Source organism: Giraffa tippelskirchi, chromosome 2, assembly GCF_054371585.1.
Source record: "Giraffa tippelskirchi isolate mGirTip1 chromosome 2, T2T-mGirTip1v1.2.pri, whole genome shotgun sequence".
Taxonomy (NCBI): Eukaryota; Metazoa; Chordata; class Mammalia; order Artiodactyla; family Giraffidae; genus Giraffa; species Giraffa tippelskirchi.
The window spans coordinates 66,892,772-67,104,759 of NC_137276.1; the positions used below are offsets into that span (position 1 = coordinate 66,892,772).

At 46.1% G+C, this 211,988-nt stretch overlaps 3 protein-coding genes and 1 long non-coding RNA gene across 50 annotated transcripts; 2 read left to right on the forward strand and 2 right to left on the reverse strand.

Moving 5' to 3' along the window:
- The first annotated feature begins 16,503 nt into the window (after nucleotides 1-16,503).
- Nucleotides 16,504-26,614, forward strand: TACR2 (tachykinin receptor 2). The gene is made up of 5 exons (XM_081568344.1): nucleotides 16,504-16,895; nucleotides 18,467-18,661; nucleotides 22,037-22,190; nucleotides 22,790-22,986; nucleotides 26,320-26,614. The coding sequence occupies exons 1-5, from the start codon at nucleotides 16,504-16,506 to the stop codon at nucleotides 26,534-26,536; spliced, it is 1,155 nt and encodes a 384-aa protein (XP_081424470.1). The 3' UTR covers nucleotides 26,537-26,614.
- A 2,140-nt stretch (nucleotides 26,615-28,754) lies between these two features.
- HK1 (hexokinase 1) lies at nucleotides 28,755-150,740 on the reverse strand. Of its 41 annotated transcripts, XM_081568154.1 has the most exons (23): nucleotides 150,670-150,740; nucleotides 135,533-135,890; nucleotides 133,394-133,591; nucleotides 121,528-121,677; nucleotides 118,058-118,154; nucleotides 114,209-114,256; nucleotides 80,569-80,731; nucleotides 68,305-68,453; nucleotides 62,474-62,593; nucleotides 60,417-60,512; nucleotides 59,702-59,801; nucleotides 59,405-59,588; nucleotides 52,616-52,771; nucleotides 49,725-49,958; nucleotides 46,699-47,003; nucleotides 45,629-45,777; nucleotides 45,208-45,327; nucleotides 43,735-43,830; nucleotides 41,837-41,936; nucleotides 36,882-37,065; nucleotides 34,665-34,820; nucleotides 31,265-31,498; nucleotides 28,755-29,640 (listed from the first exon to the last, which is right to left on the reverse strand). In XM_081568154.1, exons 5-23 carry the CDS (start codon nucleotides 118,082-118,084, stop codon nucleotides 29,496-29,498), a joined length of 2,766 nt encoding a protein of 921 aa, XP_081424280.1. In that variant the 5' UTR covers nucleotides 118,085-118,154; nucleotides 121,528-121,677; nucleotides 133,394-133,591; nucleotides 135,533-135,890; nucleotides 150,670-150,740; the 3' UTR covers nucleotides 28,755-29,495. The 41 variants fall into 41 exon arrangements, 27 of the variants coding, with proteins under 27 accessions (XP_081424280.1, XP_081424279.1, XP_081424277.1 ...); XR_014076378.1 differs by lacking the exons at nucleotides 121,528-121,677; nucleotides 135,533-135,890 and adding an exon at nucleotides 32,622-32,878 and having other exon boundaries at nucleotides 31,265-31,682; nucleotides 133,398-133,591; XR_014076379.1 differs by lacking the exons at nucleotides 121,528-121,677; nucleotides 135,533-135,890 and adding an exon at nucleotides 32,622-32,878 and having other exon boundaries at nucleotides 31,265-31,682.
- On the forward strand, nucleotides 123,534-152,196 carry LOC145537638 (uncharacterized). The gene is made up of 6 exons (XR_014076406.1): nucleotides 123,534-123,570; nucleotides 123,656-123,774; nucleotides 125,336-126,806; nucleotides 127,348-127,921; nucleotides 128,054-128,266; nucleotides 152,127-152,196. It is a non-coding gene; the product is annotated as an uncharacterized LOC145537638 (long non-coding RNA).
- A 540-nt stretch (nucleotides 152,197-152,736) lies between these two features.
- LOC145537485 (hexokinase HKDC1) lies at nucleotides 152,737-206,863 on the reverse strand. Of its 7 annotated transcripts, XM_081568166.1 has the most exons (20): nucleotides 206,754-206,863; nucleotides 197,458-197,622; nucleotides 196,654-196,737; nucleotides 190,033-190,195; nucleotides 185,437-185,585; nucleotides 185,225-185,344; nucleotides 181,194-181,289; nucleotides 177,564-177,663; nucleotides 175,185-175,368; nucleotides 171,781-171,936; nucleotides 170,439-170,672; nucleotides 169,090-169,394; nucleotides 167,368-167,513; nucleotides 167,151-167,270; nucleotides 162,081-162,176; nucleotides 161,805-161,904; nucleotides 160,230-160,413; nucleotides 157,611-157,766; nucleotides 156,732-156,965; nucleotides 152,737-153,114 (listed from the first exon to the last, which is right to left on the reverse strand). In XM_081568166.1, exons 3-20 carry the CDS (start codon nucleotides 196,714-196,716, stop codon nucleotides 152,967-152,969), a joined length of 2,754 nt encoding a protein of 917 aa, XP_081424292.1. In that variant the 5' UTR covers nucleotides 196,717-196,737; nucleotides 197,458-197,622; nucleotides 206,754-206,863; the 3' UTR covers nucleotides 152,737-152,966. The 7 variants fall into 7 exon arrangements, with proteins under 7 accessions (XP_081424292.1, XP_081424304.1, XP_081424296.1 ...); XM_081568178.1 differs by lacking the exons at nucleotides 185,225-185,344; nucleotides 197,458-197,622; nucleotides 206,754-206,863 and having other exon boundaries at nucleotides 196,654-196,716; XM_081568170.1 differs by lacking the exons at nucleotides 181,194-181,289; nucleotides 197,458-197,622; nucleotides 206,754-206,863 and having other exon boundaries at nucleotides 196,654-196,716.
- Nucleotides 206,864-211,988: the final 5,125 nt, after the last annotated feature.

A 211,988-nucleotide genomic window follows, 5' to 3' on the forward strand; every position in this document is an offset into this window, starting at 1 on the left:
CTCCCATTTACAAACGTGAGGGATGTTATGAAGAATGCCGCTGAGGGGGAAGTGAGTCAAAAATCAATTACTTTGGCCATTTAGTTTTTTGAGATACTTTTTCAAAACCCAGGTAGAGTTGTCCAGGGAACTCAGAAGTGAGGTTTAAGTTAGATGATATAAGTTTGAGAGTCATCAGATCAATTTAAATCATTCCTCCAGTTCTTCCCCTAAAGTACTGCACATTTGAGTATATTTATTTCTTCTGGAGGAGGGACTTCTGTTGTCCTTCAAGTTTTCCTTGACTCTTTTGGGGGCCATCTCATGGCTCAGAATTTAGGCCACTTCTCCTTCCCATCCCATCTTAACTCTCAAGGATCTCTATTTATTCCCGACCAGTTACTTATTAAGCATCAGGCCCTGAGCTGTGGGCTTTCACATAATTACCTCTTAATTTCTCACCACCCATGGAATTTGATTTGATGAATCCCACTTAACAGATGAAGGATGAAGGAAACTGAGGTTCAGAAAAGTAAACTGACTTTTCTCCAGTGGGAAGTCCAAATGCTCTGTGAGCCAGCAAATGATGTGCTTTCTACCAAATACAGATGTGGCCCAGCTGCACTAGAGTGAAATGAGTTAACTATGTGGCTTAAAAGCAACTAGAAATAATACACCATAGCTCAGATATTGAGTTCAATACTGGTTAGAGTTGAAACTTTATGTAGCATTATTGTGCATTACTGCAAGACAGTAGTTCTGTGAGATAAGTGTTTTGTTAAAAAAGATCTATCAAATAAGTCTGGAAAATGTTGCAGGACTGTTTCAAAGCCTTTGCTATGAGAACAGATATTGTTTCTCTTCAGGAAGAAAGAGGGGGATGCAGCTTTTCTCAACTATATTTGACTGTACAACTCTATCTTCCCCTAGACACCAGCTGTTAACATTTCAAACACTAGTATCTGTCAGTGGTTTGTGGGACTTTTAAAACTGGGACAGTCCCAAGAAACCATAACAGTCCACCTGGGGCTGGAGGGGTTTGGGTGCTAAAACTAGGAAGGACCACTGCAAAAGCAGGACAAATGGTCATCCTATTTCTTTCCATCCTTTCCTTCATCTCACAGATGTTCAGAGGGGTGTAGCCAGTGCAAGAGAGCTTCAGACTGTGCCCCTCAAAGTCAGAGAAGGAGGAAGGGAACACTCAGGGGACAGGACCAGTGTCTTCAGGTTCTGGAGGCTATCATGAGAGGAAAGGGAAAAGTTCATTCTAAGGGATCCCTTGGGATAAGGACCAAGGAGACATGGCTGAGGGTGAGTCAAGCTCCCTGAAGCAGCACAGCTTTGAGAAAAACAACTGTGATTCAGGATTAGGGGGTTAGGGATGGGGGCAGGGTTACATGCCAGCCCTACCACATGCCAATCAACTCTCAATGAGGCACTGGGAGCCCGAGTTACCCTCTTGGGACACCAATGCCATCTGTGAAATGGGGACCTTCAAGGTAAACAAATGAAATTATCAAGCACTGTACTTAGAACAAAGCTGGTCCTAAGGAACTGAGTCAGATCTGCCTACAGCTGGCCCAGTCCACTGGGGACCGATAGACATGGTGGGACCGACCTCACAGACCAGAACCCCTTCCCTTCCCTCACAGCCTGGGTGCTGACCCTGTGCCTGGCATTCACCCTCCCAGGGCATTTATCCTCAGGCTGGTTTTCTCTTTCAAGTTTTTTGGAGCCACCTGCCAGCACTGGGAGGCAGGCTGACTCCGTGTTTGTGTGCCTGATTACAAATGAGAAAAGAGGGCAGTTAGGACATCAACCCCATCCCCACCCACCACAGAGGAAATTAGCAGTAAATCAAGTCTGACAGTCATGATTCAAGGAGTGGCCAAGCTGGGAGGATCTTCAGATATCATTTGGCCCACCCCCCTCATGATTGAACAGAGGAACTCAAGCTAAAAGAAGCTAGCATCCTGCTCACAGTTGTCTGTTTACATCTTAAGCCCTTTTCTATGTGTGCTATATTGCAATATTGAAAAGAAAACAGTTTTTTAATTTGTATATCCCCTATGGTTAGTGAAGTCAAGTGTATTTTTACATGTTGATCAGTCATTTGTAGTTTTACAAATGTTCTGATTTTATCCTCTGTACATTTTTTCTTTGGCTGCGCTGTGAGGCATATGGGACCTCAGTTCCCATACCAGGGATCCAACCCACGCCTCCTGCAATGGGAGCACAGAGTCTTGATCACTGGACCACCAGGGAAGTCCCCTTTTCCTCTTTGTACATTTTAAAATTAAGTAATAGATTCCTTTAAGTAGGCAATGCCAAGGGCTGACAGACTGGGGAAATGCCATTCCCACCTCTTCTTCCCATAGGGGAGGGGCCCTTCTGGAGAAAACTCCAGGCTGGCCTCTCAGACAGAGGAAGGGTCTCGGAGCCGGCCACCTGCAGAGGTTGGCCTCACTGGGGCCTGGCTGGGAATTCTGGGAAAGCAGCCCGGGTACACTGGTGCTGGGCCAGGTCTATGTGACTCATTGGGAGTGGTGGGCACCCGGGCATCAGGGCTGCAGCAGTGGTTCCACCTGTCATGCGGAAGAGCAAGGCAGCTGCTTCTGGAAGGTTGGGTGTGGCTGGGGGAAGGGAGCCTCACAGGAGGTGGCTGGGCCCCTGGTGCAGTCAGAAGGTACCAAGATTGGGCCTTGGGGAACACAGAACTGGGGTCTGGACCTGATTCTGTAGCTACTGAGGAAGGGATGTAAGGCTTTTACACTCAGAAAACATTCATGGACCTGCTGATCTATGTCAGGAAGGTTTACAAGCCACAGCATCCTGCCCTGTGCTGGTTGCTAGGGGACCCCCAGGAAGGGTAGACCACCCAGTTTACAGCTGACAAAGTGCTTTCACCCACATATTAGAGCCCTCACACCCCTAGATTTACTTGGCTATCACCCTCCTTCCCCATGGTTGTTGGCACCATGAAGCAAGGACCAACTGGTATCTGAGGGCCTGGTGGGGTGTTGGGCACATATAGCTGCTCATTAAACATGGAAGCCACAGATTGGCTGTCCCTGGCCATGGGAGCTGGCTCTGCCTGCAGCTTCATTCAGACTTCAGGTTCCGTCCTCCCTTGGGGCTTCCACCAGAAACCTAGTCCCACAGACATTTGATGCAAAACTTGTCTGGGGAGGAGCCAGTTCCCTTCTCCCAGACTTGCTGACTCCTAAGGCCTACATTTCCCTGTAGGCCATTTCAACTTCCTCTTTCCTGTTTGCTGAGCAATTTGCATCAGCCACAGTTCCTACTCTCTGTCTTACATTTCCAAGTCCCTCTCTGTCCCGCTCAGAGAAAATAAAAGGCTTTCCATTAGCAAAATGCCATTTTCTGTTACAAACATGTGTTGACTGAAGGTTTTTTTTCCTTTTCATGGGTCATCAGAATAGCCTTGTGTGCAAAACTAGACGAGGATTATTCTTGCTTTATTCACAAGGAGTGTGCTCCCAAAGGCACACAGCCCTACAGGGTCCACGCAGGCTAGGGCTGGTTTCCGCCTCCTGCTCAGCCTCCTCAATCGTCCCCCCAAACACTGGAGCAAAGCAGCCTCCCTCTCTGCCCTCAGCAAATGACCCCAAACCTTCACAAGAGCTGCAGAGAAAGCAGGCTAGTCTGACTTCTGGAGGGTCAAGTGGGGGCTGGGGAAAAAACACGGAGAATTTAGGCTGCTAAATACTAGTTAGTTCAGTATGTTGTAGGAACCTGTGTTTAAAATCAGCAGGGGTGGAGGGAGTCATGGAATTCTTCTAGTAAAGGATCTAATCCTCTTCTATTTTTATTTTCATGTGAAGCCAAAACAACCGCCCCTAGAACATCCTCCAATTCAACACTGCTTATAATTTTTTTTTGGCCACACCCAGTGGCTTGTGGGATCTTAGTTCCCCAAGCAGGGATTGAACTCCAGCTGTGGCAGTGAAAGCACCGAGTCCTAACCACTGGACTGCCAGGGAATTCCCTTGCTTAAACAACTTTTTTTAACATGATGCAGAACTGTATTTTACATTACAGTCCAGTGTGCAAAACACACAACTCAGCCAAAGCTGCATGAAACAAACTCACCTTTGCCACAGGATGCATTCCTATATTTTCTATGGTCTCCCTTTTAACACTAGTCATTACCCACCATTTGAAATCACTAATTCAAACTGCTGACAAAATGCCTCCAGAGAAGCCCTACCAGGCTTGTTTCAGCAAACAGGTAAGTTACACCTGGATTTATTATAACATTTGTTTACACAGAGACTACCCAGGTATTAAGCAAAAACAAAGCCCTTACAAACTTGGCTCAAGTGAATGCTGAGATTGCCTCGATTGAGCATGGAGTGCATATCCCTTACTTCCTCCCCCTGCCTGCCACTCACTCTCTGGGTGACAAACCAGGAAGCCAGGAAAGAGCACCTGAGGCCACAGGGAGGCCCTGCATCTCCAAGGGCAAGAGAAGGTCTGGGGCCCCACCCTCCGGAGCCACAGCTCAAGGACAGTGGTGGGAAAATAGGCACAGCTCCTTTTGGCACCAGATAGAAAGGAACTCCTGGTTTCCAGAGGTGAACCCCCCCAGTGGAACCCTAACTCTTCTCAGGGAGGGGGCTGCTTCTGCCCTCCAGCTGTGTGTGGTCCTGGGGGCCCTGCTCCACCCAGATGACCACAATGGACCAGAGGGGAACTGCACTGGAGGACTGATGGATCCCAGGTGGCCAGTGAACATCTGAGGATGCCTCGGGTGGAGAACAGTGAAGGAATGACTGTTTGCCAGACCCTTCCTTTGCCAAAGACCCAGGAGAGCAGAAAGAACTGTGTCTTCCACCACTTACTGGCTTGGCCCCGCTCTGGACTTGTCAATAGCCTGACCCCTATAGGGACCAAGGGGAAAAAAATATGAGCAAGTAAAGAAAAATCACACTTGTTTAAAAGGACTCAGTAACAAAGGGAAAAAGCCCTAGGTGAATGTGTAAATTAGAACTAGCAAGACAGACAGAAGAGGACTTCAAAGAAAGAAAAAAAGGGTCATGGAAAGATGTAGTTGGAGCACACACAAAAAAATTCCTGCAAACTAAAAAGTGTGACTTTCAAATATAACAATCCAATAGAGATAGTCTTTGCTGCAAATTGAGTCAGTGGTCTGAAAGACAAAGAGAGGGAAATATCTCAGGATTCAGAGGAAAAACACAAAGAGGTGGATTAGAAGAAAAAGATAAGAGATTGTGAAGGCCAGGTCCAGGACGAAATGTGGTAGACGCTGCTGCTGACTGACTCAACCCTGTTCCCAGCCTCCTCCTTCCTACTCTGACTTCACTGTGGAGGCTGGACACGTGAAATATACTTATTACCAGCTTCCCTTGCTTGAGACTGTTCTGGTTCATGGGCCATAGACATCCAGAAAGATTCTTTGTCTTTTCCGATATAATTAGTGTTGCATTTTTTCCCTCATTTCTTCCTACGTTGAATGCAAACACAATGTCTGGAGCTGCAGCAGCCATCCTGTAACCACAGGAAAGAGGCCAAGAGAATTGAGGAGATACCAGTCGAAACCCTGATGCTGTTGAACAACAGAACCCAAGTCAGCAGCTGCCTACCCAGAGCCCTGTGAAGTCAGGAAAATAAGCACCTATTTATTCAAGTCATGCTTTACTCAATTGTTTTGCTACGTTCTTACATAATATGAGAATAAATAAAGAAATTATAGAAGAAAATTTTCCTGTGAAGAAAAACTTGTTTTCATGCTGAAAGGGCTTATTGAGTATCATATTTAAAATCAATACCCTCAAACACCTGATATAAATTTGTCAATTTATAACTGAATTCCATAGAAAAAAAGAGAAGAAGCTACAGTCTTACAGCAGAGAAAGCAGCTTCCTTAAAAGAGGAACAAACGGGACTTCCCTGGTGGCCCAGAGGTTAGGAGTCCATCTGCCAGTGCAGGAGTGTGGGAACATAGGTTCGATCCCTGGTCCGGGAAGATCCCATGTGCTGCAGGGCAACGAAGTCCTTGTGCCGTACCTACTGGGGCCGTGTTCTAGAGCCCTGGAGCCACAACACCGAGGACTGTGTGCCCTGGAGTCCCTGCTCCACAACAAGAGAAGCAACCGCAATGAGAAGCATGTGCACTGCAGCTTGAAAGCAGCCCCCACATGCTGCAACTTCAGAAAGCCCGGGTGCAGCAGCAAGGTCCCCGTGCAGCCAAAAAGAAAATAAATGGTTAAAAAAAAAAAAAAAAAAGAGGAAAAAACATCAAACAAACATTAGAATTTTCATTTTTAGCTCTTGAATCTGGACACCAAGAGAAGCAATGTCAATAGATAATTGACAGGAAATAACAAATCAGTTTTAAATACAGGGTATTTTCCCTGGTCTCAAGTTCCCTGGGTAATTATTAGCCACTACTTGGGACTTTCAAACAGAAAACAGATAAAAACTGGCTTGAAGAGTTCAAAGAACAGACATCTTTATATCTATGTGCTCATTCGCTCAGTTGTGTCCCACTCTTTGCGATCCCATGGACCGTAGCCCACCAGGCTCTTCTGTCCATGGGTTTTTTCAGGCAAGAATAATAGAGTGAGTTGCCATTTCCTACTCCAGGATATCTTCCTGACCCAGGGATCAAACCTGTATCTCTTACATCTCCTGCATCAGCAGGTGGATTCTTTACCACTGCACCACCTAGGAAGCCCCCTTTATATTTATATCCACACTTAAAGAGAAAATGCTTTTCTTCATGCTTCAAACACTGTAAACAAATAAACACCAAAAATAAAAATCTGGGGCAACATTCAAAATCATAAGGTTAATAAAACTTGCCTCTTGTTGTGAGGATTAGTTGCATGCATGTTTCCACTCAGTGGGGAAGGAGGCGGTGGTAAGGGCAGGAAGAAAGCGGGGAAGACAGACATTTGAAAAAGCAATAACAACACAGTGTGGTAAGTGCCAACATCGGGAAGGAGCAGTTGCTTAGATCTGTGTGTTCAGGAAGGCTTCCAGGAGGCGGCGATGTTAAAGAGAAGCCTGCCAGATTAAGGGGACATTGCCCCAGTGAAAGGATGTGTAAGAGAGTCTCAGAACAAGGGGAGAGTGGTTCCCAAGCTTGACTGCAAACTGGAACCACCTAGGGATCTCTAAAAAGTGCTGATGCCTGGCTCCCACCCCCATGCCCTCTGTGCTGTACTAAGTCTCTCAGTTGTGTCTGACTCTTTATGATTCCGTGGACTGTAGCCCACCAGGCTCCTCTGTCTATGGGGCTTCTCCAGGCAAGAATACTGGAGTATACTGTGTTGCCATGCCCTCCTCCAGGGGATCTTCCCAATCCAGGAATCGAACCCAGGTCTCCCGCATTGTCGGCAGATTCTTTACTGCCTGAACCACCAGGGAAACCCAAGAATACTGGAGTGGGTAGCCCAGCCCTTCTCCAGGGGATCTTCCCGACCCAGGAATTGAACTGGGGTCTCCTGCATTGTAGGCAGATTCTTTCCCAGCTGAGCTAGCAGGGAGGCACCCATGCCCTCTACCTCCTGCCTTAACTCATCTGAGTATGATGTGGCAGCAAGCATTTTCAAAGCACCCCAGGTGATTCTAATGAGCAGCAAAGTTTAGGAAATGGGCCTATACCAACCTTGAGGCCAGAGCCTGTGGCTCTCTGTATATGGAACAAGGAATTGGAAGCAGAGGACAAACAGTGGGAATGGAGAGAAGTGGATGGGTTAAGATTTAGGATGTAGAATGGACAGGAGTAAGTGATACTGGGGAGGGAGCAAGTGTAGAAGCTGCTGACTGTGACGCCCAGGTTTCAGGCTTGGGTAACTGGGTGCATGTGGTCCATTTTCTGAGATGCAGAACACAGCAGGAGAAAGGGGGTGCGCGCAGGAAGACCTTCTGATTAGAGGTGATGCATGCTTATTACAAAGAGATTTGGCTTAAAAAATCTTAACCCTGGCGGTGGTTATCATCATCACCATCTTCCTCATCATCTGAGTCTGAGAGGCTGCTTGAAGCCCTTGTGCTCACAAGGATTAAAGTAATGATGTTGCCCTCTGGTGTCACTATCTGTGTATTACAGGTACTCAGGCGTCAGTTGACACACAGGCAGGAGATGGTGGACCCAGGACCTGGGCCCAGGTAGGCACAGCGGCTGGAGGTGAGCGATCAGAGATGATCTCTTTTAGTGCTCCGGCTACAATCTCCCAGGGAGCCCCATGCTTGGCCCAACTTGAATAAGGTCTCCTTTGGATAAGCCGCTGTCCCTGCAAAGTGCTCACCTCATGGAAGGAGTCCTGAGCAGAGGAAAGACCGCTGAATGGGGAGTTTGCTGGTGGGAGCTGCAGGCACAGCTCTGCAAGTACTGGCTGTCTGACCTTAAGTGAGCACCTTACCTGGGCATCAGTGTCTTTATCATGACAAGGTGCTCCTGGAGGACTAACAGTGTATCTGTGTTGGTGATCACAACAGTGGACAAGAATGACCTTCTCTGCCTCCAAGGAAGAGACAAGGGGCAGTTCTCACTTTCTCCAGAAAGGCTGCCACATGCCAGTGAGGAGTAGAGAGCAAGTCTCCAGGCAGGCTTCTGGAAGGAGGAAGCATTCCATCCAGGCCTAAAGTGTCTGTGGCCAGACACCCCACCCTTGGGACATTCAAGAGAAACTTGTCATCTCAGAGAAGGCCTGTGGTCAGAGAAGAAAGGGTATGGGCTCTGGAGTCAGGCAGATCAGGCTTGACTGATGGTTCCCCCAGCTGCATGACCTTGGGCAAGTTCTTTAACCTTTCTGATCATACAATCTCATGTATGAAATTGGGATATAATAAAATGACAACAGCAAACTCTTATTTAGCCCTGTGCGCCAGGTACTGTTCTAAGCACTTTGCATGTATTAACTAATTTAATCCTCACAACAATCCTACGAGATAACTAGCCCCATTTGACAAACAAGGAGGAAGAGGCACAAAGAGGTTATTTCGCTGGTTCAGTCCCCAGGCACATGGGCACATGGTTGGTGGACAGTTACTGCTGTGACCACAGAGATGATAGTCAATGGAATTTACTGGAATAGGTAAGCTTGTTGGCAGAGCTCAGTCTCCTGGTCAGGTCAGTGTCTAGGAAAGAATTTCAAGAGACAGAAAGTGACATTCTCCGGCAAGCATTAAGCACAATGCATGATCCTTTTATTTGTGACCACATCATGATAGCCTGTAGTCCCTGGGATTTCCCTAACGGGGACCATTTGGGTAAGGAAAGGCATTGGCTCTTAGAACTTGCTTCTTCCTACCAGCCTCTGTGAGCCCCACAGTACCAAAACCCAGCTGGGTCTTAAAAAAGGAAAACATTTCCTCTCCCAACTGCCCATGTAGCTAAGTGTGGTCATGTGAACTTGTTCTGGTCACAAGATATAAGGGACATCTGCTGCGAGGGTCCTGAAAAAAGATATCCCTCCCCAACAAAGGAGAAATACCTGGGAGGGGAATTCTTTTCCTTTCTGCTCCCTTCCTGGAATGGAAATGCTGTCATGTAAGAAAGTGCTACTTGGAGCTGTTGCAGCCATCTAACAGCCAAGAAGCAAAGGTCAAGAAAAAAAAAAATTCCTAAAGAACTTTGAAACCATTGCGCTGTTTAGCATGGAATCACTGACCTCCAGACTTCTGGTTATGTGAGAAAATAAGCCCCCATTTGTTTAAGTCACTATTGCTTATAGCAAAAAGTTTTCTACTATTATGCCCAAGCTGTTTCAATATATTCATTTGTTTGCCCAATCATTCATTTATTTAACCAACAAATACCATCTAGAGTACACAGTGTGTCAATCATAATGGAGGGAAAGGAAGATATGACCATAATCAAAACAGATAGGATTCCTGGCCTCATGAATTTCTTAGCATGGGTCAGAGTACAATCTTGTTAACAAGAAAGAAAGCACAGAAATGCTGCTGGAGTATAGAACAAAGATAGTTAACCTGTGTAATCATCAAGGAAATTCTTAAAGGATAGTGTATCATGAAGGGTTAAGTGCTGTAATAGAGCCTAACATGTAATGCCTTAAATAAGAGAGAAGTTTGTTTTGCTTCTTTTTCATGCAACAACCCTGGGTTTTGCCAGCCATAACACAGGGCTGCCCTCTCTGGATTCAAGATGTCAGCTCCTGTTGTTACCATTTCCCACCCAGTAGGAAGAGGAGAGTGGAAGTGGAAAGCAACCAACTCCTTCTCTAAAGATGAGACCTTCAGAATGGCCATCATCAAAAAGTTTACAAATAACAAATACTGGAGAGAGTATGGAGAAAAGGGAACCCTTCTAAACTGCTGGTGGGAATGTAAATTGGTGCAGTCACTATGGAAAATAGTATAGAGATTCTATTTAGAAAACTAAAAATTGAACTATCATATTATCCAGCAATCCTACTTCTGGGCATATATCCAGACAAAGCTATAATTCAAAAAGATACATGCACTCTTATGTTCATAGCAGCACTATTCACAATAGCCAAAACATAAAAACAGTCTAAATGTCCATCAACAAATGAATGGACAAAGATGTTGTATAATATACAATGCAATACTACTCAGTCATAAAAAAGAATGAAATAATGCCATTTGCAGCAATACGGGTGGACCTAGAGATGATCATACTAAGTGGAAGTAAGGAAGAAAGACAAATACAAAATGACATCACTTATAAGTAGAACCTAAAATATGACACAAATGAACCTATATATGAAACAGAAATAGGATCAGGGACATAGAGAATAGACCTGTGGTTGCCAAGGCAGAGATGGGTGGGAGAGCGCTAGATTGGGAGTTTGGGATTAGCAGATGCAAACTAGTATATATAGAATGGATAAATGACAAAAGTCTTATTGTATAGCACAAGGAATTAAATTTCAACATCCTGTGATAAACCGTAATACAAAAATATGAAAAAGAATATTCATATATGTATAATGAGTCACTTGCACTACAGCAGTAATTAGCACAACATTGTAATTCAACTATATCTCAATTAAAAAATAAATTAAAAAAAAAAAGATGAGGACTTACCTAGTGGTGCTATGGATAGGAATCTGCCTGCTAGTGCAGGGGACACAGGTTCAATCACTGGTTCAGGAAGATTCCACATGGTATGGAGTAACTAAGCCCATGAGCCATGACCACTGAGCCTGTGTGCCGCAACTGTTGAAGCCCACCTGCCTAGAGCCTGTGCTCTGCAACAAGACAAGCCACAGCAGTGAGAAGCCCACACACCACAACTAGAGTAGCCTCCACTCGCCATAACTAGAGGAAGCCTGTACACAGCAATGAAGGCCCAGGACAACCAAAGATTAATTAATTAATTAATTAAATTTTTTAAAAAGCGAGCTGTTTGTTTAAAAAAAAACAGGTGAGACTTTGAAGTTATCTGTATACACATATAAATCACTTCTGCCACATCCTATTGGCCAGATCTTAATCATGTGACCACATATGGCTTGGAAGGGAGGCTTGAAAATACAGTCATTAGCTGGGAAGCCAGGTGACAATAGGTAACAACGGGGGAGGTTCTATTGCTAAAAGAAGCAAGGGGAAAGTGGTCCTGAGAAAGTTTGCAGTAAAGGAATGAGGCTATTTTCCTCAACCCAGAGAGCAATGAGGATTCATTGAGGGTTTCAAGCAGGAAGTGCATGGTCAGATTTGTGTTTTTAAGAGATCACTGTGGCAGAGGATGGAGTGGAGGGGGACAGATAATACAGGGGGTGGTGAGTTCACTCTGCTCTTCCAGGATCTGGCTCTCCATCTTGGCTGAAAGCTTCGTGAAGGTAGAGACATGACGCTTTCTCCTAACTCCGGGATGATTGCAGGGAGTCTCTCAACTCCCAGGCCAACTGAGAGACTCCCTGCAGGACCCAGGACTCAGGCCTTTCAGCAGAAGCCCTGACCCTCTGTCACCCCCCTTTCCTCATTCATTCCCCCCTTCCTCACCACAGCACAATTGCCAGCACCAGGGCAGACACCAAGTCGCCTCTGTCTACAACAGGCTGCCTCTGGGATGACCCCAGTCATCTAACTAGCAACCGGGTGTTGGGGGGGCCCCCTCCTAGGCAAGCCTCGCCCACTTCCTCCTCGGCCTGCCATAGATGGGCAGATTTTGCAGAAGCCTGATGTTGGGAAATGAACCCGTTCGGTGTTAAGAGCTTCTGAGCTCTGTGTACACCAGCGCCACGGCAGATGTAAACACTCATGGCCTCTCTTCTCTGGCTAGATAAACTTCAGGCTTTTAGAGGGAGGCACCGCCCCATCACACTCACAGTGTTTAAAAAAGGTGTCAGCTGCAGTGCGTGCTCTTGGCAGACTGCACCTCTCCCTCTCCCAGCTGAAGTCCCAGATTCTGGGCCACTGATGCTCAGGCCAGGGGGTGGGGGACCCACAGTTCATCTCCTAAAGGGGCTGGCCTGGGACCCTCTGGTTGTGGACAAGGCGGGGCAAGCTGTGAGGAATAAGTCCTGAGATGCTGTGGAAATCCTCAGCATCCTCCAAAAGCTCTGCCAGACCTACACAGACATGTTTTTTTTAGTTCGACTTTAGATTCTGTGAAAATAAGAATGCTACTCCTATCATCCCTGACCGGGTGATGTTCTAAACTTTATTCATTATTTGTTCTCATGTATTCATCTGAGACTTATAGAGCACCTACTGTGTGTCAGTGTGCCAGGTTTTACACTGCCATGCCCACTCAAAGTTCCCTAAAATTCCCATCACTGCCAATTCCATTAGTTTAATGTTTTCACATCTATCTACCGATCTCTCTGTCAAGTATCTACCTCTCTATTAGATATGTATCTACCTATTATAGATAGATGCTTCCACGGTGGCTCAGATGGTAAAGAATCTGCCTGCAATGTCGGAGACTCGGGTTTGATCCCTGAGTTGGGAAAATCCCCTGGAGAAGGAATGGGAACTCACTCCGGTATTCTTGCCTGGAAAATTCCATGGACAGAGGAGCCTGGCAGGCTACAGTCCACGGGGTCACAAAGAGTCAGACACAACTGAGCCACTAAGCTGCAGCATTATAGATAGATAAACAGATGATATACGCAGTATATACAATTTACCATCCCTCACCCCCAAGTCATTTTAAATTTGATTCATCATTTTCATTCAGTCCACATTTAGAGGGTACCTGTGATATGCTTGCTACTCTCCTGGACAAAAGACATAAACAAGACACAGTCCAGGCCCTGAGGAGCTCCCCACCTGTGTGACAAGGAGGTGACCAAGAAGTGGCTTCATGAGAGCAGAGGCAGACAGGCCAGTGCAGACTGTGCAGGACGAGGGAAGCCATCAGGAAGCGGCCCGCTTCACAAGCCGGAGGACCTGGGGCCAGCCGACTCCTCTCAGGGGCTCCCCCTCCTCTTCTCCAAATGAGGAACTAGATCAGGGCTCCTGTGTCTTTGAATTTCATGGACCAATAAAACATCAAAACACCTAATTGAGGGAACCATACAGCTCATCAGCATGGTATTCCACTGAGTAAGAGACGTTAAAGGAAAAGAAAAACCAGGGAGGCAACTACCATCTGCCATCACCATTGTTTCATGAAAGAAAGGATATTTTAACCCCCAAAGCAAGAAGGGTATAGTTTTAGAATGAAGGCTGATTTTTCGAATGGGATTCATTCACCCAAATAAACAGCTCACTGTGCTGTCCTCGTCCTCGTTTTGCCCAGCCCAGGTGAACTTCGTTGTGACCAGATGACCTCCAGCCACATGTGACCCACTGAAGCCGTGACCAAGCCCAGCCAGAGACATGGTCAGGCGGCTGCCAAAGGCATCTCTGGGACACTGTTGAGGGGCACCTGGGCCACAGAGCTTCCTGGAACCCTTTTTTTCTCCCATCCCTTACCCCTGCAGCAGCTCCCACCTTCTCCTCCAAACTCCCTGAAATAAAATTCCTCTCCCATTCTAGTCTTTAGGACTCTAGCTTCAAAACCACAATAGCACAAACCACGAGGGTAAGTCTAATGGGTCATTCTAGCTCAGAGTGATCTGACCCGGGGCTGTCCAAGGCCACTGTCTCACCATCGCTGCTCAGCCACCCCCTTTGCCCACACCTGCTTCTCTCCCCTCCCTTCCCCAGGCGCTGATCCCATGTGCTCCTTAATAAACACCCTGCACTCTAAAGTTGGAACCAGAGTAGCCTCCCAGGGGTACCCAACCTGTACCGCCGCTCAGCCCATCCAAACAGAACCGATGGGCAGCATTCTCCTCCACTTCCTTGTGGAGGGAACTTCCCATACAAATCCTCGAAGACCAAACTGGAGTCTGGACGTGTGAAGAGGAGCTAAAGGAATTCAGAATGTTTTTCTGTTTTGAGAAAAACCAGCCTTCATGGCCATTGTTTTGTGATGGACTCCACAGGCCAGCTCTGCCCGCCCCTCTGTCCAGGTGGCTCCACCCTCTCCTTCTACGAGGCCACCAGTCCATAGTTGGAAAGCTACAAGAGCATACAATTTAAAGGGGAAATAAAACTCTTAGATTTAACAGCTCCAAAACATAATCCTCACGTAAACACTGGAGGTGGTGGGATGCTGGTGGGGAGGAAAAACGGGTACCATTTGGGGCTTCTCTGATGGGTGACACACACTTCAGTGTCCTATCCTTGCACTCTGCCTATATCTAAAACTCAACAAATTCTGACAGCCTGGAGGAGGAGGCAGAACCGCCAACAGAGTAGGTTGCCCCAGCTTACGTCCTTATTTCTACACATTCTGCCTCCAAAACCCTGGTCAGTGGAGCAGGAGACAAACAAGCCCCGAACTGGAGTGTCTGCTGCTCTCCCGCCAAAAGACATCAGAGGCAGAGGCCGTTCAGCAAAAGGCAGTTGTCCAAACAGAGGCTGGTGTCCCAGTCCAGACAGGGAACAGGCCTCCCTCTGCCCCATGGCCTGGCCGGGGTGGGAGCCACTGTGTCCTAAGCTGACTCCGGGAGGGCAGGAGGCCCAGGGTCCTACAGTATACACACCCACAGGAAGAGGAGGGGTCCCCGGAAGCTGGCTGGAGTCCAAGGAGACTGAGCACACACTTAGCTCAGCAGGGCTGCCAATGCTGGTGACTGAGAACCCTCCAAGCTGCAATGAGGGACATGCCCTGCCCTTCTGAGGCTGCCAAGTCCTGATGGTCTACACCCCATGGGTGTGCACAGGTACACAAATGTGCAAGCGCTTACACATGCCTGTCACATACACATATAGTCACTCAGACACAGCAGCTTCAGGCAGTGCCCAACACATCACACAGTCTATGCGCAAGAGTGGAGTCTGTCGGCCACCCCTCGGGGTTTTCTGGGGCTCACGGGATAGGCAGTGAGCCCCGTCCTTGTCCTAAGACAGTGGTTCTCAAAGTGAGGTCCCTGGGTCAGCAGCATTAGCATCACCTGAGAACGTGTTGAACATGCTTTGCATTCTGTCTTGGCCACAGAGCCCTGAGCAGGCCCGGGGCCTCCCATGGGGCTGCGACTCCTTGTCACGCCTTTTATGTGTCAGCTCCTGTGCTAAGCAGACTTAGTATACACTATCTCATTTGAAACTCACCAATACACTGTGAGATGCACAATGTATCATTCCTATTTTTTTTCAGGTGGGGAAATTGAAGTTCAGAAAGGTTTAGGAGTCCTTGCCTGGAGTCCCCGAGGCTCCCAAGCCCATGCATGCCCCTAGTCACATTCTAGATGTAGCTCCGGCCCCGCTGAATGTAAACACCCTACTGAGGACTGTACCCTCTATGCCAGGCCCACCCCTGCCACCCCCCCCAACTTTCCCTGGGTCTCTCCGTGCCTCAGCAACCAGTCCTAAATCTTTCCTCAAGAGACTAAGACAGGCTATCCACGCAGGAGGTGGGACGAAGGGCGGAGGCAAAGCCCCACCTCGTGAGAAGACAGCACCTCTGCCAAGGCCCTCGCCGCCCTGCACCGCATGGCCCCGCCCGGAGAGCAGCGGGAAGGCTGCCCCGCTGGCACCCCAGCGCCTGAAGAGACAGCCTGCTGCACAACTGACCTGCGGGATCCAAACAGCTGCTTTGCGCACATCTGATCTTTAATGTTCCCTGAACCACATTAGGAGGGACCTGGGTTCGAGTTTATCACCAACTTACTACGTGACCTGGGCTGATCCCCACTTGGAATCTGTTTTTCCGTTTCTGCAGTGAAGACACAGGCTGATGATTTATAAGGATGCTTCTTATTCTGAGACCACGTCTTGGATTCTAGATATCCACGTGACGTTGGAGAAGGCTGGCCAGGACATGGGAATCTGAAGTGCCTAGGGCTCTGGACCCGGCTCTCTGCTCAGCCTAACTCATCTCTGTTTGAGACTTGGGAGTGACCCCTCGGCTCCCTGGACGCTCCTGGCTCGGCACCCACTCCTCCTGCTACCCGCATTCAGAGAGGATTTGTGTGCTCCCACAGGGCACCAGGGCCTGGAGGGAGCCGAGGAGACTTACCCCTTGCCCTAGACTCAGAGGCGGCCATGGGGGCCTGTGTCGTGATGACCGATATCAACATCTCATCTGCCCTTGACAGCAATGCCACAGGCATCACAGCCTTCTCCATGCCTGGCTGGCAGCTAGCACTGTGGACCGCAGCCTACCTTGCCCTGGTGCTGGTGGCTGTGATGGGTAATGCCACAGTCATCTGGATCATTCTGGCCCATCAGAGGATGCGCACGGTCACCAACTACTTCATCGTCAACCTGGCCCTGGCCGACCTCTGCATGGCTGCCTTCAACGCTGCCTTCAACTTCGTCTATGCCAGCCACAACATCTGGTACTTTGGCCGTGCCTTCTGCTACTTCCAGAACCTCTTCCCCATCACAGCCATGTTCGTCAGTATCTACTCCATGACTGCCATTGCTGCTGACAGGCAAGAAAGGGCAGTGGGGTAGTGGGGCAGTTGGGAGGAGCTGGTTCACTGTGTTGGCTTCAGACAGGGCTGATAACACGCCCATAGTCACACAGCAAGTTAAGGGTAGAACCCAGGAATTAATTGCCTCCTAACCTGTTCATGATCCTAAACTATGCATCTGGAATAGTCTCAAAGAGAACTGTGGAACTGAGATGAGAAAGGATAAGGTTAGACACGAGAAAGAACTTTGCCCTAGATGGTTGTTCAAGGCTATAGGGGAAGAACAACAGTGTTTTAGGGACCTTCTGGAGTGTTCTTCTCTGGAGTTGATTTTTGTTTTGGTTTCTTTCTTTTACAAGGAAATTGCTTATATAGTTTCCTATTCCTAGATAGATTATATGAGGGGGAAAATTAAACTCTGCATGCAGTTACCATATAATTACGATGGGACCAATTACCTCCTGGGTCCTGATCTTTGGGGCTGCAGACTGAGCCTCTGCAGGGGATGGGGGGCAGGAGGGTGGAGGAGTGATAAGTCAGCAGATGTGAAAGTCACCTAAGACTTTTTCATTCACTCAATAAGTATTTGAGGCACTGTTTCAGGCACTGGGGACTATACACCAGTGGGAAAAGCATGGTCTCATGGAACTTCCTCCTTAAAGGTCAGGTCGGGGGTGGGTAGTATGGACTGTAGAGGGCAGGGTGGAAGCCAGGAGTCCAGACAGGCGGGAGGCTGTTGACTAGTAACTCAGGGGAGGGAGAATGGTGGCTTAGGTCCGGATGGTTATAATGGAGACTCGTCCACTCATTTCTTCATTCATTCTTATGTTCAGCGCCCACTATGTACAGATACTGTTCTGCACATTCAGGTCAAAACAGATAAAGATGCCTGCCCTGGTGAAAATTTAAATAGAAACACAAGACTAAATAAATTATACATTGTATTTTGAGGTCATGAGGGCTATGGGAAAATATTAGGAAGGGGATAGGGGATTCGAGGCACTAGGGTTTGTGTTTTGGGGTGGGGCAGGTAGTATATCAGATATCATGTCAGGATCAGCTAAAGGGTGGGATTTGAGCTTTGTCTTATTGTCCCAGCCATGTCTCAAGATTCAGATTATTCCCAGGGAGGAAGGCTTGAGGAGTCATCTAGGACCAAGCTCATTTCTGCATATGTAGAGCACTTCCTCCACTGCAGAGAGCTGATGGGCAGCTGCTTTGGGCTTTGTGCAGAAGACCTTTGGGCTCTGTTAAAGTTTCTGAACAGAAGAGAGGCTGTGCTGCTGAGGAACTCAGCAGGGCGGAGCTGCAGGACAATGCCCCAGATGGACTTCTGGTGTGGTCACACTGCCCTCTTGTGGCCTTCTGAGAGCATGTCCACGCTCAGAAGGAGGTGATGTGGTGGACAGAGGTTTAGGGCACTAGTGTGCCATGTGTCTACAAGATATTCACCAGCCTGGCAGCTCTCTGCAGGTCACCAGCAGGGTGCGGGGAATAGGGCTGAAGAGTGTGGGCCTGGAATGGGAAGAGGAGATGCAGGCTGGTCTGATGGGAGTGTACCCACCACTCACACCGCCCTCTTCTCACAGGTACATGGCCATTGTCCACCCCTTCCAGCCCCGGCTCTCAGCTCCTGGCACCAGAGCGGTCATTGCCGGCATCTGGCTGGTGGCCCTGGCCCTGGCCTTCCCCCAGTGCTTCTACTCCACCATCACCATGGATGAGGGTGCCACCAAGTGTGTGGTGGCCTGGCCTGAAGACAGCGGTGGCAAGATGCTCCTTTTGTAAGGCCTGGGGTGGGGGACCATGGTGTGTATGCATGTGCCTGTGTGTGCGTGCATGCACATTCATGGTGTACACATGTGCAATGTGTAAGTGTGAGTGCACAGGTATCTGTGAGTGAACTGGGGATAATGTGAGCACAGTATTAACTAAAAGTGACACTTAGCACTCAGTAAATGTCAGGTCTGGTCTAAGCACTTTACATACATGAACCCATTTAATTCTCATAACAGTATGGGTATATATTATTATTATTCCCATTTCTCAGATGAGGAAACCAAAGCATTAAAAAAACTAAGGGCCTAGGACCACACAGCTATTAAGTGGTAAATCAAAGATTTAAATCCAGGCAGTCCTGCTTCAGAGCCCAATCTCCTCAACACTCGTGCTTAAATAAGGGGCGTATCAGGGTACTGAGGCAGAAAGAAAGGTCAGATGATGGAGTCTGGGATGTTTTCAGGAGGAGCCTGGAGATAGCCTTGAGTTGAGGCAGGCACCATGGGCTAGGGGATGGGGGCAGAAAGCAGAATTCAGACACAGTGCAGCTGCTGTGTGACCCTGGGTAAGTCCTTTCCTTTTCTGGGCCTCAGTTTGCCTAGTTCTCACGTGGCTCTGTCATCCCCAAGCACCTCGGAAGTTCAAAACAGAGGATAAAGAATTGGTTGAGGTTCTGGGGGCAGTATTTGGGTTGCAATCCTGCTCTGTCCCCTGCTGGCTCAAGGATCCTTTGAGTCACTTAACCTCTTTGAGCCTTTGGCTCTTTCTCTCTCAAAGGAGATTCACAAGAGAAGCTAGTTCAGAGGTTGTTGTGAGGCACTTAGTACCGAGCCTGCAGCAGAACCCGCGCCCAGTATGTGGTCGTTTAAACGGGAACAAACGAAAACAAACCTGTCAGACTTAGTCCAAGAAAAGCCTGGCTGCTGCCAGCTGAAGGCTGTGCACGCTCTGAGCCCAGAGCCGCCAGATCAGGGCCACAATTCAGGCCCCTCCCCGCCCCCTGTGACAGTCCTCTCCCACCGCCGGCCCCTACCTCTCCTCCAGTCCGGAGCACTGGCCAGAAGGCGCCATTCCTCTGAGAAGCCTGTTCCTGGGGACTGTTGAGTTTCGAGCGCAGGCCCTGCCATGGGTCTCTGCCCTCACCCTGTACCCCACGTTCTCAGGATTCAATGCTCCATGGGCGGTGTCCATGTAGGGACGCGCCCCTCTTCCTGGCTCAGGGAAGGGATGGGAGAAGAACATTTCGAGACTGGCCACTGAGGGGCGATGTTTCTCCACCTTTACATGGAGTTTTTCTCCTGGAGGCACAGAGTGGTGAGAACTTAGGGTACCAACCACCAGTTTTCTGGGGTTGGTGATTTGTGACCCTGATTCAGACGATAGGGGAAAGCAAGAGGGCAGAGGTGGGCTAGGAGGGTATACTTTGGTGATACTTCGATTTCTGAGTGGATTTGAAAGCTTGGTTTCCTGTGTGTGAGAATTTAGTATTCATTCTTGGGTTAGGGAGCTTCTGAGATTTAGATTGGGGGCTCCATCCTTACAGGCTCACATTCTGTGTGTATGAATCTGATAAAATGACAGATGCCCTCTCCAGGAAAATGCACATACACTTGCAAAATCAAAATGCAAAAAAAGGCAGTCTCAGTTGTGAGAGAAGCCATTCCTGATAACGGCAGGCCCTAGAAGAGGGTCCTCAAAGCTCCTTGGCTCTCCCTTCTGGTGGGAACTTAGCCCAGAGTGAATCCCTATCCTGCACCAACCCCAAAAAAGAATGAGACAACAAAGGGGCATCACTCATACTTGGGAAGCATGGTGGAGATTATCTCCATGTTTTACAAATGGGGAAACTGAGACTGAAGGAGAGATCTGATTGCCCAAGCTCGTGCTTTAAATTAGAGGCTGGACAAGAACCCAGGTCTTCTGACTCCACAGGACTGATTCTTAGTGAAAGGGAAATCGTTTAGGTGTTAAGTCTGTAGAGCTGTTTCACATGACACAGACTTCCTGTGCCTCTCTGAGCCTCGGTTCCTCCATCTGGACACAGGCAGATGGCTCAGCTGATCCTCAAGTTCTATCTGTGACCTCACAATCAAAGGTGACAGGGGCCTGGCACTCACTGCTCCTCCTCTCCTTACCTGCTCCACAGTAGGATGGATGGGGATCAGCATGTCTAGGAGGCCCTAGACATTTTGTAATTAGAAAGTCGAATTCTAAACTCAGATTTTAGGGAAGATATTTAGGGAAGAACTCACCTGCTCTCCTCCCTCCGGGTGGCAGCACCTCTTGCAAGGGGCCCAGAAAGGCTGGCACATGCGGAAGAGAGAAGTGGCTTGGAAACACCTCAGTTTTCCTAGAAGGTCACATGACAGGGCCAGGGGTCTTGGGTCCATTCACCAAATGCTCCTGCCTGCGTCTTGCTGGAGCATGACTGCAGCATCACTCAGAAACCAGAAGAGGCAGCATGCATGTCCTTTACCCCAAAGAAAATAAAAGGGCCTCAATACAGCCCCGGGTGCCCTCCACGGGGACTGGATGAGCACCATCAGTGGTGTTCCAGGCCATTTGCTCACAGCAGAAAGTGTGTCTGCTGATGTGAGCCTTGTTCCCAACCAATGCTCACGGTCAGGAAGAGGTGATCCGATAGCTTGAACAGTGTGGCCCGTCTTCCCTGCCCCATTCCCTGGTAGGGATGCTGGTGCAGGTTAGAAACATATCAACTCCAGGAAATCTATCTAGACAGACAGATGCAGATATAGATGATATACATAATGTATCTAATACATGTGTATATACAGACATATGCATGATTCTGGAAGAAAATATTCCAAATTGTTAATAGTGGTGGGGGTGGGATATGTAATTTTACTTCCTCCTTTGTGCTTAATGGGGCTTCCCTGATAGCTCAGCTGGTAAAGAATCTGCCTGCAATGCAGAAGACCCTGGTTCAATTCCTGGGTTGGGAAGATCCCCTGCAGGAGGGAAAGGCTACCTACTCCAGTATTCTGGCCTAGAGAATTCCATGGACTGTATAGTCCATGGGGTCGCAAAGAGTCGGACACGACTGAGCCACTTTCACTTGTGCTTAATGTCATTATGAATTTTAAACAAATGTATTGGTTAACGTTTTCATTCCTATTTATTTCCTCATTTGATAACTTGTCTGCCATTTGGAAGGACTCAGAGCTTACGCTGGTGTCCCTTTTGCGGCAGCGGAAGCCCTCACTGGGCACATATGCTAGTCGGTTTGCCTTTAAAAAAAAAAAATTTAACCAAGGTCTTGGGAGGTGGCCCTGGGTGGCCTGCCAGGAAAGCTCAGGGGCACCGCAAGGTCCTGGGGACTGAGCTCTGGCAGGTGCCCAGGCCCTTGACTCTCCCTCCAGGTACCACCTCGTAGTGATCGCCCTCATTTACTTCCTGCCTCTCGTGGTGATGTTCGTCGCCTACAGTGTCATCGGACTCACGCTCTGGAGACGCTCTGTCCCGGGGCACCAGGCTCACGGTGCCAACTTGCGCCACCTGCAGGCCAAGAAGAAGGTGAACTCCGGGGACGAAGGGGGCGGGGTCAGGGCGGGGCCGGAGGTTTGGCTCCGCCTCGGCATCTGCCATTTCGGGCCCACCCCCGAAAGGTCGCCGCGGAGGATAGACTCCGCATGTACCTTGCGTTTGTCCTGAGTCTCTGGCCGGCCGACTTGCCTTAGGTCTTTGGGTTGTGACAGACACAGATTGGAGCCAGTGGGGGTCTTGCGGGCCCATAGCTGGCAGGGTGTCTCCTCAGGATGGGGTTAGGAGCGAGAGCTCATCCACTCTCCAGGAAGGGAAGCCGCTTTGCTGAAAGAAGGATCCAGGACGCCTTTTAGAGAAGGTGGCATTGAACTGAGTTTTGAGGAGTGAGGACTAAGAAGGAAAGACAGCAGTGTGATCCCAGAGACCAGCCTGAGCAAAAGCCCTCAGGTAGAGAGCCCAGGAGTGGCTGGGTAGCAGGTGTTCTGGGGGACTGAGGCTGTGGACGCAGAGGGGACCTGATTATTGAGAGCTTCTCAGGCTGGCATGAAGGGTGCCCCACCCTCACCCTCAGGAAGACTGGGACTTGGGGCGTCCGGGCTGAGGAGTGACCCGAGTGTCTCCTGGACCAGTTCGTGAAGACCATGGTGCTGGTGGTGGTGACGTTTGCCATCTGCTGGCTGCCCTACCACCTCTACTTCATCCTGGGCACCTTCCAGGAGGACATCTACTGCCACAAGTTCATCCAGCAGGTCTACCTGGCGCTCTTCTGGCTGGCCATGAGCTCCACCATGTACAATCCCATCATCTACTGCTGCCTCAACCACAGGTGAGCCCTCACCCCAGCCCCTCTCCTCAGCCTGGCTCCATCTGGACCCCCCTGCACAGCTTCACCCACCCCCATGGGATTGCCATCCTCACAGGGATCCCCCAGCATAATCCTCCCTTTCGTCTGGGCCTCACTTGAGCCCCCCCCCCCAAAGCTTTGCCCAGTGCCCAGGCCACAGCTTTCACGTCCGCCTGCTCCTGCTCTTTCTTCTGGGGGCTGCACCTGGGACAAGGAGAAGAGAGAAGGGAGGGACAGAGAGATGGAGGGAGGGGCAGAGAGGCAGAAGGACAGCCAGAGAGGGAGGAAGGAAGGAGCCAGGTAAAGGAGGGAGGGACTTGGCTACTTCCTTGGTGGTCCGATGGTTAAGACTTTGCCTACCAACGCAGGGGGTGAGGGTTTGATCCCTGGTTGGGGAGCTAAGATCACACGTGCCTATCAGCCAAAAAAACCAAAACATAAAGAAGCAATATTGTGAGAAATTCAATAAAGACAAAAAAACAAAAGGAGGGAGGTACTGATGTTTTTAAGAGCTTTCTACATTGAGGAGGCACTGAGGACTGTCTGTGGGCGAGAACAGCGCCAGCCGCAGCAGAATGAAGCACTCAACCTGAGGCCTGGGGCCGAGGCTGGAGGGGAAATGGGTTGCTCCCTGGAATATCACAGGAGGGCCTTTCAGCGGCGCTAGGAAATGACCTTGGCAGAGACTGCCAAGGAGGAAGGAGCCCAATTCTCACTCCCCGCTGCTCTCGTACCTCTAGAGAAGTGGAGTCTCACTGAGGGACTGAGCACATGTACGGGTGGGAGATGCTGGGCCAGGCAGCAGACCCAGTGCCCCGGAGTCCTTCTTGTAGAGCTGGCCACTCAGCCTCAGAACGGTGGGGCCAGGGAGGAGTCGGTGAGAGGTGGCGGTAATGTGGGTGACATTGACCCTGGGCCTCTTTTATCACCTCTCTGCACAGATATCCAGGCCATTCATAAAGCCAGTAGAGCCTTTGTTGCTCAGACATCCTACCCACCTGGGGCAGGTCAGAAGGAAGTGAGAGACTGACTTTTATCTTTTGAATGTTTAATAGGTGTCAGAACCCTCCATTGTCTCCTGAAAGGCAAGTATACCCCCATGGGCTGTAGGCCACCAGGCTCCTCTGTTTCCATGGAATTCTCCAGGCAAGAATACTGGAGTGGGTTGCCATTCCCTTCTCCAGGGAGAAACCTGCCTCTCCTGCATTGCAGGCAGATTCTTTACCATCTGAGCCACCAGGGCTACCCGTGTAATGGGATGGAGGTGTTATCCCCATTTTACAGATAAAGAAACTGAGTCTCAGAAAGGAAGACTCTCCTAAACTCATACGACAAGAATCTCATGTGTTTCCAAGGTCTGTAATCTCATCCCCACATCACACATTTTTCTCTCATGCAGTTGTATAAGTGAGAACTTAGAGACAGGGACTGTCTCATCAGGGAGGGCCCCCAGCCTTCTGTGTCTATGCACTGGTACCCAATGACACAGTCCGTGGGAGTCTGAACATCCCATGGCTCTATGAGTTCCTGAAACAACCTCTGATCGTTCAGTATTTGAAGACACCAGCTCTGCAGTAGGACTGTTCCTCCTGGTGCAATCTTCTTTTCTCCAGAAAATAATCTCAAGTGGCTCTGTGTGCCGGCACTGTTCCAGGCCCTTTGGGATACCCTGGTGAACAAAAACAGTGATCCCTTTCCTCAGGGAGCTGACCTTCTAGGGGGAGCAGGTGGAGATAGGCAATAAGCAAATCTAATGAGTCAATGAGTCACAGTGTGTATTAGGTGATAAATCCTATAGAAAAAAGAAAAACTAGAACTGGGTAAGGGAGGATAGGAAGTAATGGGCATAAAGGTTGCAATTTTACAGGATGGTCAGGGTAGGCCTTACTGAGGGGCCTTTTGAGCAGACTTGAGGACTGAGTGGGTCCTGGTAGCTGTCTGGATAACAGTTCCAGACAGAGGGAACACCCAAAGCAAGGGGGAGAAGCAGGGAGAGGATTAGGCAGTTGCAGTAATCCAGGCAAGAGACGGTGGGTTTAGATGCATGAGAAGTGGTCAGAGTCTGGAGATTGCTAAGGTAGAGTCAACAGAATTTGATGGAAAGGAAGTCAAGGATGACTCCAGGTTCTTGGGTGGTCAGTTATCAGGAGCTGAGATGAGGACGACTGTCAGGGACATGGGGGGAAGAGGATAGGGAGCTCAGGTTGGGACATGCTGAGTGTAGGTATAAGGGACAGTGGCCGTGAAGCTTCCATAATAAAGGCATTTATTGGGCTGCACCGTGGAATCTCTAGAGCTACAGGGGGAGGAACCAAAGTCAGGTCCTCAGGTCCACGCTTCTGAAACACAGAACTTTGCATCTCCTGGGACCAGACCACCCAGTTGTTTGCCTCTCTCTGCACCACACAGGGCCTCATCTATTTCTGCTCCTGACAGGACAGTGTCTACCTTCTGCCAGCTCTGTCTCACTTCTTCCACTCACTCTCTCCTTCCTCTGAGCTCTCATTTACATGGGGACCCTTTGTGCTGCCATGGGGAAAGCTCACCTATTTTTTAAGCAAATGTCCCCAAACTTAGTAGTTCCATGTGTGTATTTCCTTTCAAAGCAGTCCCCTTGGAGAGCATCCTCATTCCAGCCAACATTGCCAAAGCCCCAATTTCTTAAGATTCCTCTTTGCATACTCCTTTAGAAGCCAGTTAACAAATCAAACAAGAAAATCTGTTGTGTTATAATTGTACTTGATTTGTTTTTGTTTGTTTGTAATAACAAATGGTCTTGTCCAGCTTAATCACCCACTTCAAACTTGGATTTGGCTCCAGATTACTCCTGGCTGTTTCCAAAACCCCAGTCCACTAAAGAACGTGTCTCTCCAGAGACCCTGAGCTCTCTCTTTTTTTAAAATTCTTTATTTTTGGCTGCCCTGGGTCTTTTTTGCTGCGCGCCGTCTTTTCTGTGGGTGTGGTGAACAGGGACTACTATATAGTTGCGGTGCGCAGGCATCTCATTTCAGTGGCTTCTCTTTGAAGCACAGGCTCTAGGGCGCTTGGGATTCAGTAGTTGTGGTCAATGGGCTTAGCTGCACGGACATGTGAGGTCTTAGTTCCTGGACCAGGGATCGAATCCTCGTCCCCTGCAGATTCTCAACCACTGGACCACCCGGGAAGTCCTCCAGAGACCCTTAGCTCTTAGGAGTGAGTTTCTGAAGCAACTTTCCTCTGGAGGGGAGATCGGCTCCTGGAAGTGGGGCAGCCACAGGGCAGTTCCCATAACTGTTGCCCTCACTCCATTTCTCAACATGACCCTCCACCCCTCAGGTTTCGCTCTGGATTCCGGCTTGCTTTCCGTTGCTGTCCGTGGGTCACACCAACCGAGGAGGACAAGATGGAGCTGACCCACACTCCATCCCTCTCCACGAGGGTCAACAGGTGTCACACAAAAGAGATTTTTTTCATGTCTGGGGATGTGGCCCCCTCTGAGGCTCTCAACAGGCAGGCTGAAAGCCCCCAGGCTGGAGTGTCTACTGAACCCTAAAGCCTAGTGCCTGGCTGCAGGGGGAGGTTCTGCACCCTTGAAAAGTAAGTAGCCAGTCGAAAGGACCACATCTGAAAGTTTGGCCCATGCCTCACCCTTCAGTACATCAATGGAAAGACAAGATGGGGCCAGGAACTCTGCAGTGGGTACTACCTCTCCCAGCTAGCCCTTCAGACAGTGCTTTAGGGGATCCAGTAATTCAAAGAAGACAGTGTGAGCTAACACTTATTTAATCCAGGAGTTGCAAGGTCGAATGCCTTCCTGGGGCATACAACATAATGAGTAAATTGAACCCAGTATAAAATAAAAATTGTAGATATATTGATAAAAGATAACTGGCTTCCAGTGTTGGGGCAATAGGGAATGGTGGGGACTGTGGCAAACTGGAGGGCACAGGAATCCAAAGGGGACAGTAGCTGATCAGCTCTGGGCAAATGCTGCCATGTGACTGATCCTCTACATCTTTCAAGAGAAGCCAGAAATCCAAATTTGTGAAACTTCCAGAATTGTTAAATTTGGCTCACATTTTTATAAATGTTGTGCGAATCAAACAAAACACACCTGTGGGCAGTACTCAACCATGACACTGATTTATTATCAGGATAAAGACACAAGGAAAGAAGCTTCTTAATTTTGCAAAGCCCCTAACCTGTGACCCAATCCAGGGCTTCTCTGCTTTAGCATCTAAGAACCCAGATCCACCCCAGAGGGAGATGGTGGTTAAGGGTCAAAAGGAGCCTCAGCTGGGTGGTCTCAAGACAATGACCTTCACATTGCCTTCCTCTTTCAGTTGCAAAACTACTTCGCAGGGAGGCTGTGAGGATGGTGGGAGGGATGCCTATTAATCAGCAAGTCCAATACAGGTTAAGTGCTTCATAAACAGCATCTGTGCTCAGTTACTGTCATGTCCAACTCTTTGCGACCCCATGGACTGTAGCCCATCAGGCTTCTGTCCATGGGATTCTCCAGACAAGAGAACTGGAGTGGGTTGCCATGTCTTCCTCCAGGGGATCTTCCTGACCCAGGGATCAAACCTGTGTCTCCTACATTGACAGGCAGATTCTTTACCACTGAGTCACCTGGGAAGCCCTCATAAACAGCAGCCGTGACTTTCATTACTACCATGGCAGCCATCTGACATGAATGCCTCTGCAAGTCAGCAACACAGCCGTCACCCTTACTTCCGCTTAAGAGGCTGGCAGGCAGAGAACACCAACCGTCCCAACCCCTAGAAAGCTCCTGGCCCAGCCGGGTCCACACCTCACCTTGCTTGCTGACTCACCTTTCCCGCCTCGGGCCCTTCCAGAAGAACCACATAACGCTGTAAATGCACACCTAGAATTTAATGTTACCTGTGTTCTCCACAAAATCACTGTGCCGTAGGCGCTGGCAGTGCCAATAAAGGGACCGTGGTCTCACCAAACCAAGTGAACATGCAGCCAGTCCTGGGGAAAACCATGCAGAGGTGTGACCATGGCCAGGGAGACTCACATGGCACTGCAATCACAGGGTACCAGAATGTGGACTGATGTGGGGTCCACTGACCAGCTTGGGGGGAGGAGTCCAAAATGGCAGCCACAGAGTGGAACAGCACCCTTGAGGCTGAGGTGGGGCAGGGATGGAAGGGTTGGACAAGGGCCAGTTTCCCATAGAAGGGGTTAGTTTTCAATGGGGGTGTGTTGGGGGGGGGAGCAGGTGGGGAGAGGACCACAACCCTGCTACCCAGGGCTGCTGCAAGGCTTCGTCTACTCAGGGCAGGGGGTCTCTTCATCTGTTGGCCTGGAGTTGGCAGACAGGATGATGAGGGCAGGACCTGCTCGGGAACAGTGGGGGGGGGACCAGTGTTGCCCCGTCCTCTTGGGAAACCCAAACAGCCCCTGCAAACCAAGCTTCTATTTTGTTCCAACTACGGGTGAGGAAGGCAGGCTATTTGAAGACAGAGGCCTTTACCTTCTAAAAGGGGTCAAGGTGGGGGTGCAGGAATCCCTCCCCAAGGCAGGCCCCTGGGGCTGCAGCAGGGAGCCTGGAGGGCAGGTGCTAGAAGACACGGGGAGAGCACAGAAGTCGTTGAGCCAAAAGAAGGCTGCAGGCTAAAGAACACAGCCTTCATTTCAAACTCTGCCCCCGACCCAGAAGGCCACAAAACCCCCAGGGTTTGGTTTTTGCCACATCCCGCAATATCCTCCCTGCTCCCCAGTCATTAAGCATCACTTGGGTCTTTGAATTGGTACAAAGTTTACTAGGTCATACAACATGGCTCACAAAAGCGATGGGTAATTCCAATGAGCGTACTGTTTCTTGATTGGTTCCTTTTACCCGAATGGAGACAAGACACTTTCCCACAGGACTGCCCACCTCCCCTCCCCAAGACAGACAGAAAGCAAGACTGTCACAATGTGGCTATGACCAGTTCCACAGACACACAATTCAGTGGCATTGCCATGCCCAGATGGGACACCAGACAGCAGTGGGTGTGGGGCCAGGAGGAAGTGGCGGCCACTGCACCCATGGGAGGAGAAGTCCCGGCAGTGTCTGCTGGTGATAATACATTGCACATGGGGGATGGGTCCCCAGGGACGGGCAGCAGAGGCCCTTAAGGCCTGTCAGATGGTGTGACTTTTCATCTTGGGCCAATAAATAACTGCTGGACGAATGCATAAATTAGAAACGGACGCCACTAAACTTCACACGTGGGGAACGTACGACCGGGTTGAAATCAAATCATGCAGAGTGGTAGGGCAGGTGAGGAGGGACCTGGAGGGCAGGGAGATTATCAACAGCACACACTCTATTTTGTACCCTATGTTACGCGCCATTAGTGGGCTTCTGGTTTCTTCCCTGTGGTGGTGCAGGCGGGCTCTGGCGCCGGCGTCTCCCAGCACAGCTCGCTGGGCAAAATAAGGGATCGCTGCTTGAAGAGAGAAGTGCTGGAAGGGCAGCAGGCTGGGGGTCAGGACTCTTAGCTGCTCATTTCTTGCCGGAGCCGAACGCCCACCGCTGTGATGAGGGCGGCTCCCTTGCCGCTGCCATCTTCAGATAAGAGGAAGGACACATTACACTTTGGTGACAGTTCCTTCACGGTTTGGTGCATGATTCTGGAGAAGCTGAAAAGGACAAAAAATAGAGTTGGGTTGGTAGAGGAATAGGAGAGATGCCGGACCCACCTGAAGATGCTGAAGCAGCCAAAGAGAAGGAGGGAAGCGAGGAGGGAAGTGAGAGGGGTGGGGTTGCTCTGAAGCAGCAGAGACTTATTGAGAATGACTGGGAGGAAAGTGGGTTTACGGCCAATCTGGTTACAATTTGCAGCAGGGAGGCATGACAGAGAATCCAAAATGAGCTCCTCTGGACAGTTTCTGAGGGCAATGGCATGAGTAACACACCCAGACAGCTCCCATCCTCAGAGCCTGAGGATCCTAAAGGACCAAAATCCAAGAAGGGGGTGTTGAGACCTGGGTGTGGACCACGAGGTGGGCCAGGCTGGGTCAGCTGTTCAGCTCATCAGGCTTCATGGAAACAAACATCACCCATCCCTAGCTTGCAGCCCTCTGAGACCCCAACCCATCAGCACCTGAAGCTGGGAGGGAGCCTTCCTTTCCACCCCCAAGTGAAGCATAATCTCTAAATGAGAGGCGACTCTGGGTTCTTGCATTTTGTGCTGCAAATGAGATAGGGCCAGGCTGAGAATGCTCAGGGCAGCGGGGCTCCTAGAGGTAATACTGCTTGCACTCTGCTGAGTATCTCCTAGGTGTCCCACACTTTATATACGTAACGTCCAGTCTGCCAATGGTTATTATCCCGCAAAGAAGAGGAGACTTGACAGAGATGAAGCAATTGAGCACAGTTTCTAAAGGGTGCTGTCAGGATTAAATCCAAGCCTGTCCATGCTGGGCTCCAAAGACTAGCTCTAAACACAGTGACAACGAGGACAGCGATGAAGGTGAAGAAACAGAGGTGGGGATGGAGCCAGACAGCCTGTTCCATCCCACACCTTAGCCGTGAGGTAAGCAGGCAATGTCCACACTGAGTTGTGTAGGCCTGCTTTTAAGTAGGGTGACATTATGGCTGGTTTACTTGGGAACGGTCCCAGTGTATTATTAGTAGCCCTCTCTCGACTGATAAAAGTACCTCTGTCTCGACAACAATAATAAGGTCATTCCATTTTTAAGAGCCCAGCTTTGAGACATGTGGGGGGGGTCAAAGAGCAGATGGGCCCACCCATTCTCCTCCAGCATGGGATGTGGGGCACCAGACCAAAAGGAGGTTGATTCCACCCGCTTCCGTGCTCCAAAGCCCAGAGCCACCATTGCTCCTGCCTTCCAAGGCTCTTGACAGACTCTGAAGTAGCAGGTGAACAAGACAGTGGGTCCTCTCCCTTTCCTTCACTCCCTCTCCTCGCTTCTAAAAAAATAGCTTCTCCACCAGGCTGATGGGTAAGCCGGCGCCCATCCTTACCTGCTTTCCTGCTCCCCGCCCAGGATACAAGGGGCCCGGGAGGAGCAGCAAGCAGGAAATGTCAGGACCACATTGTGAGCTGGCCAAGTTAAGCCACTTCTCCGCTCTGCGTCCCCTTCCTCGCGCCAAACAAGCCCCGCCCTGACCGCACAGCCTGCAAGCCGGTTGTGCTCCTGGTGAGGAATTTTACTGGGGGGCTGGGAAATCACATCGTGGTGTCCCAGAACCAAAAGGGGCCTCGCCCACGCGCCCACCCCCAATGGAAGCCCCACTTACTGCGGATGAAGCTTGTAGAGCGTCCCATCCACGCCCACAGTCACGTTGAGGCGGTCCAGCCCCCTGTTTTCGCGGATCTTATCCACCACGGCGGCCATGCCTGCGCCACACAGCTGCGCTGCCCTCTTGGACACTACCCCGCACACGGTCTTCACAAGGATACTGTCGTCGCACGTGCTGTTCAGGCCCAGCTGCTGGAGGATGGCCCGGACCTGCAGCAGCGCTAATCGGTCGCTGTGGGGGACGAAAGTCAGGAGGCTGGATAAAAGCGAACCCGCTGGAGAGCAGCAGAGGCCAGCCCCAAATCACTGAGCTTATCCACGAAAGGGATCATGGGGTTTTCTCTTCCCTTCAAAATAATATTTTTTTAAATGACCCTCGAAGTATTTCAAGTTAAGTTGTAGAAAAACTGGCAACTCTAGAAAAATTAAAATTGGAAAATTAAAACTCTACAACCCCAACACTGGGGAAAACACTATTAAGGTTTAAATGTATTTCCTTCCGATCTATTTTTCTTGAATATCATTAAACTGCGTTTGTTCTGATATGTAAATAGGCTTGTCATTTAGTTATGTTTAAATTTTTATTTTATACTGGAGTATAGTTGATTAATGGGCTTCCCTTTTGGCTCAGCTGGTAAAGAATCCACCCGCAATGCAGGAAACCTGGGTCCAATCCCTGGATTGGGAAGATCCCCTGGAGAAGGGAAAGGCTACCCACTCCAGCATTCTGGCCTGGAGAATTCCATGGACTGGCTAGTCCATGGGGTCACAAAGGGTCAGACATGACTGAGCGACTTTCACTTTCACATAGTTGATTAATGTTGTGGGCTTGCCCTTTATATATGGTTTTCTTTCTTGCTTTTTTCTTACTTCATATATCTGAGGGAGTTCCTGCCTCCTTATCCAAGATCAGGATTGAAAAAGGCTGCCATAGTATTCCATTCTGGGAATGACCATAATTTATTTAGAGAAATTTAACTTGAAATTTTTTGCTACTAATAAGTAACACTATGATGACATTCCTGTTTATAAGTCTTTGTGTGCAACTCAGATTTTTCCTTTAGGATACATTTCTGGGTCAAAGGGCTTTTGACCTAGAAGGCAAGTGCCTTTCTGAAAGTTGACTCTTGGTCTCTTGGGATATTTGTCACCTCATGAAATTGAGAGTTGACAATGAAACAATGACGATGACAACAACAGTGACAAGAGCAGTGAGCCTTTTTTGAGGACTATGTGACAGGTGTTTACAAACATCACCTCATTCCTCTTCCTAACAGCCAACTGATCCATCCACATTTGATTGTTCCTATTTTAAAGATGTGGCAATTGAGGCTGGAAGAGATTGAGGAACTCACCCAGAGCTCACAGCCAGTGACGTAGAGCAGGTCTCAAGACCAGAACTACCAAAGCTTTCAGCCACCATGCCATGCTCTGTATCTTGTCATATAGAATGCAAATGTTTTCTTTGGTTTGCTGTTTTGTCTTTTAAGCTTGATGATTGATATTGTTTTTATCTTACAGAAACCATGCAGCTAAAATTTGCAATTTTCTCTTTATTATTTCTCCCTTTGATATGACACTTGAAAAGACCTTCCCCAGCACTTCAGGATGGCTATAATTAGAAGAAAAATAAAAACAGAAAATAGTGTTGGCAAGGATATAAAGTTGGAGCCTTTGTATATACTGTTGGTGGGATGTAAAATGGTACAGCCACTGTGGAAGAGTATAGCAGTTCCTCCAAATAAATAAATAAAATAATTATGTGATCCAACAATTCCACTTCTCAGTATACACCCAAAAGAATCAAAAGCAGGGACGTGATCGTATATTTGCACACACATGTTCATAGCAGCATTATGCACAACAGCCAAAAAGTGGAAGCAACCCAAGTGTCCATGGATGGATGAATGGATAAGCAAAATGTGGTGTATACAATACAAGGAATTATTCATATTCAGCCTTAAAAAAGGAAATTCTGACACATGCTACAACATGGATGAACCTTAAAGATACTATGCTAAGTGCAGTAAGCCAAATGTGAAAGGACAGATGCTGTATGATTCCACTTACATGATGTCACTAGAGAAGTCAAAGTCATAGACACAGAAGGTAGAACAGTGGTTGCCAGGGGCTGGGGGGAGGGGGATATGGAGAGTTAGTATTTAATGGATACGGAACTTCAGTTTGGGAAGACGAAAAAGTTCTGGAGATGGATGGTGCTGATGGTCGAACAACAAAGTGAATGTATTTAATGCCACTGAACTGTCCACTTCCAAAATGGTCACAATGATAACATTATGTGTATCTACCACAATAAAAACGGCTTCTCTTATGGCTCAGCTGGTAAAGAATCTGCCTGCAATGCGGGAGACCTGGGTTCCATCCCTGGGTTGGGAAGATCCCTTGGAGAAGGGAACGGCTACCCACTCCAATATTATGGCCTGGAGAATGCCATGGATGGATGGAAGTCGTAAAGAAGTCCATGGGGTCACAAAGAGTCAGACTCGACTGAGCGACTTTCACTTCACCATGATAAAAAAGTATTAACAAGAAATATTCACTGATATTTTCTTCTCCTTTTCTGGCTGCTATTTTCCACACTTGGCTCATGGGTGAACTGAGAATGAAGAGAGAAGGAAGTGGGAAACTTGGTTCCCTATCACGGCCCCTCCCTCCCCTGAGGCTGTGAAATGCCACCACTCTGGGTGCTAAGACTTCCAAGGTCGGGGCCTCGGGGTTGCTGTCTACAGCAGCGAGCACTTTACTGCTTGGGTTCTGGTGGGCAGTGAGTTTCACCTGCAGGTTACAGACCCAGGCTTGGGGGAAAGTGAGGAGCAGGCCCTGGCCCAGTGCCGCTATCGTAACCATCCTAAAATGTAGGAGGCTTCTGCACAAGCGCTTTTGCTGAGCACTTTTCCACTTTCTCCCACAGTTCACTGTGCACGATGGTGATGGTAGAGATGAAATGTTCCATGTGAGAAAGACAGGAGGAAGACAGAAGCAGCTCGCTGGGACACTGTGGGTGGTGAGCCCTGCATCCCCAGCTGCCTTTCAGAGGAGAAGAGGGTGAGGTCAGACCAGTGGCGCCTGGCTCTTTTGGACTCGATGCTCCTTCAATTCAAATATCTGTGATGCACCTTTCCTATCCTGAAATGTACCTAACTTACACACAGGATGATTTCAAACAAATCAATATAACTCCCTAACATACAGAATGAATAAAAGGGAATGATTTACAGTAAAATTATGGAACTTCAACATGCAACTGCTCAGGGTATACTACTCCAGAGAAGAAGAAAACCCTCACAAACGGCCAAAATGTCCCCTAGATTGCCTACCACCCCCATCACAGCCCCCTGGCCAGGTCCACCTGTGACTTGAAGGCCCTGCCCGCTCACCTCTCAATCTGAGAGAGATACTTGGTCTGAAAGAGGCCCCGGGTCTTCAGCGGCTCAGAGATCTGCCCCCGGAAGAGGAAGCCCCTCTTGGCGAAGTCGATCAAGATGTTGCGGACAATCTCACCCAGGTACATACCGCTGATCATCTTCTCATACCTGAAACGAGAGAAGAGGGGCTGGGCGTCTCTTGGAGGCCTCTGGTCTCGCAGTAACCATGGGCACCTTCCTATGCCTCATGGCCAACACCACCCCGCATACCCAGCCCTGTGCTCCCTGGCAGAGGCAGAGAGCAAGACTGGGAAGGACTGAGGAATCCCCAACCCCCCTAGGATCAGACGCGATACCTACCAACAGTGCTGCTTCATCGCTGGATCATCCTCTTCCTCACTTGACTCCCTGCCTCTCCCTGGTGAAATCCCACTCCAGCTCTTAGCTCTCAGCTCAACCATCACTGCTCCAAGGGGTCTGTCCTCCCCACGGTTCACCTGCCTGTCTGAGCTCCCAGGTACCCTCCCTTCTTCCCAACATACATGGGTCCTCTGCCTCTCGGCATCCCTGCAGTGAAAGCCTTGAGGGGACAGAGCGTGAGTACCTTGCTCAGTTTTGTATCCCAGGGCCTAGCACAACACAGTGCCGCTCTCAGTCAAGCGTTCAGTACCTAACTGTAGAATTAGCAAACAGCTTAAAGGGAGAAGACAACACGGGGGATGTTTCCACTAGACTTTTGGAAGGTTTTGCCACAACCTAGGGTGCTGGTCAAGCACCCACAGAGTGACAAAGCCACACAGGCTGGAGGACCCAGGCAGCCACCACACCCCTGGGGGCCACTTGTTCTTGGGGCTTTTAATTCTTGCCCTCTCCATGCTCAAGGGCCTAAAGAAATGACAAGGGATTTAACTGCTTCCATGCACACACCCCATCTCAGGGTCTCTAAGCTGGGAAGACTCCCCTGGAATCTGTATACTCCAGAAGATCTGGGGTGCTCCACAGAAAAAAAAACAAAAACAAGAAATAGCACAACTATCATCAGTTCTCACCTAGTCTTTCTCATTCCATCAAGGAGATATCTCCTTGGTGTGGAACAGTTTGGTGCTGATATGGCTCTAACCCCTTCCAACCCCTACAGATCTGCCTTTCAACTAAGAGAGTCTTCCTATAGAGCATTTTGTGGGCACAGTAGGTAGGACTGAAATAACGCTCTTCTTCACTATATCCATTTTATGGTAATACTGGTTTTTCCTCCCTCATTAAACTCAAGAATACAAGCTGATTTAAAGAAAAACATGAAGCATAGGTGGTATTTGGAAAAGACATCTTGAGGTTAGCTGGAGAATCACTTATGTTTGAGAGGTACTACTCCAGCTCTTCGTTCTGCTCCTGGGGACGGGACTTAGACCACCCCATCTTGGCTGTGGCAGAGGATGGCCTGATCCCTGGGAGCCTGAGACAAGAGATAATTTGTCTCTTTGCTGGGAAGGGGGAACACTGCCATCTTGGGGAGTGTCCCTGAAACCCAAGCTGCAAAGCTCCAAATAGCCACTAGGTGTTGCAAGAGGTCTGCTGGGGGAAAGCTAAATGGAGGCAGGCCTCAGCCTCACCCCTGACCTGGAGCCCCCCACTCCCATCCCCACCCCCACTGGCAACATCCTAACTTCCCTTGCTCATTAACTGCAAGTCAAGTGTGTTCTGCTTCCACTAAACAAGGCAACAGCCTGCTGACCAAGAGGTTTCTGTTAGTCTATGGGGAGGAAACATAGAGCAATAGCAAGACCAGAATGTTCCAGAATAAACATGGTCACTGAGGAGTGGTATGACCACTGCCACCCTGTACCCAGAGGAGGCACCTGGACAGAACATCAACCTGGGCCATCTTGTACCACGTGCTGCTGCCACCCCTAAGTTCTCTGTTTCCTTGGGCCAAAAGAAAAGGTCAGGAGTTAACCTGAGGGACCACAGTCTCCAGGCTCTGTGCAAAGTCCCCTCCCACTAGAAACTTCTTCCACTGTGACAGGCAGGGGACTTCCCTGGCAGTCCAGTGGTTAGGACTCCACGCTTCCACTGCAGGGGGCCCAGGCTCAATCCCTAGTCAGAGAGCTAAGATCCCACGCGCTACATGACTCGGCCAAAAAATAAACACAGGCAGAAACACAGCCCCGTGCCCTGCCCCCCACCCCTACCCCCTGCCACCGCCCTGTCGCCTCTACCAGGTGGAATTACCTTTGCTTCCCAGAGTTTAGAGAAAACTCATCCACCAGTTTGTCATAGATTGTTCTGATATCATCCAGACACCCGTTATCCCCAAAGGCACCCCACTCCATGTTGATACACATTCGTCCCTGGTTTCCTTCTAGCGTCTCGACGTTTTTCATTTCCTCCATGTAGCAGGCATTGCTGCCAGTCCCTGAAATACATAAAGTGGGAAATGAATGGCTATGTCACCATGCTTAGTGGGGAGGGGGATTGCAACTAGGCCTGGGGCTCCACCGGGGCACGCTTCTGAGATGAACATTCACTTTCCCAATGTCTTCCAGGAAAATCTCAAAATATAATGGGAAAGTTAGAGTGAAAACTGCCCAGAGCATTTGATTAACTCACTTTATACCAAGGCACCAATACTAAGAGCCTCATATGTTCACCTGTCCAAGCAGGGCTATGCTTACTTTAATACAAGATAGTGTTAGAGCAAAGGGATGTATCTTCAGTGGTGGAAGTTTATGCAGCATTCAGATTGAAAGGGTATTTCTCCATTTCTCTTCCCCCCCATCCCAACACCCTGGCCACAGATACAAACACACACACACAATATATATAAAATTGGGCTTCCCAGGGTGAAAAGAGCCTGCCTGCCAAAGCAAGAGATCAGTCAGGAAGATCCCTTGGAGGAGGGCATGGCAATCCACTCCAGTATTCTTGCCCGGAGAATCCCTTGGGCAGAGAAGCCTGGCAGGCTACAGTCAATGGGGTCACAAAGAGTAGGACACAACTGAAGCGACTTAGCACGCATGCATATATAAAATACTATTCATACACGGGAGGGTTGTCTACTCTGCAGCCACATATATCCATATATTTTTTCTTATCAAACTTGGTCATGGACTCTGCCTGAATAAACTCTCCTGTGTGTTCTACAATGAGGCCTGTGGTTAGTTTACCGAAGGACAGCGTCCTGAGCATGTCCAGGGTGCATTTCTAAAGCAGTGGTTCCTCACCATTTTGGTATCACAGATCTCTTTGAAATTCTGATGATTCTCCTGAGAAAGGAACTTCCCTGGTCCAGGGGCTAAGATTCTGTGCTCCCAATGCAGGGGGCCGGGGTTTGATCCCTGGCCTGGGAACTGGTAGCACTAGTGGTAAAGAACCCTCCTGTCAATGCAGGAGACGTAAAAGATACGGATTTGATCTCTGGGTCAGGAAGATCTCCTGGAAAAGGAAATGGCAACCCATTCCAGTATTCTTGCTGGAGAATCCCATGGACAGAGGAGCCTGGCAAAGAGTCGGACACAACTGAATCAACTTAGCACAGACACACTCCTGAGAAAAGGGCCATTTCCCCAGGTGCACCCACACACTGTATACACAGAATCTGACAAATGGCTTCCAGGGGGTCAGGAGCCTCTGATTTTCATCCCTGATCTCCCAGGCAGGGCTACTCAGACTGTGGCCCCTTAAGGACTAGGGTTGGAACCCAAACTGTTTGCTGTTCTCATCCAGGAGGATTTAGGTACAGATGCTGGGAGGAAGTGTTCTATAACTTTCATGACGGTTTTAATTGCCAGATATCAAATTTGTGGTTGTTGGCTTTGTCTCAGTGAATGGATGGGAAATTTAAAAACCAACCAACCAACAACCAAGGAGTCCCTCACATAGATATTTTTCTATATACCTGAATCCCCTGAGGAGTTGTTAGGATGGATTTCCTGATTCAGGAGGCGAAGGGTGAGTCCCAAGACCCTGCATTTCTAATACACTCTCAGATGATGCTGATGTTGCTGGTCCATGGACTACATGTAAGAGTAACAAGGCCCTAGAGCACCATGGACCCACCCTGGGTGGGATGCAGAGGTAGGTGGATTTTCAACATCATTAAGGGACACAAAGACATCCCTACCAACTAGACAAGTGGGCTCAGGTTGTTTTATGCCCTTTAAAGAAACTTAAGTATAATTTGCAGATGCTTCTGACTGTACAACTATAAGCAGATAGGGTAGGGGGTCCCCAGAGAAAGACAAATAGGCATGACTTTCTTGACATTAGTGAAGCCATTTTGGCCTAATGCATTTTGTGACCTAAGTTTGGCCACAATTCTTGCTCTTCAACAGATCTCAGTAATAATGATCTTAAGGGACAAAAGGACAAACTATTATCAGGCAAGAGAAGTAACAATAGCAAAATTAATAAATCAGTTGTAAAGATTCCTAGTTCTGTTTCATGTTAAAGATTAGCCTGAAGCACTTTCCTGAGCTGTTTTGCAGACTTTAAACCCCCCTCAGGCACTCAACTGCCAGATCATCATGTGTGGATATGAGAGTTGGATCATAAAGAAAGCTTAGTGCTGAAGAATTGATGCTTTTGAACTGTGGTGTTGGAGAAGACTTTTGAGAGTCCCTGAGACTGCAAGGAGATCAAACCAGTCAATCCTAAAGGAAATCAGTCCTGAGTATTCATTGTAGGGACTGATGCTGAAGCTGAAGCTCCAGTACTTTGGCCACCTGATGCAAAGAATTGACTCATTAGAAAAGATCCTGATGCTGGGAAAGATTGGAGGCAAGAGGAGAAGGGGACAACAGAGAATGAGATGGTTAGATGGCATCCCCGACTCGATAGACCTGAGTTTGAGCAATCTTCAAGAGAGATAGTGAAGGACAGGGAAGCCCGGTGTGCTGCAGTCCAAGGGGTCGCAAAGAGTCGGACACGACTGAGCAACTGAACTGACTGAAGGGATGATGATGTTGACCTTTCTGACCCTCGTGACTTAAATCAAATGAAGCCTGGACTCTGTCAACCTTTGCCCCAACTCTATACTGAATTCTTCTCCGCCCAAGCCCAAGGTATTTCATGAATATGCAAGTACCCTTAGCTTAAAACTTCCCCAATTTTTCTGTTGTAGGAGACACTGCTTTGGGGAAGATCCCCAATGTTCTTCTGATCTTTGGTTTGGTTGTGTCTTTTGGCTCGATTGCCCACCAAGAAACCAACCCAGTTTTCGATTAACATCACTGGATTACTTTTGCTTTCTCAGTTCCCTTTCACCCAGAGTGTAAAATTGAGAGAAAAGGCCCTGAAATGGAAGGGGCGCAAAAAAAGCCAAAATATGCAAACCATACTTCTTGTTGGGGGAGTTCTGCGCAGAGATCAATTGATGACAAGAGTGACTTTGAAGGCAGCAGGAGAACCCCTCCTACACCTCCCCCACACCCCTGCCCCTAGATCTGTGGGCCTGACTCAAGCCAGAAGCAGAGAAAGTGCTGAGTCACTCTAGCTTTACATTTCACACCTAAGGCCATTCATAAGCAGAAAGGGGAAGGGACCAGGAGCAGAAAGCAAGCTTTGCAAAAGAAAGAAAGAAACAAAGTGGTCCAAAGTCAGGCCTCAACCAACCTTCTCCTGGAGAAGGCTCCTCAGTCTTTTAAATCTCCACTGAAGCCAAAAGTGGATTAATAAAAGAAAAGGTCTTCCTGGCACCAGGAAGGCAGCCTGCTGCGGCCTTCTCTCAATCGCCCAGGTCTACGCAGCAGAGTGCCAACCCTCTCTGCCCAGGGAGAGTCTGCAGGTGTTGACTATGAAACCAGGCCTTTTCTCAGCATTCCTGAGACTAGGAGCAGTATCAGTCAGACAAATGGTTTTCTTACAACCTAAATCAAGATGCTTCTGGAATCTGTGCTCTCAAGGCCCAGACCCCTACTTGGATTACAAAGGAACAACCTAAAAAGCCAAAAGATAATCCTTCTGCCTATAACCAAGCAGGACTCTATGGGGCATTCCTTGGACAGACCCTTCTCCCACACTGTCTGCTTTAGCTCCTCTCTGAAGTGCCTAGATAATATGTCTGAAGGACATTTCCTGAGTTGTTTTACAGATGCTAAAACCCCCACCAAATGGAAGATACTAGCTACTTGCTGACCTTGGGCACACAGCCCGCAGGCCTGCTGGAGCCGAAGGATTGATAATGTTAACCCCTGTGACACCACCCTGCTGACTCACCATCAACCAGTCAGAGAATCGTGCACGAGCTGATCACATATTCTGGGACTCCCTCCCTTATCTGGCCTTCTTTGGGACCCCATGAACTGTAGCCCACCAGGCTCCTCTGTCCATGGGATTCTCCAGGCAAGAATCCTGGAGTGGGTCGCCATGCCCTCCTCCAGAGGATCTTCCCAACACAGGGATCAAACCCCAGTCTCCTGAAATGCAGGCGGGTTCTTTACCATGTGAGCCACCAGGGAAGCCCTTTAAAACGGCTTTGCTGAAACGAACTGGGGAGTTCAGACTTTTTGAGCACTGGACTGTCCTGGATTCCTTGTATGGCGCCTTACAATAAACACTGTACTTTTATCCTATACTAATAAACTACCTCTTTTTCTATCAAAAAAAAAGTGGTTTTTCCTTCACCATTTCCCAGTGTCAGTAGATTGGCTTTACTGGGAGAGCCGATCCAGGTTTTGGCTCAGTAACGTGCCTCCCTCTTCAGCAGCTGGCGGGCCACTGCTGCTAAAGGCCAAATGGCATCCAGGCTGCCCTCTGGCCCTTCTCTACAGTCAGGAAAAGAGCAGGCTCTGCTTCCTTCCCAGCCACAGACCTGGCCCTGCAACACCTGCCCAAGTCCCTCCATATAAGCCAGAGCTCTGAGTTGCCCTGCTGACCAGGTCAGCTCCAGGCACTCCCACCCTATCCACTGGGGCCATGAGAGCCACCAGGAGCCTCACTCCCGGAGAGTTCAGTTTCTGACAATCTGCTCATGGTCCGCGCACAGCCTCATGGGGTGGGTGTTAGGAGGGGAAACCTCCAGAGAGCCCTGCAGCCTCGTTCCACAATGCAACTCTGGAGGTGTAACGGGACAGTGCTGACAGATGTACGTGGTCTCCCACCAAGCGCCAAGGTGTTGACTCAGGGCCCCACAAAACAGGAAAACCCAGCCTTCCCTGCCGCGGAAAAAGACCTTCCAGGACACCCACCTACGATGAGTCCAACCTCGCAGGTGGGCTCCTCATAAGCACAGGTCATCATGGTGCCCACTGTGTCGTTGACCACAGCCACCACATCCAGGTCAAATTCCTTTGGAAAGAAAAAGACAAGTTTAGCTTTAGGGGAAGGACACGCACTGCCCGGCTTGAGATCTGCAGGTTCATTCTGCTGCCTGCCAGTCAGAAAGCCACTGGTGCTCATCTGAAACTGTTTCCTTGCCAGCCTGTGAAAGGTAACGAGATGCTCCTTCACTAAACATCTGCTATTAAAGGTGCATCTGAAGCTTGAACTCTGAAGAAAGGATGCATTTTACCCATTTCATAGATGGCACTGAGTACTAGAGAAGCAGCTCAGAGGGCATTGTGGAATGGAGAAAAGCCAAGGGATAATGGCCACACAGGTCTTTGTCTTGGCAGGTAAAAATGATAGCTTTCAGAGGGCGTGATGGAAATACCAAATCCATGTCTCAGAATCTGTCCAGACAAGCATGTACACAAAGGCACATGCAAGCGTATTTTCTGCGTGACTCACATGAGCCAGGAGAAACAAACAACTGGAATCTAGATCAAAGGGGGCTATGGAAGGCCCTATTCAGGCAAACCCTGGAATCCTGTGCATTCAAGGAAGTGAATGAGGTTGGCCTCTATGCAGTAACATGAAAGACTCCTGGTTTCATATTAAATGGAAAAAAAAAAAACAGCAGTAATATAGTATATATGGTATGACTCCCATTTTTAAAATGTGTGTATTTTGTATTCACATGGAAGGTACATTGGAATAACACTAAGATTTTGTGAAATGGGCAAAATAAGTCATCAGATTTCTTTTCAATGAAACATTAGCTGTTGTCTAGCATATTCTTCTAGGAACAACCAACTCCTCTTCATGTCCATTCATTTCAGCCTTCCTAACAGCCTGTGTATTTATCTGCTCTTCTGAACCGGAGAGACTTGGATTTTTTTTAACTTCTTACTGATTCCCTCATTAACTAATGAGCTAATTTTTCATTTTATATTTTGTCAATGTCCTCCAGCCAAAGACCACACCCACAGAAATGCACTCACAGTGGATAAAGTTGGGCTTCCTAGCTGGTTGGCTGCAACAAGGGCAAACACATCCCAGGGGGCAACTTAGAATGTGTTAGAAAGCACGAGTATAGGGTCTGAGCCTGTGCTAGTGGTTTTAGGGAGGGTGCCAAGAAGTGGGGTTTGGCTCTGGACTGGGTGCTGTCAGAAGGCAGGGCCATCTCCAAGTGTGTGCCAAGTTCTGCTGTGATGACAGAGTGCTTCTTTCTCACCTGATTCCATCATTGTCGCAAGCGGGCTGTGATGGTGGCTGTGCACTCTGACAGTGCCAGGCTGTGCCCTGCAGTCAGGAGCTGCTTTTCCCTTTTTCAAGCTAGAGGAGAGCCATGATTTTACATTCCTTAAACTATCCCTTAATAACACAAAACTGCTCTGATCTTTCATTGCCATCAGTTGGGGGGAACGTTAGTACCCTTGTCACATACTTCTGTATTGACTGAATTCTACACAACAAACAAGTACAACCTTTTTTTTTTTGGTCGTACATAGTGGCTGGTGGGATCTTAGTTCCGCAACCAGGTATCAAACCTGTGCCCCCTGTAGTGGAACTGTGGAGTCCTAACCACTGGGTCACCAGAGAATTCCCAAGCAAGTACAATTTTTATAATCTGAAGAAACGAGCAGTTCAGTGGTTAAGACGGGCAGTTCAGTGGTTAAGACTCCGAGCTTCCAGTGCAAGGGCCGAGGGTTTGATCTCTGCTTGGGGAAATAAGATCCGTCATGCTATGTGGTGCAGCCAAAAAATCAAAACACAACCTGAAAAAAGTAGTAAAGATTTTTTAAAACATCCTTTTAATAGTTACCTCTCTCCTTTTTATCGCCTCCCTCAGTAAGGTTGCTACATCGTGCCCCACGCAGTCGGTGGCCTTAAAACCTTTGGTCCAGGTGATTAAGATACCCTGCAACAAGAAGGGCACCGCAGAGTCTTGTGTCATTAATCCTTCCAGGCAGAACACAAAATGCCACTCCCTCCTTCCAGAGTAAACACCTGCTAAGACAGTACAGTGAGATGGTGCTAGAACATCTGAGGCACAAACGAATAGAATATGAAGGGTCCTCCCAGGCCTGCCCCCCTCACAGTTCTCACAGCGGTCTGGTTTATAAGCCCCACTTCTCAAATGGAGAAACTGAGGCAGAGAAAGTTAATGGTGCTGCCTGTGGTATAACCAATTAGTTCCCCTGAAGAACAGTTTGCCAAAAACAGAAGTGGAGAAATGCAAACTTTTAGTAACTCTGTTACTACCTAAAGTCAACTTTAGGCTTGACTGGACTGTAGTTTATATACTTGCTAGCTGTGTACTCACTATGATGACGGTACAAGTGAACTGCTTTTAAAAACCACGAGGCCTTTAAAAAAATCACCCTTAAAAACTGCCAAAAACAAGTTTACATGGATCCACCTGTTGAGATCTCAAAGCCTTTAAGAGGTAAAAAGCCCCGAGTCAGCACTGTGACTGGATTAACTGGCTTCCAGAGGCAGGTGGCCCTATCCAGTTTCTCAGCTGCCAATCATACACTGCAAACCCTGGCCTAAGACCTATGTGATGTGATGCCAGCACCAGGGCTTCCTATCTGGCCATACCCCTACCTGGGAAAACACAGGCACCCGCAAAAACAGGACGGGTCCTGCCTGCACGACTCTGCACAGTCAGCTCCTTTCACATGGACTATCCCCCTGCCCCACAGGACCCCGAAGCGTGGCGCTGGAGCTGCTGGTCTAAGGGCTGGGATGCTCCACTAGACTGGGGCCTCCCTGAGGGCAGGAAGTGCCTGCCCAGTTCTCAGTCCTCAGCAGGTGCTCAAGCCCTGCCCTTGAACTCTGTGTCATTCCATTTACTGAATAAACATTTATTAAGCATCTTTTCTGCCAGCACACTGGACTAGGACCTGTGGGGAACACAGATCCTTGGCTCGAGGATCAAATGACACTGAAGAAAAAGACACAGAAGAGCACTAAACACTGGGTAAAAAGTGCTACAACCAGGCAACATCAGAAGAAACAGGGAACACTGAGGAGGGTGAGATTCTTTTTGCCTGGAGGCCCAGAAGGCTTCCCAGAAGAGGTGAATGCTTTAAATGATAAAAGAAGAGTAGAGAACATTCTGAAGATGTTTTGGAGGGTGTGGCGTGAGCTGGGTCAACCCTCTGTGACAGCTAAATTGTCCAGAATCGAGGGGTGACACACCGTCTGGAGGAGGCTTCAAGAGCTGACCCACACTGGCCAAGAGTCGGTCAGCACTGCCCGATGTCTGAGGCCTGGAAAAAAAGAGACTCACCGCATCTAAGCTCGTCTGCTTGCAGGGAAACGAAAATGTGAAGCCCAGAGGCATTTTAGGGCCCTTGATGCCCATGTAGTCCAGGAAGTCAGAGATGCAGGAAACGATGTGGTCAAACAGCTTTAGAAGAAAAGAAGGGATTACTCATGCACCTCTGGTTTCACACCCTCAGTGCACACACACACACACACACACACACACACACAATGACATAGGCAGAGCAAGTTGCCCTCCCTCGGATCTTCAGAGGGGCCTGAGCATCCTCAGCCCAGCGTGGCTGAATGTACCTGACACTTTGGGAATGCACGGACCCATCTGCACTGTAGCATGTATCACATGGAGGCTCTGGGGCCCAGCAATGCCCCTGGCCAGGTGTGTGATGCACACACGCCTTGGTGAGGGAAAAGCAACACTGTCTTACCTCCTCCCCAGTGCCCTGCATGATTTCAATGGGAATGGCATAGATCTTATTGTGCATTTCCACCGATCTCTTTTTCCCACTACGGATTTTCACCAGCAGGACGCGGAAATTCGTTCCTCCAAGATCCAGGGCCAAGAAGTCACCGTTCTCTGTTGTAGTCAAGAACATCAAGAAGGTCAAGAAGAGTGAATTTCACCTCCTGGCAGCCAGTAACTCCACGATTTCAAACTTTCAAGGGAGGAAACCCCATATTAAACACAGGGGAGAAACTATTAAGTCTTTTCTCAGCATACAGCCCAGGCTCAGAAAGGTGGGCACGAATTCATGACCACCACAGTCTCCAAGTCACACTAGAAGACAAAAGGCCCCATGGATGAACCAACAGGACCAGCAAGGTCACAGTACAGGTTGGATGCTGAGCTCCAATGTGCCTGGATGTAAAACTCCCCAGGCCTCTGCGGGCCTTTCACACTCTCCACCTAGGAAGGAGGCACTGAGTGTTTACCCTTCTCCTGCCTTACTGTGTTTAGCAAAGGACCTACTGGCAATCTCAGTGCTTCAGAATCCGCCTAGCTCTGTTTTTTAAACCATACTTTCTAATTTGGAGTCAGGGCTGTGGTTTCAAAGACAGCACCTGCCTGGGAGTCTGGACCAGGGGAGGTCAGCTGCCTCGAGTCTCACATGCAGCAAGTCGGTGGTAAAAATGGAAGAGAGGGACTTCACTGGTGGTCCAGTGGTTAAGATTTCACTTTCTAATGCAGGGGATGTGAGTTTGATCCCTGCTTGGGGAGCTAAGATTCCACATCCCTCATGGTCAAAAACACAAAACATAAAACAGAAGCAACATTGTAACAAATTAAATAAAGACTTTAAAAATGGTCCACATCAAAAAAAAAAATAAAAATCTTTGAGAGGTTTGCGTGAGTTTCTAACCCTTGCTAAAATCATGCCACCCATCCCAGTATCAATGTGTCCCCCTGGAGAAGCCAACCTCCCGGCAGCCCCACAGTGACTCGGCTGCTGGTATGAGAAGCAGGAAGCACGTATGAGCCCCCAGCTCAGGTCCTCACCAGTCCCATCAGGAGTGCTCCGGACGAAGGAGGGCAACATCTTGACCACAGCCTTGTCATGCGTCTGCTTGCCCAGCCCCAGTTCCATCTCAGCCCGCATCCTCTTTTTCACCTCCAGCAGCATTTCCTTGGTGAGACTGAAGTGGGCCAGGGTCTCCTCTATCTGCCGGTGCTGCTCAGCCAGGCGGTAGGCCACGGCAGTCACCATGGCGGCCCCCTTGCCACTGCCGCTCTCGGAGAGGAGGAAACGCACATCGCAGTCGGGTACCAAGCGCCGCAAAGTCTTGTGGAAACGCCGAGAATACCTGGGGGGGCGGGGCGCGCAATAGACAGACTGAGCCAGACTGTAGGGACCTCTAGGATCCCCTTCTTTTTCCACACTTTAATTCCATCTTCTACACTCACTTTCCTCGTTACTCAAGTCATACCACACATCCACTGTAGACAAGTTAGCACACACAGACAGGTAAAAAAGGAAAACTGAAATCACTCATAGTCACACACAAAAAGAGAGGGCTCTCATTATTATATGAATATCAAGGGCCTTCTCTGGTGGTCTAATGGTTAGGACTCCAGTGCAGGGGGCACAGGTTTGATCCCTGATCAGGGAACTAGGATCCCACATACCATGCAGCAAAAAAAAAAAAAGAGTACAGAAAATTCAGGGTCCAAAAATCTGTGGTCCACCATGACAAGGAGATAATACAGTACAATGGTTAAGAAAGAGCCCAGTGTTTAAAAAGTCAGACCAGGAGGGACTTCCTTGGAGGTCCAGTGGTTAAGACTTTGCCTTCCAATGCAAGGGGTACAGGTTAGATCCCTTGTCAGGGAGCTAAGTTCCACGTGCCTCAGGGCTAAAACACCAAAACATAAAACAGAAGCAGTGTTGGAACAACTTCAATAAAGACTTTAAAAATGGTTCACATAAAAAATCTTTAAAAAAAAGCCCCACTTCCACACCAGGGGACCTGGGCCTGTTCCTTAATCCTGGAGTCAATGCATATGACAGCATCTGGCTGACAATGATGAGGAAGGAACTCAACTGAGTTCATCAAATGCTTCAATGAATAACTGGCGCTGAGCAGGGGCTCAGTAAAGAATTGCTCCTGTTTTTCATTTTCACTTGGCCCTTTCCCTCAGTCCCCAAGAGCTGAGATATTTTTTAGTGGTTAGAAGAGGACTTTAGGACAGGACTCAGTAAGACACAGAATTTTCTCCAGGTTTGTGGTCTGTTGTAAGTATGGAAGGCTGCTTGCCAAAGGAAACTGGGAATCTAGAACCTCAAAATGATAAGAGTGGTCAATTCAAGGGGATGGGATCAAAAATGACCCCTCTGGCATTTTTTGAACTATTTGAAGTTTCTATACCAAAAATATGTTACTTTGTATTTTAATCTGTATTTAATCAGTTATTTTTTTTTAAATGATGTTGTAGATAAAGCGGTCAAGAGATGGCTGGTGGTGATGGCTGTATAACAGTATGAATGAACTTAAATTTACTGACCTGTACACTCAAAAAATGATTGAGATGGTAAATTTTATATTATGTATATTTTACCACAACTAGAAAATTATTTTAATGTGATGTAAATGCCTAAGCTTTCTTGTCCAAAAATTAGCGAAGAAATTTTTTTAAAAAATAGCTAATTGTATTATCAAGAATTTTACAAATACTCTAAGAATACAAGGAAATAAAATTGTGAAACTGACAGATAACAACAGCTAATTAGCTCAAACCCTATCCCCTCAGTAACACCGAATTATCTCAGTTTAAGTCAATCTTCATTTAACTGTCTCGAGACCTGGTATGAAGGCACAGTATCTGCAAGGCCACTTCACAGGCACATTTAATATACAATGGGAGAAATATCTGAGGTCATGTATTAAAAAAAAAAAATACCATCTTACAGGCAGCCATTTTTAAAACTCAATACAGGGACTTCCCTGGCAGTCCAGGGGTTAAGATTTCAGCTTCCAATGCAGGGGTGTGGGTTCAATCCCTGAATGGGGGGCTAAGATCCTACATGCTTTGTGGCCAAAAAAATAGAAGCAACATTGTAATAAATTCAGTGAAGACTTTTAAAATGACCCACATCAAAAAAAACTTTAAAAAATTAATTAAAATAAATAAATAAAACTCAGTACATAAAGACTTAGAATTCACCTTTAGCCTTTAAAAAAAAACACAAACCATGTTCTTAGTGGCCACAGAAGGCTTCTGACACCAAGGAGTCCAACAGACAAGAAGGCAGCATCTAAGTGAGGACTTCTGCTGCTGCTGCTAAGTCGCTTCAGTCGTGTCCAACTCTTTGCGACCCCATAGACGGCAGCCCACCAGGCTCCCCCGTCCCTGGGATTCTCTAGGCAAGAACACTGGAGTGGGTTGCCAGTTCCTTCTCCAATGCACGAAAGCAAAAAGTGAAAGTGAAGTCGCTCAGTTGTGTCCGACTCTTCGTGACCTCATGGACTGCAGCTTACCAGGCTCCTCCATCCATGGGATTTTCCAGGCAAGAGTACTGGAGTGGGTCGCCAGTGCCTTCTCCAAGTGAGGACTACTGACAACCTAATCTCTCACTGGCTTGCAGACGCAAAGCGTCGACAAGCTGCTCATTTTTAAAAAGTACTATCTGAGTGTTTGGGGAGCTTCAGAAACTCACAGGAGCTTCTAACACAGGGATGTGGGCAGCACATGTATGACCCAAACTACAGTGAGGATGATGGTCCCTGATTAAATGCAGACAAGTAAGAGAATTGAAGATACAGACACATTCCACCCAGTGTTCCTGGCAGCTAGAGAAGTCTCTAACAATGAAATGAGGAGAGATGACAGAGCAGTGCAGAAGCAACATCAGTGGGAACCAGCTGAGAGCCAGATATTTCTCCAAGTGGGCAACTCTGACCCTTCTGTCCAACACTAGATATTGTCTTGTCTGCCAAAAACTTTCACTGCGTGCAAAAGTCTGACCTGTGGAGACAGTCCTTAGCCAGGGCAGGTACTGAGTGCCAATTAGAGCGAAGGGGACTCACTGTGGGTGCGTCTTGTAAAGGGACCCGTCGACACCAACCGTGGTCCGCAGCCTGGGCGTGCCCTTGTTATCGCGAAGGCGGCTCAAGATGGCGCCCAGGGCCGCCGCCACCAGGTTGGCAGAGCGAAATGAGACGATGGTGCACACGTGCTGAACCGAAACACAGTCGTCATCAGATGGCTCCACTCCCAGGCGGGTCAGGATTTCTTTGGCATTGTGGAGGCCTTCCTTATTCCTGTGAAGTCAGAGGCCAATACTCATTAGTCAAGGACTACAGCAGGCAGTACACTGCTGTGAGCACTGCGGCTTGAAGGTCCTGGGGAGGTGAACCGATCAGTCATCATGTGTGTATGGCAAGGGAAAAATGCCTGAGAAGGGGTCTCCTCCATAAGAAGTCAGAAAGCAGCAGGAGGAAAAACTGTTATGGCTAAGTTATGTCAGGCACATGGAGAAGAGAGGCCAGACCACATGAGCTATGTCTGAACAGGTGGGAAAATAGCTGCTTCCATCCCAGGGCTCAGTGCTTAAGAGACGTGAGAGAATCTCCTGGTCTTTGGGTCTGTAGTATGCCCCTGGATTCTTACACATTCTTCCATGATTTTTTCAGTCAGAGTTTAATTTCCTGCATTTTTGTTATTGAGTCACTAAGTCATGTCCAACTCTTTTTGGTACCCCATGGACTGTGGCCTGCCGGGCTTCTCTGCCCATGGGATTTCCCAGGCAAGAATACTGGAGTGGGTTGCCATTTCCTTCTCCAGGGGATCTTCCTCACCCAGGGATTGAACCCACATCTCCTGCTTGGCAGGTGGATTCTTTACCACTGAGCCACCTGGGAAGTCCATAATTTGCTGCATATATGCTTTGTATAGCTTTTGTTGGATTTAAAATATATCCTGGAGGATATAGCTTTATTACTACTGTAGATGTTGTCTTAAAAAAAAATACATATACACACGTATTTTAAATGTACCATATTAAAATGTTAACAATGGGAAACACTGGGTAAGAGATATATACTATCTTTGTAGTTTTTCTGTAATTCTAATTCTAAGGTACATATTTTAATTATTGTCAATATATAGAAATATAATTAACTTTTGTATCTTATCTCCAGACATCATTCCTAAACTCTTCTGTTATTCTAATCACTTGTCTAGATATTTTGGTATTCCATACAAATACATCTGCAATTAATGACAGTTTTACTTCCTCTTTTTTTGATTCTTATGCCTTTAAGTTCTTTTCCTTTTTTCTTTCCTAAAAAAATATTGGCTAAGGCTCTAGGACAATGCTGAATAGGAACAGGTGATACTAACACAGGGCACTTAACTCAGTGCTCTATGACAACCCAGAGGGGTGGGATGGGGTGGGAGAGAGGTTCAAGAGGGAGGGGACATACGTATATTTATGGCTGATTCATGTTGTTGTATAGCAGAAACCAATACAACATTGTAAAGCAACTATCCTCCAATTAAAAAAAAAAAGAAACAGGTGATACTATCTGGGTCCTGATTTTAAAGAGAATGCTTCCAATATATCTTCACTGGTAAGATGTTCTTAATAGATTTTTTTTTTTTTTTTTGAGATAGGCTTTATTACAACATAGATGCCTTTTTGAGCTAGTTCAAGTGGGTTTTGTTTCTTGGTAACCGAACAGCCAACACCATAAACAGCCCCAGAGGAAGGCAGGCGTTTCCTGACTTTGTCAATGATTCTGAGATAAGCCACATGTCTCTTGCTCCCTCCCCTCCCAACAGCTGAAAGCTCAGTACTGTGGCTCCCTATGGACTGTAGCGCTGCAGATCCTGAAGGAGTGGTTCTAGGACAAAGGCCAGGACTCAAAAAGAGTAGGTTCAGATAAACCCCTTTCCATTTACATCAACATCTTCTCCCCACAGCCAGAGCTATGATGCCACTGGCTCTGAATTTCCAGGACCACAGCACAGGCAGTGGGATGAGCGCCTCATGCAGAGATGAAAGGGCATTTCTAGCATCAAGCTAACCCTATCTTTAAGCAGGTGGCCTCACGTGGCTACGTGGAGTCTCCTGAACCAGCCACAGGACAGGTGCCCTTCAGACGTTGAGCCGCCTGGCTACATCAAGCTGCCTGGCATCAAGTCCACCCAAGGCCTGCAAATAACAGGGTTTCTTACGTTGAGCTCAAAAGATAGAAGCCAGGTTGCTGGCTAGACTCTGTCCTTCTATGTCTATCTGTCCTATCTCATTTATTAACCAATGCTTCTCAAACTTGTGCCAGGGAACATGTGTGGCTGTGAACAAGTGAAAAAATGAGGAGGTGAGGGGTGGGAGACAGAGAGGGCAGTGGGGTAGGCAGAGTGGGGAGGGTGCTTCAAGCACAAAAGGATTTTGGGAAATGACCAGTTAACCAAAGTGAACTAGGCTTTCTTTTATGTGCTAATGAATACTCATCCTTCTCTAAATATGTCCCAGCCCTAGTGGCCACAAAACCCTTTCTTCAAGGAACACCTATTGATCTTGAGGTCAGTAGGGTTCCCTGGAACACTGTCTGGAGAAGACCCTGATATCCCAAGGCTGAATTAACCCAGGCCTGAGCTCAATCAGTTCCTGTTCACCTCCAGGATCAGGTGTATGTGGGGTTGGGGGAGAGTGAAGGAGAAGGGGATGCTTTGGTAATCACACCATTCAAGAAGCATTTGCCCCTGACTAGATGACTTTTTAATGTGCTGCCACCAGGTGCCCGCAGGGAGAACAGCCCAGGGTGGGTCAGCTAAGTGAGAGGGGAGACCAGCCCAGAAAGCCCTGACACTCCTCAGGAGAAGCCCAGCAAACCAGGACTTAAGCAGGTAACGAGAGACCCGTCGTTCTTCTCTGCCCCATGCCCCCCGGAAAGCCTTGAGGGGAGGCACCTACTTTTCGATGGCCGACACATCACTGGTGTTAAACTTCCCTCTGGTGAGCAGCTCTGGGGTGATCTGCCCTTCAAATAAGAGGCCCTCCTTGGCCATCTTGACCAGGATCAGTCGGACCAGCTCGCCCATGTACATGCCACTCACCATCTTCTCAAACCTGCAAGGAGAAAAGCACCAGGCACTTATCCGTCCCTCCTACGTACTCACCACTGTGGCAACTCATGAGTGGAGGGAGAGACGTGAAAGGAGAGGAAGGCACAGCCTCAATTCTCACAAGCGCACAGTCTCACTGGCAGGCAAGACCACGCATTTGTGTGAGTAAACAATGAACAGACAACGGGGGAACAGGGGTTATCCAGACCCCATCCCCATCCCCAGGGTAGGAAACAGGAGGAGAGCACCAAGGGGCAGGGGCAGTCAGGGAAGGCTGCCTGGAGGTGGAGGGAACATCAGGATTTAGGTGGAGGGTAATGAGGAGGGACTCAGACAGGAATGAGTAGGATATGATCATCTTGTGCAAAACTTTATGCCTTACTTCTTATTTTTATTATTTTTGGGCCATGCCACATGGCTTACAGGATCTTAGCTTGCATGGATCTTAGCTCTTCAATCAGGGATTGAACCTATGCCCTAGCAGTGTAAGCACTGAGTCCTAACCACTGGACTGCCAAGGAATTCCAATTGCTGTACTTTTTAAAGGGCTTTCATCTTCATCCCTCTATCAGGAAGCTCTCCAATTCCTGTGGCAAGGTTGTCAGGAAGTATTCTCTCCATTTCCCAGCTCAGAAAGTGTAGACGTCTTTTCTGAGGGAAGATGACAGGGCTGAAATGCAGCCGTTCCCCATGGGACCTCTGTCGCTGGTCACCTTTCTGGCACCCATGTTCTCCTTCTCCAGCCAAGAGAGACCAAGAAAAACGGTCTCCAAGAAAGTGCTTTGTGCAACTCACTCCTTTCCCACTGACCTGCCCTTACACTCCAGGAGAGGGCTCCCCGAATAGCTTAAAACCAACCAGCTCCTCCTACCACTCTGGCCACATGCAGCCACAGGCCAATCACAGTGGATGGCTCTCCTGCCTCCCCTGGGAGGTGTGGTGGGCGGTGTGAGTGCTGTGACTGCAGCAGCCATTTTGAGCCCAACACTGCAGGGGAGAGGCAGCCAGGAACTAGGGCTCAAAGCCATATCTGAGCCAGAGCCAGGTCCTGAGTCCTGGCTGACGAGGGGCCAGGAGGAAGCCCAGAGCAAGACAGATCAGAGGCAGGTCCACATCCAGGCAGCTGGCCTCTCCTCTGAGGGAGCCCAGCTGGCACACCCAGGGCTGGCTGTGACACAGCAAAACAATCTGTTCCATTCAGAGCCGGGCGCGAGAGCCAGGGATGCTGCTGGGACCTGAGCACATGGCCCTCCCTTACCCCCAAATCAAGGAGTGGAGAAACACTAGCTCTCATTGTTCAGACAGGACCAGACAGGACTGCCCTGGCCACGGTTGTGTTGAGGATCCCTGGCAGGAGAGCACCCTGCTGAGTCCTAGCTGCCCCACCCAGCTCCTGCCCCAAGCACCTTTGGGAAAAGCTTTAGTGCCACCCAAACTGGAATCTCAGAGCAGACAGGAGCCAGACTGCCTGAATTGAATTCCAGCCCTGCCACTTTATTATGCTACTTACCTCTTTGGGCCTCAGTTTCTTTACCTGCATAATGGGGATCACACAGGGCCCACCTATAAGTTTGTTGTACGAAAGATAGAGGTGGATATAGGTAAAATGCTCCAGTGCCTGACTAATACTGAGCCATGGCCCTTGCTATGTCTCCTACCTAATTAAGCACTTTATGTGTATTAACTTACTTCATCCTTATTATAAACCCTATGAGATAGACATTATCATTATCCCAATTTCACAGATGAGAAAACTGAGGCATAGAGAGGTTATATAACTTGCCCGCAGTCATAGGGCTGATGAGTGGCAATCCATTATTTTCAATACAGTTAAATCCAGCCTTGGATTCCATGCTCTAAGCACTGTGCTGTTCTGTCTCTCCCGTGTCATTAAAAGTCACCTGTATTACTGTCAGGCTGGCAGCCACCAGCCCCAGCCCAACCCAGCCTCTGCTCGTCTACCTCCAGCTCACTCCTCTAGGCAGCCCGCCCCCACTATTGGGCAAGTATGACAAGAAGGTTCTTCCCCCTTGAGGTGGACTACAGCCAGCCTTGTGCACCTCCCTACCATTGCTGCTGCTGCTGCTTTTTTAATTTATTTTTGGCTGCACCAGGTCTTCATTTCTGTGCCCAGGCTTTCTTTAGTTGCGGGGAACAGGGGCTACTCTCTAGTTGCAGAGCATGGGCTCTAGTGCTATCGGGGTTCAGCAGTTGTGGGGCACAGGCTTCATTGCCCCACAGAATGTGGGATCTTTCCAGACCAGGGATCAAACCACACCCCCTGCATTGGCAGGTGGATTCCTAAACCACTGGACACCAGGGAAGTCCTACCCATTGCTTCTTGCTCTGCCTTCTGGAGACACTCAGAATGATCTGCTCCCCTTTCTACACGATGGTCTCTTAGACACATAGACACTGCCATCCCCTTTTTCAGATAAAGGAAGCCTGAGGCCAAGAATCTGTCCTTTCCTAGGACAGTCCCTACCTCTGTCCTTTCCAGAGTCCCCGCTGGAGCAGCAGAACAAGGAAACAGCACTTCTCACAAGCCTCCAGCGAAAGCCAGCAAGTCGTGGTCTGCTGCTCAGCAGTCAGATACCTACGACCACAGGCCAGTGGGTGGCACCATGGTGTCGCACCCTTGCTGCATGCTGGTGGGCACAGGCAGGGCTGTGGCCCACAGGGCCTGGGGGAGGCCGGGAAAGGTGGGCAGGGGATTGGATGCTGACAAGGAGTGCCCTTGGCAGCCAGGGTCTGCTCCGACAGGCAGCCCAGGGACAGAGGAGGAGGGTGAGGTCAGTGGGCACCTAAAGAGGATTAGAACTGCTGAGAGAGTCTATGGAGAAGGCAGAGCAACAGTAAGGAAGGTGTTTGGGGATGACTTGAAAAGAGGTGCAATTACTCCGCCACCGTCCAGGCCAAAGACTTCTCCAGGCCAGACCTCCCTGCTGTCACAATCACTGCTGCTGCTGCTGCTGCTTTGTGGGGCGGTATCTCCTTCACTTTGAAAGATGTGAGAGGAAATCACAGGGGAACGGGATTCAAAATTCCTAACAAAGCAGAAAATAAAAGAAAAGAGAAGAGCAAAAGGCCTAAGAAGACCAGAAGAGGAGAAGGAAAATTAAAAATGAAAGAAGGTGGGGCTACATCTACTGTAGGAGACAGGTGTGGAACCAGGAGAGAGGGCAACAGGGAGGAAGGAAGGCCATGTCCAATCCCTTTTAGGGGGAGAAACCTTCTAACCTGGGCGCTAGGAGAGGGGTCCTGAAGCAGCTGTCAGCAACAAAGGCAGGAGCCACAGAGCCGCTGCGCTGATACCCTTCCTGTCAGCTGTATATGTTCAGTACTCAGTAAATATAAACTTCAATCAAAACAAGTGAGTGGATGCACAGTGGTCTACAGCCCACTCGGGCACAGAGCCTTTAGGTAGAGCTAACACACCTCTGTTTTCAGCCCTGGTTAAGAACTGGATTCACTTGCAGGCTCTTAAAGACAGGCCTCAGCCCCGGCCAAGTAGAATTGGGAGGGAAGGTGGGTAGGGTGGGAAAATACCTAGGCAATAATATGTTTTTTAAAGGTCTCTAAATAATTCTTCTTTATTTTTTCCGGTCATGCCACGCAGCTTGTGGGATCTTAGTTCCCTGACAAGGGATTGAGCCTAGACCCTTGGCAGTGAAAGCGCAGAGTCTTAACCACTGGACCACCAGGGAATTCCCCTTTAAAAAAAAAATGTTTTAATGTAATTCTAATGAAAAACATTCCTCTAGGGGACTTCCTGGGGAATTCTTCTGGGGAATTAAGATCCCACATGCTGTGCAGCGCAGCCAAAAAAAAGAAAAACATTCCTCTAGACCATGATAATTTTTGCTCATAAATGATGAAATGCCTCTTAAGACGTTCTGGAAGTTCACTATGAAAAACATGTACTTTCCAGTGGGACAGAAAACCACAAACTTAAGCCAAATTAAACCTCAAATTAAGCCAGCTTTGCCCTGCCCCAGTGTCCTAGCACCTTAATTTCCCTATCAGTCAAATGGAGCAAACACCTTTCCCTGGTACAAGGAAAACAAAACGGCTTTGAAGAACTTGACATTGCACAGAAGACACAGGGAAGACCCCAAAAATCAGGCAGATGCCTAGGAGACCAGCTACATTAACTTTGGCAAAAAACCCTCTGACCAATAGCCTATTTCTAGCAATATAAGATACAACTCAAGATCTGTCATCTTTTCAGAACTGTTCTTACTAAGACCTGACCTATGGTTCAGTCAGCAGGGAAGATGGAGATGGACCTTACCCCACCTGTCTCACTCTTTTATCCACGCACTTATTTCCCACCCATTTCCCAGCCATACTTCTTATCCACTACTCATCCTCCAACCCCCATCCATCCATCCATCCATCCACTTATCCTTGCGTGTCCATCTTCTATCCATCCACTATTCCAAATATGTTTATTGAAAGTCAACTGCGAGGCCAGTTCACATTTCAGCCCAAGGATACAGTTCAACTCTTTAGAAAAATTCAGAACTACATCAAAATGGATGACAGAAAATCCAGGTTTCCACCCAAGCCACGCAGAATCCCTACATTGAGGCTAAGGAAATAGCCAAGGCTCTGGGCCTTATCTGCTCAGTTATCACAGGTAACTGCCCAACCTGCTCTGCTGAGAGGGGTAACTTCAGATTCAGTGATTGACAGTAACTATAGGTACATCATTTCTTATCTGAAACCCCTGGGGTCACATATGCTTGGGAATGTGGACATTTGAGGATTTTAGAGATGTAATATGGTACACATGCCACAGAGTACAGAATAGCCCCAGAGGTGCCTGAGGCAGGACTATAATCAAGCACAGATCTCCAGTGACATGTATAAACACTCAAGTAAATAGCTTCAAGGCAGCTGGGGTCAGGGTTTAGAATTGGGGGTTAGGTCAATGGATTGAGGGGAAAAAACCTTTGGTTATCAGAGCTAGGGCTCTTTATTACCCAGCTGGTGTTTCGGCATGCAGAGCAGATGTTCAATGCTGGATCTAAGAACTCAGTATTCTCCCAGCGAGAGACTTCATTTATTCACCACCACTACTCCCAGTAGGAGGGAGGTTGGCCATTTATGCAGTTCCATTAACTCAGGTGGAAAGGCCAATCAGCCAGCCTGGGGGATTGAGATCTTTTGGGTGACAGATTTCAAAATGACAAACTCCCTGACAGTGTCTCCCTGGCAAAGGATAAGGGCAATTGAGCCCACAGGGTCAATGAACATCTCCTAGCAGGCTGACAGCACCCAACTCCAGAATAAGGCTGCTGGGAGGTCAGTCAAAGAGGGTAGCATGCTAGCATCACAGAGAAATATGAATATGCACTTCAGGAAACAAGGAGCTCACAGGAAGCAATGCCCACGTCAGCCTAAATAACATCACTCATACTTCTGTGGCCAGAGCTCTCCAAGGCCAAGACCAACTTGCCAGAGAAGTCTGATGCGATGTTCTTTATCAGCTGTGACCCATCTGGCTTATACATGACATGGAAGAAGGTCTCCCTACAGTCTGCATGACTCACATGACTACCAACCACTCCCCCGCATGACAGGTATTTGCGTATGTGACTTCCCTCCCCAACTGAACCTTAAGTTCTGGAAGGGAAGGTGCTACTCTGTATGCCTGGAGCCTAGCACTGAGTTGGCACATCTCAGGTGCTCAAGCAGTGTGTGCAGAGTGAATGGACACTGGCTCACTCTCCCTCCTCGCCAGACACCCCACATGCTGAGTGGCCTCTCCCACCCTCAGCAGCAAACCCTACTGAGGACAGCATATGGAAATATTTTTAAACCTTAGCTTTGGGCTAATGATTCTGTGCTTTTAATTTTTAAAACGTTTACAAGGACACAATCGCAGTGTAATTAAACAGAAATTTGGGAGTGAACTGGGGGGGGTATATTGGGAGATTGTTATTGATGCATACACATTATTACTATACATAAAACAGATTACTAATAAGAACCTACTGTATATAGCACAGGGAACTCTACTCAATACACTGAATGACCTATATGGGAATAGAATCTGAAAAAGAGTGGATAAATGTATCAATATAAGCGATTTGCTTTGTTTTATAGCAGAAACTAACACAACATTGTAAATCAACTATACTTCAATAAAAATTAATAAAGAGAAAATAATTTAAAATATGCTCTCAGAATAGCATTGAAACATGTATATTATCATATGTGAAACAGAATGCCAGTCCAGGTTCGATGCATGGGACAAATGCTCAGGGCTGGTGCAATGGGATGACCCAGAGGGATGGGATGAGGAGGGAGGTGGGAGGGGGGTTCAGAATGGGGAACACATGTAAACCCATGGCTGATTCATGTCAATGTATGGCAAAAACCACTACAATATTGTAAAGTAATTAGCCTCCAACTAAAATAAATAAATTAATAATAATAATAAAAATATGCTCTCAATGCTGCAGATGCCACAGCTGCGTGTGTCTCCAAAAAAGCGAAATAACATACACTTGATGGGTGATCCTTTTGTGATCACCTGGCTTCCTGTGCCTCTTATCTTCCACCCCAAATCTCCCCTTAAGTGTCCCATAGGTCCTCTATATGACTAGTTAGAAAGGGTGGGACTCACAGCTGTTTCCCGGGGTTGAGCGACCCCCGGTCTATCTCCCGGTCAAACTCAGTGCGGATGTCCTCCAGGGCCCCGTCGTCCCCAAAGGCGCCCCACTCGGTGTTGATGCACATCCTCCCCTCGTCGCCCTCCACCAGGTCGATGTGCCTCAGTTCCTCCATGTAGCAGGCGTTGGTGCCAGTACCTTGGAGAGAGAGATGAGATCAGAAGCTATGACCATGCCACACCACAGGAGAGACGGCAGCAGCTGCTGGAAAAACTGGCTTCAGGAAGGAACAAGGACGGGGTGGGTGTTACCAATGATGAGGCCAACTTCACACTGCTGGTCGTCGTAGCCACAGGTCATCATGGTCCCCACTGTGTCGTTCACCACAGCCACAATGTTGGCGTCATAGTCCTGGAGGGAGAGAAGAGGGGGTCACTGCCCACTCACACGTGCAGCAGACATCACCAGCCTTTAAGATAGCCTCGCTGGAGGGCTCCCATTTCATAGCCTCCACTGCTGCTTTCATCACTGCGGGCACTCAAATTCACCGGATTCAAACCCAGTCATCACGTTATGGAGACGAAAAGGTGCCCTTCGTTATTTGGCTTACGATTCTTTTCAGTGTGGAGTTCACTCACAGAGCCACAGCCCTGTGTAAACCATCCCAATGCATCCGTGTGCCTTCTGCATTTGCTGCAACCCCGGCAAGCTGCACTCGATCACACCAGCTCCCTGCACAGCTGCCCTCCTGTCAAAAGGAGGCCAACCCCTGCCCAAGAGCTTGGCTCTTTGGTAGCACCTCGGACGGCTCTGCTTTGAACCAGCCCCAACCTTCCAGACTGTGAGCCCTCACTGCTCACCTGCCTGGGTCTTCAAGGACCCGCACCCACCACACCACCACCACCACCACTGTATGACGCCTCAGGCCATGCACTACTGTCCCCCGAAAGAGCCTTAGTCACACACCCTTCTCCCCACACTCCCCCACCTCTGGGTGGTCAAGGCAAGCGGCTAGTGAGAAGTTACCCCACGCTTTTTGATGGCTTTGTCAAGCAGCTTCACCACATCAGTTCCCTCCACGCCGCTGGCTTTAAATCTCTTTGTCCAGGTGATCAGGATGGCCTGCACAGGAGAACATATGGGGTTACAAGAGGGCTGGGAGGCCTCCACAACCTCCAGGTCCCTGGGGAGTCTGCTCAAGGACAGTGACTAAGCTGAGGCCCAGGGTGGGACACATCACATCGGGTAACAGACCCAGACTCTTATCTCCTGTTTATCCATCTACACAGTGGATTTCTCTGGGGGCTGCCACAGGAAAAAAACCCTGCAGCTCACACTCAAACACAGTCAGTGGCTGGCCAGTGCGGTGGTGTTACACATTATGCAGGTCTAACTGGTGTCAACTGCACAGCCAGACTTCATTTAGCAAGAGAAATGCTGTTATTACCTGATCACCTTTCTGTATTTTCAAACCAGACGTTGGTTTCCATGGCCCCAAGTAACTTTCGTCAGAGCCAAATTTCAAAGAGAAACAAAATGCTAAGATAATTCTTGGCTACTGTGCTTCTAAGAGCCAAGTCCTGAGCTTAAAGGATAACACTAACTGTGATTCATGCCTCTTCTGCAAGTTTGGAATATAACTCTCATTTGTAAGTGATGACTCTATGTATACAGTATAATCCATTTCCGTGTGTATATTACTAGAGAAACACTAAGGACAGATATCCAGTGGTTATTCACTTGAGACTATAGAAGCATAGGAATTGTACGTTTTGCTTTACACCTTTATATTATTTCAATAGTTTTATATATTGCTTCTGTATCTTTTTCTTTAAATCAAGGGTCCAAGAAAAGAATGTTGTTCTATGTGACTATTCTCCAAGTGCAGGAAGTCATTATAAATGCGGCTTGGTTGGGAAGAGCTGCTATTCAGCCCCGTCATCTCCAGGGTGACACAGGGATGGGGAAATGTCCACATTGGGCTGCCCTGCACTCTGAAAGCCGGGTAGCCTCCATGCAGGATGTATCAGGAAGGGCGGGCAGCAGCCTGCAGCTGATCAGGCATTCCAAAAGCCCGCAGACACTGTTATCACCCCTTCAACACTCAGGCCCCCCAAAGCCTTGGAAAACATGGTGCTGTGGAAAGAACATGGGTTGGAAATCAGGACATCAATCCTATCCCCACCACTTCTGTCCATTTCCTCGTGGGCAGTCTTCCCAACTTCTCTGAGGGTGACTCTGCTCATCTGTCAAAAAAGGCAGCTGGTCTAGACACTCTTGAAGGTCCCAGGCAGCCTTGAGGAGTGGGCACAGGCCTCCAGATGGGTAATTAGATCCTAGGATCCACTGGCTTCCTAGCAGGCAGCATGCCTGGCTGAGCAAGCCCTCCCCAGAGAAGGGTCAAGGCTGGCAGGTAGGGGCCACACTTTTGGCTCTTTCTCTGCCAGGCACCATCTGCTCTGCTCTGCTCTGCCCTGTGGGGCTCTTGTGCCCCCAAGAACGTTCCCTATCCACTTCTGCAATGCCTTCTTCCTTGGAAGGCGGCACCTCTGCCAGGCAGGCCGTATCTGTGTGCAGCTTTCTCCCAGGGCCTAGCCCAACCCAGAAGGATGGCACTCAGTCCACGGCCACTGATGAACAAGCCAACAGCCAGCAGTCGCTTCATTCCCAGCCCATCTCCTACCTCTTCTGGCAGGAGCGGGGATGTCTCACCCTGTCTTCTGCCCAGGGAGTGTGGCTGTCAAGCCTCAGCTCTCAAAAGCCAAGGGAAACTAGTACTGACAACAGTCCTCATGAAAAGTCACTAACCCTACTTTGTTTTCTTTCACTTGCTTGAGTTTAAGAAATGGTTTTCTCTACCTAATGGCCACAAATACCATGATTTGTCATGAAAAATATACATATAACTAAAGCAACTAAAAAATAAACATGGTTATCATGACCTTACATTCATTTCTACAAATCCTTCTTAAAAAAAAAAAAATACAAGACAAGCAGACCATCCAGTAAGAGAAAGGAAAAGGGTTCCTTAGCATTTCCCCTCTGGGGCGTTCGGGAAGCCTGATAATCCCAGAATGTCTTACCTCGTCTATTCTGGATTGCCGACAAGGGAAAGAAAACGTGAATCCCACCGGTAATTTCTTGTCCTTGATTTTTTTTTTCTCCATGAAGTCTCCCAGGCACTCAGCGACATGATCAAAGAGCTGGAGGAAGCACAAGAGCAGTTGGGAGGGAGAAAGAGGACTTAGCATTTCAGGAAAAATGTGAGGGATTCTCTGCCCAACATGGAAAGGAGCCTGGCTGCCCTAGCTGCCCATCCCCAAGGTACCTGGCAGCCAGGTGGGGCTTTACCTGGAGTTTCAGTGGTTAAGACTCCCCGTGCTTCCACTGCAGGGGGTGTGGGTTCGATCCCTGGTTAAGGAACTAAGATCACATATGATGTGCAGCACAGTCAAAAAAAAAAAAGGAAAAAAGAAGCCAAGAAGTGCGTGACTGGCAAAGAAGAGTCCCTTGAAAATAGCCTGCCTAGTGGGCCAGCACGGCTTAGGAAGCCTTTTTAAGCCTTCACGTGGCCTCTCGTGTATCACCTGGGTACTAAGATGTATCATCTGGGTACTTAGGAAATGTGAAAATAAGAGAAAAACAGTTCATCCTCCACAACACACAAGCCGTGGACTGCCAGCAGCCACTCAGGCAGAGTGGCCATCTGGCCCCTTCTCTCTAACTCCATCTCTCTCTCCCTCACTCTGTCAGTTCCAGAATCTCTGTGAGGCAATTCCCCAGCCTCCAGGCCACTTGAGTGATTTCACGGTCTTCGAGTTATCCAATTTTTACTTCTGACTCAAGTTCCATATGTATGCAGAAAAAGTGCATGCATCCTAAGTGTAGGGTTCATTGGATTCTCACAACGTGCACCCACCTGTGTCAGCACCCAGACACCCTACCGTGCAGTCACTGCTACTGCCACCCAAACTCACAAGGCCAATCGCAAGCCACTCTGACTTCCAACACCCTTTGTATGGTTGTCTACTATGTATAAAAGGAACAACAGTGTGCACTCCGGGGTGTCTGCCTTCTTTTCCTCTACATTATGTGTGTAGGTCATCCACGTAGTTGTGTGTCTCTACGGCAGTGAGAACCAGTGCTGGTTCTCATTGCTGCACAGTATTCTTTGGTGTGGATATACTACGATTTATTCAGTTCTACAACGTGTAGAACTTGCTGGCTCTACAACATGTTGCTAGGATATGCATATGTATCTTAGAATCCACTAGAAAGAAGTCAGAACACTGTTTCCCTAGCCTCTGTGTGAATACTGTCAATGACGGCAAGCTCGTTACCTCTAAGGCAACTTTTTGGATTTTTCCAATACCTCTGTCTTTCTCTAAAGTATATCCAGAACTGAATATAATATTTCACATGTGTTCTGATCAAAAAAAAAAAAAAAGCTTAGTTGAACTAAGAACCTCCCTTTCTCTTAGCTCTGTACCTCCATTAATATAACCAAACCATATATATGCTCTTTTGGCAACCATGCCACAGTCTAGGTAACCTCTCTTTTTTTTTTCACAGGGCTGTCATCTAACACTAGGCCTCCCATGTATATGGGATTGACACAGCTAATGGAGCTTCTTGAGGCCCAGAGAAGGCAGCATTTGCAGGGCCGAACCACACAGTCACAGAAAGCAAGCTCAGCCAAGGCAAGGCCAAGTGCCTGAAAGCTTTCTCTGCAGGGTCCTCGCCCCGCCAATATTAAACTTATAGTTCTAGTCAGGTTTGGTTTTAACAAATGTGTCGAGGAGAGAGCCCGCGGGAAAGGTGGAGTCCATGGGGGTAGATCCCTCCCAAACGCCTGAGGAGGGGGCAGGTCCCCTCCCCTCTCCTTCTCTTCCCTCCTCATCTAAAGGGATTTGGGGAGAGACCTATACAGGGGAGGGGGCTGGTCCCCAGGCTGCGGGGGTGGTGCCTGGGATAAAGGGCTATGGAGGAACAAGAAACCAGACCAGGGAGGAATGGGGGAACGGCCCAAGGACCATTTGCCATAATCCACAGCTTTCTGATTCCAGATTGAATTTCAGACAAAACACAACTAGACCACAAGCAGCACCCACTTCCTCTCCCCACTAGGGCTGTAGTTCGAGGGGAGAAGAGACAGTTTCATCAAAACCACGGTCTACTCACTCCGGGCCACTCTGTCGGAGCTCCCTGACAGATTGAGGTGATAGAGGAAACCAACATAAAATGTCAGATAAATTGTGTAGGAGGAACCCAGGAAGGGCCCAGCCAGAGCTGGGCCAGGCATCACGATGGCTGCCCCCGCAGCCACTCTGTAGAGTCTCCTTGAGAGGAGGCTGGAAGTCAATATTCCCATCCCCATCTTCCCCCAGATGTCCCTGACCCAGCTCTACAATCTGATCTTCCTGCCAAAGGAAAGGAAAACTTGTCAGTTCTGACTTGGGAGCCTCTGTCCCTGAGCCACTATTACTCAGGCCATGGTGACAGCAGCAACTCTGACCAAGGAGACACATGACCACCTTCCCTGGGAGAACCCAGCTAAGCTTCCAGCGACCTACATTCCTGAGCGACGTAAACCCATTACTAAGCCCGACAGCTTGCCCCACGTCATCTGCCGAAAGAAGCTCCAGGCTCCTCGTGGCCCTTGGGGGAGCCGGCTGGGCGGAAGGCAGGCAGGCTGCGGGCAGGAAGAGGCAGGGAAGTGAGTTACACAGAGCTGGGGCGCTGGAAGCAGCCCCTGGATTGAAGTCAAACACACCCACCCCTTCGCACTCTGCTAAAAAGGAAATGCCATTTGTGGAATGCCCCAACCTAGGGGTGACAAGCCTGCTCAGAACCGACAGGAAGCTTCCCCCAGGCTAACCCATGTCTGCGACCAACCAGAAAGGGAAGTTACCCAGCCTCTCTGCACTCAAAATTTTAGTAACTAAAAAACATCTCTTTTCTTTTCTGACAACGTGCACATTTACTTAATTTAAATAAATTTAAGTTGTTTATTTAGTATTCCAAACCCCCCAAACTAAATAGGTGATGTTTTAAGAAGGTCCCATTTATGTTTCTGAAATTATTAAAGCTTAAAACTGCGCTGAAACTTTCAAGATACTTTGTGTTTCTGTGTGTGTGTTGTGTGTGTGTGTAGAGCAAGAGAGAAAAAAGGGTAAAGCAAATAGTTAATTGGAAAATCTGGATACAGGATATAAACAGCTCTTGGTGCTTATCTTAAAGTTTTTCTGAAAGTTGAAAATTATTTAGAGTAAAAGGTTTTAAAATCTATCAAAAATTCCTGCCTATGTTTGAAAATGAGATCACAGCCTCAAGAATTCAGCACAATTCACAGGCTGTGAGTTTGACCTGCTTCATGGGCAAAATGGGGCCCTTTGTGGAATAGAGTATTCTATACATCAATAAGAGATTATCAGAAAAATGGGCCACCAATATTTATTGCTAACCTCACACCAAACTTCTAGATGAGAGGTTGCCACTTTATCCCTCTTTTTCAACTGCCAGCCCTCTCCTCCCTCAATCACTTGAACCTTCCTCCTTGCCCACAGCCCTCACATATCTACACTATCAAAAATTTTTAGTAAAAATACAAATTAATTTATTAATTAATTAAAAACAAAGACCCAGCCTAAGAGTGCCCCAGGTTGCTAAAACTGTCACATGTGGAGCCACACTTCCCAGGTTCAAATCCCAGCTTTATCATTCATGTGCTGTGTGACCCAAGGGGCTGATCACTTAACACCTGAACCTCAATTTTCTCATCTGTGAAAAAGGAATAATAATATCTACCCACAGAGTTGTAATGATGATTAAATAAGTTAATCTGTATAAAGGGCTTATATCAGTGACATACATAACAAGTTCTATGCAAGTATTTGCTCTAATAATATAACATTATCATTATCCTCATCAACGTCAACATCTTTTCTTTGCAGACTGCTTGAAAGGGGCAGCTGCAGAAATAGCTGGAAACAAAGCAATCTTGGATCTGGGAAGATGGGGATAGAGGCTGGGACAGACAAGGACCTGGGGGCAGCAATTAGAAGAGTCATTAGCTTTGGAACTTTGAAACAATAAATATTCATGATGTGTGAGAAAGCATGATACACAACTGTATGATCTTAATTGCATAAAAATGGATGCTTAGTTGTGTAAATACACAAACGAGACCTAGAAGGACATATCAAATGGTAAACTGCTCATGATTTTGGATGACTGTGTCTTCTGCTTCTTGTGTTTTTTGGTTTCCTAGTATGCACATGTTAACTTTTAAGAAATAAATGTTTTCTAAAAATCTTAAAAAAAAAAAAGTCACCATAGAAGTGATGCAGCAAGCAGGCGCCTGAAGGAAGGCATCCCCTTAATTTACAAACCCTGCTCCTAAAAAGTCAAGCCAAGGCTCACAGGAATGTCCACAGCATGGGGGGCAAGTCCCAAAGGTGAAGGCAGGAGGCAGAGGTGGCTCCTCCCAAGGGCCATGGGGAAAAGAGTGACTAATCAGTATTTGTTGGCAAATAGAAGGAGCAAGATGCCAACCAGAGGCTGCTGGCCACCTGCAGAAAGGAGCAATGTGGCAAGCACTGGGCAGGGTGAGGAGAACCACTAGCTGGCAGCCTTCATGTACACACCTTCAGGCACACACTGAATGAATGAGCCAATCTCTGCAGCCCTGTTATGGAGGGATAGCAGAGAGACCTTTGGGCAGGGGCATCCGATGAGCAATGAGAGATGCACCCATTTCAGTGGCTGATAAAAAGTGGCCTAAGAACAGTGTCCCCATCAATGCTCACAGTCTAAAAAGCTCTGAACACAACCCCTGCCCCTCCTCGGCAGCAGGTGAAAGACCAGGATTACCCCTTTTCTCTGGTAGAAGGAAAAGGCAGAGTTTGCGTTCGGTCCCAGCCACAGGAATTTAGGAACAAAGTGGAGTCAAGAGAAGGCACTGGGCTTCATCTCAAAGTCCAGCCCAGAGCCAGTAAGTTTTCTGCAGAACTTAGTCATGAACCTTGCTGTGAACACACCCTCCCTAAAACAAATATTTGGCAAGCTCTGAATAATACATATCCTGACAGCAGCCATGACTTAGGAGGCGAGCTCTAAACGGGAGGGGAGGGGTCAGAACATCTGCAGGAGACGGGGAGGAGCAGAACAGGACCAGAAATGACTGTAAGCCTGCCAAGGGCTGCCCACAGCCTGATCACAGGGTTTTCAGTGAGCCTGCCACCCACCACCCACCACAACCAGATGGGGAAGCAGGAGAGGGGACAGGCCCTTCTGAGCACACGCATGGCCTCGGCCAGCAAAGGAAGGCAGCCCTTCCGTTGGCACGGGTTACAAGTGTGAGAGGAAGGGATGGTGACTTTCCAGGCAAGGCCCTGCCCTTGCTGCTTTCCATGCCAAGGTCTCGTAGGAGATTATTCAGTTGGGAAGCCAAGAGCCCTTTAGAATAGTCCTGGGGCTCTGAACCCAGATTCCTGCTGTCCCACAAGGTGACAGGCACAACCAACTAAGCATAGGCCTTGGGGGAACTAGGTGAGGAGGACAATGACTTGGAAGAAGGGTTTTCACACAAGGGCTCTGCTCTCCCTCTGCTGGGGAACCACCCCAGGATCCTTAGGGAATGAATGCATTTACCCGCTGAGCCTCCTCTTTACACCCTTCACCTGAAAGGCCCAGCAGCTGAAAAGCCCAGTAGCCCCCTCCCATCCACCAGCTCATTCACGGGGATCTCTTCGGGCACTCATGCCCTTCCACCCAGGAGTCCTTCTCTATGTGTGCCTATGATGGACTCGTCCAGTGGCTTGGCCCACCACTGCTCCGGGGCTGGTTCCTGGGGGTAACCTGGAGCCTGATGCTTAGGCCACAGGGGCTAGTCGGAAGGGAATTAGAGACCCACCTGGCTTCCACTGCCATGCATGATGTTCTCTGGGGTGTCATAAACCTCAGACTCCATATGAACAGCCTGGTTCTGCTCATGATTCACCTGCACCCGCAGAATTCGAAAGGAAGATCCACCAAGATCCAAGGCGATGAAATCTCCCTTTTCTGTTAGGGAGACAATAACATCACATCAGATTCAAGTGCCCTGGGAAGGCCGCATGCTTCATCCACTTCTCGACAGGGTCTGGCCCCACTGCACCGTGCTTTCGGCCACAAAACAGGAGCCATGTAGACCCCATCACACTACAGCCCCACCTGGAAGAGTGGGCAAGAGAAGCCCTCTCCTAGCTGGGCGTCCCTGGGCAGACAGCTTCACACAGTCCCACTCAGTCCCAACTGCAGGAGAACGAAAGTATGGACTTTAAAGTAAAAATAAAAACAACATTTCAACTCAGAGAAAACCCTATATCCGAGGTCTGTTCCATACCTTGAGTTCCTTCCCCATCAGCTGAGACACCAATTCCAGCTAGTCCATAGCTCCACTGATTCCCCAGGGGATTTTTTTTAATTGTAGTAAAATAGACATAACATAAAATTTTCCACCGCAACCATTTCTCAGTGTACAACTCATTGACATTAAATATGTTCACAATGTTACACAACTACCACCACCATTCTCAAAAATTTTCATCATCCCAAACAGAACCCCTATAACCATTAAGCAGTAATTCCCCATTTCCCCTGTCCCCAGCCCCAGGCAAACACTGTTCTACTTTTTATTTCTATGAATTTGCCTATCCTAGATATTTCTCATAAACAAAATCATACAGTATTTGTCCTTTAGTGTCTGGTTTATTTCACATTGTATCAAGTCTCAAGGGTTTATCCATGTTAAAGCCTGTATCAGTAGTTCACTCCTTTTTCAGGCTGGATGATATTTCATTGTATGTGTATCTATTCATCAGACACTGGACACTCATGTTGTTTCTGCCCATGGGATGTTTTTAACAGAAGTCCCTCCTGGTCACACAAGAGCAAACTGGCTTGAACTGGTTTTATTCCTCACAACCAATGTGAGCAGTGATTGGGGTGGACCTCAGTGGGCTAGAGAAAAACAACAGGCCTGTATGTGAAGACTACCATAGTCCCAACGGAGGTGGCCATGATGAGAAACCAAACCACTAAGCCACCACCTAACATTCTTCATCCTAGGTACCCTCCAAAATCAATGAAAATCTGTTAATTTTACTTCTGATGTTACATTATCACCTTAGTTTCTTGATGATGACTTTTGAAGCATAAGAGTTTATAATTTTGATGAAGTGCGACTTATCTTTTTTCTTCTGTGGTTAATGCTTTTGGTGTCATTATCTAAAAATCCATTGCCAAATTCAAGGTCACAAAGATTCGTACCTCTGTTTCCTTCTAAGAGTTTTATAGTTTGAGTTCTTACATTGAGGTATTTGATCCATTTTGAGTTAATTTGTGTATATAGTCTGAAGTAGAGGTTCAGCTCCCTTCTTTGGCACATGGATTGTTGTTGTTTAGTTGCTGAGTTGTGTTTTTTGTGATTCAGTGGACTATAACCCACCAGGTTCCTCTGTCCATGGATCTCCCAGGCAAGAATACTTGAGTGGGTTGCCATTTCCTTCTCCAGAGGATCTTCCTGACCCAGGGATCAAACCCATGTCTCCTGCACTGGCAGGTAGGTTCTTTACCACTGAGCTACCAGGTAGTCACTGTCAAATAGCAACACCATTTGCTAAACAGACTATTCTTTCCCTCACTGAAAAGTCTTGACACCCTTATCAAAAATCAAGTGACCATAAATGTATAGGTTTATTTCTGAACTCCCAATTCTTTTTTCCCCCCAGTTTTGAGATGTAATTGACATAGTGAACACTCAATTCTGATTCATTGATCTGTATATCTGTCCTAACAGCAGTACCACACTGACCTGACTGCTTCCGAAATTTTGAAACTAGGAAGTGAAAGTCCTCCAACCCTGTTCTTCTTTTGCAACATTGTTTTCACTATTTTGAGCCCCTTGAAGTTTTTACTTTATTTAAGTAATGGACTGTTGGGTTTTTTTAAACTTCTTTTTTATAAACTGACACCCTCTTTGTATTTGATTCCAACAAACTTTAGGCTCTGACACACTGCTCTATTTCTGGAACTTAGAATGGTTGTTTGGCATATAGTATGAGCACAACCAATATTAATACTTGAATTAATGAGAGTGGCAAAGGAATCGAGGAATAAACCAAAGACATCTACAACTGAATTTCTGTTCTTATACTCTCAAGTTCTTTGAGGGAAAATCACAACTTAGGATTCGTTACATCTGCCCTTGGTACCCAGAGTAGTTCAATAAGTGCTTGGTAGCTGCTTGATCACAACGGTTGGTGGCCCATTCATTCATTCAAGGAAGTTTGGCTTGTTGTTCATTAAACAGGAAGCAGTTATACCACAGAGTGGTTGTTTGTTTCCTTACTAACAGCTTCACTGAAAAATAATTAAAATATCACATTTGATTTTCTTTTTATTATTTGGCCATGCCACATGGCTCAAGGGGGCATGGGCATCAAACCCATGCCCCCTGCAATAAAAGAGTCAAGTCCTAACTGCACCACTGGACTACCAAGGAAGTCTCCATCTATCACATTTTAAAGTGTACAGTTTGGTGAGTTTTAGTATATTTACATCACCACTATCTAATTATAGAAATTTTTCATCATCCACAAAAGAAACTCTATACCCATTAGCAGTCACTCCCCATTTCCTCCCAAACTGCTCATCCACTAACAACTACTAATCTACTATCTGTCTCAAGAGATTTCCCTATTCTGGACATTTCATTACAATGGACACATACAATATGTGGTCCCCTGTGGCTGACTTCTTTCATGTACCATAATGTTTTCAAGGTTCACCTGCATTGAAGCATATACCAGTACCTCATTCCTTTTTGTGACTGAGTTATATTCCACAGTATGGATATACCACATGATGTTGCTGTTTTAAAATTGCTTCTATGGTCACAACAAACTGTGGAAAATTCTTAAAGAGGTTAGAATATCAGACCACCTTACTTGCCTCCTGGGAAACCTGTATGCAAGTCAAGAGGCAACAGTTAGAACCAGGCATGGAACGATGGACTGGTTCAAAATTGAGAAAGGAGTATGTCAAGGTTCCTTGTCACCCTGCTTATTTAACTTGAACGCAGAGTACATCAAACAAAATGCCAGGTTGGATGAATCACAAGCTGGAAACAAGACTGCCAGGAGAAATGTCAATAACCTCAGATATGCAGATGATACCACCCTAACGGTACAAAGCAAAGAAGAACTAAAAAGCCTCTTGATGAAAGTGAAAGAGGAGAGTGAAAAAGTTGGTTTAAAACTCAACGTTCAAAAAACTAAGATCACAGCATCCAGCCCCATCACTTCATGCAAATAGATACAGAAAAAATGGAAACCATGACAGACTTTATTTTCTTGGGCTTCAAAATCACTGCAGACGGTGACTGCACCCATGAAATTAAGATGCTAGCTCCTTAGAAGAAAAGCTGTGACAAACCTAGACAGTATATTAAAAAGCAGAGACATCACTTTGCCAACAAAGGTCTGTATAGTCCAAGCTATGGTTTTTACAGTAGTCACGTACAGATGTGAGAGCTGGACCATAAAGAAGGCTGAGCACTGAAGAATTGTTGCTTTCGAACTGTGGTGCTGGAGAAGACTCTTTGATCCCTTGGACATTAAGGAGATCAAGCCAATCAGTCCTAAAGGAATCAACCTTGAATGTTCAGGAAGGACTGATACTGAAGCTAAAGCACCAACACTTTGGCCACTTGATGTGAAGAGCCAACTCATTGGAAAAGGCCCTGATGCCGGGAACAACTGAGGGCAGGAGGAGAAGGGGCGAGAGAGGACGAGATGGTTGGGTGGCATCATCGACTCAATGACGTGAGTTTGAGCAATCTCTGCGAGATAGTGAAGGGCAGGGAAGTCTGGCATGCTGCAGTCTATCGGGTCACAGAGTTGGACACAACTTAGCAACTGAACAACAATGGTCCAAAGGAAAGAGACCAAGCAAGAATGCTAGGAAGCAGGTGTCTCAGCTTTGTGAGAAATTCTGCCCCTGATGCTATAGGTCATTCAAATTAGTTTAGAGTTTTCCCCGAGTTCCCATCAGAATCCTAATTCCTATACTGCTTACACTACTACTGGGTAAAAAAATAAATTTGGTATGAGAGGGTTCCTTCTCAGGAGAATGAATTACTAGAACATTAGAAACACTTAACTTTACTATCATTCATTGAGCCTTTCTGTTCTCCAATTGCTAAGTACTTCTTATGCCTCATTTTACTTTTAACCCCTCTCCACTCTATGAAGTAGGTACTATTATAATCCCCATTCTACAGACGAGCAAGTAAAGGCTGAGAGGGGTTAGGGAATTTGCCCAAGCACACAGCCAGTAAGTGACAGAGCCAGAATTTGAATCCAAAGCTCAAATTCATAACTATTCGATACAACTGCCTCTTGGACAGACCTCAGGAACAAGAATCCTCAGGGACAGCATTAGAGTGAGATGTCAGCATGTCAGGAACGGCCACATCTCTCTATAAACCACTTGTATACAGGGAAACAACACACAAAAGCGAACACTGTGCTAGGATGAAAATATGGGTGCTTTTCCTTCCTAACATTTTTATTTATTTACTGTTTTAATTTAAAAAATAAAACAAGTTATTTATTTCACGTTTTGCACTGGCTTTCATCATAACTTAAAAAAATAGCTTGAGAAATCTTGAGGAATCAGTCAGGTCAAAAGCCTCATCTTCAGTTGAATCAAGGGACTAGGTAAAAGCAGGTTCTTGTGCTCAAGCTCCAGGTGATGGTGGGGGAATCTCTTGCTTATTGGTGTCACTGTCAATACACAACAGGTAAGAGTTTTTAGCCCTTTGTGCAGGAAGGAATCCGGTTTCAGGCAGCACCTCTGAAGCCCCAGGTCTCAGGTTTTCAAGCAGGATAAGTTTAAATGATCTCATCTGCCTCTAAGTCAGGGAAGAACCTGGCCTTAGGGTGCATGGGGCCGGCCCACACTTCTGCAGCCCAGTAAGACCCCTGCCCCATCCCAGCCTCCCACCACAGTCTGTCCACCCCACTTCTCCTTTTTTTTTTTTTTTTTAACAAACACAGGTCAATAGGGTTCCAGGGAGTTAGGGGCAGAGAAAGAGACCAGAAAAGTTAGCCTTGAGATGAGTGTGAAGGGGCTTTTCCCTGAAGGCATTTTACAAGAGGTCACTGTTAAGCCCAATGCAGCCTCTGATCCTTTCCTGAGCAGTGACCCTGATTCCAGGGTGTGTTTGTGCTTGCTAAAAGAAATGGCAGTTGGCATCTCTTCTGTAAATCACATTTGCAGCTCAGGAAATATGGGACAAATATTAACTCACCTTCTCAATCTATGGACAAGGTAGCTCCAACCAAACCTGCTGAATGACTTGCTCATGGTCACACCTGCGGCAAGGCCAGGGCCCTTCCCTTTCCTTAGTCACTCATATATTTGCAAATACTGGGATGCTTGTTAATTTATATATATATATATATACACACACATGAAAGTTTTATCTTCCTCATCCGGGTGATGAGCAATTTGAAGGCAAGGGCAATTTAGCATGCTTACTTCCCTCTTCCCAGTACTGAGTCCCACATACAGTAGGCAAATCAGAAAGTGTTTGCAGCTAGTGCAGTAGCACCTGCGTTAAATGCATGGTCTGTTCTGCCCTTTCCTCTGCCAGGCAAAGGACACCAAGGAATGACTTCTGGCAAGGGCAGCAAGGTTTCCGGAAAGCTTTGTTTGCTGTCTGGCGTCTATTTAGATAACCATCCTTCCCATTTTTCATCTGAATTAGGGGTGGGGTTGACCGCCTGCTCCAGCTCCAGGGGAATCAAAGTGTGACCCAAGAGCATCCAGAGTCCCCAACTTTGGCCAAAGTGATTGGTTCAGGGTGGGCACATGACCCACATCAGCCAATCATCACCTTCTCCAAGACCACCCTGGGACCTCTAGTTTGGAGATGAGGTGTCAGCTACGGCTGCCGGGGCTGTCTCTGCCCCCATAAGGGAGAGGCAGCCTACAAATAAAGCCTTGGTTAAGAGATAGATAAGGCCTTGGGTACAGGAGCCAACTTACAACTACATTTTCCATTATGTGAACCCAGAATTCCCTTTCTTGCTTATACAACTTTGAGTTAAATTTCTTTCAGCTACAACCAAAGGCTGCTGTGTTCAATATTCTTTACTAGGCAATGGGCGTTCCAAATACCAACTTGCCCTCCATAAAGGATGTATCCTCCCCTTTATCTCAGTTGGTCCCCCCATTCAGAGCTGTGGTGTTCAATCACCCAGCTGCAGAGGAACCAGAGCTGTAGTCTGTGGGCTCATCCACATTATGAGGGGTATCGGGGTGGGGGTGAGACAGCCTGCCTTCGCTTCCCCCCTTTTTTTGTCTCCCTGCTCCCGAACATCACACGGATGCTGGTGAATTCTGAAAAGCTCTGACATTTTCTTCCAGGGCTAGACCTCTACATTTAGGTCTGATGGGTAGGAGTTCTTTGGCCACATCAGATGGGAAGGGCCTTCCAAAGTTGGGAAATTCTTCCAAAGAATTCTTCATTGTCGTTTAGTTGCTAAGCTATGCCTTATTCTTTTGTGATCCCATGGACTATAGCCTGCCTGGCTCCTCTGTCCATGGGATTTCCCAGGCAAGAATACTGGAATGGGCTGCCATTTCCTTCTCCAGGGGATCTTCCTGACCCAAGTCTCCTGCATTGGCAGGCAGATTCTTTACCACTGAGCCACCAGGGAAGCTCATAAAGAATTGTTAGAAAGTCAGAAGTCAGTTATTAAGTTATAATGATGACCAGCAGAACAATGACTCTCTGTAACTCTCATGGTGGTTTGCAGTTTCCAAAGCACTTTGATTCTTTTGACAGCCTTGTGAGGCAGGCACAGCAGAACCGCCACACCCATTTTACAGATGAGGAAATGGAAGCTTATAGCAGGTAAGTGACTTCTCCAAGATCACACAGATAATAAGCAGCAGAGCCAGAGATTAATCCAGTGGTCTGAAACTCAATTTTTTCCTTCAGTTTCAAGTTCAGTCTCCTTACAGCAGTTGGCTTCCCTCTAACTTCCTCTTCAAATCTTTGGCTTCAACCTTCCTGCCTGCCCCTGCCGAGACTTCATCCTACATTTCCCATTTCCACTGAAGCCAAGAAGAACTGCTCTTCTAGAGAAGGCTCATTAAACAAAGCATCTGAAGGGGCCCTGGCAACTCTCCACTTTCTAATGACAGCCATTATTACCAGCAAATAATGGAAAACAAACACTGAAACAGATGTCTCTCTTGAGTCCAGACCTGTGCTGGAATACAGGGCAAACAAAAACTCAGCATTCATGAAATGCCTCCCTTTGCCTGCTCCATGAATTAATCCTGTACGCAAGACACAAATCCTCCTGTCTGCAATCCTGCTAGCCAATGAGAGTTTACACCTTCATCAGAAACCCAACTGGAACGCTAGGCATTTAGGAGATTTCACCAAATGAGAGAATTTCTGAGATAATCCAACCATCTTCCCAGATAAGGACAGAGAAAGGTAAGTAAACAGCCCAAATGCAGTAAGAAAAGGAAATGTTTTCCTTCCTTTGGCTGGAAAGTAGTATATCTTAAGCTCCATCAATTTAACTGTGAGTGTGCTAAGTCACTCCAGTCACGTCTGACTCTTTGCGACCCTATGGACTGTAGCCTACCAGACTCCTCTGTCCATGAGGATTCTCCAGGCAAGAATACTGGAGTAGGTTGCCATGCCCTCCCTTCAGGGGGTCTTCCTGACTCAGGGATCTTCCTGACCCAGCAATCTTACATCTCCTGCATTGGCAGGCGTGTTCTTTACCACTAGCGCCACCTGGGAAGTCCAGGAAGAAGCATGTCAGTCATCCAGTCCTGTCTGACACTGCGACCCCATGGACTGTAGCCTGCCAGCCTCCTCTGTCCATGGGATTTCCCAGGCAAGAATACTGGAGTGGGTTACCATTCCCTTCTCCAGGGGTTCTTCCTGACCTATGGATCAAACCTGGGTCTCCCGTATTGCATGCAGGGGAAGCCCAGGACCACACCGCAAATCAAACATTATAAACTTATCCTTTGGGTGAAGAGCACATCAAGGAACCACAAAGAAGAAACAAGGAAATCTTCAACTCAATTCACCCTCAAGAAGCTTACAATCTAATTGATATTTACAATATTCTGAGTGATAAATGACAAGATGAGAAAAAAAGGGGAGGTTTCCCAAGTGAGAAACAAAGTCGGGCAGGCCTTCTGACAGAAGCTGGATACAGGTGGGCTGCTGCTGCTGCTGCTAAGTCGCTTCAGTCGCAGCTATCCCCAGAAACTGGGCACCTTTGAACAAGGGTTTCTGTTTAGCCAAGTCACCAGCATAAAAAGGCTTCAGTATCTTCCTCCTTTATGTATTTATTATTCATATCTTTCCCATTGCAAAAAGGATATGCAGCAGCTAAAAGCCACTTTAGGCTTTTGTGTCTTTTTTTAACCTAATGTATAGATTACTTGAGAACAATTAAAGAAAAAGCACTGCCCATTAAAATCATCAAAAAGGGGAAAAATTAACAAAAATGGGCTGATAACATTTTCAAAAAAATCTATAGAGTTTCAAAAATCAACAGTTTTCCGTAATCCAGTCATCAGGGTCAATCAAGGTCAGCAGGAAAGGAAAGGTTTGTTTCTCCCTCTGACTTGGAAGTCACATCACTGCCTGACAGGCAGGGCCACCTCTCCACTGCAGTGACTCCAATTTATCCTTTGGTGGTTTGGGATTACCACTAATTCTGTCACTGACTAATTATACAGGTGAAGCAGTAATTAACATCTCGAAAAGAGACTAGCACCATGGTTTACTATGAAGGACACCCACATTCTGGCTCCTCCAAGGGACCTCGTGGTTGGAGGCACTTCTGTCAAAAAGTGCCAGGGACTGGACTGGTGTCAGGGAGCCAAGGCCTTGGCATCAATGTCAGTGTCTATGTGGGGCTGGAGGGACCATTCCAGGAGGAGTGTGGGCCCTTGGACACCTGGCTTGAGCCCACCCATGAATATTAGGAACAGTCATAGAGAGAAGAGCTATACAGTATGTTATGGTTGCACAGTATCCCCCGCAAAAGGTATTTCTGTAGAAGTCCTAACCCTGGGTACCTGTAAATGTGGCCTTATTTGGAAAAGGGTCTTTTTAGATGATGTAATTGGGTGAAGAGGAGGTCATGTGTGTGGGTCCTAATCTGACTGGTATCCTTATTAGAGGAAAATGCCACATGACGAGAGAGGCTGAGAGCGGAGAGACGCAGCTACACACCAAGGAACGCCAGGGACTGACAGCCCCCACCAGAAGCCAGGAAAGACTTAATCCAGTGTCTCGGAAGGAGCACGCCCCCACTGACACCTTGATTTTGGACTTCTAGCTTCCAGAACTCTGAGACAATCACTCTCATTTAAAGCCACCCAGTTCATGGTATTTCATTACAGCAGCCTTGGAAACTAACACAGAGGAGAAGAAACAGTCCCCAGGGAGGGCAGAGGGAGGCGGAGTTGGGGAAGGGCTAGAAGTGCAGGCCCGGGGACCCAGGGCCTCAGCGGGGGGTGGGGGTCCTTGGGGCTCAGGGCTTTGGCGTCTCCCCTTCCTCCTCCTCCTGCTCTCAGCACTGCTCTGTGCTCCCGAGAGGCCCTGAACATTTGGTCCCATTCACTTCACTTCATACTGGACACAAGAGAGGCTCAGGAGGAGGCATGGGGCCCAGGCTGCTGGCTCCAGTTCCACAAACTCGAGGACAGTATTTCCCAACATGGATGTAATCACCACCTACATCATCACATTTAAGACACCACTGATTGCGGACACATCGTTATTCTATGTAATGCGAAGAGAGAAAAAAATGCTGCTCACAGTCATTTAAAGAGGCAACTACTGCACAATGCACTGCTGATTCCAGAGGACTCAACAACAAAGACAAAAATAGGTCTCAAAAATAGATGAAATATAGCAGTAAATATTGGGGGAAAGAGCAAACAGGTTTGGGGAAAAGGCAGGTAGCCAGGTTTAACAGGTTTCTCTCCTGCAGGACTGCTCAGGGCCTTTAGCACCCTGGTATCTGCTTCCAATCTCTTCTTTTGTTTTTGTTTTGATTTGGCCATGTCACGTAACATATAGGATCTTAGTTCTGACCAAGGGTCAAATCCACGCCCCCTGCACTGGAAGCACAGGGTCCTAACCTCGGGACTACCAAGTCCTTGCTTTGAATCTCTAAGAGGGATCTTTGGAAATGTTGTTTTTCCCAAATAAGAATGCATTTGGAGCCCTGTTTTCAAATGGCTAGATTACTAGTGTATCTGGATCACACTTTGAGTCCCTCAGCCGGAAAAATGGTATGTGAAGGTATGAGGTAGGGCACCCCCTGCTGACACACAGTCCATGGAAGGGAAGCTGGCTTGCAGGCAGCATTTAGGAGGAGAGGGAAGGAACTTCTCATGGGACATGCCAGCCCAGGGCCAGTCACACAGGATCAGGGGTCCCCCAAGCATCAGGCATCCTTCTGAGTTATCTAAGCAAAGCCAGAGTAGGGGCCCTGGGGGGCCGCTCCCCTATCTTACATCCCTTTCCCCCCTCTCTCAGCTGACAGCATGCACAGCCACATCTCTCCTACAGAATTCAACTAACCCGGTGAAGACAAAAATGCTTCTGGACATGGGTGCTATTCGGGGTTGGGAAAAGTAGGAGCAAACTACAAAGCTGGAGACATCAGAAAAAAACCAGGGGACACTGTGATCTGGTCACTTTGAGGGCCAGAATCTCTTCGGTAGTCACAAAACAGCCTACACTGCTGGTGAGCAAGACCTCAAGGAAAACAAAAGGATAAAAGTGGAGTAGATTTTAAAAAGTCAAGAAACATCAGAGATATAAGTACCAGTGTGTGTGTGTGAAGTAAACCCCACCTGTGGCCATAGGGCACACAAGAGCACCCGCCCTTCCATGGTGTCCCAATCTCGTTCAGGACTTTAAAAGGCCGGCTGCTGGCACAAGAGGACCTTCCCACTGCAGCCAGTAGCTCTAACACGCAGTGCACCTGCTCATCTTTCATAAACATCAGCTGAAACAGCTGCAGTTTTCCCGATGTCCATTTTGAAGGCTGCATATCAGATGCCTCAAATCACAGCTTTAAATCAGTCTCCAGAGCAGGGAAGAAATAGCAGGAGAGTGTAAGGGCCATACTCTCGGAGTGTGTACTCACAACCCCAAGAGAAATTTGACTTTCATAATCTCCCTCCCTCCTTTGCACATAGCAGGTAAACCCCAGCCTAGAACCCAGAACCCCAGCCTAGAACCCCAGAACCCAGCTCAAGGCGGGATTTCTGGGCATGTGCTAAGCTGGGGTAGGCAAGACACCCACCGCTGGGTCAGCCAGACAGAACAACCTCCACTGAGCAGGCCAAGGCCAGGCTATGCCCTCTCAGCCTCCACTCTGCCAAGTGGAGGGAATGAGGCCACTCCCCTAGGGCGGGGGCACTGACAATCCTCAGGGAGCCTCCAAATCCCCACTGTGGGACATGAGCCACAAGATGCAGACCAAGAGGATAATTTCCTTTTTCCAATCCTATTCCCCTCACCATTTCTCTGCTTGAGGGGCTACCCTGACTTAGCATCTGTGAAATTTGTTCAAATGGGGACCTGACTTTCCCCTCTGGGTCTGAAACCCACCTGGCCACTAGGATTGCTGCTTATCTGGGATACTACAGGGAGGCCCTGGTGCCCTGATGGAGAGATTCTCCTAATGTGAGCTCTTGGCTTGTTCTGGAGCCTTTCATGTCCTGGAGATGTAAGTGTAATTCACACAGCATCTGAAAGATCCATGAACACTATGCTTTCTTTCCACAAGTCACTAGACAGTCAGGACGATCAGGGGAGGTCAGCCTGGTCCAAACATGGTGTCCCCTCTATCACATGACAGAATCTCAATAGACATAAATTGGATGGATGGATGAATAGGTGAATGGATGGATGGGAGAACAGATGGATGGAATGGTGAATGGATGAATAACTGGATGAGAGAGTAAGTAAATGAATAAATGAACAAATGAATGAAAGTTGGAAGGATGGTTTTACAGAGCATTCAGCCCTAAGAGCCAAATCTCTGGGTGAGAGACTCACCTGAGCCATCAGGAATAGACCTTACAAACGTTGGCAACATCTTGACTGTGGCTGTAGGATTAAAATCCCGGGAGAGGCCATTCTTCATCTCCTTTTTGAAACGATTCATGATATCTAACAGAGTTTCATCAGAGAGCCGCATGGCATAGAGATACTTGTCAATCTGGAGGAAGGATAAGAAGAAAAGAAAGTGAGGCCAAGGCTGAGGAAGGTCGTTTCAGCTCCAGTCTGGATGGAGAAGGACAGGGTGGGCAGGGTGAGGTACCCATCTATCTAAGACAATATAGCTCCATGGGCACTAGAGCACCCATGCTGATCCATCATTGAGCTGCATCAACCATGTTGCTCAGAGCAGGTCTGCAAATGCTCTGAGCTCTGGTTCCTCTCCTGTAAAATGAACCAGACACCTCCAAGATCCCTACCAACCCTCAAATATTACATGGAAACTGTCCTTTGATCCCCAAGTACATGCCAGAGGCACCTTAAGCCTCCACATGACTCCTTCCCTCTGGCTCATCCTCACATGGATGGCAGTGACCCAGAACAAGGGCTCCCAAGCCATCACCTGGGGCTCAAATCCCAGCTCCATCACTTAACAGCTGTGTGAATTTCTGTTTCCTCAACTGAAAAACTGAGATGATAAATAGAACCTACTACGCGGAATGTTACAAGATCAAAGGAGACAGAGAAGCACTTAGAACACAGACAGTGCTCAAAAAACATCAGCTATTACTAGGATCGTGAGGCAGTGGTGCTGCTGGGTTTCCTTGGGTATGACTTCTAGGTGAATGGAAACGGTGAGCGAAGGGCTGGAGCCCTTCAGAACATGGCCCTTCAGGCCCAGGGCACACAGACCTTAACCTCACTACCCCCCAAAAGGTCTGGAACAGCCCAAGTTCCCATGCCTGTGTGCCAGGGCCCATGTGCCCACTCTTCCAGACCAGACCACCCCTGACTCAACCAGGACTGAACCAACCTGCCCTTCTTCCTGGGCTACCCACTCTCCTCAAGGATCCCAAGCTCCCAGCCTCAGGCCTCCTTGTCATCATTTGTTTTTCTTTCTTCATAGTACCTTCCCAATGACTCTCCCAAAAAGTATTAACTGGGCGCCTACCACATGTCTGGCTCTGAGTTAGACACTTGTCCTCACAGAGTTCGCCGGAAGTTTCTCTGTCTCCTGGTTCATTCTTTCTGCCACGTCCTGCTTTAGGAAGCCCTGATAACCATGTGCCTGGATTCCTGACTCCTGACCCATTCACTGCAATGGTTTTCAGTCTTCAATTTCTCTCCCTTTTTAACCTATCTTCTACACCATGACCATGTTTTGCCTTTTTTTTGGGGGGGTGGGGCGGGAGGCAGGAGGCAGGAGGCTCATCCAGGATATTTCGCTTTCTTAAACTGGGACCCTGATCACTTCACTCCCCTGCTCAAAACCTTGCAATGCCTCCCATGTCCAAGGCCCCTACGCTCTGCAGGTACAGCTCTGGGCTCTCTGAACTCCAGCTAAACCACTCCTACCATTCCTGGGAGGTGCCTGGGCTCTCCTGTCAAACCACCCTTCCTTCTCTTCCCAGTTACTCAAATCTCACCTCCCCTTCAAGGTTCAAATCAAATGTCACCTCCTCCAGCAGACGTCTGAGACCCTCAAGGTGCAGATAATGGCCCCCTCAGCACTTATCTCTCCACATGGTCCAGCCTGGCTCACTGCCTGCTACACCTGTCATGGGGACAGTGTCTGCTCCATTCACCTTGACCTCCCAGTGCCTCATGAGGAGCCTCACACACAGCAAGCTCCCGGTCAATGAAGAGACTGATTTATGACTCAATGAGGCTGCTGAAAAGGCCTCTGATGCTGATTGGCTTCTGAGAATGGGATCTCATGCTTACATTTCAGGGTGGCTGGAAACATTCAACTCAAGGACACAGAGTAATTTCTGCATATCTTGCTCTCAGGCAGCCTTCTTGCTCTGCTCCCAGCCCTGCCTGTCTCCTGTCTCACAGACAAGGCAGAAGTCCTCCAGCGTCCTCTGCGGCCTGTGCCCTGCCCCCACCCCCATCTCTTCTACCACAACCACATTTTCCTTTCCCCTTCATAATAAAGAGAAGGGCAATCAGAAACTGCCGAGAGCTGGAATAGAAATGGCCAGGACACAGCCCCAGGAGACGTGCTCTGTTCTACCCCCAAGGCGGGCAGCGCCCATCGGCAGCTCTTGCTGCAAGTCATGGCGACCACGTACGTGCTGATCAGAAGAAGCAGTCGCGCGTGCATGAGCCACAGAAGCACACGGGGTGGGGGTGGGGGTGGGGTTACTGAGTGCAAGAGCACATCACGGCACAAGCAAGAGCAAAGGCCAAAGACCAGGGAGGGAGGGTGGTCTGTGTGATGATGGCGCACACAGAGCAAGAATGAAGCAACTGGAAAGACTGTCAGGAGCTAAGCCGTGTGAGGCCTGATAACACAGGTGGACAAATTTAGACTCTAAATGTGACTCTACCAAGTATTCAACAGTGAGATATGTCTCGGAAAGATCAAGCTGTGTGCTGGGGAGGGGATGGGTGAGCAGAAGCAGAGAAGAGACAGTCACGGCGCTGCTCTGGCATCTGGATGTATTTTCCCTATCACACTCCTCACCCTCCTTACGATCATCTGTCTACTGACATGCCTGTCTCCTCTGATAACTCCTGAGTTTCCCAGGGAAGGGAAACATGTCGAGTAGACCTTTGGAACTACCCGGTTGCCTGGAACAAAGGAGGAATTCAACGAATGCTGGGCAAGAATACTTTATATCAGGGTTTACAGTATATCAAGTGCTTTTGTATCCAATACATCATTTTACTTTCAAAAAGACCCTGTCAGGGGGACATTCTTAATCCCCAGTTTTCGGTTGTAGAAACTGAGGCTTCAAGAAGCTAAGTGGAGCCTACCACCGTTCCCACCCCTTGGGGAAGGTCAGTCCCCTCTACTGTGTGGGGATCAGGCCCAAGCAAAGCTGCTGAGACTTTCTAGCTGGACAGGGAGAAACTTGTAGAAAGAGCAGGGCTCCACAGCCAGCCTGCCTCCTAACTCAAGGTGCAGCTCAGCACAGGGACAGTGATCCCAGAGGCCCAATGTTTTAGGACAGCCCATCAAACCCAAATAGAGCCAAGAAGCTCATACAGTAAAGCAGGCTGGGGAAACAGATGACAACATGGCCCCCAAGTGTTGAAGGAAGAAGGGCTTTCCCCCTCTGGTTCAGGTTCATGAATCATCACGTGGTACAACTCCTCTCAGCAGAGATGTGGAAATCAGGCCCAGAAAAAGGGTACAGCACAGGGCAGAGCTGGAACTGACTCTGAAGCCTCTAGGATCTCAGGTGGTACCTTCCTGGTCCTCAGAAGCTCAAGAGGGGCCTTTGAACCAGCACAGATCCCGAGGCTTGGCTGCAGTACCCCCGACACTGCCTGGCCAGGCAGGCACCTGGTGCAGGGCTCAGCAGGCTCACATCATACAGACTGTGGCCCTTTAAACAGCCCAGGAAGCAGTGGAGCCACATCAAGAGACACTTGCAGGATACTCCGTGGGAACCAGAGTGTCCAGAACCTCACCAAACAAGGGGCCTCTTTCCTCTTGTTCATCAGATGAGCCCTGCCTGGCAGCTGGCTGGGCTGCCCTCTGTCCACCTGGGAAAGAAGCTGGGAATGGGCGGTGGGTGGAGGGAGGTAGAAAGGAAGGGGGTTCTCCTGTCTGTTTGCTCCAGAGCTCTGCAAGAACCCCAGTGTAAGAGCTGTTTTTCATATAGAAGGTGGGCAAAGAAGACCAGGAGGGGAAAATGAGGGAGGGAAGCAGGGCCGGAGAAGGGCAACTTCTGGCTTTGGGAGATTTGGCCAAAGTCGTGGTCCTCTCAGCTTTTCTATTTCTGTCCCCTCTCCAAACAGCTCCAGATCTTTTCCTCCCCACTCTCCTTCCCTCTCTCTCACATTTCCACAGTCCTTCCTCTTCCCTTAGAATACTGCCTCCAGACTCTGCTGCTCTGGCCAAACACTGGGGTCCAATGCATCCCACATTGGCCTTCAACCCCCAGCCCTACATTTTGGTGACAGGAGGGCACAGCACCTCGTCTGGTGGCTTCAAGCTGCAAGCCACCTATCATAGGATGTCTATCACAGACACAGACAGAGGCTCCCAGGAGTCTGTGATAGGAACTCCCTGGGCTCTAGAGAGCTCGTGTTCACAGCTGGTGTCTGACACGAGCATGCAGGACTCGGTCAGACTGGGAAGGAGATGGGGGCAGGGGTGCCAGGGTCCCAGACACCACACTCTGGGCTGGATCCTGCAGACTCAGCTCAGAGGCAGGGGGAGATGTCGGAAGAGAACACAGCTTCACCAAGCCCTGTAGAGCCATCTAGCCAGCGGAAGTACCCAGTGGCCCCACACTGGTCTAAACTCAAAAGTATCTGTGCCCAACGCCACCCCCTGCTCCCAACAGACATGCATAAAAAAACAATTCAAGACTGGACATGCCCAAGTGAACAGGCCAGTTGTGGCAGGAGCACCGTAACTACTGGTGATTCGGGCACTCTGACCCCTCATAGGAAGGGGCACAGCCATGGAAACGTTTTCACTCCCTCTCCCAGCAGAGCAACAGATGTGCCTGAAGTGGCTCAGCACAGGCCTGTGAAGTGAACGTCCCAAGTGAGATGTTTTACTCGCAGAGGGAACTGGGGAACAGGCAGTGAAGGGTTAAGAAGGACTCTTGCTTAAGGGCAGAGCAGAGATTTCAACATCAGATGCACTTCTGTTTCTTAAGGGGACTGACTCAGGAAAGAATGGGTCCAGGGTGATGAATATTATTTTAATGAGCGCTCATGGTTGCAGAGGACTCTGCCATTTATACACATGACTTTCACATATTATCCCATCCAGATGTCACAGAAAGGGAAGAAATGAGCCCGTGGATGTCAGGTGCCGGGCATGAAGTGGGTGCTCAGTGTGTTAGTTCCCTTTCTCCCAGCATAAGTCAGTGAAGCAGGCAGGAAAGATATCACTATCTTCACTTTATACTTGAGGAAACGGAGACCCATGACTCACACACAGTCACGTAGTTTATAAGTGGCAGCTGGATCTAGACTCCAGGTCTGCCAACCCCTCTTTTGGGGCTCCTCCTTACGGATTTCTATTCTTTCTCACATGTGGGAAGCACACAGGGCTATGGATGAAGAGAACTGAGTTCAATAACTGCCATTTGTTAGTTGTGTGACTTTGGACAAGTTACTTAACCTCTCTGATTCTTGATCTCCTCTTTCAAAAGGGGATAATAATATTTTCACTTACCAGGTGGCGCAGTGGTAAAGAATCCACCTGCCAAGACATAAGAGACACAGGTTCGACTCCTGGGTTTGGAAGATCCCCTGGATTAGGAAATGGCAAGCCACTCTGGTATTCTTGCCTGGAAAATTCCATGGACAGAGGAACCTGGAGGGCTACAGTCCATGGGGTCACAAAGAATCGGACACGACTGAGCAATGAACATTTTCGAGTGATCATTGGTCAGCGAGAAAACTGGAGTGGACACCAAGTTCCTGGTTCTGCGCTCCTTCCTCGGTACCCTTCTTGCTCAGCCCAGGGCGAACCCAGCCCCAGGGTCTGAGAGCAGGGAAATGTGGGAAAACGGTAGCATTAATGCCACCACTCCATCCACTACAGAAGCAGTGTACATGCTCCCTTGCCTCACCAAAAGCACACCCTCCAGCCTGATTATTATGGAGGCCTCATTCACCACCCAGCAGCCACCAGCAACCTGAACTGCTCATTTCATTTTCCCTTTCACACCATCCTGGGAAGGATGCTCAAAGGCAAACCCAAAGGTCCTGGCCTAACGGCACCCTCCACCATGGCGGGTACCATCCCAAGCCCCCTTCTGGCAGGTCCAACCCCCTTCCTGCCTGCCCAGCCCCACCTCACCATTGAGGGTGGTGGCCCAGGAAACCTACCTTTCTATCCTACTTTTGGCGGCTAGTCCCTGAGCAGGCAGGGCACTGGCCACAAAGAGAGACATTTTGGACGCCCTGGGTTCCCTACCAGAATCATCTGTCCCAGGCACCCTCCTGCTTTCTGCCCCACTGATGGCCCTTCCTAACAGATTTGCTTCCACTTGACTGCCTTGGCCTGTCAATGCCGCTCAACACCCCGCTCATTTCTCCAAGCGCACCTCCTCCGAAGGGCGAGGTGATCCGCCTGCCCAGCACCAGCTGCCGCTCTTCTCAGCATCCCCTTGGCCCTTGTGCTCAGCGTGGAGGAAGCAGCCTGCCTGGGGACAGCGGCAGTGAGTCCTCCCCGGGCACCGCAGCGACATGTGCGTGGTGTGTGCCTCCCACCAGACCGTGTCAGGGGTGCAGGGGCCCCACTTCCAGGCCACTGGTGTCCCAACCTCCTCAGGTGGCTTCTCAGCTGGGCTGAATGGCTGCTCTCCTGGGGAACGGAGGCCTCCAGTTACGCCTAACCCAGGAGGTCTTCTCGGAAGGGTTTGCTAGCTCAGATAAGATAGGAGAGCCCTCTTCCCTGAACGACACAGCCCTTCTCCAGCACCAGGCCCTGACTTCAGCCTCACGGTGACTTGTGTGGAGCCAACAGCCCTTCTGTGAGGGAGGGACTGCTGCAGGCGCTCTCCAATCCCCCCACCCCTCACGACATCTGCACCCTGGGGTCCAGGGGGACACAAAAGCTCTACAGATAATCAGGAGTCTCCAATATTCGAGGTGGCCAGAGGCTTTCCACAGATGAGAGAGGAAACGTGTTTGGGAAAATAAGTTCCATTTTAGAGGCTTCTGAGTGAAAGCTGTGTGTGCAAACATCCCCAAGGCATCAGGGTCCCTTCAGCAGGTTCAAACACTGTCCGCGGAGGCTCCCTTTCCCAGGCCCTTTCCAAGGTTCAGATACAGCTCTCGGCCCTTTGTGCTTCTGAATGGTTAGTTCCATTTCAGTGGGCATGGACTGAGCACTGTTCATACAACACTTCTGTTTAATCACAACAAATCAGGAGGAAAATGGGATCCTCATTCTTGATGAGGAAACTGAGGTTCTGGGAACTGAGATAATAGTAAACGACACTGGAGCCCCTGCTGGACACTTCCACCTGCCCTGATCTAAGCAGCATACTTGCAGGGTGGGCATCATCAGCCCCGTTTTACATGGGAGGAACCTGGGGTCAAGCAGCCAAGGGAAAGGCCCGAACATCCAGCATCTAGGATCTAGGGCGGCTCTGGCTTCAGACCCCAACCCGGTGCTCCCCAGCCTCCTCTTGCTAAGAGGACCGCAGGAGGCCAGAGGTCATGCCCAACATCCTCCTGGTGACCTTGGCTCCTGCTATGAGGCACTTTCTGCTGGCAAGAGACCAAGCCCTTGCCCAGGATGAGAACACAGCTGTCATACTGAACTAGCTAAAAATAAAGGAGGTACCCAGTCCCTGAAGGTGAACAGAACAGCCCTGGAATGTGGCAGGGCAAGAACAACAGGCTTCATCCTGGGCCTCGTGGTCAATGGCTTGGGCTGGAGCCAGGCTCTAGACTCACAGTTTCCAATGTCTCAGGTGCCTCCAGGCAAGGGAAGAGAAGATCTGAAGTATAGACAGCTTTGCTTTCACCATGAGACATCCAGACCCCAGAGTCATGGTTCCAAAGTACTGCAGTGGTGGGGGCAGAACAGTCTGGAAAGCGAAGGACCTCAGGCCTCCTCCAGCTGCACGGATTCCTCCTTTAACCTTGGGCACATCACTTCCATCTGTGTTTTTCCTATCAGTAAAAGAGCATCATTGAAAACTACCCCCTCGTCATCACATACGGTGGGCACCGGAGCTCCATGACACCGTGGATTCCTCAGAATACAGGCTTTTCAGAATCCTATGGTGGCCAAGCAGAATGGTACCAGGATTCCTGCCCAGCTCAAGGATCTGGCAGCCAACCCTCTGTTATCCAGGAAGCTGCACTCCTTCTGCAGGTGCCTACAGGTGTGCTCTGGATGAGCAATGATAACATCTGGCATTTATGTAATTCAGTATACTTTCCAAGTGTTTCCATACCCATTCTCTGATTTAATAAATGGACAGTGAGACACAAATCACCTCATCTGATGGATAAGGGAACTGAGACCCAAAGAGCTTAATGCCCACCTAACAATACTGCTTCAGCTACAGGGATCCTTGAAAGATAAAGGATTCCAGCCTCCTGGTTTTACAGATGAGGAAATCGAGGCCCAAGGACCCCAGGAACCTACTGCTTTAAATGCAGAGTGCCTCTGTCCAAACCTCTGAGCCGTAAAATTCACTTCTAGCAGAGTGCTTCCAGTAGGAATATAATGCAAGGCATATATGTAATTTAAAATTTTCTAGTACCTTCATTTTTTGAAAAGGTGACATTAATTCTAATAACATTTTATTTAACCCAATATATCCAAACGATTATTCCCACATGTAATTAATATCTTTTAAATTATCGATGAGCTATTTTATATATCTTCTTTGTCATACAAAGTCTTCAAAACCCTGTATTTTATATTCAACAGCACATCTCAAACCAGACTTGCCACATTTTAAGCGCTCAATAGCCACACATGGCTAGTGGCTCTTGTTCTGGACAGCAGAGCTCTAGCACTCCAGTCACATCCCCATCATGGGAGCCTTGAGTGACAATTTCTGCTGGGAGGCCATTGCCATGCACTGCTGTGGAAGCCTAAAGCCCTGGACCAAAGTCCCGGATCTGCATGCGCAGTGAGAGCCACCCACTAGTGTCAGGCAGACCTGTCCGCCATCCCAGCTCTTCTGTTCTCTGGCCAACAAAGATCATGTCAATTCCACTTCCTGAGGCTTCCCTGCCCCATATGTAAGAGGTAGGAAGAAATACCTACTTTCAAGCTTGCCAGAAGGACTCCACTAAATCAAGCATGTAAAAGTATTTTGAAAATGAACAGAACTTTGCAAATGTGAGGCAGTGTCTCTGTTACAATGATGGCCTGGAGTCTCCTACTTGATTCATTGCACCCACCTAGGCTGGGTCCTGGAAGGCACTGGGGGACATCAGAGAAATGAGGTCAGATTGAATAACAAGGCTGCAGGCGAACCCCACGCATCAATCAATCAAGGAAAGCAGCTGCTTACAGAAGGGCCAGGCAGACATTGGGAAAGAAAGTTAGACCGATAATGCCTTACAGGGAGCATAGGGAGGTCTTGCAAGGTGAGTACTGGCCTCCCCAAATGTCCTCTTTTAAATGCAGACAGGACGGAGGGAGGGGGACAAATGGCCAAAGGGTACAGAGAGAAAATTGAAAACCAGAGAAAATCCCTAATATTCACTGTAAAAGACTTTATTGGATCAATTTCCTTCCCGGGGGAAGGAGTTGGTCAACACTGAGCAGCATGGGAGTGGAGGGGTGGGGGGTGGAGGGGTGGGGATGGGCAGGCACAAACCAGGGTGCTGGGGCTGGCAAGGGTGGGGAGGAAGGGGGAGACGGGAGTCAGGGGGATTCTGAGGATTCTGTGCCCCGCTCTGCCTTGTCCCCAGTTCTTTCCTCCTTTGAATCTGTTTCCCTCAATAGCAAAATGAGAGTTGGATGTGTTATGGTAGAAAGAACATGGGTTTCTGAGTTAGGGGACCTGACGGTGTTTCTGTCTCTATCACTCACAAGCCATGTGGTCAGCAAGTCCCTCCACCACTTGGGGCCTCAGTTTCCTCACTTCCTTCCTCAGGGGGACAGAAGCAGGGTCTCTTCCAGCAATTCCACTTCTACACACATACCCAAGAGAAATGAAAGTATGTCCACACAGGGAAAACTGCTCACAGCAGCACTATCATAACAGCCTCAAAGTGGAAACAACACAAACATCCTGAACTAACAAATGTGTAAACAAAATGTGGTATATAAGCACAAGTGAATATTATTCAGCAATAGAAAAATTGAAGTGTACATACGTATGAATGAACTGTGAAAACATGCTAAACGAAAGAAACCACACGCAAAGTTCACATTATTATATAATTCTGTTCATATGAAATGTTCAGAAGAAGTAAATTCATTTAAAAAAAAGAAATAGATTAGTAGATACCAAGGTGTAGGGAGCAGCGGGGAGTGACTGCTTAATGGGAACGGAGTTTCTCCTGGGGTTGATGAAAATGTTCTGGAATGAGATGGTGGTGACAGATGCACAAGCTCGTGAATCTATTAGACACCACAGACTTGCACTCTTTACAATGTTAAGTTTTGTGGTACGTGAATTATATCTCAATGCGAAAACAAGCAGAGGCTCTGCCAGCAGACTTGATGGGTCTGCATGCTGACTCTTCTGTATATACCTGAGCCTCAGGGTTCTCATCCAAAAGCAGTGATCATAAAAGATCCCCACTAACAGGGGAGCTGGGGGGATGTAATGCCTTCGGTGCAGCAAACAGGACAGGCATCACACGTTGCCTTCAGTTAGTATTGTTACTACTGATGGTTAAATAAGAACCATTTTAGGAAAGATAGGCCCCTAGTAGGCATTCAATGCAATCTTCCCTCCAAGGTCCTCTCAACGCCTCAGAGCCTGCAAGCCGGTAACTAAGCGTGGAATTGGATGAACATGATCCGACATTTTCTGCCTCTCACAGGGCTCACAAGATCTGCTTCTATTCGCAAAGGGCTGGGCTGCAGACTTCACATTTCAGTTTCCCTGCCGCAGGGGACACAGCCACCCTCTCCTTTTAGGGAAGATAGTGTGAGAGAGTCTGCCGGCTTTGAGCATTCTCTAACAGAGAAACATTTAGGGGGCTGATAAGCCAGCCCTGCCCACCCAGATCCACCCAGGAAGAGTGGACGCGCAGGCAAAAGCACACTTGTGTGTTTTAGTTCTCAGGAAAGTTTACAGGATTCACGCTAAAGCACAAGGGGACACAGAAAGCCCTCACAAGCTTGTCTCTGCAACCCCAAACCCCTCTGCACGCATTGTGGAAACAGCCAAGGAGGCGGGCACTGCTCACGATGAGTTTTCAGCCTCAGTCAGTAATACTCTGGCAGCAAGGGCTACCTTCATAAGGCAAACTAGGAAATGGCTATTTTTAAACCAAGCTCAAATGCTGTCATGTGCATGGAAACGTCTGGGAAGAAACAGTCTGTTTAAAAATTGTCTATTAAAAATTTTTAAAGTTTTACTGCACCAAGGGTTGACGGTGGAATCACAGGAACCTGTACAAAACTTTTTTTGTTTTGTTTTTTCTATTTTTTTTAACTTTTTATTTTGTATAGGGGTATAGCCAATTAACAATGTTGTGATAGTTTCAGGTGCTCAGCTATACATATATATGTTCTCCCACAAACTCCCCTCCCATCCAGGCTGCCACATAACATTGAGCAGAGAGCTCCTTGTGCTATATAGTAGATCCTTGTTGGTTAGCCATTTTAAATACAGCAGTGTGTACATGTCCAACCCAAAGTCCCTAGCTATCCCTTCCCCATTTCCTCCCCCTGGCAACCGTAAATTGAGAACCTGTACAAAGCTCCTAACTGGAAGCCTGATCACGAAGGCAATCTAGCAAAACATTAAAAATGGGAAGATATACACACTCTTCGGCCAAGCAATTTCAGCCCTAGAAACACAACCTAGAGCAACTTCTTTATGGACAGAGGATCCCTATGGCACTGCAATTTAAAAAATCAGAAATTCAAAAGCACACCAAAAGTACTGGTAGATTAGCTTAGCGTGTTCACACAATGTAAGAGCATACTGCAATTTAAATTGATGAAACAGAGGTACATGGATCAACGTGGAAGAGTCTCAAATATACAATGTTGAGCTTTTAAAGAAAGCCAGTTGCAGAAGGATACAAACAGAATAACACCATTTACAAAAGGTTCAAGCCATATAAAGTAATAGTACACACTGCTTAATAGATACATGATATGTAATAAAAAATATTAAACATGCAGGAAATGATAAACACCAAATTTAGGACAGAGGTCACCTCTGGGAGGAGAAATGAATGGGACTGAAGACGGGCATAGAAGCAGTTTCAGTTGTGTCTGTAATAAAATTGCAATTGTGTCTGTTACTTTTCAAGCTGTGCAGTAGACACACAAGTGTTTATTACATTAGCTTCAATATTTTTTATGCACCTTGAATATTTCACAATAAAAAATTAACTCTTATGTACTGATTGGTGGGGGGAGAGAATTAAAATATAGATTCCAAGTTAAGTCATTAAAAACAACAGCCCTCTGGATCCCATTCCAGGTTTTCTAAGACCTTGAGAAAGTTACTTATCTCCTCTGGGCCTCCAGCCAGTCCCTGTTTCTAAATGGGTAATAAAATCTCTGCCTTCTGTCCACAGCACACAAGGCAGCAGGATGTCCAGGGAAGGAGCAGTGAGGGGGACAGAGCTGCCCTGGGACCCCCAGGGATAGCACTTCCTGCCATGACAGCCTCACTGAGATTTCTGAAAGATCAGATGAAAGCACACACATACACACGTGGGTGTCAGTATGTCTGTGTGTATTGTTAGATATAGATAGACATATATATACCTACACACAAAATTGATATCTGATAGGGCTTCCCAGGTGGTGCTAGTGGTAAAGAACCCACCAGTCAATGCAGGAGACGTTACAAGACAGGTTTGATCCCTGAGTTGGGAAGGTCTCCTGGAGGAGGGCACGGCAACACACTCTAGTATTCTTGACTGGAGAATCCCATGGACAGAGGAGCCTGGTGGGCTATGGCTCACAAGGTCACAAAGAGTCGGACACAACTGGAGCAACTTAGCACAGATGCACATGGTACCCAGAAGGTGTTTTGGGATGTTCAGCCATTGAAAAAGAGAACCATTTAAAAAAAGAGAAGGCAAAATTACATTTTGGTAACTTTCCATTTGACTCCCCCTTATGAAGTTTCTAATTCCTGGGTCAGGAAGATCCTCTGGAGAAGGGAATGGCAGTGCACTCCAGTATTCTTGCCTGGAAAATCCCATGGACAGAGGAGACTGGCGGGCTCCAGTCCGTGGGGTCGCAAAGAGTCGGACACGACTGAGCAACTAACACTACAAAGTTTCTAAGTGTAATATTCCCATTTGTACATTTAGAGTCTAGCTTTTTTTTTTTTTCCCCACAGCGTAAGTGTAATCTTAGTTCCCTGACCAGGGATCAAACCAGGGCCCTTGGCAGTGAAATATGGAGTACTAATCACAGGACTGCCAGGGAATTCCCTAGAGCCTGACTTTAAGTAACTCCTAGGCTAGTGATTTCCCACCCAAAGATCTGACCATGGCCCCCAGAGCTCTCATAGCATTCTATGCTTTGCACTTATCATAAGACAGCAGATAATTATACTCCATGAGAAAACAGGAATTATTTCTACCAGGTTTATAGTCATCACTCCAGCCTAGTATAGTACTCTGCACATAATAAAGGACTCAAACATTTTCTGAGGAAATGACGGCACTCCCATGATTGGATTTGATTCTAAAGGTCCTCAAATCAATTAAGCAGGTGCCGGCGGTCTAGCCAGGACCACTTCCTGGGCGCAGAGGTGTATGTTGGCCTCTCCAGCATCTCCCCCAGGGCCTCCTCAGGCATGTTCAGAGCTGACTCCAGTGGCTAATTCTACCAGGCAGGAAACCCTGACTGCAGGCACATAGTCCTTCTAGGAGAAAGCTGCCCAAGCTTTCTCCAGAAAACAGGAGGAGTGTGGGAGGACAGCATGGCATGGCCAGATGTGAAAGTCCCTCATACCCACCCTCACTCCCAGTTTATTCCCTCACGACAATCCCAAACTGTCAAACCAAAGGAAGTGTTGGGGATTTTCTGGGCGGAGAACTCCAAGGAACTTCCAAGGGTAGCGGGGACAGGAGCTGTGTAATGAAGATTTCCCAGGGAGTGAGGCTCTTACTGGGTATTTGCATAACACCAGATCAAAAGGCACATGTGATGGTTTTCTCTCATTTCTCTCTCACTCCCCCACCCCACCCCCAATCAATAAGGAAACAGGCATTTTTTAAACGCTTGCTTTTGCCACTGGGACACACGGGCCCCAAGGAACTACAACTCGGTAGCCCTGTAACTGCTAAGCATACTCTCCTCTGTCTTCGTGAACCAAGTACTCGAGGATCTTGGACAAATCACACTTGTTGCTCACCTGCTTATGGGGATTCCGTCAGATCATGGGGATCCCTCCCAGGGAAGATCCACTGGCATTTGTTCACCATTCTGACAACCCTGGAGGAAAGGAAGTCTAGCCTTTCTTTAGAGGCCAAGTTCTAACCTTGCAGGGCCCATCTTCCTTTCCTGAAGGAATAGAGCACTATGTAATCCTTCACCTTTCTTCAGGCTCTTAATGGCTAACCCAAGTGGAGGAAGCAGGCGAGAGGAGAGGCACGTTAAAAGCTGCTTGGAGGTCAAAAGACACAGCCTGTAGCTGCAGAATCAACAGGTGGCTAGAATTCTGATGAATGGAATGCACACAAGCATCCTTTTCCTCCCAAAAGCAATAGAAGAGTAAAAGGGATATCTATGTTTTGTACTTTTGTACTTCAGTCTAATGCCAGGGCACCCTTTCACTGCACCCCATCATCTAGCACTATGCATACGCAGTCTGGAAAAACGGCGATCCATGCTGGGAAGCCAGATGCTTGGCACATTTCAACACAGGATGTATTTATGAGGTTGAATTACTGATGTCCCATAGCAAGGGGGAGAGAAAAGATACCCTTTCGTGATCACTTTTGTATCCCAAGCAATCCCATAAACCTTCGCTGGCACCATCCCTGTCTTCCCCTTTCCCACCCCCAGGATAGAGGTCAAGGAGATGGATGAGGAGTAATGGGGGATGCCAGAGCTGTCTCCAGTGCTCCAGAGGCCACCTAGGGCTGGAGGGCTGAATCATCATGGCTTGTCTTCACTGGGTCCTCATCGGGTTGCAAGTAGGGCCCAGTTCTGCAGGAAGAACAGGGCTTGGAGTCCTGCAAGTGGAGGACGTACCTTGGATCCCTAGGGTAAGTGGTCTTTAATAATCCTGAGTCCCAGGAGAACAGATGCAGTCTCTCAGGGTCTGCACAAGTAGGGGCTGGGAAAACTGACTAGGCTATCAGGACAAGTGCCCACTATGTGTTCAGGAGGCCCAGGAAGCTTCCTGAGGACCACACACACAATGGAAGAGCCACACAGCCCATCATGAAGGCCAAGGTGACCCTCTGGCAGGAATCCATATCCTCTCCCCATAGAAAGCAGCCTGAGAACTCCTCTATGAGATGCAAGAATGCCAGCTTGTTTTTAAGACCCTCCTTGACCAATAATATTATTTTGTAGAAGCTTTGGCCTCAAGACCCTCCTCCAGCAAGGTTCTGAGGCCAGAGGAAGGCAGAGAAGGAATTTCAGAATGCCAGTCTCAGAGGAGGAGGGATGTGAGGATCAAGTGATTCAGAAATCACAGAGTCAGATGCGTACAGGAGCCTGGTGGATAGACTGTGAGTCAGGACACCATGAGAAGTGGAGGGCTCTGGGGCCACACTAGAAACTGCCCACATGATAAAATGGGTCCCACCAAGGGCAGTCCAAGCCTCAACCCAACTTGGCCCCTGGCAGCCACAGATGATGGTGGGTGTGGATGCTGGAGGCTTACAAGGTTATCTGGGTCCCCACCTCAGTGATCTGCTGTCTTGAGCTACAAAGGGCACCACGTGCAGGGAGAGGACAGTGAACCCATCTATGTCTACAACACCCCACTGTAAGATGGGAAGAGCATCAGTGATACGCAACACCACTGAAGGCAACTGGTGAAATGGACATGTTGGCATGCACAGCTCCCAGAGCTCAGTGGCGAGGAGGAGGCTCCAGGGTGCTCCTGGGGAGTAGAGTCCCATGGTTTGACAACTCCACAGTCACTGCCACTTGTACCCATGCGGGACCCTGGCCAGTTCCCAGGCCTGTCTCCTAACTACCCAACTCTGGTCCCCCCTGGGTGCAGGATCCAAGATCCAAGCAGCATCCTCCACCGTTTCTGTCTCAGCACCTCCCCCTCAGCTGACTTCAAGGAGGAAGCCTCGTCAAGTTCCCAGTGGAGGGAGGCAGAAACGTGGGTCACACCCTGGCTTTCCCCCTAACTCCTCTGGTGACCTTGATGAGGTGACCTCACTACCCTCAGCAGGCCTGTTTGCCAGGGCTGTCCTGGGTGATTAGGAAGGGCACTGAACTTCCGGTGGCTGCAGGTCTGTGGCTCCTGCCTCTCACCTGTAGGTAGCGCTCCCTTGTTGGAACTCCAACGTCAGGTTGACTTTGCTGTCCAGCCCACCTTATCCTAGCAATAATGTCACTCACTTTGGGTGTGGGTCAGGAGCATCTGCCAGCCTTGGCAATGATAAAATGGGCGTCTTTCCCTAACAGCTTAGGCTGTTTCTTAAAAACTTGGTGCCAAAGCTGGTAGAAGGGAGAGATACACCTTTCACACCTGCCAGCTGACAGTTTTTTATGTTACAAGTCAGGGGAGGGAGATGTGTCCTTGTGCAAGAACACACGCCACAAGCATACAAGTCAAGACCTCCATCCGACTCAAAGGAGCAGTCTCTTATTTGAGCTCCTTTGGGCTGGCTGGAAATTACAGCTTAAGAGAGCGGTCACGTAGAAGGATAAAAAAAAAAATTCCATTCAGACGTACCGCTCCAGACCTGAGGCCTATGAGCAAAGTTTCCGGTGGCCTCTGCGCCCCTCCCTGTTTCAGGAAGCCATGCGGATCGCTCGGTTCTCAGATTAAGGGAGCAGTCGCAATAGCTGGGAGAGCTGGGGTGACAGTTTTCCCGGACCCCCGACGCCCTCCACCGGGAACCCCAAATATGGGATGCCTGGCCTCCAGCCAGAACTACCCGCCTGCCGCGCACTCACCTCCCCAGCATCTCTGTGATCACTCCGCCCACGGCGCTAGGACCGTACCAAACAGGCCCTGCGGACCAGCCCACCAGTCCCCACATGGCCACCTCCCCGCATGGCCCAGGGGCCCATTTGACTTCCACAGCCCGTTTCAAGGACACTGCAGCAGGCAGCCCAGTCTCGAGGGTCTTTCCCCAAGACACACACAGACGGCCCCAGGAAGAATCGAAGGGTTAAGACTTCCCCACCGCCCGACGATCCAACCAATGCTGGCCTGAGGGAGGCTGGGCGCGGGAGGATGGAGGCGGCTGCGGCGGCGAGCGGATGCCGGAATGCAAGGCTGCAAGCAGAGCGCCGGGCGGCGGCGGCGGCGGCCCCGGCTCACCTTTTTGACTTGGTCATCCTTCAGTTCGGTGAAGTAATAAGCTAGGAGCTGCGCGGCGATCATGCTGGCGGTCGGGCGCTCGGGGCGACAGGCGAGCGGCCGGCGTCTGTCTTCCGCAGCCCGGGCGTACAGTGGTCCTCTGGCGGCTGCTCCGCGGCTCCTCCTCCTCCTCCGGCGGCTCCTCCCCCACGACCCGGAGCGCGGCGCCGGCTCCGGCGCTCCGCGTCCGCGCGCTCCCGTCCGCGAGAGGGTGACAGTCGCCAGCCGACCCACCTCCTTAGCGCCCATTGGCTGCCGCGCGCCTCGGCTGCGCCGGGCGGCGGCGGGAGGGCCGGGACCTGGGGGGCGCGGCGGCCGCTCCTCCCAGCGTCTGAAAGAGGGCGGGCGACGCTGCGAAATCCCCCAAGGCCAGGCATCTCCCGGCACGTCCCCCACGTAGGGAGCCGGCGCAGGGGCAGGAGGTTTTGTCGCGCGCGCACCACCACGCGTGGCGGCGCCCTGCTTGGGCGGGGCGCAGGCGGGGAGGCGGCACAGCCCGGCCCGGCTGGCTGGGGAACTGGTCAGCCTTGCGCGGGGTGGGGAACGCAGTCCCCTTCCTTGGAAATTAGGGTTCGCCCCAGTTAGTTCCATGGAAGGGGAGACGCCCTAAGGGGACTCGAAGAAGTGGGCGTGAAAAGCAAGCGGGGCCTGTGCGGGTGAATGCGAGAGGCTTGGGAGGCTTGGCGGTCCTCGCACTGGGGCCACACGCCTGCCAGCTCTCGCGGGCCCAAGGGGCCGATCGCGGAGCCCCACCTGGGTCCTCACTGACGGGGCCTCACCCCACTCCACCCTGGCCCGCCCGTGCTGCAGCGCCTCCAGGCCTGATCCTCCGGCAGGCGGATTTGTATTGCTAAACCAAGAGCGACGCCCCACAGCGTCCGCCCCTGAGTCACCGGTTCTTTCAGCCGTCTTCCCCAAGGGCGCACGCCGCACGCCGCTGGGCGGGACTTGAGCTGCAGGCAGTGGCCTCAACCCCCGGACTCCTGAGCACCCAGGCTCGGTGGAGTGTGGGGGACAGTTTAGGCGCCCCTCTTAGATGCCGCCTTTTTCACTTCCTGAAGGAAGTTAGCTGGGTTGGGAGGAATCCCCGGAAAACCATTTGGCTCTAAAGTAGGGAAGGGAGGTGCGGAATTAGAGGTGTTTATGCTGCTCCTAGGACTGATGGCAGCCATAGGATTCTTAGATTAATTGCTTCTGTGTGCCAGACACCACCAGGCTCTTTACTGCCTTCCGAGAGGACGTGAACTGAACTCAAAATACAATGAAGTGGTTACTGATTCAGCGGGTAAGCAAGTGGGGGCTCACTGAGGCCATGTGTCTTGCTATACAACCAGAAAGCTGTAGATCTAGGATTAGACTTTGTGTGTTTTCAAACCAGTGCTCACCCCTGGGTTTTGCGTCCTCCCAGTGGTAGGTAGCCTGTCTGCCTAAACAGGCCATGGTGCTGGAACCAAGGCAGAAGAGATGGCCAGTGTCCAGCCCCATAACCTCTACCTGAGCCCTGGATCCTGGGAGCCCCTGGCCAGGCCTAAGAAAGGTACAGTGGAGTCAGGAGGGGATGGTTTAGGACCAGAACACTTCTCAGGAACCTCAGGGGCGTGATTTTTGCCATCATCAGTTGAAGAGGATCTCAGTTGTAGCCCTGGAACCCAGAGCTGTCAGTCCAGAGCATAGCCCTCACCCCCTTGTTTTATGGCTGTGGCATCCAAAGTCACCTCTCTGAGCCTGCTTCCTCGTCTATAACATGGAGATACTAATGGCACTTACCTCCCTTGGTTGCTGGGAAATACTACAAATAAAACACTTGCTTATAATATGCAATTAATAAATGGTGGGTATTATAAGACTGACTTGGAAGCTGATGAGGTTTACACTTTGAGGCTTCTTGCTCACATTTCCCTGAGTCTAGGCCCGGAGAGGGCCCATCAATTTTATTTTGTAATTTTGAATTATTTTCCAAAGAGGCTCCCCCAAATTGTTTAAGCCACAAGCCTCACAAAACCTGGCTCTGCCTGTGCTCAGTTGCTTCGTCCTTTTTGACTCGTGGCAACTCTTTGGACTGTAATCCTCTGTCCATGGGATTCTCCAGGCAAGAATAGTGGAGTGGATTGCCATTTCCTCCTCCAGGGGATCTTCCAGACCCAGGGATCAAACCCACATCTCTTGTGTCTCCTGCATTGCAGGCAGATTCTCTACCCGCTGAGCCATCAGGAAAGCCTCACCCCTTGGATAGTATCCTTATAAGCCAGGAACAGAGAGGTCTCCTGGCAGCCATCAAACATTTACACCACCTGCAATTCCATAAAGCAAAATTGGGAGGATGAGAACAATTTGGTTGTTCTCAAGTGCCATTCAAGTCTTGCAAATGTGATTCTGCTAGACTCACAAGGACCAAGAATTGTGCTTTGTTAATTGCTCTGTCTCACACTCAGCCCAGGGCCTGGCACTCAAAGATGGAATGAGTCCAGGGCAGTGATCAGCAGTACACATACCCTTCTACCCAGGCCTGGCCAGCATCATTACTGAGCCCCCATTACAACTGAGATGTTTATCTGAGCCGGAGCCAGGGAAAAACTAACCCTTCCACTGGCCAGGCTACCCTGAGATGTTCTGTTTGCAGGCAGGGAGGCTGCCAGTACTTTCTCTTCTCTGCTTTTGAGAGAGAATCTGCTTCTTAAGGGGACTCACTCCTCCCCATCCCCAGAACGCAGCCAAGTCCCAAGGCCTATCAAGGTTTCCTGAGAAATATCTCTAGGCTTACCCCACTGCTTCTTCCCAACCCTCAGTCCTCATCAGCCCATGCCAGAAATATTATAAGTCTTCTAGCTGCCCTTCCTGGCTCCTGGCTTCCCGCCATCCAAGTCATTCTGAGGTCTGAGCCACATTATTCCTGCTAAAAAGCAGCCTAATCACATCATAATAATCGTGCCCTAAATCCCTTGATGGCCCCCTCCTTCCTGATGGAGCCAGTTCAAACATCTCTGCCTGGTGTCTGAGGCCTTACGTAATCTGACTCCACTCTTCCCCACTTATCTTTTCTCCACCCCAAGGAGGCCACTTCCCCCTGTCCTTGGCCCATACCAGGTCCATCCTGTTTGAGTCCCTGCACTATTTCCTTGCTTGCTCAGCCTTCTCCACTCACCTCCACCTGAACCAGTGTCCCTCTCGCCGGAAACCCAGCTCTCCCACCCTCCCCATAAAGCCTTCCCTGACCATGGCTACTCACTGCAGTTTCCCAGGCCTCAGCACTTCCACAGGGCAAACTCGGACTGTGCTTAGAGTCCATCTAGATCTAGACCAAGGCTCTTCTTTACAGAGTAAGAAGGTGAGGAGCAGTAGGCAGGCCATCTTGTCCAGCGTCACGTTGTGGTAGAGTTTGGAGCTGGGACTCAAACCCAGTCCTGATGCCCAGCCGGTGTCCTGTTCATCCTTTCCCACCACCTCACTGTAAGCCTGGCCCACAGATAAGTAACACTGAGTCATGACAGTCTGCCTGATATTGTTGGCTGTCTTCTGAGGGTGGGTGGCCTTATCTGCCCCAATCAGACAGCTTCCTGGGGCCGGGGCCCATGCTGCACTGCTGTGTCCCATACGCGGCTCAGAATTTCTCCTTTATGTCATGCCATTTATCACCCCTTGTACTTCTTTATTATTCTGCCTCTTTTATGTTGCTGTCATAGACCTCTTGGACCCCAGTGAAGTCCCTTTGCTAATTACTGTACGGACCCTGAGGAAGAGCAGCAAAGATCTGGACCATAGGAAACCTAGTTCCACAGATCTCCCCTCTAGATCCACCCCCCTTCCTGGAAGTCTGCTGGATTTCTCTGTTCAAGTTGGGGTGGGGGTAGAGGATCAGACTGCTGGACTACCAAGCCATGAAACACCCCTGCTGGTAAGAAAGTGAGGGCTGCATCTAAGTCAGAATGAAACCATTCGTATCAGCCCCATGGGCACTAGGAACTTTACTCCAGAAATTCTCTGCAGAGGATCAAAGCTGTACCCCAGCATGTGGCAGCATACTTGTAACAGCAATGCTTGCATAATGTTGACAGTTTACAGAGTAGTTTCTCATTTATTGCCTCATTTCTCCTGATAACAGGCTGGTGAGGTTAGAAGGGCAAATATCATTATTCCCACTTAATCAATGAGGGTTATGGGGTTTATAGAACTTGTTTAAGGTCTCAAAGAGAAACAGAAAGTGAAGGAAGAAAACCCACACACTAGGGCAGCATCTTGGAATACTGACCGTGGGGGCCTGTCATGCATGCACAACACATTCTGAAAAGCACCACGAGGAGGGGAGACTGACCCAGTGTTTCTGTTAGTTAGATCTGTGGTGTTCAACCTGGGTGCATAAAAGAATCACCTGGAGGGAATTCCCTGGTGGTGAAAGTGGTTAGGACTCAACACTTTCACTACTGTGGGCCCTGGTTTGATCCCTGGTTGGGGAACTTAAGATCCCTCAAGCCAGGCAGTGCAGCAAAACAATAATAATAATAATAATAATAATCACCTGGAGAGCTTTTATAAATGCTAATGTCCAGGCCCTAATCCCAGAGATGATGGCTGAATTGATCTGGGGTGCAGTCCAAACAGCCTTTTAAAGGTTCCCTAGGTGAATGCCAGGGACTGTCAAGAATGAGAATGACTGATTTAGACTCTAAGGGGAGATCTGGAGGAAATGTCTGAAATGAACTGACTGGTAATACTTTTAGCAGGCTCCCTCAGACACTGCTTGGCCATGGTTCCTCCAGGGTCCTAGTGATCCTGTCGATCTGGAGAACACTGGGATGAAAGTTAATTGTGACTTTCTCATCAACTTTGCACAGTTCTGCTTCCTGCGTGAGAAGGGTAAGGAGTGGCTGGGGTTGTAAAATCACCTCAGCCTGCCTCCCTTCCTCCTTCATTTGCCTAAAGTGCTACCTTCCAACAACCTCAAAACAGAAGTTACAAATTGGCAACTGCCAGGCTGAAACATCGTATTGGACCCACTTGTTTTATGTGCTTCCCTGGTGGCTCAGTGGTAAAGAATCCACCTGCCAATGCAGGAGACACAGGTTCGATCCCTGGGTCAACAAGATTCCCTGGGGAAGGAAATGGCAACCCATTCTGGTATTCTTGCATGGGAAATCCTGTGGACAGAGGAGCCTGGTGGGCTACAGTCCAAGGGGTGCAAAGAGTCGGACATGATTGAGCACACATGCACAATATTTTATATTATGGGTCAACCCTTGAAAATTTGGAGATGTCACCTTATTTTTAAAAAAAATTTTAGGCTGTACTACCTGGCTTGTGGGATCTTAATTCTCCTACCGGGGATTAAACCCACATGCCCTACATTGAAAGCATGGTCTGCCCACTGGACCACCAGTGAAGTCCCAGATGTCACTTTAAAATCCAGGTTTCTGCCATCTAAAGTCTAGCCTCACAGAGCCCATGTTATTACTGGCAACCATCAGCTGACACTGAGCACCACTGCCCCCTTCAGACAAGGCGAGGTACTGCAGCTTGCCCCAGACCCCACCCAGTCCACCTGCTTTACTGGTACACACGGTTGACTGGCCCCAGTGGGCATTTCAACTTTCAACTGATAACTGAAATTTACAGACCCAAGGCCTCAGGTATCAGAGCCGGGACTGAGATGAGGTAAGAGAGGCCTTGCACCCTGTGTGTGTGCGTGCATGCTCAGTCACTCTGTCATCTCCAACTCTTTACTCTTAGCACCTCTTTTGCTTCACCCAAGTCCCAGCCCTCTCAGGTATCATCAAGGTCCCTGCATGCCTGCTGCTTGTTCACCTCTGACTTGTTTGCCTGGTTCAGAAAGGCCCTGAAACCAACCCCACCCCCACCCCCCACCTCCGAGACACCTTGTTCTGCTTCTGTCCCCAAAAGGCTTCTGTTCTCCTTTAAGGATGACTCCCCTCAGGGATGCCAAGGGAAGCCCAATCCAGTCTTGTCAATCCCTGGACATCCCATCCTCCTCCCGTTGCCCCTGAACCCGAGGAGCCTCCTGTGCTTAAAGAATAAAGGCCTGGAGGAAGAAGGGTTAACCAGACTGCTGAGGCCTGCCTGGCCTCAAGCCTGCTCCTTATCTGAGGCCAGCTGCTTCCCCAAAGGACACCCATATCGTGTTGGAACAGAGCAATCTTAAATTGCCCTGCTGGCTACCCCGAGTTTCCTGGGCTATTTCTCCTCAGTGCCCCCACACAAACCAACCTCATGGGTCCAAAAAAAGTTTCTCAATCCTGTCTCTTGGTATTAGCTCCAAAATATAGAGGGAAATGCTCACATAGGAGAGTCCATGTCAACACCTAGGCAGGGTCCCCAGCCTGTGGGATTGCACAGGCCAGCAAATTAAACACAAACAAAACCTAGGCACTGGCTTTTTGTTTTGCTGCAAGATTTTTTTTTTTCATTGTAATTTCCATCTCCTCTCACCATAGTATCCTAAAAGAAAATATATTTTAGCCCAGAGAAGAAAAATAAGGGCTGCTTTTTAAATCAAATACTTTGGTTTTATAACAGTGTTTACTGCTGTTCAGTCACGACATTGAGGCTTCCGCAGTGGCTCAGATGGTAAAGAATCTGCCTGCAATGTGGGAGACCTGGGTTCAATCCTTGGGTCAGGAAGATCTCTGGAGAAGGGAATGGCAACCCACCCCAGTATTCTTGCCTGGAAAATCCCATGGGCAGAGGAACCTGGTGGGCTACAGTCCATGGGGTTGCAAAGAGTCGGACACAACTGTGCGACTAACACACACACACAGTTGCTAAGTCATGTCTGACTCTTTACAACCTGTGGACTGTAGCCCAGCAGGCTCCTCTGTGCATAGGATTCTCCCAGGTAAGAATACTGAAATGGGTTGCCATTTCCTTCTCCAGGGGATCTTCCCAACCCAGGAATCAAACCTGTATCTCCTGCTTGGCAGGCAGATTCTTTACCACTAAACCACCTGGGAAGCCCCCTTTATAATAACAGTGTTTAGGCAGGACTTATTACATACCAGGTATTGTTCTAAAATCTTTACATATGTTAATGTGCTTGATCCCCACAACAATCCAATGAGGTAAAAACCAATTTTATCCCCATTTTATAGGTGCAAACACCAAGTCACAGGAAGATTAAGTGACTTCTCCAAGGTTACAGGGCTACTGATGGAAGAGCTGGGATCCAAGTCCAGGCAGTCTGACTCAAGACCACCCTGCTGCTCTAAGAAGGTGAAATATTCATTTCACCATATTGTCCTTATTTCTCTTATTTCACCCAAGCCCAGTGATGGCTCAGTCACAGCTGGGTCCAAGCACTTGAGTTGGGGAGCCTGTCTCCCCTAGTGTACTGAGCCATTCTTGGTTAGATGTATATAACATAGCACGTGGAGCCCAGCTCTGCAGAGCCATCTTATAAAGGGCATTTTCAGACCAAGTGCTGAGGCCGATCCAGTGACAGAGGGGCCTGTAAGGGGGGTAGGGAAGCAGCGGCCCCTCCCAGTGCAGTGGGGGTGGGGCATCTAGTTTGGTCAAAGGAGCTGAGTGTTCCCTGCTCTCTGAGTCTCCTGTGGGTGCATCCCAGCCTGCCCTACCCAAAGAATCACTCTTGTTTGTCAAGAGCTACAGCCTTCCCCTCTCCTGAGCTCCAGATTCATATTTCCAACTGCCTGTAAATATCCAGTCCTAGCTCCCACAGGTACCTGAAACTCAATTTGTCTCCCATCACAGTCATTTCTTCTTAAATTTATTTTCTTCTTGGTTCCTCTCCTTGTCATTTATTCACGCAACAAATACTTGTGAAGCACTTAAGGTGCCCTGCACTTCCTAGTTCACTAGAAATGTGTAGGTGAGCAAGACAGAGTCTCTGTCTACATTCTGTGGGGAGAGACAGTAAACAAATCACAAATTAAAGATACCTTATGTCAGGTGGTAGGAGGAAAAATAAAGCAAAGTGTTGGCCACACAACTACCTCCTACAATTTCTATTTCTTCTTGTCCCTCTTGTCCCCGAGTCCCCCAAAACTGAGTTCCCCTGCCAAGTTTATGATTAACCTCTCTATGCAAAACTTTATTCCCTTTCTTCTCCCATCCTTGTTCCCCTCAGGCTTGAGGAATATCCAAGGGGGTCTGAAACTGAGCGGGACCCTGTAGGGTCTTCCCAGGCAGAAATCCCTCCATGCTCCCCACTCCCCACCCGCCTTCTTGTTTGGCCTTTCCTGAGCCCCAAAAAGTATTTCAGTTCAGTTCAGTTCTGTTCAGTTGCTCAGTTGTGTCCGACTCTGCGACCCTATGGACTGCAGCACACCAGGCCTCCCTGTCAATCTCCAACTCCTGACTTAATGATTAGAACAATGGTCCCAGGCCTCCTGAAGGGACCCAGATAACAACTGAAGCGTGTGTATATCTTTGAGTAGTTCTGCAGAAAGTAAGACCCCCACTCAGAGGAGGGTGGTAACTTGCTGACCCCAAGCATGTAGACCCCAGACTGATTGGAACTAAAAGGCTGATGAATAAGACTCCTGAAAACATCTGTTAATTCATCACCAACCAATCAGAAGAATGTCTGCTAACCTATCACACACCCTGCGACCCTTACCCCTAATGCTCCCTTTAAAAAAGCCCTTGCCTGGGGAAAAAAAAAAAAAAAACCCTCACCTGAAAGTCTGTTGAGCACGAGCTGCCCCTTGGTGCCCCACAGTAAACATTGTACAGATGGTACTTCGGCAGTTTGTTCTCTACCACGCACCCGGTGTCTGTAGATTGGTTTTGCTACACATCAAGCGGAAGGACCCAAGTTCCATCAGTAACAAAAGGAAAGTGAGAGCATCTCATGGAAGCTTCCCAGAGCCATTCCTGACTGCGCAGCTTCCCCTCTGCCATCCCGTCTCCTTCCCTCCTGCTGGCTGAACTACAGACACACTGGCTGGAGATCCAGGAACTGTCTTGGATTAAGAGATAACCTTGAGGATGGCAGCCATACAAAACAAAGCAACAAAATTAAATAGAAAGAGCTTGTTTCCCTCTCACCCAGGGACCTCATATTGGCCCCACACTGACGACCTCCAGATTTCCAGAACTTGAGAGAGAAAAACTAAATTACAATAGAAAACCATAGAGAATCTGAGTATCATTTTAGATAGAATGTATAAGAGAAGCCTCTCTGAGTATGTGACATTTGAGCAGAGACCAGAATAAAAGGAGGGAGTATGCCATGCCTGCGCTTTCTCTTCTCTCTTCGGAAAAGAATGTTCCAGACAGAACCAACTCCCTGCCACCCAAGCTGGACACCTGAACACCATCCTTGAGCCCTTTCCCCTCCCAAATGCCCCACATCTAATCTGTCACCAAACCTCATCAAGTCCACTTATACTTGGGTCTTGAGAACAAACACAACACAAATCAAACCTACGGACTCTCTTGAATCCATCTTCTCCTTCTGATTCATTCTGCTGGAGCAGGACTGGAGTGGGTTGAATGGCACCCCCCTCCCCCCAAGGCATGGCCTGATCCCCACAACCTGTGAATGTGACCTTATTTGGAAGAAACGTCTTTGCATGTGTAATTAAATTAAAGATCTCAAGATTATCCTGGATTACTGATGGGCCTAAATCCCATGACTGTCCTCATTAAGAGGCAGAAGACAAGACATAAGGAGGAGAAAGGAAAGTGTCATGTGAGGGCAGAAGCAGATGCCACGTGAAAACCAACCAAAGGATGCCTAGAGCCCCCCGCGGTGGAAGAAGTTCCCTAGAGCCCGTGGTAGGAACCTGGCCCTGCTGACACCTTGATTTTTGTCTTCTGGCCTCCCAGAAGGGTGAGACAATATATTCCTGTTTGTTTAAGCCATCAAGTTTGTGGCAATTTGTTCTTGTGGCCCTAGGAAATGAACACATTTCCTTTAGCACAATATCTACTCTCTCTTAGCTCCAGGCTACAGAGCTTATCTGTTTAGAAATCTCTGTAGTAAAAACGTTTTGATCGTGTATCTCAGTGTAGTAAAAACATTTTACAACTGTTAGTGCATACTATTATACTAATAAGTATGTTGTAAAACACACCTAAATGTCTATGCTAGACATGAAAATGGATGAGACAGATGGGAATGTAAAACAACACAGCTACTTTAGAACTGTTTGCTTGTTTCTAGTAAAGTCTCATAGACACTGACCCTATGACCCAGCAATACCTTTCCTGGGTATTTACCCAAGAGAAATTAAGGTATATGTCCCTACGAAGATTTGTATACAAATATTCATAACATTTTATCAGTAATAGACAAAACTAGAAGCCACCCAAATGTTCATGAACAAGAGAGGGGATAAACAAATTGTAGTATATCCATACATACTTTATACTTCTCAAGTATAAAAAATAAATGCTTTTTTAGGGGTAACAATATTATTGAGATATAATTGGCTACCGTATACACACATTTAAAGTGTGAAATTCAATAATTTTTAATACAGTTGCAGAGTTGTGAGATCCTCACCACAATTAATTTTAGAACATTTTCTTCATCCCCTAAAGAAATCCCATATCCATTAGCTGTCCCTTCCCATCCAAATTCCACACTCCCCAGCCCTGAGCAACCTCTAATCTGCTTTCTGTCTCTACAGATTTGCCTATTCTGGACATTTCATATAAATAGAATCATACAATCTTTGGTGACTGGCTTCTTTTTTTACCATAATTTTCTCGTTGTCGTTTTTTAATTTTTTGGAGTATAGTTGTTTTACAATGTTGTGTCAGTTTCTGCTATACCGCAAAGTGAATCAGCTATGTCTATACATATATCCCCTCTTGTTTGGATTTCCTTCCCATTTAGGTCACCACAGAGCGGTGAGTAGAGTTCCCTGTGCTGTACGGTGGGTTCTCATGAGTTATCTATTTTATACACAGCAGTGTGTATATATGTCAGTCCCATTCTCCCACCTCATTCCAACCCCCTTCTCACCCTGGTATCCATGTGTCCATTCTCTATGTCTGTGTCTCTTTCTGTTTTGAAAATAGATTCTTCTGTACTAGCATATGTTTTTAAGGTTCATTCATGTTGTAGTACATATCTGAACCTCAGTCTTTTAAATTTCTGAATAATAGTCTGTTGTGCAGCTATATCATAGTTTGTTTATCCACTCATCGTTAATAGACAGCTGGTTGTTTCCACTTCAGGGATTCTTTTGCTATTGTATTAGTTAGCTAGGGTTGCCATAACAAAATATCACTGACTGGATGTTAAGCTTAAACAACAGAAATTTACCCTCTAGCAATTTTAGAAGCTTTCCAAATTTTAGAATTTTCCAACACCATGGTGTTAGTAGGTTTGGTTTCTTCCGGGACCTCTCTCCTTGGCTTGCAGATGGCTGCTTCCTGATATGGTCTTCTCTCTCGTGCACAGACCCCTGATGTCTCTTTGTGTATCCAGACTTCATCTTTGTAGAAATACCAGTCAGGGTGGATCAGAGTCCACCCTGAAGAGCTCATTTTAGCTTACTGAAGACCCTATCTCCAAATATGATTATATCCTGAGGTACTGGGGCTAAGACTTCAACATATAAATTTTGTGGAGGCATAATTTGGTTCATAACAGGTATCACATTAAGAAAACACTGCCAATCCAAGGTCACCAAGATTCATACCTATGTTTTCTTCTAACAGTTTTATAATTTTAGCTACTGCATTTAGGTCTTTTGAATTAAGTTTTGCATATGGCTTGCTGGACATGAATTTGAACAAGCTCCGGGAGTTGGTAATGGACAGGGAAGCCTGGTGTGCTGCAGTCCATGGGATTGCAAAGAGTCAGACATGACTGAGCGACTAAACTGAACTGAACTGAACTGCTTATGGAATGAGGTAAGGATTCAACCTCATGCTTTCACTTGTGAATATGCAATAGTCCCAGCACCATTTGTTGAAGAGACTATTCTTAACCCCCATTGAATTGTTTTGCTATCCCTGTCAAAAATCAAATGATTGTAAGGTGTTAGGGTTTATTTCTGGACTTTTAATTCTATTCCATTGATTTATATGTCCATCCTTACGCCAGTACCGCACTATCTTTATAAGCTTTGAATATAGGAAATATGAGTCCTTCAACTTTCTTCTTTTTCTGAAAGATGTTTTGGCTATTCTGAGTTCCTTCCATTTCCATGTGAATTTTAGGATTCACTTGCCAATTTCTGCAGAGAAGCCAGCTGGGATTTTGATAGGGATTGTGTTGAATCTGTACATCAATTTGAGGAGTATTGCCATCTGAACAGTATTAAGGCTTTCAATATACATGAACATGGCATGTCTTTCCGTTTATTTAGATCTTCTTCAATTTCTTTCAACAGTGTTTTGTAGTTTTCATAGTATAAGTGTTATACTTCTTTTAAGTTTACTCCTAAGTGTTTTGTTCTTTTTGGTGGTATTATAAATGAAATTGTTTTCTTAATTTCATTTTTGGATTTCCTTTGTAAATGTATAGAAATCCACTGAATTTTGTGTATGGATTTTCTATCCTTGCTGGATATGCTTATTAATTCTAACAGTTTCGGTGTGTGTGTGTGTATCTTCAGTTCAGTTCAGTTCAGTTCAGTCGCTCAGTCGTGTCCGACTCTGCGACCCCATGAATTGCAGCACACCAGGCCTCCCTGTACATCACCAACTCCCCGAGTTTACCCAAACTCATGTCCATCGAGTCGGTGATGCCATCCAGCCATCTCATCCTCTGTCATCCCCTTCTCCTCCTGCCCCCAATCCTTCCCAGCATCAGGGTCTTTTCCAATGAGTCAACTCTTCGCACGAAGTGGCCAAAGTATTGGAGTTTCAGCTTCAACATCAGTCCTTCCAATGAACACCCAGGACTGATCTCCTTTAGGATGGACTGGTTGGATCTCCTTGCAGTCCAAGGGGCTCTCAAGAGTCTTCTCCAACACCACAGTTCAAAAGCATCAATTCTTTGGCGCTCAGCTTTCTTCACAGTCCAACTCTCACATCCATACATGACTACTGGAAAAACCATAGCCTTGACTAGATGGACTTTGTTGGCAAAGTAGTGTCTCTGCTTTTTAATATGCTATCTAGGTTGGTCATACTCTCCTTTAAGGAGTAAGTGTCTTTTCATTTCATGGCTGCAATCACCATCTGCAGTGATTTTGGAGCCCAGGATCTTCTATATACAAAATCATATAGGAATGAATATATGCAGCAATATAAAAACATTAAAGCCAGATACCAAAGAGCACATGTGTATGATTATATTTACATGAGGGTCAAGAACAAGAAACCCAACCTATGGTGCTAGAAATCAAAACAAGGATAACTTCAGGACAGGGGATGTAGAAGCAGTGACTGGAAAGGGGCATGAGGAGATTTTGGGGAGTGATGGAAATGTTCTATATTTTGAACTGCATGATGGTTATATAGGTGCATATGAGTGTGAGTAATAGTTGCTCAGTCATATCCAACTCTTTGTGATGACCCCATGGACTGTAGCCCACCAGGCTCCTGTGTCCTTGGGATTTCCCAGGCAAGAAGACTGGAGTGAGTTGTCATTCCCTTCTCCAGGGGATCTTCCTTCCCTGGGGATCGAACCCGGGTCTCCTGCATTGCAGGCAGATTCTTTACCATCTGAGCCACCAGGAAGCCCATACAAGTGCATGAGTGAGTGAGTGAAAATTGCTCAGTCGTGTCAGACTCTTTGCGACCCCATGGACTATACACTCCATGAAATTCTCCAGGCCAGAATACTGGAGTGGGTAGCCTTTCCCTTCTCCAGGGGATCTTCCCAACCCAAGGATCAAACTGGGGGCTCCTGCATTGCAGGTGGATTCTTCACCAACTGAGCTGTGAGGGAAGCACATACAGGTGCATACATGTGTTTAAACTTATTGATCTAACACTTAGGATTTATGCATTTGACTGCTAGTCAATTATACTTTAATAAAAATAAAGAGATAAAGATGAAATAAACCATTTTAAAAGGCTGTGGCCTAATGTATCATTAGCTAATTATTTCAAGGCCTTCTATGTACATAAGGACTAGCTCATCATTAGCGATATATGAAGTAGAGACAGAATTCAAATAGCCTTGCTCACTTTAATTTTTACTTATTATATTTGATCAGACCTTCTGTTTGTTTTAACCCCAAGGTGTGACTGATGAGTAGCTTGTATTAGAGACAGGAAAGTAATCAGCACTCTTATTTTCTCACTGTTCATTAGCTTTAATCCAGTTTCTATGTAGAAATCTTTCTCAGCCACTTGCTTGTTTTGTAAGGGTCAGTCTAGTTAAAGCCAGATAATATCATGCATAAAACTTCAACTAGTTAAAGTTTGGAATTATATAAAAATAAAACATTATCCAGAAACCTGAAAAACAAAACATATGAAAAGAACAAAAGTAAAGAACAAAAAATCTTCAATCAAGCAGTTTGAATATATAAAGCCTCATAATACACTTAAAATGGTTCAGGAAACAAAGCAAGGGGCCACTAACAACCACTTCTCATTATGAGAGACCCTAGGTACAAGATGATACTACTAACCATCTGAAAGTCTAAGCAAGCAAGGTTACCATCAAGAAATTGGTTACAATGGAACTTGTAATATTTTCTTTCCACTGGAGTAGATTTTCTTGCACACACACCTTTGGGGATCTCTCTAGACATGGGGATGCCCACATCCCCATGTCTGAGTTTCCTGGATGCCCAAGGCTCATGCCCCTTGCCACTGCCAGATAGAATACAGTGTAATCACATGGTGCCTCAGCCTAAAGATCTTTTGGACCCAGTCGCTAGAGCCCCTTAACCAGACACCCAGTGCCTGCCTCACCCAGCTTCATCAGCCTTCCCTTGTGTCATCCACACCAGTATCACACCAGACAGCCTCTCCAGGCTTCTTTCCACCTGTTACAGGCTCTACTCTCTCCACTGGGCATGTCTATCCTGGCCTTACAAAGTCCTTCCTCAATCAAGACCTTCTGAAAATCTCACCTCTTCTATCCAGCCTTCCTTCTCTTCCCAAGACACAACTGATTCCTCCCTCATCTGGCTCTTAAGGCACATGTCACCCTATGTTGTAACTTTTTTCTGTTGAGCTTCACTTCTCAACCATAAATTCTCAAACACTGGAGACTCTTATTTATTTTGGAAAGGAGAAAAATAGAGCTGTACAATCAGTGGAATAAGGGTCAGGGCAGAGGTGGCTATGAATACCAACCCAGCCTTGAGCCTCACCCAGGACCAGATAGTGGACCCAGATGCAGGAGAAATCGAGCGTTATTCTGCTTTTCTTCCAGAAAATTGGCTCTTAAGGACTCCAATTTACCAGCTTTGCATGAAGCAATCCACCTCAGATCTACTCTGTTGCAATTTTGTTTTGTTTTGTTTTTTTGTTTTTTGGCCGCACCAGCATGACTTGCAGCATCTCAGTTACCCAACCAGGGACTGAACCCAGGCCATGACAGTGAAAGCCCAGAACCATAACTACTGGGCCACCAGGGTACTTCCTGTTGCGATTTTAAAGACACTGTAAAGTGCCAGGTTGGGGAATGAGAGGGGGGTGCCCACCTCAAATGGCACAGAATGTTCTGTTTGGGGAGCACATGGGTGATGCCAGTAGGGAAGATCTGAGACCTGTCCATCCTCCGGGGTGGAGGAGTGGGCATCAGTATCCTGACAAGCCGGCTCCAGCACACTGACTGGAAGAGACAAGAGAGGCTAGAGACCCTTCCATTCCGTCTCCCAGAGTCTCTCCCACAGTCAGCATGCCACACAGCTCCAAGGCTGGAGAGCACCATGTTTTGCTATGATGCATTTTGCTTCTAAGAAAGGGCTAAATGTCGTATATTAACACATATATGTGAAATCTAGAAAAATGGTATAGATGGTCTTATTTGCAAAATGAAAATAGAGACACAGACATAGAGAACAAATGTATGGACACCGAGAGGGGAAGAGGGTGGGTGGGATGAATTAGAAGATTGGGATTGACACATATACCCTATTGATACTATGTATAAAATAGGTAACTAACGAGAACCTCCTGTATAGTTCAGGGAGCCCTAATTCAGTGCTTTGTGGTGACCTAAATGGGAAGGAAATCCAAAAAAGAGTGGATATATGTATGTGTATATTAACACACCACTGTAAAGCAGCTATACTCCAGTAAAAATTAATAATATTCAAAAAAGGGGTTAAGAAGGGAGCCTAGGAACAAAGTCCTCTCCAAAAGCCTCTGCCCGGGGCGGGTGGTCTGGACCCTCACCCCAGAATCCACTGCAGGGCTTCTCACTAAAACCACGATCAGAATTTCCAAAGGGAATTGCCATACACTAAGGCTCTTCTACAGAAAACGTTACAGAAGGAAATGGAAATAACATTGATGTCTCTTACCTTATTTTCAGCAAGCGGGGGCTGGATTGAATTTTCAGCTGCTGTACCCTGAAAGACAGGACAAGATAAGGTGTTATAGAGGCATGCAACTTGCATTCACAGCATATTGGTGCTTATAATTAACCAGTTATGCTCAGAAAGTGAAAGTAACTACACATAACCTTGAAATACCTAAACATATCCTATAGTGGCAAATGAGCCTCTGCATGAAATGCAGCCGAGCTCAGAAATCTTCAATTCATGAATTTATTCACATCAGCCTTTATTAGGTATTTACAAATGTGCTAGGCACTGTGCTAGAAGGTGGAGATGCAAAGATGAAAAACAATAGTGGCTCTGCCCTCAGGGAGCCACAGTCCACGAGAGAAGACAGACGTGCTCATCAATAATGAAAGCACAGCTGGCTGAGCTAGCTGCTAGAGAGGTGGGTAGGGAAGCCATAGGAACACAGGGATCTGTCTCTGCTGAACCACTGGCCCCACGGCATCCCCAAGACTGCAGGGTGAGATGCTTTCCAGATGAGTGTGGAGGAACTGTGGGCATTAAGCAGTGACCACTTGCTGAGTTAGCACCCCGCCCTTCCATAACCCTCTAACAATTTCCCCTGCCAAACAGATTTGAGGAGCTGCTGCCAATCAAGTCTTTCATTGGAAGGACTGATGTTGAAGCTGAAACTCCAATACTTTGGCCACCTGATGCGAAGAGCTGACTCATTGGAAAAGATCCTGATGCTGGGAAAGATTGAGGGCAGGAAGAGAAGGGGACGACAGAGGATGAGATGGTCGGATGGTATCATCGACTCGATGGACATGAGTTTGGGTAAACTTGGGGAGTTGGTGATGGACAGGGAGGCCTGGCGTGCTGCAGTCCATGGGGTCACAAAGAGTTGGACACGACTGAGTGACTGAACTGAATTGCCAATCAAGAGACAGGCTCATGTGGATTTCTTCATCATGGCGGCTGAGGTGATAAGGGGGACATAAACAGTAAATTGTTTGCAAAAAAAAAAGAGCCACAACAGTTCACCTCTCTGTATCTATGCTCCACTGTTGTCTCCTCCCAGAGTGACTCTGGGACTGGCTGTGTGACTTGCTTTGGCCAGTAGGACGGTAGCAACAGGATGCAAGCACTTGAAAAATGGCTTGTGCTGGGGCCTGCTCTCTCTTGCTGCTCTTGGGACTCTTGCAAACACCACTCTCAATGGGTGAGAAGGAATGGAATCCAGAGTGACAGAGCACAAGAGGAAATCCTCCTTTTGAGGAAGGAGACAGAGGTTTCTAGAAGGTTGCATGGTAGCCCGCAGACATGCAGCCAGACCCTGTGAGAACCAGCAGGAAAATCTGCATCCCCCTGAAAAGCAACTCCTATCTTTTCAGCATTTCTTGCCCTGCCTGAAGTTGAGAGTAGGTACTCAATTAATGTTTGCTGTTATGAATTGAAAAGCCACGCCCTCTTCTAAGCAGACTGCAAACCAAAGAAGCCCTTATATAATGGTCCCTGGGACTTCCCTGGTGGTCCAGTGGCTAAGATCCCATGCTTCCCATGCAGGGGGCCTGGGTTCGATCCCAGGTCAGGAAACTAGATTCCTCAGGCCGTAACTAAAAGATCCCTCATGCTGCAACAAATATCAAAGATCCTGTGAGCTGCAACAAAGACCCGCAGCAGCCAAATTAAATAAATAAATAAATACTAAAAGAAAGAAAGAAATCATGGTCCTAGAGAAGCTAGGAAAACAAGAAAAGGCATCAAATGACCAGGACAGTCCAGGCATGTCTTCTGCATGCCCAAGACCCAAACGGTCTAGGCTTTACATTGATACTCCATGAGAGCAAGCTCCCCTGAAAGGGCTCTCATGAAATCTTGCAGATATTTGTAGGCCTAGAAAGAAGAGTGAGCGGTCAGTAAAAAATATTATCTGGGGCTTGGGATAGCCAGGGAACCAAAGAAAAGGAAACTGAATGAACCATGTAATTTTTGGCCCTTTGTTAGAGGAAGAGTAGGAATTCAATATTCAAAGCACAACATTCCTAAGCTTGAAACAACTGGAAATAGAACTGTCCTAAGGAAGTTATAGTTTGAGTGGCCTGCCTTGCTCTGAGCCTTAAGTTTGATGTGAAGGTAGAAAGAGCACAGGTTTTGGGTCAGAGAGACCTGAATTTATATCTTAGATCTGCCACTGGCTAACTGTGCAAAATTAGGCAAGTAATTTAACCTCTCCAAGCCTCAGTTTCTCCATCTGTAAAATGGGAATAATACTTGCTTTGTTGGGCCTTTGTGAAAATTAAAGGAATGTAAACTGAAGTGGCTGGCATGGGGTACTGCTCCTGAAATGGTAGCAGCTGCAGAAAAGATCATGGATTTATACAGAAGCACAGGGCAACAACACCAACTTACCCCAACTCACCCCGGGCTACTTGAGAGGTCAAAGCAGCCTCCAACTTGGCAGTTTTCAGCTTGTGTCTGAGACCCCAGAGCCCATGTTCCTCTCACTGGGCCCCCATGTACCGTGGAGGACCAGTCCTAGACCCACAGAGTGACCTCAAATTCCAAGTGCCAATGCTCAAGCCTGCTGACTGCCACCTGGCGCCTCTGACACTGGCTGCTTTGTGCCGCCTCTCCAAGGCTGGCCTGGCCTGTTTTAAACACTCAGTGGCATTCTGCCTGGAGCTTGCAAAACCAGACAGGGGCACAGGAAAGGGACAGTGGGGACCAGGAGAGGTGGCAATGACACCCTAGACAAACCTTCTAGTTGGGAGGTGCTCCTCCTCCTCAGAGCAGGCAAAACTTGTCTCGTTCCGGTTGTGGAGTAAAGGAGAAGAAGGGAAGGAAAAGAAGTTGAAGACCAGGGACCCACAGAGTCTCCGATTGTAACCAAACAGGCGCCTCAGATTCCACAGAAGAGACAGAGACTGAGCTTCCACTTGGGGGTTAGAAATGAGATTAAATCCAATTCTCTCAACACCCTGCAAGGTAGGAAGGATGTGTCTGGGCTACACTTTGCAAAGTCCATCTCAGAGATGATGAAGGGGGCATTTTAAACCAGTCCTGCAGGACTGAAGGGAAGAGTCCCCACCTCACCCCACTCCTGTGTGCCCAAGCCCCTCACCCGGAGGCCAAAGTGGCTCGCAAGCTTGTATACCCCCCCCCCACTTTCAAACACTATTTGGGAATTAATTTGACACCCAAGAGTGCTGGGGCCACAGGAGTGTTTAAGATGTAAGATGCTGGTGTGAGAGAGTTCTGTCCCCAGGACATTAGCTCTGCGATTGTCCGACTATTGGGCTTAAAACCCCCCAGTGCCTCTATTTCCATAACTTTAAAAAGGAGCAAGTGTGTCCCTGCCCAGAGGGGCCATCTGTAGCACAAGTTAATTTAAAATGAGCCAGCCCACTCAGAACGTTGTCCTGAAACATCTGTGTTTCAACACCCAGAGGAGCAGAAAAGCTGTCTGTAAGAGGCAAGAATGGGCTTCAGCTTTTACATGGCAACACAGAAGATGGCCCTGGACGGCTTCTCTTAGACAGAAAAAGTCACAGTCTTGTTTACATCACGCATCTGTGACTTTGCAGATGACTATCTAGGAAGCAATTAACCAAAGGGGTTACATGAATAATCCTCTGGTCTCCCCTTAGTCAGGACGTCTCTGGCTCAGGTGAAAATTAAACTGCAGAGAAAGGCTGGATCTGAGGGGCTCCTGACTTGTTCCATAACAGGTCCCTGTAGGGCTCTTGGTCTGGCGCTTCCATTATAAAATGGATCCTAATGTAACTCCTGCCAGAGAGAGTGGGCTGAGCAGGAAGGGGCACAAGTGACCTTATGAAGTCAGAGAAAAGCTAGAGGAGCTCTTACCCATCCTCGCTGGCAGGTCTGCCCCATGGTGGGGAGGACACTTGCTGTCTGGAGGTCCTTTCCTCTCTTCCACTCTCAGCAGCAGGGGCGGTGACGCCTGGAGAAAAGCAAAGCCCAGAGGATGCAGCGTCAGGGGCTTGTCAACCTCGTTCCTGTCCTCACCAGCTGGGATGCTAAACAGGCAGATACTGAGGACTAGGGGCTGAGTGTAGGCCTCTGTCTCCAAAAGTAAACCGTCATAAGGCTTCTGGCAGGTTGTCATCCCAGAAGAAATTCCCAGGAACCTAGTCTGCAGGTGGTGCCTCATCCCAGCCTCAGCCTCCTCTGCTTAGAAAGAGTTCTGGTCTTGGGTGTTCCTTTGGGGAAGGAACCAAGTAGGAACAGAAATTAGCCAAGACAATGCCAATGTTTCAGAAGCGTGATATTCATCACAGTATCATTCTTTTCCCATGTCCAAAACAGGGTAGGGACTTCCCTGGTGGCCCAGTGGTTAAGACTTCACCTTCCAATGAAAGGGGTGCAGGTTCAATCTCTGACTGGAGAGCTAAGATCCCACATGCCTAGCAGCCAAAAAGCCAAAATATAAAACAGGAGCGGTGTTGTAACAAATGGAATAAAGACTTTAAAAATAGTCCGTATCAAAAAAAAATCTTAAAAAAATAAACAAACAGGGTAGGGAGTATTTCGGGATTTCCTGGTTGCTCAGCTGGTAAAGAATCCACCTGCAATGCAGGAGACCTGGGTTTGACCCCTGAGTTGGGAAGATCTCCTGGAGAAGGGAGCAGCTACCCATTCCAGTGTTCTGGCCTGGAGAATTCCATGGATTGTACAGTACGTGGGGTTGCAAAGAGTCGGACACAACTGAGTGATTTCACAAGGAGTATCTCTGTGTAAAAAAATAATTTTCTAATTACAAAAGCAATGTACACTCATCACAACAAAAGTCGGAAAATACGGACAAGTAATTTAAAATTTTAGATCAGCTTCATTCCTACAGAAACAAGCTCTATTAACATTGTGGTACCTGCTCCTTCCTTATATTTTTCTCCAGATAACTACATACCAATATGAATACAAAAATGGAATCATGCTATAATATACTTTAAAAATCTACTTTTTTCCATGGAATACTATATTAGGAAAATCTTTTCATGGCAATTAAACAAGATCTCAGTGGCTTCTCTGGTGACTCAGTGGTAAAGAATCTGCCTGCCAATGCAGGAGATGTGGGTTCGATTCCCAGGTCAGGAAGATCCCCTGGAGAAGGAAGTGGCAACCCGCTCCAATATTCTTGCCTGGGAAATTCCATAGACAGAGGAGCTTACTGGACTACAGTCCATGGGATTGCAAAAGAGTAGGACATGACTGAGGGACTAAACAACAACAATAATCAAGATCTCATCATTTTTTGTTGGTTACACTGGGTAGAGATTTAGAATTTGTATACAGAAAGGCGAATTCAAGAATCCTTATTCAATAGCCTCAAGTCAAAATTCATAGCAATATTATTGTCTCTACATATCACGGACAGCTTACAAATATATTGTGATTTGCCTAACAATTAGGGTGCTGCAGCAAATCCAAAGCCTCCCTACAATTTGAGGCCTTTTCAGTTCTCAGAGGGTAAGCCAAGAGTCCAAGCTTCTAAACACTGGCGTAAGCTGGGCAGGCAGCCACTGAATCCCAACAGTTCAGGTTGTGTGAATTCTGCCAGAAGTGGTCTTGGCAGGATATCTGGGGCACCCCTGACACCCCAAAGCCTCCCTGGCCCAGCTCAGAGGCATAAACAAAACTTGTGGGGTTGCTTTGTTATTTGTTTACCTAAACAAAATTTGATTTAAAAGTTCACACTAATTCCTTTATCTCGAGAATTTCTGGAAGAGAAAAGACACAAACTTGGCTATCAAATATCCTTCAGAGAATTTAGAAATATCAGTACTTTGACATTTACTTGATAATTGCCCCCCCAACTCTTCCATCAGAGGATAAGCTCCCAAGGTATGGGGATTTTGTGCGTTCCCTGGTTCTAGGCACATAGCAGGTGTCCAACCTAGTCTAGAGGTTGGGCTACTTGGTTTGGAGCCCTGTTCAGTCACATAATAGCCTTGACTCTGTAAAAGTTACTTGGCCTATCTGAGTCTCAGTTTCCTCAACTGTAAAATTGGGAGAATAATAATAGAGCCACATAGGAATGAGGTACATAAACTTAGAAGCTTGGCATCTAGTGCGTATTCAAGATATGTTAGTTAACCATCATTCCTGTTGATTGATAAGAAAATTTACTGAAATTCAAAACATCTGTGAAAGCAGAAAGGGCTTTTATTGAGAGCCAGAAAAGGCTTATAATTAGGGGGCACAGCCTGTTCAGAGACGGTTTAAAGAAGTGAGTCCACAGGGAACACAAGACAGTTTGTTGGGGTGACAGAAGATGCTATCAGGACTTTTATTTACAACTTTTTAAATCTCACCCTGTAACTTTTTTAGGCTAGTCTTTATAATGTGTACATTATTTTAGTACCTTACTAAATGCATATAATTTTTTTAAAATTGAGATATAATTCACATACCAAAAGATTCACATTGCAAAGTATGTATATACTTTGGTGGTTTTAGTGTATGCATAAGGTTGTGCAAACATCACCACTATCTAATTCCAGAATATTTTCATCACCCTCAAAGAAACCCTGTAGGGAATTCCCTGGCTGTCCAGTAGCTAGGACTCCAGGATTTCACTGCTGAGGGCACAGGTTCCATGTCTGGTCAGGGAACTAAGATCCCAAAAGAAGAGTGGTGCAGCCAAAAAAAGGAGAAAGAAAGAAACCTTGTACCCATCAGAAGGTACTCCCCACTCACTCTCCCCACCCTAGTCCCTGGAAACCACTAAGCTACTTTCTTCTCGGTGGATTTGCCTATTTTGAACATTCCACATATGTGGAATCGTATGTGTATACAGTCTCAAAATAATTAAAATACATGCATTTGGGAATGTGCCTGCAAAAGTATCTTACTAATAGAGTGCCTGACCAGAAAGGTTTGGAGACATCCAGCTGGGAGTGTAAAGGCAGCTTGGTTTCCTCCCTGGTTGCTCTTGGTTTGCTCCACAGGCACTAACAAAAGGTAACAGGCTCTATCAATCCAGCGCTAATGAAATTCCAATCATTGGCGCAGTGCAAAGAAAAGTATGACCTATGGGCAACAAACATTTTGCTTTGTAATTTATGATTTAATTCTATTTTTATAAAAAGATGTTCTCCTAATTATGCTAGATGGACTAACAGAATAGCAATGCGGGCTAGGACCTGGGCTCAATCCTTGCTCTGCTTCTTACTGAACTTCTCTCTGTTTCCTTGTCTATAAAGTGGAGGTCATAATAGGTGAGAATGAATGACCCTTCTCTACTTTCCTTTTTGGCTGCACCACACGGCTTGCGGAATCTCAGTTCTCTCACGCTTGCGTGTGGGCATGCTCACTTGTGTTTGACTCTGCAGCCGCATGAACTGTAGCCCGCGAGGTTCCTCTGTCCATAGAATTGTCCAGACAAGAATACCGTAGTGGGCTGCCATTTCCTCCTCCAGGGGATCTTCCCGACCCAGGGATCAAACCCAAGTGTCCTGCGTCTCCTGCAATGGCAGATGGATTATTTACCTGGGAAGCCCCTGAGCTCTCTCACCAGGGATTGAATTCGGGCCGCAGCAGTGAATGCCTGGAATCCCAACCACTAAACCACCAGGGTACACCCCTACTTGCATTAGAACATGGCCTTAGTTAACGCTCTAGCTCTGTTCCCCTACTTACCTGGTAAGGGTAGTATGTCAAACTTATTTCTAAGCAACATCTCCTAGGATAAAGATCATCCATGATGAGTAGATTGCTCTCGGTTGGATGAACTATAAACACTAGATGGAATACCATAGCTTTGGGCTTCGCTCAGAGAGGTGATTCTTGTCCTGTCCCCACAGGGACCCTGGAAGGTGTCCCCATGGATTTGTTACAAGAGAATTTGTCTCCTGTGGGGAAGGGAGATTTTAAGCTGAGAGGAATCCTGCACCTGCCTGATGAGATTTTGTCTCCTCCTATCTGTGAACTGCTACACAGACTCCTTCAGAAAAGAAGCGCTCGGACTTGTTCTGTGGGCAAGTTGTGGTTCCTGTCCTATAGTCTTGTGTGCAGAATGGGGCCAAGTGTGGCCTGTGGCAATCTTTGAATCTGGAGGTTTAGTCGAGTCCAGGAACTCTCCTGATATGCATTGCAGATTAAGTAATGTGGAAAGCCTGGCATACATAAGTACTTAATAAGCAAAAGCTATTAGTACTAAATAAATATGGCCATTATTATTATTATTATTAATGTTATATCTACACTTACCAACTCAGAGAGGGCAACAGATTATTCTAACCCAGAGAAGCCCAGGTGTGGGTATCTAGCTGCCAGATATAGCACCATTATGAAGCATGAGAAAACACCTCTCTGTAATTCTCAAAGGTGAAATTATAAAGATGTCCATTCACTGAGTATTTATTTGTACTAGATGTTAGGAGTACTGTAGTGAAAAAGATTGACACAGTCCCTGCCCTTGCAGAGTTTATAACAATTAAAGCGCAATGATAGTGTTAGGTGGTTAGAATAGGAAAAAGGAGTCCAGAATGTTGGTGGCTAAAAGACAAAGAAGGGAAAAGCTGGTGAAAATAGAACAAAGGAAGGTCTGAGGACCGGAGTGAGGACCTCAGGTAAAACAAACAGCCCTCCTGGCTAGCCCAATTTACATAGGGTAGGCTCAGAGGGACGAGAACAAACATAAAATTAGGAGCCAAAATTGGGCTTCTCTTCTCTTCACATCTTTTGGGTCTGCCCACCCTCACGCCTTGAGGATGTATTTTCCTTTGCTTGCCAAATAAAGCTGAGCTGTAACACTGATCTGTCTGTCACTTCAAATTTTTGCTACAGTGAGACAGAAGCAAGGAAATTACAAACTCCCCCAACATCTATGGTGCCGTTTCTCGGATTTAACCTGGCTGAAACAAGCTCAGCTTGGTCCCCGCAAGGCAGAGGCCAAACACAGCAGAAGCCCAAATCATCTTCCTATGGTGGAAGCTGAATGCAAAGAAACCTCAGCGCAGTGGAAGTGACAAGAAGCCCAGCGTGCTGGAAACTGGGACAACAAAAACAAACTCAGCAGAAAGCTCACGCAGCTCAGTCCCAGATTCCAGAAGACCTCTGGTTGGGGTAGGAAGTTCTCGCCCCTATGGCTTGAAGGACATATGGCTAACAAAATCTTAATTCCTTTACAATCTCTTGTTTCTTGTCTCCTTGAACCAACCCCCCCCACCTCCCCCCACAAACAGGTGAGTGGCAGTGGGTGCAACTGAGGGACTCTGGAGAGGCTACTCCCCAGTGTGTCACAAAGGCTCCACTATCCACTGCACTCTTGTAGCTGTTGCCCAAGCGGGTGGGGGTTCTTCTGTCCTTAATTTTCTTTGTGCCAAGGATCAGGCCAATGAAAACTGTGAGCACAGGTCAAGTATTTAGTAGATTTTCCAGCAGGTTATGAAGGGGATCCTTGGCACGTTTTTCCCACTGCTTTTTTCTCCTATCCTTCAGGTCCTCTCTCCTGGGACTTGAGCCTGGCCAAAACCCATGGTGCCTGGTTTTAGGACTTAATGAAGCTCAGGCTCTTGATGTCTCATTGCAAAAAAATTCAGTGAGAGACACAGCAATAGGTAAGAGGTGAATTTGTTCGGATTTAGAGAGAAGTACAGCCCACAGGGTGTGGGCCATCAAAGAGGGTGAATGCAGTGGCCATGGAATGTGATGTGGTTAGTTTTTTCAAGCTGGGTGATTTCATATGCTATGAGTGGGAGGACCATCCCAACAATTGGGGAACCACCAACTCCTTGGTCTTTAGACAGTGCCTTGGAACTGTCCTGGCACCTCTGGGTGTGTCATTTAGCTTGCAGATTGAGCATCAAGGTTTAGTTGAATTTGACTTGTCATCTTGAACCCATTTGATTTTAATCAGTTTATGTCATGCCCTTGGGCCATGTCATTCTTTCAAAAGTTGTGCCTTGCCTCCTTCCCCCCCGTTACATGCTCTTTTCCTGAGCCCACAATGTTGTCTGGGTTCACAATGTTGCCTCTACAATCTTTTGGATGGACAAACAGAAAATAGCTAGCCCTTGCAAGAGAAATACTGTGTAATATCCACTCTTTCTAGATATTCAGGCCTTCATCTTCCTTGTTTCCTACAACATGTGCAACAACAGCATCTCTCAGTGAACCCACTAGGGTGGGTGACAGGCACACAATGCCTGCTAGAAGTCCATCTGTTGGTGGCAGCCCTTCAAGGGCAATTGGGCTTCAAGGGACAATGTTTGCCACTTTGGGAGTTAGCCCTGCAGGCTGTTTGGGCCCAGACCCTTGCCATCCTTCTCCTAAAGTTACAAACATACCCCCGGATCAAATCTCCACTCCACTTTTATGGACCATCTGGTTTGTTGCTTCTTATCAATTTGTTCTTAAGCCACTTACTAACTCCTACAACCAGGACCCTCCCCTGCTGTGGGCAACATGCTCCATCCCACTTATTATTAAAATACTCTTAATGCCTCTAACAGGACCAGATAATCCACTCGTTTGTCATTACTTCTGTTATTACCTAGAGTGGGTCTATGACAATGAAATGTTTACCACTGAAAACACCCTAAACTGCTCTTATGGAAGACTAGGAGAGGAAATCAGTGATTTACATTCCCTCAGAGCTATACGAGGATAAGGCTTATGGCTGTTTCACCAGGTTCTCAGTCTCAGAGCACAGACTTGGACTGCTTTACATCACGGTATCTATTCCCATCCACAGTGGACAAACCAACAATGAGTTAAGATTATAACCCCTTAATTCTACCCAGCACTGCTCATGCTGGAGACTTTGGGGATGCCCAACTCCAGTCCAGGGTCCCCAGGAAGTCGACCTGCCTCGACCTGCCTAGGGATCTGGTCCTTGGAAGGTTGTCATGCCTCAACCTGCTTGGGGACCCGCCAGCCCAGGGGTCCCAGGAGTCTGACCTGCCTCAACCTGCCCAGGGATTCAATCTCCAGGAGGTTGTCAGGCCTCAGCCTACCTGGAGATCTGCACCCTGACCCGGGGATGCCTGGCTCTCAGGTTGTAACAGTACTGGGTAGGATAAGCTTTAGAAAGACTCACCCGTGATGAAGTCTACCCATTAAAATAGATGGAGGCCTATTAGTTTTTTTCTTTTTCTGGCTGTCATCACTGTCTTTCAGATGGGAAATAACCAATCCACTTCCCGACAGATGCCCTTGAGATGCACCCTTGATAACTGGAAGCTGTTCGATCCTCTAACCCCAAGGAGAAGTCACTTAAAATTCTTTTGTGCCACTGCGTGGCCACAGTATCCTCTGGGGGACAAGGAACACTGGCCTGAGGATGAGAGCTTAAATTACAATACCATCTTGCAGCTAGACTTATTCTGCAAAAGACAAGGGAAATGGACAAAGACCCCCCCCATGTCCAAATTTTCTTCCAATTAAGAGATAGGAAGGAAGGGATTGTTGTATGCCCTAAAAGTGAGCCTACTAGGCAAATGGTATGAGGCACAGACAACCAAGAGAAGGAAGCTCCCCATGAAGGCTCAACTCCCATGGCTCCCAAGTTGCCTGGCACTCCTTCCCTGTATCCAAACGTGTCCCCATATCCAGGAGCACCCCCTCCACAAAAGCCAACTAGAGTGTGTCCCTTAGTTGAAACTAGAGGAGAATTCAGACCAACCCGGGTCATAAGCCCTTCTCCTTCTTAGAACTAAGACAGATCAAACAAGACCTGGGAAGCTATACAGATGACCCAGGCAAATATATAGATACATTCCAACACATTACCTTGGCCTCTGACTTGACATTGAAGGATATCATGGTCATATTTAGTAAAACTTTATCTGACCCTGAGAATGCTAGGGTCTTAAAGGAAGCCTGAAGGTATGCTACGAGGCTTCACATGTCAAGAGATAAATACCCAGTGGGGGAAACTGCAGTCCCTTTCTCAGATCCTAATTGGAATTATAATGACCCTGAGCACATCTGGGAATGGGATCATTTTCTAATCTGTGTGAAGGCAGGACTAAAAGCAGCCCAGCAGAATGTAACCAGCTATGCCCGGGGCTCAGCAATAACTCAGGAGCCCAATGAGAACCCCCATTGCCTTTCTGGAAAGGCTAAAAGAGACCCTCCAGAAGTTTACCAATCTAGACTTGGACTTTTACAAGGGACAGGTGATTTTAAAGGACAAATTCCTGTCCCGGTGTTCATCAGACATCAGGATAAAGTTACAACAGCTACAGCAGTAGGACTGTGCTGCCTCTTTAGATGAGATCGTCCAGACAAACCACCAATACCTTTTATAACAGAGAACAGGAGAGGGAGGCCAAGGCCCAGGAAAGGGAGAAAAAGAAAGAGACAAAGCATGCTGGACGCCCTCCAGGGAAGCCCTATGGCAAACCTTGAGTCCTTAAAGGACAAAGCACAAGGCAAATGCCTAATCTGTACACAGGTGGGACATTGGGCCTAAGAGTGTCCAAACTGTGACAAGTCTCCTAAAATATGCTACAAATGCCATCATTTGGGACATTGGGCGGCACTCTGCCCTCAGGACCCAAGAGCCTCAAGGTCAAGCATCAAGCCTTCCCTCACAATGGTTCGATAGGACTGAAGCGGCCCACTCCAGCCAGCCCGCCTGTCACAGGTAACCATCACGGGACTGGAGCCAAGGGTGCAACTGGATGTGGCAGGTAGGTCCAAGAATTTCTTGATTGACACAGGGGCTACCTACTCTGTCCTGACCTCCTACTCTGGAGCCTTCTTCTCCCAAACCTGTACCATTTTGGGTGCTACAGGAAAAACAGTTACAAAAAGATTCACCTGAGCACTTCTTTGTTGCTGGGATGGACAAATATTTTCCCACCAGTTTCTGGTGGTCCCTGAGTGTCCTATTTCCTTATTGGGAAGAGATCTTTCTCTGCTTCAAAATCTTGTAGCTATTGCAGTCCTGATAGAAGATGCTTTAAAACTCTCTCTTGCGGGCAAACTAACTATTTTTATCAGCCACCAAGTGAAACAACTCCTGAATGGGAGAGGCCATTTATGTATGTCTGATCAAAGAATCCTCAGATTTCAAGTAGTTCTGATGGAAAATCCAGGCCTGACTATATCCCTTTGTGAGGTTCTTAACCCAGCCACCCTCTTGCCTATCCCTGAGGGCTCTCTCCCCCTTCACTCTTGCCTAGGAACCTTGGACCACTGGACAAAACCCCGAGAGGAATTGTCAGAAGATCCTCTGAAGATCCTCTGACCAATCCTGAGGAAATCTGGTACACTGATGGAAGCAGCTTTGTCTTGGATGGAAGAGCCGGATATGCAGTAGTCTTCAATTTTGAGACCACAGAGGCTAAACCTTTGCCACCAGGTACTTCAGCCCAATTAGCTGAGCTCATAGCCCTGACTTGAGCTTTAGAGCTGGGAAAAGGAAAAGGAGTATCCATTTACACTGACTTCAAATACGCCTTTCCAGTGCTACATGCACATGCTGCTATTTGGAAAGAAAGAGGCCACTTGACCACCCGAGGGTCCCCAATCAAATATGCCAATCAAATCCTTAGGCTCTTGGAGACAGTTCATCTGCCTGCTGAAGTTTCAGTCTCCCACTGTAAAAGACACAAAAAAGGGAGCATGGAAATGACAGAGGGAACCAAGCAGCTGATCAGGCAGCTAAGAGAGCAGCATTACAGAACAATACCCTAATAGGGGTTGCCACCTTAGTTCCACAGACTAATTTGCCAGAAACTCCTTCATATACTGAAGGTGAGACTCTTAAAGCTACGAGTGAGGGCTTTCAAGATCATATGGGGTGGTTCCAAAAGGAAGGACTTTTTTTTCTGCCTGGGAACCTCCAATGGAGGTTGATTAACTCCTTACATGCCACCACTCATTTAGGGGAAAAGGTCCTCCAAAGATTACTAGAAAAGTCCTTCAGAGGAACAGGCCTCCAAACAACAATAAGGCAAGTTGTCTCCTCTTGTCCCACTTGCCAATTAAACAACCCCCAAGGAGCTCAAAGAGCCCAGCTGGCCCAGTCCGTCCAATGATGTGGGACCTACTCAGGAGGGGACGGCAGATGGACTTCACACAGATGCCAGTTTTCCAAGGGTATAAACACCTATTAGTTATGATAGATACATTCACAAGATGGATAAGGCTTTCCCACCTGGACTGAGAAGGCTGAGGAGGGGTAAAAAACCTGCTCCATGAAATCATTCTAAGATTTGGTCTGCTCAGGTCACTACAAAGTGACAATGGGACATCATTTACTTCTAAGGTCACCCAAGGGGTCTCTAAAGCATTGGGCATTACTTATTATCTCCATTGTGCCTGGAGGCCTCTGTCTTCAGGAAAAGTAGAGAGAGTCAACAAATTCTTAAAATCAACAATAAAAAAGATAACCCAGGAGACCTCCCTGGGATGGAAGGAGGCTTACCAATAGCTCTCCTGCACACCCATATTGCCCCTAAGGAACAGGTTGGTCTTAGTCCTTATGAGATGCTATATGGGAGACCTTTTGTTTATGTCAATGACCTCTTCCTAGATCCAGAGGCTCAAACTCTCCTGTCTTTACCATGGCTATTGGGCAATTCCAACAAGAATACACTTGTGGTGTGTCAACCAGGACCCAAAAGATTCTAAAGAGTCACCACTATATGCTCCAGGGACTCAAGTTCTAATTAAAGTCTGGAAAGATGGGTCCCCAAAGGCTCAAACTCCAGCTCACATGGAAGGGCCCCTGCCCTGTAATACTTTCTACCCCCACAGCAGTTAAGGTACCAGGACACAACTCTATATATATTTAGCAATCCAAGAAGATTTCTCAGAGTAAGAACACCAACCTCTGGCCCATGGCACAGAATCTTAGGTTGAATAAAAACTTGAGCCCTGGCACTCATCTTCTCCCTTTCATCACTGTACACATGGCAGATTGTTGCAACTGTGGATAGGTTTCTTCATATCCATGCCCTTGGGTAGTTCCCATACACAAAGACCCAGGTTTCACCAATGACTTGCCTTGGGCAATTGGCCAATAGCAACTGTGCCACAGGAAAAGACTTGAAAAGTGCCTACACATAAGAGGCTTTCTCTTGTTGTTCTTGGGAGCCCTGCCACTGCTGTCATGGGAAGAAGCCCCTGCTGGCCTACTGGCTAATGAGGAGCTACAATGGGGTAGAAACAGCCATCCCAGTTGAGTGTCTGTGGCTGGCCAGCTCCCAGCCAACCAGGGAGCTGACAGAAATGCAGGAGTGAGTCTGACCAAGACCAGCCACATGTGCCTCAGATCTGCAGTACCACTGTGATAATGTGATTTACAATAAGAAATATACATTCGGTCTTTGCCTGTGTTCCTGGCACATAGTTCCTAAAACCCTTGTAATTTCCTAAGTGATAAAAACAATGGGAGACTCTTTTGTTACAATATTTGGTCTTTTGTCCTCAAATAGCTTCAATTCCAGAAACAACTCAAGTGATAAAGGGGAGTGCCTTATTATTCACAAGCCCCTTTCAAGTATATGTTAATGAGGATGGGGCTGGTTTCCAGGGGGAAACAACCCTGTGATTTGAGGATTGGAATTTCGGGCCCCTCCCCGCCCCACTGCCACACCACCCATGGGGAAGGGACAGGGGCTAGAAGATGAATTAATATCAGTGATTTAATCAGTTATGTCTGTGTATTGAAGACTCCTTGAAAACCTAAAAGGATTGGGTTCAGAGAGCTTCCAGGTTGATGAACACATGGAGGTCCTGGGAGGAAGGTGTACCCAGAGAGGGCATGAAAGCTGGATGCCCATCCCACCTACCCTGCCCTACGGATCTTTTCCATTTGGTTGCTCCTGAGTTATATTCTTATAATTTTTTTTCTTTTGGCCATACCACACAGCTTGAGGGATCTTAGTCTCCTGACCAGGGACTGAAACTGCACCCTCAGCAGTGAAGGCTGAGGAGTCCTAACAACTGGACCACCAGGGTATTCCCAAGTTATATCCTTTTGTAATAAACTGGTCGTCTAATAAGTAAACTGTTTCCCTGAGTTCTGTGAGCTGCTCTAGCAACTTAAACTTGAAGAGAGGATTGTGGGAAATTCTGATCTACAGAGTCAATTGGTCAGAAGCATGGATGACAACCTGGATTTGTGACTGGCATTGAAGTGGGAGTGGACAGGTGGCCTTGTGGGATTGAGCCTTTAACCCATGGAGTTGGTAGATGGTGGCAGAATTAAGTTATAGGACAGTCTATAATTCTGGTGTCATGGAATTGTTTGGTTTGGGAGAGAAACTCCATCCACCTGGTGACCAGAAGAGTTTGGAGTGAGTAGAAGATACACAAATGAAATGGATCTTCCTTTACAACCACCCAGCTCAGCCCAGCCTACATTGCTATAACACAGAATCTCAAGCTTATTGTTGTAAGCCACAAAGTATGGTGTTTTGTTTTTTTTTTTAATTTCTTGGCCATGCCACATAACCTGCAGGATATTAGTTCCTTGACCAGGGATTGAACCTGTGCCCGCTTCAGTGGAAACATAGAGTCTTAACCACTGGACCTCCAGGGAAGTCCCTGGGGGTGTTTTTTTAACATCGCAATAAATAACTGAGCCCTTCAGGAGCATCTATTATAGGAGAGTGCTGAGCTAAGAGTCAGAGAGCTGCCTTGCTCTAGCCTGGTTCCACCAGCTGCTACCTAAATGGTCTCAGAGAAGATGCTTAACCCCTCCAAGCCTCAGAGTGTCACCTGATCACAATTGCTCTCCTGTCTACTTCAGTAGGTCATTGTGAAGATCTCATCCAACTACTTGTATCCCTCAAGGGAGCTATTAGCATGGCCTGAATGGCAGCTGGCCGTAAAGAAACTTTGCCTTCCAATAATTAATAATGCTATAAGAAGAAAGAGTTGCATTTGCACTTCTTATACTTTTTCTCCTTTGATTCTGGTAACACCTTTGCAAGGGGGATAATACGACCGACACTCAGTTGTAAGAAGATGCCGACATTCAGAGAGGTGCTGTAACTTGTTCAAGGTCACACAGCAGGACACAGGGAAATAAGCATGGGGGAAGATCTCACAGACTCCTGAGACCTTGTTCCCCTCTACGAGCTGCCTGCTCTCCAGAGTCTCTGTCATGTCTTCCACACCTCCTCTCGCCTCAGCCTCCTGAAGGCTGGAGTGGAGTGAATCACACACTCCCCAGGTCCAGACCCTCCCCAAGGAGAGTCTGCAGGAGCTGAGTTGCCCACTAGGATTCAAAGCAGTTCATCAATACATTCTACACGCACTCTTTCTGATACCCAGGCAGCTTCCCAAGTCTAGTTTAAACACTATCCTGGATCACCAAAGCAACCTAACAGAGAATAAACATCCATCTTTCCTATTGGTATTTGTTTCTCAAAGACACTACGGGTCTGTCATGTGACCAAGAAGATTATGCTCTCATCCGCTTCTTTGCTGGCTTCCTATCTGCTGTTACCCAGGAGATGGGAATGAGGGGAGAAAGAAACTCTCAGGACTGGCCCAGGGCACTCAGTGTGAAGGCCATTCAAAGCGATGTTGCTTTTTGTCAAGAAACTGCTTTGGCCCAGAGCTCATGTGGAAACTGGTGGCATTTCCACTGGCCCACTGTGGTTCTGTCAGCACGCACACCCTCCTTCCTTCTAGGAGCTGGCATTGCCCTGTAAGCCCTTAGTCCTCTTTCTGGGACTCACACAGTCTCTCATCAACTCTCTCCTCAGAATTTAGAGCATCTGTGTAAACTGAGAGTTGCCCTTCCCAAAAAACTTGGCACAGTCAACATCTTAACACAACTTCCAAACAGATGTTTCATTTCTTGAGTCATTTACCTGAATTTAAGTCATTAAATTTAAGTCATTTACCTGAATTTAATAACAACAACAACAAAATCCACAATTTATCTGTACATACCAGTGATCAGATTCCTTGTTGGTTTCCAGAGATGCTTTCTTGGTATCATCTGAGACTTTATGAGAGAGCATGAATCTTCTAATCAATTGACTTCAAATCTTTCCCTTAAACAACTCACTTGGAGGTGATTGTAACTAGCAGTTATTGAGAGCATATTATTTCTCAGGCACTTCTACAAATAAGTCAAGACACTAATTCACAAGAACATATCATAAGTAATATTATCCCATTTTACAGATGAAGAAACTGAGGCTCAAAGAGGTCAAGTAACTTCCCAAGGTCACACAGCAAGTAAGTAGAAGAGCTGGGATTGGAGATCAGATTGGCTCCAGCTCCTGCACATTTCACCTCTGTACTACATTCTCCCTCAACAGCAGAGCATCAGCTCAAACACTGACATTAATAAGAAGGGCAAATGTTACTCAGGGGAGAGAGACCCTTTACAGTTTATTGAGCTATGATGAATACCAGTACAGCTTCTACCTTAAAAAAAAAAAAATCACACTGTTAGCCCAGCTATTTAAAACCAAAAGATTTAACTGAAGTGAGTTTGGGTCCAGTTTAAAAATCACTGTGTAGGGCTTCCCTGGTGGTTCAGGAATTAAGAATCTGCCTACCAATGCAGGGGACGTGGGCTCAATCCCTGGTCCAGGAAGATTCCACATGCTGTGGAACAGCTAAGCCCTTGTGGCACAACTACTGAGCCTATGTGCCACAACTACTGAAGCCCATGCACCTAGAGCCCATACTCTGCAACAAGAGAAGCCACTGCAGTGAGAAGCCCGTGCACTTCAACAAAGAGTAGCCCCTACTTGCTGCAACTAGAGAAAAGCCTGTGCAGAGCAATGAAGACCCAGTCAGTGCAGTCAAAAATAAATAAATATATCACTGTGTAAACTTAGGAAAGTATTTGCCCCTCTCTGGGCTTCTTTAGCAAAATAAGCAAGTGTTAGTCTCTCAGTCTTGTCCGACTCTTTGCAACCCCATGGATTGTAGCCTGCCAGGCTCCTCTGTCCATGGAATTCTCCTGGCAAGAATACTGGAGTGGGTTGCCATTCTCTTCTTCAGGGGATCTTTCTGACCCAGGGATCAAACCTGCGGCTCCTGCATTGCAGGCTAATTTTTTACTGTCTGAGCCACCAGGGTAGCCCTTAGTCAAGTAAGTGGGCTTGAACTCCAGGATCTACCCTTTGAGATCATAGTATCTCTTTATTCATCCTGTTTTACACACCACAGGAAGCTGTCTAATGCAAAGGTCAGGGAGGGCATGGCTCTGGGTGGAGTAAGACCACCAGGGTTTGGCCACTCACTCACTTGCCTTGGGATGACTTGAGACACCTCTGATGGCTCTTCACTTGGTCTCACTTTCATTTTTCCAAAAGAACAACATATGCTGCCTTGCAACCCAACTGTAGATTCTTGGCACAAAGCAGGTGTGGGTGGGTGTTTGGTTCTTTTCTTCCTTGGAAACAATGCACTGGGTAGCAGTTCTTCGGTTGGCTAGTTGGAGTCCTGAGAACAGAAAGGGACAAAAGATGCATTTGTCACTGTATCAAGGGTCACCAAAGGACTGGAAAGGATAGAGGCTGCTCCAGCATCCTGAGGATGGAAGGACACAGGCCTTGTTTCCAACGAAGGGGATGTTACTATGGCCTTATGGGCAGGGGCTGGGGACCTTGGTGCCCTTGACGTTCAGAGCATGCTTTATGGTTATAAAGTTCTTTGTCCCACTGGGATCTCACAGAAGCCTTGGGTGGGGAGGACAGGAATGGTGACCGTGGTGAAGAGGATGGTGAAGACAGTAATGACAGTGGAAGCCCATGTGCACTGAGCCCTTACTTGTGCCAAGCACTATGCTAAAGACTTCTTATGTGTCAACTCCAGAGGTTTCCCAACAGCCTTAGGAAGTAGAAACCTTTTCCTTATGCCTAGGAAAGCTAAAGCTTAGAGGGGCTGAGTCAGGTGCTCATGGAAACACAGCAGAAAAAGCAGAGCTGGCTTTTGAACACAGATCTCTCCCATCCTGGGACTTGACTTCTGCATTTTATGGGTGCAGTAGCTGAGGCTTAGAGCTAGCAAGTAGCTCAGAATTAGTAAAACCAACTCAGATTTTCAAATTTGGGAAGAAATGAAATGCTCAGGTTGGTGGAAAAAATAGAGAAGGTAAACCTCATCTGGGCTTTCCTGATGGCTCAGCGGTAAAGAATCTGCCTGCAGTGTAGAGCCACAGGAGATGCAGGTTCGACCCCTAGGTTGGGAAGACTCCCTGGAGAAGGACATGATAACCCACTCCAGTATTTTTGCCTGGACAATCCCATGGCCAGGGGAGCCTAGGGGGCTACATGTCCATAGGGTTGCAAAGAGTCAGACACTACTGAAGCGACTTAGCACGCACACACACACAAACCTCATCTATTGGTGCCAGACTGAGCTGAGGTAGCCCTGAGCCCAAAGTCCTAGTTACTGTCCCAGGTCACCTCCTTCTTTCCTCCTTCCATCAATAGGCCCTTCTTTCAGGACAAAACCCCCTGTTCTTCCACCTTCTTTCACAATCCTGGGAGTAATCTACTACTGTCCCTTCACCTCTTTCTTGCTTAAATCCTGCCCTCATGGAGCTTAGAGTCTCTGGAAGAGAGAGAGATTAATTAAGAAATCACATGAAGGAATTCCCTGGCTCCAGTAGTTAGAACTCTGCACTTTCACTGCTGAGGGCAAGGGTTCAATCCCTGGTTGGGGAACTAAGATCCCGCATGCCACACCGTGGGGCCAAAAAAAAAAAGAAAATTAAAGAAAATTTTAAATGGCTTTCTCTGAATGGAGTATAACCTTTCAAAATTGTACATCACTATTTTTTACACCTGTAACATATAATATTGTACATCAATAATATTTCAATAGTATAATTATAAAGAATAAATAATAAAGCAACTTAGAAAAGAAGTCAGAAATTCCCTGGCAATCCAGTGGTTAGAACTTGGCGCTTTCAGTGCTGGGGTGTGGATTCAGTCCCTGGTCAGAGAACTAAAATCCCATAAGCCGAGCAGCATGGCCAAAAATAAAAATAAAAAGTTTTTAAAAAGTCACACATTACAAACTTTGGATATGGGACACATTGGTCTAGGTCAGAGTTTTCTTTTTTTTAAAAAAAAGATTTTTTTGTTGTGGACCATTTTAAAATTCTTTATTGAATTTGATACAATATTGCTTCTGTTTAACGTTTTTGTTTTTTGGCATGTGGGATCCTAGCTCTCTGACCAGGTATTGAACTCAAATCCCCTGCATTGGAGGGCGAAGTCTTAACCATCAGATCACAAAGGAAGTCCTCAGAGTTTTCTCTGAGGCCTCTGAGCCAGGGAGAAGTGAGTCTTGACGAAAGAATAGGAGAGAAGGATGAAAGAGTAGGGTGTGCCCTAAAACTTATTATTAATCTATCCCTACAGATTTGGGTCTTACTGAGAGTGGACTGGCTTGGGCCTCTAGGGTTCTCAAATGGTCCTCAAATTCTTCTCCCTGGACCAGTGGTAGCAGCATTATCTGGGAACTTGTTTAAAATGTACATTCTCAGGCCCTGTTGCAGAACTATCAAACTGAAAACTTTGAGGACGGAGTCAACCATCTGTGTTCAACAAGACCTCAAGGCCATTCTGCAACCGATGAAGTGGATAGCTATGTTCCAGATACCCGACAGTCAAGTGGATTCATCCACTAAAAATATGATAGATTCTGGTTCTCTCCCACTTTCTCATGTGTTCCCTATGGAAGAGGAATTCACAGATGATCTTCTGCGAGTAGGCCTGATAGGCATCTGCAGCTGCAGAGAGAAATGGGACAAGTGATTTGATGGGGTTGAGAACTGGGGATAAAATGCGAACATTTTAGCAAGTCTGAGATCCATTGCCCCAGACATGAGACTCCAAGAGGTAAAATCAGATTCTTTGAAAACTGGAAAGAACTTGGCATATCATATCCTATTCCTAACCCCATTCAAGAGAAGATCTGGGTAGGTGATACCCCACCCTTTAAAGTAGCCTTTTCCATTGATGACTAATCATGTCTGGGATGGAATCTGCCTCCTTTTCTTTTTTCTTTAATAAAAAAGATTTATTTTTATTTTTGGCTGTGTTGGATCTTTGTTGCTGTCTGCAGGTTTTCTCTAGTTGTGGCAAGTGGGGGCTACTCTTCACTGTGATGCACAGGCTTCTCATTGTGGTGGCTTCTCTTATTGCAGAGCTTGGGCTCCAGGCCACACATGAGCTTCAGTAGTTGTAGCCCTTGAACTCCAGAGTTTGGGCTCAGAAGTTGCAGCACGCAGGCTTAGCTGCCTCACGGCATGTGGGAACTTCCTAGAGCAGAGATCAAACCCATGTCCCCTGCATTGGCAGGCAGATTCTTAACCACTGGACCAGCAGGGAAGCCCCCAAATCTGCCTCCTTTTGACTTCCTTTCATCAACCTTAGTTCTCTGGATTCTTGCAAAGAAGTCTTCTTTCCTATGACCTCCCAAGGATGATAATCTTGTTTATCTAAGGTTCTTAGTGAAGACACAATAATTGACCAACTGAAATATAAGAGAAGGTCCCAGACTTATAAATGCTTTTATTAAAGCAAGAGTGAATACAATAGAGACAACTACAAGTACACGTGCCTTTCAGCTGGGCTGATTGACATGAAGGTGGCTTTGCAGACTGGCTCACATTCTGGAGAATGTTTAGCAAAGGTTACAAGGATCTGATTCCTAACTCTGGCCCAAGCTTCCCATGACATCTAGCATGTGGTTTATTTCAAGTCCGGCGTTCATGACTTGTCTGGCTAGGAAGAAGTTTTTGGACTGTATATGTAAACTATCAATGCTTATGGGTATTAACTATATAACAGCCAGGATCTACTTAGTTTCTGGAATAAACACCCCTCAGGACATGTTTCTTGTGTCAATATGAGGTTCTCGATCACATTCTACCAATTGTATGTTCATTCACACATTCATTTAACCATTCTGCACGTCCAGTCTAGCCTCCTCAATCAACTTACAGTTGGGCACTACCCAATTTCTTCTCCAAGCTGAAAAACATAAGAGAACTCTAGGCAAGTTATACTCCAAAGCTGATGCTAACAAAAGAGCTGGAGAAACAGAAATGTGACAGTGTGTGAAAGAGTAACTTAAATTCGCTTTTAAACCTGCATTCTCATGCTCTCCCAACTTCCTTCGCAACATGAGGAAGAGGGCAGAAAGATGATTAGCCCAGGGAGAGCCAGACAGAAGTCTAGAATACAACAACACAGGGATCGGCCTCCCAGCCTGGTCATCCCACCCCCCCCTCAGCATCTCCCAGGCCTGGGAAGACTCTCTGAACACCACTATCTGAAGATGATGTCAGTCCTTGAGTGATGATATGAAATTTATCTTCAACCAAAATAAAGCATCAAAAGAAACTTACTATGAAATGGGGCTCTGACATTTCTCGCATAAAGATGGTCTTTGGAGAATCACATCGAGATAAAAGCTCCCTCCTCTGAGGCTGAAATCACAGCTTCTCCGTGCTCTTGATGATGCTGGACAAAAATGTGACCACATGCTCTTACACTGGTTTGCCACTGAATGCCATGGAGTCGGCTCATTTGCCCACCACCTCATAATAACTGGAGCCAAATCTCTGTTTCATTTTTCCGAAAAAAAAAAAAAAAAAGACTCCATCGCACCACAACAGTTCATTGAATTCGGGCCTCTACCCAAAGGAAGCAAAAGGCTTCGTAATCTCAAGCAAAAAATGCCAGCTATGTGCTCCCACAGGCTTCCAGTCCTCTGGAGGCGCAGGGCACCAGGGCTATCACAATAACCTCCCAGCCCATTCACAATTCAATTCTCTTTTGTACAAAACTCCAGACACTCTCCAACCATTCAGATCCAAGCCTCAGTCCCAGGACAGTCCACCCTGTGTTCCCCACAAAAGCATTCCCTGGCTTCACTAACAGACTCAGAAATCTAGATGGACTAGAATCTGGGGTCCAGAGACTGACCACGTTGCTCCAGCCTTCTCTGAGAGGATAGATGGGTCTCCAGTTTCAGCCAGTACGTGCTGCTTCTGTGTACCAGACACAAGAGGGAAAGGGCATGGGTGAGTGGTGGGGAGTGGGAGGGCAGAATAGACTCTGAGGCACTCGAAGAGCTGGTAGAACAGATTAAGCATGCACATATCTAAAAATGAGCCACGCAGCCACCAAGTGAGCGGTGAGCAGTGAGCTTTGCACCAAGTGCTTTAGGTGTCAGAGGAACTGCTGGGTGGTTCCAAGAAAATAGATTTGACCTGGGACATGGGTCAAACATGTCAGTTTCTCTGGGAAATGTCAACCTCCTTTCCTCTGCTCCTTCAGATTTATTTCTGTGCCCAGCCTATCCCCTGTCCCTCCATAGTTCACTGTAAAACATACTGTTTTTTATCAGCACTGGGGTAGCTGGTGAGTGTTATTTCATTTAAGCTTATAAGGAGCTACCAAAAAAAAAAGACATAAATCATAATAGTTATCCATGATGTATTGTTAAGCCAAAAAAGCTAGATACAGGGTAATATGTAGGCTTGCTGTTCAGTCACTCAGTCATGCCCGATCCTTTGCGATCCTGTGGATTGCAGTATGCCAGGATTTCCTGTCCTTCACCATCTCCTAGAGTTTGCTCAAACTCATATCCATTGAGTCGATGATACCATCCAACCATCTCATCCTCTGCCTCTTTTTCCTCCTGCCCTCAATCTTCCCCGACACCACCCCCCCGACCAAAAAAAACCAAGAAATAAGTGTTGGAAAGAATATGGAGAAAAGGGAATCTTTGTGCATTGTTGATGGAAATATAAATCAGTTCAGTTCAGTTCATTTCAGTCGCTCAGTCGTGTCCGACTCTTTGTGACCCCATGAATTGCAGCACGCCAGGCCTCTCTGTCCATCACCAGCTCCTGGAGTCTACCCAAACCCATGTCCATCGAGTCGGTGATGCCATCCAACCATCTCATCCTCTGTCATCCTCTGTTGTCCCCTTCTTTTCCTGGCCCCAATCCTACCCAGCATTAGGGTCTTTTCCAATGAGTCAACTCTTTGCATGAGGTGGCCAAAGTACTGGAGTTTCGGCTTCAACATCAGTCCTTCCAATGAACAACCAGGACTGATCTCCTTTAGGATGGATTGATTGGATCTCCTTGAAGTCCAAGGGACTCTCAAGAGTCTTCTCCAACACCACAGTTCAAAAGCATCAATTCTGCGGCGCTCAGCTTTCTTCACCGTCCAACTCTCACATCCATACATGACCACTGGAAAAACCATAGCCTTGACTAGACGGACTTTTGTTGGCAAAGTAATGTCTCTGCTTTTAAATATGCTATCTAGGTTGGCCATAACCTTCCTTCCAAGGAGTAAGCGTCTTTTAATTTCATGGCTGCAATCACCATCTGCAGTGATTTTGGAGCCCAAAAAAATAAAGTCTGACACTGTTTCCACTGTTTCCCCATCTATTTCCCATGAAGTGATGGGACCAGATGCCATGATCTTAGTTTTCTGAACGTTGAGCTTTAAGCCAACTTTTTCACTCTCCTCTTTCACTTTCATCAAGAGGCTCTTTAGTTCTTCTTCACTTTCTGCCATAAGGGTGGTGTCATCTGCATATCTGAGGTAATTGATATTTCTCCCGGCAATCTTGATTCCAGCTTGTGTTTCTTCCAGCCCAGCGTTTCTCATGATGTACTCTGCATATAAGTTAAATAAGCAGGGTGACAATATACAGCCTTGACGTACTCCTTTTCCTATTTGGAACCAGTCTGTTGTTCCATGTCCAGTTCTAACTGTTGCTTCCTGACCTGCATACAGGTTTCTCAAGAGACTGAATATGCCAAAGCCTTTGACTGTGTGGATCACAATAAATCAGTTCAGCTACTAGGAAAAACAATATGGAGATTCCTCAAAAACTTGAAAATAGGAATGTTACATGAATCAGCAATTCTACTCCTGGGCAGTTATCTGAAGGAGATGAAATCACTATGTTGAAAAGACAGTCTGCACTTTCATATTCATTGCAGCATTATTTACAACAGTCAAGGCATAGAAATTAAGTACCCATCAGTTGATGAATGGATAAAGAAAATGTGGTATTCGTGTATATTGAAAGGAATCTTACTCAGCCATAAAAAAGAAAGAAACCCTACCATTTGTGACAACATGGATGGACTTTGAGGGCATTATGCTAAGCTAAATAAATCAGAGAGAGACAAATACCATATGACCTCAATTATGTGTAGAATCTTAAAAACTCACAGATACCACCTTTGTGTGGTTACAAAACACGACGCATAAGGGATGGGCAAAATAGGTGAAGGAGATCAAAAAAGTACAAACTTCCAGTTATGAGATAAATAATTCCTGGGGATGTAATGTACAATATGATGACTATAGTTAAGAATATTGTATTGTATATTTGAAAGTTACGAAGACTAAATTTTTAAAGTTCTCATCACAAGAAAAAAAATTGTTAACTATGTGTGGTATAGAATTTTAACTAAACTTATTGTGGTAATCATTTTACAATATGTACATATATCAAGTCATGGTATACATCTGAAACCAATACAATACTATTATGTCAATAAATTTTTTATAAATATCAATTTGTTTTATGTTGCCATAAAGACATTCTATTATCACTACCCAATAAAACTAGAAGTCAATATAAAAATAGCAAAAAACATTTTCTCTTAACCCATCCTAGTGATAATTTATTGTGCACTCCCCTTTTCAAGTCCTGTGATAAGCATTCTTTTATATAATATTTTGTAAAAAAAAAAAAGGAAAGGAAGAAAGGAAGGAAGGGAGAAAGGAGGAAAAAGAATTCATCAAGTAGGGTTAAGGCAAATTATGTAAAATTTACAAAAGAAAACAAAAGGGTAAATCTTCTTGGCTTTGGGTTAGGAAGTGGTTTTCAAGACATAATACCAAAAGCAGAAACAGAAGAAATAATAAAATCATTTGTGTTACTTGCTTCAAAGAACACTATCAAGAAAATGAAAAGATAACTCACCAAAATGAGAGAAATTATTTGTAAACCATACATCTGAATATAAAGAACACTTAAAACTCAACAATAAAGAGAGAAACAACCTTTTTTTTTTTTTCCAAATGGGCTAAGGATTTTAGTAGACATGACTCTAAAGAAGATAGACAAATAGCCCAAGAGCACATAATAAGATGCTCAATATCATTAGTCACTAGGGAAATGAAAATCTAAACCATAGTGAGGTATTACTTCATACCAACTAGGATGGCTATAAACAAAAAGACTGATACTAACAAGTGTTGGAGAGGATGTGGTGGTGTGATGCCACACCACACACACACACACATTGCTGTGGTGGGAATGTAAAATGATGCAGTCACTTTGGGAAACAATTTGAAAGTTCCTCAAAAAGTTAAAACACAGAATTATCATTTGTCCCAGCAACTGCACCCTAGATATATATCTGAGAGATTCAAAATCATATGTTCACACAAGAACTTATTTTAAAATGTTCATAGTAGTAGTATTTCTAATAGCCAAAGGTAGAAACAAGCATATGTCCATCAACTTATGAACGGATAAACAAAATTATTTGGCATTTTACAGGAATGGGTTCTGATACATGCTACAACATGGATAAATACTTTGAAAACATTATGTTGAGAGAAGCCAGACCCATGAGGGCACATATTGTGTGATTCCATGATATGAAATTTTCAAAATAGGCAATTCCACAGTGAGTAGCTTTTAGGGTGATGGAAATGTTCTGGGATTAGATAGTGGTGATGGTCTCACAACTTGTTAATAGTCTAAAACCCATTGAATTTGACACTTTAAACTGGTGCATTTTATGTCATATGAATTACATAAATCTAAAAAATTATGCAAATATATTTTTAAAATAAGACAAAATGGATAAATTCTTAGAAAAATATAATCTACAAACTTGATTCAAGAAAAAAATGGCAAGCCTAGATAGTCTGATTATTCAAAATAATTGAAGAAGTAGTTTAAAATGGCTTTATAGGTGGGTTTCACACAACTTGAAATTAACTCTTCCAGAAAATAAAAACTCTTTCTATGAGACTAATATAACCTTACAAAGACAAGACAATGACAATACAAAAAAGAAAGATTATAAGCTCATTTCACTTGGAAAGATGCAAGAATTCTAAATAAAATATTAGTAAATCAAATTCAACAGTTATAAAAAATGGTAATAAACCATGACTAAGATGAGTCTATTCCAGTGTTGCAGGGATGGTTTAATATTATTAAATTAATAGGTGATACTCATTATTGTAAGTAATTGAGAAAAAATTTAAAATACATCAATAGACATAGTAAAAATACAGGAGGAGAAGGGAACGGTGGAGGACAAGATGGTGGGATGGCATCACCAACTCAATGGACATGCATTTGAGCAAGCTCCAGGAGATGATGAAGGACAGGGAAGTCTGGCTTGCTGCAGTCCATGTGGTCGCAAATAGTCAGACATGACTGAGCAACTGAACAACAACAACAAATGCTTCCATTTATATAAAATTCTAGCAAATGCAGAAGAAATTATTTAAAAACAAAGCAAATCAGTAGTTACCCAAATATGGATGAGGAAGAGAGAGATAGGAAGGAGAGATTACAAAAGGTCACAAGGAAAGTTTTGTTGGTAATGGATAATGTTCATTGTCTTAATTTTAGTAATGGGGTCATCAGATCATATCAAATTATACACTTTAAATAGATGTAGTTTACTGTATGTGAAGAAAAAGCGCTTGTTGTAACTTGACTCTAAGAGAGCAGAATGATTTCCTTTTAGGGAGAAAATCCTTTTTATTCAAACACCTCAATGGGTCTTTTGGTTGGGAAAGGTGAGGTTTCTTGGGCTGTCCTAGAAGTGGGTGGGAGACCACAGGAGAAATCACTTACTCTGTTAAAAAAAAAAAAATTATAGAAAGTTTTCACTTTATGGAGGAGTCCAGAATTAAGAAAAGAGGAGAAAGAAGTCTCCAGAGAAAGTGGGAAGAATCCATAAAACATGTAGCCAGCAGAGCCTATGGCTGCTAAGAAATTCTCTGGGGCAGAGATGGTGATAGAACTTTGATATTGATATTTAATTTTTTTCCTGGGATTTCCCTGGTGGTCCTGTGGTTAGGACTCAGCGCTCTTGCTGCCGGGGTCAGGGTTTAGTCTCTGGTCGGGGAACTAAGATCCTGCAAGCTGTGTGTTATAGCCAAATAATTAATTAATTAGTTCAGTTCAGTTCAGTCGCTTAGTCGTGTCCAACTCTTTGCAACCCCATGGATTGCCGCAAGCCAGTTCTCCCTGTCCATCACCAACTTCCAGACTTTACTCAAACTGATGTCCATCGAGTCAGTGAGGCCATCCAACCATCTCATTCTCTCCCATCCCCTTCTCCTTCTGCCTTCAATCTTTCCCAGGATCAGGGTCTTTTCCAATGAGTCAGTTCTTTGCATCAGTTGGTCAAAGTATTGGAGTTTCAGCTTCAACATCAGTCCTTCTAATGAATATTCAGGACTGATTTCCTTTAGGATTGACTAGTTGGATCTCCTTGCAGTCCAAGGGAATTTCAAGAGTCTTCTCCAACACCACAGTTCAAAAGCACCAATTTTTCAGTGCTCAGCTTTCTTAATAGTCTGACTCTCACATCCATACTTGACTACTGGAAAAACCATAGCTTTGACTAGACAGACCTTTGGTGGCAAAGTAGTGTCTCTGCTTTTTAATATGCTATCTAGGTTGGTCATAACTTTTCTTCCAAGGAGTAAGCGTCTTTTAACGTCATGGCTGCAGTCACCATCTTCAGTGATTTTGGAGCTCCCTAAAATAAAGTCTCCCACTGTTTCCACTGTTTCCCCTTCTATTTGCCATGAAGTGATGGGACCAGATGCCATGATCTTAGTTTTCTGAATGTTGAGCTTTAAGCCAACTTTTTCACTCTCCTCTTTCACTTTCTTCAAGAACCTCTTTAGTTCTTCACTTTCTGCCATAAGTGTGGTGTCATCTGCATATCTGAGGTTATTGATATTTCTCCCAGTGATCTTGATTCCATCTTGTGCTTCATCCAGTCTGGCATTTTGCATGATGTACTCTGCATATAAGTTAAACAAGCAGGGTGACAATATAAAGCCTTGATGTACTCCTTTCCCGATTTGGAACCAGTCTGTTGTTCCATGTCCAGTTCTAACTGTTGCTTCTTGACATGCATACAGATTTCTCAGGAGGCATGTCAGGTGGTCTGGTATTCCCATCTCTTTAAAAATTTTCCACAGTTTGTTGTGATCCACACAGTCAAAGGCTTTGGTGTAGTCAATACGGCAGAAGTCGATGTTTTTCTGGAACTCTCTTGCTTTTTCGATGATCCAACAGATGTTGACAACTTGATTTCTGGTTCCTCTGCCTTTTCTAAATCCAGTCTGAACAACTGGAAGTTCATGGTTCACGTACTACTGAAGCCTGGCTTGGAGAATTTTGAGCGTCACTTTGCTAACATGTGAGATGAGTGCAATTGTATGGTAGTTTGAACATTCTTTAGCATTGCCTTTCTTTGGGATTGGAATGAAAACTGACCTTTTCCAGTCCCGTGGCCACTGCTGAGTTTTCCAGATTTGCTGGCATATTGAGTGCAACACTTTCACAGCATCATCTGTCAGGATTTGAAATAGCTCAACTGGAATTCCATCACCTCCACTAGCTTTGTTCATAGTGATGCTTTCTAAGGCCCACTTGACTTCACATTCCAGGATGTCTAGCTCTAGGTGAGTGATCACACCATCATGGTTTTTTGGGTCATGAAGATCTTTTTTGTATAGTTCTTCTGTGTATTCTTGCCACCTCTTCTTAATATCTTCTGTTTCTTTTAGGTCCATACCATTTCTGTCCTTTATTGTGCCCATCTTTGCATGAGCTGTTCTCTTGGTATCTCTAATTTTCTTGAAGAGCTCTCTAGTCTTTCCAATTCTATTATTTTCTTCTCTTTCTTTGCACTGATCACTGAGGAAGGCTTTCTTTTTTTTTTTCTTCAGTTCTCTCTTTTTTTTTTAAATAAATTTATTTATTTTAGTTGGGGGCTAATTACTTCACAATGTTGTAGTATTTTTTGCCATACATTGACATGAATCAGTCATGGGTTTACATGTGTTCCCCATCCTGAACCCCCCTCCCACCTCCCTCCCCTTCTTATCTCTCCTTGCTATTATTTGGAACTCTGCCTTCAAATGCATTCAAACTCTGCATTCTGCTTTGCCTTTAGCTTCTCTTCTTTTCTCAGCTATTTGTAAGACCTCTTCAGACAGCCATTTTGCCTTTTTGCATTTCTTTTTCTTGGGGATCGTCTTGATCACTGTCTCCTGTACAATGTCACGATCCTCCGTCCATAGTTCTTCAGGCACTCTCTCTATCAGATCTAATCCCTTGAATCTATTTGTCACTTCCACTGTATAATCGTAAGGGATTTGATTTAGATCACACCTGAATGGTCTAGTGGTTTTCTTCAATTTCAGTCTGAATGTGGCAATAAGGAGTTCATGTTCTGAGCCACAGTCGGCTCCCAGTCTTGTTTTTGCTGGCTGTATAAAGCTTCTCCATCTTTGGCTGCAAAGAATATAATCAATCTGATTTTGGTATTGACCATCTGGTGATGTCCATGTGTAGTTTTCTCTTGTGTTGTTGGAGGATGGTGTTTGCTATGACCAGTGCGTTCTCTTGGCAAAACTCTGTTAGCCTTTGACCTGCTTTGTTTTGTACTCCAAGGCCAAATTTGCCTGTTACTCTAGGTAGCTTTTTACTTCCTACTTTTGCATTCCAGTCCCCTATAATGAAAAGGACATCTTTTTTGGGTATTAGTTCTAAAAGGTCTTGTAGGTCTTCATAAAACCATTCAGCTTGAGCTTCTTGGGCATAACTGGTCAGGGCATAGACTTGGATTACTGTGATATTGAATGGTTTGCCTTGGAAATGAACAGAGATCATTCTGTTGTTTCTGAGATTGCATCCAAGTACTGCAGAGTCGGACACAACTGAGCAACTGAACTGACTGCATTTTGGACTCTTGTTGACTATGATGCCTATTCCATTTCATCTAAGGGATTCTTGCCCACAGTTCTGTTCATTTCAGTTCAGTCACTCAGTCGTGTTCAACTCTTTGAGAACCCATGGACTGCAGCATGCCAGGCCTCCCTGTCCATCATCAACTCCCAGAGTCTACCCAAACCCATGTCCATTGAGTCGGTGATGCCATCCAACCATCTCATCCTCTGTTGTCCCCTTCTCCTCCTGCCCTCAATCTTTCCCAGCATCAGGGTCTTTTCAAATGAGTCAGCTCTTCACATCAGGTGGCCAAAGTATTGGAGTCAGCTTCAACATCAGTCCCTCCAATGAACACCCAGCACTGATCTCCTTTAGAATGAACTGGTTGGATCTCTTTGCAGTCCAAGGGACTCTCAAGAGTCTTCTCCAACACCACAGTTCAAAAGCATCAATTCTTCGTCATTCAGCTTTCTTTACAGTACAACTCTCACATCCATACATGACTAATGGAAGAACAATAGCCTTGACTAGACCAACCTTTGTTGGCAAAGTCTCTGCTTTTTAGTATGCTGTCTAGGTTGGTCATAACTTTCCTTCCAAGGAGCAAGCATCTTTTAATTTCATGGCTGCAGTCACCACCTGCAGTGATTTTGGAGCCAAAAAAATAAAGTCAGCCACTGTTTCCACTGTTTCCCCATTATTTGCCATGAAGTGACGGGACCAGATGCCATGATCTTAATGATCATCTGAGTTAAATTCACCTATTCCAGTCCATTTTAGTTCACTGAGTCCTAAAATGTCGATGTTCACTCTTGCCATCTCCTGTCTGACCACTTTCAATTTGCGTTGATTCATGGACTTAACATTGCAGGTTCCTATGCAATATTGTTTTTTACAGCATCGGACTTTACTTCCATCCCCAGTCACATCCACAACTGGGTGTTGTTTTTGCTTGGCTCCATCTCTTCATTCTTTCTGGGGTTACTTCTCCACTGTTCTCCCATAGCATATTTGGGAACTACTGACCTGGGGAGGTAATCTTTCAGAGTCCTATATTTTTTGCCTTTTCATGCTGTTCACAGGGTTCTCAAGCAAGAATATTGAAGTGGTTTGCCATTCCCTTCTCCAGTGGAGCATGTTTTGTCAGAACTCTCCACCATGACCTGTCCATCTTGGGTGGCCCTACATGGCATGGCTCATAGTTTCATTGAGTTAGACAAGTCTATGGTCCATGTGATCAGTTTGGTTAATTTTCTGTGATTGTGGTTTTCATTCTGTCTTCCCTCTGATGGATAGGATATGAGGCTCATGGCAGCTTCCTGATGGGAGAGACTGACTGAGGGGGAAACTGGGTCTTGTTCTGATGGGCGGGGCCATGCTCAGTAAATCTTTAATCCAATTTTCTTTTTATGAGTGAGGCTGTGTCCCCTCCCTGTTGTTTGACCCAAGGCCAAACTATGATGAAGGTAATGAAGATAACGGCAACTTCTTTCAAAAGGTCCCATGCATGCACTGCTGCACTCAGTGCCCCTGGCACTGCTGCAGGCCAACAGTGACCCATGCCTCCGCCGGAGACTCCTGGACACTCACGGGCAAGTCTGGGTCAGTCTCTTGTGGGGTCACTGCTCCTTTCTCCTGGGTCCTAGTGCGCACAAGGTTCTGTTTGTGCCAAGAGTCTGTTTCCCCAGTCCTGTGTAAGTTCTGGTGGGGTTAATGGCGACCTCCTCCAAGAGGGCTTATGCCATACCCAGGTCTGCTGCACCCAGAGTCCCTGCCCCTGCGGTAGGCCACTGCTGACCCGTACCTTTGCAGAAGACACTCAAACACAGTTCTGGCTCAGTCTCTGTGGGATCTCTGGGTCCTGTTGGGCACCAGGTTTGTTTGAGCCCTCCTAGCGTCTCTGATGGGTAAGGGGTTTGATTCTAAATGGTATTTCGCCCCTCCTTTCTTGCTGGGGCTTCTCCTTTGCCCTTGGACATGGGGTATCCTTTTTTGGCGGGACCCAACATTCTCCGGTCGATGGTTGTTCAGCAACAAGTTGTAGTTTTGGAGTTCTCGCAGGAGAAAATGAGTCCTTCTATTCTGCCATCTTATGCCATCAGTTAATTAATTAATTGTTTCCGTCTCCCTCCACAGTCTCCAAATATTTAGCTAAGTGTGTTCCAGTCACTGGCCTTGAGTTAATGGTGTTTTGGGGAATCAAAAAGGGACAGTCCCACAGAGCAGGCAAAACACAGAGAAAGGCAGCAGCTGCAGGAATTGTGAGATCAGCTGAGACGAGTGGGAAGCAAACTGGAGGCAGGAATTAGAGAAGTAATGGGAAGATATAATCATTCCCTTTAGGAACTGCTGAAATACTAGGGCTGGGGGACAGAGCTTTCTGCAGTATGTGGCAATAAGTATGGAGAAATAAGCCATTTCATTCAAGTGTTAAAGGAAACAGTGACTGACTCCAGGGACTAGTGAACTTGGGAATATCCAGTTAAACTTAGAACATAACCTGTGAAAGGCCACTTGAGACCATGTGAGCCACCACACAGGTGACTCGATAGGAACTGGGTCACATACAGATCATGACGTGAACTGCAGACCTTGCAGTTGTCCCTTGTGCTGTTAATCCATCCCTGCTCTTGAGGTCAATCCCTCAAGCCATTCTGATTCCCGAGGTTGTCAATAACCTACCTTTCTTCCTCTCTCTCTCCCCTTCTCATTAGAAAAACAAAAAATGAAAGAAAAAAAAAAAACTGGAAGAATTTTTGTATTTTCACTTTCTCCCCAGCTTCATTCCTTCCCTGACTGGAGCAGAAAATAACCCAACTCTTTTACTCTAATCACCTCTTATTTCACCCTAAATATGAGCTACCAGATTCCTCTATTATTTATTTTCCAGCTTCTCCCAAATCCCCTGCTTTCTCTAATAAAATACAGTTAACTAGGAATTTCAACTGTGAAATGGCAAGAGAGGGAATAACAAGACAGTAGAGATGGAAGGAAGGGGTTGTGAGAAATGCATTTGCTTCAATTGCCAGTCATTAGCCATTTATATGTCCAGACAATGGGCTTGGAAGGACCTTAATGCTGACATCTGAGTTGATCACACCCCCGATAAGATGCCTGTAACAACCATAACGACCATAACACAACCACCTCACATGCGTACCAATGGCTTATAGCTTATCCACAAGTCCACATGTTCAGCTCGTGTTGCTCACACAACTGTATTAGGCTGTTATATTATTCTCCTTTCTCACATGAGGAAGTTGAAGCTCAGGAAGTTTAAATAGCATGCCTAGTTCTTCTGAATCCAAACCATACTGCCTCTTTGCCATCTAATATGCTATCTCTAAGTAAGCACCAGTTCTATTTTGATCAGAGATTATTAACCTGGACCCCTTGGTGAGGGATGGGGGGTGGAGGCTGCGATGACTCTCAAAGCAAGGAGTTCATAAACTTCTTTGGGAAAGGGTTTCAACTTTATTTTAATAATTTCTAATTAAAATCTAGCCTTTCCTTCCATTACGAATATGAGCAACAGCTGCACCTGTAACTTTCTCTCCAGTGAAAACCATGGAAATTTTCGTATATGAGCTATTGTTGCAAATGTCTCAAAATACTGTTTACACTCATCAGGAAGACTATGATTGTTATTAGGTTTGTCATAGAATGCATTAACAATAAGCACGTCTATTAATACACTGCCACTGTAATATTTTAATAACTGTAATTCACTACCACTGACTTCCTTTGTAATCCTAGGTATTTAATGCATTTAAAAACATTCTGAGAAAGGATCCATAGATTTCTCATGATTGCCAGAGGGGTTTATGGTCACATTCACACACATGCATGAGCACACACAGAGACTGAGTTCCTGATCTAAAGGATGCAGCACATGGTCATGAATTGCCTGTTCACCTTGTTCCTGTTTACCATATTGTGTCATATATATTTATATACCTTGCCTTCCCTGGTAGCCTGTGAGTCCTCACGAAACAGGAATGGTACCTTATATTTCGTTGGCTCCTGAGTGCCTAGAACAGGGCTCAGCATTTGTCGAGCTATCATTTATAGAATATCTATTTTGTGCAAGGCTCAAGTCCCATTGGGTGGGGTAGAAGAATAGAGTGATTCAAAGGAGAGCAAAAATTCATTCACATGCTTGTTTGAGCATTCACTCATTTGTTCGTTTAGAGAAATGTCCAGTGGTACTCAATGCCAGCCACTGTGGTAGGCTCTGGGGACAACAGGAAAAATGAAACCCAACTCCTTATTCTCATGGAGTGCCCATTCCATCTTATGGAAAGGAGAGAAAACAAGATTTCTGAAGAGAGAAAAGTGTGAATGATCCCATTTGTTCTGGGGTCATAGTCATGGGGAAACTCTAGTTCTTACACTTAATTCATCAGCTATTTCTGGACAAAAGGTTACTGGGAGAGTCACCACAGAGGTAGGAAATGTAGACAATGATGCTTTTCCTAAGAGGACAAGCCTGTGGGATGTGCGTGAGGACAGTTTACCTTGTTGTATGGTTGCCGGTCCTGCCTAGTAAACTGTGAGAAGTTAGCCCTTCAGTGCCCCAGGTGTTTCTGGGGCTGGCCTGTCTGAAGACAGCAAATAAGCTATCTACCCTCTCTGCAGTTCCGTTTTAGTTCAAGGATTCTATGATGCTATCAGTTAGTCAGAATGTGCAAGGTTGCCTAGATACCTTGGGGCTTCTCCTTCTTGCAAGAAACCAACCTGAGAGACAAGTAGGCCAGGTGACTTCGAACCTGCCAAACGTGTGCTGAAAGACCAGGTGGTGGGAGAATGTGGTGGTACAAATCCCTGAATCGCTGGGCCAGGTCATCCATCCAGGCAGGATGGCAAAGGCAGAGACCTCAGCATAATCAGGAGAGAAAGGGACTTGGAGCTGGGAGTATCTTAGGAATAGTAGAACTGGGGAAAGGATAATAAGGACAACAAGGTCTGGGGCTAACTAAGCAAAATCTGTTCAGGTGAAACATTTCCCCAAGGAGGCATAACCTTAAAATACGAAAAGATAATTTTAACAAGCCCACACAACATCCTTGAGGAGAGGTATAATGCCAATGCAAAAAAAAAAGTTCATTTTCGTGAATCTAGAACCTGTCCACAACAGTATCTCCATACCTATTTCATAAATGTGTGAAAAAATATTTCCTAGGGAACTCCCTCATCCATCCCCAGCATCAACTGGACTCTTTTCTTACCCTCCCTCCAGCCTCCTCTGTTCCATTTGTTTGAATGTCCTGCTTTAGCAAATGGAGACAATTAGCACCATTAAGTACATGAAAAAAATCAACCTGGATGATCTGGAATATCAAATATCATTCTATTCAGTTTGTTACCCATGATAATGGCCTACATTTTTGCTAAGAAAAATTTCTTGGAAGACTTTATTTCAATCATGCCTCTATCTAGGAAATATTTACTAGGAATGGCACAGTGCTGGGTTCACTGGGCCAGAACAAAAATGTATTTAACAAAGTGCTTACAGTCTACTAGGCCTGATAAGAAATGTGTACAGATAACTCTGTGACAAGGTAGAAGGTTACAGGTGGTTTAGAGAATGGGAGCAGGGAATTAAATGAATAGAAAGAGAAAGAGAGAGGACATCCAGTGGGAAAAAGGTCAAGGACAGACCAATTCCTCTTAGTTCTGGAGGGTAGAATAGAGATAGATGGAGCATGTAGGAGGGGCCAAGTTCCAGAGAGGTAGGGGTCAGTTTGGAAGGTGAAAGTTCCTCTGGTCAACTCCTGCTGTTCAAAAGCAAGAGCTGTAGGATCACGTGGTAAATGCCCTGGTCACAGGAAGTATTCATTCAAATCAAATTCAGATAATTTGTTAAAGATGTTATAGAAAATAGTCCATGTATTTCCTCCTTGTTGGTAAGAAGTTTAAACTAGAGAGTTAAACTACAACTTCGGACTCTAGGTGTCTCTTCTTCCACCAACAGAGCATGGAGTTCCCAAGTGATGGAATCATTTCATTCCCAGATGAAATATTAAAACTTCATTCAAAGATTCTTGGGAAATCAAATATTTTTTTTATTTTCTGCATTTCATATACCTGATAGTACTTTAAAAAGCTATCATCAGCAGTGACACAAACCACCTGTAAAATGATGCCCCGAACAGCACCCTCCCTGTCACTCAAATGTATTGAGAAACAAATCCTCCAGGGCGCTGATATAACTCACTTTAGGCATGAAGAGTTTCTTATGGAGATCCCTGGCAATCAACGTTTATTCATCCTCGGGCTGAATACTCCAAAGTTTTTGTTCTCACATCATGCTTGAAGTCAACATGACAAGTTAGATTAGATCTCCAGGTGATTATGTGAGCCCCTATCCCTCTGAAATGTGCCTTCCTAGTAGATGGCCCAATCTGCTACAAGCCATGACTGAAGCCTCCCCATAAGGAATTCAGCCAGCCAGGCCACCTGGGCAGATTGTGTATTTGCTTCCAAGTACAGCAGCCACAGGACCCTAAGCCACAGAAAATTAACAGCTCAGGTCTCAATTGAGAAATTTGCTGAAATGGAATCTCTCGGGACCAATGCTTTGGTTTTACAAGTTGGCCCATCTTTGGTACAAAGACGGCAAATAGAGAGTCATTTAATGCTGTTGAAAGCCAGTAACAAAATTCTAAGAGTACCCAAGAACCTGGGGTTCTCTTTTGGCCATCCAGAAGGTGAAGCCAGCCAGAAGCTTGCGTGTTGGTCTCTGATTAACTTGTCTGCCAGAGGAAAAGCTGGTCAGTAGCCAAAGAACACCAGGCCCAACCCCAGGGGGTTCCTAATGCTCCCTTTGTGCCTGCTGTAACCTCTTGGCCACAGCAGTGATCAGAGCTGCTCCCTTTCCGCTCCCGTCTTCTGACAGCATGAACATCACATCACATTGAGGAGCTAGTTCTTTCACAGTTTCCCACAGTATCCGAGAAAAGCTATAGAAAAAGAGAAAGGGAAAACATCATTGGCACTTAGTTGTAGCATGTGTCAGTAGTTCATGCCTTTTTATGAGTAATGTTCCATTGTATAGATGGACCACATTTTGTTTATCCATTCATCAGTTGATGGTGAGAATGTAACCTTGCATAGCCATTATAGAAAACAGTATGGAGGGTCTTCAAAAATTTAAAAGTAGAACCAGCACATCATCCACTAATTCCACCTCTGGATATTCATCCAAAGAAAACAAAACACTAAATAGAAAAGATACATGTATTCCTACGGTCATTGCAGCATTATTTACAATAGCTAAAATACGGAAGCAAGCCAAGTGCCGATCAATAGATGAATGGATAAAGAAATGTGATATGATACACACACACACATATACACACAATGGTATATTAGTCATAAAAAAGATGAAATCTTGCCATTTGAAAGAAGATGAACGGATCTAGAGGGAATTATGCTAAGTGAAGTAAGTCAAACAAAGAAAGACATACAGCATGATTTCACTTATATGTGAAACCAAAAACAAAACAACAGAAACAGAGTTACAGATACAGAGAACAAACTCCTGGTGGGGTCTTCAGAAGGCAGGGGACTAGAGGATCAGGCAAAACAGGTAAAGGGTATTAAGAGGTACAAACTTTCAGTTATAAAATAAGTAAGTCAGGGGGATATAATGTACAGCATAGAAAATATAGTCAATAATATTTCAATAACTTTATACAGTGACAAATGGTTACTAGACTTACGGTGGTGATCAATTTGCAATGTATATAAATATCAAATAACTATGTTGTATACCTAAAACTAATATCATATTGCATGTCAACTATACTTCAGTTAGAAAAAAAGATGGTAAGTTGTTCCCTTAACAACATTAAGCCTTTCAATCCACTAGCATAGGATATCTTTCCATTTATTTAGGTCTTTCTTAATTTCAACAATGTTTTGTAGTTTTCAGTGTACAAGTCTTTACCTCTTTTGTTAATTTATTGTTAACTATTTTATTCTTTTTGATGCTATTTAAATGGAATTGTTTTCTTAATTTCATTTTCAGATTATTCATTGTTAATGCATAGAAATGCAGTTGATTTTCGTATACTGATTTTACATCCTGAAACTTGACTGAATTTGTTTCTTAGTTCCAATAGTTTTTTGTGGATTTCTTAGGATTTCTATATATAAAATCATGTCATCTGCAAACAAAGATAGTTATAGTTTTGCTTTTCTAATATGGATGCCTTTTAGTTCTTTTTCTTGCCTAACTGCCTGTCTAGACTTACACTTGATTCTCCCTTTGAGGTCACATAATTTTTTGACCTGGATCCTATAAGCGTCTCCCTTAAATAAAGACTTGACTGAGAGACAAAAACCACACAATCATCTGTAGGCAGTGTTAGAAGCAGTACAATGTTGAACAGTGGCAAGAGTGGACATCCTTGTCTTGTTCCTAATTTTAAGGTGGAATCATCCATCCAGTGCTTCCCCAGTATGTATGGCATCAGTTTTTCACAGATGCTTTTATCAGGTTGAAGGAGTTCCTTTATTCTTAGTTTGTTGAGTACTCTTATCATAAAATGTGCTCAGTTCAGTTCAGTTCAGTCACTCGGTCGTGTCCGACTCTCTGGGACCCTATGGACTGCAGCATGCCAGGCCTCCCTGTCCATCACTAACTCCCAGAGTTTACTCAAATTTATGTCCATTGAATCAGTGATGCCATCCAACCATCTCATCCTCTGCCATCCCCTTCTCTTTCTGTCTTCAATCTTTCCCAGGATCAGGGTCTTTTCAAATGAGTCAGTTCTTTGCATCAGGTGGTCAAAGTATTGGAGTTTCAGCTTCAACATCAGTCCTTCCAATGAATATTCAGGACTGATCTCCTTTAGGACGGACAGGTTGGATCTCCTTGCAGTCCAAGGGACTCTCAAGAGTCTTCTCCAACACCACAGTTCAAAAGCATCAATTCTTTGGTGCTCAGCTTTCTTAATAGTCTGACTCTCACATCCATATATGACTACTGGAAAAACCATAGCCTTGACTAGACAGATCTTTGTTGGCAAAGTAATGTCTCTGCTTTTTAATATGCTATCTAGGTTGGTCATAACTTTTCTCCCAAGGAGTAAGTGTCTTTTAATTTCATGGCTGCAGTCACCATCTGCAGTGATTTTGGAGCCCCCCAAAATAAAGTCTCTCACTGTTTCCACTGTTTCCCCATCTATTTGCCATGAAGTGATGGGACCAGATGCCACGATCTTAGTTTTCTGAATGTTGAGCTTTAAGCCAACTTTTTCACTCTCCTCTTTCACTTTTATCAAGAGGCTCTTTAGTTCTTTTTTGCTTTCTGCCATAAGTGTGGTGTCATCTGAATATCTGAGGTTATTGATATTTCTCCCAGCAATCTTGATTCCAACCAGTGCTTCATCCAGCCCAGGATTTCGCATGATATACTCTGCATATAAGTTAAATAAGCAGGGTGACAATATACAGCCTTGATGTACTCCTTTTCCTATTTGGAACCAGTCTGTTGTGCTAGATTTTATTAAAAGTTTTGTCTGCACCTATTGAAATGATCATATGGTTTTTGTCCTTTGGTCAGGTCTTGGTTCAAAGGAAGAGGCTTGCAGGAATCACAGCAAAAATATGTGACCTCAAAGGGAGAATCAAGAAAAGATATCAGTCAGTTACCCTGGATAATTAGTCAGCATCATAGGAAGGGCTAAGCATCAAGGACTACAGTAATAATATGTTTATCTATATATTTCAGCATGATTAGAAATTTTTACAAGCTGGCTAATACCTTTCATCTACCAAGATAAAATGTAAAACGTTAAATAAAAATAAAAGCTGTCATCATTGCATCTTTGTAATATGTCACATAGTCTATAGACACTATTTAACTGAATTCTCCTGACAACCTATGAGGTAGGTATGATTTTTTATCATCCTTTTACAGATAAAGAACTAGGGTCAAAGAAGGTAAGAAACTGGCCTTGGGCCTCCCGGCTTCTAAGCAGTAGAGCCAGGATTCAAATTCACTCTTCATCCTTCTGCCTGCTGATTCTGAGCTCATACTTGACACACTGTCTGTGATGTGCAAAATACTCAGTTCCCATTGCTCCCTGTGAGGTCGGGTTGGACTGTGTTAATGATAACCACTTGTATTTACTGCGTGTATGCTAAGTTGCTTCAGTCTTGTCTGACTCTTTGTGACCCTATGGACTGGAGCTCGCCATGCTCCTCCGTCCATGGGATTCTCCAGGCAAGAATACTGGAGTGGGTTGCCATGCCCTCCTCCAGGGATCTTTCTGACCCACAAATCAAACCCATGTCTCTTATGTCTCCTGCATTGGCAGGTGGGTTCTGCTAGTGCCACCCGAGGACTGTGTAAAACACTTTACATGTATGAACTCACCCAATCCTCATGCAGGCCCATGAAGTAGTGATTATTTCTGCCTGCCTGATACAGCTGAGGAGCCCGGGGTTTAGGGAGGGTGGTGAATACTCCCACATCACAGCACTAGGAAGCAGAGCCACTTTGTCTGTCAGCCCCAAAGGGCTCCACATTCAGCCTCAGCCCCCAGCCCTGAGGCTCTGGGGCACTCACTGTGGGTGCAGCTTGTACAGGGTGCCGTCCACACCCACGGTGATCCTCATGTGCTCAAGTCCCTGGTCTTCCCTCCTCTTCTCCACGATGGCAGCCAGGCCAGCACCATAAAGCTGGGCCGCCCGCCGGGACACAGCACCGCACACCTCCTTCACCACGATGCTATCCTCACATGTGCTGTCCAGGCCGAGCTGCTGCAGGATCCTCCTGACCTGGAGGAGGGCCAGCCGGTCGCTGCCAGCAAGCAGAGCAGGATGTCAAGACATATTGCTGGGGCCCTGGAACCTGCTCCGCAGGACTCACAGTCGCCCATTCCCTAGGTGCCTGAGCAGGAGAAGAAATGGTCCCAGCAAAGGCAAGGTTGGAGCAGGATGCCTTAGAAGCTGAGATTCGAGAAGGTCTGTCACCCCCAGGAAGTCCTACCATCTTTAAAGAATAAAGTATGAGTACATCATCTTTTCAGAATCAAAAGAGGATTATTTTTTTATTATTTATTTGGCTGCACCGGGTCTTAATTGCAGCATGTGGGATCTATTTTCCTGACCAGGGATGGAACCCAGGCTCCTTGTATTGGGAGCACAGAAGGTTAGCCACCAGACCACCAGGGAAGTCCCAGAAGAGGATCATTTTTTAACCTAACCTAACTCTTCGGTAACCATTTAGGAATCTAGGGGCCCAGACAAGCTTCTGGCTCCTCATCTGGGTGCTGTGGTACTGATGTAGCTGGAGAGAGGGAGCAGCCCCAGGAGGCAACCCTCTGCCCAGCCAGGCCCTTACTTTCTATTTTTAAATTTCAAATCTGCTGGAGCCTGGTGAGACAGCAGCATGTCCCAATATAGGGCCTTTTACGTCGAGCAGGTGAAATTGATCATGAGTCACCTTTCAATCTGAGACAAGAACTTGGTTTCAAAGATGCCCCTCGTCCGGAGACGTTCTGAAATCTGGCCGCGAAAGAGGAGACCCTGCTTGGTCAAGTCAATCAGGATCTGCCGCACGATCTCCCCCAGGTACATTCCACTGGTCATTTTCTCGTATCTGTTGAGAGAAAGAGAGACAAGGTTGGTGAGAGCAGGAAAATCAGTGCTGGTAAGTGGTTCCCAAGAGGATCACATGTCAGAGGGTGGAAGGCATGCCACTGGCATCCACTAGCTGCCTGGGTCACAGTGGGGTGGAGTGGGCAGCAGGCCCAAAGAAGCACATGCAGGAGACAGTGTGATGTGGGAAGGCCAGGCTTTGGAGACATGTTGAGCAGACGTCAAGTTCCAGCTCTGCCACACATTAGCTGCATGACCTGAGTAAGAACTACAAGCCATCATCTATGAAACAGGGAGCAAAGCACTGACCCCACAAGACTATTGGCAGCCAAGCATCTGGTGCACAGTAGACACTAAGCTAAAATAAGTCCCTTTTCTGGCCCCAAAGCTAGTTTACCTTGGCTTTGTATTTGAAGAAATCTTCTCCACTAGAGCTTTTGCTCCATGAGATAACACACTTGAACTGTATGCACACACCAAGCATGGTCCAAAATGCTAGCTCCCTTCCTTCTTCCTACCAGGCTGTGAGCTCCATGATGGAAGGTGCAAGAAAAAAAGAAGCTCTACAATCAACAGGCACTGACCAGTCACTCTGCCCAGGTATGCGTGACAGTGACAGTATTAATAACAATGATGTGGAGCTGGACTCCCACTGCCTGCAGGGTCAAATGAAAATCTGAGTGTGCCTGAGACTTACATGCTGGACTTGCGTTCTCTTAACTTCTCAGAATTTCATCAGTCTAAGGAACCAACACTTAGACAAACAATGGGGACAGCAAAGTAAATCCAAGTATGTTGCCCCCTAACACTCTTCACTCCAGAAATGAGATCCTCCAATGGATTCAGACACAAAACTTGGATGCCCCAACTTGGAATTCAGGTCCCTTGTGATTTTGGCCCCTGGTTCAGCTGGGCTTATGGTAACTTGCCTGCCTCCCAGCTACAAAGACTAGTGCCAAAGGAACATGTGGGACCACCATGGCTGGTCTTGGTCTTGTCAAGCCTCTTCCTACTGAGTGTTCTCAGTTGAATAGTCAGCAAGGCATCTGTGACCCAGGCATCCCATCACATTTCCTAGCTCAACTTTTCCACTTGGATATTGTCTCACAGTAAATCTATATTTTCATCTTATTTTTTATAGAAAGACACTGAGCTTAGTCGTGACAAAAACCACATGGCCTGAGAGTAAAACATTTACTCTCTGATCCTTTACAGAAAAAGTATGCCAACCCCTGTGGAAATAGATGGGCCCAGGCTAATAATCAGTTCCCCCCATACTAGCTCTACCCCTTTCTCTCCTACTAAAGAAGCTATATGAGAATGCAAATGAAAATGTACTCTGTTTTGTGTTTGTTTTCTTTTTAGTCATTCATTGTTTTCAGTATTTTTAGTACGGTTAGCAATTGGAATAACCCTTACAAGTGATTGTGACCCATGCTGGGACATGACATCATGGCTGAGAACCAGGATTCCCATCCTTCACTTGAAGTTACTCCCCCAACCCCAGAACCACAGAGGTCAGCAACCTGGCAGCCTGCTCTTAAAAGACTGAGGATGTCGACCTCTAAACAGGACTTACTAGAAACCCATCTTGAGAGTCCCACCATGCCCCTTCAGTGTGACATCAAGGCCACAGTGAATAGATTTCCTGACAACCTTGGCCTCATTTCCAAAGCCACCACTAGACCTTATGGTAACCTTATGGTAATTAGAAAAAGGCACACCTTCTGTTTGTTGGAAACTTGTCATAACATTTTTTTTTAATAAATTTATTTATTTTAGTTGGGGGCTAATTACTTTACAATATTGTAGTAGTTTTTGCCACACTGACACGAATCAGCCATGGGTCTACATGTGCTCCCCATCCCGAACCCCCCTCCCACCTCCCTCCCCATCCCATCCCTCTGGGTCATCCCACTGCCCCAGCCCCGAGCATCCGTCCCATGCATCGAACATGGAATGGTGCTCTGTCTCACATACGACAATATACATGTTTCAATGCTATTGTCCCAGAACATCCCACCCTCACCTTCTCCCTCAGAGTCCATAAGACTGTTCTATGCATCTGTGTCTCTTATTCTGTCTCGCATATAGGGTTATCGTTATCATCTTTCGCTGCTGCTGTGTCCATGCTCTAGTTGTGTCAGACTCTTTGTGACCACATGGGCTATAACCTGCCAGGTTCCTCTGTCCATGGGATTTCCCAGGCAAGAATACTGGAGTGGGTTGCCATTTCCTTCTCTAGGGAAACTTCCTGACTTAGGGATAGAACCTGTGTCTCTTGCATCTCTTGCATTGCAGCTTTACCACTGGGCCATCTTTGCTTTTGTTCAAATTAGACACTTCACTGACATCTGACGAAGAGTTGTCATAAATATACAAACTATACAAATATCTGTAATACGAAAAGGGCACCCCCATAGATCTGCTGACCTACAGAAATGTACACACACCCCTTTCTCACCTCTGTTTGCCAGGATTCAAGGACCCGTCATCCACCTCCTTGTCATATTGGGTCCGGATATCATCTAGGCAGCCATTATCTCCAAATCCTCCCCACTCGGTATTAATGCACATCTTCCCTTCATCCCCTTCCACCAGTTCAATGTTTCTCATCTCCTCCATGTAGCACATGTTGCTGCCTGTTCCTAGAAGGAATCATGAAGGGACTTTAGTCTTCAGAAGACACCACTAGGTCTTAAAGAGCCAGCAGGGTACAGTAGACAGGAATTTAGGTTTGGAGTCAGATACAACTGGGTGTGGACTTCAGCTTTTTATTTATAGTTGGGTGACTACAGGCAAGTATTTCATCTTTCATAGATCCAATTTCTTCATCTGTAAAAAGGAACTAACACCTGCATTATATATTTGTTATCAAGAAAAAAAAATGAGATGATGTCTGTAAGTTTCCTCCACATAGAATTCATACCTGTGATACCATTATCCTCCTCCTTACCCTCCTCATTACTGATAAGCCATAGGCACACAAAGTGAGCTCCAAGTAGTCACCGAGTTAGCAGAGCTGGAAGGGACCATGAGGAACCATCTAGTCTTGGATAAGCAGACACTTGGTATCTGAAAGCCACCCTCTTCTCCTTTGTCCATGACCTGGTCTCAGAACTATTCTCAAGACAACAGTCCAGGCAATTATCATCTTCAATCAAACAAATCTCACCTCTTTGACCTCCCATATCTAGCCCAACCCTTCCCATGGATGAGGAAGCTCAAGTCCAGACAGAATAAGCAACCTGCCCAAGGTCACAAAGCAGGTAAGGTTTAGAGTGAGATGAAACCTCTCCTTGGACTAAGACATCTCAATATATCCCCGTCTCCTTGTGCTATGTACTGCTTACCCTCAGGAAACCCAGACAACCAGCTGGAACAACTGTCTCAGATTCTGTGATTACTTAACCAGTGCCTGTCACTTGGAATGCCCACCGCCCCTGTCTCCACCTGTTCAAATGCCACCTGTCCCCTCACCGCTTACAGTCACCCCCCTGGAATCTACCCTTGCCCTTAATCACTGCCAGACTTTTCCAAAAAACTCCTAAAATGTCTATATCATACCTCAGGCCACTCCCTGCTCCTCTCCTAGGTTTCCTTCCAACTCTTCCCCATCCTGTGCACCTTCTGACAGCTAGAAGAGGTCAGAGAACAGAGGAGGTACAAGTTGGAGCTGGAATGAAAATCTAGCTCTCTCAGCTCCAGGATAACCAATATGATCCAACTGCAGTCTCCCTCCACCCAGTAAAATCTGCCCCAAGGCCCAAACGTGAAAGTTCCCTCTTTCTATGTTATTCTCCTTCCTCAACAGAATGGACAACCTTGGCTTAGAACTCTTAGGGGAAAAGATATTAAGTAAAGACTTGGGAATTAGGAGACCTGAAATCCCAATCTTAACTTTATCTCTGCCATGGACAAAGCTGTCTTCAGAGCCCCTGTGTAATGGAACAATGACCCCCTGCCCCTCAGTATGTTACAAGGTAACTTCCAAAAGATCAGATGGGAGCAGGCCAATGGGACATGCCTGATCACTTACCCGCAATCAGGCCAACCTCACAATTATGATCTTCATAGCCACAGGTCATCATGGTCCCCACTGTGTCATTCACAACTGCAACTATGTCCAGGTCAAATTCCTGCAAAGGAAGAGAGCTCTACTGTAAGTAGGATGTGCAGGCCAAACAGTCTCAAAAGGGGCACATCAGACTGAGGTGGGCAGAGGCCAGAGTCACAGGGCTGGTATCTGATGACAGAGCACAGGGGCCTTGGGGAAGGGACAAGGTCAGGTATGAGCTTCAACACCATATCATACATTTCTTCTCTTGATGGCATCCCTGAGCATATCCACCACATCTTCCCCTTCACAGTCAGTAGCTTTGAAGCCTTTGGTCCACTCAATGAGTGTTCCCTGAAAGAAAGGAAGGCAAATTCATTTGAGCAATAGCTTGCTGAAACCACTGCACAACCTCAGCATCAAATAGATGCAAGGGACTACAGCTAACTGCTGGTCAAATGCTTTTGACTGTGCTTCCATCTGGATCCCTAACACTGGACCCAGAGGCACCATGAAGCATGATGCTCAGACAAGGTCTACTGCTGAGTGGAATAATTGCAGAAATTCACATCAAATCACATTTCCTGGCCATGATTGCACAGAACAAAGACCATTTCTGATTTATCCAATCAATCACATCTTCATGATCAAAGATAAAGCTACAAAATGTTCATCAAAGCATTGCTTCACAGGAAAAATGGGTGGCTAAGGCAGCAAAGAATCTGCCTGCAATGCAAGAGATGTGGGTTTGATCCCTGGGTTAGGAAGAGCCCCCGGACAAGGGAATGGCTACCCACTCCAGTATTCTTGCCTGGAAAATTCCATGGATGGAGGAGCCTGGTGGGCTACAGTCCATGGGGTCACAAAGAGTCAGACACAACTGAGCAACTAACATACACACACACACACACACACACACACACACACACACACATTCTGTCTTTCCAATAATATGGATCTATCATCGTATATCAATATAGGAAATGCTCTATAGCCACAAAAACATAATGCTTTAAGAGAATGTTAGCCATTAGAGGAAGATGTTTACCATACACTGTTAAGTGAACTCACATTCAATAAATACAGAAGGTGAATTATTCTATTATTCTTTTAAAAACCACACACACACACACACACTCAAATCTGGAAAAAGGTCTGGAACATTGCATACACCAGAGGGTTGACAGTGGTTCACTTTAGGTATAAGATTACAGGTACCTTTCAGTCTCTCCTTTTTGCTTGTCTATATTTTCTAATTTTCCTAAAATCAATATGTCTAACTTTGTATAATGCCAAGAAAAAGTATATCTAATTTTTAAAATGATGGTTACATTGTTAGCCAGAAGCAAGAGTTATCTAGCCTCAGACTCCATAGCCTAGAGCTGGGGGTGGGTGAGTGCAGGGAAAGCTGGGGTGTCTAGGCCAGGAGAGCAGCTGGGATAGGAGAGATGGCCAGAAACTCTAATGGCAGCACCCTCAACCCCAGGGGATGAACAGCCACCTCACCCTGAGGCCCTCAGCTCCGGGCTCCCCCCTTCTCTGAACAGTCCTTGGGAAGCTGGGCTTCCTTGCTCCTTTCCTGGTGAATATATGTAGAACCTTAGAGATTCAACCCTAGTTGAAAAATATTTCTAATTAGTTGCAATTATACCAAATCATATTTTTTTAAAGTCTCTCTTTTTTGAAAAACTACTGGTTACCAGAAGGAAGAGGGGTGAGGAGAAGGGCAAAATAGGTGAAAGGGATTTAAAGATATAAATGACTAGGTATAAAACAAATAAGTTACAAGGATGTAATGTACAGCAAGAGAATATAGTCAGTATTTTATAATAATTTTGTATAAAGTACAACCTATAAAAATATCAAATTACTATGTTATATACCTGAAACTAATATAGTGTTGTAAGTCAACTACATTTTAACTATTTTTAAAGAGTTTTTTTTTTCTCCTCAGCCATTGGTGTCTTTGCTCTAAGCTCTCCATTGGTCTTCCTTCCTTCTTAGTTACGTCTTTGTGAACCTGTCAGAACTGCTGGGAGGGAGGCCTGGAAGCCCAGTTCCCCAAGTCGGGAGGAGCAGCTGTGTCCTGCTGCCTGTGGGTCACTCAGGACAATGGACAGCTGCACGTGGCTTTTCCCCCCTCCACCCCCAACTTCCATTTCTATGTGTATTAATTTTTAACGGCAGCAGTAATACAAGAATGCATTACCTTTGTAAAAACTCAGTGCTATTGATAACAATGTCTCCTTTAACTCCCCATCCCCCTAAACGTGGGAGGTAACCTCTATTATCAGCACGCTAATGAATCCTTACAGATTTTTTTCTCTCTATGTGCGCTTTCAAATTCATACTGTGTGCGGACTACTGCAATTTGTTTTTATCCTTAAACTGTAGCCCACCAGGCTCCTCTGTCCATGGGATTTCCCAAGTAAGAATACTGGAGCGGGTTGCCATTTCCTTCTCCAGAGGATCTTCCTGACCCAGGGATCGAAACCATGTTTCCTGTGTCTCCTGCATTGTCAGGAGGATTCTTTCCCCTGAGCCACCTGTGAAGCCCTTGTTTTTCTCACTCAGTAATATATCTTTTATACCATTCCTGGTCAGTTAACATGGAAAATATTCCTCAAGTATAATTGCACAGAAAATTTAAAATCCACAAAACATACCTATGAGTACTATTTTAATCCCTATTTTTCAAATAAGGAAGTAAAAGGTGCAGAGAGGTTAAGTAATTCACCCAAGGTCATACAGCCAGTAAGTGTGGAGAAGCCAAGATGCAAATTGAGGCAATGTGTTTCCAGACCCATGCTCTCAAACTATTGCACTCTGTTGGCCTCCTGCCTGAGTAGGTAATGTCTGTGAAGCATTTAGTACGGCACCAGGCACCAAACAAGCACTACGTACGTGTTTGTTAAATAAAAATCCAGTAATCTTATATGAGCGACATACTATATTTAGTCATTTTCCAGTAGCAGCATTTTAGGGGAAATGAAAATTTATTTCCATTTTTTATTTAGTTGTTTTCCATTGCCAGGCATTTGGGTTATTTCTAATTTTTCGTTATTAAAAAGTGATGGTGGAGTGAACATCCTTGTTCATTAATCTTGAGAAATGGATCTTATGGCTCTTAGCATTCTAGCATTTTTAATTTTGAGAGATCTAGCCATGCTGCTGCTGCTGCTAAGTCGCTTCAGCCGTGTCCGACTCTGTGCAACCCCATAGACGGCAGCCCACCAGGCTCCCCCACCCCAGGATTCTCCAGGCAAGAACACTGGAGTGGGTTGCCATTTCCTTCTCCAATGCATGAAAGTGAAAAGTGAAAGTGAAATCACTCAGTCGTGTCTGACTCTTAGCGACCCCATGGACTGCAGCCTACCAGGCTCCTTCGTCCATGGGATTTTCCAGGCAAAAGAGTACTGGAGTGGGGTGCCATTGCCTTCTCTGGGTCTAGCCATATTACCAGATAATTTCACCTTCTGAACCCCTCTATTCCTGTTCTCTGAATGATTAGGAGTGAGAAGTAAGCCTGGTGAGTGGGTTTTCATGGCATTCTCAGAGTCTGGAGAATTCTGTTTCATTCTGGTTTTGCAGCTACTGATTGGATGAGACTGCATGCCTCAATTTACTCATATGAAAAACAGGATAGAAAATAAAGTATAATGCACAGAACAAGGGTAGGTACTATTTCTTGATTTTTTTGTCTTAATTATATGTGTGTATATATATATATATATATATATATATATGTAAGTATACTGTCCATTATAGCCAAAATGGTCCATAAACACTGGGTTCCAAGTCCTGAGGAAAAAATGCAAGAACCTGGGCTCTCAGGCCAGTATCCTGGCCTGACCCCTCCACCACTGTTTATAGACATGGTAACCTGGACAACTTAACTTCACTGTGCCTCTGTTTTTCTTAACTACAAAATGGTGATTAAAAATAGCATGTAAACATACAATAAAATATCATTCAGCTTTAAAAAGGAATGGAATTCTATGTGAATCACCCTTGAGAACATTATGCTAAATGAAATAAGCCAGTCACAAAATGACAAATACTGTTATGATTCTTGGAGAAGGAAATGGCAACCCACTCCAGTATTCTTGCCTGGAGAATCCTAGGGACGGCGGAGCCTGGTGGGCGGCCATCTATGGGGTCGCACAGAGTCGGACACAACTGAAGCGACTTAGCAGTTATGATTCTACTTAGATGAGGTACCTAAATAGTCAAATTCATAGAGACAGAAAGTAAAATAAAGGCTATCAGGGGCTAGGAGAAGGGCAAATGGAGAGAGATTGTTTAATGAGTAGAGTTTCAGTTTGGGAAGATGAAAGACTTCAGAAGATGGATAGTGGTGATAGTTCACAACAACGTGATGTACTTAATGCCACAGCACACCTGTACTTTTTAAGTGTACCAATGTACACTTAAAAACAGTCAAAATGGTAAATGTTATATAAATTTTACCACAGTAAAAGATGGTAAAATAAACAAAACAAAAATGATGTGTACATCATGGAGACACAGACTGGATCAGACAAAGTCTTAAATCTTTGGTGCCATTCTTATTACTGTCATGAGCTCTCTGCCTGACTTGCTTTGCTGACCAGGGTTCTCTCTGTAAATTGAAAGTGGTGTTCTGCTTTTACACCAGATCAAAAAGCTTAACTGACATAAGCCTATTAGAGAGCAAGAGGGTACTCTGTTCTCCTTGAGCAGGTGAATGGTGCTTTTATCCAAGAAAAGTCATGTGATATGCATTTCTAAATTATTATGAACAATTTATTAAAATCATCATCCATGAAGTTCTTCAGTGTCAGCAAAATATGTGTCTATGTGATCAATGTCTCCTGAGAGTCTAATATCAGGAAAGAAATGCTTTTCTTCAGAAGCACTGGTAAGCTTTTGTTCATCAGACAATAAAAGCCTTACAACCTACTGTGTTTCCCTGTTCACACTGACCACCCAGGTAGACACATGTAATATTACAGACTAAGAGTTATAACTTGCCTTAACTGGTCATTACCTCTTATCTCTTGATAATATGACTTGACCTCTCTTTTAACAGTAATTTTATCCATGTGTCCTTGTATACAACCCTAAAGCATTTTGCAAACCTCAATCCATAAAACAATAATAGTGAAAACTGAACACAGTAAATAGAAAAAATTAAATAGTCTAAATTCTTTTTTTTTTTTTAATTCTTGATCATGTCTCCCCAGCTGCCCTGAACCTGAGACCCCTAAATAAAGTGAACAGTGACTCAGAGCTGCCTTGAGACTCCCCAGGTGCAGGAGGGAGGCCCGCCAGGCTGGACCATCTTACCTTGTCAATGCTCGCCTGCCTGCAGGGAAACGAGAATGTGAAGCCCAAAGGCAGCTGGGCTCCCTTGAGGCCCATGTAGTCCAGGAAGTCGGCGATGCACTGCACGATGTGGTCAAACAGCTGCAGGGAAAGAGAGCAGCAGTCATGCTGGACCTGCACCGTACGGGGTGGATGGCAGGCTGGCCCCTCGGAGGGTGAACCCCTAGCCGGCATTTACCTCCTCGCCTGTGCCCTGCATGATCTCCAGGGGGATGGCGAAGATCTTGTTGTACATCCGCACTGACCGTCGTCCACTTCTGATTTTTACCAGGAGGACCCGGAAGTTGGTTCCCCCCAGATCCAGGGCGAGGAACTTTCCTTTCTCTGTGGTAGAGGAAGTGAGGGTGGCATTCCACCAGCATGCACTGAGCAGGGTCTCATGTGCAGGCATTGGTAGGAAGAAGAGATGCCGAAAGAGAACAGACCTAGAGACTGTTGACCTGAGGTTCAGGGGCCAAAGGGGCGTGGTGGTCAGCAAGCATGGGGTCAGAGCCCTGGGCAGGCATCCTGAGCCCATCTGAAGCCAGCTTGCTTTCCTTGGTGTCTGCTAATGGCCACACATGATACTTACGCTCAAGGAACCTCTGAGGGTGAATCCAGGTCAGGCTACCTGACTACAGTGGACTCAGGAAGGTGCTTCCATTCTGTCTGTAGGGCCTAGAGGAACTGCTCATCCCTAGCATGAAATGGTTCTCTGTCCCACTCTTCCCATCCCTGGATTCCCACACCCCCACCAGACTGATAAGAAACCATATCAAGTCCAACGTCCATTACCATCCAGTGCAGTGCCTCTTGCTTCTCTGACATCTCAGAGCATCATAGTCTGTTCTGTGTGATCCCTCCTCTCGCTGACTGCCTCATTCACTCTGTTCTAATCACATTGGTCATTTTGCTGTTCCTTGAATTTGCCAAATCTCTCACCCCCAGCCAGTTAGTTCTCTTACTCCTGACTTTCCTCTATTTGTCTTCATAGCCCTGTTATGACATGGCATCATCTGGTGTTTATTTGTTTACTGTCTGTCAGCCCAACAGAACAAAGGCTCCATAAAGGTAGGGACTGTGTTTTCTTTACTGCTCTGTCACTGTGCCTACAACAAAGCCTGACCTATAGCAGGTACTTAATGAAACTTTGAGGGATGGAGGCAAAAGGAAAAAAGAGATGAAACAATGAATAATTGAACAGTGTCTTTTCCTGCTCTCATTTTCTCCCCTAAGTAGACTCGAAGGATACTGGCTCTGGAAAAGATCTTTGTTGTTGAGAGATTCCAAGTAGATCTGTGTAACCCTAAGTATGTCACCTAACTTCTCTGAGTCTCAGTTTTGGCATCCATAAAATGGGAATCATTCTCTCTTTACATAACATACAGAGTGGTTGTGAGCACAAAATGAAATTAAAGAGTCAAAAGCAAATTAAAAAGATGAAGCATTTTACAAAGATCATTATATCTTGGTGAGATTCATGAGATGCAAAGAGGTGGAGTTACTTGTCTGAAGAACTGGCTTCACTGCTGTGTAGCTCCTGTCAGCTGAGCACAGAGGACCAGGAAAAGGATCAAGTATTAGACAAGTCAGGGGCAGAAAATGAAGAGAGGGGAGAGGAAGAGAGCCCCAGGAGAGAAGAAAGCCAGAGGCAGGGGCAGAAGACAAGCTAGACACGCCACGTGTCCAGATGGTAGCTCCGGGAACAGCATCTGGGTCTTCACACACATGGAACCTAACTTAGGTATTCTTCACTGCCAGTGCCCTGGATCAACCAAAGAACAGTTTCAGCAGGGTACTCTCCCTCCCTCCTTCATAGACTCGAACCCAAGGCTCTTGAAACAAAGATCCTAACTGGGTTTAAGGAGCTTGGATGGAGCTCTGGGTGGCCCATCAGAGAAGGGAGCGGTGCAGGGCCCACCTGTGCCATCCGGCATCCCACAGACGTAGGTGGGCAGCATCTTGACTGTGGCCAGTGGGTGGGTATCCTTCTTCAGCCCATACTCGAACTCAACCCGCATCTTGTTCTGAATGCCCACAAGTTGCTCTTGGGTCAGCCGGAACAGAGCCAGCACCTTGTCAATCTGCTTCCGCTGGGCCTGCACGCGGGAGGCCACTGCGGTCACCATGGCGGCCCCCTTGGTGCTGCCGCTCTCTGACAGAAGGAAGCGGACGTCACAGTTCGGGACCAGTTTCCTCACCACCTTGTGCAGGCGTTTCGGGTATCTGAAGGCAGGGGTGATGGCAAAATATGTAAAAACCATAAAGGCCTGGGCCCAGCCAATAGAAACAGATACAGATGGAGCAGTGGAACAGCATCCTGGGGAGCCCTGCTGGGCCAAGTCTCACCCCTGTAGTTGCTGGAGGGAGGGAGACGATGGGGGTGACTAGGGTAGGGTCCAGGTCATCTGAGGGAGTGGAAGGGACCCTTGGAAGCCTCAAAGAAGTGGCTATTTTATCACTAATATTACAACTAGTAGGGCATATCCACACATAGTGTATGGGCTTCCGAGGTGACTCAGCAGTAAAGAATCTGCCTGCAATGCAGGAGCTGCAGGAGATGCAGGTTCGATTACCAGGTCAGGAAGATGCCCTAGAGGAGGGCATGGCAACCCACTCCAGTATTCTTGCCTGGAGAATCCCATGGACAGGGGAGCCTGGCGGGCTACAGTCCACAGGGTGGCAAAGAGTCAGACACAACTGAAGCAACTTAGCATGCATACACTCATAATATATTGATTGAACATCATCTCTGCCCATAGAGAAAGATTTTTTTTCCCCAACTCTTCCCAGGTGTACATGCCTGACTTTCAGTTACACCTCTGTTAGTCAGAGGGGCTTTCATTCTCCCTTCTTCTGTGTTTTCCTACCGGTATCCTTCATGTGAACATGGCAACCTCTGCCATCTGGATATTTCCCCATTTATAACTGGACATATCTTACTTTCCTACCTTAACATAGTGAGTATTCAATAATAATAGATAGACAGATGAATATAGGGATAGATAGATGGATAAGCACATGGATGGATGGCCTTGCTAGTCAGGCTATTGGCTTTAGCAAAACATTCCTTTAAGAATGATCCCCTAAAGCAGCCCTGCCAGCTAGATGAATGTAATCTCTGAATTCACCCTTTGTGGTCTAATCTCATAACCATAGAATATGGTTGGTTCTGGCAACCCAGAGAAGCAGCATAGTTTAGAAAGAAAACTGGACTCTGCTCCAGGGGAGATTGCTTGCAGAGGGTGTGGGCCGGAGGCCAGCACTCACTGGGGGTGGATCTTGTAGAGTGTGCCGTCCATGCCCACCGTGGTCCGGAGCCGTACCAGCTTCTTGTTCTCCCGGAGGCGTGTCAGGATGGCTGCCAGGGCGGCTGCGCAGAGATTGGCTGAGCGGAAGGAGACGATGGTGCAGACGTGCTGGACCGCAATGCAATCTGCATCTGAAGGCTCCAGGCCCAGATCTGTCAGGATCTCTCTCGTATTGGCTAGGCCTTCTTTGTACCTGGCCAGGGGACAGAAATGAGAGGACCACACTGCCCCATCCCATGGGAGTCCCCCTCAGAGAGAGCGTTCCCACCTCTCGGGACTGTGAACATAAACAGTCTGGCACATCGTCATATAATAATAATGATGATTTCAACAATGATCATGGCGGCCACCACTTTTTGCTTACTCACTACGTGCCAGGCGCTAGTCTACGGACTTGACATGTGTTAACTCAGTCCTCACAACAAACCTGGGAGGAAGACCGTCATTATCCTACTGTTCAGAAGAGGGATTTGAGGCACAGACAGGGTAGGTAACCTGTCCATAGGCACACAGCTGTTGAGTGCAAGGGTCAAGATTTGAACTCAGGCAGTTAGATTAAGGAGTCTGCCCTTTTAAGCACCCTGTACTGCACTGCCTTTCATAGAAACTCAGTCCCTGCCAAGCTCTGCATAAACACAGACTCTGAAAGTCAGATGTCACCCTGCTGAGCTCAGAATCTAAGCTGATTGCAAAGCTCAGGGCAGTGCCAGGGTTTCTAAGCTTGAGGAACAGGATCTTGGGTCAACTGGGGCCAGTCAACCTCAGCAGTCAGCTCCCTACTGCAGACATTTGTGTGAGCTCTTCCCTCTAATTGCCAAAGCCAAAGCCAAATGCAGTCCCTGACAGCAGCAGGTAGAGAAGATTATTGCTGTAGTGGGAATTCTTAACTTGGATTCCATGCTAGGGCCTTAATGGTTCCAAGGAAGCCCTGATATTATGAGCAAAATTGTGTGCAAGTGTGCATTTTGGGGGTAAAGGGTCTAGAACTTAGACTCTCAAAGGGGTCTGCAACCCTAAAAAGGTTATGTCACTGTTTAGGGAGGAAGAAGGCAACAAAACATGAGAAAGGGGTAAACCTCCAACAGCAAAATCCCTAGCTACTGAAACCAACCAGAAGCCACATGTGAGGCATGACAGGCACTGCTAATCCACCTGAAGCCATGCACAGGCCTGAAATCATCCTGGTGAAGAAGAAAGATCTGGTTCCTCCTATGCACCACTCCCATGAGCACACCACGCCTTGGCTGCCCACCCTACCCCCCTTCAGAGTCAAGGTGGGAGGGACCCTGCCAGTAGCTCACCTCTCCATGGCAGCCACATGCCGTGTTTCAATCTTGCCCTTAATGTGAAGAGCAGAGGATTTCTCGCCGCCAAACAAGAGGCCTGCCTTGGCCATCTTCAGCAAGATGAGCCTGACGAGTTCACCCAAGTATAGGCCACTGATCATCTTTTCAAACCTACAGTTTGATGAACAGATAAGTAGCAGCAATGCCTTTGATTATGCAGCATTCCTTTCCCAAGCCCATGAGCCATGGCCCATGGTCAGGAACACAAGTAGTGGAAAGGCCTCTTTCCGGGTCAGGAGGCCTCAGTCCTTGCCCCACCTTGAGGTGCCTTCGGAGCCCACTGTAGCTCTCTGAGCTGCATTATTCCCACTTATAATAGTGGAGCACTGAACTAGAGGAAACCTATGATTCTCTTCTGATCACAAAGTGCTTGAGTCCAAGAATCTTTATCTCAAATCACCCTCGGCCATGGGGGTGCCACTCTCATATTAGATATAAGGAATCTCAACTTCAGAGAATTTAGGTACTTTCCCAAGATCACTAACCACAGCATGACAAATCCAAATTTGAAATTTTTCCAACTCCTACACGTTTCTGCCCAAGAGAAAAAGATGTTGTGTCTATTAGTTGGGCTTAGATAGCCTCAGAGAGGTTCTACAATAATATGAGTAAAATAGATAACCAACAAGGAGTTGGTACAGAACAGGGAACGCTATCAATAGTCTGTAATAATCTATATGGGAAAAAATCTGAAAAAGAATGAATATATGTATATGTATAACTGAATCACTTTGTTTTATACCTGAAACTAACACTATAAATCAACCATACTCCAATAAAATTTTTAAACATAATAATAAAATAAAATCTATAGACACACACACGAAATAATATGGGTGAAATGTGCCACCAGTTTACCCACATGTGGACTTTCAGTCTGCATACAACAAGCAATTACTAACTGTTTCCCAAGTAAACTATTAAATATAATTTTTATTCTGCAAACATAATAAAATACAAAATCAAGGACAACCAGTTTCCTAATCAACTTTATCTATTTCATTATAAAAAGTCTTAAAACGTTGCAAAAATAGAAGACAATAAAAAGAAATCCCAGCTGAGCTTGGGATAGTGGAATTATGTTAAGTGAAATGAATAGTGTGAGGATGCTAAAGTCCCTACAATGGACCCAGTTGCTTAGGCTGTGACTGTTCTGTGTCACCCACACAAGGAATGGGTGTGTGCTAGGGAACAAGTACATCAAAAGCAGAAATTTGTTCCTTTGATATTCACTTCTAGTGTTGAGTGGTTTCCAGGAGGTACTTAAAATGTTTATTCACCAGGGCTTCTTGGGAAAATGGTTGTTTCCATTGCTGGGACTGGGAAAGTACTTGGTGAGCCTGGAGCATCTTACTGTGCAAGAAAATAAGGAAGTACTTAAAGGTTGATGGGAACATGTCAAAAGCACTTAGGGACTAGCTTGAGGGAGCTTCCACTGGCTAAATCTGAAAAAAAAATTTTGATAGGAAGGGATGATAATGATAGGAAAAAATTATAACTCATTAAATTATAAAAGAATCCATATTAGTATAAGGAAGTAAGTGGAGGAGATAGCTCTTCCTTACAGTATTCCTTATAGTAGAATAGCAATAATTAATAACTACAGAGGGAATGATGGATCTAGAAATTCATCAATGGATGCTAAAACTAGAGAGTAAAAGTTTAATGAGACACAGGATAATTGCATAGTCTCAAAGTATCTCTTCTGCTGCTGCTGCTGCTGCTAAGTCGCGTCAGTCGTGTCCGACTCTGTGCGACCCCATAGACGGCAGCCCACCAGGCTCCCCCGTCCTTGGGATTCTCCAGGCAAGAGTACTGGAGTGGGTTGCCATTTCCTTCTCCAGGGCATGAAAGTGAAAAGTGAAAGTGGAGTCGCTCAGTCGTGTCTGACTCAGTGACCCCATGGACTGTAGCCCGCCAGGCTCCTCCGTTCATGGGATTTTCCAGGCAAGAGTACTGGAGTGGGGTGCCATTGCCTTCTCCAGTATCTCTTCATCAGATACTTATTCATTACAGAGGGAATAACCTTGCAGTGGAAAAACTCCTCGAATATTCCCTTGAAGTGATTTGAATTTGTGTCACCAGTAACTGAATAAATATTATACACTTCCAGATCTGATGCCCTGGGAAGGACACACACCACTTGTGTGATAGTCCTGCTGAAAATGCATCACCTGAATCTAATCATTAGAAACGTCAGACAAATACAAGTTGAAAGACATGCTGTGAAATACATGGTGTGTATTCTTGAAGACTATGAAAAACAAAAATATATTACAGAAGACTGAAAGAGGCTAAAGAGATACAGCAGCAACATGTAATGTGTGATTCTGGACCTGAACAATTTTTCTTTTTAAATAAAGGACATTAGTGGGGCAGCTGGTGAGTTTTGAGTAAGATCTATAAATTAGATATTAGAACTGATTAAATGCTAATCTCCTAATTTTGATAATTACACTTTGGTTATATAAGAGAATGCATTTGTTCTCAAGTAATACTCTGAAGTATTTAGGGGTGAAGGGATATTACATTTGCAATTGTAGTCTCAGATGGTTCAGAAAAATAATTTTATTCAGACATATGTGTATTTTATACAGGTGTATATTTTATGTGTCTGTGTATATACATATACACACAGAATGTTACTATTTGGGAATTTGACTGAAGGTTGTACTATTCTCACTACTTTTCTATAAATCTGAAATTATTTTTTAAAATTGTAAACATTTTTTCATTCAACAGACACTTTTTGTTTATTTTTTAACAAACACTTAAAGATGCAACAACGTGTAAAGACACTATGTGTAGAAAGGAAAGGAAATCCCAAGTGTAGCTGCCTTCAGGGAACTCAGCATACAGTTAGAGCTGAGGCAGACCCTGAAGGCTTATACGACATGTGAGCCTGGGATGAGAGTGCAGGGAGTCTCCATGAGACCTGAGGCTGGGAGGGACTCACACCAGGTACTTCGTGATGAGGCCTCAGAGAAAGTGAGGTGCAGGGGAGCCCTGAAGCACAAATGAGGAATGTGTGTTTCCTCGGGCTGCACTGATTTGTTCTGTGACCATTCATTCCAATGGGCCAAAAAGACAGGACTTGAGTCACTAGGTTCACAGTTGCATCTCCCCTGCCTCTGGATTGAATTTGATCAGGGATATGACCTGGGAGAAATCACTCAGTTTCTTTGGCTTCCCTTTCCTCATCTATCTGGTGAAACTGAAATATCAATACAAGCCTTGCCTCTTAAACTCCCTGTGATGGAGAGCAAGCGACAGCTAAGAAGCCTCCCAGGTATAAAGCGTACCTGAGTGAGTGGACAGTCACTGGTGCCGATGCCCAGATTACAGCACAGGGTACTCACAGCTGCTTCCCGGGGTTGAGAGAGCCGAGGTCCAGCTCCCGGTCGAACTCAGTGCGGATGTCCTCCAGGGCCCCGTCGTCCCCGAAGGCCCCCCACTCAGTGTTGATGCACATCCTCCCCTCGTCACCCTCCACCAAGTCAATGTTGCTCATGTCCTCCATGTAGCACGCATTGGTGCCGGTACCTGGACGAGGGATCAGAGAGAAAACGAACAGACGCGAGGGCTCCCAGCTGGGCAAAGACAGAGGAAACTCTCAACCGCCCGAGAGTCCTCTGAATGCACCACAAAGTGCTTTTGATCCACTCCCGGGACTGGTTCTTGCTGAGGGAAGCAGCTTTGGCAAGCCCGGGAGTTCATGAGGAATAAAGCTGACATGTCAAGTCCACACTTGTCAGGGTGTTAATGGTTTGCTGTTATGAATGGAGTCAATTGTGAAGAAGTCCCTGATGAATATGTATGAAAGCTGACAGAGCACATTTACAGAGAGGAGGATGAGTTAACGGAATCTTATGTTTTTAAAAATTCACCGACTCCTAATATTTTTAATACTTTCCCTGTGCTACTTAGCCTCTTCTCTATTTGATGCTAAAAATATTCCTTACTCATAGCCTGCCACAAATTGTTCCTAGCATAAGCTACATCCTTATCTTTGACAGTGATGAGCTATCACATAAGAAACCAACATGCCATTATTCAAACATCAATTCACTCCAAGGAAATGCCTCAAACACTTAGTGAGGAGTGGCTGCAGATAGGCACAACCTGTTTGAGACGTATTGGGATGATGGAAACGTTCCAGCTGGACTGTGGTGATGATTACAAAACTCTATAAATTCACGAAAATCACTAATTATTACCTAAATGAGAGGGTTTTTATGCTTCAATAAAGGTAGTCTTTGTTTGTCTGGCCATGACACGTGGCATGTGGGATCTTAGTTGGCCAGCCAGGGGCCAAGCCTGTGCCCCCCGCAGTGGAAATGTGGGGTCTTAACCACAGGATTACCAGGGAAGCCCCAATAAAGCTGTTTTGTTATTGCTGTTGTTTTTAATTTTAAGTATCTTTCCCTGGCTGATATTTAGGTCTCAGGATTTTAAAGCCAACACGAGAAATAAGAGATGTAGGCAATCAGATTGTAATAGAATATTTGGAAAAGGCTTTTCTCAGAAAAGCACAGACACTGGCACCCAATTGGCAGGTTATCAGACAGAGTCAGTAAGACAGACGCAGCGGACTGTAGCAGATGCCATGCCGGGCAAGCGCCAGGCCCATTCTGAGGTGTGGGGCTCCAGAAACTGGAAGGCAAATCAAGACCCCCAGATGTAAAGATCTTGCTCTTTGGGAAAGTCAGACTGAGGAGAGTGAGATGCAAATTAGGAAAAAGCAATTCAGGAAACTTTCCCCAATAGTAATAAAGGAATAGGAGGGTTGAAAGGACATTTGAGAACAGCCTATAAATCCGGTCCATTTGGCCTCACTGACCCCACACAGCCTTTTCATGGATCCCTCCGGGAGGGCCCCCTTCCAGCTCAGGTGTTGAGACCACCCACAGACACTCCCACTATGCTGCGGCCTCCCTGGTCCTGCGCCACAGAGCACAGTGGCCTCTTGGCTGGCCTTACCCCCAGTAGTTGATTCTCTACACAGCAGTCAAATGAGCTTTTTCAAAATGTACACTCCACTTGTCCATCCACCACCCAAAGTCCTCTGGTGCCCTGTCTCCGGTGGGTTTAAAGTCAAAGGCCTTCCAGGGACCATGTCCCATGTCCTCAGTGATCTGCCCGGCCCCAGCCACTCTTTCTCACCTGAATGGCCTTCTACTCTCAGCCTCACTCGCTTTGATTCACAACCATTCAGCCTTTTAGGGCTCCTCGAGCAGCCCAGACTCATTCCCTTCTCACAGGCCACAGGATTCGCTTCCTCTCCAGCTCTGCTTTTCTCCCTCCTCCCCATCACTGAGGTCCCTGCTCAAATGTCACCCCTCAGTGAGGTCTCACCTCACAACCCCACTACCCTCACTCTCAGTCACATCACCCTGCTTTATATTCCTCATCACACTAACCACCTGAAATATGATTTGTTTAGGCCTTTTTGGTCTCTCACCCACCCACCTCTGCACTGAAAGTTTCACAAGTACAGGAATGTTTGGGAGTCTCATCGTTGAGAATCTGATGCAGAGCCCAAGGCCTAGCACACAATGGTCACTCAGTAAACACTTGTTGAATGAATGCATGTATTGATTTTCTATCTCCCTATGTTGCTTCTTCTAAGTAGAAAATGTCAATACTCTTCCCACAGAATTTACTCAGAGTTTCCTGAAACTAAGCCCCAAACCAGCCCCTTTCAACCCACCTCCAAAAAGCAAAGCAAATTGAGTTACCAATGATGACACCAACTTCGCAGTAGGGATCGTCATAGGCACACGTCATCATGGTCCCCACGGTGTCGTTGACCAAAGCCAGGATGTCCACATCTAAGTCCTGCTGGAACACAAGTCCCACAGGGCATCAGTGTGTGGGAGGGAGGTGCTATTCCCTTATTTTTCCCCATAGGGGAAGAAAAGTAATGAAGGTGCCTGGTTGAGAGAATCACTAGATCCTGCCTTCTGGGCCTGCCTGTAAGAAATAAGGCCTTTGTCCCACAGCAGTTGTCTGCCTTCAGTCAAGATGTTCTGACTTTTCCTGCTAACCCCTAGATCCTACACACCTGTGACTCAAGATGAACTAGCAAAACAGGAAAGAGCTGTTAGGGAAATTAAAATGGAGGTGGTCTTGTTCAGGATTCAAAATTAGGGGAGCAGGCCTCTGACTGACTTCCGACCTTGGCAGAACTACATGTCTGCTTGCAAGCACACTGGTGGTTACCAGCAAGTCAAGTGGCACTTTAGATAAGAAAAGGAGTGGGTCTTGGACTTTCTTAAGCCCCTAGAGACCTTGCTAGTCCCGCAGGGTCTAAGGAATCTTACGATTCACAAGTTGAAAAGAATAGCATGGTAAAAGTTAAAGGAAAACCAGAACTGCATTTTTATGTGAAAACTGATTAATAGTATCAGTTTGCAGGCTGGGATTATAAGCAGAAGCCCCCAGAACTGGAATTTGAAGTCTCACCCATGGTGTGGATGCACCACCTGGGACCCTTTTCCCAACTGGGGCTCCAGATTGCTATTACTTGGGACTTCCCAATGTTGTTGAAGTATGGACACAGGTTGTCGGCCCAGTTTGGTGATGTATACACTGTGAAGTCAAATGGGGCTTAGAAAGCATCACTGCGAACAAAGCTAGTGGAGGTGATGGAATTCCAGTTGAGTTACTTCAAATCCTGAAAGATGATGCTGTGCAAGTGCTGCACTCGATATACTACCAAATCTGGAAAACTCAGCAGTGGCCACAGGACTGGAAAAGATCAGTTTTCATTCCAATCCCAAAGAAAGGCAATGCCAAAGAATGCTCAAACTACCGCACAATTGCACTTATCTCACACGCTAGTAAAGTAATGCTCAAGATTCTCCAAGCCAGGCTTCAGCAATACGTGACCCATGAACTTCCAGATGTTCAAGCTGGTTTTATCACACGCTAGTAAAGTAATGCTCAAGATTCTCCAAGCCAGGCTTCAGCAATACGTGAACCATGAACTTCCAGATGTTCAAGCTGGTTTTAGAAAAGGCAGAGGACCCAGAGATCAAATTGCCAACATCCGCTGGATCATCAAAAAAGCAAGAGAGTTCCAGAAAAACATCTATTTCTGCTTTATTGACTATGCCAAAGCCTTTGACTGTGTGGATCACAATAAACTGTGGAAAATTCTGAAAGAGATGGGAATACCAGACCATCTGACCTGTCTCTTGAGAAACCTATATGCAGGTCAGGAAGCAACAGTTAGAACTGGACATGGAACAACAGACTGGTTCCAAATAGGAAAAGGAGTACGTCAAGGCTGTATATTGTCACCCTGCTTATTTAACTTATATGCAGAGTACATCATGAGAAATGCTGGGCTGGAAGAAACACAAGCTGGAATCAAGATTGCTGGGAGAAATATCAATAACCTCAGATATGCAGGTGACACCACCCTTATGGTAGAAAGTGAAGAAGAACTAAAGAGCCTCTTGATGTGAAAGAGGAGAGTGAAAAAGGAGAGTGAAAGAGGAGAGTGAAAAAGTTGGCTTAAAGCTCAACATTCAGAAAACTAAGATCATGGCATCTGGTCCCATCACTTCATGGAAAATAGATGGGGAAACAGTGTCAGACTTTATTTTTTGGGGCTCCAAAATCACTGCTGATGGTGATTGCAGCCATGAAATTAAAAGACACTTACTCCTTGGAAGGAAGGTTATGACCAACCTAGATAGCATATTTAAAAGCAAAGACATTACTTTGCCAACAAGGGTCCATCTAGTCAAGGCTATGGTTTTTCCAGTGGTCATGTATGGATGTGAGATTTGGACTGTGAAGAAAGCTGAGCGCTGCAGAATTGATGCTTTTGAACTGTGGTGTTGGAGAAGACTCTTGAGAGTCCCTTGGACTGCAAGGAAATCAAACCAGTCCATCCTAAAGGAGATCAGTCCTGGTTGTTCATTGGAAGGACTAATGTTGAAGCTGAAACTCCAATACTTTGGCCACCTCATGCGAAGAGTTGACTCATTGGAAAAGGCCCTAATGCTGGGAAGGATTGGGGGCAGGAGGAGAAGGGGACAACAGAGGATGAGATTGTTGGATGGCATCACCGACTCGATGGACATGGGTTTGGGTAGACTCCGGGAGTTGGTGATGGACAGGGAGGCCTGGCGTGGTGCGATTCATGGGGTCACAAAGAGTCAGACACGACTGAGTGACTGAACTGAACTGAACACTGTTATTGCTCTCTATTGCTTCTGTTTCTTCTATATATATTGAAATTATATATATGACATATTGAAATTAAGTTATATTGAAACACAGGGAGATAGAAAATTAATACATGCATTCATTCAACAAGTGTTTACTGAGTGATCATTGTGTGCCGTATATTGAAATTAAGTTAAATAATCTTCTAGAAAAAATTTAAATTGTTAAAAAAAATAAATAGGACTTTGTTAAGGTTTAAGGTCCAGGGGAGAAAAAGAGCAATTGAGACTGAAGAGTGAATGAAACCCATGCTCCTCTTTCATGGGTGAAGGCCTCTGAGCAATGAAAACATAAGGGACAGGTCTCCAGGACTCCAGCCAGTGCTTGAAGAACGCTGAGGAATCATGTTTATCCTAGGAGGAATGGTGCTTCCGGGAGAAAACACCCAAGTCCTCACCCACAGGGACATTTTAACCAGCCTCAGCCAAGTCCTCTCCGTGAGCAGCACCAGGGGTTTCCTGTTCTACCAAGTCAACTAGGGTTATTGCACCATGGTTCCACAAGGTTTGGGAGAGCATTTTAAAGCAAAATGAAAACAATAAGAGAAAAAGTATACAAAAGACTATGATAGCAACTTTAAAGAGAAAAAAGACTGGAAGGGTATACTTCAAAATATTTCTCACATTGTCAGTTGTAACAAGTCAACTGGGTTAATTTGTGTACTCAGCTCAGCCAGGAGCATGGCTTGCTTTAATAGTTCTTTAAATTATTGTAAAATGTATCCAACAAATAGAGATAATCAATGAGTGGGGTGTGGAAAATGGGACAGAGCCAGACAGGAAAGAAAATGACCTTTCATGCCTCAGAGAGGAAAGGTGAGGGTTGGCGCATCACACACACCATCAAGTCTAACCAAGACCCCCTGAAGAGGCTGTGGCAGCTGGGGAGGTCCCAGGGAAGTATGGGTCACCCTTCAACAGTGATTAGAACACTTGCCACATACCAGGCCCACAGGAGGGTTTATCCAAATTGGCGACATCTGTGCTACAGTGAGAACTTTCTTAAAATCAAGTCCTTCTCTGATTCTCCTTCAAGGGCAGGCACAGTAGAAGACAACCCTTCCCCACCCCCACAAGAGATAAGGGCCAGAACTAGGAGAGCTCCCCACACTAAGATGGGTTCCTTACCTGGTGTCTTTTCATAGCATTGGTCAGAGAGCTCACTACGTCTGTGCCCTGAACTCCCCTCGCCTTAAACTTCTTCGTCCATGAAAGCAGGATACCCTGGGGGAAGATATTAGATCCAGACAAAATCAAGAAGGCACTCAGTTCTGAAAATGAGCTGCAGAAATTTCATGCTTACTACAGTGGGTCCCTGGTAGCCTTCTCTTTAAGCTGAGTTGCACCAATTCTTTCATTTCCTTAGAGGCCTTTTCTAATAATTTTGACATGCTTATTACTCTCATCTGAGCAGTTTAAAACATACACAGGGGCAGAAAGAACAATGGCTGCAGAGTCAGAATGCTTGGGTTCACAATACATTTTCCAAGTCTTTTAACCTCCCCGAGTCTCAGTTTACTCATCTGGAAATGGAAACATCACCTCCCTGCCTCTGTCACAGGAGTGTTCTGATGGAAGTACCCGGAATGTGGTAGACAAATGATGTGTGCAGAATGTCTAGTTTGCCAGGTCCACAAAGCAGAACCAACGTGTTACCCTGTAAGACTCTTTTGGGGACTTAATTTCAACTTGGAAAAATGGATCTCAGTATGCATTATCAATTATCTGCTTACAAGTGGTGTTTCTCAAAGAGTTTCATGTCTAACATAGCAAATAATCACAGGATTTTTCAGACTGAAGGAGAACTTGGAGATTAAAAGATGCCCAAGGTTAGAGCCCAAACTTACAAACTCCCTGACTAGCCCCACCCACCTCAGCTTATGAATAAAGCAGACAAGCTTCAGAAAAGAAGGAAGTTGCTCCAAGTCTCATAGTCAGTGAAGGAGAGAGCCCAGTTGGAGCGCAGGTTTCTGACACTAACCCCCTCCCCCACACCCGTCTAACCCCCACCCCTACTTCAGAGATTAGGGTTTTTTTTTTTCCATGCACCACAGCACTACCTAGTGGTAGCTTCCCCTAACTTCTGCCCTCTTGGGCTATAGAGGAGTGAGAGATTGGTGGTGTCCCCCCAAAAAGGATGCCAGGGACAATGTGGGACCTGTTATGGGGAGATATAGGGGGAGTGGGGAATAAATGCATGTGACACATTGTTAAGTGGGGAAAAAAAGCTGTCCATACAGCATAACACCAGTGTTCAATACAGATACGATTGCAAGGGGCTCAGACAGTAAAGAATCCGCCTGCAATTCAGGAAACCCAGGCTCAGTCTCTGGTTGAGGAAGATGCCCTGGAGAAGGGAATGGCTACCCACTCCAGTATTCCTGCCTGGATATTTCCATGGACAGAGGAGGCTAACAGGCTATAGCCCACGGGATCTCAAAGAGTCGGACACGTCTGAGTGACCAACACTTTCATGACTGCAAGGAAAACCCAATAATTCTAGTAGTGGGTATCTCTGAAGGTTGGGATTAGAGGAGATTTCTATTTTCTTCTTTAAAGTTTTCGATTCCGACCCTCTTTTCTCTCGTTTTTTCCCCTTACCTTTAAGAATTATTGCCATTTTATCATCAGAAACACACACAGAAATTTTTCTTTGACTAAGACTTTTCTGTTTCCTCATTTAAACAAACAAAACAAAAACAAAATCACCTTCTCCTTTAAGTCCAATGCCCTGATCTTCTTTAATCATTTTTTAATGTCATAAAGATTCCTCCTCAGTCACAACTCCTCATATAGTCTTCCCTTTCCCACCTCCTTCTGCACCTACATGGCCGATCAGACCCCACCTTCTCCAAAGCCCTTATTTTCATGTCACAAATTTACATGCAGCAGAATCATGGTTAAACAGCTATGCCCACTCTTGGTTGTTATTACTAATGCATTTCCTTGTGACTGAAACTTCTACTTTAGACTTCTCTGAAAGGCAGCCTGGGAGGAAATTTTATAAAATGCAAGTAATTCAACTAGACTTTGAAGAGAAATATTTTCACCTTTACTTGATATAATCAAGCCTAGTTGCCTAGTTTAAATGTCATCTGAAAACACTCCTTGGGATACAGCACAAAATGGATCAAAATGCTTTCAGGCACCTGCTGGTATTTTTTAAAAAAACAATTTTATTTACTTACTTTTGGGCAGGGGCGGGGGGTGGCATGCTGCACAGCATGTAAAATCTTAGTTCTCTGACCACTGATCCAGTCTGCATCCCCCTATACTGGGAGCAGAGAGAATAAACCACTGGATCACCAGGGAGTCCCCTGCTGGCATTTTAAACAACTTTCTAGAGCTGTGTCTTTTTGGAAAATCAGTGTGGTCAGAGAGTTTGTGACCTTGGGCTGAGCAATTCTTGGCTGTGTGGCCTTGGATAAGTCTCTTAACCTCTCTGAACTGCAGTTTCCTGGAATATAAAATAGAAATAATTTTATCTGCCTCATATGATTGCTTTGGGATTTTAATGAGGTTATACACATGGGGAGTTCAACATAGTACAAATGTAAAAATCTGAGGTATAGTCTATCATCATTACCATAATCTTCCTTCTTCTTAAGGCCTCTGTTCCTAAGCTCAAATAAGAGGTGTTTAACTATCTGGAGAATTGAGGCCTGATTTCCTGACTCCCCCCACTTCCCCTACTGACTTGGGGGAACTGTGTTCTTTCAGCAAAGACAAGCAAAGCTCCACCTGGCCTCTTCTAACTTCCCCGAAACCTTTACACTATTTTCCCCCCAATTCTTTCTTTAGAAAATAACTAATCAGTAAACCTCAGCCCATATCCTATATAGATAGATGATGGTAAATTCCCATTCAATGGAATCCAGTAAATGATTGATTGCACCTTTCAGTTGTCAGATAGTTATCAAGCAGCTATTAAATATAAGACACTGTGCTTGAGACCCTAGAAATGGACAGGAAGAACAATATAAAATAGTGCCTGCCCGCCAGAAATATCTGTTCAGTTGAGGGACAAGGTACAAAAGCATGAAGAGATAAGTTGTATAGGGACATTCATTAAAACTTTTAAGCTACCATCGATGCACCAGGCACAGTGCTCTCAGCACATTACAGAGTCTTTGTCTAAGCTTCACCTCAGCCCAGCAAGTAGACAGTATCCCTATTTTACAGATAAGAAAACAAGGGACCCAAGAAGTTAAGTAACTTGCCCAGGGGATACAACATGTCCTAAGCCATGATTCAAAGCCAGGTCTATTAAATGTAAAAACCCACTCCCTTTCCACTATCTCATAATCAATAAATGTCTCAAGTCAACAACATCAAACACATCCCAAGTCAAGGTGGGTCCATGAACTGGTTGTGAGCTGGGTGCCATGATCAGTCTGGGCAGCAAGAGTTCAGGGACCATCACCCCAGGCAGGAGACCTGATTCAAGACAATAGCCTCCTGGTCCCAGAAATCTCACTGTTCTGTTATATGGCCCTTTATTTATTTTCACAGATTCACGTAAGATCAGGTTTCCCTTCTCCTCATTTACAAACTGATAATCTGAGACACAGAGAGGTGGATTACTGAGTGCCCAGCTGGCTAGTTGCGCAGCTAAGAGTACATCCCAGACACCAGGTCTGCTCAGTAACACTGTCACTCCAGTGACCCCACCTCAGCCCTCCTCCTAAGGGCTCACTGTAGAGGGAGACTCCCCCAGCCTTCCCCTTCTTATTCTAGTTAACTATGCCAGTGCTTCCAAGTGTGGTCGCCAGACCAGCAGCATCCATACCACCCAGTAACTATTAAAAATACAAATCTAAGGCTCCATTGGTTAAGAAACTCCTGCATGGGGCCCAGCAATCTGTGTTTAACAAGCCCTCCAGGGGTTCTGACCAAACCAAGGTCTGAGAGCCACTGAGCTTGGTGGTGAAAACATTTCACTCCTTGTGCTGTGCCCAGGGTAAATGTAAACTCAAGGCAGCTGCGTTATCATATTCTCTGTCTCACATGTCCACCTCACTGTTTAAAAACAAAGCAAAAACAAACAAGAAAACTCCTGCTGATCTTTCCTGTTCCCAGCCTGACCCCCTCACATGCCACATTCTCCAGCCCCAAACCCAAATCCTACACAGCTTATTCCCTCCTTGCACCAGTCTTACCTCTTCTAATTTAGTCTGTTTGCAGGGAAAGGAAAAGGTTAGGCCAAGAGGTAATTTCTTCTGCATCAATTCTTTGGTCTTCATGAAATCTGCCAGACAGTCAGCTACGTATTCAAACAGCTGCAGGGAAGAGAAAGCACAGGACACAGGGCTAAGGTCATCCAGAAGCTTGGTACCAAGGACCACCTTTGCAGAGCCCCCGGTGCTGGTACCTCTGCGCCGTTCCCTCGGATGATTTCATTGGGTGTTGGGTAAAACTGACTCTCCATCTGGACATTTCGTCTCCCCTCTTCAGAGACTTGCACCTTCAAGACTCGAAACTTGGATCCTCCAAGATCCAGGGAGAGAAATTCCCCATTTTCTATGAAAAATATAAACCCCCAAAAGTTATCCTTTACTGAGAGTCTGCTATACACAAGCTCTGCATTAGAAGTTGGACTATGATAAACATGAAATCTCACACCCCCACAAGCCAGGTATGCCCGTGTGCCAAGACTCTAGAAGTGTGACTGTCGATTTGCACCCTCCCAGTGAGGGGCAAAGTTGGGGTGTGACCCAAGTCTGCCTGCCTCTGCCGCCTCAGCCCTGCCCATTGGGCCATCCTGTAGGGAATAAATGTGTTCATCGGGAGAGGGGAATGTGAATGCACTTTAGGCAGGTGGTATTAGCAATGTGCCTTGAGAGACTTCTCCGGTGGTACAATGGATAAGAATCTGCCTGCTGACGCAAAGGACACGGATTCAGTCCCTGGTCTGGGAAGATTCCACATGCTACAGAGCACCTAAGACCATGCACCACAACTACTGAGCCCGCACACTGTAACTACTGAAGCCCATGCGTATAGAGCCTGTGCTCCTTCCACAACAAGGGGAAATGCTGCAAGGAGATGCCTGCACACCATAACTAGAGAAAGCCTGCAGGCAGTAAAAAGACCCAGCACAACCAAAAATTAAAAAAAAAAAAAAAGAAAGAAATGAGCCTTGAGGGTGGAGCTTATTCTAGCACACCACAATTGCCACAACCAGGAAGGGAGAGTTGATACTCCACAAAACTCAAATAAGGCAAACAAGACAGGAGGATTTCAGGGAAGAGAAACCAGCTTCATACAAGCCTCAATCTCATGGACAGAGAGAAAATACTCTAGGAGGGAAGGGAGACAAGCACCTAATCCTGACCCTCAAGGAGACAAGGATGCTTAATATTTTCGGCCAGAGTCATTCCAAAAGGAGAAAATGTAACACGACCTAGCCCAGTATAAGACAGATGCTATTAATAAGAAGGTAGAAATGACACATGTGTTGGGTGAGGCGGCCCATCCTGATGATTTCAACTCAGTCCTCAGGATCCACCCAGCCAGAATTCCTGCCTAGGACCCTGCCAGTGTCTTTAGCATCAGCCACAGATATGGGATGGGAGCTCATGTGTGCAGACCAACAAGTCTTGAACCAACAAGTCTTTGTATAAAATTAACTGTGCTGGAAAATTGGCTGAATGTACCAGGCATGCTTCATGACATATACCCAAGGCACGTATAAATGAAACTCCATGCATACCAATCTGGTCACCCAAATGGCCTTTTTTTTGTACCATGTGACCCTAGACACAGCTGCCTGAATCTAAGGGACCAGCTGGCCATTCAGATTCATTCCTTGTAAAGTGTGAAATAAAACACAGCGGGAAATTGCTAGTAGGTGGTAAAAACAGAAATGGAAGCGTCCTGCACACCAGAGGTCAGCTGGTAGCCAAGGTGGCCACATGGATGTAGACTGAAAGCATAGACATTGGCTTTCCTGCCCTGGCTTGTGCTGTGTCTGCCATGTGCCCCTATTCCTTCTCCACTCTCGAGTGTAGCATCTCTCAAAGGTGTACAGGGACTGAATGGGTAGATTTCTGGAGATTCACAATCTCCAAGGGGAGAAGCCTGGGAAACTGTATGTTTAGGAATTACCCCATTGAAGTGAAAGTGAAGTCGCTCACTTGTGTCCGACTCTTTGGACTATAGCCTACCAGGCTCCTCCATCCATGGGATTTTCCAGGCAAAAGTACAGGAGTGGGTTGCCATTTCCTTCTCCAGGGGATCTTCCCAACCCAGGGATCGAACCCGGGTCTCCTGCATTGTAGGCAGACATTTTACTGTCTGAGTCACCAGGGAAGTCCCCCAGGAATTACCCCAGGTGAGTCTTAGGCAAGTGTGGGACTTTTGTCCCAGTGCAGACCTCTGGGGCCCTCAGCTGATAACACAGAGGCTGCTGGTCTCACCCGCAAGGCTCAGCCTCCAGGCAGCCTAGGAGGCTGCCTGGAGGCAGAGGTCAAGAAGAAAGGCCACTGGAGAGGGGCCTAAAGAATCACTGACACACTCACATCACAAGATGGGCACTTCCTGTCCCCCTTCCCTTGTGACTGGTGGAGGAGAAGGCACAAATGACAACCATGCTTTTAAGGCACTTGTAAGAACAGTCAAGCGCAGCTCCCTGACTGACAGCTGGGAGGTAACTAAGGCTCTATCAGGTTACCCGCCTCAGGCAGGTTCAGATGAAGGAGGAGAAACTAGACAGTGGGCCAATGCTGAAGGATTTCTTCTGGAAACTGCACACATTTGAGAAATGGAGGCCCCAAGAGATTAGGAAATACTCCTGAAATCAGACCAGGAGCTCACAGGAGCTCCATAGAACTTGGAACATTTTGGAGAGTTTCAAACATTCCTTGCCCATGACTTCATCTGATGCTACCAAACCTACAAGTTGGTGGACAAACTGGCCACATCTCTTTTACTAATGAGAACAGGGGTACAGTGATTCTGGGGCTTGACAAAGGCACATGGCTCCACAGGGACTCTGGGCCCAGGGACCTCACTGCTGCAGAATCCCTAGTAAGACTGATTGTGTAGTGAGAGGCTCTGAGGAGACCGCAAAGACAGGAGGTGGTGTCTCTTTGGCCTGATGAGGAGGTAATTTCTAAAACTTTGTCAGTTTCATTTCCAAACCTTCCTGAAGCAGCTAGCAGCCTCCAGACCATTGAAGGCCACGTTCCTTCACTTCAGGGGACATACCTCTACAAGAAAAGCCAAAGCACCGGAAGCCAGGAGGACTCCGACCTGGTGCTCCCCAACACACACACCTCATGACTCAGGTGCTTCTCAGAATGGCCCCAGAGGACCCATCAAGGACCACAATCTTCTCAGCATTCTCAAAGAGCAGTGTCAGAACTCAGCAGAGATTTCAAAGCAGGACTGTCTCTTTTCACAGCTTGTATTTCTCCATGTGGTGCAGTGCCCATGCCACACAACCCCCACCAGCAAGGGAATGGGTCTTTCCCATCACAGTTCACAGGAGCCTCTCAAAGGGCAGAGCCAAGCAACTTTGGCCTAGGTGTTCTCCCAGAGGGGCCCAGAGCCCTGCTAATCCAATCAAAGGTCCCTGAGAGCTCCCTAAACTTTAGTCCTTGTTCCCTTGGAAGCCCCAAAGCCCCTGCTGGAGCTTGGTTGGAGCACTGGGACTCTGACATTGGGGGGAGCCCCTTGGTCCTCATTGCTGTCATCTGACTTGGGGATAAGAGCTCCACCATGGGGTTCTTATGGGGATTGTATGAGACAGCGAGTCTCTAGCACCCCATGACCACAGGAGGTGTGTAGTAGATACCAATTTCTTTCTTTCCTATGGCTTTACCCAGAGGCTGAGAGTAGAGCAGTTTGATGGCAAAATAGTAGTTCCCACAAGATGTTTATATCCTGATCGTGGGTCCTATGAATATATTAAGTTCTGTGACAAGAAGGAACGAAGGTTGCCGATAGAATCAAAATTGCTTATCAGTTGGCCTAATGTAATCACAGGGTTTTAAAATATGGAAGGAGGAGGCAGAAGGGTCAGAGTCAGAGATTTGAAGACGCTACACTGGGGCTTGAAGATGGGAAGGGCATGAGCCAGGGAACATAGGAAGAGCTGGAAAAGGTGAGGAAACAGAGAGACTCTTCCCGAAAGCCTCCACAAGGAACTCAGCTCGGCCACATCTTGATGATAGCCCTTGATTATAGACCCATCTCAGACTTCTGACCTGTGGGGCTGAAAGAAAATACATTTGTGTTGCTTAGAGCTACTAAGTGTGTACTAACTTATTACAGCACCAAGAGAGAACACATTTTACAGACAGAAAAATTAAGGCTAAACATTTTGCCAAAGGTCACTGATGAATGACAGACCTGGGCCTAAAACTCAGGTTTCTTCAATTACCATTTAATATTTTTCCACTATACTATCTTCCACTTCTGGCTATCTGTAGCCCAGAACCTAGGTACCTAGGTGTGAAATGCCATTTACTATCCATTCTGCAAACATTTCAGGCCTAATATGCATCCAGGACTATGCAGCGCACAGAGCACTGTGGTGAAAAAGATGCAGACTCTGCCCTCAGGGAGCATTGGTCCAGTGGGAAGACTCTCATACACAGCAGGGTGACAAGCAGCTAAGCCAGCATGGGGATGCTTCCCAGGTGGAGTCAGTGATCTCTACACTAAGGTGGAAAGGCCAGGTTGGTGTTCATAAGGGGAAGAGTGTTGGGATGCTCTAGCAGGAGAGGGAACAGAATGTGTAGGGCCAAGGCAGGCAGAGAGAAAGCAAGATGCATTTGAACTTTGGCTCAAAACTTTTGGTATGGAACATGACTGAGACACAGACAGTCAGGGAGGTGGGAGGAGGAATGTGGAGAGAGGGCTTGGAGAGGTAAGCCAGGAAACAGGAGACCACTTCAGGTACCCATCAGCCAAAAGGGACCCAGGGGGAGCAGCGTCCCTGGCCGCCCCCAGCCTCACTCACCCGAGCCATCTGGAATGGCCCTGACGAAGGTGGGCAGCATCTTCACCGAAGCTGTGGGGTTGGTGTCCTTCCCCAGGCCCTTCTGCATTTCCGCCTGGAACCGAGCCATGATGTCCAAAAGGGTCTCATCGGAGAGGCGCATGTGGTACAGGAACCTGTCCACCTGGAACAGAGGGCAGAGTGATCAGGGTTGGCTGCTGGGGGCACCTGCCCTCCATTCAAGGCTGTTAATTCCCACTCCAGGCAGGAAGCTGCATTCCTGACTCAGGAGAGCTTATTTATTTTTTTTTTTTAAGGTTTATTTATTTATTTTTGGCTCTCCCAGGTCTTCATTGCTGTGCACGGGCTTTCTCCAGTTGCAGCGAGCAGGGGTCACTCTCCAGCTGTGGCATGCAGGCTTTTCACTGTGGTGGCTTCTCTTGAGGAGCACAGGCTCTAGGATGAGTAACTGTTGCTCATGGGCTCAGTTGCCACACGGTATGTGGGATCCCCCCAAAGCAGGAACCCATGTCCCTCACATTGGTAGGCAGACTCTCAACCACTAGACCACCAGGGAAGTCCCTGGGACAGCTTCTTGATGTGGATCCCCAAAGGTCCCTTGCCTGACCCCTCACTGAGCTTAGAAGAACAGAATGGAATGGAAAACTGAGGGGTAAGGGGTAGGGACTTCTTCCTCTGAAGGACAAGCTCTGAGGAAAAAATGGTTCCCCCACTTTTCTGATGGAACAATAGAGGGGCAAAAACAAGGACTCAGTTTCTAATTCCCAGTTCAAGACCCTCACCATTTTCCCATTGCCTCTCCACTGGAAGAGACTCACTTATAGAGTGAACCTTAAATTCCAAAACAGGGAAGCTTTCTTTTATGTAATGATAATAACAGGTATTCACATGTTTCCCCTTGCTTATGGGCTGCTAGGAAGCTCAAAGCTAAATTCAATTTCCAAGTACACTCTCTGAAGTCCAGTGCTTTATTTATTTATTTTTTTAAATAAATTTATTTATTTTAGTTGGGGGCTAATTACTTTACAATATTGTAATAGTTTTTGCCATACATTGACGTGAATCAGCCATGGGTTTACATGTGTTCCCCTTCCTGGACCCCCCACCCACCTCCCTCCCCATCCCATCCCTCTGGGTCATCCCATTGCCCCGGCCCTGAGCCCTTGTCTCATGCATCGAACATGGAATGGTGTTCTGTTTCACATATGATAATATACATGTTTCAATGCTATTCTCCCAGAACGTCCCACCCTCACCTTCTCCCTCAGACTCCATAAGACTGTCCTATGCATCTGTGTCTCTTATTCTGTCTCGTATATAGGGTTATCATTACCTTCTTTCAAATTCCATATATATGCATTAGTATACTGTATTGGTGTTTTTCTTTCTGGCTTACTTCACTCTGTATAATGGGTTCCAGTTTCATCCATCGCCATAGAACCGATTCAAATGTATTTTTTTTTAATGGCTGAGTAATATTCCATTGTGTATGTGTACCACAGCTTCCTTATCCATTCATCTGCTGATGGACATCTAGGTTGCTTCCATGTCCTGGCTATTGTAAACAGTGCTGCGATGAACATTGGGGTGCACACGTCTCTTTCAATTCTAGTCCAGTGCTTTAAATTTCCTTTTTAACTGAGGTTGTTCTAACTAAGATGAAATTTAATTTTTAAAGCCAGCTCAAATTGCTATTGGAAATGAGTGGATGTCACTCACATAATCAGAAAATTGGGACAAAGGACAAATGCCCCAATGGAGGAAAGATATAAAAATTATTCTTGCTGTACACAGTCCATTTTAAGGTAGGAATTCACATCTTACTACCTCCCTCCCCATACTAACACTAGTCACTCGGTGGCATGGCATGGACTCCCAGGGCTCGCTGGGTTGGAAAATCAGGAGAAGGGACAGTGGGGCAGGTGCCCTGTGTTGCCACCCTGCTTTATATACTGAACAGCCTCTCTATTCACCCAGGTCACAAGAAGGCTTGATCTCGGCACATTCCTGTAGGAATTGCTTCCCCGCACTTTTCCCTAAGGCTAAGAACATTGGTTGCTATCTAAAAAGTGTTTTTGTGTATGATATCTCATCTAATCTCCAAGATATCCATTTGAGTTTCCTGCACTGCAGGCAGATTCTTTACCGTCTGAGCCACCAGGGAAGCCCCTTGAGGCAGCCAGGTAAGGCCAAAATGATGGCTCTTAATTGAGAGATGGGGACTCCAAGGCTCAGAGCCATTAGGAGAGCTATAGGTCAGGGGCAGCACTGGGACTCTAATTCCTCCACGTTCCTCACTCCACTGGCCTGGTTTTGCTTCACAGCTTTGTGCAGGACCTGCAAGTCCAACAGACAAATTATACCAAAGCCAGGAGTCACATGACCTTTATCATAAGACAGGTACCCAGCCTTCAGCCAAGCCTAGAGGGCAGGCATCTCAGTTCAGTCCAGGGCCAGTATGGAGCCCTAAGCCAGTGAAGTGGTCCATGGCTTTGGGGGTTTGGGGGCCAGAAAGAGGCCAGAAGGCCATCAGAGAGCCATTAACAAAAGAGGACAATTGGGCTTTCGGCATATTTGAGGAGATAGGATGGAACCAGGTCATGCTTCATTAAGGGCTTTCTGTTCACTCTGAGTCTGTTTATGACTACTTGGTTGGCACAGCAACAGACAAGGAGACAACCAACAGAAAGGACATGACCCAAGTAATTGGGGCTCAGAGAAGGGTGAGATGTGGCCCTCAGGAACTAAACTTGCTCCTTTACCACCCCAAGGCCCTTCAGACAGTGGCCCTGAGCCTACTGCTCATTTCTTCCCATCCCCAGAGTATAATGAGCTTCTCTAGGCATTCCCATAGCATCATCCTTTGTAAGTAAGTACGGTTTTGAGGCCCTTTGGCAGTCGTTTGCCAGCTGACGTTTAAAAGAGTCATTCATGACTTGGGGTTACTACTCCTGCTGTTTAAATAAGTTAAAGTTATGTCAAAAAAAAATGTCAACTAGCATGGCTTTCTTGTTTTGTATATTTTTTTAATCTTCCACAACACCTGGTAAAGTAGCTAGAAAAGAATGAAACCTACGTTGGGACAAAAAGGCTACATTTTAAACCTGAACAGGTGATTTGAGGACCATATAACCAGGAACACACATTGCAGGCACCAAGGAAGGTACTTGAGTTCAGAAAACCAAGCCTACTCTTGGAGTGACTCACAAATGATGTGACATGAGATATTTCTAAACAAAAGAACCAACAAGTAGCACATTTAACATATAAAGAGCAAATTCAAAAATGTAAGCTCAAAGCTGCTGAATTACAGAATGTGGGAGCTGGAAGGGACTTTACAGATCACTTAGTCCAAAGGTCCCATATTATGAATTGAGAGTCATAAAATGGTTCAACTCTTGGACCCAGTGATTTCACTTCTGGAAACCTACCCTTAGGAAACAATCCCAAATATGGAGAACATTAAATGCATGTCTATGTTTAATATAGCAATATTTTAATTGGCAAAAAACAAATGTTTGTGAAAGTAGCTGAATGTCCAAAAAGATGGGGAAGTTTAAATTATGGCATATCCAACTTGATTGAATATTGTTATTGTTTAGTCACTAAGACTCTTTTTCAACCCCATTAACTGTAGCCCAGTGGCTCCTTTGTCCATGAAATTTTCTGGGCAAGAATCCTGAAGTGGGTTGCCATATCCTTCTCCAGGGGATCTTCCTGACCCAGAATTGAACCCACGTCTCCTGCATTGGCAGATGGATTCTTTTTTAAAAATTTATTTATTTTTTAATTGTGGCAGGTGGATTCTTTACCATTAAGCCACCAGGAAAGCCTCAACAGAATATTAGGAATGTATTAAAATGATAATTATGGAGAAATCTATATACATGGTTACGATATAACAGTAAGTGAAGGACAGATCCAGAACAATATGTACCATACAACTATAAAAACATCCACTGTTAAAAAAGACTACAAAGTCTGCCACATGACAAATATGACAGTGTTTATGAGAAGGATAGGACTAAAGGTAACATCTCCACTTTTTGCAATGTTGACTTACTAAACTGTAAAAAGTACACATAGAAAACCCTAGCCAGTCCTTCTCTTATGAATGAACAATCTGCAGGTCAGTGACCAAACTCAGCTCAATGCTATCAATAGGTCAAATAATGTCAATGCATGGAATTGGAAAAGCAGCTGTAAGAGTGGTTTCTCCTTTCTCTTCTTATCTTCCCTCTCTCTCTCTTTCCCTTTCATCTTCCTTTCTGTTTTGTTTTCATTTTAATGTTGGTATAAGCAGGTTTCAAAAATCATCCCAGGTTCTGAATACTAACACTTGCGGGCAAGTAGGGCCCAGGATCTTGACAACTCTCAATGCAGGAAGCACAGAAACTCTGGAGGGGGCTGGCTGCTTGACTGGGAGGGAGAAGGAGCCCATGCCTTTTGACCAGGTGTAGTCACCATGAGGAGGGTGAATGAGTTGTTGTTTCTCTGAACCTGTGACTCATCCAAGCAGCTCATAAAACCTTGCTATGCCAGACACCTGCTGGCCCATTCACTCCAGGTGGCTGGAAAATGTTCCTGACTATCCTTGCTCACCTCACTCTTAGCTTTCTCCCCGGAGAGAGAGGGGTCACCTCCAGGCCTTGACAAACACCAATCCTCCTCCCAGAAGGACTGAGAACAGATTGGTGGAGGCTGCGTACCTTGCCTCCTGGGCCTGCACCTGGGCTGGTGGACAAACATGTCCAGCCTGATTCCAGGGTGTGACTAAAGGTTAACCACCACAAAGGGGCCCAAGGAAATGAAACTCATTTGCTAGAACTGGAGGTACAGAGGTTGCAAAGACTCCCCTTGGGGGCTAGAGAGACACCAGGCAGCTTGCATCTTGACTAAGAAGTAAATGAATTCTTAAGCAGTGCTGTTTAGCACTTTTCCACCTTCTTAAGCTAGTAGACTGAGCGACTTCACTTTCACTTTTCCCTTTCATGCACTGGAGAAGGAAATGGCAACCCACTCCAGTATTCTTGCCTGGAGAATCCTAGGGATGGCGGAGCCTGGTGGGCTGCCGTCTATGGGATCACACAGAGTCGGACACGACTGAAGCGACTTAGTAGTTAGTGAGCTAGTAGAGGGCTCCATGAATCTAACTGACAAATGAAAAGTCAGATAACAACTCTGACTGATTTACAATATTTTAAGATTTGCTGCAACCTGCAACCCAGCTCCCTAATGAACAGAATGTAGTGGGAGGTTATCCCACCCAGCGCAGGATGGCTGCCCGAAGGTGCCATGCTTCCTACCTTTCAGTTTGAAAGGCTAGGAATCATCATGACACAATGGAAAGAATGCTGGAGGAGGAGTCAGGGGCTTGGGTTTAATCCCTGCTGCTGCTGCTGCTAAGTCGCTTCAGTCGTGTCCGACTCTGTGCGACCCCATAGACGGCAGCCCGGCAGGTTCCGCCTTCTCTGGGATTCTCCAGGCAAGAATACTGGAGTGGGTTGCCATTTCCTTTTCCAGTGCATGAAAGGGAAAAGGGAAAGTGAAGTTGCTTAGTCGTGTCCGACTCTTAGCGACCCCATGGACTGTAGCCTACCAGGCTCCTCCGTCCATGGGATTTTCCAGGCAAGAATACTGGAGTGGGGTGCCATTGCCTTCTCCGGGGTTTAATCCCTACTCCACCTTAAATACCTGGGTAATCTTGGCTAAACCAACCTACTGGCAGAAGGAGAAGAGGATAACAGAGGATGAGATGATTGAATGGCATCACCAACTTGATGGACATGAGTTTGAGCAAGCTCCAGGAGTCGGTGATGCAAGTCAGGAATCGGGAAGCCTGGTGTGCTGCAGTCCTTGGGGTCACAAAGAGTCAGACACGACTGAGCAACTGAACTGAACTGACCTGCTGGGAGGACCTCTGGTATCTATAAATTGAGAGATTCTAATGCCCAGAGCCCTGCCACTGGTGTGGCTAGAGTGGCATGCTGGCCTCATTCCAGGCTGCCAGGAGAGAATGCTGTTGGCCTCCAGCCTTGGCAACTTTTAATCAGTCCACCATGGAATCAGTTTCATAGACAGGTTTCTTAGGCAAAGTGGCAAAATAATGCACATCGTTAATAGCACACCCCTGGCAAACAGCACATACCAATAATTTATATTTTGATTACTATACATGGAATCTCACACCCCTTTTGGTGTTTGCATTTATATCTTTTCAAGCACGTGAAAAATCATGTGAATTACTTCTAAAGTTCTCAAATTCTTTAAAAAAAAAAAAAGACAAAATGATTCTCCTTTGTAGCCCTCCCTCCTAAACATCCCTCACATCAAACACAATCATCTCCAGGCTTTCTAAAGACTTTCTCCTCATCCCTTTCCCGTCTGGTGTCTGCCAGGAATTTTCGAGTGAAATTGAAGGCTCAGGACAGTATGCAATGTACAGCTGGTGGGAGATTTACCTCTTTGTCCCCTTCTGTGAGTTTTTTTTTTTTTTTTTAACCGCTCCTGTGTGCCTGTGCCTATTCTAATAAGCTCTCTTAAATCTTTTCACGTGTAGGGGTCAGTTAACTCTATCAGGGAAGACAGAACCAGGTATCTCTCAGCTCTGAGAATGCTTACCTTCTTGATCTGATCCTCCTTCAGCTTGGTGAAGTAAAACGCCATCAAGTGTACCGCAAACATTTTCTCCAAGTTTGGTTTCTCCTGAGGTGAGCAGAGGTTTCCGTGCCGTGTTACTCCTACGTCTCTGGAGAGCTGCCCACTTCCAGTCCAGCCTGGAGGCCTCTGGGGAACTAGGTGCTACAGATTAAATACTTTCAGGCTGCCTAGTTCAATGATTAAACTTCACCTCCAGTCTCTGGTCCCTCCCTCCAGCACACACTCGATTGTCTAATAGGAGGCTCGAGGTGGTAGCTGAGGGTTGGTGGAGGGCAGGCAAGGGGTGGGTTGCTTGACTCTTTGAGAACTGGGTGTCACAAAATCTCATTGCTAAGCAACATGCTCAAGCTAGTGCCCCACCAAGCCCACTCAGCCGAGGAAAATCTTCTGAGGAGTTGACCATTAAACAAAGCCAATTCCCAACCAGCTGAGCTGCTCTACAAAAGTCTAGTCTCAGGCTTTTCTCTTTGGTCCTTTCTTCTCAACACAGGGATGTAACTCTTGGGTCCCTGCTCTTCTAGAGCACTATCTTAATTAAGACGAAGTATTGCCCTGGTCAGAAGATTTCAAGAATGTTGGGGCAAATTCCTTCATTTGTGACAGATCAAGATCTCCTAGCTAACAGCCTGTGGTAATGGAAAAAAAAATCAATAAAGGTTTATCTTTTCAGAATGGTAAGCCAGAAAACCTTGATTTCCCAGATAAGGAACTAGGAAAAAAATATCCATGAGAAGAAATGAAATCACCTGTACTCATTGTACTCACTGTGCTATTGGCGAGAAAATTCGAAGTCACAAGCGGGAAATGCCTCAGGCCACTAGGATATTTGGTTCACGTATCTCACTCATCATACTTGATGTGAGGAGGGCCCAAAAGGAGCCAATGTATGGGTACAACAGACCTTGCATTCTTCCTGCAGTCATTGGTCAGCTAATAAAATCAACAACAATGTTAACAACAGCAGCTAACATGGATGGAACACTTACTATTTCCGTTTTATAAATGTGAATACTGAGGCCCAGAAAGGTTAATTTACTCAAAATCACAAAGCTTGCAAATAGTACAATGAGGAATCTAATCCAAGAGTTTCATTTCAGGGCCCAGCTCTTAACCAATACATAACATTGCCTTTCTTCTTTTTCCATGTGATAGATATTAATGGCTACTACTAGCAGGCAATGGCAACCCACTCCAGTACTCTTGCCTGGAAAATCCCATGGACGGAGGAGCCTGGTAGGCTACAGTCCATGGGGTCGCTAAGAGTCGGACACAACTGAGCGACTTCACTTTCACTTTTCCCTTTCATGCACTGGAGAAGGAAATGGCAACCCACTCCAGTATTCTTGCCTGGAGAATCCCAGGGGGAGCCTGGTGGGCTGCCGTCTATGGGGTCGCACAGAGGCGGACACAACTGAAGTGACTTAGCAGCAGCAGCAGCAGCATTCTGTTGGGTTATTGTCAAGAATTCCAACTACAGTTGACCCTTGATAACACAGGGTTTGAACTGCATGGTTCCACTTATATGTGTATTTTTTCAACAGTAAATACTACAGTAGTACATGATCCAGGGCTGGTTGAATACTGCAGATGTGGAATCGCAGATACGGGGGAACCACATACATGGTGGGCCAGCTGTTAACTGTTAAATTTTAGACTGCATGGAAGGTCTGGTGCCCCTAACCTCTGAGTTGTTCAAGGGTCAACAGTACTTGGAAAACTAAACATAAAGACATCACTACAACAGGATTTCCCAGTTGGGGGAAATGGCTAAATAAGGAAATTTCTGACCATAACGTCCCAAACACTAACCAAACACTTCCTAAAATTAGCAACTGACTGATGTTAATGAGGGTCAGATGGGCACCCCAGTGTTTGTCTGCTCCCATAGGCACCTGCTCTACACTACAAAGGGAAAACACTGTTTCCTGGTCAGCTCAACAGCCAGTTTTGTTTGCTTTTCAGCAGCATAATCTCATTAATCAAGACAATTTCCAGACAATTGCCAGGGTGAGAACCTTCAACAGCTGCCTCTTCAGAAGGCACTGATTCTCCAATCAATGCTCGCTACCCATCCATCATGTGGATGAGCCACTAGAGGTTTAGCCTGAGCCCAGGATGCTTGATTACAATTACTCAAATACTTTTCTCAGATTGATATAAAACCCTCTCTCAGACTGGGAAACACTATCCTTTTCAGTGTGTTTACCCCTCAGACTCTTTCAGCTCCGTTGTCATTCCTACGAGCAAGCAAAGGTTAATCTTCATTTGTTGACACTACTTTACATGTGGAATTGTTGGTTTCCTGAGACAGATCATGTTGTCCCTGAGTCTACACTGGATGAGGATAACATCCTGGGCAGGTCACCTACCCATGAGGGATAACAGCATTGTCCTAATTCCTTCATTTAAAAAGTAACCTCTGAGGTGCAGTGTGGCACCAAGGTCATCGATCTATTCAACAAGAGGATAAGGGGTTACGATGACTCATGGACAAAAGGACACAAAGCTATAACCAAAGATCTCTGCAATCTTGTGGTTGCTTCTATGTGCCAGATAGGCAGCCTCTGGAATTTTAATCAGGCAAAAGACACCAGAGGATATTCATCAGTTGCATCATTCCATTTTTTAATCTAAGCACATTAGCATCTATTCATACATTCCAGGTCTGAGTTGGATAACTAAATCAAGAAGCTTAATGACCATAAAGATCATATGTATTTGGACTCATCTAGCTCAGCCCTTGCAACTTATAGACTAAATAATTAGATTATTTTGCCATCCTTCATTTGATTATTTCAGTTCAACCATTGGAATTTTTCACCCTTATTAAAGCTCTGTGGGAGACTTCCCTGGCAGTCCAGTGGTTAAGACACTACACTGCCTCTGCTGGGAGCACAGGTTCAATCTCTGGTCAGAAAATTAAGATCTTGCATGCCACATGCCACAGCAAAATTAAAAAAAAAAAAAAAAGCTCTGTGTAGCTATTCAATGATATGCAAGTCTTATAAGCACTTAGATTTTGCTTAAGAACACCATTTGAGGGTTGGCCAGCTAAATGACAATTTTTTTTGCCTTTTGTTCAGTTGCTAAGTCACGTTCGACTCTTTTGCAACCCCATGGACTAACCTGCCAGGCTCCTCTGTCCATGGGATTTCCCAAACAAGAATACTGGAGTGGGTTGCCATTTCCTTCTCCAGGGGATCTTCCTGACCCAGGAATTGAACCCACATCTCCTGCATTGGCAGGTGGATTCTTCATGGCTGAGCCACCAGGGAAACCGAGTAACCTTTTAGTTAAAATGTATTATCTGTCTGGCCCAAATCTTCCATGTAAGAAGGAACTCTCTGACATCTATACACACTTCTGTTTCCATAGAGCTGGCCCTTAGGGGAAGACCTAAAGACAATATCTACTTTCCTTTAAGTACTGAGCATAGCAGAAAGATAAGAAATCCAGCAGAATTAACCTATTATTTAGTAAACACTTGTGTAATATTTACTGGGTGTTTTACAATATTAATTCCCATAGCAACTATCATTCTCTTCTATTTTACAAACAAATAGGCACAGAGCCCAAGTGGTACATGGAATAGATATTTAAATGCAGGCAGTGTGGCTTCAGGGTCCATGCTTATCCACTGTCTTCCACTGGCTCTTGCTAACCTGGAACCAAAGCACAGGGGAAATAAAGAACCCAAGCTAGGGAAATGGGCCCAGTGGAAAGTGCACAGGCCCCGGGTTCCCAGTTTGGCTCTGCCCTGTTTGAAGACAAAGGGTCCAAGTTTGTATCTGTAAAGTGTTCCTAGTTCCCTCAGTGGTCATTTGGAGAATAAAAGTAAATGAGATCACATAAGAGAAGCCACGCATCCCACAGTGGGCACGCTAAAAGCATCTCTTTAAGCCTACACCTAGCTATGTACCCCTTCTTAAAATCGCTATTTCATCTCATCCCATTTAAGCCCTTGGGATAAGAAAATACATGCAGCCCTTTCAGTACATTCAGTAAAACATAACTACAAACCATATTACTTATTTATGAAATCCAAAATATAAATTAGTGAATATAACAAAAAGGAAACAGACTCACAGGTATGGAAGATAAACTAGTGATTATCTGAGGGGAGAAGGAAAGGGGGAGACAAGACACGAGTAAGGGGGTGTAAGAAGTACAAACTGCTATGTATGACATAAATGCAAATTTTTACAAAAGTCTAAGGTGAAAGTTCTATGGCAGAGAATCCTAGAAAACAGTAAAGGATAATAAAGGTCTAGTGAAATCATTATAAAAAAAGAGAGAAAGAAATGAGCTACAAGGATATATTGTATAACACAGGGAATGTAGCTAATATTTTATAATAACTACAAGTGGAATGTATCCTTTTAAAAATTGTGACTCACTAGTTGCACACATGAAACTTGTATATAATGTTGTGCATCAATTATACCTCAATGATAAATGTTAATAAATAATTTGAATAAACCTAAAAAATACTCCATAACCAAAACTACTAAAATTTACCCATTTCACTTATTGGAACTATAGAAGCAATTAGTAATTTTATAATTATTTTATTCCTGTTACTAAAGAAAACAGGTCTTGAATTCTGTCCTTAATTTTTTTTAACAATATGTACAAAGTTAAGATGTCCCTAATATAAGTCAGTCTGACCTGCTAGTATTCCACTTGCTGCCAAAGAATAAGAAAGAGAGTGTGTGAAAGAGCAAACAGCCATAAAAGAAAGTCAATGCAGAAACTTCCAAACTCTGCCAGCAATTGCAGTTACTATGGTGTTTCCATGGGAGCAACCACAAATGAAGCTGAAATGTTAACTTCAGCAAGTTTCAAAAGAACACTACTGATAGTTTATTTTTTTTTACAGGTTTATTCCTGACCCAAGAGCATCCAGGGAACACTCATGAAGAAATGAGCATGTATGTTAAATACAGTTCTAAAAAAAATAATTAATTAATTAAATAATACAGCTCTATGTACAGTTGTGATAAAAATAATGTACAGCTGATTTCTTTCTTTTTTATTAATTTAAAAAATAGGTGCATATTATATACATAAATCATACCTAAATTTGATTTTTTAAAAAGAAAAAAAAGAAATCAACTGTACATTATTTTTTATCACAACTATACATTAAGAGCTGTATTTGCAAAATAAATAAGCATGGCATAAATCCATACAAACAAGAGAACTTAACTGATTTTGGAAGACAGAAAGCTGACAGAGATGATTAGCAGGGGAAACACTGATACCTAAGTGCCTGCAGAGAGTGATTCCACCAAGAAATGAGTAATGACATCTGTAACTCTAGAACTGCTCAGAAACTGGAGGCCTTGATACTTCAGGAAAGCAAGAGGATAGGAAAAAAGAGATTGGCTAAATCTGTATATAAAAAGGCAGTTAGGTCCCAGGTATGCTCCTCTGCCTAGAGCAATGAGTGACCATCGCATCCCACCCCCTAGAGGAGAACAGGTGTTTATTCTTTGGAGAGACTGACTCCAACAACCGCTGGGCCTGGGACCATTAGGCACCATGGAAGGTGGGGGTGAAGCACGACAGAAAATATGGCCATCAAGTTAAACCCTCAAATCAACAGTGAGACCCCAAGCCACTTATTTCCAATTTCCACCAGCAAATATTTATCTGTATATATCCCTTTCCTCCCCCATTGAGAAGAGTTGGGGAATCCAGTTTTTCTTCTGGTAAAACTAAATGAGGGGTACAGGAAGGGGAACACATGTAAACCCATGGCTGATTCATGTCAATGTATGGCAAAAACTATTACAATATTGTAAAGTAATTAGCCCCCAACTAAAATAAATAAATTTATAAAATAAAAAAAAAAATAAAAAAAAAAATAAAAAAAAAACTAAATGACCTCAGATATGGAAAAGGCAAAACAGTAGAGATAGTAAACAGATCAGTGGTTGCAAGAGGCTGGAGAGGAGGAGTGAGCAAGTGGAGCGCTGGGAAGTTTTTAGGGCAGTGAAACTATTCTGTATGATGCTGTAACATAAGCACATGACACAATACATTTGTCAAAATCCATACAACTTTATAGTGTGAAGAGTGAATTTAATGCATGTGAATCTGAGAGAACACTTAGGAGATCGTGGGTGTAATGGGAATGACAAAACAACACTATTACAAATGTATAAAAGTAGCCTCCCTGAAGGGGATGGGAAGAAAAGATACTGACCTGAGTAACTTTGGAAATGAGTGAGTACTATGGTTGATAAAGGTACTTTCCCAAGGGCATGACTTAATAATTCTGGAATCATACATGTAGAGTCATCCCTCAGTATCTGCGGGGGAGTAGTTCCATGACCCCACAAAAATACCCCGGAGACTTACCATATACCATTCACAAAAATTAACTCAAAATCAATGCCTGAAGCCATAAAACTCCCAGAGGAAAACATAGGGGAAAAGATCTTTGACATTGGTCCAGGTAGTGATTTCCTAGATTAGTCACCAAAACACAGAAAACAAAAACTAAAATAAACAAGTAGGACTACATTATACTAAACAGCTTCTGAATAGCAAAGGAAACAATCAATAAATTGAAAAGAAACCTATAGAATGGGGGAAAATATTCATAAACCATTTATCAGATAAAGGCCTAATAACAAAAATATATAAAGAACTCATGCAATTCAACAGCAAAAAAAGAAAATAATCCAATAAAAGATGGGCAAAGAACCTGAATAGGCATTTTTCAAAAGGAGACATACAAATGTCCAACAGATCTATGAAAAGATGGTCAATATCAATAATCATCAGTTCAGTTCAGTTGCTCAGTTGTGTCCAACTCTTTGTGACCCCATGAACTGCAGCATGCCAGGCCTAACTGTCCATCACAAACTCCCAGAGTTTACCCAAACCCATGTCCATTGAGTCGGTGATGCCATCCAACCATCTCATCCTCTGTAGTCCCCTTCTCCTCATGCCCTCAATCTTTCCCAACATCAGGGTCTTTTCAAATGAGTCAGCTCTTCACATTAGGTGGCCAAAATTTTGGAGTTTCAGCTTCAACATCAGTCCTTCTATGAACACTCAGGACTGATTTCCTTTAGGATGGACTGGCTGGATCTCCTTGCAGTCTAAGGGACTCTCAAGAGTCTTCTCCAACACCACAGTTCAAAAGCATCAATTCTTCTGCGCTCAGCTTTCTTTATAGTCCAACTCTCACATCCATACATGACCACTGGAAAAACCATAGCCTTGACTAGATGGACCTTTGTTGACAAAGTAATGTCTCTGCTTTTTAACATGCTATCTAGGTTGGTCATAACCTTCCTTCCAAGGAGTAAACGTCTTTTAATTTCATGGCTGCAATCACCATCTGCAGTGATTTTGGAGCCCCAAAAAATAAAGTCTGACACTGTTTCCACTGTTTCCCTATCTTTGCCATGAAGTGATGGGACCGGATACCATGATCTTAGTTTTCTGAATGTTGAGCTTTAAGCCAACTTTTTCACTCTCCTCTTTTGCTTTCATCAAGAGGCTCTTTAGTTCTTCACTTTCTGCCATAAGGATGGTGTCATCTGCATATCTGAGGTTACTGATATTTCTCCCGGCAATCTTGATTCCAGCTTGTGCTTCATCCAGCCCAGTGTTTCTCATGATGTACTCTGCATAGAAGTTAAATAAGCAGGGTGATAATATACAGCCTTGACGTACCCCTTTTCCTATTTGGAACCAGTCTGTTGTTCCATGTCCAGTTCTAACTGTTGCTTCCTGACCTGCATACAGGTTTCTCAAGAGGCAGGTCAGGTGGTCTGGTATTCCCATTTCTTTCAAAATTTTCCACAGTTTATTGTGATCCACACAGTCAAAGGCTTTGGCATAGTCAATAAAGCAGAAATAGATGTTTTTCTGGAACTCTCTTGCTTTTTCGATGATCCAGCGGATGTTGGCAATTTGATCTCTGGTTCCTCTGCCTTTTCTAAAACCAGCTTGAACATCTGGAAGTTCACGGTTCACGTATTGCTGAAGCCTGGCTTGGAGAATCTTGAGCATTACTTTACTAGAGTGTGAGATGACTGCAATTGTGTGGTAGTTTGAGCATTCTTTGGCATTGCCTTTCTTTGGAATTGGGATGAAATCTGACCTTTTCCAGTCCTGTGGCCATTGCTGAGTTTTCCAAATTTGCTGGCATATCGAGTGCAGCACTTTCACAGCATCATCTGTCAGGATTTGAAATAGCTCAACTGGAATTCCATCACCTCCACTAGCTTTGTTTGTAGTGATACTTCCTAAGGCCCACTTGACTTAGGAAGCCCACATTCCAGGATGTCTGGCTCTAGGTGAGTGATCACACCATTGTGATTATCTGGGTCATGAATATCTTTTTTGTATAGTTCTTCTGTGTATTCTTGCCACCTCTTCTTAATATCTTCTGCTTCTGTTAGTCCATACCATTTCTGTTCTTTATCGAGCCCATCTTTGCATGAAATGTTCCCTTGGTAGCTCTAATTTTCTTGAAGAGATCTCTAGTCTTTCCCATTCTGTTGTTTTCCTCTATTTCTTTGCATTGATCACTGAGGAAGGCTTTCTTATCTCTCTTTGCTATTCTTTGGAACTCTGCTTTCAAACGGGAATATCTTTCCTTTTCTCCTTTGCTTTTCACTTCTCTTCTTTTCCCAGCTATTTGTAAGGCCTCCTCAGACAGCCATGTTCCTTTTTTGCATTTCTTTTTCTTGGGGATGGTCTTGATTCCTGTCTCCTCTACAATGTCATGAACCTCCATCCATAGTTCATCAGGCACTGTGTCTATCAGATCTAGTCCCGTAAGTCTATTTCTCACTTCCACTGTATAATCATAAGGGATTTGATTTAGGTCATACCTGAATGGTCTAGTGGTTTTCCCCACTTTCTTCAATTTTAGTCTGAATTTGGCAATAAGGAGTTCATGATCTGAGCCACAGTCAGCTTCTGGTCTTGTTTTTGCTGACTGTATAGAGCTTCTCCATCTTTGGCTGCAAAGAATACAATCAATTTGATTTTGGTGTTGACCATCTGGTGATGTCCACATGTAGAGTCTTCTCTTATGTTGTTGGAAGAGGGTGTTTGCTATGACCTTTGTGTTCTCTTGGCAAAACTCTATTAACTTTTGCCCTGCTTCATTCTGTACTCCAAGGCCAAATTTGCCTGTTACTCCAGGTAGCTCTTGACTTCCTATCCAGTCCCCTATAATGAAAAGTACATCTTTTGGGGGTGTTAGTTCTAAAAGGTCTTGTAGGTCTTCACAGAACCATTCAACTTCAGCTTCTTCAGCGTTACTGGTCAGGGCATAGACTTGGATTACTGTGATATTGAATGGTTTGCCTTGGAAATGAACAGAGGCCATTCTGTCGTTTTTGAGATTGCATCCAAGTACTGCATTTCGGACTCTTTTGTTGACTATGATGGCTACTCCATTTCTTCTAAGGGATTCCTGCCCACAGTAGTAGATATAATGGTCATCTGAGTTAAATTCACCCATTCCAGTCCATCTTAGTTCGCTGATTCCTAGAATGTCGACGTTCACTCTTGCCATCTCCTGTTTGACTACTTCCAATTTGCCCTGATTCATGGACCTAACATTCCAGGTTCCTATACAATATTGTTCTTTACGGCATCGGACCTTACTTCTATCACCAGTCACATTCACAACTGGATGTTGTTTTTGCTTTGGCTCCATCCCTTCATTCTTTCTGGAGTTACTTCTCCACTGATCTCCATTAGCATATTGGGCACCTACTGACCTGGGGAGTTCATCTTTCAGTGTCCTATCTTTTTGCCATTTCATACTGTTCATGGGGTTCTCAAGGCAAGAATACTGAAGTGGTTTGCCATGCCCTTCTCCAGTGGACCACACTCTGTCAGACCTCTACCATGACCCATCCGTCTTGGGTGGCCCCACACAGCATGGCTTAGTTTCATTGAGATAGACAAGCTGTGGTCCGTGTGATCAGATTGGCTAGTTGTCTGTGATTGTGGTTTCAGTCTGTCTGCCCTCTGATGCCCTCTCTCAGTGCCTACCGTCTAACTTGGGTTTCTCTTACCTTGGATGTGGGGTATCTCTTCATGGCTGCTCCAGCAAAGCACAGCCACTGCTCCTTTCCTTGGACGTGGGGTAGCTCCTCTCGGCCGCTCCTGTGCCGTCGCACAGCTGCTGCTCATCAGGGATACACAAACCAAAACCGCAGTGAGATTTCATCTCACACCTATCAGGATGGTTTTTTGAAAATGACAAGAGATAACAACATTGGTGAAGATACGTAAAAAAGGAGACCCTTGTGCATGGTTGGTGGGATTATGAATTGAGACAACCATTATAAAACTGTTTTGGCAGTTTCTCAAAAAACTAAAAAACAATCCCATTCCTTGGTATACATCCAAGGTATTGAAATCAGTCTCTCGAAAGCATATCTGCATACCCAGTTCATTGTATCTTTATTCACAGTAGCCAAGATATGAAAACAACCTACGTGTCGATCAGCAGTTGAAAGTATAAAGAAGATGTGGTATATTTACACAACGGAATATTATATGGCCATGAGAAAGATTTGGGACACTGAAGATGGACTTTTATTTATTTGTTTAGGCCATGTTGTGCAGCTTGCGGGATCTTAATTCCCTGGCCAGGGATTGAACCTGGGGCCACAGCCATGAAATCACCAAGTCTTAACCACTGAACCACCAGGGAACTCCCTAGATGGACTTTAAAGACATTATACAAAGTGAGATAAGTCAGACAGAGGACAAATACTTTATGATCTCACTTATATATGCAATCTTTAAAACTTGAACTTGTAAAAAACAGAGTAGAATGGCAGTTATCAGGTGCTGGGGATGGGGGAACTGGGGAGATGTTAAAGGTATAAACTTGTAACTAGTTGATAAATAAGTTCTGGAGATCTAAGGTACAGCATAGTGATTATAGCCAATAGTACTGTGTTATAAAGTTTAAAGTTACTATGAGACTAAATCTTAACTACACTTAATATAAAAAAGAAGTGATAAATATGTGACATGATAAAGGTATTAGCTAACACTCGAAAATAATCATATTGCAATATATAAATGTACCAAACCAACATGCTGCATACCTTAAAATTAAACAATATCATGTGTCAATTATTCCTCAGTTTTTAAAAAAGCCAGCTTATGAGTCAATCAACCGGCATCAAAACCCAAAAGCCCTACCCATGTAAACCGAGCTTCCTATTAGCGTAATTCATTTTTAAATAGGAACATAGCCAAAGACTACTAGACACTCAAGAGAAGTTTCCAACAACAAAGGCAGAAACCACACAATAAAGAAAGAAAAAAGGAAACAAGAAAATTTAAGACAAAAACTATAATATTATTAGGGAAATAAAGATATTGATTGCATTCATGAAACAAGAACAAGATGATAACCAAAAATAAGAGCAGGAGCAGGGAGTGGGAGAGGAATTACATGACACACACAAAAAAAATTCTGTACTTTTTTCCTAGCAAGAATTTTAAGCTCAAAAAGAGAAATTTAACTTTGAGCCATAACTGATAAAAAGTTTATATGAATTTTTAGAGAACATTCTAATAAAACTTTGGAGAATAAAGATATACTCTAACACATTTTCCAATTATTCTTGATAGTATTAAGCTTTCATATTCTCTGGTTACATTTTACAGCTCTTAATTAACCAGCTTTGAGCAGTTTAAATTCTGCTAGTAAGATAATGGTCTCTGAGAAATACTATACTGTACCAGGACTGTCTGCAAATGAAATAAGGATAAGACACAAACCCATACATTGTAAACTTTGTTGTAACAATACAAGATATGATGTATTATTAAGTTGGTAAGGGAAGAAGAGCATTACCCTAGAAAATAAGCATGCTCAGTTGCTCCAGTTGTGTCCAACTCTTTGAGACACTATGGACTGTTCCTGCCGGGCTCCTCTGCCCATGGGCTTCTCCAGGCAAGAATACTGGAGTGGGTTGCCATGTCCTCCTCCAGGAGATCTTTCTGATTCAGGGATCAAAGCTAGGTCTCCTGCATTGCAGGTGGATTCCTTACTACTGAGCCACCAGGGAAGCCTAGAAAATAAGCAAGGAAAGCTAAAAACTTTCAAGATCAGGGCAAGAATTATAGTTAAAAGAATATGTGAAAACACATGAGTTCTAATATTACTAAAAATTAAATAGCAGGAGTCAGAACTGATAATTCAGCTGAAATAATTTATGTGAATTTATATATATAATTGGATAAAAAGTCACAGTATATGGACCAGGTGGTGATGAAATTAAATCATTGTGCAGAATTTAGGAGACTAAATCACGGGAGGTTATTCTTCTATCACCTCAAGACAGAGACTCTGCTCGTGGCTGACAGCCACCAAGGAAAGGCCAGTGCTGAACGCACCTCCTGTCTAAGGACTCGGGACTGTCAGAACACCAGTATTCTCAAAGAAACCCTCCTACACTGTTGGTAAGAAAATAAATTGGTATAGTCACTATGGAGAACAGTTGGAGGTTCCTTAAAACACTAAAAAAAAAAAAAAAATTACCATAGGATCCAAGGATCCCACTCCTGGGCACATATCTGTAGAAAACCATAATTTGAAAAGATACCATGCACCCCAATGTTTACTGCAGCACTATTTACAACAGTCAAGACATGGAAGCAACCTAAGTGTCCACTAACAAATGAATAGATTAAAGAGGATATGGTAAATATACACATTAGAATATTACTGAGCCATAAAAAAGAATGAAATAATGCCATTTGAAGCAACATGATGGACCTAGAGATTATCATACTAAGTGAAGCCAGCCAAAATATCAAATATCATATGATATTGCTTATATGTAGAATACACAGAAGAACTGTACATAAAAGATATTCACAACCCAGATAATCATGATGCTGTGATCACTCACCTAGAGCCAGACACCCTGGAATGTGAAGTCAAATGGGCCTTAGAAAGCATCACTACGAACAAAGCTAGTGGAGGTGATGGAATTCCAGTTGAGCTATTTCAAATCCTCAAAGATGATGCTGTGAAAGTGATTTACTCAATATGCCAGCAAATTTGGAAAACTCAGCAGTGGCCACAGGACTGGAAAAGGTCAGTTTTCATCCCAATCCCAAAGAAAGGCAATGCCAAAGAATGCTCAAACTACTGCACAATTGCACTCATCTCACACGCTAGTAAAGTAATGCTCAAAATTCTCCAAGCCAGGCTTCAGCAATACATGAACCGTGAACTTCCAGATGTTCAAGCTGGTTTTAGAAAAGGCAGAGGAACCAGAGATCAAATTGCCAATATCCGCTGGATCATCGAAAAAGCAGGAGAGTTCCAGAAAAACATATATTTCTGCTTTATTGACTATGACAAAGCCTTTGACTGTATGGATCACAATAAACTCTGGAAAATTCTGAAAGAGATGAGAATACCAGACCACCTGACCTGCCTCTTGAGAAACCTGTATGCAGGTCAGGAAGCAACAGTTAGATCTGGACATGGAACAACAGACTGGTTCCAAATAAGAAAAGGGGTACGTCAAGGCTGTATATTGTCACCCTGCTTATTTAACTTATATATGCAGAGCACATCATGAGAAATGCTGGGCTGGATGAAGCACAAGCTGGAATCAAGATTGCTGGGAGAAATATCAGTAACCTCAGATATGCAGGTGACACCACCCTTATGGTAGAAAGTGAAGAAGAACTAAAGAGCCTCTTGATGAAGGTGAAAGAGGAGAGTGAAAAAGTTGGCTTAAAGCTCAACATTCAGAAAACTAAGATCATGGCATCTGGTCCCATCACTTCATGGCAAATAGATGGGGAAACAGTGGAAACAGTGGGAGACTTTATTTTGGGGAGCTCCAAAATCACTGCAGATGGTGATTGCAGCCATGAAATTAAAAGAAGCTTACTCCTTGGAAGGAAAGTTATGACCAACCTAGATAGCATATTAAAAAGCAGAGACATTACTTTGTTAACAAAGGTCCATCTAGTCAAGGCTATGGTTTTTCAAGTGGTCATGTATGGATGTGAGAGTTGGACTGTGAAGAAGGCTGAGTGCCGAAGAATTGATGCTTTTGAACTGTGGTGTTGGAGAAGACTCTTGAGAGTCCCTTGGACTGCAAGGAGATCCAACCAGTCCATCCTAAAGGAGATCAGTCCTGGGTGTTCATTGGAAGGACTGATGCTGAAGCTGAAACTCCAATATTTTGGCCACCTCATGCGAAGAGTTGACTCATTGGAAAAGACCCTGATGCTGGGAAGGATTGGGGGCATGAGGAGAAGGGGACAACAGAGGATGAGATGGTTGGATGGCATCACCGACTCGATGGACATGAGTTTGGGTAAACTCCGGGAATTGGTGATGGACAGGGAGGCCTGGGGTGCTGCAATTCATGGGGTTGCAAAGAGTCAGGCACAACTGAGCAACTGAACTGAACTGAATTGAACTGATTGAAAAAGTGGCTTAAGCTTACTTGGCTTATGTGTATAGCTAGAGGTAAGTTAATGTACACAAGTGTGACTTCGGGGAAAGTTCTTACTTCCAAGGGAGCTTTGTTTTGAATTTCTATTATATAGTACTTTTAAATACATGTGATCAACATCTATTTATCAATTTTTAAAGAATAACAGTGAGAGATGAACATGCTAAGAACATGAAAATGTAGCTGTTAAGAGGAAAGAAAAAGGCAATTTGTGAACATTACAAACTATTTAAGGGACTTTAAAAAATATATATGATCTCAATTGAATTACAAGCACTTGAGAAAAAAGCGATTTCCCAGCAGGAAATTATGTTTCACTGCACTTTACAGGTGTGTCAAATAGCAGTTCAAAGTAGTCACCGAGGTTACAAGCCTTTACCAAGCCTCTATAAGCTCCAGCGGCTTTTCAAGGGCCTGGACTGCTTACAGAGCGCTTGATATTGAGTCTCTGGGCAGATTCTAAGAGTGTAGCCTTAAAGGACTTCAAAATAGCCTCTTCAACCCAAATTTGCCAAAAGTAACTTCTTAAATTCAATCATCAAAGCCTGATCCTATTTGCAAAGCTTTTTTTCCTGTCTCTGGAATCTTTTTGCCCATAAAGACAACTATCGCTTATCACCTCTGTGTGGAAGTGTCCTACTACATTGAAAGACAGGCTTTTAGATAATAGTGCTAATTCAGAAGGATGTTTATAAACATTGCTATCTCTGTTCAAGTGTATTTTATAACCTTTGAAATACAGAAAGGAAATAGCCTAATTCACTTATCCATTTTCTTCTCTTTTTAAACCACAACTTT

Coding starts and splice junctions, on each gene's coding strand:
- HK1 (XM_081568148.1), bottom strand. CDS start 118,084: ATGGGGCAGACCTGCCAGCGAGGATGG. Junction 80,732..114,208: donor CCCCGCTTGCTGAAAATAAG/GTAAGAGACATC, acceptor TCCTTCCTCCAG/ATTGACAAGTATCTCTATGC. Junction 41,937..43,734: donor AGGCGATAAAAAGGAGAGAG/GTAACTATTAAA, acceptor TTCTTTCCAAAG/GAATTTGACCTGGATGTGGT.
- TACR2 (XM_081568344.1), top strand. CDS start 16,504: ATGGGGGCCTGTGTCGTGATGACCGATATCAACATCTCATCTGCCCTT. Junction 18,662..22,036: donor GGTGGCAAGATGCTCCTTTT/GTAAGGCCTGGG, acceptor CTCTCCCTCCAG/GTACCACCTCGTAGTGATCG. Junction 22,191..22,789: donor ACCTGCAGGCCAAGAAGAAG/GTGAACTCCGGG, acceptor CTCCTGGACCAG/TTCGTGAAGACCATGGTGCT.
- LOC145537485 (XM_081568166.1), bottom strand. CDS start 196,716: ATGTTTGCGGTACACTTGATGGCGTTTTACTTCACCAAGCTGAAGGAG. Junction 171,937..175,184: donor CTCAACCCCGGGAAGCAGCT/GTGAGTACCCTG, acceptor ATCAAACTGTAG/GTTTGAAAAGATGATCAGTG. Junction 170,673..171,780: donor CATGTGGCTGCCATGGAGAG/GTGAGCTACTGG, acceptor TCCCCTGGCCAG/GTACAAAGAAGGCCTAGCCA.